The 244,914-nt window shown below is 37.9% G+C and overlaps 2 protein-coding genes across 5 annotated transcripts; one reads left to right on the forward strand and one right to left on the reverse strand.

Annotated features, from left to right (window-relative positions):
* Window positions 1-10,489: 10,489 nt before the first annotated feature.
* On the reverse strand, window positions 10,490-13,295 carry znf503 (zinc finger protein 503). Its single transcript, XM_044137357.1, has 2 exons — window positions 12,608-13,295; window positions 10,490-12,407 (listed from the first exon to the last, which is right to left on the reverse strand). Exons 1-2 carry the CDS (start codon window positions 12,881-12,883, stop codon window positions 10,971-10,973), a joined length of 1,713 nt encoding a protein of 570 aa, XP_043993292.1. The 5' UTR covers window positions 12,884-13,295; the 3' UTR covers window positions 10,490-10,970.
* Window positions 13,296-20,272: 6,977 nt separating this feature from the next.
* On the forward strand, window positions 20,273-239,586 carry lrmda (leucine rich melanocyte differentiation associated). Of its 4 annotated transcripts, none has more exons than XM_044137359.1 (8): window positions 20,273-20,568; window positions 20,648-20,698; window positions 21,427-21,527; window positions 160,825-160,951; window positions 162,227-162,366; window positions 167,565-167,691; window positions 215,877-215,961; window positions 238,594-239,586. In XM_044137359.1, the coding sequence occupies exons 2-8, from the start codon at window positions 20,657-20,659 to the stop codon at window positions 238,671-238,673; spliced, it is 702 nt and encodes a 233-aa protein (XP_043993294.1). In that variant the 5' UTR covers window positions 20,273-20,568; window positions 20,648-20,656; the 3' UTR covers window positions 238,674-239,586. The 4 variants fall into 4 exon arrangements, with proteins under 4 accessions (XP_043993294.1, XP_043993296.1, XP_043993293.1 ...); XM_044137361.1 differs by lacking the exon at window positions 238,594-239,586 and adding an exon at window positions 222,181-222,298; XM_044137358.1 differs by lacking the exon at window positions 238,594-239,586 and adding an exon at window positions 218,425-220,461.
* The last annotated feature ends 5,328 nt before the right edge of the window (window positions 239,587-244,914 follow it).

Consider the following 244,914-nt stretch of genomic DNA (forward strand, 5'->3'; position numbering starts at 1 on the left):
AAAAAAAACAAAAAACAAAAAAAAAACATTATAAGACAAATCGGAAGTAATGGTTAAAAGTATTCTAGTCAAACACTACATGTGACAAAAAAATAAAATAAGTAACATTGCAAGCCACCTTTAACACATCACTTTCTAACATTTTAACATAAATTAGTAAACAGTCAGATACCTGTTTTATGTTAAGTTTCTCTTTAGGAATCTGAAAAAGTAAAATCCAAAAGTTCCAGTCAAACCCTCACGAGGTCACTTGCCACTATCCAAACACTGCTTGGATAGTGAAGAAAATAACTATCACATTAGATTATACAAACCAGAGAGTTTAGTGATTTCAAACGAAATTCTCACTTTTTTCCACAATTAAGAATTTATCTTAAGTAAAAATCTGAGATGATTGTTTGCACATCAAGTCCCTTGTACTTATTTTCATTCACTTTGCAGATTTATTAAACTCTCGCTGAGAATAATAGTTTAAAAAGCCAACTCCTTTCAGTTGCCAGCATCCATGAAATGAAGTTTGAAAGCCACAGCGATGAATAATGCTCTTTGGCTTTGTTTGCACACTAACAGACTGGCCTTCCACAAAGAACCAACAATGCATGGCTTTGAACTTGTATTTACGGAGCCAAGCACAAACATTTACCAAAAATACGGGGCCTTTCATAAGCTATAATAGGGATGGCATTGTAAATGTGCATATATCACAAATCAAAATATACAGCAGATCTGTTCTTTATGAGATCATGCGCATTACCAGTGTTGCCTTGGACTGAGCTGCATTCAGAAATGCACACTAAGCACACAAGTCCGGCCAGCTGCTTGTACTTACACCATGTTTCCTGACACCCTGTTTGGACTGAAAGAGCGAGCTGCCTTATTAATCGGCTCTGAGAGGTATGCCATCCATCCAAGCACATGGCTGCCTTGATTGTGAGACATTTTAAAGGCTGTCAGGTCTATACAACAACTGTTAAAAGCAACGGGAACCGTATCTCTGTAAATTATTTAGCCAGGAGAGGGACGTAAATCATTATGACTGTCAGATACTGAACATGGCACATGCTGCAGTGTAAAATGCACACAGAGAGACTATTCACGCTTGGTGCTGAGTGTGGGATTTAAAGCCCCATGTCGTCCACCATTCTCTGCGCAGCCCTGTCAACTTTCAGTCACAACTAATTCACAGAAGTTGATTATGAGTGATCGATTTCAAGAGTTTGTGCAATTATTCTCCACATGGCAGGGAGCTCACTTGAACTGGAAATGGTGGCTTATCCTACTTTGAATAAATCTCAGTTTTCTTTTACAGGATTGTAATTTTAAAAGCACAAATCTCGCAGGAAATCCATCCACAATAAATTTACTGCTCAATTTGAAGGTTTCAAAGAACAAAAAAAAAAAAAAAAAAGGGCTATAAGGCATTTCTAGGACTGGGAGAAAATATTAGTAACATTTGTTCTTCTAGATTTAAAAAAAAAAAAAAGAAAGAAAAAATCCTAAACACCTTTGAGTTATCATCCAATCTCATTGCTGTTTCACACAGTTATTCAAATATTCCATTTGTAATTCTTGAGAAGTGTTAGTTATTCCTGAACGTCTGTGCTCGAAGATCTGGCTTGTCGACAGGCTTCAGTGTGACTGACACACTCATCAAAATGAGAATCCTTCTTGCCTGAGGGAACTGTGATACCTGTCAAATGGTGGATATCTTTTAATGTTCCTGTCTCAAATGCATGTCAGAGCAAATGCCAAGTCATAACATCAGTTATTACCTGGATGTTCAACGCCTGATTCCTCTTATTTACGCAAGGGTTCAAACGATCCCCTCAGTTGTCTTTCCCACTTTGTTTATGGAGAGAATCATCGCTGTGACAGTTTTTTTTTTTTTACATCCTTGCATTTTCAGTAAATTTCATCTGTTTATTTATTTGTTTGATTGACTGCTCAGGTGTGTGTCATGTGCAACTGCTGTGTGCTTCTTCTCCTGTAAGATGTAAATCCTTGAAGGTTACTAACTTGTAATTTCCTTCAGCTACCATTAGGCAGACAAGCTACTGTTCCAGATTTTAACGTCAGACAGTTTAGAGACTCCTGTGAACTCCTGATATAAAGCATGTTCATACAATGGACTTTGTGCATCGGTTTTAACTCTATAGTTATGCAGAATAACAGGCTGTGTTAATGCATTTAATTCTATAATCTTTTTTCTAGTTTTGATGATTACATACTCCCGCTAGGTTACTCTAATATGACAAATCTGAGCTAATGTCTTGCTCCCATTGTTATACATAAGGTATATCTCTGTCTACCAACTCAGGCAACACATGTAGGACTTGACAGGCCATCTGGAGTCGCTGTGTACCCTACAAATAAACAGCTTATTCAAGGGATTCAAAGAAGATGTGCACGTCATTTCAAACATTTCTAGAGGTTTCACACCCACCTGCATTCAAGGCCCGATTGATATCTCCCAGTCTGCTCTAATATTTGTTCAAAAACAAAGCCTGTGCCATCTGTACCTGCCCTCTAGGTCTGTTAGGACTATCCAAATTTTGGCCATGCTGATAGTAATAACAATATTCCCATTCAAAAGGGGGAGCCAAGTACAACAGCAGACAAAGACAACAATGGGTCAGAAAATGAGGAGAAGTAGAAATGGCCCAGTGGCACCAACACATGGCAGCCTGGCCTCTGTTAGACTACTCTAGGGCAGATGGGGCTACAATCTAGTATCTTCCAACCATATGAATGTGTGCATTAATGGGTGAATTACTACATGTTGTAATAAGTGCTTTGGGGTCTTATGGACTTGATAAAGCTCTATTTAAAAACAGGTCATTTACCATTTAAAAATATATTTTTCCACAAAGTCACCCATCTAAGCACTTATTGGAACTCAGAGAGGCCCATTTGTCTTTTTACCACTTCAAAATCTGAAAGATAAAAGAACATGCCACTCTGCAAGGAAGATGTGGCTGTGAGAAAATATCTAAAGGCCTGAACTCTTCCATGTCTACAGTCAGAATAATAATTAGATAAAAAAAGGATTCAGAACAGCTACAAACTATAACTAAGTGAATCCTAAAGTTCGTTTCAAATGTCTCATCTCTGTTCGTCATCACCTACAACATTTGGTTGAGCTGAATAAGAGTATCATAAGCAGTATGACTGAACACAAGGGAAAGCACACTACAGTTTGGTTTTGGGCTGGCTGTGTATTGGGCACTGGGGTTTGTTTGTATCACTGACATCGATAAATTGCTGGCGTAGCGTGGAAGCTGGTAATAGTTGAATAGTTTATATCAACATGATAAATATAGCTCTCATAAATCACACAGGGGTTATATATTGCTGTTTTCACACTTGGCTCCAACCAGGAAGCTCTGGAGGATATCAAGGTGAAGTATAACCTACACTTTCTTCTACTCTGTATACAATACGTCCTAAGGCTTCGGTGTTCTTTAAACTACATAATGGTCCTGTGGAGTATCAACGGTGCACAAAGAACTATTAATGTTCTCACGTGATTCTTTACAGGTTTGCAAACAGCTGATGAGGTGGGAAAATTCAGCTCAGAAGTGCAACATAGACTAAAGATGACAATGTGTTCCTTATTTAAATTACCACATTTTCTACAAAAAGACACATTGTTATAGTTCTCATTTTTGAAGCAAGCAATGAATTGACTTAATCTTTAAACCTATCCAGTGGTTATGGAAGAAGATTAAAGAACAAGTGTCACCTTTTTTAAATGAGTGACTGAGCACAAGACACCGGATCATTACTGTTTTTATCTATTTTTTAATTAAAATTCCTTTTAAAAGTTCAAAATTTGTTTCCTTCTTGTTGTAAGGGGAGCTGGTTATTTTCAGTGTTTTTACATTGGCCAGAATGGAATTATTCATGGTTAATTTCAAGTCAATGGGCAAGACAAGTGTTTTATTTATCTCAACCAAGTCGATTCGAAAGCTCCAGATTTCAGCCTCCTGGCATTTTCTTTTTTGCCCAGAAGCAAAAGCATTGGTTTGATGTTTGATTCCAAACAACCTGCCCTTCGACTGTTCTTTTTTATTATTATTAGAAAGGCAAACTATGAAAACGGTTTGTGTACTATTTTTTTTTCCAATTGTTTTTGAATTTTCTGAATTTATGTACCAGTTGTGTATAATTCTGACAGAACTTCAAAATGTGCAGCCATGCTTTTTGCCACAAAAAAATCTCAGGGGTTAAACTCCACCCAAAGTATAGCCATAGTTACTGATTTAAAATCTGTACTTTAATATGGATCAAGCAAACTAAGTCAGATTTATGGTCATAGAATCAACTGTTCACTACTTACTTCCTTTAAAGACATCACCTTTGCATTAGCAGCATCATTGTTCAGCCGTGTATAATCTGATAGAACACAATGTCCCTAGAATGACTATCTTTGCATTTAGTTGTAAGGGATTTTGTCCATTGTTTTGTGTTTTGTTTGCATGAACAGATGCATGCTGCTTACTAATGATGTGATCTATTACAGCACAGAAGAGAAATCACTCAGTGATGGATAAAGTTCATTTTACGGCTACAAAAGTCACATATTTGTGTAGCATGGGAGCATGTCAGTCATAGCAACTGGTGGCCCACACTCATTGAAATTACATACACTTACTGACATATAACACAATTAGGTTTTTCTCAAAAAAAAATTAGAAAATAGCAGGAGACAGAAATGATTTAGTGGACTGAAACACTGACTAGTAAAAAAATAAATAAAATAAAAATAACAATGAAACACATGCAGGCTAAATATTTATTCTAATTAGAGGGCTCTAACTTTCACTGTCCACTCAGTAACTACATACACAAGAAGTCATTTTCTCTATAATGCCTTGTTCTATGTCTACACAGCTTCAACTTTGGAATAATCTTGTAGTTTTGAGTTGTAACACACTAAAGACAAACTACCTAAACACTCCTGGTTTTGAATACAGCCGAAGAGCCCTTTGGAGTAAAGCCCGTTCCTGACATTTCCTCTGCTTTCAGCCTTCATCAGTGACAGGCAACAACCTCATCAGCTTGCACACTACTCCAACTTGCTCCATTAAGGTGCCTAGAATAAGGGTGCATTTCCATAAAATATTCTTTGTCAGAATCAGAAAATGGGCAAATTATCTGAACACTAAAACACCCCCAGTGCACCGGAGATCCCGGAGAGGACAGAAATGACCTCAATTAGGCTGTCTAAGCACAAGAAAGTGTCTCGCTGGATAGAGATCTGAGTGGCACGGAGAGATCAGCACCACCACTTCTTGCACATCACCTGGATGAGCACTTTTACATTTGTAAATCAATGAGGAGGGTAACCACGTGCAGGAGAGCTGGGAGGGATTCCTGTCTTCCTTGACACAGATTTTGAAGAACCAAAATGCCTCCATTACAGTGCTCAGTTTGTGGACTGCATTCTAATATCACTTAACCAGAACACTGGTATTTAGTGATGATGGATATGACCAAAGACACTGTTGGTTTTCTTTTCAATCCAATGGATAAAAGGCAAGTTTTGTGGAAATGTACCAAAAGCAGTTGATCTGTTTATAGCAAAGATGCTGTGCTTTGTTTCTTGCTCTCTTTCTGACCATTTTACAATCACCAACCTGTGAACATTTGTAAACAGTTGGAGGTTTACTCTAAGATGAAACCCTTTCTTGCTTGTGTTTAAACCTGACACAAAATGCCACCCTCAGAATAAAGGAAATTGTTTGGGTTGTTCAAGAGCATCCCAGAACAACCCAAGTCTATAATAACCTTGAAGATCCTGAAATACTAGTTTTGGAGTCCAATTCAGGGTTACATCAACAAGGGGTGGGAATTACCAACCGTTTTTGTTTGTAAATAGAAACATTATTCAAAATTGTAGCTACCTGAATGGACCAACCAAAAGCCTTCTGGGAAAATCTTTTTATGTTCAGACTTATATAAGTCTTGAGTTATTTTTGAGATTTTATTATTCTGTATTCCTTAGTCTCTTTCTTTGATTAGATTAGTCTTATTTTTGTTTAACTTTAGATTAGTTCTTCATATTCCTTCTAGTTATGTGTATTTCAGGCTCTCCTCAGCTTGCCTTCTGCTCTCTCCCCTTACACCTGCAACCCGTTAGCTCATCAGCCCAGGTCTTTTGTTCCAGCACTCACTCTCAGTATTTAAACCCCTCTCCTGTTCTCACTCTTTGCTAGTTCCTCCTGTTATACTTTGTCACTTTCTTGCTCTACCCTGTGTTCTCCTTGTGTCTCCTTGTTATTTTTTTTTCTTTTTGGTCCATTGGGTTTATGTTTTGTCTTCTGCCTTTGCTCACTGGGATTTTTGAACGTTTTTGTTCATCATTTCATATTAAATATTGCTCAACTACATGTTGCCTCTCCATTTGGGTCTACCATCAACCACTACCCATCATGGCACAAACCGACAAGGATTGAGCATTATTGCTACAATGATAAGGAGTATTTTGGAGAAGACATGGAGAGGCTTTCACCTCAGCTCCACCACTGAGTTGAAAAGTGGTGGTACAATGCTTGTTTATGTCAAGCATTGTACCAACTGTCACCCACTGAAGTAGTATTATCATGCCTGTTTTGATAAAAGCAGGTGTAATGAGAAAGAAGGACTACCTCTTAGTCAACTCAAAACCTTTGTGACTGAAATCTGGACAAAATTAGATGTTTATACAGGATAAAACCAACCACAATGGTTTTGGAATGGAAAATCAATGTGTTTTCCACACAGGTTATGGCTATGTTATAATGGTCTTTAAAAGCCAATTATGTAAAATTCACTCAACCAACTCTATAAAGAAGACTGGACAATATTCAGTCAATACTATGCCTGAAGCTTGTTAATAACTCTAGTTTGTTAAGACACAACTCTTTTTGTAGATCTTTAAAAACCAAATATTTTTGAGTTGTATGTGTATAACCCTAACCCTAATTTCCACACTATGTTATATTTTGAAAAGTCATTGGAGGTTTTTTGCTGTGTGATCTGTCATCTTTCGACAAAGAAGGACGACAGCTTATCCTTCATCCTATCCCAATCCTAAAAGGCCCAAAATTATTGTGCAGTTATATGCATTTTTTGTTGGCACTGTACATTAGACATAATAATCCCTTTTTGACTTGTGCTTGGCATGGGGTTCACCATTAAAGCTGTTTCTTCTTATTGACACAGCTGTTAGCAAAGCTATAGATTTACTACTGTTGATGACATGTTGTCTTTATATTGTTACAAAGACCCACTAATAACAGTTATACATATATATATATATATATATATATATATATATATATATATATATATATGCTTAGGTGGTTGTGAATCACGTCCCAAACTCCCCCTCCTCCCTTCCAGATGTCCTGCCAGGTTTTCGTCCAGTGCCGTTATTTGTGGACATCCTGCAAATCTGAAGAGGACTGCTACCGTTCCCAAACAGTCACAGTATGCACAAAGAAATGTGCATTCCCATATGGCTACGTTTTCCAAATGTTTTAGTGCCTGTGTTTTATTTCATCTACAGTTTAGACAGCTAAGCACGCAAGAACTTAACTGTGAGACAGAAGAATGAACGATTGAGTTGAGTTAAAGGAATGGAAAAACTGTCTTTGCTATCTCTACTAAACACCTGATCTAAAATATTTTCCCAAGGTTTCAGAAATAGATATGAAGTAATTTGTTTCTCTAAGTAACGATGTGGAAAAAGCCAAATATTTTGTTACGGTGGTATAATCTCGCACTTAAACATATAGAAACATCTTATAACCACATGATGGATAGTCAAGTGGTTTTGATTAAATGTTTCTTATTTACGGAAGTTCATCATAAAATGCACTCTGCAAAGATTTCCAGCATCTCTCCAGCATCTAAGAGGTCTACAGCAAACCAGATCCCCTGCCACGCTCAACAGTGGAAATGACTTTTTCTTCAGCATTTGCCTCAGATCAAACCTACCAGAAGCATTTTTTACCCAAAAGCTCTTTGGTTTCATTTGACCAGAGCACACAGTTCCACTTAAATTACTGATCTGACAGACTCCACACTTCACATCTGTAATGGTGGGACAGAAAAGTATTTTTCAAATGCCTAAATGTACGGTAATCTAAATGGGTACTTTGGTGACCGAGAGATGTGACTGCTGCCGTTACTCTCCATTTATTACCTCATTTTGGATCCTCCTCAATTTGCATGGCGCAAAGACAAACATGGGTCAAACATGGATGGATGGATGGATGGATGGATGGATGGATGGATGGATGGATGATGGATGGATGGATGGATGGATGGATGGATGGATGGATGGATGGATGGATGGATGGATGGATGGATGGATGGATGGATGGATGGATGGATGGATACCAATAATTGTGGCACCAGAAATTTTGTTTAAAATAATGTTTTCGTAATATTAGATTTCTTTTTTTCTTCTCTTTCTTTTTGCAATAAATTAATGCAGGGACATGAATGCTTGGATGTTAAAAGACAAGGCTCAGAGTAAGATACTGCTGCTGGAATAAAAAAAAATATATATATTTATAATGAATATTTTTTCTGCATTTGGACTTGTTTTACCTTTAATAAAACCTTTATTTGTAAGTGGGAAAAGAAATAATAATAATTAAACGAAACTTTCCAAAAATGTGGTTAAATGAAAAGTTTAAAATGCCATAAAATCATGTGATTAAATTAATTTGTGAAATTTCCGCTTCAGCCTATGTAAAATCAAATTTAACACTAACATAAATATATTTAATCTACCTGCAGCGAGCGTTTCGGGTTGTTGTAGGGCTTTTTTCCCCCTGTTGAGCTGCGCTCAGGGCACACCTTAGCACTTTCAGACCTTGATGGACAAAGTGAATATGTACTTTAGCCCTCCTGCATACTCTAATCCCCCCATGTTGTCTCTCCTCTCTGTGTCAAAATCTCCACCGTTGAAGCTGAGAGGGAGAGGAAAGGGAGGGCTATTGGGGTGGTGGGAGGCTCGGTAATTCATGCACACATGTGCCTGCCTGTTCCTCCAGTGACAGGGGCCAGGGGGAGGGGCACATGATAAATTGCCTTCCACCGGGGACCTCCGAGCACAGCCACCATGATGTGGGTAAAAATGGAAATTGCTCCCTTTTCACCGTCATTACATCAGTTTAGGACGCGTGTGGGCCTTATATGCGCACCGGTGAGGGGATTTTTTTTTTTTTTTTTTTTTTTTTTTTTCTTGACTAACCGCTGCGCGATAAAACGAGAGGCTGAGGAGGTATTCTTGATGATCATAATGATAACTGGAACTGCAAGGCCCAAAAAAGTAAAGCATTACAAGAATCCGCACACGAAACTCTCCGGTTTGCCTGAAACAACGTCGGATAAACGCACAAAAAATAAATAAAAAAAATAATCTATTTTGTCCGCAAAGTTTTCCGTAGCACTTCAACCATCTCAGCGAAAGCTATAAGCAAAATGCCATTTAGAAATAGATTTAGCTGCTCATCTTTGCGAAAACACGTTCCTCTACATTGGAGATTGTCAATGCAAACATGCAATTGACCCGTTGTGACCATAGAGCTGATTGCACATTCGCGAAAATCAAACTAATTTTGCACAACTTAGATCGCCTTAATCGCACATTTCTTTGCGTCTACATTAGATTTACAGGCGGATGAAGTGATTATATGCAAACTAATTCACTGCATCCAAGATTAGGGAGGGGAAAAACAGTTGATTCATTTGCATAAAACTTTCACCAGTCAGATTTGCAAAGAAAAAATATTAACATTTTTAAAAAAAGATAAAGTCAATTTAAAAAAATGCATGTCAAATTTGTATTAAATTGTTAATACATTTTTAAAAATCGCCGTAAAAACATTCTCTCTTTTATGAGTGCATATAAATATAATTATTCAATTTTTATCTAGAAATGCATGGACTTTTGTTGTCATAAAGTGTCAGACGGGGGGACGTCAATATTCTTGATGAAGATTTTAAGGCGCATCACTCGTTTTATGAAGCACACACCTATCGAGCTACTTCTAAGCAATGTGTTGAGAAAATTCATGAAAATCCGCTTAGTAAAAGTCTGCTTTCTTTTAAGTGTGTGTTGACACACACACATACACACCAACAGTCTGACCTATTTTTAAAGTTTGAATTTTTGAAAGAAAGAAAGAAAGAAAGAAAGAAAGAAAGAAAGAAAGAAAGAAAGAAAGAAAGAAAGAAAGAAAGAAAGAAAGAAAGAAAGAAAGAAAGAAAGAAAGAAAAAAGTGGTTTTTTTATGTTTTATGAAAGCCTTGGAAACTACAGGCCTGTGTGAGTATAAATGCTGAATTATATATTCCCAAGGCCAATAATTTAACAGACCAGTAAAACAAATTCTATTGAATTTACAGTGAATTTTAACGTTTATCCTTGATATTATTCAACTTAGGAGCTGAAGAAATGAGTTCAAGAAAAAAAAAGAGGCACAGTAACATACGGAACAGAACTGCTTCTTATTTTTCCCCAGAATACATACAAAAAAATACCAATATCTCTTTCCATCACCTGAAAAATAACGGGAAATTTAAATGTGGACATGTTTTGAAATTTTAAGAAACAGACATGCATGTATTTTTTTTTTCTTCTCGATGAGACATTAAATAAGAACAAATACAATCATAGCAATTTCAAATGAACATCGAAATGAAGATCCCTACATTTGTTAGGTTTTCTAACATATGCGTGTTTTCATTTTACCTATAGAATTCAGCTTCAACATAATGCACTTTTAGAGTTGCTCAAATTTTTTTTTTCTCCCCATAACGCAGCTGTTACCGCCTGCTTTAAGCCCGACATATAAATAAATACAGTTAAAGTCCACGGATCCCGTCCATAAGTTTAGCGCAATTAATATAAAAGTCTTTATATTTGCATTCTTAGTATTATAAACTTTTCGAAGTCTTTTTTTCCCCTCCTCACTGATATCCCAGCGCAGACGCTGTGGTGAGTCTCTGTCCATACAGTGCATAAGGGGAGTAGTAGGGGCCAGTGGCGGCGGGGACGGGAACAGGAGCGCCGGGGGTCGGCAGGGGACTTTTAGAGTACGGATGGTAGCGGCTGCTAAGTCCTAATGCGTGATGCGGGCTCCTTAGAGCCAAAGTCCCGGGACTCCCTGGAGCTCCTGACGGTGGCATATGCATATGGCAGGCCATGGCCGCTGCTGCAGCGCTGGCCAGTGATGAGGAGCCCGGGTAGCCAGATATTAACTTCTCCGCCCCGGTAAAAGCAGTGTGTGTCCTTAGGTGGTTCAGCAGCTCCTCTGAGGAGGAGAAGCGCTTGTCGCACGGTCCATTTGCCGACACCCAATTACAAACATGTGGGAGAGGGTCATTGGGGAGCATGAATCCGTAGGGGTACAGGGGGTGTCCGCTGAATGATGGCGCGGTGGAGTGGACGCCGTGGATGGGGTGTGTCGGGTACATTAGCGGGTAGCTGGACTTTAGGGCGCTGGCGGCGGCGGCGGCCGCAGAGTCGTGTGTGCAGGTAGCACCGGCCGCGCCCGCTAAGTGACTGGCACAATGGTAACTGAGGCAGTAAGGATCTCTGCACAGGCTGGCTGACATGATGGACGGGGGGGAAGCACCGGCCAGGGGGCTGGATCCAGCCTTACTGCAGCCCAGCGAGCTGGCCAGCTGTGCGTTTACCAAGCTTCCTCCGTGGGGCAGGAAGTGCTGAGGGTAACCGGCATAGGCCCCGGCCAAACTGCCAGGATAGGTCATGCCAGCAGGGGGCAAAGGGAACACTGTTTGTCCCGGTTTGTAGGGGGAAACTGGCGCAACGAGTCCTGACCCGAGAACGGACGCGGAGGATACGGAGGTGACAGAGGAAGACTCCGAGGAAGATGAGGAGGACGTTTTGGTGCCAGGGGTCGCCTCCTGATGTTGGTTAACCTCCACGTTAATTCCACCGCAGCTCACGCTTATCCTGCTGTGGCTGGTGGTACCAGAGCCGTCCGCCGAGCCGTTTTTGTTACAGTCAGACTCCTTCTTATCATCTCTCTCCCCGCATTTCCCCTCCGACGGCATGGGAGAGGCGGAGGTGCTGGAGTTGGGGCTGCCAGTCCGCGGCGTGAACGGCTGGCAGGTGGCGCTCGGCACTCGGAAACCGGACTTCTCCCCAGCCGAGACGCCCGAGGACGAGTCCTTCTTGTCCGCCGGCTTGGAGTAAGGTTTGAAGCTGGATTTGTCGTCCACGCCGATGTCGCTCAGCTTCAGGGGGCCAGATTTAGATTCCTTCTCGCTAGATCCGTTCGGCGTTACGGAGGAGAGTTTAGAGGAGGGCGGCGGGTCCGGCTTGCCGATCTGAGAGCAGGTCTGCGCCAGCAAAGCCAACGGACTTTTCTTGGCATCAAGCTGCAAAATTAAAATGAACATATAAAATATAGTCTTTTACATTTCTATGTAGAACTTTGCTGAATTTTACATGGAGTATAAGTCTATTTTACTAGAAAAAAAATAATTCTGATCCAAATACTTAGGGTGATGTGAGAAGACACAAACCAATCTCAAGTCTAAATGCATTTTAAAACATTTTTTTTAAATGCTCATCTTACCTCTATCGGACTAACTGGTGTGGAAGGCAGAGGTTGCAGATACTCCGGATGCAAAATGTGTCCAGACCGTGCCGTAAGCATTTTCAAAACCTTGATGGGAAGTCGGTTCGCTTGCCGTAGTGGATCGGACGGAGGTGCGGAGTGAAGAAAGGGCTTGTTGATGCTGCTATTCCGAGAACTGCTGCTGCCGCCGCCGCTGCTGCTGCTGCTGCTGCTTTCCCACACGACACAAATTTCACTATTTTTCAGGGCAGACGCCGAAGGCGACGTGATCATGTCCCAACAGTCAGGAAATGAAACGGCGACGCATTCATCAGACTCATTAAGAAAAACCAACACCAAAACGTAAAACAAACATAAAAAAGGCTAGAAAGTCTTTTTCTGTCGAGAGAAACGAGTAAAAGGATTGCAAAACGCCTCTGTAATATGTAATCCCTGGTTGGAGAGGAGGCTGCAAGGCGCGGCAGCTTGGAAGGGAAGGAGACCAGTGAGAGGTTATCGCAGATCCGCAGCTGCGTCCTGCATCGAAAGCGCTGCACCCCGTGTGTGCGCGTCTGTCTGCAGGTCCTCGCTCTGTACTCCCGAAGCACGAACTGGTAGGAATTTTCACTTCAAAAGCAGCTGAATTAGTCCGAGATTAAAGCCTTTGCCGCCTTCCAATCAAATGGGACCCTGAGGTGATTGGAGGGTCAAGGGGATGTGACGTTCTCCTCTTTGTAAGCGGCTCTGTTTTGACAGCTCGGGGGAGGAGATAGGGGAAAAAAAATATTATGGTTGCTGTGAACGCTTGTCCCTGAAGTTGAGGAGACATGGAGCTGGGCTAGTACCAAACCCAGTGCCGCTGCTAGAGGGGGTCGCGTGGGGTCGAGTGGGAATAGCGCCTATAATGACACATAATGACAATAAAGGATTCCTAATTCTTGATTTCAATCAAAACATATTTTTAGGACACTTTAATTTAGAACATGACAAGTCAAAGAGTTTCAAAATGTATTTCCTCCTAATGTTTTTTTATTATTTCAATAAACTTTTTTGCTTAGCTCTGCTTCACTGCTTTATCTTATTATTTCTCATTGTATCGTCCTTGGGTACATTTTTTGTTGTCTTCCAATCTATTTATGTCAATGAAAGCACTTTATCTTGCTCTTTGTTGCGAATGAATATCTATATCTATAAATAAAGACTGGCAGATTTTCATTTATGCTCATGCTAATTCCTGACCTTGGTAGCAGGCCACTCCCTCTGACCCCATATACATGTTGTAGTAAAACTCCAGAAATTATGTTACTCTCTAGAAACATCCAAGGTCTAACAGCAACAATAAATGTCACTGTATTTAGTTTTACAAACAATGTTGTAGACTGGGTTACAGTGCTGGTCCAAGCCTAGGATTTAACTTAAGGACATTCCAATGCACCGCCACTAAAATGTTAATTTCACACCAACACTTATGCAAAATTAGATCTAAGATGCTAGAATATAAAAATGGAAAATAACATCATCCAAACAATTTTTGGCATTACCCATTCCCTGATTCCCTGACATGGAAGTTTGGTCAGTGTGCCAGAAACACAGAAACGTTGTTTTTTTGTTTTTTTAAATGAACCTGTTCAGCAACAACACCTTCAACTAACGCAAACTACATATTTATTAATCATAGTTCTCAGAGGGGAAAAAGATATATGTAGTTTTGACATCATTTCAGAAACGTTTTATGGCTTTTATCACAAATCAATTTTATTTATTTATTTATTTATTTTATTTTTATGTAGAATGATAAACCAGATCTTACATAATTTATTGTCAGAAATAACACAGTTAATGCACTTTACATCTAACATTTTAAGTAACAAGTCTTGTCACTAATTTATGAATTAAGTAATGTAATTTATATTTATAAATTGCTATTTGTGTAACAGTTATGGTGCTCTTTGGAGCCCCTTGTTGGAGTGGGAGCTCCAAAGGGTCTGAAGGTACAAAACTTTTTTTTCTCACTGTAATACAAATTGTTATATTAGTCACGTTCAAAAATGTCAGCACTTTAAATCCTTTAGAGATTGGAATTGATCAATTTTCAAGTTTAACACAAAATAATAATTATTATTATTATAAACTAAATACCCAAAACATTTTCAGTCAATAAGTAAAACATCCAACTTCTACTTTGATGATTTATATTGATTTATTTATTTTTTTATTGAAAAGAAGCGGTCAAAATCTGAATCACCAGGTAAGACCTCAGAAATTGGTTTTGGCCAGAGAAAGCATGATCAGTGCACATCTCAAATGATTTTTGTTGTCTTTTGTTTTGTTTTCTGCAATTTATAGATTTCTGTGATTTCATGAGGAGTTTACCAACCAAGCAGTTTGTGCTCCTATAACAGCCACGAAACTACTTCTTATCCCCACCGTGTTGGATCCTGTGAGTTTTGTCAGGAGGTCTTTATGGACTTTCCGCCTCATCCACCGACAACCATCAAACCAACCGCTTCGGTTTAAATTCCCTAAACAGACAAGCGTTGACAGGAATAGACCAATGCAGTGATGGAGGGATGCGAATGTCACATGTTTTCAGTATAATATACACCGCCCTTCTATTTCTATCTCCACCCCTCCGTCAAGTGTCAATTCTGCTCCGCCACAATCAATCAGTTATTTGTCAGGCGCTGTCAATCCATCGCTTGATTTATGTCAGCTATTGTGGCTGATTACATGCAAGTGTTGCTGCTGGCGAAGTGAAAAGAGAACAAACGGAGAGACGCCGTTCAAGAGACACTAAGTTTTTGTTATTATTATTAACATTATTATCATCCGCAGAGTCGCATCGACTCGATTCATTTTAAAATGCATCTGTTAAAACACACTTCCTCATTTGAGATTTATTTGAGGGAGACAAAAGCATACGGACTTGACCTCGAAAGCTTTATTAAATAGCGCCTGTAACTTTCGGAGTTCTCAGTAAAACACCTCGAAGGTGGTATGTACACGATGAAACTTTAATAACTTGCAGACAGTTTCGCTCACATGTTGTGCAGAAGCTGTTCGTGCTTCCAGGTGCGAAAATACTTTTGCTGTAATCGGCCGATTATGGTGTTAACAAGAAGCTTTGAGGGGGAAGGAGGGTAATAACACTACAGCCATTAAATGCTGTAAAGTTAAGGAAACAAAGGGCAATAAAAATGGATTGGAAAAAAAAAAAAGGTGTGTGTGGTTAAGCTTATTATTTCCTACAAATAAGTTTTAGCTAAAGCGAGGGAATAAACCTTAAGTTATATTTAAAAACAAACAAACAAACAAAAAACGCCCTTGTCATTTTTGACCAAACGCATCTTTTGTATTGTTGAAACCTGTCATCTGCTGAAACGACACAGACGCGCAACACTATAAATTAATCATAATAATAACAACAATAAGACACCCAGACATTTTTATTGTGATGCCAGCTCTATTTTATTTGCATACAATGGAAATGATTTATTTTCTTTAGAGGGTTAAAAAAAAGCGTAGAGGAGAGAAAGAAAAGAAGAGAGATGGTCTGTCAGGCCGTTCAGAGAAAGGAGAGGAAGAAGGGGGAGGGGGGGGGGGGGGTAGAAGTTTAAAATGCCTTGAACTATTCACCGCTGAGATGGCTAATCAGTATTGAGGCTCCGGGGCAATCGGGCAGCTTTTCAATGTGGTTTTCCCTTTCATCTCAATCGGGGGATGGAGGCGCTCAATTAAAAGCCTATCAGTTTGTAAGTAAATCAACCCCTATCAAAGTTGTCACATCAAACAAAACGATTATTATTGCAACCCGCCTCTGCCATTAATCTCGTTCTGTGGTAATCTGCTTGACAGGTCGACTTGGAGAGCAAGAAAACCTGGAGTGGACAGTGAATGAGGATAAATTCTGGTTAGATAGCTAAAAATAAATAAATAAATACAAAAGCAAACATGTTAGTAAAAAATATTAACTAATAGGTCAAACTTAAAGGAGATGGGAAAAACGTCAAATTACTGCATAAGAGTCGTAATATTTAAATTAAGGCCCGTAATAATAACACAAGTAAGAATATAATTGAATCGTAATTATGAAGTTTCAAATTAGCACATCTTTGTGTGTATTCGCTATATATATATATATCAAATGCAAACAGAGATGTGTTTCTTCAGAGAATGTTTTTACTTCTGTTTCTTTCTGCGAAGAAAAAAAAAACAGTGGAGCGTTTCATAATATGCAAAGATGTGTGATTGATAACAGCCTTGCTGTTTTCTGCGAGGGATGTCAGTCCCTGACACAATATGTGAATTATTAGGGCAAAGAAGGGCAACCATAAATTTTCACTGTCAGGCGAAAACCCTCTTTATTGTCCGCATGACAAATGGGGCTCCTGCACCAGACACCAAAATGCTCGGCATTCCTCTTAAATGGGAACACATTTCTCGCGACCATAATTCACCATATTTAAATAGAAAGTTTTAATATCCCTCCACCGCCATATATTTCGCCACACACTGACATGTTTATGAATCACCTCGCATGCAAATACAACTATTTACATCTCCAGAGGAAATATATTGGGAGTTGCAGGATTACTGGGAGCTGCGTGTTGGGCCGACGATCAAGATTCACTATTAAAAATAACTTTATTAAAGCTTTCATAAATTGTTTTGAGTCAAATTTGTGTCCTACTGAGTACTGAAAACGTGAAAAGCTATTTTCTTAGCACTTTCTAAATTAATAATTTACTTTAAAATGTCAAATCAATGTAACCAAAATACAACTATACACGTAACTTTATAGTTGTGAGATAAAAATGAAACAGCGCGCTACAAAAAAAACTTACGTTATGTATTTTATATATCCTTTTTAATAAATAAAACTCCAACGATAAATGACGTTAACTTAAAGTCCGTGATATGACATTACCTTACTATACGCTCCGACGCAGAGGTAAATGGTAACAAAAAACAACAACGTTATAGCATTACAAGATACTCCGTTTGATTCAAATGAGGTGTTTTCGTTTTTCTTTCTTTCTTTTTATGCATGAGTCAAACCGGCTTTCTGTCGCCCATGACGCGCCGACAGAAGCGACAGAGAGGACTGAAGCCATGCAGACTCCCTCCGCTCCAGCAGAAGGAATAGAAGAGGGAGAAAATGAGCTTTTCCGCGAGTGGGAGGGAGGTTTCTGGTGACGTCACGAGGCACTCAGAAAAGCAGAAGAAGAAACATCCGCTCAGAAACTTTCTGGTGTTTCTCAAGAAGAGCTGCAACAAAACAAGAGAATAAATATGCCAACGTGTCATTCATATATAATATTTCACTCATTCACGTCTTTATGTTTGCCTTGGGTTTATGGTGCAAGTGCAAATATTGTACAACATGTCAAAAAGATTGCACATTAGATTAGTGGTGATGATAATTTTGTTTGTAGTTTTGGTAGATTTATACGCTGTGCAGACCTATATTCCCCAACTGGATGATTGTGATGTTCTAATATAGGAAGAATACACAGCTTGTTTCAGAGGTTTTTGTTCCTACTACAAATACTGAATACCTGACAGACACTTAAAGGGGCAGTATTCGGTATTTTCCTGGAACATAGTATTATTTTATTGCACTATCAAGTAACTATGTTACCTTCAGTTGTTGTAAAAAATGCTAAATCAAATATGATTTATAATAAATATGATGTAATAGATTAATATTGGGTCTCTGTAGAAACTAATCCTGTTTCTGAAACTTTGCCTTCAGAAAGTCACCAGAACATCACTCCTCCATTGACCCTTTAACAACATTTTCACTAGCATGTATGAGCTCAGCAGATGCCAGCTCCACCAGGTGTTTGCCAATTGGTGCTGTCTAGTCTGAAGGAGTTGAGTGAGGTAGTTGTGGAGGAGAGGTGCTTTGTGGTGCAGAAGCTCAGAAACTTGGGAGTTTAGAAGCTTGGAAATTGCAGCTCAAAGTAGGAAGGCTTCACTAGGTCCATCCAGGTGCTTTGCACAGCTGAATGCTTGCCACAGGAGACCAAAGGATTTCTCAAACATGCATGAAAGAATCAAAGCAAAACTCAAGGTAAATGTTTTGAAGAGGGAATAAGAAAATAACATTACACAACATAAAGTGATGTAGAGCTCAAAATAGTTGATTTTACATAACATTGCCCCTAGTTGAAGTTGTCTTAATGACTGTCATTGATCATTGAGAGATGGTGCTAAACAAGGCAACACTAAGAACAAGAATACTTAATCCATGGATTATAGTTTCAGTGGATGCACGGTAATTGTGAGGGCTGAGGACCACAACAGTCCACAAATAGCTAAAAAACATGATTGCTTGCGACCACTCTAGGGGTCCCAACTGTCTATTTTAAGAATTCAAATACAGAGTGTGCCTTTATGTGCATATTAATTCACAGTGGAAACCATCCAGCACTACAACAGAAGCTAACACCAACAGTTTTCCTTATATCAACTCCTGGGGGTGTAGAGCCGATCTATTTTGGTGCTAAACCATCTGGTGATTTATAAACTAACAAAGTATTATGCTCTGAGTTGCAAGGAGCCAGCGTATGCTCTTTAAAACTTGGGTGATGTACTCTACTTTCCTGGTTTTAGTTACAATGCAAGCAGCAGCGTTTTGGGTCAACTCCAACTGTCTGATGTTTTTGGCAGACCTGTGAACACATTATTGCAGTGATCAATATGACTAAAGATAAATGTGCAGATGTACACATAAACATAATAACTTGTTGTACTACCCTTTGGCAACATCAGCTGCTCTGTTGTTCAGAAATTTCAGTACCCTCGTCTTTGAGGAATTGTTTTAATTTAGCTATTGCTTTTTTTTCTTTTTTAAGCATTAACAGCCTTTTTTTAGGTCACGTTCAATGGGATTTAAATCTCAACTTTGACTTGGCCTTTCAAAGACCCTTCTACTCAATACGTTTTAAATCTCTCACGGGTGGCCTTGCAGGTGTTACCTGCTTACTTAAACATACTTAAAATTAAAATCACAATCACAAACTGAAAGGTAACTGTTCTACAAGATTTTATAGTTCATCATTCCATTAATTATTTGGGGAAGGGCGCGCACACACACCCACTCCAAACAACAATTCAGAGAAAAAAATTAGCCTGGCGTGCATTATTTTACATAACAAGATGAAGCTAGCAGTACCCAGAGAAAACCTATGCATGCAAGAGAACATAATCCTTGCCACAAAGCAACAGCGTTAACAACCTTGCATTTCTGGATGGAGACATTTTCAAAATGATGTATTATAAATATAAATATCATTAGGAAATAGCCTGTGTAGACAAAATGTCTACCTACTGTACTTTGCATGTGTAGAAGAAACTCTTGTGGGTAGGGGACTGAAACTGGTTCTACACCTGAGGCCCAGAACCACCTATATCTGGCCCTGGCTATAATGCATGTAGTCAGTGTATACAAAAATAATAAATAAATACTAGAACCCTCCCTACCTGCTTAATACATAAAGTTTTTGATTTTTAATTTTAAAATGTAATTAAATAAAATATTTTTTTTCTGATACTGTAATCTGCATTCTCTGAAAAGTTGGTAAAATGACCAGGTGTGGCTCACTAGGAATGCGTTTTGACCCCCATTTAGGTGTTTCTTTTGTTTTTACCTTTCTTCATGATATTGCCTTTGCCTTTTTTTTCTTCTTTTTTTTTTTAGAACAGGTGGGAGTGCGCAGGTAGAACAAAAGGCAAGTCATGGATTTTGACAGTAAACGCCATGTTCTTGGGAGAATAGATGAAGTCGTCAGGAGACAGTCAGCAGCACTGAGGTTTTATGAGTTAACAAGCAGTGACCGCGTGCTTCCGCAACCCAGCGGGTCAGCTGATTCAAGCGGCACGCGGAAACAGTAAAAGCCAATTGTAAAGCACCAGAAGAACCTGCAAAGCAACAGCCGCCACATTCACAGGAATCAATACTGGATGTCAACAACGTGAGGGAGAATACACACTGACTTCCACTGTTTAAAAAAAAAACATACAAACAAACAAACTCCGAACTGTCATTCTCAGGAGGACGTCATGGCTCAGAGGGAGTCACCGGTCGTTTTAAATGGGACTCAAGTAAGTCTGTACTGAAAACTTTCACCTTCCGAGCTCCTCCTTCTCTAAGTGCTGCTTTATTCGGCGACTTATAAACTAGCGTTTAATTTACGAATAGAATTTGATTGTGAGTTTGTTTTTCGCCCCCTCTGCTGTCATGTGACGCACTTGTTGGCATTACACACATGGCTTTCAGTTTTCAGTTCGTTTTACAGCTTAACTGGGTAGAGTGCATGAGTGTGGCGGCATAATTATGTCAGACAAATCGTGAAATATGCTGTTAAGTACACTAACGTTACGGATAGGCAAGTGTCACAGAATAGAAATGTAAGAATGCCATGACTGGTGTGACCAACTTATGAGCTGGTTCTATTTACACCAGTCAGTTCTATTGGCATCCCTACTGCTATTTTGTGACCGTCTCAGAATATTGACAGAACTTTGTTTTTCATGTTACAGTTACTGTAGTTAACTATTCCGCCTCTTGGATCTTTCAGTACCAAACTATGCACCAAAAATATGGTGCACAGTTTGCACCGTATTTAACTTTTCATGCCTTTAAGTGAACAATACAAAAACTATAAACCTACACCGTCCTGAAAAAAAAGAGCAGCTGTTGGAAAAATTCACACATTGTTTAAAGTAGCTTAAAAATGGGTCTTATGAAATATAGCCTATATTTTTTGAAATGTTACTAATATAAAGAAAGTTCTCACTCACTACTGTTTTATTCTTCATTACTCTCAAAGATATCATACATTGGACAAGACTCTAAAGACATCCCCCACTTTCTTGGAGAGACGTACGGCAAGTTTGCAAGACGACTGGATCTGAGCTTTAATCAGCTCAGGTAAGAAAGTTTGAGGGAATAAATTATGCACATCCACCGTATTTACCTACTTTGTAACTTGTGTTTAGTGGCAGAAATGTACCATCAGTTGCAGTTGAAAGTTTTGGACCTAGTCCATAGGTGGCCAGAGTGTAATCTGGACAAACGACATGGATGAGGGGTAGAAATAAGTAATGTGTACAATAAATAATCACCAGCAATACATTTGACATGTTAGGTAAAGGGGCAAACAGTATGATTCCTCAATTGAGATGTGAGGCAGCATTTTATCAGAGCTGCTCCAGAGGAGGCTGCCATTTCAACAGCAGGACTTGCACAGCTTAACTCTCAATTGGAAGAAAGTAGGTGATGAAAGCAAAACTTTTATTATGCCTGGCAAGACTATAAGGTACACCACAGGACAACAGCTTTTTCATTTATTTTAAAAAAAATTTTCTATAACCTTTAAGTGTTAGATGGGAAAACTCATAAAACGTCTTGAGATCAAACATGAGTTCAGGGTAAATAAACATGGCCGATGAAGAAGAAGCTATGGCGATAGTTTGTGGACTGTTTTTAACAGAGAAAAAAACAATATGACAATTCAACAATATGATGTCCTCCAGACTTTTTGGTGCACCTTGGCAGCAGTTTTGTATTTCTGTCCATGTTCCTGTCACTTCGCTTTCCGATTGTCTAAATATCAAATTTAATTATGTTAAATTTGATGCATGCTCGTGTGTCTTCTGGAAAACACCAGATACATTAGAATGTTGGGCCAAGACAATTCACCATGTTGAATATTCCAGCCCAGATTCGATGCTGGAGTGCTACCGACATCCTACCGACTAGATCACTCCTCCTTTAAGTCCATTTACCCTTTTATTTATTTATTTATTTATTTATTTATTTATTTATTTATTTATTTATTTATTTATTTATTTATTTATTTATAGTGTTGTTTTTTTGAGGAATTGAACAGAAAGCTCCTAAATAGGTTTGATTTTAGGATTAAGAATATTTCATATCTGTTTTAAGCCCATTTGTAAGATGGATATACATATTGTGGAGTTTTAATTGTTTAGCTTGGAAATTAATATAATGTATACTGGTTATTAAAAAAATACTAATATTTATATACTTACACAAATGCATGTTATTTACTGAACAATTGCTTGTATCATATTAATCATTTTTAATTTCATCAAGCATATAAAGTTCTACTGTTCACATTTGATCTAGGTAAGTGAGTGAACATTGACACATCAAATAAGTGTATCAAATTCTTTATTTTAGCATCATTTCAAATTGAACTGACAACTCTTGTCAGACAGTGGAGATGTTCTCATATTGACACCACGACTTCATTTCACTGTCAGCTCTAGTACACCAGGTGTAAATAGATGCACATCTTAGGCAAACTCGGTGGACTGCCTTCAGCATTATGCACTTCTTCTTGCTGGTGAAGTCAAATCGAGAGGGAGACATTGCCAGAGCTTGTTCTAGCTAATACGCTTATTTCTGTCAGTTCAATTGACAACAATCATCCGGCAAGCTGACAATGAGTCGCAATGAGAAGCAAGGAGCTGTCTCCATCTTTAACGGAGTCCTGTGTGTTTTGGTGTGCTGTACATATGCTTGCTTCCTGTGTTGGCTTGTGCACCTGTGCTCGTGTGGATCTGTCTCTGGGAGTACAATTGTGAGTGGCTGGGCAGGTAATGGCAGGATGAAATTATGGCAGCGGGCTGTCACACCCACACCTCTGCCTCGGTGTGCTGTGGTGTCAGCCTGTCTCATCAATGTGTTGAGAAGTGTGGCTCACGGTGAGATTTCTGTTTCGGGACGGGCTTGGTTAGGGTTGTGTTGTCCACTTTGTTCCAGGTCAGGTGTGTACACATTGCAGCGAGGTGGCATGTGCTGCATTGACATGAGTTCTTCCTGTGACTGGAGTGCACTTTCAGTGCCTGCATCTGTTACATTCAGTGTTATCACCCTGGACACATTCGGATTGAGGAAGACGCATGTCTGTGTCTATCACACATGATACTAACCGTGATGCTTTTATTTACAATGTCTCTTTACAAACAAATCGCCTTGGTAAATTCTTAAAAACATTCACGATTTATTCCTTTTATATATATATATATATATATATATATGATCTCACAATGCACAGACTAACATTTATGCACCTAGATGGATATTCATGCTGAGCTATTCCAGGCCTAAATAGCAGAATAACAAAGCATTCTATTAAATTCAAGGTTGGCTTGGAAATTCATACTTCTTTTTTTTTTTTGTTTTGTTTTATTTACATTGGTCTCTCTCTTGAAGGCATTCACTTGAAAGCTTTATTTATCCAAGTAAACAGAACAATTAAATGAGTATTGTTCTGTAAGGTGAATGCAAATGTTAAGATGCTGTTTTGCTAACTTATCAATTTGCTAATTGTTCACTTACTCCATTGTTGGCATAAAAACCTTCAGACTTCAAGAAAAGTAATGTCTCTAAAAATCTTTTTTAGGAATCTTTCCGAGTATAGAATATAGTTTGCTTAAGCTCGTTCCACATGGAAGTACAAGAGGAGGATCAGTTTTATTATGAATACACCAGTAGTTTTTATCCTGCTTTTAGTAGATCAAAAACTGAAAATTTTTGTTTTATCTTTCTCAGATTCATTAGTTTTTCAGTCTGAAAATACATCAAAAAACACAGTTCTCAAGGTGATTTGTTTTACATCTAGGCAACAGCAGATAAAGATCACTGACTTTTGCTTAGATGTGCAAATACTAAATAGAGATAAGAAGTTTTAACCTCCTAAATTTCTTTCACTTTGAAAGCTACCACCTTGACACAGTTCTTAGAAAAACATTAACTTAAGGTATTTTTGATTTGTGCAATCATATCAGTGTGTGATAAACCCACATGCTCTTCGCTCATTGTGTTTTCAATGATCATGTTGTCTTTGTCATTTTGTGTGAGCTTTACTGTTTTGGCCACCTGTATAAATTGTGGACATTAAGTCCCAAAGGAATCCATCCAAAACCTTTTAATTGCTAAGCCCACTGATCTTAAATATAGCCATTAACCTAGCTGGTTTGTATGCATCACAACTCACTATATGATTTCCCTTTTTAACATTTTAAAGACATACAATAGATATAAACACGCAAAACGTTTGACTATGTATATGTCTATGTCTGTCTTAGTGTGTGTCTAACAGGGTTTGTGTTCACCCAGGCCATGTGGTGATGGCAGGCGTTTTGCATTTTAATGACAAATCAAGTATGCTAACTCACATTTTGAAACGAAAGTGCTCTAAATGTCGCCCGGCTGTCAAAATGAGATGTAAGTAGTCTGATGAAAAGAGAACAAAGAAGACAAAGTAGGGAGGCCTGGAACACTGAGAAATGAAATAAAACCTTGTATGGCCTGTCAACTGTGTCGTTTTATATTCATATCTGAGGAACATTATAGTATTACTCCACCGCTCAAGTCTCACTCATCTGTCTCCTTTAATTCGTCACAGACGGCACTCTGTCTTTCAAGTTGCTGTATGTCAACACTGGAAGGGGCCTGCTAATTGACAAATGAGTGTCACAGACATCAAGTGCTCCTTTTCTAACCAGGCTAGGTAGACTTTGGTTGTTTGATGGTGATGGGAGGAGGAGAACGAAGGGGTGGGGGGTCTTCTATTGGCAGAAGCCCAGTAAGCAGCATTAGACTTGGTCCTATATGAGAAGTGACAACAGGAAGAGAGCCTGTCATTGTCTTGCCTAAGTGTTCAATCTGCAGAGATGCCGGTATGCAGATAAAGTGTCAGTTAGCAAGAGCGGATATGAAACGTTGGCAGTATGAAGTCCTCAAATCACTTAACTGGGAGCGTAGTGTGGGTATTTCTGGTAATAGTAGTGGCATACTCTGTTCTGCTGAGGAAATGTATTCCATATCCCATCTATCAGGCCTGTTTAGGCACATATTCCAGGATAACCTGATCTGTGTCTCATCAATTAAGGAGTATGCAGAGCTCTCCCAACCCTAAGAGATTTAAACCAGATAGATGAAAGGGACATGGTCTGGCAGGAAATAACTTATTCATATGAAGAACATTGATATTTTTTATCATTCAGTGGAACTGGGGAAAAAATCTACCTTTTTAATTTTCACTGGGATGTTCTTTAAATGATGTACTACCCCTGGGAACATATTGGGATAATGTAGAACAGAGGATGTGGATACTTAATGGATAACTTGTCTTGTTCATATATTTGTACAATTTGAGATTATATTGTGTGTGTGTGTGTGTGTTCGTGTGCATGCAGGGGTGGGTGTATTTGCAGGTTCACTGCAACCTTTTTTCCATCTATTAAAGGTAGTTGAAAACAGTGCAGATGCGGAGTCCACAGAGATGCGGGGAAGTAAAAAGAAAAGACTTAAACCAGATCAAATATTTTTAAAACATTAAAAATATTTTAGTCTGAATGGCATTATTTAGATAATCTAAATTTCATTGTAAATGGGACAGATTACGACATCTTGGAAAAGTATTTATACGGCTGGAATTCCTGTACAAATTCAAATAAATTTATGTTCACAGTTTTTAATACCTAGACATTTTTGGAAAAAAAAAATCTAACCAAAGAACATTAAATAGTTTACATTCATTTAGCATTTGTAATAAAACTGTCTCAAATAATTTATTTATTGTGACATAATTTTCAAATTAGGATGCCAATTATGGAATAATGTGGTGTTCAGCCTTGGCTAGAGTATTTACTTCAGTTTGTTTTCCTTTAATTTGACCATATTTCCAGTGAAGTTGCTGACATTCACATATTTCTTGGATTTATGAGTCTTGAACTCTATACTTTTGATAGAAGATTTGCACATTAAGACTATGGTTTTAATTGAATCTGAGACAGCATAGTTGACCATCTTATATTAGCCCAGAATATCCTTCACTGTGTTTTTGTGAATGAGATTTCAGAAACCCTTGATGTCATAATCAAATGTAAAAAGTAGTGTGTAGTGTACTACACCTAAAAACTAGAAATGTTCAAATCGAGAAGTTGACAATTTACAAAAAAGATCTGTACTCTATGAACTTTTAAATTTCTAGTCCTACAATGAGGGGGTAGTTGGTGGGTACATAAGTCAGGAATGTAAAAAGATGGACTGAACTTAGTTTTTTTTTTTCTAAAGGTTTGAGTTGCCCTCTTAATTCTTGTATGAAAATGATTTTGGCATCTGTACCATTGTTATTCAAGTATAGCTTTATACATTTCTCCACATATTTTTGGTTTTCTCACTAAAAACTTTTGAATACAGTTGTTTGATAAACGGCTAAGCCTGACATTGAGATCTATAAATGCATGAATTCATTTTGCCCCATTGCTCAGCTCACTGAATATATTCACTCTTGACTCTTCTCTAGTATTCTTAACTATTGCTTCAGCACATTGGCAAACACCTCCTGTTATGTATATTTAGTTCCTGATTTCCAGTTCTACTTGCTCTCCTAGGGAGCAAGTTACAAAGACTGGTTATTTCTGAAAATGGTGTTGGTGAGACACTATCTCAAGGCATAAGCAGACTTATTACATAAACAATAGATTTAGTATCACTTTATATTGTTCTTTTTTGTTTGTTTTGCCTTGCATCTTCAGTTCTCATCTTTCTACAAAGGCTTGTGTAATAGACTTAATGTTGCTAAGTGTCTTGACTTTGTGTAATCACAAGGTCAAAGTCCGTTAAACATGCAGAGTTTGGTCATTGTAACAATCTATTCAGTTAAGCTGCAAATATTCCCAGTATTACCCAAATCACAGAAGAATATTATGCAAGGCATGAAACCAAATTACACTTGACCATCTGTACCATTCTTTTTCGGTTAGATGAATAATTATTGGATTACTCTTTTATTCCTTAGAAATATATGATAAGTTTATTTAGTAGATGGGTTAGTTTCGATTTTTTTTTTTTTAAATGGGGTTCTGTTAAGTAGTTATTAGTTGCTGTCTTACCTGAAGTTGTATTTAAGTGTTAATAATTAGAGAAATTATAATCCACATAAAAAGTGTTGTTATTGGAGGATGGTCCCTTGCACCTAAACCTCTGATGTGTACTGCACAGATTGTCATAGATGAACAGCTGCAGCTGCTTTGCTAACACCAGGCTTTCTGTGGTTTAACACAGTCAAGTAGCTGTTCATGTCGGGCTTCATCTACACAAGGCATTTTACAGTGAATACAATGCGTATGGTATAAATCTTTAACTGATTGTTAAACCACAACAAATGCTCTAGACCCATCACTGTCAAAAGCTACCATCAGCTTCCCATAGCCTTCCCAAACCTGCTTTCCTGTTCAATCAAAGACCATCTTGTGGCTTAGCATCCTGAATGGAAAAGAACATCTTTATGTTCTTTTTGTTCGCATTATATACACCAGTGAGTGATGCTGTTCCTTTTATGACCACGTCACATTTTTTATTGTATATCCCAAGATGGATTGCGTGCCACAGACTCCCAAGATTTACAGGCCTTCAGCTCACAGTGGTTGAACATTAGAAGGGCCTGCTGACATCTCGCCAACACTTTGGAGGAGGAGAATAAAAGCTGACATTTTATTGGCTCAAAAAGAAAGAAAGAAAGGGAGAGAAGAGAGTTAGGTTTGGGGGAAGGGGGAAAAAGGAGGATCCTCGGAAAGGAAAAGCAATTCTGTTTCTGTACTTTATTTTTCAGCGTAGCCAGCTGTCACGGGAACCCTGCTAAAAAGACAGAATTTATTGGGTATTATTTAGAAACTTGTCAGTGGTAATGACTACAGCCATGATTTCAATTATCACCCACTAAATATAGCTCAATTCAATGCCTTGCTGGCCATAATGAGCCACCCTGACATCATTCCTCAAAAATTCGATACCATGCTATTTTAATATTTTATGTTGACCACTGATTCAATTTTGCTCTCTGGTGCTTGGCATGTGGTAAGGTCCCACTCCCTCACGCACAGTTGGACAGTCAGAGCCATTGAGCTCAAAGCTGTCCCAGGGTTATATTTTTCCTTCATTGACAGAAATCCAATTAGTTTTAGTACACAGTCTGGCTGAGTAAAATGGGTCTTAAAATCTACAATATGTTTCCTTGGTGTTTTAGCAGAGTGCAAAGCCAGTGGTAGATCTTTATGATTTGAACTGACAGGGTCCAAGTGGACTCTTTTTTTTTTTTTTTTTCTCCCTGTTTTGGCATGTGAAAAACAAACTATTCATGTGATTTAGTCATTTTGATAGGCGTACCAGATTCTTTTGATTTTGTGTAAACATCCACTGCGCATTGCATGCTCTGGCTAAGATCTCTGGTCTCGTACATTTTTAAACATTTATTAAATACTTCACAAGTGCTACACAAATTCTGCCGAAACACCATGTAAATATGAGAGAGGGGGGAATAAAGTCAGATGTATAATTCATTAGTGACATCGATACTAAGTAGACCATTTGGGGAAAGTTAATATGAACTCAGGTTTTGACATGAGGGTGTGCATTTTTAAGCAAACATTAAAGGATGGATGATTAGTACTGGCACTCAGCTGTCAATTACAGGCTTGCTACATGAAACTGATATTATAGGGGAGTTTTGATATCATTAAGCAGATTCTGTCTCTTTAGCTCTTTTCCGCTGTGACAAAGATTTTAATGTGTACACCACATGCTCAAGTCATTTAGAATAGTCAGGACCTCTCCATATGTACATTTTTTTTCTACATCTAAAAAAAGGGTACCGGGCTTTCACTTAAGACTTAATATGTGTGTCTTTCAGCCCATAACTCATGCACTGTTTATGTTCATCCCATCACATTTAGCCATCTCCTAGATTGATGATATAAGCAACTGGAAAGCATGGAACATATTAGAACAAAGCATGGAGAGGGGCAGCCGTACTTCTACTTCCCTGGCTGAATCCCAGGTGGCATAAAGACGGGGAGGAAAAAAGGTTTGGAGCCTGTTTTGGAAGATGAACAAAGGAACTTCCTTTTGGTATGGTCTCAGCAGTTTTGGTCGCTTCATGGTTTCCAATCTCCCATAGTCTCTCCTTGTGCACCCGGGGGTGAAAAGTGAAGACAGATACATGAATGCATTCATGCCAAAGTTTTAGAGGATGATTGCAATTTTTTTCTCTGTTTTAAGAGGGGCCGCATGATAAATTCTGTCAGAGGACAAATAAATCCTACGCAGTAAAGTGGAGTTGGAAGCTTGTGCTGGAGAAAAGGGCCTCACTATTTCCTAATGTCTTTCCTTTTATAGAGTTGTGAAGGTGAGAGCATAATAATATATTTTATAAATATTCTAACAAGGTTTAATCATTATTTGACAGTAAATTGAGTGGCATTGTTTTGCACATGACCGCTCGATTGTGCGATTCCTCTTTTTGTTTCCCTATACTCTTGTAAAATCCTCCAACTGTCAAGCCCTGGACAGCTGCGCCACATTCTCAGCGCAGCTGTAACTCATTTCCTGTTTCCATTTTAGATAAGCTTACTCACATCCTTCACAGCTTTCACTTATAAAAACCTCAGACTGTCCATCCAAGCCACTATCCATAGAGGTTGATGTTGGTCAGACAGGAAGATTTGCCCAAGATAACGGTCCCTCTGCTCTCACTCGCTCTCATCTTCTTGTTTACTGTCTGCACTCGCCAACTCCATTTGCGAACCATGAAGAGCAAGTTTATAAAACGAGAGTAAGGGAATGAGTTCAGAAATCAAGGGCAAGTTACAGTTCTTTTGCAGCTACATCTGACATCCATCAGCATGGAAATATGTTTTAATGGTCAGGCAGGCTGCAAGACATCAGTAAACTGTTGCCTCACTTTTCCACCCAGGGACATATTTCGAGATAAGAACCAGTGATGGCATGTTTCATGTCTATTCTGCTGACATGTCTATGCTGGAATAAACTACAAGGAGCAACCCTTCCCATTTTTAGGCCCAACAGGTTCTTTTTTTTGAGCCTTTTTAAAACAGTGTTTGTTCATCAGGATAAATACATCATCTCGCATCATACTTGCTCTCCTAGTAACTGCCTTATTAGCTAACAGTATGATTATGAGAGCAACACACCAAATGCCCCTCTGATCTTCCATGTCTGCCCAGGCATTTGGTGATGTTTAAGAGTTTATCCCCAGTGGTAATGGAAAGATAGCTTTTTGTATCGGGGGCACTGTAGAGTTTCTTTATTTTCTTTCCTCTGTCTGGTTCACGGGCCCCTGGGTCTTCCAAAGCTCAGAACATGTCTGTACTCAGATGCTTCAAAAGCACCAAACAGCAGAGCAAGAGCAGAAGGAGGAGGCAGATGCAGAGGAGGAAGAAGAAGGGATAAAGGAGAGACGAAAGGAAATGGGAGGAGGGTAAGGAATCCTCACAGGGATGAAGAGTACATGTACAAGCAGACCAGCCAGAGAGGCCCAACAGGGTCTGCAGACTTGTGATCTGAAGGCCGTTTCTGTGTCAGTCAGATCAAAGTCTGCAGATGAGCAGGAGAAATCCCTTTACCGTCTCTGAGTATGGAAACCCTTATTGGTCGCTAGGTAAAAGGAGGGGGTAATAACTGAGAGCTGCCATACAATGCTTTGGCTTGTGTTGGTTTTCATTGTTTTTATTTCACTTCAAGCTGAACAGAAATCCTCCCAAAGAGAGTGTTATTTACACAGCTTTTGGCTCTTTGTTTTGGACAATACCCAACAAAATGCTTGGAGCAGTCTACTGTGTTTAACAGCCATATTTATCAAATCTGATACATAAGTTAATATAATGACTACCAGTTTACTATTTTTGTATGGTTGGAATTAAATTAGCATGGGATGCTGCATTTATCCTCAGAATAATTGGGGAAAAATCAAGATGATCAAAGTTCTTATAAAATAAATACATCAATCACTGCACTGTTGCTACTGCTAAAACAAAATTGAGTATTTTACAGGGCAAATACAGTTCCTATGACTTTTTAAAATTATTTTAATTTTTAAAAATATTGGTAAAAGGCTTAAGATTATTAGCACGTCTTGCTGTTCTGCTACTCATAGAATACATAGAAAGCTAATGTTAGCTGGGTAATTAGCCAGCTTTTCCTCTGCTGGTAAACTGTTAATCAGTGCTGAACTATTTTGGTTGAATGGTGATTTCTGTAACTCATTTTTCTACTTGTTCCATCCATCCAGCTTGGTACTGCTGTGACTGCTTGCAACAGTATTCTGCAGGATGAACTTGTAAGACTGACTGCAGTGCTTAGGAAATGAAATGTGCCCATGTCAATCTGTGATGAATACATAACACAAAATCTGGGTTTTAATAAAGACTGGGTATAATTACAATTTTCTTTACAAAAGCAAATTTTTGCACAGGAATGTTTCATTATAAGGCTCTGAAGCTGATGGTAAAAGCTTGCTTGGAGAAGATGTGATTGACTGACTGATGATTTTTTATTTTATTTTTTTATCCATTTGCATGACATCTGCTGCCATAAAAGTGACATTTGAGATTTTGTGCACAAAGTACACTAGGTTACCTGTCACTACATTTATGAGAGGCAAAACCTGATCAAATTTGAGTCTGTGCACTCACTTTGTTCACAGTTGTTGCAAAAGATGACCCAAAATTTACTGTGTGAATTCAGACAACCTTTTAGATGATGAATTGCTGAGTTTTGACTGTTGGACATTTATACAATGTCATTCAGATTGAGCAGCTGAGATTTAAATATATCCCAAGTCTATTTGAAAGCATTTACTTTGTATTGAACATTGATCATTTTGAACAAAAGACAAATCAGTCAATCAATGAATCATACAAACATAGATTTGTATGGCAACTAAGGAAACTATCTGAGCTGTAACTGTTTAAAGTGGAAATATTCTGCTATCAGTGTGTTAAATAAAATGCATATAAAAAGAGTTTGCAGTCCTTAATTATTAAGACAATATCAGCCTTTGTATCATATCTTCATAAAAGTGGAAAATTAAATCATTATTTCAGATGAATGTGACCTAAAATTGAGCCTTGGGGTGCTGTGATTACACCCATAAATCAGTGATTTGAATAATATGTTGTTTCATCAGTTGGATCGACCCAGAGCCATTTTCAAACTGTACTTAAGAATATTAAGTTTGCATGCTGTAGGACTACCTTAAAGTATCGCCAAATATGATTTTATAGCAAGGACATAAAAAAATGTCCATAAAATATTTATTTACATGGAGGGTATTTGCCAGAATCAAGTTAGACATATAGGAGACGTATAGCGTCTTTACACTCTGAATCCAAGACAGTTTGTCATTCAAACTCACCTTTTCACGCTGGGAGCATGTAGTGAGTGTATCCTTCTACAGGCCCGGCTGTTTAAATTAATTATTAGTTTTATAGCGAACCCTGAGGCCTTGCACAGGCAGCTAATCCCTGTAGAGGGCTTATCCGACCCCACGTTACAGAAAATCAATGCTGTTCTTTGGTGTAGGCATGCCATCAGGGCACGGGGACACATGTCAGACAGGCCTCCTGATTTTTTTATGAGATGTGTTTTTTGAAGTGGTTGAGCCAGTGTTGGATGCTCGAGGTGGCCAGAATTGAAAAGAGTATCCGGAAGCGATAAAGGGCTTGCAAAGGGGTGCAAGTGTGTGTTTGCATTTTTTTTTTTTGGAATTATTTTAGCTGAAGATGGGCAAATTGATGGACATGAAAAATGCTGCCGTCACAAATTTGAGTTGCGTGCATTTATCATACAATTTTTTTAAGAACATATTTAATCTTTACAAGTTAAGAACAAATTCTTATTTACAACAACAATCTGGCAGGGAGAGGAGAAATTTATACCAACAATGAAAGTTGTATTAATAATTGTACTTAAAAGTAGTCCTTGTGATAACATACTTTGTTTATGTTAAGATGACCTTCCATCACTCTAAGTAAACATTGAATATCAATTTGTTTTATGGATGATTGTCTTGCATTGGTTGATTTTTTTATGGGATTTTGTTTGTCGTGAAATAGTCCGAACTATGTCATCCTCGCTATTTTTCTGCTGTGACGGCTGAGAACTGCCAGTTGAGTCTCTGTAAACATCAAGCTCCACAGCTTGCTTCATAATTTGATGAAAGGGAGGGATTGGAGTAGTCATTTTGAGAATGTCAATTTATGTCTTTTTAGTAATAAATCTTATCTTATGGCCCAAAATGAGAACATCCTATTTTGTCTTGGCAATGATACGGACAGTCTGTGATTTGAGATCAGTTTAATATCTTGTCAGATTTGATACATGGCAGAAATTGAAACCACCATTCATTTTCTTTCTCCCTGTCAGGGTTTAATACCATTCAGAAAAGATATGAATATTTCTCAATCCTTGGTCTCATTTCATATTCTCAACTGTCTGTCAGTAATTGGAGGATAGGGAGTGAGAGATGATCTGACCCAGTCTCCTACTTTTTTGCACCTCTCATTCTGCCTATTAGTTTAGGCTTACCAGCTTTCTCTCTCTGTCAACGAGACTGGCAGCTGAAGATAATGGCTTTCATAATGTGTGGAGCTTCATTCCAAGCTCCTCCATGTTTCTCTTTATAGGAAGACAAAAATGTCTAGCTCAGTCAATGTATTCATTTCTTCTGCTGGGATATTAATGGGATGGACCTTGCTGTTTTCAGCTTTTTATTACAGGCTTTGGATACCTGCACAAGAACACTTTTCTGTTTGCCTGCAGAGTTCACAAAGATCTTAATTTTCATTTATGCTAAGACAGCCAACTAGGAAGGTTAACATGACTGAATACCTCTAAGGTTTTCACTGAATTATACTCAGTGATTGCTAGAGAAATGAAATGTGGCGATATTGAAATGGCTGAGTAATTCTTGTTTGTTTTGCAATGTGCTATCAAGTTGCCATCAACATGTGACATCTGGTAAAATATGTCTTTTATGGGGCCGTGGTTTGAAGTTGAGCAAAATATTTGTAGTCAGAAAAAAAATATTTTGAAAAGTTGTTTGCAGTTCCAATTAATAACTACTCATTTAATTGGTTGAAGAAACCTCCATTCGTTTTTGTGGCTGCATTTTGTTGTTCCTCGCTGAAAACAGTGACAGAGTGACAAGCAACAAACATCTTGTAAGCACTGAGAAGACAATTGGCTAAGCGTTACATGGTAATGATGGTGAAGTTAGCATCCATATTTTAGGTCCTAATATTACAAAGATAAATAGATGCTTTGTTGTTTTTTTTTCTTGCTCGCAATTTGAATTACTTAAATTCAGGGCTTCTTATTGTTAAAAAAAACAAAAAAACCCACTCACTATTCAATTCGGTTTTGATTATTTGGGTCACACTTATTAGATTTTGATTCAATATTGAATTAAATACTTTGATATTAATTTAGCCATATGTAGTATACAAATAATTGACACTATTACCTAGTAATTTTCTGTATCACTTTTTTTTTTTTTTTTACATTTTTCCTGCTCAGATGAACTGCCTATACAGATGAATAGGTGTGAAAAATGACATAGATGATGTAAGTTTTGTACCGTTAAAATTACAGTTTTGAGCAGTAAAATATCTGAAAGTTAAACAATACCACAGTAAAACGTGCTCAATATTGAGAACAAAAATTAAAGCACAATAGTACTGTATTAAAATGTAAGAAACATACATGTACTTACAAGCATCAATAAACTAAAGAAGACGTCAGCGACTTTACATTGAAATGACATAACATGCTGCTCCGAAGCAGGCCGTTGCAAGGATGTGCAGCATCATAGCCACTATCTGCGTCACAGTCGCAGATCTGCAATGGGTGCCTGTTGGCAAAGAAGTGGTGCTAGGTGCTCATCTACCACAACAAGCTTGCTACCACCCACTGCCCTTTTTCAACTAACAGGTAGAAAGTGTAAGAAATACACATAATACGTTCAACTACAAAATGCCAAACGTTCCCATGGCTCTTGAAAGGGTTGCTCACCATGGCGCAAACCAGCTAGCCAGGTGATCGAATCTGAGTTTTCTTAATCAATATTGAATCGCAGGAAAAAAAAATAAATGTATTGCAATGCATTGATAAGTTGATATGGTTTCCCACACCTACTTAAATTGTCCAAACCTGAACTGGATAATTCTTTATTGATCAGATATTCTTTCAAAGTTGAAACATTTATGGACCTGTTATTCTTTATGTGAAATGCAAAGTTGTTTGGTATCTCTTTGCTTTTTGACATCAGAAACACAGTTCACAAAATTTAAGTCAAACCTGGGGTTCAATACTCAACAATAATTAGTTTCTTTAAACAACCTGATAGTACGAGATGAAGATTGTTTGAGACAAGTCTCAGATCTAGTATCCAAATCATACATTGAGCCTTCAGAGTGAGTTTTAGTCAAGACTGAATCTATAGTTTTGCAACATGAGAACAATTACAGTCTAAGTTGTAAAGTCCAGCCTTGCTCTTCATCTGTATGTGGGGTCCCCTATTTTAAATCATTTTTACAAGATGGATAAAATGGAGATTGGAACTATTTGTGTAAACCTGATGGGCATTATTTGCTGCTCATACCAAAACATATTAGCATTTTGTATACCAGTATATTGTTATTCAAGATGGAAGCATTTTTCTTAAATAATGTGACACAATACTGAAGAAATTTGTTTTAGTTAGTTTTTCAAATTGACTTGCATTAGTTATTCACAACATTCTAATTTAAAACATTTTTGTGATGACTATCGTAACTGTTGAATGTAGAAACAATATTGAGATTTTTTTTTGTCTGTATTAGCTACCCCAATTAAGCCTTACCCTTTGCTTAAAGTTAGTTATGTAAAGCCATCAGTCGTTATCTTGTCCTGTTTTCTGTGAACAATGCCCACAGCTTGAAATTATGGTACTTCAAAGATGACTTCTCTGATCACTGGCCAACACAAATCACAACGTAGATGAAAGTGAAAAAAGGTTTTTTGAAGAATTCATTTTTCCTTTTAACATGATGATCATTTGTTTAGCATGAATGTGATTAAAGGTTATTAGAAACAAAACATATTTTTTTCTGCCTTTAGGTTTCTTTGTCAGCTCGGGAGCTGCCCTAGCATTTAATGGTCCATTAGCAACCTTTTAACTTACAACATTTTTGAAATATATACATTTTCTTTCCTTGCAGATTCAGAGCCACAAAAATTACTTTAAATAGGAGTTCTGCTGGAGTTAATGTGTTGTGCTATCAGCTGTAGGTTGGGTGCATGCTATCTTATTGTAAAGGAGCTTGCCAAGAATGTCTGATTAAGAGTCTGAGGAGAGATTAATAGATGTTCCTTCTCCTTATTTGTTATCACTCTTTTAATGCATTAACCAGCTACAGCATGTAATAAATGGAGGGAAGTCTCTGCATTTCCGCAGTCTGACACTATCTATCTATTTGTCACCCCAGCTCGGTGTTGATCCGATGTCTCTTCTGACAGCACATCCAAAGTCAGTTTCTGAGTCCTGTGCAATTTCAGCAGCAGATGGAAAGGTGTTTAGGATCTGCATTTTAATCCTGGCCCTGTTTAATGTTTGCCCCCCTGACAATCTGGGCCAGACATCATTTTAATGGTATGTACAGTGATAAAGCCAATAAAATGTCAGAATGATTGATAATCTGAGCATTATAGCAATATGACTTTCCAGTTCTCCTCTGCGCTCCAATGATGGTTTCCAAATTGAATCTTTTATATGTGCTTGTGCATATGTATCCATGCACATTCACAGGGTATACATGTGCACACCTTTGCTAAGTTTTAGGTAAAGCGAAAAAAAAAAAAAATCTTGTTAGTTTCCTGTGAATCAGTTATAAGTGTTCATGCACTACATTATTTCCAAAATAATAAGGCACATCTGCTAAACAGATTATGTGAGAATTTTTTGGCCTGTTTACCGTATTTATCTGGAAAATATGGTTCGAAGTGGGAGCAGTTACAAGGATGATTACCATATTTCCTCCGTTAAATAAATGATATGAAATCTTACTTTCCTCTGAGTGTCAGAAGTGTTGAATGGATGAACCAGTTGTAGGAGTGTGTTATATCAAAGCTGGCCCATTTCTTCTGGGAGTGGAGGTAAAAGACAGGATGCTGCTCTAATCTCTTGACTTATGAACTTACCCAGATCTTGGCCCTGGCTAAGATCCAGAGTCAGTCTGAATCTGGACACGGACTGTCCAAACCATTGTACAGATGCATTTTGTTTTTAAGCCCTTCCATTCTGTTAGACTCTTACAAGTTACATCTGTTTGTAGTTGTCCAGGTAAAGCTATCTTTTTAACTTGTTAAGATGTGAGTTTTCTTATTCTGGTATTTATGCTTTCTAATTGAAATCTTAAAAAAACCAAACAAACAGAAAAACAAAGCTTAAATGATTGATTGCTTCCTCAGTCTTTTATTTTCTTTCAGCTTGACAACATATGTGGGCCTGTATAGTGCAGTCAGCATCTCTTTGGACCTTACAAACAAACTCAGAGCCTTACTGCCTCTGACTGGTAGTCAAAGAAGAGTCTTTGTTTTATGTAAATGGTGATTGATGACAAGTCTGGCACAACTTGCAGTTTTTGACAAAACGTATTGATGGCTGCTCTCAGTAAAGTGTTAGTCCAGGTGACAGAGCAATCCATTTTAAGATGAATGTGAGACCGGTCGAGGCAGAGAGACTGGAACAGAAAAGTCATCAGCTCTTTCAGATACAGGTTCTGTTTGTTGCTCCTTTCACGTCACAGCATTGTAGTCATGTCTGCCAATGGAAAATGTTGAACATAAAACGTGATTGGCATTTGTTGACATATTGCTCCAATGTGTTTTATCACTGACTGGGTTTTGTTTCCATTCTTTCTCATATTTGGAGCAGAATGTTTCATTTTACATAGCTTGTCCTCATTTAGCACATACTTTCCGTGGAAGTGCAAAGACAAATCAGTAACTGGTGTCTGGCTGCAGTAAATTAAATGCACAACAACTGACAGAAATTACTAAAATGTTTTATTTGCAACAAATTAATCTAGAGGCATATTACATTAACTCAAAAAAAAAAACGGTCACGGAGCAGTTGCCATGTTTAAAATGTTAGTATGATCACATTTACTGTAGTTGGTTTTCAAGGCAAATGAACCATGAACTTTTGTTCAGTCACAACACAAATTTTATTGGTTTCAGTCAATAAAAAAAAACATAGCATTAGCAAAAAAATGTTCTGGTCAATTCACATTTTTACCCTTTCACATGTTTGGAGTTTTTGTCAATACAACCGTGAAACAAAATGGTTTTGCAAATGTTTCTAATTTAGTTATTCCATTTTTTTGTATTTATTTCAATTTTATTTCTTACTGAAAAGTCAGTAAGATAAATGGTGTCTTTGTAAAGAAAAAAATATAGCTAAGAATAGATTTAATGCAACGCTGAAGACATTTTCTGAGTGTGTTGGTAAAAGTCACAAAAAAAAAACCATCTAAGTGAAATGAAGAATACTATAACAGCTATGCTGATTTTCATAACAGCAACTTTTTTTATTTAGCAAAATAGGTGATTCTTGAAGAAACCTGGGTTTGTATTAATGCTTTTTGTCTATTTGATTTTGAACCATAAACATGATGGTGCCTGTGTCTCCCACGTTTGTTTGAGGAAAAGCGAGGAGTATCCTGAACAGATCCAGGATGCTCCCCGCACTTTTATACTTTTTCCTTTTTTCAAAACATCAACAAAGGTTTGCTCTTAATCTTTGTTTGTTTTATTAAACCTTTTGGGCTCACGTTGACCATCATGTCTAATTCCAGATGTGAAACTGTTTAAAATTAGCATCTGTTAATGCCATCTTACACCTAAGATGCCTGAATAACATGTCTTCATTAAAAATATTTTTCAGTTCAGTTAGAGCTAAAAACCTAACCTTTTTTTTTTTTTTAGCTAAAGTTAAATAAAACCCTAATAAGTAAACCATGTTTATTTTTGTTTTTCTTTAGATTTTTCTGCTTTTACTGTAGCACTGCAAATATTTATTTGGAAAAAAAAAAGTCTGTCTCGTGAGAGATTTTGCAGCCTCTCGGTTTGTTTGAATAAGATGGTTGTTCCATGATCTTGTGATGATAGATTTCAATTCGCTCTTGCTTTCCAGGGTTTTATGCTACAGTATTGTAGTTTTACTAATGAAAAACACCATCAAACAGGATTTTAGATTTGGATGTAAAAAAGTATTGGATGCTTTATGGCCGAGGCAGTAACAAAGCGGCAGATAATCTACCTTTAAAAAAAAAAAAGTCTGCATGAGGCAAAAAAAAAAAAAAAAAAAAGTACTCTTAAAAACTGACCTGGTGCTGACATGTGTCTGACAAAACCAGATTTAACAGATGCTTCAAGGGGACCTTAACCCATGAAATCACGCTGTCCTGCATCCAGAGCCCCACCCTCTAACTGCTGTATAAATAGATTCTCGTGACAGGGTAATTCATCTCTGGCCATGAAAACATCAGCTTTAAAAGACAGCTCACTGAGACCCCGTGCTTGTTAGGGGCCAGATCAGCAGCCCAGATGCCTGGGATGTAAACTCATGAAGAGAAGATTAATTTATCTGTCATCCCTGACTTTGACAGTTGTTGTAAATTTGACTCCAGCCTCTGCACATGGAAGGAGTAGGAGGAGGAGACAACGGGGTAGAAATGAGAGAGTAAAGATATGGAGAGGAGCATGAAGAGAGGGGGAAAGCGAGAGAGGCGATGTCATTAATGAGGGTGGGGTAAGGTAGGGGTGAGTGTGTGTCAGAAATTTTAAACACACAGCACTGACAAGAGAACTTACTCACTTCGTTCTAGTGCACACCTGGACTACATCTACAGCAGCACCTCTCCAGATGATGTGTTTGGAAACCGATTGTTGGAAGTTTGGCAGTAATTCTGCCCAATGTGCAACACTCTTTCCTCCTTCCAGTCTCCCCCTGCTCCTCTTTTTAAGATGGAGGCCACATAAGGCACACTGCAAAATGAGGACTGGTGGTGTCAGGGAAGCCATTTGGGGTCTGATTGATAGTAGCAGGCGAGTAACATGGCGGCCATGTTCTCTGATCTCCCAATGTGCAAGCCAAGCTTGGCACTCTCTGGGAAAGGGGAGAAGCTTTTTCCCCACCTCTTTTTTTTTTTAAATTAAATACCAACAATGACAGACATAATATAGTTCTGTGCATGTCTATACAGTGTTTCAGGAAGATTTAATTTGTGGCTCTAATAGTAATAGTTATAGGTGTTTTTATAATCATAATTATTATTACAACAAGACATCAAAGTAACATAAAAATACAAATGTCTTGACTAATTTAGAAATTCTTTCATACCAGATCCAATTTCCGACTATAATCAATTTTTCTGCATTTTTTTTTCATTAAAAAGAAATGAAAAATTACAAACTACTTTCAAAAACTTGCTTTTATTTCAGTTGTTCTTTCTTGGAGTTGACCTGAATTCAACATACACATAAATACAAGCTATGAACCATTCTTGCATAACAAGATGGTAGGCTCTCTCTGGGCTGGCATCTCTCTGAACTATGGAAAACCAGGGAGTGCATTGGTGAAAGAAAAATCTAGATTTTCCATAAATTAAGTCTACATAAACAGCAAATTTGATTAATTGATAAAATTGATTTATTGCCTAGATGAGACTCTTGGCATAGGTGCTGCTGCCACATGGATTGGCCAGAGTTTTTCAGAAACAATCTAATGGAAATATTATCTCCAACCATCTTTTGGGTTTACACAGAATAGTGTTTAATGGAAAAATATGTAGCCAAGACAACTGTATTGATAATTACCTTGTTGAAATCAGAGAAAAGAGGAGAAAGGATATAATAGTTTGAGTTGTGTGATAGAAAGGCATCACTAGCTCATGTTACCACTCCTTGCAGTCAAAATTTGCGTAACCACATCTCTGAATGCACATGGTAAACGCAAAAACCATTGGGCTGCAGCAGCAGCAGACCACTTTGCTGATAATAAAAAAACTTAAAACTAATTTTAGCTGAAACATTCAGATGGTAGGGTCAGAATTGGACATAAATGATTTGCATGGATGAATTCTATCTAACAGTTCTTGGTAGTGATTGTAGTGTAATGTGCGGCACATGGTTTCTTGGCTAAATCTGGGCAGACTCGCACTGTCAAAATAGAAATCTTTTCTGAGCTTTTTAATAGACTTCATAAGAATTCAATTTTTTCTTCTATTTTGCTCTCATGCTCTGACTGGAGGTCTGTCCTATCTACCACTGAATTAAATGTATCTTTAATTTAATTCAGCATTCATGGCCTTCTTAGGAGCATGACATTTTGGGGGGATTTCTTGCCATGTCAAGTTTATACACAGAGCACAAAGGCAAATCCATTAATTTGATAACATATTTTAAACACACCTTATACATCTCATGGCACCAAGGAGGAGTGACAAATATGCCTCACAATATCCTGAGCTTTGTTGTGGATTAGCATGCTAATAGGCTTTTGACTTGATTTGACAGACCTTGCTTCCCCCTGGAGAGGGCCAGCCTCAAGCCATGGAGAGAGTACTGTAAAGGGGGTAGGCAGGGAAAGGAGAGGGAGAGGTTTCCTTTTTCTTTCTTTTTTTTTTAAAGATTGGTTTAAGGAGGAGTGTGTTTCTGGGTAGAAGAGGATATGCGAGTTGATGCGAGTTTTAAAGAGTGTGAAAGATATTACCAATTAGCATGTGGAAGAAGAAAGGTTCTGACAGGAGAGGTAACCCAGTCATGATAAATATGGTGACTTAACAGGCTCCCCTCCTGCCCCTTTTGTCTGTGACTCCTCACAGCTGTGGACTTAAGAACTTTTTTCACCTAAAAGGAAATCAAAAGATAATCCAGAGTTTGATGTTTGGAGAAACTCTGGAGTTAGAGGAGAAAAGAGGTCACTGGTGTATAGGGCAATGGGTTTAAGCTGTAAACCCTTCACAAAAGGTTCTGACAGAGTGAGTTCCTCTCCAATCCCTCTAAGTGTATTTTGAGAGTTCTGAGCACCTTCTCAGTGCATGACTAAACCTACCAAAGAATAGGGAGATAAAAGAAATTGAAGGGGGTTAAGAAGAAGTTTATTTTCCCTATGGAAACAAATATCTGGTATCAATCAAGGAGGTGAAATTGAATCCTCTCACCTGTTCCATGTTTGTTTATCAAAATTCCTCTGAATAATTTCAATAGCTACTTACTTTTGATTGACAATCCTTTCATAGTTTTGTCGACACCAATTGTTGGTGTTGTCAGGGGGGTTTGGCAACTTATTCCAAACAGATTATAAAACTGACTAAAGATTTGTTTGGATTTGTTAGAAGAAAGACCTGAGTCAGCTTTTTAACTGCTGAGTGTTAATACCTAAAGTTGCTGGAGACTTTGTTCTGGTGAAGTGAGCCAATATAAGTCACCATATTTAAGTGAATGAAGAGAATTTCATCATTTGGGTTGAGAAAAATAACAGGACATCTGAGTTAATTTAAGGCCAGGTTGGACACATTTATATTTCCATTGTCCTATTATATCATTCATTAAAACATAATGATTACTTATCTTAACTTTTTTTTTTCAGTTGACTTTAGACATGCATTTATTTTATATGCTTGTCAATTTCATAAACTAATAGTAAACGTAAAAAAGACTGGTCAGATTTTTGGGATCTTGCCAACTTATGGCCTGTTCCTACCAATTTCTCTTTAGAAACTACTATATAAGCAGAAAAAAGAACAGCATTGGAAATGTTTATCTAGCTTTTGTATCTTAAGTGACACCATAATGCTCTGAAAGAATGCATTTGCTATAGAAAATGATTTTATTTTTATTTTTGAACAAGTATAACTGATTATGGAGTTCACATTTTGTCTTTAACTTCTTATTATTTTATATAATGGCTGGCATTACAAAATCGTCAATTTGTCTGTGCATTTACCATACCTAAGATAAAGTAGACCCTTACTTAAACATCCAAAAGATTTTCAAATTATTAGCAACTTTCTCAGCTGGTCATACAAACGTCTACTACTTTTCTTGTAAACGACATCATGGAGAAGCATTGTTGTGATGATGTGTCGAAAGGGTAGGAACTTCAAACACAGACAGAGGCCTGTCCTGAAAAAAATGTATTTTTACCGCAACCTGTAAGTGTTCAGTATGGTGCGTTCGCTGACCAGAAAAGAAGCAGGCGTTTAGTGTCTTTCAACCAGTCACTGGTCATGGCTGCCAAAGTTTAAAATTGTATGATTCTTGTCATGGACCTCTTCTGGGTGGAACTATTTTATTTTATTTTTGTAGCAAGAATTAATGCTCTTAATGAATATTTTTGTTTTTGGATAATTGATTGGTTTCTATGGTAATTTGGGTGTCTTCCTGGAAGCTGACCTTGAGGAGTTTTACATTTTACTTACCCTTTGAACTGAAGTTCTTCCATATTGCAGTAAATGTGTGCACTCACACACTGAAATGTGGTATATTTTACTCAGTGAATCCTACTGTTCAAATGACATCTTCCCCCTTCAACTGACAGTTTCACGCAACTTGCAACCAAGGTAATGCTTTAGTGCACATTTGCTTACCATAAGAATGTAATTTTCGGTGATAAGGTCCTGAAACTTGGCAGGGGCTGCTGGAAAAAAATCTGTCATTTGGTGCCAAATTCCCTATCCTCGATGAACCAGGGGCTGCCCTGGGGGACAGCTCAGGGCTGAGTGGGCCAAAGTAATGTCGTGCTGTGGAAAAATGATTAATCTATCCTCATCTGTCTTTTTGTCCACAAGGAAGGAAGGAAGGATGTGCGGCAAAATGCAGTTGTATAAATGACACAAAGGAGCATATGTAAATGTCTTTTAAGGCATCAGCATTTTGCTTAAAAATATAAAGCTTCTAAATTGGGGGGTCATTTAAATGGAGACGAGAGAGATAAATATTTAAGTTAGCAAAATTATCTAAAAAAAACCCCCACAATCTGTGCACTGTTGTGTTTGGTCAGAGTGCCTATTTACATTCAGCTAGACTCTTGGGATCTATTTACCCTTTTAAGGGTGGTATACAGTGAACATAAAGTATCCAGGGTGAATATCAGAGCTGAGAGCCTCACCATAAATACACAGGTCAGAGCTGTCAGCAAGAACATTTCTCTTTGCAGTCTGCCTTCTTGTTTTAGTTTTAATCCACTCATCATGTGGGAAGTGAGAATCGTATAGAGGCAGATATGCCATGGTGTAGTACTAACAGATTGGGAAGTGGAAAAAAAAAAGCAAGAGAAAAAACACACTCTGAAGAGTGTGTGAATCTATAATAGCACCACTTAATGACACAAACTATCTTCTCTTGCTGACGGAGAGAGGCTAAGCTTCCTCTGAGTCTCTGAGGGCCCACTGTTACAAAACAGAAGACAGTAGGACTCTGACAGCTCCAAGTGTCTAGGGCCAGGGAAATAATTGATAGCAGGCTGCCTGCATCCAAGGTCCTTTAGCAGTAATTGCAAGCAGAATCTGACTCTCTGATCTCACCAGTGGTATTGGCTATGCCAGAACAGCCTGGCTTTGACAGATTGCCTTCCTGCGGTAATAACTTAGGCATGTTCCCTGTTTTCTCACACAAGGCCATACAGCACTGTCTGTGCCGCAGAACGAGCCCAGAATAATCAGCGATTATTTAAGATGTGTACTCTTCGTTTAGCTCTCTGCAGATTTTTTCTTTTTGACAGAACACTTTTCGAGTAATGGTTTTGCTTGTAGCCAACTGCTTTTCATGTTGTTTTCATTGTAATAGTTTGAAATCGATAATGAAAAAACTGGTGCATGTGTTGCAAACATTAAGCAAACATTGGCTTAACGTTTGCGGGGCAAAATCCATGACGGGAAGCTCATGAACGCTATGCTTGTTATGAAATCAGAGTTTTTCAACCTCTAAAAGAACATAACAAACATCGCAAACTCCTTTCAAATTTTTTTGTCTGATAATTAATCTCCAGGCCCCGTCTTTAGCTATAGTCCGACCCTTGATTGACAGCCTGAAGGCTTTATGGCCTTTTGAGGGATGGTCCTCCTTCCCGCTTTCCTCCCCTCATCTGTGTCTCCTCTCCCTCTTCTTTTTTCACTCAGTGGCACTCTTCCATGCTCACTGTCTGCACTGTAAAGCACTCGGGGATTTATTGTCAGCTGGAGTTTCCTTGATGGGGTGTAATAATACTGTGCCTTTCTCACCCGCTAAGGTGGTAGAATCCCCTCCCACTGCTGATGAGAGGACCCCTGTGGGCTGCCCTGTGTGCGCCTGTGTTCTGTGGCAGACTTATAAGCCTGCCAGCTCCACCCCATGGCTGTCCAAACAAGGTTTCTCAACAGGCACCCACATCAAAAAGAGCAGGGCACGGGAGCTGCAGCAAAGTGAAACGGCAGGATGCTGCCTTTAGTTATTTGTTTGGCTTTTTGCAAACAGAGGGAAGACGTTAAAACCTTGTGAGCTATTTTGTGTGTGGGTTTTTTGGCATAAAAATTTTTAGCTGTTTCCACTGCTTTGACTTTTGAGCTGTTTTTTTTTTTTTCTTCATACCTGCCAACAATGATTCTAAAAAGGAGCGATGAGATTAAACACCAAGTTGGTTTTTGAATTAAAATCATTAGAAAGGTTAAATGAACACAATCTCCCTCTGTAGGAAGAACGATATTCTGTCATTCTTCAAGATGGTTTGTGTTTAAAAATAAAATCATAATTTTAAAATAAAGGCTTAAACCAACACAAAAAGACTTGTAAATGAGTCTGGAAATGACATGCGAGGCATATAATAGAAAAAGCTCATAAGCCTCTAAATGCCTGAAAGCAAACTCACTGCAGTGGGTGGGGTGCAAAGGTGGCTACTGGATAGTATAAATAGAAATCCCTTAAAAAAATACAACAATTATTAACTTATTCTTTGAATGTTCCTTAAAGAGTTGAGGTTGTAAGGGGATGGTTTGACAGGTCAGAGTGGGATAAACTGGTCTTTCTTTCATCTGCTCTCTGTGAGAGCCTGTTATCAAGATTGATGGCTGTGTCCTACTGCTTTGAAATGTCTAAACATAGACGTTTTAGAGGTGGACGCAATGTGAAAATGTAAATAAACTTTATTGGAACTCAGGGTCAGGCTGAGGTTGGATTTATGGTTTTGGCATTCACCCTCAGGCCCATCCGTCATTCCTTTGCCCTACCAGGCCCCCTCAGTCCCAGCTCCTCCCTTATGAGCCAAGTTTCTCCCCCATCCCACACCCACAGATCACAAGACCCTCAGCTGAACTACAGCCGACCTGCTGCATTCAAGGCCAGCTGGGCTTCAGAGGCCATAAGAGCCATTCTGTTCCTTTTATGAATCTTTAACTGTTGGAAAGGCTTATTCATCACCCTTTATTTACATTCCTGTCATATGTTTTTCATCAGTCTTTTAATATTTACTTTGCTTGTTTCTAAACCCACTTTAACTATTATAATTAGACATTTCAAAGTTGGCTGTCTTTCTGCAAGCTGACTCATACAAGCTTGTGTTCACTAAATTTAGTACACAACCTTAACACAGCATTGATCCCAAATGATCAAGACATAACAGGACTTTTGTCATCAAGTTACTAAAAACATCTGGGTTTTCTTTAGATTGTGTTTATGTTTTACATACCGTTGCTCTTGAGGTAAATTCTATTTATTTGATTTCTGTATAACACTAACTGGGAGCTAAAAGGAAATCCCAAAGTTAAACCATGACCAAGAGCTTTTGCCAGTTTCTTTGATAATGCATTTTTGTTTAATGAAATGATTCTAAATGTTTCTGCAGTGTCCATGTTCATAAAATGCTGCAATATCTTCTCACTTCATCTTTCTCTCAGTTTTTTTTTTCTTTTCCAGTGTTGATACTTTGTGATGATTTTCTTTTAGCCATCATTCATTACATTTCCCTATTTAATGTGTGAAAGCCAATTTAAAATTGGTGGAGAAACTTTTTTTAATTATATGGTTGTAGATTTAAAAATAAAAATGCATCTATGACATCATTACTAAATCAAGAATGAGATGGTAATTGTTTACTCAATATAAACCCTGGTGAAATAATTAAAAGTAGTAAAAGCTACATTTTCTGTTGGTTTATCCAGGGAACTCTGCTCTTATGTGCAAAGTTTCTTTGGTAATGCAATTTTTAATTGGACATATGTTAGATGTACATATAGGTGTAACATTGAAAACTAACCCAGGAATAACCTTAGTTATGGACGTGAGAGTGTGAACAAGTTTGCGCATTTAAGAGGACACCTGGCCTAAATGGCTGAGGGTATCTAGGAAGTGCTTTGATCTCTCCTGACAGTTTGACTGCCTTGAAGGGAGTGGCACTCATAATCCTTCTGTTTAACCTGTGCTTTTCGGCCCAGCTGGGGTCCTGTCCAGGGATAAAGCAGTGGGCTAGGTCTTAATCGAACAGCAGGGTTACTGGCTATATCTTGCAAAAGGGTCTTTGAGGACTAGAGCGCAGAAGGGCACTTTTAGGACAAGGATGAATACACCCAAATGGAGGATTAGGGTGTTTTGCCTCATTATAAATAGGAGAGGTTTAGGTGGGCAATTCCATAAAAGTGAAAGAGTTCTTACAGCTCCTCTGAGTGATTGTCATGATCCAGGTTGGCAACAAAAATGACACACTACCCATTGCTGTTCAATTGATTTATTCTCTGGAATCATGACTATCTTCTTAGCAGGGGATATCCCATCATTATGATATTCTTGAGTTAAAATCCCACAGGTTTACTGAATGATTGTATTAAAAATAAATATTTAAATTGCATAATTGCTTTTATTTGAAATGGGAAAGCAATAATGGTTCTACACTGAATATTAAGTAACAAATGATTTTAAAAGGTTGGTGTAGAGATTCTGGTAGAATGTGTTTATTGTATATTTAGTTGAATTATATATAATTTCAGCAGTAGTTTTTAAAAGCTTATTGCACGTAATTTGCTTTTCTACACTTTAGAGTTCCATAAGAATAAAAAAAATGGTTAATTTGTCTGCTCCAGTAGCCACCCTGCCATTAGACATTCTGCTTACAGTTTCTCAACTCTACTTTCAGGATAGTGTTGCCTAAAAAGAGCAATTGATGGCTCCTATGTACTGTCGTTTTTTTATATGTTTTTGTATCCAAAATTAAGTGGATGACTGGCAAAGTAACAAGATATATAGTGTATCGACACAGCCCAGAGGCGCACGATGGGGCTCTTTGTGTTTATTTCAAATAGAAGCTTTTTTTCCCCCCAGAAGAGCTGTATTATTTTTTTAATGTATGAAAAGTAAAAATGTAGTTGTCTCTATTCTTAGAGCCTGATGAATAAAGATGATATGTTTTGATTTTAAACATTTTAAAACCTTTGCTTACCTAGATACCAGTAACTGCCACATGTCTATGGTTAGTACTGGGGTAATGGTACATACCTGATATATGCAGAGTATGCAAACAGTGACAATTCTATGCGGATGGTAATCATCATTGTCCCCTTGCAACCAGCGGAAAACATGTACATTAGCTTTTATGGATCAGTTACTGCTTCCCGTTTTAGCCATGATGGCATGGAAACTTCAGAATAGAAGATTTGTGAGCGGCTGTGTTGCTCCTTAAAAGAGAAATAACCACAATTGCAGAGGAATGCCTGTGTGTAGTCTCTGATCCCTGTGTTTTGTCTGACTGTTCTGTTTACAGAAAGCAAGGAAGTGTGGAGCGATAGATCAACATGTCACATGTAAAATTAACTTAAGAATATATTTTATAGTGAAGCAGGTAAAAGATTTTAGCACAATTATTTTTGTCAGCTGCTGTTATATGTTGCGGTAAAACTGTTTTGATAACTTCAAAAATGAGACGGACAACTCATTTAGAATTATAAACCATTTTCTCTGTTTGTCACTGCTATTGATTTTTCTCCTGCCCCCGTCTCTCATAGTTTATATCTGGCTCTGAGATATACTCCTGAAGAGGATTTATTGCAGCTATAGGCTTTGCCCGGCAGGTCTGCCATTACCAAGTGAAGAAAAGCAGGGGTGGGAGGTGGATTGGGAGGATGCAGCAGCAGCGTAGTATTGGATAGTGTTTAACTACCATAAAAAGAGCCAGCTCATTTACCCAGTGAGAGCTTTTGAAAAACAGACTGGTGTGATAATTCTATGTGTAGCAGGTGGCCTTCTTTAATGTTGGTTTAAAACAAAATTGCCCTTTTTCACTTTCATTGAGCTTTTTATTGTCTTTAAATGAGAGAACTGACCACCTGATGACAAAAGAAATGGATTTTGTCCAATTTTTACACAAAGTGGACCTTGGAGAGGACAATGCTATACTGGCTTTTAAAAAATGGGGAGTATTTTCTTTACTTTCTGCTGTGTCTTCTTCCTTTCTCCTTCTCAGACTGTTCTGTCAATGGTGAGGAAGAAGAGGAGGAAGCAGGTCTTTCTTCTTCTTCCCCCACCACTTCCGAAATACCTGCTGGGTCCAAACTCTTTTATGCTCTTGTTGTGACAGGTAGATTTATAAGGCTTGAAATTTGTACAAATCAGTTGTCATTCAGAAGCAGCTGTCAATGTGTCAAGCTGTCAGGGCCTGCTGTGAGGGAGATGCCTTAGGGGGCTGAGCGAGGGGGCAACCGCCCAGAAAAGAAAATGAGTTCAAACAGACCTGAGAAGCTCCTCTATTCCACGGGCCTCTCTCCCCCTGTGGAGACACCATCGATTTCTCTTGATGTTGAGCAACAGCGTGCCCAAAAAAATGACATGGCACACTGCACTCAACCCAGTCAGACTGGAGCATGCCATCGTGCGCTGCGCCATTCCCGTCTGTCTGCAGACACCTTTGATTTTCAGCTAAATGGCTGGAAATCTGTAATCTGTCTGATAAGACAGAACACTAGGGTTGTATTAAAAAAATTCTTGGCAATGGTTGTCATATTTTTATGTCTTAACCTTAGTAGCTGAGATGGAACTTGTTCACATATGAGTGACGGGTGTGTTTAAGCATTATAGATGGATGTCACTGCCTTTGTTTGTTGTCTCTGACCACATGTTTTAGTGGATTAGCCTGGTGTAAATTGCCTACTTGTTGGGTTTGTGATGAGCCTAGAGGTCACATTGTTAAATGACAACATGTTACATAATTCTTCTGATTAATTTAGTTTTTCTATATTGCAAAATTAAAACATTTGTCATCTCATGGCACTTTACAAGATAACATGTCTATTTACATCCAGCTACATAGATTCCAAGACAATTAAATTTTTTATTTATTTCTTATGATTCAGTATTATAGTTCTGAATCAAGTTAGGCAAACTGTGTGTGATCCTGACAATTGTGCAGAACAGTTCAGGGTTTCCCTCAGTGTATTGTAAGCCGGGCGGGTCCCCAGGTTTTACTTGCGCTCTGCCAGCCTAAGCTTTGCTTGTTTTTATATATATAAAAAAATGCAAATAAAATATAGGGCTCTAAAATAGTTTCTTCAATACAACAGTAACCCCAGACTGTGTGCATCTTTGTTCCACTGAACATTTCACTGGCAGAGCAGAATCATTCCAGAAAGAAGGGTTGATGCATTGAACTGCTGGTGCTTCTCGGCATTGGCCACCTAGTGCACTGTTGCGGCTGCATCTCTGAAATTTACCCAGCCATGGTGCGCATCCCACCTCTCACTCAAACTGGAAGGTGTTCTTGGAGAAGGTCGTATCTGGATTTCTATTAACCCACTGTGAGCACTCATTGGTGAATACCTACATCACCAAGGTAGGCATCAAAAAAGCCATAGCTCTTGCTCTGCTTGTGCAAGCTCAACGTGAACCACCAGTGTAACCTAATGTCACACTTTTATAGGTGTGTGTGAGTGGAGCATGCAGTGATAGTTATATATTTGTGAATAAACAATTAAAGTGTGGTGTGTGTGTTTACAGCTCACAAATGTTGGCCCAGCGTGTGGCTCTGTCTGGGCTGATACTTTGCAAAAGAACATAGGGGATGCAATAATTTTTTTTTAAAGTTTGTAAAAACAAGACAACACCTACTAATGGAGTAGGAAGATGTTGGATAACACAAACATTCCCTTATTTCACTTTTTTAGGTGTTCACATTTATGTGTTATTTTGTCAATCTCAAGGTGTAGCTAAAGGCAAACAGTCACACTGATAACACATTATTAGCACACTGTCTCTCATCTATGGTGTCTAATCATAAAATATATTTTAATTATGATACTACTTGTACAAAACATAGATTATACATCTGTTGCTTTTTGAGATTTTTTTGTATACGTTTGAACAAGTTGTGTATTATTTATCTTAGTTTAAGGTGAAATCCACCCAGAAGTCTTTTTTTTTTTTTTTTGCCTTTTACAGTGAACATGCTTTTCTTTTTTCTTCTATATTAAGTAGACACTGTTGTGGTGTGCGTTCTTCGTTGTTTTGAGTTAATGATGCTGTCACAGTTGTTGTCAACATTTTACAGTTGTGAAACACAACGTGATGTTGTTATTCGGGGTTCTTTCCACCTCACCCCTCCTGTTTAATGACAACAGCGGTGTGGAAATAAAAACAAAAAACAAAAACACAGAACAAACTGTTTATACACAGGTGTGTCAGCCAAGTTTGTTTTCACACCCTTCATTTTGTGTGTTGTGTCCATTTCAGCCAAGATCGAGATCTTGAAACGTACTATATCGTTTTTGCATCCACACAAAGGTTGTGAAAGAACATAAAGCATGTGAGTGAGTTTGGTGTCAAAGCTTGTTAATTTTATCCCTCAAAATCTTCATTTCTCTTCATAGCTTACACTGCTCCAGCCCTGTGATCCTGGCTTTGCTCCAAACGTCCACCTGAACATGTGTGAACACAGACACAGACATATACATGCATCAGAGCTGCATGACTACACTGTAATTAGCTTGATGGCGTTTTGGGGGATCCTTCTAACAGATTTATCAGTGCCACCTGGCATTGTGAGGCCCCTGAAAGAAAGGGTTTTGTGGGACAGTGTTAGGAAGGTGACACTTGCTCAGCAGCCTTGGCAAGAGGGGGGAAATATTAATCAAAGTTTTCCATGTAGCTATTAACAGCTGCCGGTGATGGCCTCTGTGTGACTCTGTGTGTGTTGATTGTGTGGCAGTGAGCAGGAAGTTGGTCCACAGAGAGGGGAGTGTGATGTGTCTGAGTTTGTCTTGTAAAAATGCAGCTGTCCAGGACATGACAGCTACAGCGTTAGAGGAGCCATTACTGTGTGTAGAACATTTCCTGGGAAATGGCTTGAAAAATGACAATGCAGCATGTGCAATATTAATTGCCACACAGTCACCATAAATAAGTCAAATAGCTTTAAGAGAGGAACAAAGTAGAACATTGCTGGTTATCCATTCATCATAAAACAGGAGAACACGTTGCAGATCATGCATCAGTTCTTTTTATTATTATTCTTTTTCTCAGTAATTGTATTTGTAGATAACATTTTATGTTTGTACTGCCATTATGTTTAATTCTCCTTGCTGCAGGTTATTGTTTTTACTGTGAAAACGGCTTCCTCTTCAAGGATACAAGTCACATGGCGACATTCATTAATGAATTAGAACCTTTTGTCCTCTGTGAACTTTGTGACTCCTACTTTTTAGATGTTGGATTTTTGTACTTCAAAGGAGCAGCTTTGGTTTGCAAATGAAATCTTGAATGTGCACTGGACTCCCATTTAGTTGCAAATTAACAGTCCATTGTTGGGAAGCTGTTGGCACTTGTTTGGCAAACCGTTTTCATGTAATGAATAGCTTACACATGTCATTGGTTTACAAGGCTAGCAGAGTGAAAAGAAAACAGCATGCTTGCAGTCACACCCTTTCTATTGAATAACACTCATTTTTATTTGTCTGGTTTCATTGGAATGGTGATGTAACAATGTTTTATGTCTCTAAATAGCTTGTTAAACAAAATTTGGAACAAGTTAAATTTGGTTCAAGCTCTTTTTTATCACCATGTGTTACAGCTCTATGCTTACAACAAGATTTTTATGACCTTGAGAGATTATGCTGCGATTAAAAAATACTACAGTATATATGAAATTAGTGGGAAGACGTACATCTCACAGTTGGATCATCTCTGCCTACACAAAACCCAATGCTCCCTCTTGCACCAACCAAGAGACACTGACGCCTACAGACAGTAACAAAAGCAGCAAACAAATAATGTGTTTTGTCAGCATCAATTCTCGGTCCATTTGTACAACCCTATCAATAATCTGTCCCGTTTAAGGTGTTCCTAAAATTAGTCGGCTCATCTTTAGACTGAGATGCACCGATTCAATACTGCAAAAATATCTAGATTGTTATTGTGACATGTCCCTGATCCATATGGGTAGATCTATTCAGTCCAATTCTACACTTTGTGCAATGAGAAATGTAATTTATAATGGCGCAATGCCATGACAAAATAAAAGCTCCTCACCATCAAAATTATTATTTTTATTTTATTTTGTTAAAACGATGTAAAACATATAAGACATACATATATGTAATATGTATTTGCACGCCCGCACTAACCAGAGTTTGAAATGCATTTAAATATTATGACATGTGAAAATGTACTTTATTTTGAAAAACCAACCCTGCAAATGGGTTTCCCAAGCAGATTGCCCGCCTTCTGAACCAGGGAATGTCAGTTTGTCCGTTACGCAGACCAAGAAGATCTGATATTCCAAACAATATAGACTTGAGTTAATAAAAAAAACAAAAAACTGGTATAACTTTATATATTTATGAAGCCTATTTATCAAAACTATTAAAAATAGTTGCACAGAAAACATTGTTGCAAATGCTAAAATTTGTGTTTGTATTATTTTACCGACCGTAGAAACCATTGCATTTGTTTGAAGAAAACGTTATGAAGTAATGAAATAATGAAGTACATTTTTGTTTTATGTTCAAATACAATGAGACCAGAAATCTGTGGAGGGGTTTATTCAATGTTATTACGTCAGAATCCTACATAGGTTCAGGCCTAACTTACACATAAAAAACATAGTGAAATTGTAAAAATGACAGCTTTAGTGTAGCTTATTCTGCTGCTATTTCTTCCACAAATATATTGTCTGCAAGTTTTGATTTAACAACGGGCACATGTTGTTTCATAGGAAATTAATTCTCACCCCTGCCGCCTATCTCCCAGTAAATCAGGCATGTAAAACAAAAACCTGAACACAGTGACTAATTGGAATCAAAAGGGCTGGAATCCATAATGGGGTTCCTTCACTCAAAACACTACTCTGTAATTGGCCATAAATAAACGCTTGCTGTTTTTTGTGTGAGCTGTAAACAGCTGAATGTTTCAATTAGGCAGAAATACACCGGCACCATATTAAATGCGGGGTTCTCCAGAACTGCTGACATATGGATATGATCTGCATTCTCTCCTATGTTCCACTTCTGGCCTTTTTCTGCTGGGTGCGTAAGAAGCTCAGATATTTTATTTTATTTATTTATTTATTTTTTGCCAATGCTATATTACACGGACTCATAAATAGACGTTTACACCTTCTGGTACTAAAAGTTTTCATTAAACATCCCCGAGTTTTGTTACTGACACTGTGGGTTGCCTATGCAGGGGAACACAGTAAAAAAAAATTATCAGTGTGCTTTTCCTCACCCAATAAATCATCAGAACGGGGCAGACCATATGGCAGATAAGACCTTGGAAATGTGGCTTCAGCATGTGAAGAGTCAAGTTGCTTAAAATCGGGAAGGATCATGCATTGCTTTCCTCCTTTTTCCCCTTTTCTTTCTCACAGAATATCTCCTTGTTATTTTACACGCCATTTTCTTGTTCACCTTATCACCTCTTTGTCACTTGTTTTTTCCCCATTTACTTTCATGCCAGAAAAGCAATTCCTGTGTGTAAAGTACTGAGAGTAGATAAGTCTCTCTCTCTTCTTCTTTTCTGATTCTCTCTTTTTTTGTCTCTCATTCTCTCTCTTTTTGCAGCTCCCTCACCCCTAACTCCCTCCTCTCTACCGAGAGGGTCCTGGGAGGTGCATAGACTGATGGGAGAGGATGATATATGTAGCGTCTGTGTCCCGGCTCTCCTCTGGCCCTTTGTCATTAATCATAGCCATTAGCTTTTCTCACTGCAGCCTTGTCTGTGCGGCACTATAAAAGCAGCCTTTTCTCTCATATCACACAGCAAGAATGTGCTAATACTTTGCTTCGCTGTCAAAAAGCTGTATTTCCAGCTCACAACAGACAACTATTGTTATGTAGAAGACAGATAAGATTTTCCAAAACTGCTATTCTTCACCCACTGTGACACTGAAAGATGGAGAGAATTACTGAGAGGCTGTAAAGCAGAATTGATCATCTATATTGATTTTTGCTGATATTACTCTCTCTTTTCTTTGTGTATCTTTAGTGAGATGTTTTCTGATATACTGACTGTTAAAATTCGCATTGATGAAACGATATAAAAAAATACAACATAATTCATTTGCGATATCTTTGCTAGTCGGGGTTTGAGCTGGGCCACAACGGATTTGACATTCTGGAGAAGGCTGCAGAGACTTGATTTGGACAGCCAGCATGTGAGCTAATGAGAATAAACAGCTGGCCACAGTGGTGACCATCTAGTCTAATAGAGATGTATGGCCACCAGCTCCTGCTCGCCTACTCCTCCAATCCCCAAACTGGGCCTGACAGATATACTAAAGCCTCATCAGTCCACTCCCAGTCACAGCAAAGCACACATACCAAACACATACTTTGTGTAGCACAGTAATAAAGTAACAGACGCAAAAGCACACAGACTTACGCATCCTTTTCTAATTAGCTTTGGGGATTATTCCATTGTCCTTTATATGTCAAAGGGATAGGTTGGGTTTTTGAATTGAGGTTCTGAGAAAAAAAAAAAAAGAAGAAATTTAAGCATTAAAATAGCGATACATTCAAGTCACAAGTTCATCATAGTGGAATAGACATTTTTTGGGGGGAAAATTGTAGAATTATCAAGTTCAGTTTTAAGTCATTGCTAATATTTAAATATTAAGCTAAAGACAAACTGTTATGGTTATGCAAACTTCAGTATCATTAGCAGTACCCACAACTGGCTAACACTTAGCCAGTTGGAGAACTCACAATTGGGGGAAAAAAAAAATATATATATATATATCTCGTATCTCGTATCATATATCTCGTCAATCACTCTAACATCATTCATCTACACAGGTATTTTAATATTGATATAGGCTTCTTCAATGCTTATTTAGCTGATTATTGACACCAAGGACTAAAAAGTATAAATGTTTTGTTGGTGATTCCATATTTGGGCCTGTAACATACAAGTTTCACATGTACAGGTCACTGGTAACACAAAGATGGTAAAAGTCTGCTTAGGACTTAAAATTTCATAGCCTGGCCATTGGCTTAAGAGGTTGGCACTCTAAACTAGATTGGATTTGAACAAAAGAAAGGAGCTAAGCGCTTTATCTACTGCAGATAAGCTTTTATGGGTTTTATTTAAAACCTTAGTTTCGCCATTTTTTAAACTATTTTCTAATACATCTCATGTAAATACCTGAACGCAATGTATCTTTTTGTAACTCTAAAACAAAGTCTAAATATATCAAGGAGTTTGGTTTGGTCCCCATGTTCCTAGAAGTTACAATGACTTGCTGTCATATCAGGTTTTGGAATCTATTGTTCTAAAATAACAAACACGCATTTGCACGCAAATACACTCACATGTAGGCTCCCAGCCAGCACTTTGTACATAAGAGACTCAATTCTCTTTTTCTCATTTCCCTAACTGTATCATCCATACTGTACCTAATGAAATGATTGCAAGTAGTTATTGCTGACTTATTATCTAGACACACAGCTTTATCAAAGTGCTGCATTGATTTAGTGGACTGTGTCTTCAAGAAAACTCTAGGGATATTTCATTTGCCTGGCTATGCCATAATAATGGGATCCATCCCAGAATACATTATGCATAGATAGACCATAGATAATTCAAATGGGAGGAATACATGCATTACTGTGTCTTTGTAACCTCCTAGTCTCATACTGTCTATTATATTAGGTGACTGTGTTGTTTGTTTTGCATTGCTCCAGGATCCCATTACAGTGAAACAATAAGAACCTACACTGCAGCCGGCAACATGTAAAAATTTGTGTCATACTTTTCAGCTTTGATAAATCCCAAACACCTTATTCAGCAGGTATTTGTGCTTCCTCTCATTTGACGTGTTATGTCCACACAAAGAGAGAGCTAGCTCCAGGTGGCTCTGTTCCTTCCCCCAGGGTTTGCAGAGCGAGATAAGCATTTGTCTTTCCTATTCTAAAGTGGCTCACGTTAAGCCCCATACCTAGAAGATGACTGATTTTGACAATACAATTTACATCTCTGTATAAAACAATCTCACCCTGCTGCTGTCGATTTACACCGGATTAAACTGTTTGTCTCCGTCACAGGGTAACCACACAATTTATCAGGGCCTCGGTGCCTTTTTCAAATGCCACATTTCTTCTGTTGTCCCTTGAGAGCGGAAAATTGATCCAGGATGCAAAGTGGGGCTTCCCCTTTAAAATTGCTACAACAGCTTTAGAGGACCTACAGTTATTGAAACATGCAGATGTCAGTAATCTCAATAAAACTGATATGGTAGTAATGAAAACATCTGATTGAGGGGGTTGTGGCTGCTGGATTTATGGCTGCATTAGGTGGAAAACGGCTGAGATGACAGTTTTGCAGCATTGCATGGTGCTCCCTTGTTTCACACACATTAAAGGTGCAGATCAATTAGCGTCCAACGCCATTTGCTCTGCCACAGCCTGTCCCTCTTTAATGCTGACATGAAAAATGCATAGGTTCCAAGGAGAGATTTTGGGGCCATTAGCAGTACCCCACCCCACATATTTTATGTAATTGCACACTTACATTTGCGCACATATACAGCTGTCAAAGCTACATTTATTTTCTTTTACTGCACAACAGCCTTTCTTTTAGTATTATGACAGAAATCAACTAACTTGTACAGTTTACAAAGCATTTTGCTTTCACTTTACAATTTGCTTTTTGTAATTTCTTCAAATCCGTTATACAGAAATCCATACAAATGCATTCTCAAGACATGTTTTAAACAATCTCCTATTCCTATGATCTCATGATGCCTGAGTGCTGTCTCTCTGATCTCCCTAGGTGAGTCATTGAAGGTCCTGTTACTTTTTGTGCTCCATGTGCCATATGTCTAATTATAATTAAATGAACATCCTTTTCTCTTTTCTCACCCTCCCTGATGCTATCAGAGCTAGAAAGGCTCAAATGTTAAAGTAATGACTGTGTTAGCATTGTGACAGGAAAAAGAAGGGCAGAAGAAGACGAGGAGAAGTCTAAGGAGCAACCAGGTCGGTTTGCTTTATATCGGCCACGGTGGTGGTGACTGTGGACACACTTGATTTGCATAACCTGCTAAAAAGCTATCAGAGGGCCTGCAATTGATTGAATTTCACCTCAGAGAAGTGCTAATTAATAACACTGTGGATCTGACAGGCCTTTATTATGTGCGTAGGACAGGAGATGATGTCTGTATTAGCAGGGTCTCTGGTAGCTGGGAAAGAGAATGTAACATGATGAATTACTGGAACTCAGTCCTAGCTCCATCATCATATCATTAGAAGATCATTGATGGTTTCACATTACATGCAGAAATCTATAATGGTGTAATGGTGCAGTAATATTTAGACAGTCACTTATATTGTATGCACTATATCTTGGATGGGGTATGTCTTTCATATTCTCCATAAGAATAGAACTAACTTGCTCTTGGTTAAAAATATTAATAAAAAAAAAGACTTCTCAATATTTTTTGCTTAGGATAGTTTCTCTGTTGCGCAGGGTCTACAAATGTTTTATTTCTTTAAATTGCTTTTATTTCATTGTACTTCAGAAATTTATTGTGGAAATATGACTAGATATTTTGTTTTCATCTGCTCTTGTTCTGGCTTTGCCTGTTTCAATCAGCAAGGTCTTCAGAGGAAAGCTCTGTTTGGAATCCCCCAAAAGCTGTGCTCACTTCATCCAAAATTATCTTCTTAGCCAGGATAATAACCTTGTTAAACGACTCTTAGACGCCATCATAAACTGCCCGAGTGGTATGCTGTGTTGTTGCCAGCAGTAATTGCCATGGTTGAAACAACTTAACTGTGTGTAAATGACCACTGCTGCTTGGAGAATATCATGTGTCGTGACAAAGTTATTAGATGAAGAAGCTGCGCTGTGGAGCGATTGTAAATGACAGATAAAGAAATCAAACCCAGATTGTTTGGTACATCTGACCATAAAGAAGTATGCACATAGCATTGTAATAAGATTAATGTCTTCTGTTTATAACCATGAACTCTGCAGCAATAAAAACAAGTCTTTATTATCAAACCTAAGAGTGTTTTCCCCGTTACGAATTGCAATTCAGTGGTAAAACAGATACAGTAATGCAAACCTTTCCCCCCTTTTATGTCTTTTATTAAGACTCTATATAATGATGCATATATTAGATTTGGTAGTACAGAGTAAGAGGAATTACAGTGCTGTTATGATAAAGAATGTCATTATCTTGGTTTACTACTTATTCAAGGTCACACGCCATAGCAGCAACATCAAGATGCTTCAACTGTGTTCAATGCTTATTGTTCTAAATTAGCTCTCCTAAATCATGTTGGCTTTTCAGATGGGACACCTGAGAGTACAGCTTGTGTTCATGTTACACACACCCCTCGTATTCCACTTGATGTAGAAACACTGTTTGTCATTCCAGGAAACAGGAAAATGCCTGTGGGTAATGAGAGTGACTGCAATTGAGAATAACTTATGGAGCTAATATTCTATATCTGCACATAACCAGGTCTGCAGCATGTCATAAATGCACACTTGACTGTGTATTCCAAGCATCATTCTACCATGAGTAATATTTCCTGTCTGTCTTATGGTTGTGTTGCAATTGGTTGGTGACTTGATGAACCGTATTTGATTTAAAAGAACTGATTTATTTGGTTTTAAAGGATTTTTCTGTAATCATCAGGGTTATTTTGAAGTTCTCCAATGATGCCTAGAGTTAGGTGACTGGACCAGTCATTGCTGGCAATCATAAACCCAAAAATCCAATCATCTTTTTAATCATTTAACAGGCCAGATGAAAGCACTACTTGGCCAGGAAAATTACCAAACAGGTTGATGTACAAGTTTTTACTGAGTAAAGATGACTCCAAGGTAGCCATTTTCTTTATATGTGATTTATTTCGAATCAACTTAGAGGATGCAGGCAAAGTGTGAGAAAAAAAAAAAAAAGAAACTTTCTGCAGAGGCATGTCTTACATTAAGCCTGCTGCAACAGATTCACATTTACTGGGCCATTTGCTCCTTCACCATTTTGTACTTTCCATGTTTTGGTAGTTTCATACTGACTTTTTGAGGTATGAAAGGAGACTTCTGTCACAGGAGATCAACCCACATTGAGGACACTTCATCCAGGCAGCAAATAAGCAGTTTGTTTTATTTTTATTTACAGTTTCCTACGCAACCTACTGGATTTGGAAATGTTTGTGGCTTTTTGAAAATCTCTGAGTCAAGGACCCAGTTTCTTTAGGGAAGTCACAGGGAGAATGGGAAATAATGTTAATGCAAATTTCTAACAGAAATTGTTTTCGACCCCTTAAAAAATCAACTCCAACCATTTGCTTTAAATTTGTAATGTTGCACATACTGTGCACATAGCATGAGGTCTTCTGTGCTTCTATTTTAAATTATTGATGAGTGCTGATGGCAGGCAGGAAAGCAAGAAATTAATGCATTTAAAACTTAAAACTGCTTTTCAAGAATGCATGTTGTGGTGTTGTTTTTATCATATCGGGTTAACTCTTTACACAGGACCTCCAAGAGAGTCATTTGATCTAATGAGCATGAGTCATTATTCTTTAAGTCCCTACTGGAGCTCATAGATCTCACTTCAAATAGATGGCCTGTGACAGACTGAGGTGTGGTATTCAATAATGAAGCCCCCCCCCACACTGCCTCCTAATACACCTCCCTACACACGTCTTCACTGTTCACTACCTTTTATTCTCAGTGTAACATAAAGACATGCATAATGTGAAATGCAATCTGATAAGTGTTCTTTCACAGTAGCCCTCCATGCTCTATACATCACAACAGAGAGTGTGTATGTTCGTCTGTGTGATAGAGAGGGAGAGTGAACAGTTCAGTGCAGAGCGAGCTAGTTGGGATTGAACCGGGCTGTCTGAAGTTGATTAATCGGCCTGTGAGGGTGAGAGACTCCTGGGCCAGGCAGCAGGGTCCATCCCTGTGGCATGTGATGCTGATTGGCTTTGTCCTGTGCGTCTGCGCTGGAGAAGCGGACATTAAGATTAAGTGATGCTGTCGTGTCGGGGAGCACTGCACTGCATCATTCTGGGAAGAGACAGCTGTGCTGCTTAATCCTTCATCACCAGGGGAGAGCTGCCAGGGCTGAGATATACAGCCAAAGATAACCCTCCATAACTTCTGCTAAAGATCAGGAAACTTTGAATTCGCATCCATCTGCTTGGCTATGTTGAGAGCAACCCCCACACCCCTGACCTCGCTCCCTTCCTCTAAGTGCTAGAAATGACCAGTCACTAAGAATGCTAAATAAAAGGGAGGATGAGTGGAAAGTGAAGGATGGCTGAGGGGAGTAACTGAAGACCAGTAGTGTGAATGAGCTGTGTATGCATAACCTCTGCCACCAAAGATTGCCTTTTGTCTTGTTAATTACCAGATAAAGTAACCAGGCTTCATAGCTAATGATTTATGGCTAAATGAGTTGGGTTGAACCTATTTTAAAAATGTTGGTGTTTCTTACACCAACAGGACTTGCATTGTAGTAAAAAATTAAGATCAACCACACAAAGATTTTGTGGCCAATTTCAAAACAGTGACTTCATTTTTTAACATCTGACCTGTAGATGTTGATTTTATTATTTATTATTTTATTTTTTTTGTAGATTCTGTTTTCTTTTTAGGGATTTGGGGATGTACAAAATACCTTTCCCTTACCAACTGTACTTTTAAAAAAATCTAATAGTCTTAACAATAAAATGTTAATAGTAACATAAAAAATGTATTCTTAAAAGCAGACACAAGTTTCACATTGGTCACTCAGAACCACTGAAAATCTATAAATACAATAAAATCCTCCAGGTTATGGCACAGAAGAATCTACTGTAATAATAAAAAAAAAACTAAAAGGCTTTGCAACATATGCAGCTTTATTAATACTTTGTTCACTTGTCATTATCTATTTAATCTTAATGTGAGTGGAGAAGACCAGTGCAAATTTTCTACACTGTGAACCCTAACCTAAAGTTTATTTCTCCAAACCATGCAAGGTAGTTCTGTTAAAAGGGATTGTATTTTTCTCTAGATTTGTTGCAGAGAAAAGCAAGCTGGTGTGTTTGGGAGAGGAGATAAATCCTGGGCGGAGGCCGAGTGGCTGACTGATTCCTCCTGTATGCAGCGATGGGTGGCGTCAGCAGGTTTCACACTGCTGGCCTTTGCATGTTTGCAACTGGCTTGATGCAGCTGTCAGTCTGTGATTGATGAGTATCATCATTTAAAGTGTAAAAGAAAACGTCTCTGTGAAGGGAGACATGATGAACTGCCGCCTGCTGGTGCTTTCAGAGACACACTTGGAGATCCCTCCCTCTTGCTTTCTCTCTTTCTGTTTTTGCTCAACCTCTCCTGGTTTCTACTTTATTGCTTCCCCTGTCCATCCCTCTGTCCTTTTCCCTTTTTATGCTTCTGTTTTGCCCTTTTTTCTTCTTTACCTTTTTAAAATCTTGAGGCATACCCTCTCCCACTTCTGTCTTCTTGGCATCTGTTCTTTTTTTTCCTGTCTTCATGATCTTGTCTAAATTATTTGTTATGCATTTGTTTTTCTTTTGCCATAATGTTTCATTCTTTCTTCACTTCTCTCTGTACTAGATCCATATTGAAACAAGCACACAATCAGATGCACCATATGCTTAGCTCTTTACAGTACATTCAGCTCCTTAGATCACATAAAATGTCTAAATTCATATGGACCCTAGAAAGCAATATATTTACTCCCTGCATGCTGCATACCTCCACAGCAGCTATGACAGTGACATATTAGTTATGCTGTCTTTTGCAATGTGATATCTTTAAATTTGCCACCTTGTTAAGTTTTGATTAATGTGATTCCATTTCAGCAAAGTAATTGGCTTGGCCCTGTTGTGAGCGATACACAGGCGTTGCGCCGGAACAAACGCTCCAACATGGTAATGAGGCAATGAGTTTGTTCTATGGATGTTGGCAAGTGACAGTTATTAATGATTGTTATGATAAACAGACGAGTGCAGATCGGGGGATGAGCCAAGCCAGACTGACAGTTTAAAAATAACACACTCTGGAAAGTACTAACGAAGTAATACAGTGTTAGGAAAACAATCATGCAGGTTGTCAGAGGAAGAGGTGTAATTACAGAGCTACACTGGCCTGCCTGGGAGGAGCTTGCATCTAATAGAGCTGGAGGAATATACACTGACAGAGGAGAGTCAAATGATATACAACTTTAATTGGATCATCGTTTTGCCCCCTTTTTTCTTTCTTGCATACAAAGGTCTGTTCTTGCAGCTGTGTTATGATAGGTTTGTTCTCCTGTGAAGACTAGTGACCCTGGGTAAATGACTGTACAGTTCTTGGTACTCCTGTGTTTGTGTGATCTCAACATGGTCTGTCTTCTTGTCACTGCTCACTATCAAAGCTGTGAAAATGTGTCTACAATATGTTTATATTGCATAAAGTCATGCAAGTCCAACTTTAGTCTGACTTTTTACTCATAGTACTGTGTAAAAGTCTTTAGGCCACCCCAAGTTATTTATGCTTTCCTTCCTGACAGTCAGTTTCTTCACCCTTTTCAAAGCGATCTAAGCAATAATTCTTTAGTCTTTTTGTATGTTTTTGAAAGTTATTTGGAAATTTGATGTTCACAACCCAGAAGAGTTCTTGCATCATTTAATTCTTATAGTTTGTAAGCCTCTGACCAATAAACGCTATTTAATTTTTTCAGAAATGTCACATTGATAGTGTAATTTCTGCCAAGGATTTTAACCAGTCTTAGCAAACTTTTTTTTTTTTTTTCGGATGATTGCACTATACTGTTAATATTTCTCCTGACGTAATTATTTGCTTAGTGAAGAACCTAGACAGAGTTTTTACCTATAACGTCTTGTGTTTGTTTTATCTGTGGGACAAATACGTTGATCCTTTGTTGTTTCTCCTGAACCTTTGCTGACATTTAACCTGTATCCGGGCATGGCTATCATGTAATGCTTGGTTTTGGAATGTGATGATCAGATGACTTTCCTGGCCTTTGCATGAACCTTGTCTGGTGTTGATTTAGGGAGGCACAGAGATCAAAGTGATCCCTTCCAGCTTTATTCAGTAGGCTGTTGGTGTTATGGTCTCTGACTGTGAACTAAACCAATCCTCCACAGCATTATTAGACTTAGTCACACTATCTATATGGAGGTTATGAAAAGAATCTGTATGATTATTTTTTTTTTCATTACCATTTTAACAAGATTGTCTTGCCGTTTTGCAAAACTTTATTAAGTCTTTCCCTTGACTTTCATTACAAAGTTAAACTTTAGAAATGTGTTTTTTCTTAATTACCTTGATGATGCTGATGAGCGAGCTGACCGAGACAGCATTAATCTCGAATCGTGGAAGTAACTCTTCACCTTTTAGGGTTGATTAGCTTTGGAAATGGGTTAGAATGGACTCATGAATCAAGTTATTAATTCAGTGTCAGTGTAACCCCGAAATATAAGTTTGCTCTATTAAAGGCATACTATACTATCTGCAAAAGGAATAGCTAAGTTTTCTCAATGGTGTTTTTATTGTGTTGTCAACAATTTACGGAGATAAAACCCCACGCTGAACAAGTCAATATTTCATTTTCCAGTTTCACTCATATCAGGGTCTGACTAAGGAAATTGATTGTGGTTTGATGGTCAGGGAGGCAGGAGGGATTCGGTGCAATTTTCAAATAAACTGAAAGAAAAGAATTGTGAATGTGTAATAGTTATAGTTGGCAGTGAGCAACCTGGTTTAAATTTCAGAGCCATACACTATCCATTCTCCAAGTTTTCCAACATCCTGTCATTGTTGACAGGTGGATTATAATTTTCCTGTGGCAGAACAATTGAAATGACAGCGGTTTAACAAACTTGGATGGGACAAAAGAGCTGTGGGGTTCCTATAGGACATATGCTGCCAAAAATGTGTGTACTTGGTGCACGGAAGCAAAAAGTCCTGCTTTCTGTCTTACCCAGGAATATGTTTTTTCCACATTGTCCAAATATGTACCAAATGGGGTTCCTTTTGATGGGTGTATGAGTAAAACAGTTTGTACATGCGTTCAAACCTCAGAATAAAAAATCCTGCAGAGCTTGACTCAAACACAGATCATATGAGGGGCAAACAAGATACAATTGAAACCAGACATTTTTTTTGTCACAGAAGATTAACAAAACTAGTTTTATTATTCTTTTTTTTATTTCATAAATGTGCATATACTAAGTTCACCATGCTTTTAAAAAGTTTAGGATCATCCAGATGACTATTACATACCTTGTAAACTTCTGATAGTTTACTCCCCAACATGCAAAACAGAGCGAGTGTGATGGGAAAATAAGAAGGAATCAACAAAGATATTTGAAAGAACATTGTTGACTTCCGCCGGTCTGTTTCCAATTTCCAGATACCTGAGGATGCCATGTTCATCAGTTCAAACTCTTTAAATGCATGTCATCTTACTGTTGCATAGGGAGGTGTTTTTCTTGCAAACTGTGCATATTAAGCAGATAGCAAATGCAAAAGTCCTTGAGATGCTAGTTAAAGCTTGTACCAGAGAGTCATTATCCACAGTGGAACGATTTGTATTGACATGACCTGAACGGGCACATGGCATGGAAGAAGCCCTTTCTCCAAAAAAACCCAAAAAAACAAACATACAAGCAAACAAAATAAAACAAAAATCAGAATGGTGACACAATCTGGGAGAAAGATCTTGACTTGCTAGAGACATGTCCTGTGGTCTGATGAAACTACAGATTGACAAAATGATCATTTGCAAGCCTGGAATCACACACACACACGCACATTTCAGGACATTATACATGTGTGTTTTGGTGCAAGAGTGGATGGTGGATGTTACAGAACAGATTGGATCATGAAGAAAGAACACTATCTAACATGGAATCAATGAAGTAACATCACGAGCAATAAGTTAAAACTAAAGCAACTGAGTCAATATCTTGGAGAGGCTAGCAAAGCCATAATTTAAAGAAAAATATTGTGAAAAGCTGAAATGTAGCTTGTAAGCAAGGCAGCCTACAAATCTCACTCAGTTTCACCAGTTCTGTCAGGAAGATTAGAGCATAATTCTAGCAATTTATCATAAGAAACTTGTAGAAAGATACCAAAACTCTTTAAACTAAAGTCATATAGCTTAAAGACAATGCTTGTAAATATTGTATGCAGCCTTCTGATTTATGAAAGGTAATTATCTCTCTGTAATTTGTCTGCCATTTGGCAGATATGAATCATTTTGATAACCAAAACTGACCCAAAACAGCACGTTTAGTCCAATATAATATCCGAAAAAAAGAGGTTATGAATTGTTTCATAATTATGTTTATATTTTGCTTTGAATCTGTTTTACGCAACAATAAAACAATCAAAATATTATTTTATTTGAAAAATGCTTTGAAAATATTTGCTCATTTTATATATAAAATTTGCTTTTGTAGCAATGTTTTTGGTTTATTGGCTGGGATCCCGGTAACATGCCACTTGCTTCTTGGCACTGTCATGAAGCTTTTCTTCACGGTTCCATTCTTTTGCTTTTTGAAGATTGTGATTCATGGCCATATGGAAGCCATCCCTTTGTCTTACGTGGTGCTATCTCTTCAGAGAGCTGCTGGTAGAGACTGGGCTAGCATAGGGAATTGCTTGGTGACTGTCAGCCCTAGTAGTCTTCTGTTGGTTGACACATGAAGCCATGCAGCATACTGTTTGCCTGATGTTTGGACTCACTCACAATTAAGGTGACACAAGGCCTTCTGTCTAAACAAGTATTGCAATAGGACAGCTGTGTGTTATTCTGAATGAGACCACTTCAGCTATGTTATGACTATGTTTAAAGCAGAAATTCAGTATATTTGGGTTCTGCTCTTGATGCGTGAATTTGAATGTCTGTGTGTCCGTACTAATATTTCAAACCTACAACATGAAATAGACTTTAGTTGTTCATTTAAAGACGTAGTGGGATCAGTGTTTACTGTTTTAGTGAAACAAAGCAAACAACATGCTTATTTTTTTAAGTGTTTGTAGCATGTCTTATTAGTAATTAGCACTGACTAATCACACAAATATAAAGACAACAACTTTTGATAAATTTGATATATTTTTTTTACAATTTGTGATTTTAAGGTATATTTTTATGTAAGTGCAACACTTATTTGGAACCTTAATCTTCTTAATCTTGCCATGAGATAATAGTTGCTTTGTATATCAGTTTAACTAAAATAACAAAATAGACTAAATTCATACAGATCTGTCATGCTAAACTGGCTTGTTTTTAGACTGGCATAATTAACATAACCAACTAGCATTACAAAAACAACTACCATATTTCTTTAGTCTGTTCTGTAGAATATAGATCCCTACATCAATTTACTGATTAATAAAGAAGTTGTCATTGTTTCAAAGTCCAATTAGGGTTAAAAGCTCAAACAAAGAAGTTGCTTTGCCAGCCTATAATAGAAATGCTTATCAGGGCACTTGCATACATTGGAAAAAAACAAACAAGTTTTTCAGTGTCTTGCTGACCAAACTCAATGTAGGGCCAATCGAGGTAAAGATCATCTGAATGAAGTCATTTAATAGTCATGTTATCAGATGTGACATGACTACCTGAACGTCCGCATATTCTTGTTCTATGCTCTACAGGTTGGGTACTTGCAGAACAAACATCAAACCATCAGATGAGCAAAAGGAATTGCTTACTTGGGTGAAATAACACCGGTTACCCAAACTGTCCAAAGTCATAAAGTTAATCCTTTTTTAGAGGCCTGTCATGAGGTAAAAGACCACAGTAAGAGAGAGGTCTGGGCAGTTTTTCTCATTAAAGCCTGAACTGTAAACACATTTTAAAAAAGCCTTTTACTACGGCTGGACCTGATGTGTTGCCTGTTGTACATGCTATAAAATATGTAAAGACTAGTGTAATATAAGTAAAACCTGGCACTAAGATGTGCTGATGTATTCCCTTTTGGTTGAGTGGTGTGAGAACTGATGCTGATGCATTTTCTGTGGTAATGAGTCAACATGGGTCAGCTTGTTTTCCCTTTCATATGTCAGCAGTCATTAAGATGCCGACATGACATGAAGATCTTCAAACTGCATAGAATGTTCCATGAAGTATTCTAATACTAAATACATGTTTTTTCTTTTTCATGTCTGCCCACATTGTTGGACATCAAACAATGGTGATTTCATCAAAAAAAGGTAAGCTGTGACACATTCATCTGAATTAAATAGAGCTGCTATGTAGTGTTGACCTCACTCAAATACAATTTAATGTGCATAGCTTAACCGTTCAATTACCTTGTTTATCGGTCACAGCGGTATTTCTGTGTGTGTGTATTAATCATGGTTACACAAGTGTCTTAATTACTCCCAATGCTGCTGTTCCCTCTAGAACCCAAGAGTTGACCTTTCTTTCTGTCTTCTTATACCCCATTAATCATCCATAATCAACACCAGCAGTGTCAAGGAGAGGGGCACTCAGAGCTGCCCGACACTGCCCACAGACCTGCATCACATGCTTGCTCAGATCTTTATTAGCGCCCAAAGATAGCTTGCACATTGCCATTTAAACTGATGTAATTTGCCAATATCGGACATTACATGACATAATCCCTAATAAAGTATTCTTCCTCATAAAAGTTTCTTTACCACTTATATTTAGGATTAAATCTCCTGTGATGTCTGAGCAAACCATGGTGATCTGTTTCCCTACATTAAACCAACTGCCACAGGCCCAACTAAAAGTATTTGTCATATAAATTTGATACCCTTGCATTCATAGCACATTCGGATTCACAGCGATAACACAGGAGAGATGTCTAAGTGACTAGGCTGCAAAGAAAGTGAAAAAGAACTGTGTGTTGGGCTTTTAACATTTCAGATCTGGTTTAGCCCTGCCAATGGCAGATTGACAAGTGGAGTTTCTGCTGTTGCAGGTAACTGACATGCCTGGCCTCCCTCACCCTGCTGACTGAAAGCTTAATATATCATTTGTCAGTCAAGGATGGGCTTTCATTCAATCATGGCTTGGCATCCAGTCAGAATGCCAGCTGGAGCTTCAATTTCAAGCAGAAGAGAAGTTGAAAACATGGTTAGCAGGCATGTCTGGGTGAAATGATCTTAAAAAGAAAGGAAAGTTTAACTAGGTTTATTAATGTTTTATCTTTTTACCTTCGCTATGTTTGTAGACGTTGCTAGCACACATGGTGATCATTTCCAGTAAGGAGTTACGATATTTCTGTAACACCGGGTCATCTTGCTTCACTTACATGCAAAAGGACAAAATGCCACTTCAAAGTTCTATAATAGTTTTATGACTGCCCACAAATTGCTGTCATAAATTTTTCATTCTTTTTAATTTACTGCCATAAATCAAGGCTGCTGTGGGCTCTCGGCTGTAAATGGGATTGCTCCATAGTTTTGGCATGCGGCAATCTGGCTTTGAATCTCTGCAAAACAGGCAGCACGCGGAAGGTAGTGCATTAATTTAAGTCCATAAATTATGCACTTACTTTTATAATGTCAAACCATAAATAATGTTGATGCATTGGGAACTGCAACACATCACCCATAGAAATTATGCATTTGAGATGAATGGGGATGCTGTGATGGATAATGGATCTCAACCAGTATGAGCTATTTAAGTTTGTTCCCCAGAGGAAATGGTACTGCAGAATTGGGGATGCAAGTTTTGAAAGTGCTGTTTGATATTCATGAGTTTCCTCATTGAACCTGGGTCAGTTGAAGTTTTTGCTGTTTATAATATTGTGTATTATGTCCCTTCACTAATTCTTCTTCTTGGGCTTTTGCCTCTATTTCTTTTTACCAAATATATATATTATTTAGGTTTATAAGGAAGCACAACCTTGAATTATGTCTCCTCTGAAGATGTGGAGTTCCCACTGAGATCTTTCATCTGTTTTTTCCCAACCAGTCCCTGAGTTCCAGGTGGATGATTAAGTAACGGACTTAAATAATGCTCATGCAAATGCCCAGAACACTGAACTCTCTGAATGATGTGTATTATCTGCCATTAGACATGAATAATACTAGCCACTATTTTTGAAATGCCTCAGGTGAAGAACAATTGGTCGTGCTAATGTGCTCTTGTTTAGTGGAGTAACGTGTGAACAGGAATGTATCAAACTTATCAGGTGATACTGTTAAATCTTTATGATTCTCCCTTAAAATTGAGGTTAGCAAACATTTTATCCATAAAACTATGAACACATCCAGACCTTGTCTGTGTTTTTTTGATTTGCTGGATGTATTAATTATCCCTCTAGAAAAAGCTAGGTTTAAAGGGATATATTTTTTGTGTGTAATCGTATTGACAAAGCTTCCTTAAGAAGCAAAGGATCAATGCTGTGGTATTGGCTTGCATTATCATGCTTATCTTTGTATGTGAAAATGGTAAGAGAAATAAAGTGGGAGATGGAAGCATCTGTTGCAAACTGATACCAAAACAGAAGTATAAATTTTTCTTTGTTGGTTAGAAAATACATAATTGGGTTTCATATTAACCCAACTATGGTGAAATTAACTGTTCCATGTTTTTATAGTTAACTCTGTTTGACAGCATTGTTTGTGATCAATATTAACCTATGCTCTTCAAGTTTGCCATTGTCATTTCTCTTAACTGATTCAGATTCAACAGCATAAATTTATTAAAGCCTGGTAATAAAATCCAACATGGATTGTTAGGTCTCTTTACATACAAATACATTTGCAGATAAACATTAACATAATCTGAATTGCAATCTCTTTTGTGACGTTATGTAAGCTACAAAACTAACCTGAAACAGAAACTATGTTGCAACTTTTAGATGCATCCCTTTTTCAGCACACCTGAACGGTCATTCGGCTATGCAAAGGGCTGGACTAGACTCAGTAATTTGATTCAGGTGTGTTGGAGAAGGCACCTTCACACTCCTGATGTAGCAGCACTATATTTTCCACATTTGCCACAATCAAGCCATGTTAAACCCAGGTGTGGAGGTCAGTGGAAGCATTAGGTAATTAGAAAAGTTATTAGGGTGTTGAAACAACTAGGTTTGTTATTTTTATTGAGCTGAATTTTGTAAAATAAATTAAGTAAATAAAGTCCAATTCTCAAACTGTATAAGACTGACTGACATGAAATGGGATTTTAACCCCCCCATTAGTGGAATTAAGGTGTAATGTAATCTTTAACAAAGAAAAAAAAAAAAACAATTAAATATGTCTGATATTTCAGCCTTTTTATAATTATTTCTCCCCCAAATCTATCAACCATAATTACAAAAAGATATGATCTGATACATAATAGTTAAGTTCCTAAATACAAAATGGAAATATGATGAGATGGTGAAGTGACGCAGCACTGCTATACATTTGAATTGTGCATAACTGGACACTTATGGCATTCAGTTCTGCCAATACAAAGTGTTACAAAAAGTGGCATGTTCACAAGTCTCTTTCTTCATAAATGTGTAAACAACTCTGTGTTCACATGGCTGTCTTGTGCAAACTTCAAATGCCCTAAATGCAGTTGCTCCAACAGCTACACTTTGAAAGTTATGGGCCTTCACTAAGTGATTAAGCATAGCACCATGTGCAAAACGCTGTAGGACAATAATCAAAACATCAGACATTTGAAGTTAATTGCCCATTCATTTCCTGCCTTATTGATGTGGCATCCATCTACACTGATCTCTCTGTTTAAGATCTTGGAGGTCTGGTGACACAGAAGAGAGGCTGTTTTCCTTTTTTTTTTCTTTTTTTCAGGCAATAGACACCAAGTTTTCAGCAAGAATTTTCAGTTGACCCCATTTTCCTCCCTGGAATAATAAGCTCTGACACTGACAGTAAATGTCTCCCTGGGTTTCATTACCTTCTGTTTGCCATCATAAATCCTTCCAAAGGCAAAATGTTGCCCAAACTACCAATGCAGGTATATTGGTGTCTGTGTTTGTCTGTGGTAGGATGTGGACATGTAGGAACAATTTTGTGTTAGATAAGGCTGTCTTTGCTGCCCTCTTTGTATGGCTTGAGTTGGAGTAAACAGGGTTTGTAGTCACACACACACACACACGCACACGCACACGTGCGCACCCCCCCCCCCCCACACACACCTACACACAAATTAAGTCTATCTTTGAATAAGGAGTGCCTTATGTGGGGTTTAACTGGAGGCTACAGTGGATAGACTCTGCAGCCTTTAAGATGCTAAGATACTTGAGAAGTACCTCAAAATTGCATAGAGACTTTATAGCCGTTATGGAATGCAGTTCGGTTTGGAATGGGCTTTTAAAAGTACAGTATATCCATGCTGTTGCTTCTTTGCTGCCCTTGCTACAAAGTCAACAGACTGCAAGGCCGAAGTCACTGTCCCTGCCCCTTTGATTTAAGAATACACTTACCAGAGCATAGAGAGGCTGTTGGTCCTCTCTTTCTCTGAGAGCTGTCACTCTTGTGTGTAATTTGCCCTTCTGAAGGGGGAAAAAAAAGCCCAACTCAAACCGTGAATAATGAGTGGTTGTTAGCTTTTGAGACAGAACAAGCAAAGTGAAACACAAAACACTCAAGTGAAAGAACTGTAATTACCCAAAAGCCTATGAGTGCACTCTTAGAGAGACTGTTTTTGTGTGTGAGTGACCTTTCATGTCTTTGGCAAGCTGTTTCTTGGCTTTAAGTTAGATATATGCAGCTAAATGCAATCTGGAAGTGTAGAAAAATTAAATAAGACATTTTTTTTTTTTAAGAAATGGTTTTAAACAAATGTTTTATGCACCAATATGTGTGAATACTTGGCACCATGGAAAATAGGTAATTAACTTATTTTCTCAGTAAGTTGATCTCAGTGGTCCTATGGATGTGAAGCTTGGTACGAACTGAGGTATTCCAGAAATAAAAAAAAAAAATGCAATTCATGTCAATTTCATGCAATTCAATTTAGTTTACTTACATGCCACGGGTTGCGAATAAACAACCCATGCCATGTTAAAAGTCACAAATAAATATCCTTATTTGTGCCTTTTCAGGCACTTTACAAAACATATACTACTGATACTACGCAAAGTACCAAATTCTGTCCAATCATATATACAGATTCAAAGTCAATGACATACATTTGATCCTATTTATTAAACTCAATTTGAGCAGCAATCTGATGTGACTGATTGATTGTGAAGAGAGAGCTGACACACAAAGCACAGATACTGGCCAAGGAGAACTTTTTTTGTGGAAGAGTTAATGGCAACAATAAGTCTTTTAGTAACTCTATCTAAGAGAGAAAAATGGCTAAATACATAACATTCAATTACTTTATCTTGTATAAACCAATGCTTTATCTTGGATTAATAATCTTGGATAAAGCAATCGAATCTAAACGGTTGTTTCCTGGAGGCGTGGACTGTTGAGGTTTTAAATTTTAACCATGGATGTACTCGCCGTGTTAGCAGAGTTATATTTCTAGCAGCAAACTAGACTCTTATTATATCATCATTTTACTGGTATATCCTTTTATGTGCCGTCCACTTGAGTTGTCATTAACCTGGAGTCCATTTGGAAACATATTTTGATACTTACACTCTACTGCATCAAAATGCAAATAAAATCTAGTCTTTGTTTGTGATCTTGTCTTGTATGGATCTGTGATTTAAAGACAATTTGCATTTCAATTTATAAACCTGCTGATCATGAGTTTCACATTAGCTTTGTTTTGGAAAATGCACCCTGGGAGACCACCCATAGGAAGATGGATCACTGGGAGATGTGTGTGTCACAAACACCCAGCCCTCCCTCAGCCAATCCTCATCTTCAAGAATCCTTGCTTGAGCAACAACGAATGGACAGATTACACAGTGACTTCAAGATGACAGATAACGCATAGCAAGCACAAATGCAGTGCAGGAACCTCTTGTTCCAAGTCTGAAATACTGACTTTTTAAAAAAGATTTATTCCATCAGTCAAGTAATTAACATGATTTATGGTACCAGGGTGACTGTTAGTGAGACAACAAAGGGGTCGGGTGGTTCCTCCCCCAAGGAGATGCTATCAGGTGTTTTCTGCTGTGCTTGCAAGGCAGTCAGCATGCAGCTGTAAATCCAGTCACTCTGCATTGAAGAAAGATGACCCCTTCCTTGTCTTTTCTTCACGTTAGTTCTTTCTCCCCCTTCCTACTTGCCCCAGAAGGTCACAAGTTCACTGCTCTGCCTTAACTGTTAAAACCTGGACTCTGAACTTCTGACCTCACATAGTGGAAAGGAGATCACAGTGGAAAGTGTTTATAAGAGCTGCTATTGGGACCAGGGGTTTAAGAAAAAGATAAGTCTTACTTTTCTGCCAAGCTAAAATGGAGAATGACCTTTAGTAACTGTGCAGTAAGAACAGACTGCCCCTTAAGGCCACTAACGGTATAGCATTAACAGCTTTTTGCTTTGTGACAATTTGCAAGATGGGGATTGTCTTTATTTTTTTAAATGGATGCGAATCTAACAATTCTGCAAACTTAATTTTATATCTGAAGTTTCCAGAGAAGCATCTTGATGGCAGATATTGCCTTGAAGCATTAGTTCAGTAACTGTCAGAAAACAAACAATGCTATTCAATCTCTCCTCATTTATCTGTCACATAAAATATGTACAACACTCATACCTGCTTTCACAAGAGAGGCAGCTCCCTACATTATTGTTGCTCGCAGGCAAAAATCAGATGCACGAAGGAGTGCTCGACTCTACCCCTGTTTACACGCGCTTGCTTTTTTTCTGTAACCTCTATAAAAACAAGACATGGTTTCTCTAGGCTGCCTGCTTTCCCGTTAAAGCAAGACGGGGGAAAATTAAATGCCTACAAGCAGATTTTATGATCTGATAAAAGAAGGCATTTACTCTTGACTGATTTACTGCCTGCCAAAGTTTGTGAGCGTCTTGTAATAGAAGTTCAGCTTCACAACAGCTCAGGCGACTTAAGCAGCAGGTATATAGTTGTGAATTTTTGTTTTATTTATTTATTTATTTATTTGCTTATTTACTGATGCACTTATTTATGTATTTATTTTTTTCATATTCTATTAAAGCAGTTTGAAAATCTAAAAGTCACAGTATGATGTAAAGTAACCCTTATGGCTAAACTCAGCAAAAAAATAAAAAAAGTAATTGTATTTTTCTGAACGATGCAAAAGTTTTTAGGATGTCTGATTAATTTACTCCAGTCTCTGTGCCCATTACAATAGGTTTGTGGCACCCTTTTCAGGACAGCCATAGCACTTGGCAGCCAAGGTTACATTACTTTTTCTATTATTTCTAAGGGACTCACATGTGGTTAAACAAAGTGTGAGTGATTTACAGCTGCCATGCAAATATTAGTTCTGCTAAGCCAGTATTACTTTCTTTCTAATCAGAAGGGACAATCTTCCCCATGAATGACACCTCTGATATATTGCAGAATGATGTTTACCCCCACTTTTAGTTACCTGACATATGCTGGTGTTAGCAAAATAGGCCCGGCTGACTTGCGAGGAATGTATGTTTTGTCTTGCAAACACCGCAGTGTGTGGCAGGATTTGTTTGGTAATGAAGGATTTATGGCATCTTGGAACTCTCTCAATTGCTCATTGTGGTGTTTCTGTTGATGCATTTCATTTAATAACATGTTGAAAATAGTATTTCCACTGCTGGGCACAGTTCCCAGGAATATATAGTTTTTCTGTGTGGATGTCTTAAAATAAAGTTAAATAGAGATCTGTAAGTTTTATTTGAAAACTGGGAAGTAAATCTCTGCAAATGACCTGAAGGGAATTGTTCTCAACTAAATCAATTTAATGTGATTTTTTTATTTCAAGATTTTAATGTAAATTTTTAGTGATATTTGCCTCGCTGAAGTACATTTGTATTATTGTTGTATGGAAATTACATTTATTCATATGTCCATCATATACACTTGCACTGTTTTGAGGGGGGCTGAGAAATCGTAGCACCACAATACATTCAAGATCTGTTGTTGTTGTATCAACCTTCCAGACCCCTCGGATCTTCTGGTTCTGGTCTGCTCTGCATCCCCAGAACCAGAACCAAACAAGGAGAAGGAGGCTTCTGTGCACCACAAATCTGGCACAAATTTCCAGAAAACTGTAAAACAGCCAGAACACTGATTTCCTTTAAATCTCGACTAAAAACCCACCTGTTTAGAGTTGTATTTGAAACGTAATCAATTACGAATTTAAGGATGGCACTTGACTTAATGTAATTTTTTGATTGTTGATTCTATGTTGCATGACTTTGTGTTTTTGTGTTTGTTGTGATGTAAAGGACTTTGAAATGCCTTGCTGCTGAAATGTACTATACAAATAAAATTTGATTTGATTTGATCTGTTGAAAGAAACAAGTGACTTTTGATTTACTGTTTTCTATATCAGGTGGAGCTAACAACTATAGCAAGATCTAACACTACTAGCAGCAAATTCAAAGAAATTGGAAGTTAATGATTTGATATTTAAAGTGACAATGAAGCATCTTTATGTCTTTGTGTCTCAGACATTCTAATATGTCTGAGAAAATGTTTTGATCCATATGCTTACTATGAACAGTATGAGTTAGAAACTGGAAGTCTCTGCATCATATTGTCAAATTGGAATCATTAAGCAGCAGTAAAAACAACACCAGCTTTTTCATTCAAGTCTCTCCTCTTCTTCTGTTTGTTCCTCCTCATTTTCCTTTCCCCATTTCTGCATTCTTGTCTGGTTCAAATTGAAAAGTTTTAACAATTCTTCCTGCGCAAAAAATTCTGTTCTGGCTAGATGGAGCTAATGCTATAGGATAAAGTGTACGTCATTTACCCAGAATGCATCGCAGCGTAGACAACATTGCAATGTCTTTGTGACAATATCTTATTGAAATATATAAAAACTAAGTAGCTTGGAGTATTTTTGCAGTGTTTTGGATCTGAAACGTGTTTCTTAAATAAAGTTTATCAATGCAACTAATTGTGAATCCCTTTAAAAGAAAAATTGAAAGTGTTTAAGTTTTGGCATTGTAGATTTGACATAAGGGATTGCTTGGAAAAATGCTCCTTTTTATCTGAAACGGAGCAGTTTTGACATTGTTTTGGTAACATGTAATCAGCAATTGACATTGTATTCCAAGGAGCAGGATATGTCCTTTACAGATCAAAGAGCATGTGTGGTGTTGAGGGGGGCAACAACTTCCACCTCATTTGTTTTAAGCTCATCCCATTCACTTCCCATCCCAGGATCCTTAATTGGAGGAAATCTAAGGTGAAGGAAACCCCTGCATGTCGGTTATTGCATTCCTTGTTGTTCTTCCTTTGTTGTTTCACTCCTCCCCTTTGGTATCCCGGGTTGGCTCCATGAACTCTCTCTGCACTTTGACCTCTCTGTGACTACTTTGCAGGCAGGCATTTTGCTATTACGTTTTTGGCCTCTTCACGGAATCCTACCACCATCTTTTGACTAACTGTGAAGTGGTTGTTTGACCTTTTTATCTATCCACGAATGGTCCTCCTGGCTATTAGGTCTTGCAGTTTTACAACTTGGGAGCAAACAGCTAAATTTGAGGAGTGGCCAAAGCTCTTGATGTCAGGAAGTCTTGAGCAAATGACCTAAGGCAAATGGGTGGGTGTGAAAAGTTTTCTGAACATTTCTTGTGGCAGCTATAGCCCATATAGCCATAAGTTGTACAAGTATAATTCTTTTTTTAGTAAGTTAACACTAATAGCGTCAACAGAATGAAATCTTTTCAGTTTTGAATAGTTGCATTTAATAGTTGCTTAACTGTAACCTTAGAAACAAAGAATATGCAGTCGAAACCAACAATACATGGAACTATTGGCTGGGAATTGGAATCTGACTGTTTTTAGTTTGACCTGTCCTAACTATTGGTCAGGTCCTCTCAAACACAAAAATGTTTTTTTCTGAACAGTGGAGATATACATTAGTGCTACCAGGTTTTACTACCACAACACTGTTGGGTGTAGTTACTGAGGGAAGAGGACTGAAAGTTAGCTATATCCAGTGCCAATTAAGTGTTTAAATTGAAATCAAAAAGATATTGACTGCCAAACACTTGTCTTTTGTACACTTTGTCAATCTGGCATTGGGGCAAACTAACCTTTAGCTTACTACAGCAGATAACTAGAAGTTTAAATGATTGCAACCAAATTGGTCTGTTTGTTTATTTATTTTTTAATTTCAGCCTCTGTCTTTTTTTAATATGCTAGATTTTGAAATGTTGGCAGTCTTTTTCAAAACTGGTGTTAAATAAAAAATCAACCCATCCTAATATAGGATGCTGAAGGCTATTTAAAATGTTGGCTTAATTATTTTGAAGCTGCGGAATGTGACTTTTATAAAAATACATATTTTTTTACATATTTGTTGTATGGTACAAGACAATAAGATGAGATAATCTGTAAAAAAAAAAAAATATATATATATTTTTATTTTAGTAAAATTATAATCTATTGCTACTCTTATTTAAGCAAATTGATGTTGCATTTAAAGAAATAAACTTCATGTACTGGAACGTGTTTTTCTTAGATTTCTGAGTATGAGCTTGTGTCCAAATCTAAGCATAATTACTCAAGATTTTCTATATGCCTGTTTACATCCTTTTTGTTTATTTTGTATTAATGAACATGGTTATTTCACTTGGAAGGTTACATAAATGTTTATGTATTTATATTAAATTAAAAGCCAGTTTACTTGCAGTAAAAAGAAGAACGCATCACTGAATGAACCAAATGTTTTTGCAGTAGTAATTATTAGCTAGTGTTTTGATTCTTTATTAAATCTGCAAAGTCTGAATGTCTTTTTAAGTCCTTAAATGTCAAACTGTTCAATTTGTATTTCTATGAATATCTAAATTGTCCTTATTTTAAACAGTGATTGAAATAATTTTTGATATTTCCTTTCTTCTGTGCTTGTTTTTCACTGTAATATGGTATGTAGGGGATTTATTTAATTATTTTTGTGCATTCATTCACGTGTGTGATTGTAAAGACAGAATATTACATGCAGTGTTTTGTGTGTGTCCTTCTCTCTGTGTTGCCTCCCTGACCAAATGACAGTGTTTGATCAATGGTGCCAGACTATGCCCTTGGTTCATTTGCTTTTTGCTCGTCATTGCTAACATCGCTGGGAATATCTGGGCAACAAAAATTGATATAATGACAGAGTGTGCCTTATTATCTTCTTGCTGCATCAGATTGGCAAACTTCTGAGGAAAAGCAAAATGTCTGGGAAATATTACAAGTCATTCATCAAGTCTTGCTCATTAGCATACTGCCTACAGAAGCACTTCCAGAATCTAAATAAAAGAGACCGATTCATTTTTCTTTTGGTTCTAAAAGTGTCCCTCTGAAGCATTTTTGACCTTGATTACAGCATTGCCAATTGACGGTACAAAGTATACTAGCTCAAAGTGAGGCATTTTATAGTTGCCACTGCTATTAGACCTGCAAAATCACAAGCGATAACCAAAGATCTTGAATGTATGGCCAATTTCCCATGCATCAGTCATGTTCAACCTGTAGCCAAGGCTGATCTGCATGTGTGATTGTCTAAGTGGGTTTATGATCACTTGTGAATGTGTTTAGTGGTACAACAGTGGTGGCAGAGCTATATTAATTAGGAGGTGACTGCATAGTCCATTTTTCCTTGTCACATTGAGCCTGGTCCCAGGTGTACCATGACAGAGAGGGAAAGAGGTGGTAGAGTCCAGATGAGGCGCACCCAGCTCTGCATCCAGCAAACCGAAATAATGAGTTTCCTTCCCCCTTTAGCCACTCTGTTCACCATGATATACAACTCGCAATTAAGCATGCCTTGGTGATCTAGTGATTAATGTCTCTTGTGGCGGTTGTGAAGGGGCTGGGATTTAGTCTGAGACTGGGGACTGGCTCAGCCACCCTGTTTGTATTCCTAACATGGCAGCACCTCTCTCTTTTCCCACTGTTGGGCTCTTTTATACACACACACACACACACTTGCTCTGTCTCTCCCTTTCCTAGAACCAGTCACCATTACAGGCAAGATTGAGAGGACTATTTGCAATTCAGTAACCTTTATGACAGTGCACTCTTTAATCAGAGGCCCGTATTTCCTTTGTACAGCAACACGCACACACCTGCTCACAAACAAACATTAAGGCCAATGCAGTATCCAAGCAGAGTGAGCCGGCAAAAGTGACATATTTGATTTACTACACCCTGTTGCTTTTTCATTCGCTGTAATTGAAGACTTTTAATTTTTATGGTGGAGCTGCACTAAGTATATTATGGCTTGTTTAAGAGACTACGCCTGTACTTTTTGAAAGAGTAGTAGACTGAACAAAGGGAATCTAAGGGTTTTTTCTTTTTTCTTTTTCAGCTGTTCCTGATTTCCAGTGTAAGTAAATGTCTGATCAACTGTTTTATTTCTTTCCAAAAATTATAAATGAACATCAGGTGGGACTGACCAACCAATCAGAAGTAGATGCAAGATAACATGAAAACTGCAAAGTAGATTCAACAACTCTTACATTCTTCAGACTGCTTTCACATTCATCGTTTTCTTAAATATGTAATCATTCTATTGAACAAAAAGCAGATTCATATTCATAGTTTGAAACATTAACAGTCAGTATTCAAATTTAGTTCTTCTTTTCTTTTCTGTCGACATGCTCTTTTTAATTGTGTTCTTATTGTATTTACACCACTTGCTGTAGTAGCCAGTAGTCAAAGCATTGGATTGCAAATTTGCTGCCACTTCCCTGATCCTGTTTAGCGATGAAGGCTTTTGATTTGTTCTATTCTCCAGAGTCCCATTCAACTGACTGAGCAACACTCATCCTTCAGAGCACAAGGGCAATTCTCATCTGCCCCGCTTTTTTCACTTCCACTCTTTCTTCCTTTCTGTGCTGGATCATTTCCTTTCACACTCAGAAGGGCTTCGTAGCAGTCACATCAGTCTCCATGCCGGGCTTTCTCTCTCCCTTCATTTTTGTCTTGCTTTCCCTTATTTCACCTCTCTCTTTTACTCCAACTTTCATAAGCTCAGTAAAGCATGGCCTTCAATTCCCTTGTTCTAGTGTTTTCACTTAAGATCAGGAGTGATGAGCAAAAGGTTTCTGGCTCAATTCTTGAGCAAAGGCTGGCATGACAGGGATTATTATTTATTTGTCATCTTGGATGTAATAAGCTGTAGGTACAGAGTGGAGAGCTGGTGATTTATTGCTCTGTCGAGCGCCAGTAGCAGTCCGGCCGCTGGGGCGTGCAGGATGAATACGGGGCTGTCAGTCCCGTCCATCTGTCTCCTCGCGCCTGTCGCCCTCACAACACTGCCCCATTTCATGCCAGAATACATAAACAATCTTTCATTACTTCTGAGCATTTTTTCCATATTTCCTCTACACAACAACAAAAAAACACAAAAAAATCAATTTATTTATGTTTTTTCTTCCTGTTTTTAATGGTGTGGCCTGCACATTAGACAGTACACAGAGGATCTCTAAAACGTTTTCCTCCTCCTTAAAGTTTTATTGCGATTTTGGATCCTTTTGGTCATGACTATTTTTCTTTTCAGAGCTGCTGATGATAAGTTCAGCAGAACACACCCACCTCTGCTTCAACTTTTGGGAATAGATTATTTTTAGTTTGGAAGGATTTCTGAGCCAGAGGTGATTGGACATGAATATGTTTGTATGCTGTCAGCACCATGTCCTTCCAGTGCATTAGTGTCAGTGTCCACGCTGCACTGAAGCATGAAATGAGTGATGGAATATCAAATCCTCTAATTTCACACCCTCACCCCACCAATCCTTTTCCCTGTTTTCCAGAGCATAAGACATATTATCGACCCTCAGTCCATTTAGATAGGAATTTAATATTTTTCAGCTAAGCCAATCACACATGGTTAGGTCTCTGTGTAATCCAATCACATTCCATCATAAATGCCTCCCTTGTGAGGTTATTCGTGGACCCGATAAACTGGTGAAAATCAAGATGTTGAAAAAACTCTGTCGTAACAGATTGTCTTCCCTGCCTTAAAGGAGCTCGTCCTGCTCCTCTTTGTCGATACACATTTTCATTTTCTTGCAGTAACAGGACTCTCCAGGCACAGATCGTGTGTAACAGACCTGGCATAGAAAATATGACTTATTTAGTGAAGCCTATTATCTACAAGTTGACCTGGGAGAGGTCTCAGCAAAGGTGACCATGAATAGAGGAATAGGTCATAGTGATAAATAACCACGCGTATTTATTGTAGTGAGCTGGTTAATGGCACAGTATGTACCCAAGCACAAAGTTTTGCCACAAAGTTTCTTTCAGACCCAGTATACACTCTTTAGAGATTCACCTAGAAAATGACTAATGAGTCTGATTTGGTCTGAATGATTACTGGTCAATTAATTAATTTTATTTTATTTTATATTATTTATTTGTTTATTTATTGGTCAGTTTCAGTCAGCATACGAGTTCTACCAGGTCTCACTAATGACACTCTTCAGTGTAGACTAGGAAATAACACTCAGTTGGCTATTTCCAGGGTTAGTGGACATTTAAGAAATGAGATTAGAGAAAGATTTGAGGATTCCTCGATGAATGAAACAAATTAACACTGCAGGGATGTTTTTCATGAGGAAATAACACAAACAGCTCATTGTTTTTGCATAATGCTTACCCCGTCTTCCCCTTTAAAGAGGTGCTAGACCACATTTTCAAAAGTTTTCCCCCCCATCAGTTCCTTCTTGAGGTGACATTTTGAAGTTAAATGGAAAACAAGTCATGACAACTGAAGAAAGATATGATGAAAGTACAACAACCACTTTACTGTTGTTGTGGTTTCTAGGACGGAAATGGAGTGGCTGTGTACCAAGTAGGCCTTTTGTTATTGCTTAAAAAATTTCCAGATTTACATTTCACATTAAATTTCTGCTTTGAAAACTGTTTTTAGGTTAACCAAAAACTTGCTTGTGGGCAGTGAAGGAGCAAATGGGGGGAAAAGACAAATGTTTTGCTAAATATTTGTTTGGACTTTAGAATGCTTCTTTTAATGATATGCTTTGGTTGTTTATTATTTCTGCCTTTTTGCCATGTTGCTCAAAGCTTTCTCACTCTTTAGCTCCTGAAGTTTGAAGGTGGAGTAAAGTTTGAAGAAAATGATTTGGTGTACTCTGTTTACATTGCCTGAAATGTGAGAGTAGAGTGAGTTTATTTTATCCATTTTAATGTTAAAATGATAAACGACCTATACTCTTATAGCACGTTATCAAGTCACAGGGACCTCAAAGTGCTTTACACTTCATTCAGTTATTCATCCATTTACACACACACGCATTCTCACGCAGATGGTGGCAAGCTACTCGATTGCAGCCACAGCCGCCCTGTGGCACTCTGACAGAACCAAGGTTGCCATGCATCAGTGCCATGTTAGACAACATTTTCTGTAAGAATACCTGCTTCCACATCCCTGGAATATACTTGATTCCAAAGAAATATAATAAGTAAGCTGCATTTTCTAGAGTTATCAGGCATATATATTCATTCTACTTTAGAATAAGCCCTTACTAAGAGTACAAAATTGCAACTATTGTAATCCATCTTATAATGAGAATCTAAAATGTCTTTTGATAACAAAAATGTAAACATGTTAATTTCTACTTATTTGTTGGTACTACTCTGTTCTCCTGAGCTGCTCTGTTTGTGCTGGCAGTAAATGTGTGCAAAAGAAAAGAAAATCCCTACTTATTTGTATCTCACTTAGAGTGAGAGCTTGGGTCAATGGGGCTCTTCAACTCTGCTCTGCCTCCAAACTACCACTGACATGCTGCTGATCAAGGCTTAATTGAGGAGACATTTTCTCCCCATGATTTCTATTGATTCACAGTGGTTAAAAAAAAAAAAACAGACCACAAGCCATTTTCCTTCTGAGCAAAGAGAACTCTGTCCAGTTATCTTTTTGTAAATCAAATTGCTGTAAGTCTTTCTCTAACTTGTTTCCCAAATTTTCTAATGCTTTTCTTTCACCATTTTTATTGCGTTGCCTATCTTTCTCAGATTTAGCTTTTTCGTTCCTGTCATCCATTTAGCCATACTGGCCTTCTCCGAGCAGTTTATTTGCTAGCTGCCTGTTTGAGGTGAGTGGTCTAGGTAGGGTGGAGCAGGACATTAGTGTTTCTGCTAGCCTGTGCAATAGAAGGCGACGCGCATCAGGGCTTCTGTCAGCAGATCAGCTCTGATGCAGATGGGAGGTGAAAAGCTCCCTGGCTATGAGGATCATAGGCTGGGCCACTTGTGTCCGTCTTCTTTTCTGTCCCAGCTCAAGCTCTCTTGTGCTTTAGTATTCTCTCTCTTTGCCTAGCTTTCTCTCCTGTGTTATTTCAGGATGGAGTGGGCTCTGACAAAGTGTGCAGATTGATAGATGGACAAAGCTGTAGACTGGATGAAAGGATGGATGAGGGCAGGGGAGGGAGTTTAACACGGGCAAACAGAGAGAGACAAAGAGGAACGACCTGCTCTGTTATGCAGCCACTCACAGTCCCACAGCAATTTAGCATTGGACTAACACTTTGCCAGTGGACTCTCGCCACAATACTTCGGTGCATATGAATGACTGTGACTCAAAGTAGAAATTTAGTGACCATAAGAAACTATGGCCCAAGCCTTGGTTGGGTGTTTTTTTTGTTTTTTGTTTTTTTTAAGACCAAGACCATTTCTGACTTGATTTAGCTTGATGGTAAAGTGTCTCTAACAAACATCTGTGGCCTTCACACAACAACTTGGTATATGCCTCAGTTGAATTACACAGGTGAGGACTCACTTAACATATGTGTTTAAATTAATAAAGGGATTGCACTGTATGGTAAATGGATTGGTTTTATATACATAGTGACCACACAAAACATTCAACACCATAGCCAAATTCACCTAAGCATTCACAAATGTGCACACATTCATGCACTTATATGCTGAACACTAGGCAGCTTAGGTTTAAGTGCCTTGCCCGGGGACACATTGACATTTGGCAAAGGAGTAAGCTGAAATCGAAGATACAACTGTCCAATTGTAAAACGACTGGTCTTTCAGTTAGATGCTTGCAAACCTTGGTTCTTGAAGATTTTCATTAGGAGACTCAGTAAAGTATGCTTATTACAGATGCAATCCTCAGTTTTCAGACTTTTTTAAAAGTAAAAGAAAAAAATCATTGTCTTTCCACAATTATGCAGTATTTTGTGTTGATCTATCTCCTTGAATCCTAATAAATATATAAAAGATTTGTGAAAACGTGAAAGAAAATCAAGAGATTTGAACACATTCGCAAGTCTTTCACTCTGAACTCCTTTCAGTTTTGCATTCTGTTTGTGCACAGGAAGCTTCAGCCATTCTTCAGCTCCTGCCTCACTAACCAGCACTAGAGGTGAAATATGGGGAGAGGGCCTTGTAACTGTGTTCTTATTACAAAAGCTTTCCTCTGCATCTTAGATGGGGAAACTTGTGTATGTGTGTAAGCACACACATGCTTGCATCCTCTCATTATGCACCTACCTGCTCTGCATTACTTGTCAGTGGTGTTGGAGCACCCTGCTCAGATTAAGACTAATGCCGATGGCCCCAGGAACTGCGATTAGAATCACACTCATTACTCAGGGCCTGGTGACGGAAGCAATTTAAAGTCCCGGTCTTTACAGTACAAGAGGCAGGGCAAGCCCCCACTGTCGAAGGAAGAAAGACTCCAACCCACACACCAACACACTGTATTACTGGACTACTCCATATGAGGTACTAAAAGGACACCAAAAAGCTAGGTTTTTCAGGGCTTGATTGGATGATTTTCCTCCTGATCATTTTATCCATAATATTTCGGAATCCAAAAACCGCTCACGCAGAAGTAACTATATTGGTCTGTGCATTTCTGAAACCTGTATGGTTGATAATAACAGTAAAGAGTATTGTGTGTGATAATAGGTTCTAGAGACAAAGACTAGATGACCAACCTCTGACAGTTACATCTTTGAATATTTGCCTGTGCTGTTTCTAAGAAACTGCAGGACATAACTGTTTAAGTTACTGTGACTGTTGACAATCTCTGCTGCTCTTGCTTCCTTATGTCAGTGTGTTTAAAGGTGTGTTTGTGACTCACTCCCATTCCCAGAGGCAAAGAGTTTTTGCATGACAGTTGTCCAGAATGCCAATCAGGGCCAAGCAGAGTGGTTGTCATTTAATAATGAATGATTGACTAATCAATTATCACTTGTCACCATGGCAACTCGATCACAGCAATGACAGTTCAGGCTGGACAAGACAGGAGTGAGATTAATTCTTGTTCTTGCATGATGGAGAAAATGTTCTATTTTCATAGTTGGGCTATGTTATAGGCCTATTATTGTTTCAATGTTATCTGTTTCTGAAACTGTTTTTGTTCTTTTTAATTGTTGGATGTAATATTCTACTTTTAAATCTTCTGTTTTCATTCACTGTAAGGGAAAAATCATTTTAATTAACCGAAGTAAAAGCTTGAAAACATCAGCCCATGTGTAATCAATCGACATACAGTATGTTTGACTTAGCAAATTAAATTATTGAAATAAATAAACTTTTAAATAATATTCTAATTTATTGAATTGGATATATTATATTATTTTTTTAATGAAATGAAAATGTAAAGTTTACAAAAATGTAAATGTAATGTGTCCAGACCAGAGTTGTAGAAACTCTGGACTAGACAGTTTTGGTGTGTATTATATTATAATTAGTTATTAGTCAGCATTTTTGCTTACCGTTTGTTTTTCTCCACACGCAGGACACAAATGACACCAACGTCATGCAGCCTTCCAGTCTGAATAGAGAATGGCATTGACTGATGCATTGACTGGAATTGTAAAGTAATGTTTTACAGCTTATGTAAAGACAGATCTGTGTGGCCCCCTGCACCGAGCACCTTTCTTCTTGTATGGATCTGCCAAGTGCTGAGGACTGGTTAAATGCTGTCAATCATTGATTTTTCCCTGTGACAGCAGAGTGATGGTTGTGGTGATTGAAGGAGTCAGGGTTTTGTCTTTTTCCCTTGTGCTGCAAGGATTCAAGTGAGAAATCCTTACACATTCTAAACCAGCCCATCACTTATCTCCTCCTTTTTTCCCCACTTTCCCACTTCCCCTTCCTCCCTCGTTCTCTCCCTTTCGCTCTCTTTTAACAAATGGGCATCAGCAGGCCATGAAATAATCAATGCTGATGATCCATCTTGGAGCTTGTCGATATGTTAATGAGCACGCCTCATCGTTATTGCTGCCGGGTCATAAATCACTGCCTCTTACCAGAATGCACAGCAGCTGGTGCAGCAAACCCCAGGCCAGGAATAAAACACTGTCTTTTAACGATTAATGTCCAAACATTCTGCTGCCCTGTGCCTTGATTGTTTTCAGATGCCAAAAAAGTAGGACAGATTGTAAATCAATAAAACAATAAGACAAAGTGTTTTAATAAAAGCAGAGGTTGCGAGTAAATCATTGCAGTGCTCCATTTAGCACTGCTTCCTGGGTAAGGAATAATTGGATACCTGGTACCCAGAAGTCATTTTTAAGGTTATAAATGCTTGTGTCGGCTGGTAGTGAGAAGCAAGCTGGCTTGCAGCCTTACATTTTTCAAATCAGCTTTTTTTAAGGGACCCCAGCAAAGCAAAACGGAGGCTATGGTAGCTATTTTCACCGCTCTGTATTTTCCTTTTTACCATGATTAATGAAACAATTATGCTTCTTCAAAGCAGACACTATAAATCAATACTAAAGCAGAGATTATTGGAAATTGATCAAAAATAATTTGATGTTCTCATCTTACAAATATTAGATGTCTCTTTTGATTCATATACTTCCTATTTTTAAATGAACCTTTCTGTTTCAACTTGATTCATAAAGCACCCCAAATAAAAGTGACAGCTGTATTACTGTAATTAAGTTTTTGTTTTTTTTTTGTATATAAATAAATGTATATAATTTATTTCAAAATTAGGCTTCTTCCTCTATGACCTCACCCTAAATTAAGCTTCTGCTTAATTTAGGGTGCTTAATGATGGCTGTATGAATGGCTGGATGGACACATTTGTGATAAATTTATCATTAAAAGTGTGTTTTACTGACTTTTGTTAATGTGTTTCAGTTTAGACTAAAATATCTAGTCTAAACTGTTTATAGTCCATTTTTTGTCAATGAATACACTAAAGCTACGACAATATGCAATGTGTAAATTAGACATAAGACATAAAAAAACCCTCATAAAATTCAGAAAACAGTATAAAATAATGAGATATGTGTTTGTTACCTCATAATAGAGACGTAAAAATCATCTTTAAAATGTAGTAATGTATTGACAAATTGCTAATTGAGAAAAAATGCTCTCTGTGGAATTTCACAGGGATCAGATTAGGGCTGTGTGTTTGTTTGCCAGGATATGTTCTTTCCTACCATGTTTTACAATGTTGTTGATATTTAATCCTTAAATCTTTTGTCTTCATTCCTGTAGAAAATAAAGAGGTCCAGAAATTATATATGAAGTGCAAAACCTTCCACAATTGGTGACACCATTGGTAAAGCTGTGCAAAATGCCCTGAATTAGGTAGGAATCTACTCGGCTTGGGTTTGCAGTATTGTTGGTCTCAGCTGTTTAAACATTTTTACCTATTCTTCTCACTCCAAATATGAAAAGTATTATTATAAAGCGTTCTCTCATTCTTTTGAAGATCAAGAAACACCTGCCTCATTTGAAGGAGAGTGATACCAATGTGTTGTCTTGTCTTACCCATTTAATAGTGTTGGAAAGAGAATTTTCCTATACTTTAGGAAAAACTTGAAGTCACTGATTACTTTTTAAAAATGCATTGAATCTCTGTTGAACAGGGACAGTTTTAGTTACATTTGTCTCGCCAGAATAATTAGGACTCCCAAGAATTGTGGTACCAGTTGTTCTGTTATTCACAAATTTCTGAGCCTATGGTTTGCTTACTGCTCAATTAAGATTGTTACTATAATACATGAAACATTTATCTCCTAAGCCTTTGTACAGAATTTTAACAAGGTGGCCATAAATCTGAAGGCCATGTAATGCTTGCATCAAACTTTCTTCTCTTGATTCTAAAATCATTATTAGCTGCTGTATTAATCTTGGGACCTTATAACCGTTGATTCAGCAGAGCTTGTAGAGCGCAGTGCATTCTCTTTAAATATCACTGCAGAGTCTCTTGGACTTGAGCGGTTTTATGTTCTGGTCCTTGAACTTTTGTAGATTATGAATCATAAAACGAAAGCTTTATGGCAATGCTACAAACTTGGTTACAATCTACATAGAGTGGCTTCCCCTACAAGTGGCCTCAGAATGTTAATATTGGCTGTTAACATGGGGCTGACTGTTAAAGAAACATTGTGTTTTATGAATCCTTTCATTGTTTTCATTAGTGTAGGTTTCCTAACTGGATTGCTCACTACAGATAATTCTATATGTATATGTGTGTATGTTTCATGTTATTTCTGTAAAAGTTTGTCTTGATGACTCCAAAATATGACGGGTATTACATTTTCCTGCATACTATTCTGATTAAGCTTCTGCTTGTTGTGGCAAGGGTAAATAGAGATTCCATTTTAGCTTTTTTTCAGTTTTCACTAATACACTACAATAAAACTGTCTTTGAAACATCCCTCTCTTTGGTTTTTAGATGTATGCATCACATGTTCATATTGGATACTCTAATTTATTTTCAGGAACTGAAATATTTTCAGCCTCTTGACAGCTGGAATTCTCAAAGAATTTCTAGCATCTAAATCATGCTTGTGATACAGCACAGGTCTGCGTGTTCTTTTCTCCCTCAGTGCTAAGTATTATAATGATGAATTTGCTTCTCTGACTTATGCCAGCTCTAGCCGAACATAGCGGTTGTTTAAATTTTCCAAAATAAACAGAGACAATTTCGATGGAGACGGAGAGCAGAGAGTAGCCTGGGAACTAAAATAGTTTGACCTGTGGAAGTTTCCTATCTAAATTGTTTTTGTTACTAAGATAAGGAACATTAGCTCCAGATGACAGAAAATAAATAATACATCAGTCGGCTCCAATAAATGCCTTGTACTAAAAGACCAAATAGAGATTTTTATTTTTATAACTATCATCAGTCAATATCTGTTTTATTGTTCCTTAGCTGCATGTTTCTAAGCATCCATCCATAACAAATATTACATTTAATCCTCTGTGGTTTCTGGATGAAATTTGTTTTTGTTTTTTTTTTGTACCTGACACTGTTGGGTAATATAAGGTCGCCGCACACCTTCAATGTTCCAGTTGTTAAAAGGTTCTGAAAAGTCTCCACTGCTGTGTTAATCTTAATTTTGTCAGTCTGCCCTTTTTCACGGCAGAACAAAATGGGGTAGTGGCTGATATTCAGAGGTTTGTGGAAACAGATTAGTGGATAGGATTGATTTCATATGCAAGTATCACTTAAAACTAAGGAAAATGGGGTCGATCTGCCGGTACACCCTTAAGTATTTGAATAAACCATGTGTTTTCTAATGGAATGAATAGTTATATCAAGTGACAGCATTTAAGAGGAAAAAAAGTAGGACTTGCTATATGTAATGTTTTGACACACTAAACAATGTCTAAATATAAGTAACCTAAAGTAAATAAATGAATCAATACAGAAGATTTGCAATGGCCAACTCAACAGTGAGTGTGGCTTTTTCATGAATGACTGAGCATGAATGTGACGGCAACCAATCATGCTTGTTCTCAATTGTGGCTCTTCAAAATATTGTAATAACCAGACCCTCAAGCAATTTTGATGTTTCCAATTGAAAATGTTGTGGAAAATACTCATTTGGCATTTTACTTTTGTTTTTTTGACTTGAGCTTCTCTGAAGTTATTTTCAGTAATACTGTCGCAGTTCAGTGGTAGAAAAGTGAAGAAAAAAAATTCTGAACAATGGAAACCTCACTGCTACTCAGATGGTTCTCTACACTTCCACCCCAATCCTCATTTCATCTTAACCCAAAAATGTTCATGTCTCTATAATATAATATTGGTATTTAACAGCTGCGTTTTTACAGGAGACTGTATTTGTTTTTCAAGCCTCATCCATTGTTCTTCACTAAAATTGTGTTGACTGACACTGTCAGGTGTAGCTATTTGTGTGGTCAGCTGTGACTGCTCATCCCATTCCCAGTTGACTGAGAGGATTTCACAGAAGGCTGTTACTTGTGCAATATCATTAAAGATTGTATAATCTTCTTCTTTTTCCAGGTCTTGTTGTTTGGAAGTTAACCCAGTGGACACAAAGTTTGATTTGATCCATCAATTGCCAAGTTTTTTTTTTTTTATAACTTGCATCATCCACTAATGTAATATTGCATAAAACAGGCCAGCTCCAGTCCTCCAGAGCCAGTGTCCATTATGTTTTAGATGTTCTTGTGGTTTAGCCTTCTTGAATCAGTTGGCTGGTTAATCATGACACCTTATTGAAAACATGACATATCAAGGAGGTAATTTAGCTATTATTTCACTTGTATAAGGATGAGAGACATATACTGTTGACGACTAGAGATCACCCCTATCATAAACTGTTGAATTTCTCTGTAGTATGCCACAGATCTTCATATTTTCAATTTGAGTTGCTATAATCCTTTGAGAGGGGTTATGTCTCACTGTCTTCTCTGAGGAGTTCATTGCTTCTTTACAAAGTTCGCTGCAGGAGGACAATTTGCTATTTTAGGTCAAGGAGCTATTAGTAGAAGAACGCACACACACACAAAAAAGTCATGACTCAAAAACATGGTTTTACGCTTTTAGACTTTCCTATTTTACAGCCAAAGATTTGTTCAAACATTTGTTTTCTGGAAATATATATATATAGCTACTATTCTTCTCTAACATATCACACAATGTTTGACTCCCTTATCTACCCACTGATGTACCTTCTTAAAAAATAAAAAAGCAACAATATGTATCTCTGTCCACCTGTATATCAGGCTCTTTTAGAGAACACTCCATCCCCATTATCCATGGGATCAACTTCCCATTAGTTTGCCAAAGCATGTTTTAAGACTGCATACTGCTTTATAATATTGATGAAGATATAGGCTTATTAAGGTCTATACTAGTAATTGTTGATGAAAACAATTCAGAAGGAGCAAAAAATGATTTTACATGCACAGCTGGAGTGGAGGCTCAGCCTATTGTTGTGTAATGAAATTACTCCATATCGAACAGCCAGGAAGCTTCATACTGTTGCACCGAAGCTGTGCGTTTTAGAATTAGTGGGATTCGCCAGCATTTATTGTTGTTATAGCTAATGCTAATTAGGCTCTACAGCCGTAATTAGAACCTTTCGCTAGACAGACTAATTTGACTAGTACCATGGTAAAAGCATAGAAAAAAATAGACCACGTACACACAGTCACACTCTCATACATGTGTGATATCTCACATGCATACACAAACATCTCACCTTATAATTACATTCTTACTAACTATTAGCCAAGACAAATGAAGGCTTTGTAGCAGCTCTCTTCTCTGAATACGTTAATCATTCCTTTGTTCCTGGAAGTGTGCTTGAGGTTTTAGTGGGTATTTTTTTTGAGCACTCTAGGTTCAAGAAAGAGGACTGAATCATCTTAACCAGAGATAAGAATTGGTAGGGTTTGCTAAGACTGTTGCTGTGGGCAGTGCCATTTATTCATAACATACATAAATTTGGACATGTTTATCGTCGAGTTTGTATGTTTTAAATTTGAAATTACATACATAGAAACTTTACATTTCTTTGTGTCATAAGAGACATTTTAATTGGGTTTGGTGTTCCCCATAAAAGATTAGTCAAAGTGGAATATTCACATCAGTCTGCCACTTCTCCTGCCATTCATGTCTGTGAGCTCCCTCCACACTCCAGACGTACTTCTCAATCATCCTGTGACATTCAGTCGAACAGTGTTCAAAAACAAAGCAGCAAAAGAAAAATGAAAAAAAAAAAAAAGACCTTTTGCTGGTTCTTATCATGTAAACTTTTGCCAACAATGTTCAATCAGATTTTTTATTTTTTTTTTATTTTACTGGCATTTTTTTTCCCTTTGTAATGCTGGTGCTGGAGTTTATTATAAAAAGGAATTTATACATATGTGTTAGTATTGCCTTAACACACCTATTATCTATCATTGTCCTATAAAGTGAATTGAAACACAGTTAAGAATGTTTATTAAATATTAAATAAATGCATATTAGATTATAACTAATACTCACTGAGCATATTAGAGATGTTCAGCACATTTCTAACATGCAGAAAATGTATTTCCATCTTTTGAACAAATTTGACCTGCTGGTGCTAGTTTTAGCAGATTCTAATTTATCTTTAAAAACTACGTAAGATGTTCAAACGCCACATTGATAACTCTAGTTCTAATTATTTCAACAGGAATCTGCTTCTACGACTACTACATACTCTCCTGAAATTAATAAACAATTGAAATTTTATGGGAAACTTCTGGATTATCACCAATATTTAGCTCCATATGTCTTAAAAATAATGAACACCAAATGACTTAAATAGATTGAAACAAAATTGTGTTTATGGCTTAGAAAGAGAACAAGGAAATGACATAATAATGATGCGTGGGTACCAACTCTGGTATGAATACGCGACCTGGAGCCTTTCCAGAGACGACCATCAAAATTCAGATGTTTTACAACGTTCGTGAAACCAGTGGATGATCTCACTGTGCTGTTGGTGAATAAAATTGAGCTTCTGATATTGCATTAAAATACGTGTAGATAAAGGTACATCATGCAAATATCCATGGAAGCAACATTAAAATCTTATTCTCTGGTGTTTAGAGTTGGATGTTGATGATTTACAGGCTCATGTACATCTGATGTGGTGACTCATGAAAATTAATCTTTAAGTTTCATTTGCTGTTTATACCCAGGAGATATGTTCTCCAACATACACTTTGCTGTCCTCTATGTAAATATATTTATTTATATTTACATTGTGGACTGCTATCATTTTTGGCTTTGGCCTTGGGGCCGTCTTTAAAGCACTTTATCATGTTTTTAGTCTTCATGAATAATTAAAAATTTAAATTACATGCTGTGTACAAAATTCATAGACTTGGAGGTGGGAGGGAAAAGATACATGAAAATTAATTTTCTTTTCTCTAAGAGTCTGACGGGAAATCAATTAATCTTGATGTATTATTTCATGCCGGGCAGGGTAGCAGCAGCAGAGAGAGTGGCTACAGCTGTTCTCATTGGAAAGGCCATATATTATACTTGGCGGCTCTGACAGCTTCTGAAGGAAAAGGGTTGAAGGATATCAGGCAGGTGAAGCAACTGAAGAAAAAATTAAATTTAGGAACACAAAATGTTTCATGGGGACTTGCAAGAGTGTACATCAGGAGTCATTTGAGAAATTAGATTTTTATTCACAAAAAACTGCAACGTCTTTTATCTGACATTACTGAACTGTTTTCAAAACATCATGTTCATTTGATTACCCATTTGTTTGTGCAAATATAATTTGCGAGTCTCCTCTTGCCTGTTTTTGGATGGTGCAGAAAGGAGTAAGGGGAAAGGGGAATTGAGATTTACCACCCGTCAGATAAATGTGTCCAGGTAATATAACACCAGGGATAGAGTGACAGAGCTATTTACTGCCTGCTTTAAAGTTTTATAACTTGTCACAGTTTGCAGCTTGTTGCGCGTGGCTTCCCAATTTCTTAGCAGTGTCTGTAAATAGAAATGTGTTTTCAGAAATTATTATTCTTTGAAGGAGGAAAACAGACAAACTAGAAAACATTCACAGGAAAGCTTGACTTATAGAGGACTAACACACTAGCTGATTGACTTTGAGATACCGTTCCTCATGTTTCTTTTTCTGAAGAATACGGTTAGAAATAAGTGACTTAAATGTAAAATTGAAATTAGTTTTCAAACTTTCTAAAAGTCTAGATTAATTGCAAAAGTATCTATGTCAGTTTGGTGACATTAAATCATAGTTTTGTGGCAGCTTTTCTTCAAAGTGATGCCCAAAGTGTTTGAAGTCACTCATGTCACCTACTTACGGAAAGATGGATCATCAGCCTGCCAGCTGCATGGTGAGTGACAAGTGAAATGTGTCACTGAGCTTTTCTCCGACATGTTTGTCAGGGAAGTGTTTGGGGCCACTGTAATGAGCAGCAAAAGAAACCAGGAGGTATGAATGTGGGAGTGAACCTTTAGTGTATCTCACCTTCTGTGAGGTTCCTTAGATATGCTGAGTTTTATTTCACAGAGTTAATGCGAAACATTCAGGCCATCTAAACTGCAACGGAACATATGAATGGTACTTTTGGTGACATAAAAAAGATGTTTGTTGTATAGGTATTTAAAAAATGTGTTCCATCTGTTTGGGAAAAAAAAATGGCTAAGTTATGTTTGGTAAGAAAAGGTAAACAATGTGCAAGAAATGTGCAGTATAAATATTTTGAAGACTCTTTAGCCTGTCACTGCTTTTGCCATGCTAAGAATTATTTTCTGCTGAACAGTGACACCCCTGAAAAATTTTTATATAAGTTGCCAGGCCAGTGAAAATGTTGGGGTGGCACAACGGAAAAAAAGTATTTAATTTTCATTATATAGATATAATTTCAAAAATACTTTATTAATCCCAAGAGGAAATTAAATTCAGTTGGAGCTCATATTATGAAATAATGCGTTGGGTTCAATCTTCATGTTTGAGTGTCATTTGTTTGCAAATACATCTCAGAGAATTACAATTGATCAATCGATCAATTAAACTTGACCCTTTCTCCCAGATTCCATTAAATCTATGTTGAAATGCTGTTTGTAGTGCTGATGTTCTTAGCAGGAAGAGGAACCCTTCATATTCTGCTCAATGGCCCCATACCACCTTGGGCCGGCCCTGCATGACAAGCTAAATCGCCCGCACTATGCATCTCTCTACTGTATCTGAGGGACAACGTGGAGATTTAATTTATGTGCTAAACATCAGAGATGCAGCTGCGATGGGCTCCATGCCCTGTTCAATACATCAGCTATAAACTTGTCTTTTAGGGATGATTCTGCTCTGCCGGTGAAGTGCTCAGTGCAGCAAAGGCACATGCAGTCTGTGATTACTGGTGTATAGAAAAATATTTAAAACTTTTTTTTCTCCAATAAAGTTAGAAGCAACACTTAGCCTGGTGGGGAGTAAAGCCCAGCAGCCCGCCAGGCTTGTAATACACTAAAGGAAGAAACTGGCATGTTATATGAGGTTATTATTTGTGAGACAAGGCATTGTTTAAATGTGATTACAACAGACCTAAAAAAAAAGAAGTGACAGACACAAAGGAGGCTCATTGTTTCTTTATTAAAAGTTTGGCCTTGTTTCTATTCTGCTCTGCCATAAATTTCATTATATTTATGAACAGACTTCACTGGTCAATCTGACTGGTAATCAACAACCAGTAAACATCTGTTGCTATCTATTAATAACCCAGCCTTACAGATTTACTGCTGGCTCGATGGCTGCTGAAAATGTATTTCTGCGACTGATGAGGAGCAGCTTGGAACAGGCGGCCGCTGCCATTTGTAAATGTGAGACAAATTAGAGAGCGGGAGACAACTAAATTAAAAAGCCAAATGACCGAGGCCAGATGGAGCGCAATATAACAAATGGAACAAGTTGTGAAGGTGCCAGTTGTACAGACGCTGAGGGACACTGAGGGGAGAACTGATTTGAGGGAGCCATTGGCTGTACAGATGAAAAGGTTATATTAACACTTACAGGAGGCAGAAAGAGGGCCTCAGTGCCCTCTGGCTTTATGTTACAGTTATTCACACATATGGATTCTGCTGACTACATCATCTTTTAAGTGGGTGAACATGAGAAATAAACACAGCGCCCCTGACACGACATATTTTCATTACATGCCTAGAATTCCTCTTTCTACTCACAAAGGCCATTGGCTATTTCTTATCAAACATTTATAGATTGTTGTCTGACAAAGTCTATAAATAGTCTATCTATATATCTATATCTATATGTATATATATATATGTATATATTGTAAGGCCCTGAAAGACTTTCAGTAGTTTGTTTTCCCCCTAGGAATGAGAAATGTGCTTTGTATTTAATGTCCAGAAAAAAAACAACAAATGTTTCTTCCTTAAGATTGTTCACTGATGATACATAACACCTACAGTTCTCTTGGTAAAGACGCATGAACACATTTGTTTTGTGTAAATGGGTATGGAACGCTGGGGTGAGGAACACATTTGTTTGGGTTAAAGACTTCATGTTAATGAAATAGATCATGAACGTTGCCATTATGATAATGGATTACAGCGCTTTCCTTGTGGCGTTATATTTTATTTATGACCTCTTTGGATTACATGGGTGAAAAGGAGGGGAGAAAAATGTAGATAGTGTTTTGCACTGTTGCCCTTATCCAAACACCCAACAACCAGTATTTATTTAGCACATTTTTCCCCGTGGCAAGTGAAGATCAGGGAGTTTGAGTGGGAGATTAGCTTTGGGTTAATGAAGTCTGGAGTCTGGAGAGAGATGGTTATTGCTCTGTAATGTAGAGTCTTTTAATTTCCACTGTGCCAGACAGGTCTAATGTGTTATTTTACATTCTGTTTTAGATTGCACTGAGTGGTCAATGCGATTTGTCTTGTGCATTTAAAATGCCATTATTCAAATGTACTAAATGATACATTAAGCTGTACTCAGTGCTGCTTGACTTCTTGGTTACTTAATGATAAAATGTTTCTAACAAGGGACAGTGACACAGCAGTAATAGTCCTGAAAGTCTGTTGTAGTGGCTCCTTTTTTGTTTCACATACAGACAGTAGCATAGAGTTCAAAAGGAAAACCGTGTCATTGTTGTTTGCAGAAGCAGTTTCAGCAAGTTATTTTTGCACACTCAAGTGTACTCTAGAACAGCTGGGTACATGAACATCTTCCTCTAGAAGTTCTTCATCTGACCCTTCAAAGGCTTTTAGAGTTTTCTTTCCCATCCAGCACGTTAGTAAAAAGTAAAAACGTTGCCCAAAGTGCATTGTGCCCCTGTTAATTGATGTGTCTCAAGGAAGTGACACCACTGTATAAGGTGGTTATATAACTTTTGAGACATCTGCAATAATGCTGTCTTGAACCATGAATGCTGCGACATACAGTTTGTTGGTAAAATAGTAAATGTCCAACAGTATGATGTGGCCACCACCACCGTGTTTCACTGTGGGGTTTGTGTGTGTGGCCATATCTCTTTCTGTTACTGGATAATTAACAAAAAAAATGCTGAGATGTTGTTTTATAAGCTAAACTTTTTTGTAGCTTACTCACTTTCTCCATGGTGTGCATTATGCTGTTTTGTTTTTTACTAATGTTTTCGAACAAACCTCTAAGGCTTTTTAAAAAAACAGCTGCATTTAAGCAGACATTAAATTACAGACATACAGTTTACTAATTAAATACTGTTGACTAGTTACACTAGGTCATAGATGGGTATTTCAGTATTAAAGCCCTACATAAATATATGTGCCACATTGTTCTGATTTTTATTTGCAAAGAAAAACTATTTAGAACCCTAACAATAATTTTTCTTATACAATCAAGCTCTACTTTATGTTGTGGTATCACATTAGTTCAACCTGTTACATTAACATTTTTGCATGCACTTGTAAGCTGCCTTAACACACTCCCATTTGTTTGTGCAATATCTGCCGTTTATCAGATGCCTTGAGGTAGCATTATGGGAATCTCTGTTTTCATCACTCACTTAAAATCCTCTTTTTTCTCTCTCTCTCTCTGCATGAGATATCCTCCTATGTAGTTACTTACAGTCATTCTCATCTTACCTCTTGCTTCTGATAAAGGAGGACCTGACAGGGGCCATTTGTTATGGGGATTAGACAGTGGTGACACACACTAGATTATAAAACGAAGGGACGTGCAGAGGTCAGACAAACAATTTACCACTAAACTTGGGCAGTGATGCTTTCTGCTACCCATATACTCGGTACCAGAAAGGAGGAAATCCACAGTTCTCGGGGGACAAGGGTAGGAACGATCACATGTAAAGGAGGTAGGGGGGGACAGAGGAGCACAAAGGAACAGTGAGAATGCCCCCCCCAAACCCTCCCTGCTGACGGCACTCAGGTTTGCATTTTTTCCCTCCAGTCTCTCTGGGTTAATTCGCTGGATGAAAAGCTGCTCTGTGTGATGTGTCATATATCAAAGACAGGGCATCAGTAATCTTTGCTCAAGGGCACAGATAACAGACAGATAGACATGTGAATGAGATGGGGAAAAAAAGCAACTCATCCTTTCTGCTACCACTATGGAGGAGATAAAACAAGATTTATGACTCATCTCAGACCACATACTGGCTGTGTGGACCATTTTTCTCATGCCCCAAAAATTGGTGCTGGAAAGCAATTCGCCTGTCAGAGTGTCCATCAGGTGCTTCAGGAGAAAATTGGGTCCTTCAGGCTTTTTGCTCTGAAGTCAGCTATTTTCTTTATAGCAGTTTTGTTTTTAATGGTATCCATAAATATATGTAGGGTTATAAGTACCTTTATCACCCAAGAAGCTTTCCCACATGATGTGACCTGCTATGCTCCAGTGGTTGGTTTTGAACTGAAAGCTTCCCTTTGTGTGTACACATTGATTCAAAGAGCCACAAGACACAGTTGTGACTCTGTAGATGGACAATGATGAGATGATGTGACTGTTCTCTTGCTGATTGTGATTGACAGAAATGTACTTTGATAGACAAGCAGCCTAGTCACAGACCAAGGGAAACTCATCTCAGATGGAGTGAAATAAATAATAATAATAATACTACTACTACTACTACTACTACTACTACTACTACTACTACTACTACTACTACTACTACTACTAATAATAATAATAATAATAATAATAATAATAATAAATATTTAAAAGTGTCGTCTGTCCCTTGGGACTTTTCAGATCACCACTTTGTCATTTAAAAATATGTTTAGATTGTGGTAACATTGAATGAGACACTTGTTCTGAAAATCCCTTTATGTTTTTATTATGGATACATCTTGATAAGAAATATGTAAGGAGGATAACACTAGAAATTAATAAGCAATGATCTGACAAAAAAAAAAAAAAAAAAAAAAAAAAGACAAAACTTCCATTAAGATGAAGTATGTCACAAACACCAGCGGTTTTAGAGACAATATCTATAGTGGCAGTTAGTATCAGGATAAAAAAAGGTTCTCCATAACCTGTCTAAACATGTAACCTCTTTAGGAATAAAAAAGAGATACTGGCTTATGCTCTTTTTTTGGAGAGGCATCAACAAATGTGAGTCAGTAGAGCAGTTCTTCAAATGTTGTTAAAAGCAGTTTATGGTCAAACAGTCTTCGTCAACTAGTCGACTTAACCATACTGTTTGATATGATTTTAAAACAATGGAATAATGCATACCACACCATTTCAAAATTAAAATTATTATTGTTGGGTACTGCTATTTAGGGTTCATTGAATGCATATTAGCTTTAGTTAGCATTAAATAATTATTTTTTCCCCTAAAGTAAGTACAACATAACTTCAGTTTTTTTTGTGTGTGTGTGTGTGTGTGTGTGTGTGTGTGTATGTGTGTCCTTGCTTCTGCTCTTTTATATTTATGAAGCGTCATCCCAGTCACACAGAACTAGTTCTAAATTAAGTTTCCCCTTGTTAAAGTGATTTGGTTTCAGTTTGTATTTCACTGACTAAAGATTCTGACCTTCATTTACTGCTGAAGTACATGAAGTACTTCACTTTTACTGTATTTTACTTAAAGATTTATTTAGGCTTGATTGACCTTTATTGAACAGTATTGTGACAAAAAAGAGGGTGGACAGAGGAAAAGACATGCAGCAAATGAGCCGGGACTGGGAATTGAATCCAGGACAACCACATTGACGACTTTAGCCTACATGGTGCACGCTCTCTGTCAACCAAGCTGCCAAGCTTCTCAATGAGGTTTTTAATTTTTATTTTTTATAAAGTTAAAAAATTTATATCTAGGTCATGGTGTCATTCACCAGTGAGTTCCTAGATTGTGCCATCATGGATTTGCCTGGGTATTTAAATTTTTAATTCTCTCCTCTTCTCTTTTCTCTCATGAGCTGTATTTCATTATGTTGGATTCCTAAAACAGCTGCTGTCATTTACATATTTTGATGATTTGATCATCATAAAATAAATAAGTTAAAATTCTAACTGAAAACATTCTGGTGTGTAACTACGGCAACTTTTAATGCTACGAGACAGCTATCTTAGGCAGGAAATCACATGCATTATTACGTCATTTCCATTAAATCAGTGTACAGAGGTATTCAAATAATATTGACGTTTATCGCAATAATTTTTGAGACAATCATTCAGGAAAATTTTTTCTCATGACAGGCCTAGATATATCCTTAGTTTTCTTTAAATTCTAAAGAAATAACATGTCTTCTAATTTCCTAAAAGTTAACTTTAAATGGATTTAAGACTGCAGGGAGGCCAAAAATGTTTTTTTCTCTTGGTTGTTAAACCTACATTATGGAAAATAACATAATTTTAGCACCAGAAACTATATAAAAAAGGATTTCTTCACTCCTCATTCTAAACTACTTTCAAAACAAATTTAAGTGCACCTGTTCTCAGTAAGTATATATAATAAATTGGCTACTTCAATTTTCAACCAACATCTAAATTGCAAAATGAATTTCTCAGAAGTGGTGGCATAATTTGATATAAAAATAACAAGCATATTTCTTTTTCATTTCAGAGCAACTAAACAAAGGATTATTAAGAGCTTTTCCAACAATTTCTGAGTTGGACAAAACCTCAACAAGTGTAATGAGGTAAAGATAGTTTTCTTGAATACACAGGTTTAGTTTAAAAGCATTGGTTCAGAGCCAATAAATGTGTTATTCCTTAACTGTGGAAAAATTATACAAAAGACTGGCAATATATTACGTTGCAGAAAAAAAAAATCATATATTTTTAAGCTAATTTTTGAATCACTGAATTTGCTCACAGTGTAGTTATAGCTGAATTAATTTCGATGTTTTCACCACAGCAGTTTTAAGTCCATTTAATTGGCGGTGAATGTAACTGCTACATTTGGAAAATCTGTTCAATAGGCTTTTTCAAGTGCTTCCTGAGTGCCAGGAATTGGGAATGAGAGCAGCCCTGCTGTGCATAAAGTGTTGATAGCACAGGGAGCTGCGTGAGTCTCTCTGTTATGGATCAGGTTGCACTATGGGAAACATTTTCAAGGCTCTGCTGGGCTTTCAGAGAGCTGGGTTTTCCAGGGGACTGAAGGATCAGCTTAGAGCAACAGACTTGTTGACTTTGATATCCTATCTAATGCCAGCACTTCCACAAGTTTACACCCCTGCAAACAGGCCTGACATTAAAATATCCTCATTTGTGTGAGTGAAGGGATTTGGACCACCACGGGGGGTGAAGGTTTGTGTTTCTGCCTGTCATGGATGAGCGAGGGTTTCCACAATGTGGACTATGTTTCTTTTGCACCACAGCAAACTGTGAGAATGAGAAACAGGCCACAGAGAGGGGATGGCATAAATATCTGCCCAGCACAGTAGGCAGATGTTGTATGTGGGTCATTTTGAGTTGCTGCAAGGGTAAGAGGACAAGCTGATGTAAAACATGCCCTTGTTTTGCAGGTTGTCATATTTACCTTGTCTCCTGTTGCTCCTTGAGCTCTATCTAACCTCCTGTTTCTGTCTAAACAATTTCACAACTGTGACATCTGTTCCTACATAAAGTATAACATCATATCTGAAACTGAAAACATGTCCCGTGCGCTGAAAAGATGAACAATTGGCCCGAGTGTCTGTCACTGCAAAAACATTACCTTACAAATCAAACGTTGGTGGAGCTCATTGTGTGCTGGAGGAGAAGATGACCCCTGTTAATCTTTCACCACAGTAAACTTAGCGACTGATACCTGTCAGATGCTATGTTTAGCATTTAGAAGTTAAAGTGAAAAGAAACTGATTTTTTTTTTTTTCATTTTAGCTTGCTAACGGAAAATTTCAAGTTTAAAAAGTGACAAAGGCATCAAATATGACCTATCCAAATTTTTCCTTTTATTCTAATAGCTTCTAATCATTCTAGATCTACATAAAGTACGGATGTCAAAGTTTGTCCACAACCCAAATGTATTAGTTTCACAATAAAGCTAAATTAGCTTTAATGTGGCTTCCTTAGGTCACATCTAAAAAAGGTGGGCTGCAGGAGAAACATTGGGAAGCAACTTTATGTTTCCTCACTAAAACTGTATAATTTCTATGGATTTTGCAACGTATTTACTTTTTATGATCAGATTATATTTTACCACTTTGCTAAATCTCACCATGCCTCACTAGTCCTGCAACTCATAATTGTGAAAGCTTAGGGCATGATTAAGTCCTATGCTATTAATCAAATTTCTATGTAAATATTTACTAAACATTAACTAAGACTATGTTGATTAATGTTAATTTATTATTTCTTCACACAACGGTAGAACTTTGGTTGTGAAATTTATTGAGATGTGGAAATAATCAAATAAAATGTGTTAGATTATGCTACTACTTCCTGACTAAACTGTCTGACATCAGTTATTGGAGTCGTACTCTAAGACTAGACAATGATTTCTCAGGGTGACAGATTCAAGGATAACCTACAATGTATCGCCTTTATAGTGGGCAGGTTTTTTTTTTTTTTGTTCATATTTTTTTCTAGTTATGTTTTTATTTATTTATTTTCTTTGCATTTGATTTTGTTATCATACCTTAACTGGGCATGTATTACACCAGTAAGAACAAAAAAAGTGTTGCTAACATTGTTATAAATCTGTACAAGGGAGATATAATACTAAAATTATTCCAGACATAGGTGAACTATTATCTGCCCTATACTTGAGTTTTTGTAAAAATCCAAGCTTCAGGACATAGGGTTTTGCCCTGTCTGGGGACTTTAACCTTAAGATTACATCTGCAGAAGGGTTGAAAATGTTCAGAGATGGAAAAGTAATTGCAAAGTTAAGGTTTGTAATTTTGTGGTATTAAATTGCCTGTCAGAGCTAAATGAAGTAGGGGTTCTGCAGTGCCTAAAAGCCATGTGTGGAGAGTGGTGTAGCTTTATGCGAGGACGGTAGTATTTTCCTCCACCACATCATTTTATCACTGAGCTAAGTTCATGGTGTTGTTTTAAGAGATTTAAGTCTCATTACCCCAACCTAGGCCCTTTGTGATTTATACCGTTATTACGCGACTCTCTCTCACAATAGAAATGATGCATGAACCACATTTGTACTGTAAGACAAATGTTTCTCCGAGGCAAAGAGAGACACTGTAGCTAGTTAAAGGGACCCTCATTAAGCTCTCGTTATTGGATAAGTGGCTCTCATTTTCACTGTGAGATTCCAGGCCTGACTAACTGGTCTTTATACCTCTTGGAAGATTACAGTGTTGCATTACTGCAGTGTTAATTTGTCATTTGTGATGTGACGAGCAGTTGCACATTTTTCTGTGTCGAGATCCGTGTCATTGACCTTCAGTTCCTGCTGAGTCGAACACCTGCTAACCTCAGCCCTAAATGTGTCAGGTGCAGACTTAAATATGGGCTTCAAGAGCTGCTCCTTCTTAGCCATGGTAGTAATGGACTTTGTCTTGTTCATTTTCTCCATGCATCGTGTTTTTCCTCTTTTGTATTTCAGACCAAAACACAGTCCTAAATACATGCTAATGTAGAGAACTGAAGTAGGAATTACCTGTTCCTTGAGTATTTTATTATTTTTTTTTCTTTTAAAATTGGATTTCAAACCCATTTTCCTTTGTTCCTGTTTATCTTTGTAAGACATACATCAATAGTATGATGATCTAAATACAGATCGTTCTTTTCCCCCCCCCATTGTTAAGTGTTTTAACAATTGCCGATGCTTTAGGAGGAACAGTTTGCATGGCTGCTTTTCTCTTCATTTCCCGTGTTAACCTAAACCTCTGCCTCATGAAAACACCCTTTGGCAAGATTTTGTATTTTTGGATCGGTAAATCTAGAGGTTTTTTTTGTCAACAACAGATGGCATTTTCAGCTACATTGTGCATGTCTTCTGAAAGGGTGTCTAAGTACGTTTTCAGACGTTCTATATGCCTTTCAAGCGATTCGGTATAATGAAGGGCAGACAATGTGGCTTTTCTTTTTTTGTTTTTGTTTTAGCCAAAAATTGTCTTGCACAACAGAAGGCCATACAAGGTTTTACTGCTTTTACTTTTAAAATAGTCCTCTTCATTTTCATCTGTACTCCTACTTTTGTCATCTTTAACCTGCTGAAGATATGAATATGTTAATAGCATGTTTGTACAACCAATGCTCTGTGCATAAAGAACAGTGGATTATAAAACAATCAAAAAATAAAATCAATACTACATGTTATTCTGATTTGGTTATAGAAATATTGATGTGTAAAATAACACAATTGCAATGGAAAGATGCAATAATTCAAGTTTCAACAACATAATACCCCTTAATACCCACACATGATGCAGATTTTTGTGCCTGAGATGCTAAAGACAAATGATAATTCATTTTGACTTGCAATTTTCACAATTGGATTGGAATTGTTGCTATGTAGCCATCTGATATACTTCACTCACATCACATTTAATTTACAATCACAATGTATTGACAATGGTACACTGCAAGAAAAGAAATAAAACCTTGAAAAATTGAAGAATTAACCATGGCAGCTCACAAAAAACAATGACTGACTCTTTGTGGAGTAACATGTGAACCTGCCAGTGGCATGAACCTGCCAGGGTCTACAACAGGTGCCAGGACCCAACACCTCCTTTAGGCATTGGTAGAAAAGTGGTGGGTGGAGATAGTGATAGTAGGGACTCTTGGGCTTTATGTTCAAGGAACAGAAACATGATGCTGGAAGCCCCTGCCTTTTCCCACAGTGGCCCTGAACCACCACTCTGTGGCTCCACTGGCTAAGTAACGGCTCACTTGACTGTGGTTACAGAAAGCTCTTTGTTGGGAAGGACAGAACTCAAGGGGAAGTGGTGTAATCCTTGCTCTGTCCTGGATCAGTCAGTTTGGATTTCACAGAGGACCCCCACATCCCCAAGTATGGCTGGCATAGCCGAGAGCTTCTGGTCACAGTTTTCTAGGAAACGTTTCAAAAAGTAAACATGCCAGTGTTCCTTTTATTTAATGACAAAGCAAATGTAAATTTTCTGATTATGTATATATTTATTTAGATATGTTATGAGCTCATTTGTTATGTTCTTGTACAAAAATAAACAAAAAACAAAGACATTAAAAAATTGTTTGCTGCAAGCGACTATCAATTCCTTTTTTTTTTCTTCTTCTTCCGAGGAATTTTTGCTAGTGGCTCGTATTTTTGTGACAGTAGGCAGACAGGAAAGAGGGCGAGGAGAGAGAGGAAGACATGAGCCAAAGGTCGTCGGGACCAGGAGTCGACCCCGCAACGTTCGCGTCAAGGACTGAGGCCTCCAAACGTGGGGCGTGTGAACCCCCATGTGCCACCACAACACATCCCAATGACTATCAATTCCTCAGCAATCGTTGTACCTACCCACCAGGTGAAAAATCTGTTAAAGTAAGAAAAAAATGGGTGAATAGGTTGACACCGGTTTGTGTGTGTTCACTCCTGTACCTTTACTGGTTTAGAACCTTTTTTTGTCTTTGAAATTGTGTTAGTTTACTAGCAGGACAACAAGATGTTAGATGCATGTTAAGTTTGATTTGAAATGACCAGTAAAAAAGATTTGGTGAGTAAAAAGAAGTGTTTGCCTTTCCAACTGAAGTGCAACTTAAGTCTACAACAGTCTCTAGTTACATTTGTCTCTCTTTGACACTTTTTGCGCAGTACTCATGATTAAAAGAAATACATTAATACAGAGTGTATCAAAAAAAAAGTTTTTTTTATTTTTTGCCTTCATCATTACCCTCAATAATGATGAACATGTAGGCTCATTTTCATTTTCCAGGTCAGTTTAGTAAAAAAAGCAAATATTAACCACATTCGGTTGAAGATGCAAGAATCTGCAACATTCTTTCATGCAATCTTTAACAAGTATAAGACAAAATATGTACTTCTTTTTTCCTTTGATCCTTTAAATTATTTCAGTCTCTCTATTAAGTTTAAGGAAAATCATCTGCTCAAAACTGTTATGTTTTATTGCAACAGCAAGTAGCTTAGGGAGGTTTTCAAACTCATGTACAATAAGAATAACATTGTCTTTCATTCAGTCAGACAGATGCTAGTCCACACAAATGTCACTGAAATAAATTGATGTAATGATAGGCATATGCAGTATGTCTCTCAGAAGTCAGAGGTGAAAATCTTCCCCGGCAAACTCTCGCTTGGCATGTAATGTGATCTCAGTTCAGGCTTTTTTTTTTTTTTTTTTTTTTTTTTTTTTTTCCAACATAAAGGCATAAGAATATAGAACATATTTGCAGCGATTTTAGGAAACGGGAAGAAAAAAGACTGAAAGCTGTTGAGGTGACGGTTCATTGTTCACCTATGTTATGGAGAGCGGATGACTGCAAAATGGCCAGAAGGCTTTGATTGGTTTGCTAGTTAGTGATCGGAGCGGTGAGATATTTAGTTTTCTGTGGACAGCAGGAACTTTGTAACGTGGTAGAAATAAGTGGGTGGGTGTTTTATTTATTTCTTTTTTAAAACTTTCTACCATCCTTTTGTCTTTCAAACTTCTTGCATAGGTTACAGTGTCATGCAGAGCCAATTCAAAGTTTTCCATTGGTATTTCTAGTTTTTATAAATCTTGAAAATACAAGTATGGATATGACCATAAGTCACTGTCAGACAAACAGATCTGTTCTCACATATTGGTTTCTAAAAAGCTTATAAAAATATTTTTTGACAGTATGTTTTGTTGTGGCATAACATTCTTTTCAGCATTTTTCTTAGAATAACTGTGTAGATTGAATTACATTTTCAATTTTTTCATTCAGCTTATACAAAAATAATATTTCAATATTAATAGGCTACATGTAATAACCTTGGGCTTTTTCTGAATAGTGTTAAGTCTGTTCATAAATAAAAGGATACATTGGATGATGTACTAAACTGTGCTTATATGAAGTTTTGTGTTGTGCACTGTACAGGAATGGAATTGCTCTGTCAGTGTTTTCTAATTATTGGATTTTACAGGGTGTTTATCTCCGTTTTCATCCCTCACTTTCAATGTACGTTTTCAGGGAAAGAAATGTATTCAGACACCACAGGGGTTCTCTGTGGTAAGCTTAAGGCAGCTGGACCTTGGTAATGTTAAACAGACACATTACACGCTGAGAGATCCAGAATCATGTTGTTGTGGACCTCATTTGTCCCTCTCTCTTTGCCCTGTCGTTAAAGAAATTTGGGCTCATGTCAGTGATGGCACAGATCCGTCCCGGGAAACAATGTGGAGATTGAAAGGAGGATTCTTTCTCTTTTTACTCCCAGGCCTTTTGGTTTGCTGAAAGTTTACTTGACCCTTCATCTCTCCTCTACACAAGCTCTTGAGTTTTGTTCAGCAGCTTCTGTTTCAGCGTATAAGCTGGCTTTGTTGCCTGGGTCAAAGCAGCAGGATGCTAAGTTCGGGAGTTTACGTAAGAAATTCTTCATGGGGAGATCATCTGCAGTCTGTTGACAGGATCATATGATAGAGGCCACTTTATGTGGCAACATGCAGGGATATATTTTTGCCTGTCATTTGGACAAAGACAATGACATGAAGAGTGATCTTGATGTGTGCGATTTAAACTGGCTTGTCAAAAACAGGGGGGGAAAATGACAAAAACTTCTTTTCAAACTTGTTTCAAAGTGTTTGTAGGTAATTTTGTGTCTCTAAATTGTCTGCGCAGCCTGTCCTGTCTGTCAGTTTTTTGCAAGAGTGATGTTGAGTTGTTTACTCAAGCACATCAACTCACTTTTCACTCTCACTTAAACTGATTGAGTTCCACGCAGCTACAATATTTCACTAAGACTATTTGTTGGATATGTCCATCAATACATCTCCTGCTGAAGGAAGACAAGACAATGGATTTATTAGGGAGGGAGATGAACTTCTTTTCAAATCCCATCATTCCGCCGAATGTCTAAAACCTCGACAGCTGATGTGCATATGACAGCTGTCACATTCATCACAGTTTCCAGTCACAAACAAGCAGCAGCACGTTGACTCCAAAATTCACAGTGCAGCTTTCAGTAAAGTGTAGCATGCATGAGGGCTCTGTGCAGGATCATAAAACATGTGGTATTCTGACTCACGACTTGTGATTTATCTTGCCTTGAGACATAATTTGGTCTGAGCCCACAGCGAAATATATACTAGGATAAATGCTATGGCTTTCAAGTTGAAATAAACAAATCCCTAATGCCCTATCAATGTCCTTCCTGTTGGAAATAGAGTAACTCCTTTCACTTACCAAAAGGAATATATATCATCAGATAAATGCTCCCTAGAAATAGGAAACCAGGGACGGGCTTAACCACTTCTAAGCCTGGCTTTCCCAATAGACGTGTGTTTATGATAAAGGGTAATGAATGGAAAGTGGATTTTATCAGTGAAAGATGGAGAAACAGTTAGTTTGAGTGATGCTGTTTTTGTCCCACATGGCACAATCAAGGCCTATTTTTGAAGTAGAGCCCCTTTTCTTTGTAGACCAATCTGTGTGGAGATTGGTTGTGGGACTGTTCAGGCCCTGCTGTACAGCACAATACGGTCACAGTAGTTATATAAGGATGCTGCCAGAATGGTTGCCATAAAAATTACTAAGGCAGCTTCCAGAGAGAAATGTACATAAATTCTTCATTTCATATTGATATTGGACATTTAATGGCTTATTTGAACTTTTCTTTTCTCAACAACATCAACAAAAAAAAAGACTTTACTGTGAATTTTATCTGATCTGAACCAAGGTCAGGATTCTGTGTTCTCTAATATTTGATCTTTAAGCAAAATGTTTCTTTACAACACTTGTTTGTTGTCATCGCCAAGCTTATGATATTTTCTGGCTGAGATTTCAGTTTAGATTTCTACTGGGCAAGGTTTTTTTTTTTTTTTTTTCTGTGCCAAGAAACTAACTCATTTAAATGGAATCCACCTTTTCTGCCGAGATTATTGCATATAATCTAGCTTGCATGTATAATTTGGTGTGTATATTAGAACAAAATCCATATTCAAATCAGTTAAGGTTTTTGTACTTTTAGTTTAATGTCAACCTTACGAACACTTTACATGTGACAATATGTTTTTTTTTTTTCCTCCACTTTTTGCAAATGTGTTTTCTGGGATTTTTCCAACAAAGGTTAAAGCTGGGCAACAAATAATGGACTAATGTAATTTATGCTCCTTTCTAACAGTAGGCACTTTTAATTCCTGCTTGTGTTTTCCTATGACACCTCCAGTCTCCTCATCATGCTGCTTAGTGTACTCTCCATCTTGTCTTCTTGCCTCGTCTTTTCCTCTTAACCTGTCCCATGCTTCCAAGCTACTGATGAGACCTGGCACGGAGTTGATTCAAATAGGGCTGCTCAGTGGCCATACACACTTCCGTCGTTTAGATCAGATCGCTGTCAAGTGTGGGTTTTTCTAATGGGCTGACAAATTCATGTGCAGCCTCAACCTTCTCTGCAATGATTCCTTCTCCAGAGCATCACTGAAAACATTTTGTCTTCCAGAGCCACATACGCATACCGTAATGCTGGTGGTTGGAGAGTTGAGCAACACTCATCGGTTTTAATCTGCTCCTTTTAATGGGAAAAAAAAGCAATAATAAAACGTTACTGCTGATCAATAGCTCCCTTGAAAACAACCCATCTGTCTTAAAGATTAATAAATTATGGTTTCATTCAAAGAGAAAGCAAAGACTTTTCAGTTTTGATGATTTATGCAATTGCTTATTTGCTCCTGCTTAAAATAACACCTTATTTCGTCCCTCCTCTGGACTGTTTTTCATCAGGCTCTAATTGGGTGTAGGAGTTTTCCTGAAGTGTATTATCAATCTTTATTTGCTTCATATAGAAAAGCATTGATTAATGGAAATGGTGTTTCTTTGTTGACTGAATTGGACAGTGTTGCCAGCCGCTGCTTGTGCCATGTAATGGAGCTTATGAGAACCAAGCCAGCAGATCGATAAAGCATTGAAATAAGAAGATGAAATCCCCCCCTTTCCCAGTGATTACCACCTCTGTGGTTGAAATTATGTAGCAAAAAAACTTTATTTTCCTTTGGTGCTGAAATGATTTGCTAAAAAAAAGGGGGGGCCAAACAACCAGCGCAAAGATTTCTTTCCCCTCAGCCTCAAGCCCATTAAAATTCCTCTGAAGTTTTTTACATATCACTACATCAAATGCACATAAATTATGAATGTCTCATATAGCAGGGTTGCACTAGTAGCCCCCGGGTTCCGTTGAAGCTGATTTGGTATCTGTGAACTTCGTTGTTACAAGGGCTGGAGAAAATTGGAGTAATATGCTCTCCCTTTGATTGATCATTTACAGCTCATAATGTCGAACATGTCAGAATAAACATTTCCACCTTCGTGTACTACTTGGAAATTGTGATCGTTTCACCATTAATAAAATTGCTATCATAAAGTTGATTTTAGTATTCATGCAGGAGAATGACTTTGTCTGAAAGCTGCTACACTGTAGATTAATCGAGAGGATGACGTTTCCTTTCAGGAGTCAGGCTGAGAAGGGGTTGAAAAAGGTCAGCAGAGGAAACTAGTTCTTTTTTATCATAGCAGGGTCATTTTAAGAATTTTCTATGTAAACATAAGGAGACCTCTAATTGACTTTGATGAATTTGGGGATTTTTATCAGTGGATGTCTTCTGTTTTATCACACGCCAGAAACGAAGCAGAAGGGAGGAAGAATGGAAAACAAAAACTCTAATCTTGTTTTAAAGCTGTGAAGTTAAGTAACAGAAGCCATTAAGTTAGAAAAAAACATTCAATGCTAAAATGCAGACCTAAATGGACATACCTAAACAATCCTCTCTAAATAGTAATTGTAACTGAGTATTTATATTAGAGGTAGTGCTAAATAGACTTTTTTATGAAAGTAAGTAGTTAAATTGAATTAACATTTTAAAACAGATCAAATGATTGAGTGTAAATGAGATGGGTCTTAATATCTCATATTAGCACAATTAGTAGCTCCCCAATTATTTCCAAATCTATCATCTTCCATGACGGGTAGATATCTAAGACTCAACAATACATTGCAGTTGATACCTTCTGTTCACCATATTTAAATTAGCCTTAATGTTATCTGTTGAAACTCTCACTCTCCCAGACTTTCTTTCCCAAAGGATGAACCACAAACCTATCACCATATTTCATAGAAAACGGTTTAATGTTTTAATGAACTCCTATTCTATTCGCATGCCCTGACTTAATAAAAAATAAATAAATAAATAAATCTCAATAAATAATAATAAACACTCAAAAATGGTGGTGTTACCATAACCTGATCTGTCCACTAATCTGTATCAACTATTTACTTTCCCAGTAAACGTTGATGCTAATCATAGTGAAATTTATTGAGGAGAAAGATTCTTGGTGCATCTCCATTTTGCAAGGTGTGGCATCTAGAGTCAATTTGTTGCCAAGCTGGGTTTTTTTTTTTTTTTGAGTTTTTGTGTTTTTATACAACTTTTCAAAGAATGATGTTCTAATGAGGAGCATAGTGCACACTCCTGTAAAACATAAGACTTATCTGATGCATGTTGACTAGTGGAAATTAGACACATTGCAGAATTTCAGAGACACTACCTTGTGTACGGTCATTTTATAAGTGTCAAACTTTTTTTCTGGGCTCGGCATCAAGCTGGGCCTGTTTTTGTCGTGGTGGATATGATTCATGCCTTTGTGTCCAGCTGAATATCTCCAACTGTTTGTGTAAGAAATACTTTTACACCGTCTCATGCTGAATATACGTTGTTTTGTAGGGTTGTTTATCTGTGCTCCAGCTGGAACCTCTGGCTTATCCTGATCTCTGGAGCATGCACACATAAACAGCTGTGCATTTAAGCTGAGGGCTCTCCACAAGACAGCTTCATTGCATAATTTTAGAAAGAGATGTAAAATAAAAAGAGTGATTTTTGTGCTTGAAAGAATTTTGAATCCAAAAATTTATTTTGATAGTGTTTTAAATAAGGATGCACCATGAAATCTGCCAATTTTACACTTGTCCTGATTGATGGGTCTTTGTTCTTTGGCCTACAGAGAAAAAATGGAAACCAGAATCTGCTGAAAAATTGAAGGTCAGGGGTTTGCTATTCAAGTAACTTCAAATATATTCCCTAAGCCCATAAACAAGTATTTTATTATTCACTTGACTGACCAGCACTGGGAAGACTCGTCTCATTCCTAACTTATTCACTACTCCCAGATTCTCCAACAATTCAAGTCCACTTGCATTCCTAGATTTTAAGAAAAAGCAGAGTGTGTCTTGCAGTTTGACTCATGTCTGCTCTAACCATCCCTTTTTCTAAACTTGTAACTGGCTGCACATCAAAAAGAATAAGATTTATTAGCAGTACAACTCCCCAATACTTTAAACAACCATCGACTTGTTTATCCAAGTTAACATTCTTGGCCATGTTAAGTTTTTTTTTTCTGTTGGAGCTTTCATGTGGTCCTATGAGGATACAGTCTATGGCTTCTCAAGCCGTGGTCTACCTCCAGTAGAAGTGTGATGGCTGTAAATGAAACTCCCAAAGGATCTGGCTTCTTGCCATTGCAACGACACAACATAAGCCCTCCAATTGTTCATTGACAGCATTACATAACTGATGTGTTTTCATGCTGCTGTGGTGATTCCTGTAAGAGCACTCATCATTGGCTGGTTTCCCCTTGAAGCTGCCCATCTTTTAGCCCTTAGCTCCTTTTCTTCCCACCTCCCCCTGTATCTCCCAAATGGAAAACATGTGGCATGAGTTGTCATTTGTTAATGTATGGTAGAAAGAGTGAAACAGGGCAGGGGATGGCTCATCAGGAACACTCATTCAGGATGATGAATGTAGCCAAATACACATTTGTCCGTAAAACTTACAGACTGGATCAGCATCATTAGGCATGAGGAATAGGTGGAGCCCGCTGAGAAGTGAATGCAGCAAACAGATGCTACAGATTTTCACCAGTATCTTTCATACAAAGTACTATCATTAATAAAGTAGAAGGTGATTCTTGTGTTTTCATCTAATAAGACCAAATAAAGTGTGCTGCGACTCTCAGAAAATTGCTGAATAAACTAAACAGTGTCATGCTTCTTAAACAAGGATTCAATGTGCTGTTTTTGTGGTTTGAATTATTTCTAAGCTGCATAATGCTGTGGTAGAATCCTGAGTCTGCATTGTGTTAATCAGTGTGCAGTCCACGCTGGAGCAAATTTTAGGGAAACTGAGTACACGGCAATTTACAGTTTGAAAAAAAAAATGCTGTTCTGCTTGTTTTAAAGTAGTGACTCAGTCTTTGCTTGAATATCTATGCTGGATAGGTGTAGCTGATGCCATGGTTAAGTCAGGTGACTGAGCCCCATGTTCAAACAGCTTGGCTGTGTTGTAGTGGGCCTCCATCTTTGTCAGGCTTGTCTCATCTTATAAACGGGCCCAGACATAGAGGCTTTACCATGAATAATGCCTCAGGTCCGTAGAATCCCAACACCTATAAATCTTAATAGAGGTCCCAAGATTCCAACAGGCGGCCACATCTCTTTTTCCACCCTTTTCCCAGCTCTATTTCACCTCCCATGCGGAGTCTCCAATTTTCTCTTTACATAGTAAACTCTGTGAATTCGCTCATGCTATGATTTACCTACAAACAGGATTACATGCATATAGCCCTTGCAAATCAATAAAAACACGTCAAGAACACTTAGCCTCCTGTGGTAGGCTAAATGCAATTTATCATTCAGAGAATCGGTAGAAGGGAAAGGGCTAACAAATGGAGGTTGATCATTTGAATTGGACCTGTTGTCAAATACTTGAAGTGTGCATTTTTCATTTTATTTGGAGTATGCTGCAGTTGGTTTTCAAGGGACAAATATAAACTCTGTAGATCATACTTATTAGATGAAAATGCTTTGAACTGTTTTTAGCACTTTGTGTTAAGTGCAGTATAAATGTTTGTATTTATAAATACAGTAGAACTCAGAATTAAAATAAAAAAATATTATTATTTTTGTACAACCAAATACTTAGTGTTCGATGAGTCATAAATCTCTGAAAATTAACTGAAACAATTCAAATGGAGTTAACATTTATTTAAAAAAATTTTGATTATTTAACATTTTGACAAAAAATATAATGTAGAAACTCATTTATATTCTTCTAAATAATCAGGGGCTATGTATGTGAGAATACAGTGTAGCATAAGATATTTGCTTTGGTAGAAGTACTGTACACCAAGCAAAGAAAAAATTAAACAAAATAAATTTCTCTTTGGGATGACTGTCAAAGAACTTTTTTTAGATGTAGTTTTGTTTTAACTCATTGGAATATTATAAACCACGTATTGTTCAGTGAAGAAAATGAAAGTCAGTGTTTTAAACACTTAATAGATTTCTTCTTACATTTTTGACCAAAAAGGAATGTAAAAATGCTTGCTTCTGATAGTACTTCCAGACACATGCATGCTCATTTATAAACCTATAAATCAACTAATTTCCTAAATATTAAGATTGCAAGTCAGAAACTCGGTAATCAAGAATGCTCTGCATCATCTTAACCAAATTTGGATGTTTGTTAGTACGATGAACACAGATATCGACACATTCAGAGATGTCTTGCTTTGATATGTCTGTGTATGCCTCCAGGCTAAGGCTGGCCAACATGCTGCTCTCTGATTCTCCAAATTGAGCCTGATTTGGATTCAACATCCATAAATTGGGAATACGTCACCTTTACACCGTGGCTGCTGTGCATGCAAAAGAGGCCTGGCCTTTGAAATCCGACTCAATATTTTGAATATCTAGAATCAAGTTCGGTCAATAAGAAGCTCTAACTTTATAAAAGGCAAAGGCTGGGCTTGTCTTTTTGCTGATTCTTGCTACCTTTTAAACCAGTTTAAATTCTTGGGGAACTATTTCCAGTCTTTTAGTGACCACTGTGCTTAACTTAAAGCCTTAAAAAGTCTTGGGACCACAAAAAAATCTGCAAAAGTGCATTAAATGTATGTAAGCCATTAATCATTTCCCATCTCAGTACCACTTTGCCCATTTACCATAAGCATATAAATTATATTGATCTGGTTTCGTTTGTGTCTCAGTAAACAGCCTGCCAACATCTGTGGGATGCAGTCTTACACATCTTCTCAGAGGCTAACAATCACAGAACAAGTGTTTAAAGTTATTGTGGTGAACTGAATCGCATTCTCCCGGAGCTTTATCTCTTGCCCAGCTTAAAGATAAATTAGCAGTTTCTGAATAATGCAGTGAACCCTAATTTGCTTTGATTAGTGGCAAGTTAGATGATGGCGACCCATTGAAATTGGTCATCAGCATAAATAATGAGTGAATGAACTGAAAAAATGCAAAGTTGCTGACCATCATAAATCAAAAGAGAACCACTCGGTGTGGAAGTCATCGAAATTAGAAGTCCATGCTCCTATTAATTATGTTGCCTTGCCATGGCGACAGTGTTATAAATCAGTTGTGAAAGGCACTCCAGTCGAATGGCCTGAACGGCAAGGCCCCGCTGCCTGCAAATGGTCCTGTATACCCCCTTAATTGTTTCTTAAACAAGCCACCTCTAGAGGCTAAGGTTGATGGACAGGGTTTAAGAAAAGAATTGAAAATGTAGGGGGAGGCTGCACTGTATAAAGTTTGAAGGTTTATTAGTCTACAAGCCTCAGTTCACAACCAAGAGCTTACCTGTTTCAGCATTTTTTTGAAACATAGTAAATGTCTTTTTTTTATATACAACACAAAGTATTATGTTAGAATGTTCTTGAGAAAATCTTTTTACTTGGGCTCTGTCGGAAATAAAATAATTTTACCAGAATTTTCCAGCATTATCCCAAAAAATTCTTCAAATCAGCAAACATATACAGACCCTTGTGAAGTATTAGTCCTTCTTATACGTTTTGCATGTTTTGTCTGATTACAATTCTGAATGTATATATTTTTTTCAATTCTTTTAGGATTGAAATGAAAGTAAAATTATGCATTACTTTTAAAATAATAAAAATAAACTCAAGATAAAATGGCATATGACCTATTTTACCACTAGAAATTTAATCTGTTGACATACATCTTTTGTAAAAGCTGCATGAACTTATGAATTCTTTGTTGTTCCATACTTATATGGAATGCTAGCATTTCTAAACAAGTAGCTGTTTAGCGATACTTTGTTCAAATTTGAAATCATACATTTTGTTTAAAGGCGGTCTACGTGACCTGCACTGAGTTACAAAAACCTTCAGGTTTATGATTAAGAGCCAACGCGCAAAATCCAAAGGATGCAGTTCAAATTGTCGACTGTAGACCTAACTTTAGCCTGGCAGTAGCCTGTCTAACTTGTAATGCACTAGGGCAGGGGTGTCAAACTCCAGTCCTTGAGGGCCGCAGTCCTGCAGTTTTTAGATGTGCCACAGGTTCAAAACACTGGAATGAAATGGCTTAATTACCTCCACCTTGAGTAGATCAGTTCTCCAGAGCCTTAATTATTCTATTCAGCTGTGCTGCAGCACAGGCACATCTAAAAGTTGCAGGACTGCGGCCCTCGAGGACTGGAGTTTGACACCCCTGCACTAGGGGAAACAATGTTGGTGCTTTGGTCCACAGACTAGTGCAATAACCACATCCAGTTCTACACAAACTATTATCAACGCACATGTTCCATAGTTTATTGGGAATTATTCAAGAAAATAAATTTGTCTTCAAACTTCTCATTTTGCAACAGCCTGAATTATAACACTGCAACTGTGTGGACACAAATCTGCCTATTGTTTGTATTTATTCTGAAATATTGTGTTTCAGTTCAGCTGTACATATGTGACTTTAATAATGAAAATTCCGTCCATGTCATATCATGGCCACTGGCCTTTGGTATAGTTGATTCTTTAAATGGGTTAATTTGAAGGCTGAAAATGTTGGGCTAACATCTACACATTTTTTCTGATTTTGTGGTACCTATTTCAGGTTGCTATCTATTAACCAATGCAGCCTTGACCATGAATAAGTAATAAAAACAATTAAATTAAATTACTCAAACTTTTGATGCATTTAATAGTGTCCCAAGATCACTTCTCATCATAAAAAATAGGTAATTAACAGCTTAGATGAAGCAGTTATGATCTTCTTCTTATTAAATTAAATTCTTAAAAAAAAAAAAAAAATGGTTCCTTCGGTGTAACACAAGATCGTGATATATGCTCATGAGACTCAGAGCATCACCTACCATGAAATTTAGTGTTTCCAGGATATTTAACATTAAGACGTACTTAAAATTAATTCTACGTGCAATTTCTCAAAAAGAAAGCTGACAAGTAATGTCAATAAATCCTGCTTGGCCTCAGATGGGGAGATCGTAAATCTGTTGCTCAGTGCCGCCCCTTGGTGTGCTAGATGGGGGGTCGAATGGGGGTGTGGTGCCTGGGTATAGGAATGAGGAAGATGGATTTGCTGGCGGGGGAAGGAGAAAGGGTGATTTGAAACCCCGGACACTGATTGGTGGAGATGAGGTCTTGGTGTCCTTGTGGTGACATTCAGTCCCTGATATTTGTTTGGCTTTAAATAATACCCCGGACAGGGCCCAAAGAGTGATGGCCACTGGGTCGGCTGACATTGCAGCCTGTGCCAAGGTGAGCGACTTCAGGACACTTACTAGCGCTCTGTCTTCGCCTTCATCTCTTCACATCTCTCTCTTCCTGTCTCCGGCCTGTCAATACGCATCCACTTGTCTGATGGGTCCTTCTGAGAAGCATACAGCTGACATGCTGGTGTCTTTATTTCCACCAGCAATCCTTTTAGTGTTGGCCTCGGTGATCAGTCATGCCACTGACAAGCAGCTCAAGCCCCAGCATCTCTGCACTCCTCTATCCATTCTGCCCTATGACTCTCATGTCATTACAGAAGAGGAGCACGGAAAGACTTTGGTCTAGGGTAAAAAATTCTGGTTGAGTCCATTTATCAAAGATTGTTGTTTATCACCATCTCCCCAGAGGTTTTGATGGCTTGATAAAATGAGTGCATGGTAAGTTAAACAGATTAGACCAACTAAGTCGCATTCAAAAATATCTCTTTCAAGACTGCAGTTAGGATGTAGTTTTATTATTTTTAAGGCAAGCAAATGCATTAAGGAAGGGATTCATTTGATGTTTAAAGCACTATAAATTTGAGTTGTAGTGGGAAAAAATTACTTGCACTTTCTCTGTAAAATTTTAGGCGTTTTTTTTTTTTTCTGAAAATCTGCAGGTCTTTACTGTTAAGGCATATTTTTTAAATACCACAGTGAATTAGTTTAAGAAAGAATATTTGCTGTTGCCAGTTTGGAATTGGGCTTGTATTTTACTCAGTGCATTCTTGATTTGATTTCGCAATTGCAGCTTATTTCCATCCAGTCAACCGCTGGATGGATTTTGAGGTGTTACATGTCAAGAAGATTCACAGCCGTCCTGTGGCACAGACTTAAAATTTATGAAGCCAAATGTTTTCAATTTATTTATTTATTTTTATGTTTTTTTGCTTCCACTGTACAAATGGTTTCACAGAAGTCAGGCATTCAGTTTTTTTAGTAGTAAAGCACTACATTATGTTACACGTGCTGATAATGAAATAATAATAAGTAATAATTTTATTTGAGTATAAGTTGCTGCACTACTGCTAGACAATGGAGGGAAGAGGGGAAGGAGCACTACAGCAAGACGTTTGGAGTAAATTTTTTAACTGAAATTCAATGCATGGGCAGGTTTGGTTTTTATTTCTCACATTTTTCATCTGTTTACCTTCAGGTATACATTACCAGCGCGTTGCTGAGAAAGTTTTAAAAATGGCTTCATTAAACAGTTAAGCAGTTTTGTAAAAGTCACAACTTCAGTGCAAATGTTAAAAACAAGTCACTGTTAACATGTCTCCTACATGCCATGCTGTTAAAATTTGAGGTGGATGCTTTAAAGAAAGCAAAGTCTAAGCTAAAAAAATAGGACTATGAATAAAAGGATTTCTCATAAGTGAATAATCATAGTTACTTCTTTTACACAAACCTTTTTTTGATTAAATTTGATTTTGCTTCCAAATATTTGGCCTGCTCTTTGTGAAGAAGGTTTTGAGTTTCATAGCTTGAAATGTACCTTCACACTGATTTATATTCATATAAATACATTGAAAATTCTTGCTTCATTATTTACTTGTTTTTTGTTTTTTTTCCAAGGTGCAAATTTAATGTTGTAGTAACTCTCTTTTAAAAAGTGTTTTTTCTTTCTCTACACGAAGTAGTATTACTCTTTAGAAATGCTGAAGAAAGATTAGAATGTATTGCTGACACAATTTTTAAAAAAATATTCCCCCCAAAAAGCAAGTCCTTGAGGAGCTCGTGGGCTTTTCAGAAATCAGTGCATAAATGTGTTTCTAATAAAAGAAGCTAAGCTTTTAAAACGATTCAACCTGTTAACATGCCTTGTAGTTAAGCTAAAGTGAGGCTAAAAGAACTGCCGCATAAACACTCATTTTACCATAACTTGCTAATTCATAGCGGAGTTATAAAGCAAAATTGTTTTTGCCGCTTAGTGCAATGTTAATTACTCAGTCTGCATTCAGCGCCAGTAAAAGGCAGTGACAACATGCTTGATGAAGATTAAGTAAAGGGTGTTTAAGTATAGCCCACTAAATTCTGAAATGCCCACATCAATATAAAAAGCATGTGAACACACAGGACGTGGCTGTGTCCTTCGTCATGGGATACAGATATGTGTTAGAGGGTGGGGTAACTGTGAGTAGTTTTCCAGCTCGTAGCAGATGATGTGCCGTTGATTATGCCTGGACCGCAGCAATTATGGGTGAGGCTGGTCCGAGGTTATGGCCTCTGTGATTACTGGTCGACGGTAAATGACTTATTTACAGTGTTGTTGATGCCTCTTCAGAGGAGTGACTGACTCTGCACATAAACGTGCTCTTTTACAGATATGGCAGCCTTTAATTAGAACAACTTTGGTGACATTCAGATTTACGGTAGGCTTGTGTGGAATTTGGTTGTCGACATCCAGGCATTACAGATGACAGATTGTTTGAAAAATATACAGTATGTTCATTTAGCTTACAGTCATGTGTAGTGCAGCTCTGAGTCACAAGGGTGATCTTGCCAAAAGTCACTTTTATGGAAAGTTTATGGAAAAGGGTATTCTGTTTTCCAGTATAACCTTTAATTAACATTTTTATCCACATGGCTTTATTCGTTTACTCGTAAAACATAACATTTTAACTTTGAAACATGTTATCAGAAGTTGGATTTCCATACTTGGGGAAATCGCTTCTTTTTCACACTTGTCCATGTTGTAGTAACAAATTGACATGAAACTGCAGACATGATCAACTTATGTACCGTTTTCATCTTTATTTAACTTTATATTTAGTCTTTTAGTTCTCAATTCCCTTTAGAAAATGCGCTGATTCTTGGTGTTCAACTTGAGGTGGTTTCCAAAAGCCGTGCAAAAAAGTCAAAGGTCACCGTGATTAACAGCCAACCTATCCTGGGGATGACAAACTTCCTCATTGAGGTATATGATGCTCCTTTTGTTCTCCCCACATGCAGCTGTGGCATGCTGGCCAATCAGGGGGGTTGCAGCTTTAAATCTGCCAAATTTTTAGACAAAACAAAAAGCTCTTCAGTCTAGTGTGCAGAAACATCCCCGCTGTTCGACTGGCTGCCTATTCGCCTCAGACGGAGATTACACTGAAGTGCTTAGTGCACATAATTACAAGTAATTGGCAAATAGCAGACTCTGACCAAACAGAAATTGTTTCATTATGTCTAATTAACACCTACTTGATTATGGTTAATTGCCAGTGTTTGATAATGGAGGAGCAAAGTTGTCAGTCTGGAGACAAGCGTGAGCCATCTGGATCATTGATAACCATATGCTGTTGCCTGGCTTCACTTTGTTGGGACCAGAGCTGTCAGGGGCACAGGCAGTGGCAGGTGTCTGCATGGCATTAGACACAGCACAAGGTGTAAACACAACTCAGTTCAAATAAACATGTCAACACACAGACGTACTGAATTATTGAAGAAGCTGTGCTTAAACAGTTAAATAGCTTCCCAACAATGACCAATCACTTTGATGTCTTTCAGTGTTTTCCATGCTCACCAAAGTACTAAGTACATCAAAGTGCTAAATGATATCCACATAAATAAGGACTGCGGAAGAACCATTGTGCCGGTACTGTTGCATCAATGTGCAGCATTCGACATATTATTTAAAACACTGGACTTTCACAATGTGATGCAGCTTCTTCCATGTTTCCTCATGCACACTGCATGTTTAAGGCTTATTATTAGGATTGTTTCTGGCTGCTTCCCATAATTCAGCCAGATTCATGGTGGCTGACTTTATCATCTCAACTGTACTGCTGTGTTATAACACATATAAAGGTAACACATAACACAGATTAGATTACTCACAAACTTTTAGTGAGTAGCCCAGCCTACAATCTGGACTTTGTATTGATTTCCTTCAGTAGTAAACATAGAGTAAATAGGACAGAATACACAATTATGCTGCATTTCCTGAGTTTTTCTTTTTTTTTTTGGTCTTGGTCCATCACATGCAATCTCAAGTTTTTTGTTGCAACTTTACAAAATGTGAGAAACAATAGTTATTGTGCAGCACATTCCATGTCTGCTATTTTGCAGCAGTGGTGTAAATAAATGGGATCTGTTTTGCAATTTCAGCCTCACAGATTGCTCAGTGAACTTGTATATTGTTGAAAGAGCATCTTATACCTGCCGTCATCTTATTCTTGAAGTCAAATTTATATTTTAAAATACTAACGCTTCAAATCATTAAAATTTTTTTTTATTTTTTATTTTTTATTTGTTTCCTTCCCACAGAGGAGAAATAATCAGTATAAAAGTTCCATTGCAATTCCAAAAGACACCATTAAAAGTCAGCAAAGTTCCTGAGAGTGGAACAAGTCTTTGGAAACAGAAGGCTCCCTGCTGTAAACAAAAGAAATTACCCCGGACTAAAATCGTCTGCCTGTCCCTGTTAATTAGCAGCACATGGAATGTGAAATTAGCAATGAATCACTAGGAAAAAGGAAAGATAAATACTCTTATTTGGAAAGAATAAAAACCAAGGCTTTCCATAGGAATCATTTGTCATGTTTAATTGTGGGATCAATTAAAATTTGGGGGCATAATGATGATTTATAAGTGTTTGTATGCAATTTGATATTCATTAAGCCTGCCAGACACACGCTGGTATCAGCTTGTTAATTGTGTTTCCTTTTTGTCGAAGGGTGTTTTTAGAATGCAATTTGCTTAAAGTTTACCAACTCAATTTTTTAGTGATTCACTAGCAATCACTAGTAACAACATCATGTTATGCTGCTGATTCAGCAGTTCAATCACTTTTCATTTGCTTGTCCTGAATTGTCTGTATAATTGCCACTGATTGTTGTTTTGTTCAGTGTTGGATGGCCTGTAATGTTTTTCTGAAACGTTGAGCTGACTCTATTTTTAATTCATTGATTTGTTAGGATTTTCTTTTAGATTTATCTTCCCCCTGTGACTATAATACACCACAGCATATATTATTTATTATTTTCAGCCTTTCCACTTGATAGTTCTCCAAGTTAAACGGCGTCATTTAATAACAGTGTAGAGGTAGAACAGTGTGAGATTTTTATTTTTTTTTAATCATTAACTGTACACAAAATCCTTTAACATTGTGCATGAATTCATAATGATTATCAATGTTATTACAGAACATGTTTTTATTATGGCAGCCATTAAAAAAAATGTCAATACTAAAATCTTCACGACATTTAAACATGGTGTGCTCTGCAAGCATATAGTTCTCATGTAAGATGTATTTTTGGTAAACAGATAACCTTGGAGCTTTAAAAGCCACATTCAGTATCTGTTTTCAACATCGTATTGCTCAGATAGCAGTTTTGGTCAGATGCACAGAGCCAGTCACTTGAGCTGTCTGTAATGCAGGCAATCCATCATGCACATGTAATGCGTGCTGTTTGAGCGCACCAGACTACACTGATGGAAGAGAACTTAGTTGTCAAGCCCCCTCCCTGTTTCTTTTTTTTTTTCTTCCACACCAAGGCTAAGATGTAGGCCAAGTGGAAGAGCACCAAATGATTCAACGCAGGACAAGATTCCCTTTCAAACAAGGCTGAGCTTTTCCTCCTTATTCATTTTCTTAGATTACCATCAAATTTGTGTCACCAGCAAGGCAGCATTATTGACTCGCAGCGATGCACTCCCTTGGCTTCGTTGTTATTAGTTGACATGCTGACATTTTCATATGTGTCTTTGCTAATGCCTGCAAATTGCTCTGACCCAAGAACGTGAGAATTGAACAGATAATTTTAATAAGATTCAACTGCAGATGGTGAGATGTGCCCGCCTTACATATATAGAATACCAATTGTAACCTGTTTTAAGAGGCGGCTATGGGAGCAAACTGTAATGGGTTTTGACAACATTGTATTAGGCACAACAACGACGCATAATGTACCGAAAAATTGGACGTGAAATTGGAAACACAGCTGAGAACAAAGTAAATTTACATGGTTTGGTAGGTTTGGTGATGTCTGATATCATACTCTCTCATGCAGGCTTTATCTGGAGGGAGAAGGCAAGAGCTGCAAAGGGAGGCTTAACAATGAATATCAGTGGAGAGTGCTTTTAAAGTTAAGGCTGATGGATGGCTTGTCAAAAAAATAATTGCACTGGTATGGAAGTGGGCTCGCGCAAGCTTGCAGAGGAGGGGCTGGGGTAGGTATGTGGGGTGTCAAACCAGCGGAGGAAGGAGGCGCCATCAGCAGAGAGCATGATGGGAAGTGACAGTGGTCTGTCAAGAGGCAGTGGCTGCCCAGAGAAGTGTGAAGCCAGAGCTATGAGGTGGCAGGAGAGAGCAGGCTGTCAGAGCAAGAAAGTGGCTTTAATATGCCGAAAACCAAAGGAATCCGCCTGTCAGGCCTGCTCAGCCAAGCCAAGGCACGGCAAGGACCGGGAAGAGGAGAAGAGATGGGAAATGGATAAGGGTGAAAACAAAGGTAGAGGGAGGAAAGCACGAGGGGACGGGGCTGAATGAGGAGGGAGGTGGAGAGCACGGGTACAATCAGTGAGCGCTCCGTGGCAGCCAGAGAGGCATGACGGGAAATTGTGTGGGACAGTGGAACAGGCTCAGCCGTCAATTAGAAGTTCCTGAGGAAGGCTTTGGCGAGGTGATAAAACTCATCAGTGCTCCTACTCACTCTCCAGGTGGCTCTGGACTAGCTCCTTCCTGAAGTTAACAGTCTGAAGAGCTACTTCTCAGTATGACTCTAGGCTACTGTTGGAGATATAGTTTAAACTTAATGTTACTTCTTATCTTATGACATTATTTGCTTCTTGAATCACTTGAATTTCTCAATTTATGCAAACAGGAATTGACATTAAAAGCTAACGTTGTTATGAGACCAAAGGTGAAACTGACTGGTAATAATTGGGGTGGATCAGCTATTTCCATTTACATAAAGTGGTGGATCATATTTAATAAGGCTTGTCTGTGCTGACTTGACCTTGTGTGAAAGGCACTTTAATTCTGTGACCCATAAAGAGATGCTGAGAGACCCCTGTGTTGATTACTGACATGAATTTATGCTCACTGGCTTTTCAGACGGGGACAATTGCTTTTGTTTTGCAGAGCCTCTGTGATAGGCCTCTTATGGATATTATGCTGATGCCTTCCATGATTGATGCACCATGTCAACATTCAATAATGGCCATGCCACTTTTCTAATATTACCTTTTTGTTGTGTTATCCTTTTATCACATTTAATGTTAATCATATTCTTGTGATTTACATTATTTTCATTCTTAGAAATATAGTTTTATATAAATCATAAAAAGCACCCTATAATCTAGAAACCAAGCAGCTCAATTAGCTACTTACATTACAATCTCTACAGACGTGTGTGTGGTAATGCAGGAGCCATGATCTGTGTCTTCATATTCATAAGCAATTAGTCTTGCCATAATTTATTCCTCATTAAGGGCACATAATTAAAGTTCTCTGTGGCTTCTTTGAACGTTAAATTACTCCCTCATTTTCTACAAATATAAACTGTGATATTAAAAGAGCCACTAACCACTAACTCATCATTACAAAGAAAAAAGTTATTCTGGGAACTTATCACCACAGATCATGATATAATGATGTTCTCAACTTGTGAACTTTATGCACTGCAGGCCAAGTCTGCATACAGAAGTAGCAATTGATTGAACATCTGTGTATGGATTTTAATGAGAATAGTAGGGCTAAAATCCGCCTGAATTTAAATGTATGAGCAAGGGCATGTGACATTTTTGCTGTCTTCAAAGAAGATGGTACACAAAAGCAGACTTGTCTTTGTGTTTCTGACTTATTTGGCTGAACAACCAGCAGGGTGGTGTCACATAGACCACGTGTTTGTTTATGTCTAGCTTTGAGTTCTTTATATCGGAATATGTAACAATGCTAAATTGTTGAAGTCCAAAAAGAAAGTCTGTGCAATAATTTAAGAAATTAATGGCCACTTTCTTTTGTCAAACAATCAGGACCTGAACTGCTTGTTGAAAAAGATAAAATCCTGGTATGGTAGGAAAATGCAGAGTGAGTGATTGATTTAGATTTTTTTTTTCTTTATATATATATACTTATTCATAATTAAAGATATGATACAACCTTGTATTTGTGGGAGTGTTTATTCTTGGCCAAAATTAATTTACATTTATATCTACCTATTTAAAATTTTTCTTTGACACACTAAATGTATTGTGTGATTTTGTGTATCTCAATATTTTTTATTTTTTTTATTATTATTCTGGTTCCCTTTTAAAAAGGAAAGTAAAATAACTTTTTTTTTCAGTTACATATTTGTTTGACCAAATTTTTAAAAAGTACAAAATCTTAAATAAACTGTGATATGGTTAGAGGTAATTAAATAATCTATAAATATTGATATCGCCCACCTCTAATACTGGAACATGACAAGGACCCAGAACTTTCACCAGTAAATCCACTAAGGACCCGGCGGGCGAGTCTTGAAATTGACTTTTAGTGAGAAGTTGGCAAACTGTGTCTATGTCTTACTGAGTATATCCGCCAAAGATAGGGGTGCACTAACTTCTTTTCACATCTTTTCTTATTTACCTCCCTTTGTTTAATGAGAAAAATAAGGTTAATTGTTTTTGCTTAAGTGCAATTAAGTGCTTGTCTTTTCCAGACATAATTAAAATATTGGATGTTTTTTTTTTCTTGAGAAATAACGTACATAATGGGGTGGCCTACTTTTTTCACAGGACTGTATAGTCATTATGTCAGCAATGATTGGAAAATAAGATAGGGTGCCGAAGTGATGAAGTGACTCCAACTACCCAGTCATGGTTAGAAGGGGGATAGAATGGGCAGAATGGATGGAAATGGCAAAAGCCTCATTTAGAGAGGAAAAGCCTGTTTGGTCTGCCCATACTACAGAGGTAGAGTCCAAAGCCATTGATCTCTCTGAGCCAATGACAGGCTGGTACCCAGCAATAATCATGACAAATGAGCAAAGCCTCCACTAGATGAGAAACTGCCAATAATGACCCACCACCCCCAAGAAAAAAATAAATAAAAAACAGGATAGAATGCAGCAAGGTCACTAAATAGACCTGTGGACATTGTTGTTTTGAGGGACATGTTCTGGGAAACTGCACAGATGCGACTCAGTGGACAATGAGTTCTGTGAACATGCAGTTTTACTTCCTTAATACTTTTTTTTTTTTTTGTTTAATTTAGGTATTAGGAGAGCTCACATGTTTCTTTATGCCTGTAAAGATCATATTTTGGTAATATGAGCAATGATTTTAATTCACTGAACAGACAATATCTGAAAGTTGTGATCAATCTTTCAGTAGTAGAATAGCAACACTGGAAAATAAATGAGGCTGCTGTCACGCTCCTATAAAGTCATTCATGCCTGGTGTGTTCCTCTTTGTAGATTGGAGCCAAACAATAATGATTAAATTGCCGCAGCCAATCAATCTGGGTTCCAGATACACTATGATTTGTAGCGCATTATCCTGGTTCTTTCCGGTTGGAGACTTCCCAACAGCAAAGTGACTTGACTCTTATGCATCCCGCCTCCCTTGATGAACCATTTTCTAATCAGCTTTATCTCTCACATCTGAATTTATCTTATTCACAGAGAATGCCAATATATTAGGCAGCTTGTATGATACACAAGGTGACCCTGGTGACTTAATGACATAATACATTATCCTTAATGAAGTCAATATCTCGTCTTTTAGCAGTCTGTCTATTGGGCCGATTAATTGCGGTGTCATTAAAGTTAGCTCTCTTTTCATTTGTGCTTGGCAAGTGGCATAAAACTAATGTTCTTAGTTATCAACCACTGAAATAGGATGGAGGGTTGAGGAAATTATAGGGAGCGGAAAGGGGGGTTTTCTACGCCCCACGTTAGTGGTTTTATCAATGACACCAAACATAGATGTAAGCTGCAGGGGATCAGATGGATGGTAATGTGTTGTTTTAATTATGCTTACACAGTGGATACATTTATTTGATATCAGCGCATTATGAAAATGTCTGGCTGCAGCAGAAACTCATTTTGTGGAGGTGAAATACAGGTTCTTATAATGTCTTGTATCTATTCTTGTTCAGTTACTGGCCTGAAGCTAAAGGCTATATTTGCTGTTAAAGAGTGGGAACCTACTGAGTAAGAGCTTTATAAAAATATAATGAGGAGGAATCCTGAAGTTGTTGTAAATGTAGCTTATTGTGGAAATGTATGACGCAGCAGTTTTCAATTTGGTCCACTGTGATTGACAGGCTCTAATATGCTTTTGGGTATAAACTGGGGCTCCGTGACTCTGACTGTGTGTTGGCTTAAGGGAGAAGCTGGAGCCAGTGGTTATGGACTTTTACTGGCTTACAAGTCCCCTGTAGTGGCCTTAGGGCTCAAGGTGGCACTTGTCATGTAAACAATAGTTTTAAAATGATTGCGGTTAGCATGTGGCTGTCACTCAAGTGTTCCAAATGTAATTTTTATGCACAATAAAATGTCAGGATTTCACCCTTGAGGGCATTCATACCTGTTTTTTGGAAGAAGGTAAGAGGTGGAGATTCATCTCTGCACCGACATCTGAACCCCCCTCCTGCTGCACGCGCACCCCCCTGTCTCCCCTCACTCCGCCCCTGCATCGCCTCCCCAGTGTGGAAACAAGCAGGGTTTTGTGCCGGTAATTTACAATGTGTTATCTTTGTCTATAGCTGTGAAATGATATGAAGTAAATCAAGGTGGGAATAATGAAAGACTAAGAATTCATTGTGAGCACATTTTAAGTGTGGTATCTGTTATAGTGGCAGTGCCTGAAGAGGCTGGAATGAGATGGGCTGAGGGGCCATAAAGCAGCAGCAGGGCCCATGTTAATGCTGTCTGTCTGTGGTAAGTAATTGGGTTGCACTGATGAGTTGCTTCGAAGACAAAGTGTAAATCCCCCACGCCTGCCGTAAATCTTGCATTGTTGGAACAAGGTGCAATACCAACAAATATTGATCCTGCCCAGGGGCCTGCTGTGTGTGAGAGCGCATGTCTGCATGTCTGCGTGTGTTTGGGTGTGTACGCACATACACTCACACACACACATGTGGGTAGACCTCCAATTACTATAGTCAAACCTGTGCACCCTGGAAGGGTTGTTCTACAGCACAATTGCATCCCTGTCTTTACCTTTAGATTTGGCCCCTGTTGTTAAACTGCTACACTTGTTTTGTGGTGATATTGTCATTTTCTCACTAGCTGCACTTTTATACAATGCATTGTTTGTTGGTTGTTCTTGACTTTGAGATGGTGACTTGAAAACAACTGTAGGTAACTCAATGAACTGTGATGGATTTATTTTAGCCTCTGCATTACTCATAGATGTTTAGGCATCGAAATGCTTTGGCTTTGCATTTTCTCTGCCGATTAATTTTAGTGACATGTTCATGCTACACAGTTTGTGTTCATATCACGGCTTCCGCCACTTCTCTAACTGCTATTGCCAGTTTAATAAATGTATTATGTTAATTTTGCATGTAATGCAACGACTGAAAATGTTTCTCATAGATTCTGATAGTCATTTTTATTTAACATGAACAATGTCAAAACATTTGTTTTTGCATCTCTCTTTGAAAATAAATACTGTATTTTGAAACACTCCTCAAAGGAACATAGTTTATCTCAAAGAGAGCCTGGTGTTTCAACAGTATTTTTTTTTTCTCTCTCTGTTGTTTTGGGACTAACAAGCACCTTTTGTCTTGTGAGACCATTGCAACATTGAAAATTACTTTTGTAAAATACAATAGCCTTAATTTTTAAAAGGTATTTAAGACTAGTTTTAAAAAGCTAAACATAGTTTTCAATTTCATCCCATATCTAGACTCATTAGGAATTTGAGAGTTTTTAGGACTAGGATAGTTTTTTTATTTTTTTAATATAAGCTCAAGATCTTCCTTTTATCTCTGTTTTCATAGTTTTAAAAGATTTTTCTGAGGGGACATATGATCTCTCTTTTGAATACCAAAAACAATCTACTTTTATCACAACAATATGAGCCATTATAGCATTAGAACCAAATTTTAAAGGAATTTGTCCTATAAATAAGCAAGACTGCTACTTTGAAAGTTAATGCAAGCATTTTGAAAGACTGGTATGATTCTTTTTCATTGATGACTTAGAACAGGGTGTTAGAACCTACTTTTGTAATGATCTAACATTTGAAATAGCAAGACTTTATTTTCTTTTAAAGCTCAGTTTTAAACATTGTCGTTTTTCTAAGCAGTCTTGTCCAGAAGTCTGGGCACTCAGAGTTGTTGTCAGGATGCCAAGACTATGCTCAACCAATTTACTTTCACAAATGAAGCATTATGGCTTCCACTATGATGCTCGACTTAGACATTTATTTGGGTCTATTTTATTTCAGATGCAATGGACACGTAGATGGAAAATAAAGGAGGAGAAAAGGAGACATGTTTGATGGGAAAGTAGGAGATGAGAGTAGAGGAAAGAAAGAAGGACAAAGAAAATACAAGACGACAACCTAGAACATGGATTCTCAAATCCAGGCCTCAAGGGCCGGCGTCCTGCAGGTTTCAGAAATGTATCTGCTTCATTTAACCTGAGTTAAATAATGAGGTCATTAACAGGAATTTGAGAACTTGACTCCATACATTATTCAGTCATTTGACTGAGGTGTGTTGGACCAGGGACACATTTAAAAGTTGCATGATGCCAGCCCTCAAAGCCTGGATATGCCTCAAGGACTGGTATTCTTGAGCCCTGCCGTAAAAGTCTGCTTCTACACCTGCAGAGAGGGAAAAAAGTAGAATTAAGAAACTATTGTGACAAACAACATATCCATATATAATAATAACTACAATATCACTAAAAGTACATAGCACAAATTAATGCAAAATGTATTTAAAGGCAACCACAGTCCAAAATAGTATATCTGAAAATATATGAATCTAAACACTTGTGTGAGCGTGCTAGTGTATATAAGGCTTCCCCAAAAGAATGTTCCATAGCAGGTGTGGGAAGGTACAGACCTGCCCCCAGGACCTGAGATAGACATGAGGAAGATCTGACCCATAGACATCCAAAGAGCCCCCGAGCACGGAGCCCCTTGAGCACCACTGCAGGAACATTCCCCTCAACCTCTTCCTCCTCCTAAAGAAAGGAGAGAAGGAGATCCATGGGGGAGGCAGCCACAATGCAGAAGCCCTAGGGGACTGCACCAACAAGGCTGCAGTCTCCGCCAGCTACTGGCCGCACTGGAGCAGATTCAGACGCAGAGACCCGAGCCCCGAGGGTACACCACCACCTAGCAGAGGCCTGGCAAAGCCAGGGCGCCCAGGCCCCGACAATCATTCACCAGGTTGAGACAGCACATAGGGTGAGCGCCTGGCCCTGAACCCCATCCAAAGATGGGGCCAGAAAAAACCCACATGACCCAAACAAGCCAGCCAACATATACCAAACCAGCTTGAAGCTTAACTTAAAGTCTAATGACAGTCAGTACATCTTTCTTTGTAAACAAAACGTAACAACTAAATGGAAAATATTGATGGATGCCTTTCTGATTCACGTATTTATAGTAAATTACATCATCTCAAATCCATGTGAGATAATCCAATCATATGTGTATTTGGATGCCAAAAAATTAGCTGTGATGGTTCAGCTGCACTGGTCTACATGATTACATGTTTATGACTGGCAGCATAAGTAACAATTATTGTTTGTTTTTCCTGATTATATTCTGTGTGTATATCTTTTTTTAACAGACAACAGAACACCACACTTTATGAATACAATTAGAACTTTTTTATTTTGTGCATTTTGAAATGCAACTTTTCCTCCCTATTATAGAGAAACACACATGAACTTTTAAATATTTAGTGGGTTTTTTTTTTTGGTTTTTTTAAAACTGTCAAGTATTTATTCAATTTAAAAAAAATTATCATCTCTGTCTCAGTTTGTGATCATGTGGTAATGGTTATAATGACTAGAATCAGTTCACATTTGCTAAGGTTTAGCATGTAGCATTTTTGTGGCGGCCCTTTTAAGGTGGGTGGGAGAAACTAGTCTATTTGTGCACGAGTGCGTACGCAATGCAGGCAGACAGCTTATCGTTAAACACATCCTATCTGGCTTGACAGGTCACTGTCAGGTACAGCTTTCCTCTTCCTTCACCCCTGCTGATAAAGGATGTCACACACTGAAATCTACCTGCATGAGTATGCTAATGCGATCTGAAGGGAAGAGCTGTTGAAGCTGTGAGCCACTTGACGTAACGCAAAGAAAACTTGATTTGCACTCGCCGATGTTATTTCACCTTGTTTGCACAGAGGCATAACTAGACGATCCATTTTAATTCAAAGTGCTAAATTCAAAAATAGAAGAAAAAAAAAAACCTGTAAAATAACAACAGTGGCGTTGGCAGAAACAGACATGTTGAGCATCAGTTTTGTGTCAGCAGCTTTTGTAGTGAATATGTTTGACTCACAAGAAAGGTCATGTCATTCTGAAGGAGAATCATTTTGTCGCTTGCCCTAACCTCACCTGTCAGTCTGTTACATTAATGTCACTCCGTTTGTATTTCATGCCTACACCAAAGATCATCCACATCTGCGCTCGAGTCATTTGTCAACCTGTTTACTGCTGATATCGTGTTTGTTTTCTGTTATGAACATTTACATTTCTTGAGTCATATATAGCTTAAAGGACTTGATAATGGGAAATACATGATAATATGTTGCTCATATATTGATAAATAAATAGATGGAACATGTTTCAAGCATTTAGATGAAAAACATCAGCAAAATCATATAATGAAATTGTACATATATATTTTACTGACACATTAGAACCATATTTATTTGTCCTCCTTTAAGAATAGGGGTATTATTAAGCTTCCCTTTTGCTGAATTATGAAGTTGTTGTTGGTGGAGGCTTTGTGGTCGCTGGGTGTAGTTTTGGATTACTCATCGCCCCGGCTCTCTGAGTCCATCTGTATAAAAGGGAAAAAGTGGGAACCAGTGAGATGGTACACACAAGATAAACCAGAACCAAGGAGCTTTCCATTAATAATTCTCTTATTCGGGAACAGGGCCCTGCGCTTACAGAATACAGGGCAGTCCATCTTTTACAGTGGTGCGGGGTGGGGTAGAGCGGGATGTATAAGGTCAGTGGGGAGAGGCTAGCTTTTCTTCCTACCCCTCCCCTCTTAGAGTGATGGGCCTAGGTTTTCCAAGGTAGTGCATTTGTCTGTCAGAGTCTTGGCTGGCTGGTGTGATTTAGCTGCTGTCAGTTGATGCTGGTGTCCAGAGGTTGATAGCGACTGGCTGGATGGGGGGAAATTTGTTACCTTTAGCTCTGACAGGGAGATAATTGCTGATGGTTAACAGAACGCTATGGAATCCGAAGTGTTGGAAGCAGAGAGCAAAGTAATGGGACACGCAGCCAAAATGGGTTCAGTTCATTTTCCCGACGAAATGCACTCAATTGTGAAGCGAGAATAAAGCTCGACATTTGCAAAGAGACACAATATATTGTTTTGTTTTGAATTTTTTCACATTTCATCCAGCCTAATAGTCAGGATGGGGAGGAGGATTGTTTTATCTAAGCAAAATTGAGAGGAGAAGAAAGCAGAAGATCGTGTTTACTTTATTATGCAGGTTTTGTTTCTGTTTAATGCATTTTTTTATAGTTTGCTGCTGAACACAAACTGTTAAGAGGAGAAAAAAAAGCTTTTTTATGAATAAAAGAGTTGGACATGTCAGTTTCCCATGTTGCTTCTCCTCACTCTTATCATTACACTGGGAAAGACTTTTTGCCCCTTTGCAAATCTAATTAGGACACCGAAGAAAATGTCTAGCTCCTCCTCTATCCTTTAGGCCCTTTCCACTTCACCCTCACATGTCCACCCCAATCTCCCTCTCTCATGTCTAAGATGTCCACATAGGTGCCTCCCAGCACCAGGATCAGGACTGCTGTCAGTCAAGCTATCCAAACTGCCAGCAGCGTATCACAGAGGGAGTTAAGCAGGAGGCGGACCTGAGAGTGCAAGTGTGATAGGTTGACAGGAGATGACTGGCAGGTTAAACCCCTGGTTAATTGTCTTCTCCTTCTCTTGTTGATGTACAAGCTGCTGGGCTGTAATGCTGTGGGTGGAGTCAGACAGTTTGGTTTGGATGCTGCTGTTTCTACTATTTCCTTTATTTTTTTATTTGCAAATCGTTTCAAAGTCTGCTTTGAAAGGAAAATAAAATGTATGATGCCATTCAAAATTAAACATAAAACACATTTTATTCTGCTTAAGATATCTCATTTATATATCTTACAAACTCGTAATAATATTATTGGCATGGATTGGTGTCAGTCTATCTGTTTTAAAGGGTCTATTTGCATTAAAAAGCAGCACTGATAGGCCCATAATATCCTGTCACTCTTGGATTGACCTCAGTATTATATTTTTTATTTTGTGTCTGACAATGAGAGGAAATATTGATTGGCAGTGCAGTTAAGTTGTCAGCATAGTCATTTATGTGTCAGGAGAACCAGTTATACTGTCAAAAAAATCACTTGAGGACTATTCTGCTCTTTAGCAGCTTTCTATAAAAGCATCTTCCTGAGACAGGAAATGCTCCCTTTCTCACCAAATTATCATGCTCTTATTGACTCAGCTTCTTGCTGTGTGTGCTCTAGAGAGGGCATAGAGGGCTTCGAATCTTATGCCAATGCAGTTTTTCCACATAGACTGACTTAGAGAACATAGATATCAATGCAAACTTGCTTTAGTATAAGCTCATTTTACGTTGCAGATCAACAGATATCCTGAAATTGACATTGTGCAGTTTTTGTAGCCACTATTAATAGTTACTTTCCTCCAGCATATTGTAACTTTGTTTAAAAAAAGAAACACATGCATGCATACACATCTGTATATCTTTCAGTTGGCTTGTTATTTATGAGCGCTTTAAAAATATCCCTTCCTTAGATGTTATCTGTGCTGATGCAAGACTTGTAAACATTTTCCATTAGTTTGATCTGTCTGGTTGGTTTTTCCTGGGCAGCGTAGCTGTCAATTAGCTGTCTCTTTTAATCTCTAGTGCCCCAACATGGCTAGGACGTGTGATGCAATAGCAATTTGATGGTAAGATGATTATCGAGTCATATGTGGGACGGCTTTGAGATAGCTGTTTTAGAAGTATGTTGAAGTCATGTCTTGTATAATACCAAGTTTTCTGAAATAAGGTTTTGACTGTTATCAAAGAATGTTTGCAGCACTCAGCTGATTAATTTTTAATGTAAATAGTACTTTTGAAATATAAGTTATTTTAAAGACGAGTGTGGTTAAGCCTACACTCTTAGGCTTAACTTTATTTGACAATAAATAAACAAATTTATTGTAAAAGCTAATAAATATATACAGCATCCAAATAAGAACAATATGAATGAATGAAGTACAGTTCATTCGGCTTTTGCTCTATCAGAAGCGCAGATGATTTGCACTCATATTTATTGCTGACATTATTGAAGGTAATGGTAAACACCTTCCACCTTTAAAGTCAACATTTTAAGTTCATTCAATGCTAATTGTTGTGAACAATGGAAAATTCAGAGGAAAAATTAAGGGAAACAATGTATAATATCAGGGAGGGGTTTTGAAATTAGTTATAAAAAGTGAACATTGACTTAGTCTTGAATTTTGTTGAAGTGGACATTGTCAGGCTGGTCATTTTGCTTCTTGAATATTTTGTACTTGTCTGTGGTTGATTTGTACAACAGTGAAGCATACATTGCATCAACCTCTGGATTCCTTTCCTTTTTTGTTGCATTAGTGAAGAAGCATTTCAAATTCATTCAATACCAGACAATTTGAACACACAATGGAAAAGTTGCTTTTTTATTTTATTTTATTTATATTTTTGGAGGTTTTAGCCACTGTCTTGCATTTTATATTTGTTTTACATTGGAAGAACCTCCCTGTTTTACTCTGACTGTTCTCCATTAAATCAGATGCAGTTGCCACATCTCTTAATATAAATAAGTAATGGCAGATCATAGCAGGAAGACTGGAGAGAAATGTATTGCATACTGTTAATTGTTCTTTGAACTGCTGTCACACTGTTTCCTATATTGAAATGCATGCTGGTGTTCTGAAGAAAATGTGCTAGGTGGATTTACATTTAAGAGAATGAAGATGATTTTGTGGAGCATCAGGTCATGTCATATCACTGATGTTTTTGTGTTGCTTAGAGGTTTTCATATTTTTAAAAGTTTATGTCCATCAGTGAATTCAGTGCAATTCTGCTGTTTCATTATTATTTTTTTTTATTTATTTATTTTTTTTATCCATGGCTCCACTGAATGCTCTTTGAGTGCATGTGGAAGTCAAATAATTATGAGCAAAACTTTTTCACACTAAATGATTCCTCATATTCCACTTTTAGTTTCAAACAACTGAGTTGAGAGAGACCAATTAACCTGACCATCATGTTTTTTGGACTGTGGAAGGAAGCCAGAATACCCGGAGAGAACCCACATATTGATGGGAAGAATAAGTGAAATCCGTGATGGGATTCGAACACATGACCTTCTTGCTCCAATGCAACAGTTCTACTAACCTTTCCACCTAGTTGTTATTTTTATTATTTTTTTGGTAATTACAGTGGTACATTGGTCACATGTACTCTGGTATACATAGTAGTGGGGTACGTGTGTGTTATACGTGAAGTATTTGAACTGCTGAATTCAATGTGTTGAAGTCCATTTTTTTGCAGTATTCAAATTTTGCATGCTACAGTGTTTAAATCATAGTAAGAAAAAGTGGGGTGACTGTTTTCCAGCAGTTTTTAGTATTCTTACAGAGAAAAATTGGGTAAAATTAGTGTCAGCAGTTGTTGATTAGGTTTTTATTTCACCTCTGGCTTTTCAAGGCAAACACATTCAGTAGTTCATTTTCAAATCTTACAGGCCCTCCTGATTTTGGCTTGTTGCAATAGAAAAACAAAACATGAATATTGTAATTCAATTTAATGTATGCAAAATATTTTACTATCGTTAATAATGCATCTTTTTAGTTGAGCAGGAAATGTCTGTCTTTGATATCTGGTTGTGTGAGAAGAGAAGAAAAGAAAGAAAGCAGCAGCATCAGTTCATCAGATGTCTGTTTTCCCCATGTCTGCTGTTGGCTAAGCAGCGATTGCTGAACAGTTTATTTGATTTCAGTGTTCACTTTCTCAGAGAGTTGAGCCAATGTTATTTGAAGATGTTTAGCGAAGGTCTGATTGAATTTGTCCCTCACTGCCGAGGCAAGCTCCATTAGGCAGCGGGTAGCAGAGTCTGGGGACCAGTTAGAGAGAGAAGACAAAGCTAATAAAGCTGTGTGGCCACAAACCCTGAGCAGGAGTTAAGGGGTTAAGGCTTCATGTTAGCTGGTGCTGGGTCAACAGGGCAAATTACCACAGTTGAATCCCCCTTTGTTGAAGCCACAATCAGCAACTCAGAACTGTAATCAAAGCACTCCGTCTAAGGATGATAAACAAAAAATACAGATATTATTTTATAAAATCACAGTGGGTAATAAAAATTATTATCCCAGTAAGCTCCTCCTTAAGATGGGCAAATGTGACTCAAACTTTGTCACTCATCGACTTGGAAATTGTTTGTGACAGTAACAAGCTGTCTAATCCGTTGATTGATTGATGGAAAGAAGGCTCTTAGATTGTGAGATGGACATTTCCATGACAGCGATATTGTTGTTCCACTGTAATCAGACTTAATGGATCAACGGTTCCGCATGGTTTATCCACTATATTTGTATTGTTTTCTCCAAAAGGCTCCATCTTCAGAGGGAATGTCTCCTGCAGTCGTTTGCTGTCAGAAATAGATGATTGTGACAGGTGGCTGTCTCTGTGTTAAATGTACCTTAAGTCTCTGTGTGTGTATCTGACTACCGCAGCTCTTTTCCCCAGGCCCTTGGCCCCTGGCCTCTATCTCCTGTTCTCTCTTACAGTAATGAAGCCTGCCTTAAAGGAAAGGGATGCGGGCAGCGAGGCATCACAGATTAGGTCAGTGGAACGGCTAGCGGGCTGAGCATGATGGATGAGGGCCAGAATGAGTTTCTGCTGTGGCTGTTTTGTGAACTCTTTTCATTGTCACCTACGGCCCTATGAGAGCCTGATGACGAAGAGAGCAAGTGTCAGAAACGCCCTTGTGTTCCCCCTCTCTCTTACTCCTCAAGTTTCTTCCCATACTACTGCTCTACATGCCTTATTATTCTGGTCTTCTTTCACTTTCTACATCATCAGCCACTGTTGTTCAAAAAAGAACCAACGGCAGATAGAGGTCTGGAGATGCTCTCAAACTTGGGACAAACTGTGCTAGTTTCAAAGGGACAGCACTCATGGCAAATTCATTTTGCATACATCCAGATTATTTGCTTCTTAAAAGATACATTGGACAATTACTTTAAATGATATTTTTATCTGTTGATGGTAACAGGAATTGCATTTGACCTACCAATTGAATTTCACAGCATCTTACTGTGACTATTCTTTTAGAAAAACCTTCATCAGACAAGTGAATGGGGAAAAAATAGCAAGTCCTAGTTCTTAACTGTAAACTTAGTCTGATAATGTTAGCTCAGCCTGTAATGACTGACAGCAGGAGTATTTTCTATACAAATAAATTAGATTGTTATATTGATTTTAACAGTCTTTGTGACACAGCATCATGGGAAGAACTGGAAATGGCAATCAAACAAATTACAATCATTCAGTTACAATAATTGAAAATACTCTCCATACAGTCCTTTGCAATAAAAAAAAAAAATTATGTGCATACTTCCAAAAAAAAATAAAAAATGAAACATTGCAGAATGCTCAATTATAATTCCACATTTTAAAAGTTTTACATTCTGCAGAAAAGGTTGATGTCCACTTTGGTCTTTGTTAATCTTAACATAGTTTTTAGCTTTTAACTCTGGGACAAGCTAATCTGGAAAGACAGCAAGAGACTTATTTACACTAGGTAAGATATTAACAGCTTAAAAGTTTTAGCAGAACATGTTTTAGAAATTCCTCAGCTGTCCCTTGAAAGTTGTACAGGTTGCACACCGAGTCTCCTCACAGTTTTCACTCTCTCCTCTTATTTCCCTCCAATGCAGATGGACCTCCTGCTTTCACTGAGCAAAAGCAGGAGGCAGTGAGGGGGCGGCGGCGTTGGCGGGGTGTCTTTATGGGAAACGTTTGTGACCAGCATGACAGCTCTCCTTGATGGATGGGCCTCCTCCATCTGGTTGCAGTGCATGTAATAAATATCCATGCTCGTGTTTGACCTCTCTCACTTACCAGACACATCTTTCACTTTTGGGACATCCTACGGGGACTCACAATTATGCTCTGCACTTTCCACTTGCTGGGATGTCGGGGATAGCAGTTCTGTTTATGGGCCACAGCCCAAGGGCAAAGAGTCAAAAAAATAGATAGCTGTAAACAATGCTTGTGCCGCCAGGAGAATTCTCCAGCATTCAATAACCTTTAACACCTCCTAAGCCCTCATCTCCCTGAGCTGGTTGCCAGTGCCCTAGAATGCACTGTGGCTCCAGACAAACCACCTCCATCCGTTGGTCAGTGATTTAACTTGGAGTCTAAGCATGGGTCAAAGGATCAAATGCCAGTGTCTGTGGAAAAAAAAAGGAGTTAAAGGGGGGGAAGAATCTGACCAAGTAGAATCCAATTTGCCCTTCTAAGTCCACTACTCTGCCAAAAAAATAATAATCATTTATCATTTGAAGAAGGGCTGCTATTGAGGGCAAATGGATATGTGGTTGAGCTTTGCCAAGGTCACACTATTCCAGTCACACTGGGACCAGTTTGCTAATATAGATAAGCAGAATGCACAATATAAATATCCATAACTATGCCTCTTTAAGTGCTCTTATGCACTAGTTGGTGTGTTTGCCCTCAACAGGAGCCCAGTGCATTACTGGGCATCTCCTCAATAACCAGAGCAGATAGGTAACCATTGGATTTTAATAAACCTGGATAATAATGAGACTAAAAAGCTGAGTGAATTGAAAAGCAGAAGGCTAATGAAGTGCTTATGTGGGCAGTATGTGAGGAATAACCTATAACCTATTAAGAAACAGCCTAACTCCCTCTGCCTGAGCCCTGCCCCTGATTGAATTAGTGAACTCTTTAATTACTGAGCATTTAAGATGGGAGCGCTGAATCTAATTGAACTTTTTCATGGCTACTGCTCCCCAGCCAAACAATTTATTCTGTGAAAAAATTGAATTACCATTCCCACTTTGTCTACTTTTTCCCCTTGTTTTTGCATTGATTTTTATAACGTTAAGGCTGTCTGTGGAAATTCCAGGCCGTAAAGAACTAAACAGCACAGCATTAGTCGCAATAACACATATGTTATAATCGCAGGGAGAACTTACTTAAAATTCAATCCACTTTGGCATCATTATCATGTATCAACATAATAAATGAGCCCTTCAGAGCATGGTAATTATAATTTGATAAATCATCAGCAGAAAATTAACTGGATGTCAAAACATTCATTGGAAAGGGTGATGAATGGAGGATGATTGTGGTGATGAATTGTGTTAATCTGCGCAGTATGAAGCCAGCGAAATGGCTAAGCAGCCCAAGATGGATGGGCCATGGAAGCTGCAAGGTCAGGACACACAACTGCAGAATGTAGGAAAGGGAAAATAGGAGGGAAAGAAACACGGAGTGAAGACAGAAGGACTTTCTGTCTTTTTCTTTGCCCTTAGAGCTCAGCCAGTCTTCGCTCCACAGTACGATAGTTTGTAGTGTTTCGTTCAGAAACTGGTTCCAACAGTAAATCCAACCAAACAGTTCGTTTTTAAGGATACATTTAAAAATCTTAAGAGGTGATCGTTAAGAATGAGTCAAGTGATCTTTATATATTTTTTCTTCGAATAATGCACCAGATCTCCATAATGTCTCAGACAAAGTGCTTATCATGCAATATACGTAAGCAATCTTACTTATATAGTAGAATAAGATTAACCACTTGAAGTCTGATTTAAGAAACAATGGAAAATAGTATGTTTTAAAAATACACATTGACTACACTTAATGAAACAAAAATGTTTCTGCTTTATTTAACTAGTTCACAGTGTTTTATGTAAGTTTACATTAGCTGTTGTAATAGTTTTTTATGTTCATGTCAACTCATGGATGGATGGAATGTTATGGATCTATGTTATGGTTATTGCCATGTTTTTGCCTCAGTTGTATTGTTTTTAATCCCAAGATCTTATGTTCTTTGAAAAACTTAAAATATTTAGTTAAAATAGTCATTTTTTTAATGCTTAGTTTTCTTGTTCTTCCTTGCCATACAGTTAGATAAAAAAAAAACCTTCATGTGTAAGAATGTATATTACGATGTAGCATACATTGTCATTTGAACTTTCTACTATTTCAATGCAGTGTTTTGTCCTTTTGTCGCAGAGTATTCACATCAGAAATATCTTTATTGTCCTTGCAGTGCTAAGATTGGAAAAGCCTTCACTGATGTAAATGAAGGCTATTTCTACAGATAACAGTAATTACACATCACCACTTTTGAAATGTGACAAAGCAGACAATGTTGCTTTTATTGAATTCATTATGTTGACAGGCACTACATCCTTTTTTATTTATCTCTGATTCTACGTGGCCATGAATGTGTAAAAAAAAAAAAAAAAAAAAAGAAAGAAAAAATGACAGCTTGGCTTGAGTGTTGTTATTCAGCATTTGTGGTTGGAAAAGGCCTATTAAAGCATTTTTTTTTAGAATTGTTGCATGCCCATGCACCCACCTGACCTGAGCAGGACGCATGTGTCTTCAGGGGTAGGTCTGTTGTTAAAGTGGCTTCACACAGCGAACAAAGGTCCACCTTACCAGCCTGTGTCATTTCTAGCTGGGAAGTATTAATCTCATACAAAGGTTCAGGCACCTCTTATCAATGTGGCAGGTTGACATATAAAGGGGATATTTCGTCTTGATTCTGACAATGAATGCAGCACATTGGCTGGCACTTGCCCTGTGCTGCATATGGAAGAGGAAAAATCACACCTCTCTTTCCGCGACTTCCATTTTCATTTGTGCTCTCCTTTCACTCACGTCTCCTTTTTTCTCTCTCCTGGAAATTATCACCAGTCAAGTCAGGAGCTCTGACGAATGGAGGGAGAGAAATGTGTCACACTGCCTCTTAAGTTTCTGATTGTCTAAATGACACAGAATCTTGTCATGCAGCCATCTTCTTTTCTGACACCACAATTACCCATAATGCCCTCTGTCATTCCGTGTCTCTAGGTTAGTATTTTATGTCTTGAACTGAGTACAGGAGCATTTACATTCAGAGGCAAGGAATAAAGAAAATAACTTTTGTTTTTTGTATTTAGAGTAGCTTCTTAAAATGAAAATCTTATCTCTGATGGAGTTGTAACTTATTTGGGTTTTCACTAGTCATAAATCTGCATTATAAAGATGTTCAATAAAATAAACACTTAAAACATATCAATTTGCGCAATTAATCTATTAAATATTTGAGATAAAGTAACTTCGGTACTCTTCAAATGTTTTGAGATGTACGTTTTTTAAAACAGACATTTTTCTTTTTCTTTTTTCAGCGCATGTGTGTAGTTTTTTTTCTTGCTGAACTAAATAGCTAAGAGAAAATGATTGAGTATAATGCCTAATTTTACTCCCTTCTCCAATGTTATCATATGCTGGTTAGGTTAAACAGTACATGTTCCTGATCTCTTTTACCCCTTGAATTAAAGTGTTCTTCAAATGTATAGAACTCATGACAAAATGACAGCATTGACACCAAAATTGACCTGAAAGCTTCCATCTTACTCTTTTTGAAATCCTCTGTTATAATGTGTGTCATACAGATAAAACGAGTCACATTTCCATTTGCAAAGACAGCTGACTTGACTGGTACAGCCTCCATTATAATTCTGTTTGAATCTGGGATTGGAGGTCAGATAGACGTGATGGGATGCTCCGCTGTTTGAAATGACTGCTCCAGCAACCCTTTCACATTCACAGATAGGACTGAGCTTTCAGATGGTGAAATTAGTTTTCTGCGAGTTTGTTGCAGATTTGCGGTGAGTAGATGCTGACTTCTACTTTTCCATGGTTGGTTCTAGTTCTGGGGAATTGGAAGATCTGAGTGGTCTGGAAGGTTGATACAACAACAGCAGATCTTTATTGTATTTTGATGCTAAGCAGTTCAGTAGTTTGTAAACTTACAACAGTATGTCAAAGTAGATTCTCTGAGCTAAAGCCAGTGTAAGGACTTTACAACTGGGTGATGTGCTCTATCTTCCTGGTTTTAGTGAGAACACAAGCAGCAGCATCATTTGTCATTTTGTCAGTAACATTAGACCTTTAATCCTGGAAGTGTATTTCATAAAATTAATATTAGAAATGTTGTGATTTTAACTTAAAGTTTCAAAATGTTATAAGAACCGTCAAAAATTGGATTAGAAAAATGTGGAATTTTAAAAAGGGTCATTTGTAGAAGTCCTGTTAAATACCTTTTTTGTGTTTGGATTGAATCTCCTTAGCTCTGAGTAGTTGTCATTTTGATTTATCAATGTGGCATGGTTAAAGGCAAAATTGTTTTTAGGCTCTCATTAAATTTGTTAATAACTTAACAGGATATAAACAGTAGACGGAAAGCAATGCACATTTTAACCTTTAACTTATGTGACATTCAGTGCTGTTCTGAAAGCAGAATAAAATTTATTTCTCCCTTTACTGTGCACTGAAAAGAAGTATGCATATTTTGGAAAATGTGGTTTATAAACTTACATGATTATAAATTTGCACTGCAAGGTATTTTATACTGTGTGTTCAGTTATGAAATAATGCAATTTACATTTTACAAGCCCTTAACTGGTTTCAGCTCATTTAGTTTATTGTTCCCACATTCACTTTGATTATAAATATTATATAGTGCACTTTTCAGGCTTTCTTATAATTGTTGCATCTGTTTCCCTTGTGTTTTTTATTGCTACAGTGCATGTATCGCATTATTCAAGTCACTACCATTTCCAGCTATTCCACTTTGAAACACAGACTTTGCAGAACCTTTTGTATTTTGTAGTACCTTTTTCCTTCTGTTTTTTGTTGTTGTTGTTTTTGCCTTAGTTTTCCATGCAGCTGTAAAAAGGAGCACTCTGTTTTTCTTCCATGTCGTATTATGAAGTTTTATACCACTTCCATGAGCCTAAGACATGTTACTCTTTTCTTTTTCTGGCTAATTGGGAAATTCTTAAGACTGTTTCTATGCACAGCATTATGTGCCTGGATGTGTCATTGTGCTCGTATGCTGCTGTTATACTGCATGCCATTTTGTCAGTTTGGATCGTGTTTTTAGAGTGGTTTGTAATTAGATTAATTAACACTGTATTGACAAATTGTTAGAATTGCCTGATCTTTTCTCATGTTTGAGGATAGAGACTGCTTTCTTGCTTTTTTCAAATCTAAATACTGCTGAAAATTGAACCTTTTTCCAAGGAGATAGAACACTTTTTTTGCCCCCCCCCCTTTTTTTTTTTTTGTAAATCACACTGTCTCTTAAAGCATCTTTTATCAAAGTGGTGTACTGTGCATTGAACAATTGTGACCCATGTGTTTATTTTCCTTTTGTCCAAGCCTACAAAGTAGACGAAGGCTTTGTGTCAGAATGAAAAGACTTTAGGGGAAGCGGCACATTTGGGGGGTAAAGTTGGGAGGCCAAACAAGCTTTAAAGAAGGTCCAGTTTTGCTTAGGGTTACTGATAAGCCTGTTGGACATCAGCTTTGTTCTCCTCATAGGCTCCTTATTTGTGTCCTGATGCGGTTGTCCCCTTGCATGTTCCTCTTGTACCTCAGCTGGGCCAATTCGATGGTCTAAGTCTCAAATTGAGCCATTTTGTCTCACTTTGAAACAAACTAGGACCTATTATGTGGGAGTTTTTGTTTTAAATTCATACCCCTCCTTCTTCTCTCCCTTCCATGTTGGCCTTGGTCTATGTAGGTTGTCAATGCCCCCTGCTTTTCTTTGCTCTTAAGTTTGATGCACTAGCTTTGTGAGGGGTCAGTGTTTCCACTCCAGCAGTGTCAGCTTCAATCTGGGGCGATTTGGTGTGAAATGTGTGCCATGGTGTGGGGGCTTGCAGGTCAAAGCCCCAGTAATTGATGTTGCTTATTCATCTGCTTTTCCTTGGCTACTCCCACTGCAGCGCGGCAGCCTGTTTTGTTTGTCTAAATTGTTTGAAGATTTACTGTAGGTCTTAGGGCTCTGAGAAGCATTCCCCTGCTGCACTTTGTCTGTGTTCCTACCTAGCAGGGGGTTCAGCACCGGGCCACACAATGGTGGGTGCACAAAAGAGGCTTTGCCCAACATAAGGCTTGGAGGCCATAGCAGAGCATGATACAGAGCACTGGGGTACACACAATGGCATTGGCACAAAGAAGGCTTCCCTTAAGACAGAACTTGGAGGACATCTAGCATGACAAGCAGTTGCTGCTCTCAGTGTAATTAGCCATGGAGCTAGCCTAACCATGGCCTCATGAGGTAAATGTAAACAGATTCAAAACAGAAGAAAATAATTTTTGAAAGGATTCAGATACATAAACACACATTCAGCGGCCACTTTATATACTTTGTGATGGATTGATAGCATAAGTAGCAACTCGGAAAATAGCTTGACAGTAATTCAGTGTATTCAGGTGTCTGCTGTAGAAGTGGTAAAAACTATATGCTAAAGTTCAAACTGAACATCAGGATAAGAAACTACGTGGTGGTAGTTACTAACTCCTCTGCGTGTCAATGTTCTTCAGAGGCCTGCTAATGCTAAGTTAGGTCACATATTCTGCATATATATATATATATATGGTGTTCATCTATAGATGTATATGTATTTATAAATATAAGTGTATGTATGTATGTAAATATCTCATCATCAAGGTTGTGCAGTCTATATGGACCTAATTTTCTACACTGTATATCTGAAACCTTGCTGAATCAATAGCAAGAAATTTATGGTAGATCTGGGTTAAAAAAAAAAAAAAAAAATCATACAAACTTCCTCTTGTGATTTCTATCAGACAAAATGGCTGATCAACTTTTAATGACAGAGTATTCACAAAAAAATACAACTCAATCATGACTGCACTAAATGTCCATCTTTTGGTGAATTCTCTCAGCCTACTAATCCGTCTTTTACTCTTTGTTCTGTGAAACTATATCTGCTATCTGAAGTGTTGGGGATGTAGTGCTGGATCTGTTTAACCACAAAGGGGAGCGTAATGATGGAGCCACATTTAATCTTGCCCTCTAGCATGTCAGGCGTCGGCATGGGTGGTATGTCCTCAAGAGCCTTTGAAGAAGACTGGTTCGCGGTGGAGATTTGGATCATTACACAAGAAAGAACACTTCATAAGTACTGAAGTGAGTTGGAGAAATGACGGTTAATGATGTTGACAGCAATTCACCTCCACTGAATTACAGAAAGATTTGACTCAACTTGCCTTCTTTAATGAGCCTCACTCTGTAAAGGTAATGGGCCACGAGTAAGACAAGGAGAAAGGAAGGGAGGGGAGACACTGTGAGGAAAGGGGGGATTTATTTCTTTTTCTCTCCTAAGATGTCCATTACAATCTGTTTTTATATGACCAGGTAAGATCCTGCTACAGTGCCATCACAAAGTAGTGTCTCTAAATCATCCTTTTGCATAATTCGATGGCTAGGCCACAATGTATTAAAGGTAAATCCATATAAATAAGTAACCATCTAAATAATAGAGGGATTTTTAAAATGTTAGACTGGCAGTCCAAGATCAATCAAGATCCTCTGTTTTTAATTTTGCCCTCACTAGATTTAATCTAGAGCCAATAAACTCAAACTGCAAAAAGATATTTGTCCATGGACTCTGATCTTGGGTTCATTAGAATTTGTCAAAAAGAAAAGAAGCTCTATGCTAATTAACCAGAAATTATATTTTCTGGTCATGGTTAGAGAGAACTGAACTGAAGAAAAGTCCCATTTAGCACAAATTGAATACATATGTAGTACTTTAAACTCAGTAAACACTTTTGCACAAACCCTGTCCATCACTTAAATACAATAAAATGTTGCCTAAGCTGAGAAAGTTTTTCTAAATGTAAAAGGCAGTAAGCCTCTATAATTTATTTATATTTCTCTGATGCATGTCTTTAATGTTATTCTACTTGGATTAAATTTGCCTATTTACATACTTCTAGAGCAAGGACAGTGAATCTGGCCTACAGCTTGTTTGCTATTTCTAATTCCTGCATGTTTATGCGCTAGTTTGTGACAAAAACCTTAACTGACAGCGTGACAGTTGATTTGCAGTTCTATTTTTTTCTTCATTTGACTGTCATCCCATCAAAGTAGCATATCTGTCGAAGTCTTTGAGTGTCTCACACAGAATGATAAATATGTACATCCAATCCAGGATTCAGTGCCAATTATGTATCGACAGCAATGTCACCAAGAATGTAACATTTAAATTAGAATGATGCCATTTGATTTCAAACTGACTTCTGCAGTGACATGGCCCATTATATCCTTTCGTTGTGTAAGATGGGACAAAAACAACAATGAAGAAAGGAGGAAGTATTCTAAAGGTCAGATCAATAGCTTTCTTGTTTTCCTTTTTCTGTGTGTCTCTTTGGCACACCTCCGTGTCAGTCAGCAAGCCTAATAATAGATTTGTTAGAAGCAGAACATATTTTAGATTTTTATAGCACCACGCAACATATTGGTTAAGACCACCCTCCGACTTTAAATGCACTAAATCCGGCTCTCTTGATTAGTTTTGGCAGTATCTTGCTACTGTTTTACTGAGTCCATATTAACATTACTCTAATTCTTCTTGACATACCTATGTTGTCAGGCTCTGATCAGCTACTGCTCATTTTGAACAATTACAATTTCTATAAATGACAGCAAAATATGTTTTTTTCTACCTTCTAGGTAAATTGAAAATGGAACTGTTCTAATTAACTCATTTAAAGTACACTCACCTTTTCTGTTTTTGAATCCTTGAACACATAAGACACTACATTTTTACAAGATGCATTTAAGTTAAATCACAAGTTATGTTCAACTTTAATTTAGCAGAAAAAAGCTCCAAGTTGCTGTTATGTGTTAACATCCCTTCATTTATTGTGTTATAAACTAGCCCTAAGGAGGTTTTGTCTGAATGATCACTATTAACTATTTATAACCTAATGTGAGAGACCAGACTGCATTACACAGCTATGCACGTTAAAAGGCTTTTCCCTAATATTTCAAGATGTATACAAAATAATAATTTGAGATATTATAAAGTTTCTTTAGCATTGTATTCTAGCATTTAGCTGGATTAGCATAGTTAGATTTAATTACAGCAGTCCATGTCTCTAATTCCTGTAGGGAATGTAGGAGCTAGACAGTATTGAGTCTGACTATATGTCCTAATCCATCATGTTCAGTGACAAACATAAGACGACTCTCCAGAAGTATAAAACAAGGTAACTTTGCTGTATGTTGTTGAGGTTACTGTTAGCTGCTGACATCAATTTTTTTATTGTAGCTGCCAGAATAAATAGCTAACATTCTACTGTAGAAAATAGTTTGTATCTAGACGTTTCTTAAGCCTTTTATTCACTCACTGATACTGGAAACAGGTAACTGATTACATTGTTCTTTCCTTAGCTATGTGACAGAGTGGTTCAGTTTCTGTTCACCACTTGTCCCTTACTCTTATTTCTGATTCACATACTTCCTATAGTTGGTTATAATGCTTAAATTTAAACATTAGTTTGCAACTTTGCTTCACTTACTATCCTAGGTTTGTTTGTGTTAGCATTATGTTGCAGTTTCCATCTATTTCTATGTTTAGGTTAAAGCTACTACTTCAACTATTAGTTGAACTTGTTTATTTTGTTTCAAAGTATATTCATGGTGTTTGTTTTCCTTTTTACTCACCGTTGTTTGTCTCTTGTAGATCTGCAGCGGGACAGGAGTATGGGAGGGGCAGGCCCAATATTTCCTGCTTAAATGGCTGGATGATGTCATTGATCACCTTGCTGGGTTCTACCAATTAGAGGGTTTTCTTTTGAGTATTATTTGTTTGTTTTTCTTTGAAGTAACTTTTTGAGTTATCTTGTATTTCATGGTTTATTTTGCCGACCATTTCATTATGTAGATGAGTTTGTAAATTAGATTAATAATTTTATTCTTTTTTTTCTCTGTTTAGATATATATATATTATTTTACCTGTTTAATTGTGGCTTGGTCCACTCAAGTGCAGTTGTGTTACCAATTGGCTATAAAAACAGTGAGTTCTTGGAAGCTCGGGATGGTTGTCAGAGTCAAATGTAGCAAATAAAAGTCATCAGAAGAATCTGGAAACGGTGGCTGATGCTGTTTTATTGTTCACCTTGCTGATCCTTGGCCACACTACTTTACTAAACTGTGAATTAGACACTAATTTAGTTGGTTTTTTGCCTTATTAAGCCATTCTGAAACGTAAGCTGTTGCTATGGAACAACAGTGTAAATTGTTCCATTGTAATCACCAGCAAAAATCTTGGTGCATCTCTATTAGTACAGTATCACCGTATTTAGTTGTAGATGGGAGTGCAGCAGGTTCAGTAGCATATGCAGAAAACACAAAGCATCGCATGATATGTAAATTGGCAGGAATGCTTGTCTAATTATCACTTTTCTGCTTGCTCTCCATGCTGAGATTATGTAATTATCTTTTTGAAACTCAGTGAAAAGACATGGCTTTGTGTGCGAGTGTGTGTGTGTGTGTGTGCATGTGCACGCATATGCCATGTCTGAGATGCTGGTGTACCTGACACTCAGCGAGCCACTTAATAATATGCTGGAAAGGCAGCTAATTATATTACAATAATGGCTTGATGAAAGCAGTAAGACAGGCCACTGAATGAGTGATGCACTGTCTGACTGCTTAAATTGTGTCTTTATCAAAAATTATTCTTATTATCTCCCTGCAAAGGAAGATCTTTAATTACAGATCTGTTTATATATTAAGACACGTGAATGTTGTGGCTCTTTATGCTTGTTATTATGCAAATAGCCACATTTGCTAAATGATATGTTTCACTGCAATGATATATTCAACAAACTGAATTCCTTATCAGGGTAATTACTCCATGTTTACAAGCTCCCCAAAGCTAGGTTATCCCAATTAAAGACTACACCTGTTCAATTTGTGGGAATCATATTTGTTACAAGTGTCATTACACGTTCCCCTGAAGTGCACAGGTTTGTCAGCGGGGAAGAATCACCACTTAGACCCCTTACTGGGCTCCCAGATTTCATCCTGCTTCTACAAATGTTCCAGGCAGACTGGTGTTGTCTAGTTATGAGATTCGATGCAGAAAGAAGGCAGGAACACAGCTGACACATTCTTCCGCAGGGCCCGGGGAGGGGGTAGATGGGTAATCTGACGGAGGGCGAGCCTGAGCAACAGCAGCGGCATTGACATCAGCCATAGACTGCTTTCGAAACTTTTTAATTAGCACTAATTACCTTTGCAGGAAAATGTTGAGGCTTGAAAGGATTTGTGTCAGCAAGTGGGAGATCAAAGATTGTGGTGTTGTGCATTTTAATCTGAACACTGAGGGGTAATAGGGAGCTGTTTGTATGTTCTAGAGAGGCTTAGAGGAAGAAAATCATCCCAGGTGGTCCCTGAGTAGTCTACCTCTGCTAATGCCGCCAAGCAATCACACCACAGGTCCTGTCACATTACCAAATTTTTCCCTAATATAAAGAAATTAACTTTAGTCTTTAGCTTGGAATTGAATAATGGCTCTCTTTCGCTTTGTTCGTGTTCTCCCCCGTCCGTGTGCATGCATTCCTCAGCGTCAGTGAGTGCGCACACGCGCCCGAGCGCAAGCGCGCCGCTTCATCAGACTGACAGGCCTTTCATAGAGGTGGTTTTTAATGCATGCCTGGACATCACTGTGGCAGGGTCATCCATCAGACATCAAGACAACATCGATCATTTGCCATGAAGAGAGCGCGGGGTAGTGATTATTTGCTATTACGTGGATGCTGAGGCATACAAATGGCTGCCAGTTGACAGTTGAACTCACTCTAACGTAATGCGGGTTGGCTCCCCCTCTCAGGGAAATGTTGACAGGCACTGAGCCTGAACACTGTAATGACAGAGTGTATGGGGAGACAGGGCACTGAGGGTTTCTTCCTCGCAGATCGCAGCATCTATTATTTAACACTTTTTTCCCTTACTTTATTTGCAAATATTTTATATTAGCTTATTTCCCAAGCAGTTTTTATGTACTGTACTCCATATTTGTGTATATTGTTTACCATAAATAAGTCATAGCTGTATGTGAAGTGTCCCCTATTGCAATATGCTTTGGCTGACTGACCCTGATAGATAACTTTAGGGCTTCATATGCACGCTTAAAGATGCGTGAACCCTTGCTTGTTTGTGCCGCATTGATGTGCTCACTGACTGAGATGCCATCAGCGAATTGATTTTCAGCTCCCGTTCACTGAAAGAGGAGGGTATTTGTCATGTGGATAGACAACTAATCTTTCAATACAAACATTTCACAAGACACATGGCTGTACTGTGAGAGGAGTCCTCTTTCGGTGAGGGGAAATCTTAGAGTAAGGTGATGTATTTTGCCACCATGATGTATATTACAATGTACAGTTGTTGATGTTCTAAACATGGGAGGCAGGTGTTAATGCTGTGACGCGCAGCAAGATCAGTTTGCAGAAACTTTAAAATAGACGTCTGCCTTCCTGATGCAATCTTTCAGTTTCTTGCATTGGGTCGCTGCTAGAGCTTATACTTCATCCCAGGACAAACTGGGGTCAAGCGAGGCTTATGAGGTTGGAGCTGACAGGAATGTCTGTCAAGTCCTTATCCCCTGGCTGGGGTTGGTCCAGGGTCATTAATCAGACAGGGATTTGAGGTGCAAAGGGAAGCAGGAGGGCAGCCTGATTTCAGGAACGTTGACCTCGGTACAGTGGCTTTGATTTTTGTGTGCTTGCAGGAAGAGGCGGTGTGTCTGAGTTGATAGGATCAGCCCCTGTCTCATTCACAGTGCTCTTAGCCCCTCTGCTAGCACTAATGACATTGAGAGAGAGAATATTAACCTCACACACTCAGCAGGAATATCCACAGGGGTAGTCTATTACTCAAACACGGCAGAATTTGCTGCCCTATTATCATTCACACAGCTAGTTTTACATTTATATCTGACACTCCACAGTGTTGATGCTTTAAATTTACCTTTTATCCATCACACTGGTGCATGTTATTTAATTTTTTTTCAATTCAAAAAGTGAAACTCAAATAATGTATGGATTAATTATATGAAAAGGAATATATTTCAGGTGTTGATTTTGATTATTATGGTTTACAGTTAATACAACTCAAAACAGTAACGTTTAAATTACAGAAAATGCTAATATTCTGTATTAACATTTTCTGTATTTGCCATCTTTTTATTAAAGATGGCAAATACAAAGAAAAATATTTCAAAAATGGGCAAAGAAAGCACTGCCTCCAAACCTATTGATGAAAAGTTGAGTGGAAGGAAAAAGTGCTGGAGCAAAGGTGTACGAGGCTTTATAACATCATCAATAATAAAGGCTGATCGCCTCCATGCAACACTACTTTCATGCATTAATTAAAACAAAAAGACCTTCCACACAGTATTGATTTAGAACTTTTTCACTCAGACATTTGAATGGTAAAAAAAAATTATATTCTAACTAAAAATTCAAAAAATTTTATTTTTTTTTTTCTTTTCTTTGAGCTTTAAGTAGTGACTAGTAGAAGTAAATGCTTGAATAGTTTGCACTATTATGAACCTTAGCTATGATTTGCTCTTCCTAAATTTGAGGTCTTAATCTACAGTAATTGGTTTTTGATTATGTTCCAATTTTTCGAGGTTCCTTTGTAGTAATAAGAAGTGATATTTACCTTCGTTATTATAAAGAAGTTTGCTAATTATATTTCACAGATTTCTTCGTCTTTTGCTTGTTTGTGCGCTCTAGAATAGATTTTTTATTTTTTTTTTTCATCAAGCAGCGAATCCCTCCGTGAAGTAAAATGTGACGTTCCATCGCCAATTGACAGCTTTGTAGTTAGTAATGCTTTAACACATATCAGGAGCGAGCATAGCGTAATTTTCAAAACAGATTAGAGTGAAGCCACATAAAGAAGAGATTTGCTACCGGCGCCAAATGTGCTCTAATGATTTGCATTGCCATTAATAGTAATTTGCAGCTGCCTGGGAGGAGACATGTAATCCCTTTTCCATGTGTGAATTGACATGTATTCATGGAAGACTATGTGTGTCCTGGATGTGTGATCTTTAAATGACTGCCACCTGAGGCCTGGCAGCATAGAGGGAGGGAGTGCCGCACTGAGCGGAGACTGTCTGCATGTGTGCGCCAAAAAAAAAAAAGGGTGAAGAACGAAGTAGAGCTGTGGGGGAGATGGAGACAGATAATGACAGTCTAATTCGCCGTCGCCATCAGAGATGCACGTATGGAAACAAACGAAGGCCTTGAACCGTAGCTGGAGGGGAGAGTGCTGGAACAGACCCGATCAGAGCTGTGTGGAGGTGGAGGGGTTGCAGGGCATCAATTTTCTTTGCAGATAATGTCACTTTTTAGGAGCATTTTCCACTGGTGTTTTGATGCGTTATTTTTGGATGTTTCTGCCTCTTTTTCCACGTTTCTTGATGGTTATAGTGATGAACTGCACACCCTGCTAAACCATATGAATTAATATCCATATATCCTACACAAATATAATGCCATTGAGTTTCTAATTTTATTTTGTTCCATTCGCATTCAGCACCACTGTAAGCAGAAAAAAAAAAAGTTGTTTGAACTAAATTTTTAAGTAAATGGAGTTCACAGATAGTCAACACGAAGTAATATTTCATATTTAATTGCTTTGGAGCATCACATAGAATGCCTTGCAAAAGTACTCATGTTATTCAAACTTTTGTCACAGCTCCCAATTTAAATAGGACTTTGGGACTCTGTGAACAAGCAACACAAAGTAGTGAGAGATTGTGTAGTGGCAGGAAGATGATCCATTGGATTTAACAAGGTTTACAAAACAATATAAAGAATATGGTGTACATTTTTTGGTGTTGTTTACTGTGATACGTTTTAATGAAATGCAGTGAAATCAATTCCTATCAGAAGACACCCAGTAGTTTCTAGAGTTCTCCATTGTACAATTTTCAGTCTCAATATGAATGTAGTTTTTCTGGGAAGACCTAACAGTTTCTTGAACCATAAATAGAATTTAAGAAAGTGGTTTGGTCAGATGAGTCTACAACTTAACTTTTTGATCTACACGCAAAGTGCTTTATGATGTTAAAAAAAAAATAATAAGAAAAAACTAAGTCTGCACCTCAGCCTGAACACACTGTTCCCATCTTAAAATGGTGCTGGCGGCATACTACCATGGTGATGCTTTTTTTCTGGCAACCTTTTAGAGTTGATTAGAGTTGAAATGTACAGCCAGAGCTGAAGTGGATGGTTTAAATCAAAGCTGTATGCATGTGCTACAATGGCCCAGTCAAAGCCCAGACCTAAATCCAACTGCGAATGCACAGCAAGAATTGAAAATCTATGTTCAGAGATGGTTTTACGTTCAGTCTAATTGAACTTGAGCTATTTTACAAAGAATGGGCAAAATATCCCACAGAGTCATACTCCAAACTGTCTGTTGCTCTCAGTCCAACAAAGTAGTTTTAGAGACACACACCACAATTTCCATGTTCTTTTGTGTTCACCTCTTACAAAAAAGTCCAATAAAATCTTTGATTTGTACTATTGCCATGACAAAATATGGAAATGTTTAAAGCACCGTCTAATGCCGTTCATGGTTCTGTATTGACGTTTTAGTTCAGTGTGTCTCTGGTTTCATTCCGTTCCCTAACTCATCCTTTCACCCTTGTTAAGTTTATCACTGCCAGTCCACACACAGTTGTCATTCGAGATCCACTTTCTGTACTCTATTTATTACAGTACCACATCATCGCAAATGATTTGAAGTGAACTCTTAAAAGTGTGTAACGCTCACATGAAGGTTATCATAGCCCTGGAATTGGTCAATTCATCAAGCAGTTATCTGTTTCCTTCTGCAAAGGATGTCAGCGTGCCTGCAACTCTGCAGATCCAGCTGGCCTAACTTAAAGTAAGATTTCCTTTTTTTTTTTTTTTTTCTGCACTTATGCAACCATTTGAGAGGACATCAACTGCCGGACTGTGGACTTCAACTCTGAAGCTTCTCCAGCTTTTCAAAGTCCTTGGATATGGATGTGAATTCAAGGACATTTTCGAAGTACTATGCAGGAGCCCAGATGTAATAGAGAATGCATTGTATTAAAGCATGATAGGTTGAGCAAGAGCAACTTCACTCAGGCCACAGTTTCAGCAGCAGATGGAAGACTGTGTAACACGTGTAAAGTAGCCAAGACTGCTGTTCTTAGTTTTTCATGATATGCCTGAGGATATTCAACATGACACTAGTGCACACCACTGGCAGAAGAGACTGACATTCCAGCCAATAATAAGCGAGAGTTTTCTTCCCTCTGTTGTCAGCTGTGGTTTATCAATCACTATGTCTGCATCAGTATTAGTGTATTGATCCAGGAAAGCTGCTCTCTGGGTCAGCGTCTCCTCTCAAATGTCCTTGTCTGGCTTCTCACATCCTCCACTTCCTCTGCTGAGTTTCTGCTCCTACTAAAAATGGATCTATCTCCTCTTGGGCCTCAGTCGGCAGGATATTTGTAGATAATGGTGGTTTCAGGACATGCACTTATGTAAGCTCCAATATGCAGGCAGCGTTGTGTGATGTATAATGGCGGGCTTACACAGGCTAAGTGGTAGTCAAAGCGTAAAGACAGCCCGTGTGAAGTATTAGCTCTGACAATGAGGCTGATCATAATTATCTTAACAAGTGCAGGATTCATTGCCTCACCTCGTTAAAGCGCCTTTCTGTCTCTGAAAGCTACTGCTGCTCGGTCTCTTCATGATCGAGGTTTAACATAAAGTCGTTTGATCAAATATGGTACATATTTATTTTTCTAAATATGTACCAAATTGCTCCACTCTGATTTGAATTAATTATTACTCATAATGTATTTTATTTTACTTTTTAACACTCAGCTTCTTAAAAATACAAAGGACAATTGGTGTTTTTGTGGAAATCATGCAGTTATTGCTGCTCTTTTTGAAGAATAGAAATAAACAGAGAAGTGTATATTTTATCATTACAAGATAATTTTTGGCTCTTCTTTTTTTTCTTTATTCCCAACTTTTACCAAACATTAGTTGCAGGCAGTTATTCTCATTAGTGTTTTTAAAGAAAAAGAAACAAAGACACTTTTTTCAGCTTTTTTTTTTTTTTATTAAGGAAAGTGCTTTTACTGCAGTGCTTAAACTTTGTTAGTTCTCCAAGCTGCACATTAAAACAACAAGGCTTATAAAAAGTAATGAAAGCAGCTATGGAAGTTGCAGAGGGGAGCATAGAGAGCTGGAGAGTATTAGAAGTTCAATCCCAGCTCTGTAGCTAATGCTGGATGGGACCTAGTGGCTCTCCCCTGGCTGTGAATTTAACTGATTAAATCAGCCAGTGCACACAGTGGTGGTGACATGAAAACAACAATTAATAAGGCTCCCCTCCGTGCCATGCGGCTCCCTTTAACCGAGCAGCTAATAACATAACCCACAGGACTGCAGCCCATCAGACACACACACACACACACACACACAGGCACACACAGATGGCTATAGTTTGTTTGCAGCCTTTTGTTCACAGAAAATTAAATGTTTATCCTAGGTGGTAGGAGATTTCTCTCAACTACTCATTAAAAAATATTGTACTTGTAACATAATAGTAAGTTCTTCCTAGTGTGCTCTAGTTGTTTTAGGACTTCATGTTTGTTTCATTGATTCCTATATTTACAATTAAGACAAAACATTTTTTCAACATTTTTCCATCATCCACAAATGGAAAAAAGAGCACAATTAAAAATACAAATATATGTAAGAAGTATATTTCTTATTAGTGTGATAGGTAAGAATTATATAGTTTGACATGCTTCCTGTCTCTTAATAAATGAGAAGTGCCACAGGGTGAAGACACACCCAAACCAAATTCGAAAAAAAAAAAAAAAAAAAAAACCTGCCACTTCTCTCCGTTCATCCATCTTGCTGCTGCATTTACCATTCCTGATAAGAGGTTGTCAGCGGGCAGGTTTGCCTGCACACTGGCAGGGTGCTGTCAACTTTTCTTGTCTGCGTGTATGCGTGTGTGTGTGTGTGTGGGTGTGTGTGTGTGTGTGTGTGTGTGTTGTCTTCTCAATCTGGCTCTCATGCCAGTCAAAAATATAAAGAATAAATGACCATTTTCTACACCAAATGCTGTTGCAGTAATTTTCTTTGTTGATTATTTAAAGTTTTCAACCAATGTCTAAGTAATTTGAATAATTTGACTACACAGTTGATTGAGGAAAAAAAAAACAAAAAAACTAAAAGAAACCTTAATGCTGTGTTTAAAATGTGTTTCAATCACTTTGGGGTGCTAACTACTTTCATCAATATGACATAGTAACAATGTATTTCACCCCACCCAATTACATATTTTTTGTCACCATCTGTGCCACTGATTAAAAGACATGCACACTGTCAGTCGTGCTAGAAAATATGCATGTGCAGTAGTCATATTGGATTCTACGAAATTCCAACATCCCATCCCCCGTATTCTCTCAGCCCTCCTAAAAGTAAAAAATAAATAAATAAATAAACCAATTCATGTTAGTTTCGTTTTTTAAAACAAAATGAAGCTGATGATATGTAGCCTCCGACACTGATGCAGATCCAGGAAAGAGCACTGCGTCATGCCGCAGCTTTTTTAGTCATCGTATCCTGAATTTTTCCTGCCAGAATGTGACATTGTTTACTGGAATGTTTTCTCATGACACTTGATGCCATCTTTCTTTTATTTTACTCTGCGCATATTTATGTTTTTATATATAAAATGAGCTTAAAATATTTAATTTACTAATATACCTATTGAGTAAGAGTACCTGATTGAATTTGAAACAGTTCTCATTTGAACTGCGAACTGTAAGAGGTTTCGAGAAGTTCAGTGTCTGCAGTGTGTCAGATTTAAATGTCAGTGAAGTCTCCCAGGACGCTTTAACATGGCACTCTGACAGTGAAGGATTAGACAGCACACACATCGCCTTTTGTGTGGCTTCTATGACTTGAACTTTGCAGGGCTCTAACATAACTTTTAACACCACCTTCTGTCAATTTTATGCTTGTGTTAATTTGTATATGTGTGAGAGAGGTGGAAAGGAAAGAAGCTGGGATGACCCCTCACCTCTGTGCAATGTGTCATAAAAGTGAACGGAAGGGCCAAATGTTTCCTCCTTTTAAAAGACAAAAAGCTTTGATGTTGTAATCTGAAGACTAAACCCCCTATCATGACGCAGTGGCAGAAAAAAAAAAGTTTCCCCTTCTGCTGCATCTGTGATTGTGAGTGTATCCCAGTTCCTCTGTGAAAATGATGGATGACAAGTTAAATTTGTGTCTGGGGAGTGAAGGTGAACTGTGACAGAGTGATTTGTCTTGGGAATGGAGGGTTAGGGTCAGGCGAAACTGGGCGCCTCAAGGCACAAGACATTGACAAATTCATCCTGCCCGCTGCATTTCTGAAGCCTTTTGTTTTGAATCCTGGCTACTCACAAGTGACCCCCATCCCTCATCCTGCCAGCCACTGAAGGATGCCTCGCCATGCCAGGGGAGCTCAGCACCACAAATTCCTGTCATTCACTTCACTGACAGGCTCAGGCCCACAGTCTCCTGAAAGGAGAAAGGCTGAAATATTTATTTCTGCACAATAACCACGGAGCAGATTTGGAGCCATAACCACTTTACTGTTTCCTTATCATTACAGGTCGCTGGCAGGCCTCAAAATGTTTACTGAGCTGGAAGAGTTGGTCGTCGACAACAATCTGCTTGGAAATGACCTCCAGTTGCCCAGGTTACCCAAGCTCCACACCCTGACACTCAATAAGAACCAAATATCCTTTGAGAAGAATCAACTGAGGCCATAATTTATATTGCATTTCCAGACATAAATTACAGCAAACTGTTTGTTTTTGCCTCTTTCATAAGCAAGTACAATTCCCTATTGTCTGAAAGTGTCTCTTTGTAATGATGTGGCTTTGCAGGAAGCACTCTGTGTAGAAGAACTTGGCTGTCACACAGCTACACACATGACTAGTTTTTGAACTACAGGGACCTCTAGTGGAATCAGATTCAACAGTTACAATAACACACACTTTTATTTTCAGAGTAGAAATAAAAGGACATCCTTTATTTATATCTTGCCTTTTTCTTTTTAAATACAAAGCTTGAAAAGAAGCATTTTTTTTTCATAATATGCCCTTGAATTAACAGTACCATGTTTTTAATTGATTTCCAGAAACTCACATTTTACTTCATCGAGTAGTGTATTTTCTAGTTGCCAGACATTGCAAGCATGTTAAAGCCACAGCTCTGTGGCGTCGCTGTAAATTTAGGCATAGATGTAAAACATATTGCAAAGCTGTTTATGATCAGTCGGAGAAGTGTGAACTTCCTCTCTGAGCCTCAGAGCAGGTTCGGCAATGTGTCCTGTTTTCCTTTGGTTATGCAGATCCTGCTGGGTAACGATGTTCCCTCTCTCACAAATTCACACACACACACACGCACACTTCCAGAGTCAACATTAAAACTGGGACTCCTTGAACTGTGCATCTGGGACTGTGTGCTCAGTTCGGTTGTGAAGTGGTCGGCACATGCTAATAGGCCAATTATGTACATCCTGTCGTGGCATGGTGCCATTTTAAAGCTGGAGCGCCGCATTAGTGCAGTTGTATTTTGACACTTTGGGGCTCAATTTTCCAAGTGAATGTATTAGTGATGAATGTGCCTGCTTAGGGGCTGTTTGTTTTTTTTTCCATGTTTCGCAAAACTTTTCCACAGCGTAGCTCCGAGAAGCATGGACTATTTGAACTGCAGGGCATCCATCATTTTGTCACCGTTGTGCACCCGGCCACCTAGGAAATGAAAGAGATTTGAGAGAAAGAGTCAGAGCAGGAGCCAAATTGTGTCAGTGCTGTATGCCAAAGCCTGCACCTTAAATTGCACCTCTGTCTGCCCACTCTCACAAAGCCACTGACTAGTTTCTTTGAGCACCTCAATAAATTTGACAGTGATGTGTTTTAGTGCAGACAGGCCTTGGATGGGTTGTGTGCGTAGTGAATGCTAATGTAATTAACAGCGCTAGGTCCTTGACATCTGCCCTTTGACACCTGACTGATATCGAGGCCCTGCTGGAACACTTAGCTGATGTGACCCCATCGCTCGAGTACCTAAGCCTACTGGGAAACGAGGCCTGCCCCAACCAGCTGGTGAGCCTGGATAAGGATGATGACGACTACCAGAGATACAGGTCTGTTGCTTCATGGAGTAACTTTTATGAATAGGATTAAATCAGTAATTATTCATACTGATGGTAGGTTTAGATTTAAGATAATATATATATATATATATATATATATATATATATATATATATATATATATATATAATTATATATATATATATATATATATTGGTTTTTTTTTTTTGTTTTTAATGTGTTATTTACTTTTTTCAAAAGAATATAATGTTTACATATACATATTACATACATATTTATACTCCTCTGGATTAAAATAGTAGATTCTTTTTGGCACTATTTCAAATAAATCCTTTTCATATTTATTGAAAAAATGTTGTTTCATGTTGCCAATGCTATTTTTTGTTTATCTGCTTTGCGTTGAGTTGTATGTTATTGAGACTGGAAGCTCCATGACCTCAATGTTAAACTTTTTCCATAACTCTCTTGGCATCTTCATTTACCATAAATCAACATTGACTGTTTCAGAACTCTAAAGTGTACAGCTAGTCGACAGAGTATCAAAGACAAAAGTGGACATCTGACATCACGTTTAGGTTTATTTCAGACTGGTGTACAATCTATTTTTTTTTAGTATTCAGTTCTTGTCGTCATTTCTATATTAATAAGAAACATTGATTTGTATGTTATTTTTAACTGTTTTAAAGTTGCACAATGCTTCAGTTCAGCCTTTAAAATAAGTAGGCACGAAACTGGAAAAGTCGAAGTGAAATTGTATTTTTATTGATACAATAAATCAATAAAGACAAAAATAGAGAAGTTGGTAGAACAAAGGAAGAAAACAAGGGGTTAACCGGTGTGATATTGAGTCGGTGCCAATGACAGAAAGAACCAGGAGGGAACCTATATATTATATAAGAGACTGATTACTAATACAAAAAAAAACAAGTGGGACCAAATGGCTAGATGTGCAGCAGGTGAAGGGGAGCAGGAGTTATTTTTTTGAGGCAGAATAAAAATTTTAAAATAACAAAAATACCTATTGTAGTAAGCCTCAGTGGAAACAAGGCCTTTACGATTTATCGTAATTGAAATTTATTTCAGGAATGATATCAGTTTAACTTTTTAACACAACCTTAATTAAAAATTCCAAAATTATTCTTATTATGTGTATTGCGTAGGCAAGTTTTCTACCACAACTAATAAGAGACTGTGTTTTTGTAAGTTGCAATAAATTTCAAGATGTTAGTTTTTGATCACCAGCATTTGCATTTCATAACCAGACTGTGGACTCAGCTTCATTACTCTAAAAGCTTTGTCAACTGGCTTCGGTACACTCCAGTTTGCAAAATGGATTTCATGTGTGACTAGTCATTGCCACAAATGAGTGTTTACTACCCTGCCTTACCAGAGCAGATGATGCATTAAACATCAAGCCAAGCCCCGAGTCAGGCAATATGACCACCATTTGTCAGGGTCTTTTACATGAAATGTGATAAAAGGCGAAAAGCATACTCTCTTTTGTCTGTTTTAGCCCTAAGTGCTTGTTTCTGACTCTGTGTTTCCTATTAATCATTTACCACCCATGCCTTTCTTGAATAATCTTTTTTTCTCTCTTTTTGTCTTTATACCCCTCTCGCTCTCCGCCTGCCTCCTTCTGCCCCCCACCGCACCCCCCTTCAAACTCCCTTCCCTACCCTTTTTCTCCTTCTACTTGCATGCTTAACTTACTGGCGAAGAAGGCTGTTCTGTTTTGACTGACAACGTCTACGGTCCTGTAATGTAATATTCATAGTGTGTCACATAGTAAAACATCAATTTGAGCGTGATGCAGATTTTATGTCTGACAAGGTTAGGCTGTATGCAGGTCGTGACAGCACTGGCCTTGGGCAATAAATACCCGGCCCAGTGCCTGAGGAGTTCTCGCTCTCTCAAGTGAAATATCCTGGTGTGCCGCATCGGTGACCCAATTAGTGCAGTGACACAGAAATATAGCATTCATTCCCTGAACACTGTATTGAGCATGGAGGTTAAATGTTGTCCTCTTCTTTGGTGACTTTTAATATCCACACTGTCCCTTGGATTTTAGTACCAGAACATGAAGGTGAAACAATCAGAAATTTGGTGGGCCGATTTATGATTTTGACAGTTTTAGTTGATTCAGGTTTCTTATTTACAACTATATTAAGCAGCATTTAAAATACATTATCTTCCTTTAGTTTATACACCTTATTTTAGCTATTAGCATGGCTAGCATTACAAAAGTCCCACTCATGTTTAAAATATTTATCTCAAAAATCATATGTTTTTGATTTGAGAGCTAGATTCCTCATGTTCCCTCAGCTTTCTTTCCCTTTCCCCTCTCAAAACTGTCGTGATTTCCATTGTAATGCCTCTTGCACAAATCGTTTCTCTTTTCTCTGAAGTAAACTCTATAAGCCAAACTGGCACATTCCCAAAAAACAAGTGACTGAACAGTCACATTATTGGTTCAATAAAGAGAAAATAAGATCTGTGATTGAAAAAAACAGACCTGAGAGTGCAAGTTGTGTGTCACCAGAGGAAGTTAAGGTACAAGGCACAGAAGTCAAATGGAAGCAAAATATGCAGGAGATATTGGTAAGGAAGGTAGATTGTGGTGGACAGGTTTTAAGAGAGAGGGTATTATATCTGAGGAATTAAATATCCTGTTCTTATACAATAAATGTATCTTGCTAAAATTTGAAAAAATAAATAAATAAATAAATCTTCAAGCAATCAAATGTGTGTATCCTTTAACTCTGATCCAGGCCTGTTTCACGAGTGATGGCATGTTCCATGACTAAAAACTCAAAAGAAGCAACCTAAACACAGGAGCTTTGCTTCCATCGACATTCACCCCTTTACCCTGTGGAGAGTTATCAGTTTGAACAATCTGCTGTTGTAGCAGATGAAAGGGGAGTTTGAAGAGTCTCAACCACCAACTGTGCTTTGTACTCATGTTTATAAAATTCTATAAGTGCTGCTGAGTAATGATTACCCAAAGTGTCTTTTAACTCAATTAAAGAAATATATATACACCATTATTTGCAGTTCTTCACACTAGACAGACTTTGCATCAAGTCCTAGAGTTGTGAGATAATAGAGCAAACACATTTTAAGTAACTTCAGCATCAGTTGTTTGTATATATTAAGCACTGAGTAAAAGTCGACAATCTAACATGTACTCTGTTTGAATGAATAAAGTCACAGTTTTTCATATATATATATATATATATATATATATATATTACTTTAAGATAGACATTTGATATTTTGGACTACTAAATAAACTACATCTAGTCCTTTACTAGTCAAGCAGCACCACCACAGTCCTACCCCCTCCTTGTTACCCCCTGCGTCTCTTTTGCTTCCTTATCCTCCCTCAGTGGTTGGAGTTGAATCATTAATATCACCACTGGCTGACAGAGCCTTGTCATCTGTTCTGACCCTATGATGGCAGGTTACCTATGGAGAATAACCTCCCTGTTTGTATCCCAAGGGCATCTTCACCTTTGATCATGGAAATGCCCAGAACAAAGTCCTTTTGCATGCAGAGGGACACAGGCTGGGAAGGAGGCCTCCTGGATTTGTGTGTTAGTGTTATTATCAGAAGAAATAAAGCTTCTTGTTTCTTGTTAAGGGGTTAGAAGAATGTTATCTTAACCGGTCATAAGGATTAGACTGTAAAGGATTCCCGAGTATATTTTCTAGACACAAAGTATTGTAATTTTCTTTATTACGTCTATGTAATATTTCTTTTCTTCCCTAATTTGCATGTCGATGTTTAATGTTCCTCGTCTGATTCCTGCATCCCTCCTCATTATCCTCAGGTGTTGAAAAGTTGACGCAGGCTTTGCCATCTCCCTTCATCGCCATTGCCATCATCAATTTGTCACAACCCCTCACACACACGGGTCTTGTCTCGACCCATATTCCCCGTCCTTTCTCACCCTCCACTTTAGGTGGTGGATGTGTGTCCTTTCTGGCTACCAGCTCAGCCCTGACATACTGGTTCCTCTAACCCTGCCTGCCAGTGAAAAGATCTGTTGTCATCTGTGTATTCCAGCCATTATCTTTTGACGTTTCTCTCCCTCCCAATGAAAGACAGAGTGTGTCTGAAAGCTTAGAGAGGTATCCATGATGCGGCAAGAATGACAGCTCTTGCACAGGTTGTATCTCCTTGTGTGTCATTTGTCTGGTATACTCTTATCAGCTTTGAAGGTTACTGCATTCATTCACCACTTAATCTCCATTAAGCCTGCTTTTTTTTAATATCCTTAATATTTTCCTTAATATTAGAATATAATATTAGATTGTATGTTGCGATTGTATGTTGTAACTCCTACAGCATTGAAAATAATTTAGGCCCCTTGAACTTTTATATATTTTTAACACAGTTTTGAAGGGCTTAACAAAAGTTTGTATTAATAGTTGCAAGTCTTTTGCTGTATGTCTTTTCTGGATTCATACATTCAGAGGCATTTTATTTTTCCAATTCCTTACAGAATAGTTTCATTTCAGTCAGATTGGATGTATAGCATATGTGAAGGCCATTTTTAAAATCTCTCTTAAGATTTTTAATTGGAAATAGATCTTGACTTGGTCATTCCTATACATTTGCATGCTTTGATCTAAACTATTTCATTGTAGATTTTTTTTTGTGCCTTTAATCTGCTGAAAGGTGAACCTCCCACTCAATTTAAAGTCTCTACGCATTTAACATGTTTTCCTATTTTAAATTATGCCAATTTTCTAATGATTTCTGACTAACTTCTCTTGTTTTGCTGAAGACATACAACTACACTAGGGTTGCATGATATATTATCACCATTATATTGGTGTGTTCAATAGTCAGTTGTCAAAAGATTGTTTAGAATGCAATAATTATTGACTGATATAGTCCAAATGTTATCGTCTTGATTTAACCAGTTGGTCAAAGTCCCATGGCAGCAGAAGTTCATACCCAAAACCAATAACATTGCTTACAATACTAAGGGTCACAGTGATGGAAGCACAGATTAGAAGGATAAGAAAGAATAAAATAGAAATACATCGCTACTGACATCATCATCAGAATATTTATGTACTCTCACCACTACAAGATTTTCTAATATTGTTGAGCCCTGACCAAAATCCCCTCTTCCATATATTTCTGCTGTATGCTCTACATGACCACTTTCTTATGAGAAAATAGTCTAATAAAGCAGATTTTTTTTTTTGTCTTACAGGTACTTTGTACTTTACAAATTGCCCAGGCTGAAGTTTCTGGACTCCAGGAAAGTAACAAAAAAAGAACTGATGGAGGCACAGGCGAGAGGGGCGTTCATGAAAGTGGTGAAGCCAAAGTCGGAAGAAGTAAGTTATTCTGGTCTTCATTTCTTTTCATCTTTTTTTAGTAGTAGCATTGAATTAATTGTGCTCACCTTCTTGTTGTTTTGCGGGATCCTTTCTTCCTTCCTGTTTTGGCTTGATTATCAGTTTCCATTTGCCGAGATTTTGCCATTTTGACACTTTGAATATGATATTTCTTATCTAAAGTTAAAGTTGTAATTTGTCACCTTCCTAAAATAATGGCCTAAGTCAAAAAAAATAAAATAAAATTGCCTCTAATTTGACAAAAAATAATTTAGGCCAAAAAAAAAAAAAAAGAAATCCCTCTTGGTTTAAAAAAAAAAAACAAAAAAAACCTGACATACATAGACCTTTGTTTTCGGAAGGTTACAATATGTGAGTTTTGCTTGTGCTCTTCTATAAATTTGCGTGAGAGTGCATGTGGCTACAGCCTGACCTGATTCCGTATGCATGAACCCAGATCAAAGACGACGGGCGGCTGTCCGGTCACACTTGTGTTGCCTAGTGTGACGTGTCTGCCGATTGAAGTGACAGCTCATGTACACTCTCTGCACAATCGCTTAATTATCTCAAACCCCATACATTTGTTGGTCGCTCTCTTGTTTTGAGAACCAAAGACTAATTAGACTTCGAGATGTTCATTTGTATTTCTACTCTACCCTTTGTAACAACCTATTTAAAGGCACATCTCCTGCCCAGATTGGATTGAATGTAATTGTAAAGTCATTAAATATTTACAATTTAGTCTGAGGGTCTCTGAGGCTCTCTCTCTCACACACACAGAGAGAGAGAGAGAGAGATTTAGAGTACAGCCAAAAGCTTCTTGTGACAAATAAGAAGCATGTGAGTCGATGTTGGTTTTTAAAAAAACATGAGAAAAACAATATATTCATTGTTTTAGATAATAAGCTACGATAGTGTACTCTTTGAGTGTCACTCCATGCTATGCTTTGTTTTTGATCCTCCATGCGAGTGGCAAGCGGGAAAGCAAAACATTGAAATAATTTAACCTCAGACTGCCGTGTTTGGTAGACGGAGAAAAGCAGAGTGAAAACACTGATCACTCACTTTATATGAAAAGAATAGAAAGGACCTCTACAATGCTGTTTGGCAGGGTAAAGTCACTTTTAAGATTGTATTTACATAGCTTGTCAGTAAAAAAAGAAATGCTTGGCTTTGTCGCTGCAGCTGTAGATGAAAGGAGAGATAATCACAGATTCTAGCTGACATGATGTGTTTTTGTGTCTTGGTGCCTTTGTAACAGCTGTGTGTGATTATTTATTCCTTATACAAAGTAAAAGTTTATAGCTTTCATTTAAAAAGGGTCTACTTAACATTGTGCTGTAATTTGTGCACTGGAGCATATTCCTGATCTTCCTTTCCTAATTCCTCATTAGTATTGTAAAAGTCGGGCTACACAAAGTGGAAACTGTTTTGGATTTATTCCAGTTTGGGATTCTGGGATTTCCCTGTATCGTTTCCTCAGCTTTCTGTTTCAACTATACCAGGGTCGACGAGTCTTGCAAACTTCCCGGCTTCAACTGTCTATATCATCGGAGTTCTTCATAAGATGACTGATGTTGCTGGCCACCAATTAGAGAAGCGTTTACAGCACGAACAGGGAAGATGATGGCATAATTAGATACTCATGTTTCCTTTTATGTCGGCTACAGCAGGATGCTGCTAACAGTGCTGTCTCTGTCATTAGCTTTATTACAAAGAATGGTAATTAGCTGTCTCTTTGCTGCATGCATTCAAATTTAAGTCTCAATTAGGCCAAGCATCAAAGAATAAAATATTAAGAATAATGAAGATTATTTATTAAAATAGTTCACAGTAGACAAAGCCTGAAAGTTTTTTCTTTTTTTTTTTTTTTTTTTGATTTTCTGTTAGATTTTTTTTCTGGCTCCTTTTCATAATTCGTCCTGCTGCAAGCAGCACAAATACAGTAAATCTAAAACAGAGATACAGCAGCAACTCTAGTAGTGTTAGTGATAAATGCCAACTCCTGACAGCAGAAATTAACAAAAAAGGCCCCTACTATCACATCATTCTCATTGGCTGATGTATGTTTTGGAAAAGAGATTGTGGCTAACTTCCAGGACCTCTCTTGACTCACATCTAAGTTAAATGTGACCGCAGTTTAAACTCTCTCTCTTATTTTTTTCTTAATCATACCATTGTGGCATGGCAGTGAGCGATGCCACATGGCTCTGATAAAACAGTTATGGTCTTTAGCACAATCGGAACAGCGTAGCTTTTTATGCATTCACAATGTTTTCCATGTCGGCTAAATCAAAACCAGACAGTCAAAAACCAGTTTCCAGGAAAAATGAAACCAGGTCGAAAGATTGTTTGTGAGAAATGCAGAATTAGCACCAAAAAATTAAGTGGCCTCTAAGATATATGTCTTAGAGTCACATAGGACTGTAATGAAACCTCTCAAGACAAAACAATGCTTTTGAGAAAATTAAGAAGCTCAGTTTTTGTTTTTCTTCACTAATGAAGAAAAGGTTTCATAAACTACAAGCTGTGTTTTAAATATTCTTTAACAAAATTTGTTTAATTTAGTTTACTTTTAAATCACTTCATATGTTATCTCAAAGCATTTAAGATGATCAGCTCCAATTGATTTAAATACTTATATAATCAAATCAGACCAAATAATTTCACAAAGACATTTCATTTCATTTCGGCCGTCAATGAAATAGCATGCAGGCAAATTTGATTTATTGTGAAAATTACGGTACTAATATCTTAACACAAGCTAAATGTCTCTCATCTTCTCTGTGAGAATGGAAATCTTAAATTCAATCTAGAGTTTACCAGGGAACTAACTTACTATTTTTTTGTAATCCATGTGTAATGCTTACATTTTAGTAATAAGAGTCTTTAAAAAGGTCATGAAAATCATTCTTATATCTAACTTCCTTAGACCTTCTGAGAAATTGTCGAACTATTAATTTCACGAGGCAGGGTTACTAAATCTTGCCTTAAATGTTTTGTTTAAATCCTGTAATTTAGGATTTTATGGTATTTATCAGAGATCATCCAGTTGAGATTGTAAAATGTTCACAAATTACATTTGTTGTTTAAAACTACTTAATTGTCATGAGAACATTAGTTTGACTAACATGTAAGCACTTTGAGGGTGGCAGTTAAGGGGTTAAAACTAAGCTAATATAAACAGACTGTGATACTATGGAATACATTTGGAGAGATACTGGGATAAATAGTGTGATTTTTCTAGCTAATCTGTCTCTGTGTGCTACAATTGACTGAAAATCTGAGAGGAACATTTAGTTTATTACGGTACATTTAAAGTGGTGTAATGCAGTGGCTCAAAACTGGCTCTCAGGTTTTGGAAAACCAACCCAACTGTTTCAAAGAACCAGTTGAGAACCGGTTATTGCACCAGCTCTGGTTAAGAACTAGGAGTACTTGGTTAGAAAATCACTATTTATTAGAGTTTCTTTTTCTACAGAGTACCCAGAATGCTGTCAAAAATAATTTTAAAGTGCTTATGGCTTCTCCAACTGTTTTTCAAAGCGATGTTGATGGCAACTGCAGTCCAATGCCAATCGTAGTTTTGTAATATTGTAAGATCTCACATTAGATTCCCTATTTTCAGATTTTCTGAACTTCTTTGCAAACATCAATGTCAGAGCACAGAAAAAAGACATCACATTATTAACAAAATCTAAATGGTTTTACTTTCTTTAAGGTGTTCTGTTCCTTTAGGCTTTAAATAGTATTAAAATAATTTATTTTTGCAATATTATGTCTTTGGTGCTCCAGCTTTAAAAAAGGGATGATTTTTTTTTTCTATTTTCCATTTGTTATGCTGCATTTCGCAGCATAAATTGTTAAGCAGTATGACCAAAACAAAGATAAAATGACAAGACAAAGGCAGGAAAATATATAAATACCTGAAGTAAACAGAATAACAGCAGTGATGATTGAAGTCTTTTCCAAAAACCGCAACACTAAACAGAGCCAGACGGGAAAAGCCTAGAGCTGCATTTTGGGAATTTGGGCGTGTTGGAATGTTATAATGTGATAATTCTCTTTGAGGACTTCGAGGTCATGGAATGAGATGGCGTTAAACCACATAGAGCTATTTAGGCCATGCTGGTCTGCTTTTGGAAAATACATGTGGTACTTTTCGGCTCACTCACTCCTTCCTTTTTGCCATGGAGCCCGCATTATGCTGTCAAATCTTTGGGTTAAACTGGCCATGTCTATCAAAACACTGTGACAGCACGTTCTGTTTTCACATCCTTTCACATCCTAAGCACAGCAAAAAGAGAAGTACATAGAAAACATAACTAGCAGAAAAAAGCATTTACTCTATTAAACAGAATGTTTCACAGTGAATTAAGTAACTCCTGGGTCCTTCTCCCTAACATTATGGACTTCTTGGTGGCTACGTCAGCAGGTACAAATGTTCCCAGAAGTCACTTAGATTTTGCTTGGATGAGGTATATGGTTTGATTTTCAAGCATGAAGATCTCTCTTTTTCTGCCTGTAATGTAAAACAGACGGCATTGCAGGAAGCCTTAGCCAGCTCCTGGGTCCCATGAGTATCTGCACACAGGGTAAACGGTTCTTCAAGGGAATTGACAGTGACAGGTCCAGGAAAGTCTTCAAGTGGATCTTTTCAGTTCAGTTTTTTCCTCTCCAGACACTAACCTGTTTTACTCCACAGCACACAGTGGTTCATTTAAAGTTTTCACTGTAGGAAAGCCATTCAAATCAACGATTGACTGTGACTACGGTACTTTCAGAGCCGTGACTGTGCATTATGTTATTTGTAATTGTGTTTTTTTTTACTTTTCTTTTGTTTTTTTTGTTTGTTTTTTTCAAAACAAACCTGACAGAAGAGGAGGCCTTTTGCTCGGTTATTTTTCCTCCCTGAAATGCACCCAGTGAAGTATGTTGCCACGTTCATCTCTGGTCTTGAGAGTTATGGGTTCCCCGAAGCTCTCAAACATAACAAACAGCATGCAATATAGCTCTTTGTGAATGTGCCTTCAGTGGGTTCACTGAATCATTTTACTGAACAAATGTTTCCTCAGAGGAAACTCAAAGAATATGGTTGTCACCAGGGGAAGGGAAAATAACCAAACAAATTGCTGGGGAAGAAAGTTTATTACCCCTCCCACTCTCTGCTAGGTTTTAGATTTGTAAGAGCTATTACAGTTCCTTACAAAGGTATACATACTCCTCGAACTCCTTTAGATTTCATCACATTATAACCTGAACTTTGTCTGGGTCATTCTACAAAAACAATGATTTGATCCAAGCCATTTCATTGTTGCGAGCTGTATGTTTAGAATTGCTGTTCTGCTAGTAGGTCAACCACCACCAGAGTCTCAAGTTTTTTGAAACTTGTAACAGTTTTTGTCCAGAATTGTGCTTTGTTTAGCTTCTATCTATTAAATGACGAACTCTGGTGAGGTTCTGTAGTCCTGCTGAAAAGTATCCCTATAGAATTACACTGACGCCACTATGTTTCTCCATGGGGACGACATCACCATGCAGTGTTATTTTCCTGCCACATATTAATTTCATACCGGCCAAAAACAGATTTTTTTGGCCGGTATGAAAGACCAAAAAATCTGGTACTAGAGAGAACTATGATCAGAATACGATCATCTCTGATCAGATGACTCTCTGATCATCTGATCAGAGTCTTTTTTGTGTACCTTTCATAACTTTTCTAATTTCCAATTTACTCCTCCTTAATGTTTAGATTTCTAGCATGTCCAAGCTAAAGCAAATTTTTGCTTTTTTTTTGTCCATTATATAAAGTTTCAAAAAAATACATGTTTGTGGTGGAGGGTGGGAAAGGGTTGATAATTTGAAATTCTCAGGTGTATAAACAATTTTAGATTTGTTTTCATTCAAGCAGGGTGTTTGTTTCAGATATGAAATGAGACACACATCTCTCAAATCAGAATGAGACATAAAATCATCAGTTCTAAAAATATATATAATTGTCATATTTTTTTTCTAGGAATAGCATGCAAGCATGTTAAATGGTGTTAAATAGAAAAGCCTACATTGCCTCTATGTAGACATTATGTTGGCCGACTTATGTGATGATTTGTTTTTGTTGATGAGCTTCAAATCATTGAGGTTGGACAGCGTCTTTGTCATTGCCCTAATTTTTACTCTTTCCACAGATTATCCATAACATTCAAGTTGGGAATTTAGCTGGAACATCTTAAAACATTACTATTACTTCTAGTCAGAAATTACTTGTCAGTAAAATTAAAAATATTATTTTAACCTTAAATCTGCCAGAGGTAAAAATAATTTGGGTTTAATAGTAATCAGGTAAAATGTGGATAGGGTCAAGGATTTAAAGTTTTTCTGAATGACACTGTATCCATAGAGACCCAGATTAACAGGTTATCCACTCTTCAGTTTCTCATTCTTGTGTGTGGACAAATACATGGACTTGGGAGTATTTGATCTGGTTCCATATCACACAAAATCTCCTATTTGTTAGTTGCAACACTTGAAATGCTTTTGCTGTCTGCGTTTTAGTGACAACATATCTCAAAATGTCAAAACAGATGTTCATAATTGTTTGGACATGTTTTATTTTATGCAGGATTGTTTGTGTGAGATATTTCCAAGGAGACACAAGTACATTCACGTAGCTCTGTGTATTTGTCTCTCAGTATCTGAGTCAGCTCGATATGCCTCCGTGTGAATATTTCCATGTAACTTATTTCATGCTCTTAAACTTCTTTGTCTGGAGTTTGGATAAGCACTTTGAGCTCTGTTCAGAGTAGTTCATTCTCAGAGTTCATGCAAAGGTTATAAGCTGGGAAAACAACAGCAATTAAAGGGAGTGACTCACACTGTCCACATAAATCATCCTCGCTGTACACACCATAGACACTCTCTAAAACTTTAAAGCACAATTAATTGTAAGTAACAGTGCCAATATTGATTTATCGCCTCCTTCAGAGCTTTGACGCTTGGAGTGCATGACCTGAGTGTTGTGTTACTCTTTTGAGCAAAAATACTATGTGCTATTCATTTTTTGGCTATACAATACATCAAAACAAACGTGAATGCTTTTATGAGACAAAGTTGGCCCGCTTACATATATAGATTTTACCTCCCTCCTTCCAGCATCTGACACAAAGAAGGACAGTCTCTGCAGTGGTGTAGTTGTTGTTTGCTTGTCTATTGTGTTTAGCTGTGCAGTTTAAGGCCTATTAAAATGCAGGCCAGTGCTGCAATGAAAGCGCCTCCCTTGTCTATTTTGCCAGGATACTTCTATAAACCATGACAAATCATGTCATCAGTCACTCAACTGTATTCTAAGTCTATATGATGCAAGTCACCGTTAAGTGTTATGACTCTGATAAAACCTGCAATTGGCAAAGTCTTTAAAGCAATCTCTCCTGGAAAACCCTTGTTATGCAGTAATTTTTGAATTTTATATGTTCTCTTTGAACAGACAAAATACAAGCTTCACAAATTATGTATTTATTTACATGTTAGCCAGTATGTTTTATTATCTGCTGGACTTGATTGTTCCCCTGTTTTTGAGTATTTGCGTTTTTTTTATAACCTGAACCATCTAAACGTGTTTAAGATGGACGTGCCCATCTAGGGACAAGTGCTGCGAATTAGCTGTTGCTATTACATTATGACACAAACATGGGACTTCTGTTTTGTTCAGTTTGTCAATGTCGATGAGTGTCTGTCCCTACCAAATAAACTCAAATAAATAAAATAAAAAATGCAACAATTAGTGCCACTTGTATAAGACCAATCTAATATTGTTATTTACTGTTAGAGGGCTTTTCAGAGGACTTATAGGGTTTTAGATTGTTAAATGTAAAACCCTATAAGTAGCTTACTGCCCCCCTTATTGAGGAACACTTCACTAGTGCTTGGCCACAAATCCCCTTTTGCCTCCAGAACTTTTACATTTTCTTTTGTATCATAGATTAAACAAATCTTCTGATAATTCAAACATACATTTTTACCATTTAAAACCTCAGAAGCTGCATGATGAGGTTTCTTAAAGACTTCAACTAGTATATTTGGCGAAAAAAGAAAAAAAGAAAATCCCTATTTTCTCAGAATTTGCAAAAATAGTTATTGTTTTTATTTCTTCATTTTTGCTCAAGTGATTTGTACCTGCTTCTGCTGTGGCACATCACAAATATTTCCTACACCATAGTAACACCATCACAAGCATTTGCGATTGCATTTATGAGTGAGCGGGTGAATGTGGCTCTAAAGTACTTGGCATGGTCAGTATAAGCGCTGTTAATTCATTCCATTTATCATTTATTATAACATCCTATTTGTTTCAAGGTCAAACATATTGCTATCCTGAGATGGTACTCTTCATACTTTGCCCATTAACAAGTGGTTATTTAACCTAGTGGTGCTTTCTTACTATCTTCATCCAGTCTGCCTATTTTTCTCTGGCTTCTGATATTATCAATGCATTTCCAGCCGTTCAACTTTTGCTAACTGAATATTTTTATTTTTCCTTCTTACCATTCTCTATAAGCTAGAGAGATGACTGTACAACACAAATTGTAAAACAAATCTAGGAACCAACAACTTAAAACGCAACCCAATACACAGTAAAAGTGATTTAATTTTCTTAAGTTCAAGGTTTCAGAAAAGACTTACCAAACAGAAAGGAAGCAATAAACATCAATTTCTCCGAGGCCAAACCCAAAATATTCCCATTTGACTACAAATAAAAACTGTTCTTAAAAAAAGAAGAAAAGAATGGTGTAAGGGCTTTAGCTCCCTGGCTGGTCACAAAACAGGAAAGAACTAGCTGAAAGAAAAATGTTCGTGAACCCTTTGCTAACTTCCTATTTACAAATGCATTAAACTACCGCCATTTGATAGGCCATTTGTGTTAAAAAGCAATTGAAGAAGTGCTCCTAATAAAATTGTAAGATATTGATGTTATTTCACTGAATTTAAGCTTAAAGTTACAATAATTGGTATTAAAACTATCAGTTGCAGATTTTGTGTAGAATATCAAACTTTTCCCCCACAGTAACAAAAACACGGTTTTAAAACTTTTATAGAATTTTTCTTTCAAATTTTGCAAGAGAAATAAAAGTTAGTAAATGAAAATGGCTGCTTATAATCAGACCTTTTTAAAACCTTGGTATAATATGTTTCTTCTTACCAGCCCATGCGTACAGCTTTATGTATCCAATGTTACATCACTTGACAAAGATCTCAAACATGTAATAAAACAAAGTAATATGCAACCTGCCTTCTCAGATTATAATTTCAGCAACCACATAGTAGTATGGTGTCCCAGGACATCAATCTATTAGTCTAATCAGAGCTAATCCTCCCCATTTGCTCTCTTGGTGACAGAAAGATGCTGTGTCCTAATGAGAGACAGCTGGCTTAGTGTTTTCCATGCCTTAAAAGAAAATGAGTCCACTGGGTTATACCACAAAGCTGTAATAACTTTAAATCTTTCAAAAAGATAAGTTATTTCTGCGCCTGCTTCTTTTAGTTGATGTTGACTGTAAACATTAATCGCTGTTTCAGTACTTTGGATCTGACTTTGAAGGCGGCGTCGCTCTAAATTGCATTCAGATTTTTATCAGATAATTTAAGTAAACTCATTGCTGTTTATGGCATGCAGATGTTGTTGTGCTACTTAAAGAGTTAATGAAGTCAAGCGCTTGATTTTGATTTTATGAAAGATGAAGCGGGATATAATCCACACAGGGACTGAACCGAAGTTTCCATCCATTTATTGAAGCTGCACAATTTTTTTTTTTTTTTGTTTTTTTTTTGTTTGAGTTGCTGAAACATGATGCAATGGACTTTTAGGTCCCTCGGTGTGTTTGCTTCTCTGAAGTTTTAATCCATTATGCTAGCGTTGAGGGCTGACGGTGTCTTCTTTCTGCAGCAGCGACTTTCATGCAGTAAAGGACAGAACGAGAGCAAAAAGTCCCTACCGCTGAAGTTTGTGCTTACATAGGCTGCCTTTGTGGGTTTTTTAGAACTGTCAGACATGTCAAACACAAGCTAGAAAAAAGTATATTGTTTCCAGTCACTTGGATTCCTTTCCTCCTGACATCTGCCACTCTGGCAAGATGATAAATCCTTGCCTCATTAAGCGTGGGTGTGCGATTACAGACTGACAACACATTAATCACTGGGCTGGGTGGCAGCAGCCCTGCACTAGCTACAAGCATTGTTAACCAAACTTTTTCTAATGTGTCACTCTCCTCGCTGACAGCCCATAATCAATCATTCTGATTGGCAGGGCTGATAGATTACACTATTTATACTTTGTGTAATGAAAGCTAGCGTTTCCACCTACTGTCATTGCCGAGAAGATGATAGGCTGCATCGTCCAGATGAATAGCTACATGTTACAAAAAAAAATAAAAAATGAAGAGAGAAGAAAGGGTGGGCAGGCAGCGGCTGAGCATTATGAACTTTAAAACAGACGTTGGGTTCCACGGCGGGTGGTAGCTGTTAGGGGGTAGTCTGTGTGAGTGCGAATTGTTTGCCCCACGCAGCGTAGCTTAAAGGCAGTCTTCATGCCGTCACGGCGCTATTGTCATGTTTGTCTCTATCAGTGGCAGGCGGCGCTCTCGCAGGTAAAACTCTTCTTTGTCTGTGTGGGATTTGGTTTTCCACTGACCCCGTTGGCGAGAGGAGCTTTTTGTTGTCAGAGCCGGTCTTCTGACAGAATGAGAATGATTTACACATGTGTAGCAACAAAATGACAGGCCACTACGCTCTGTATATGTGTACTTGTTGAGGTGCACAGGTCAGCAGGATAATAGATTTCCCTGCTTACTAACAAGGAGGTACAGAACTATCTTACATTGCTGCACAAGCCCTCCAGCAAATTTATTTTTCTTGTTCCGTGGAAGCTGGATGAAATGACATACTGCTGGTAGCCTTCAAACATAATAAGGTTATGTTTCTTTTTGTTCGTTTTCAGATGTATGTCTTTGTCTGGCGTGAGGAAATTGAATATGAGCTCTTCGTTGAGAAGGTGCCAAACATTTGGAGAGAAGCCGGTGAAAAAAAAGAAACAGTCCTTCATATTTTTGACAAGCAGTAAATCTAAGACCTTTTCATGAGACTGCTGCTGTCAGGAAATTAGTTAACTAGACCATATTATGGAGAGCCAGGTAATTTACCCTCAGAGATGCAATCGCAAATAACTAGCAGGAGGCCGCATCCCTGACCTGACATTGCTTTGTGTATAATGCAAAATCTGGTGACATGCTCAATGGGTTCTGTCAGCTGCAGGATTGAATTCTCTGCCTACTGTGTCTCAGTTTGGAGCATGCTGGTCAATTATTTCTGAGGCTGTCAGTGCATAGGAAGACGCTGTTATTTAGTATGTGTTAACTCGGCATCATTAAGACACTCAGCTGACAGAGAGTAGCACACCTGAGTGTTATTTATTTTGATTCCCTCCGACAGGGGTAACCTTCAAACACGTTGACCTCCTTCTATTTTGCGTTTTGTGAAATCGCGCTCGGTCCATTAGAAACAGGAGCTGTCGAAGCAATAGAGACTCAAATGGCCGCGAGTTGTCTTATCTAACGCAGGGACAGCAAGAGGAGTTTCGATTTGTGGGGACAGATCGCTCTGATCATATGGTGGTTGTTGAGTGCCTGTCCAGATGCTGCTGTCCACACAAAGTCTTTAAAGTACATGCTGAAATGTCATATTATCATGGATTTCAGAAATGGATGCACTGGTTTTGTTACAGGTAAAAGATTCCTGAGCAGAAATTTTTTTATGTTTTTGGAATCAACTAGAACTAAAGATTGTGGTTGCTGATTTAGGGGTTAAAGTAGTTATATTTGAGCACCAATTATAATACATTGCCACATTTGCTTAAAATGTGACAATGACAATGTGACAAATGTGAAGGTTTATATTTATTAAATAGAAGATCAAATAGATTTATGTGTGAGGGCATTTTGACCAAGCCCAAGGACGAGGCACAACATTCAAAGATACAAGTCCGGTCTCTAGCTCTCCATCCCTGCTCTCCACTCTTCCTCCAGTCACTGGTACCTGAATTTCCAAATGAAATGCAGAATTTACTTTCATCTGAAAACAGGACTCTGGGCCATTGAGCAGCAGACCTAAAATGTTCTCTCTGGTTCCAGAGGGGCTTGACCTGTTGAATGTGACAGTTGTAGCCAATATCTAGTATGTACCTATGTGTAAGTCTCTAGCCTCAGTTCATTCCTTGTGAAGTTCTACCAATATCTGGAATGGATTTAACTTGGCAAAATGTTCTTTCTGTTGCTCTGATATGTTGTTCACCTTTTCCTACCACAGGTCTTCCTTCCACACAATTTTCTGGAATGGAATGAACTTGTATGGCACTTTTCCAGTCATTTTGACCACTCAATGTGCTTTCACTAGTGTCATCCCTATGACACTAGTTACACTATGATTGTGTAACAAACAGGTGTAAGAGACCATTTAAAAGCTCAGGAAACGTATCCAGGTCTTTTGAGTTAATTAGCTGTTTAGGCTGTGACAACATGAGTTTCCAATAATTACCTTTTCTAGAGTATTCTAATTTTTAAAACACTGAATTTTGGTTTTTCATAATCTGCAACAAACAATCATGAAAATGATTAGAAACAAAAGACTTGGAATACACACTTTGTGTGATGATTCTGTATAGTACATGAATTTCACTTTATGAAATCCACAAAGGCTGTACCGGTCTGTCGTGGTGAAGAGAGAGCTGAGCCAAAAGGCGAAGCTCTCAATTTACCGGTCGATCTACGTTCCCACCCTCATCTATGGTCATGAGCTTTGGGTCATGACTGAAAGAACGAGATCGCGGATATAAGCAGCCGAAATGGGTTTTCTCCTCAGGGTGCCTGGGCTCTCCCTTAGAGGTAGGGTGAGAAGCTCAGTCATCCGGGAGGGACTCAGAGTAGAGCCACTGCTCCTTCACATCGAGAGGAGCCAGGTGAGGTGGCTCGGACATCTGGTCAGGATGCCTCCTGGACGCCTCCCTGGTGAGATGTTCCGGGCACGTCCCACCGGGGAAGACCCAGGACACGCTGGAGGGACTATGTCTCTCGGCTGGCCTGGGAACGCTTTGGGACAAGTGGCTGGGGAGAGGGAAGTCTGGGCCTCCCTTGTGAAGCTTGAAGCACAATCTTGAGGAGCTCCAGCTTAGCATAATCGGTTCTTACGTGTTTTTCCCGACACAAGCAAACCGAATCTGAACTCCACAGTAAAATGACTTTTTTCAGTTAAAAATAACTTTTTGGTAAAACTAGACCTCAGTGGACAGTGCCCTTCTACATTTCACAGCGCATCCACCACCTGCTTACTCTGATTCTGAATGGAAAACTTGATAGAGAAAACCCTCAGGTTGGCTTCTGTGCTGCAGGATGACATGATTAGGAGGTGACAGCCTCTGTAACAACAGCTCTACATTTATCTTTTTCTACTCCCTCTCTGTCTCTCGCTCTGTGTGTCTCTCTCCTTGTCTGCCTCTCTCCTCTCAACAAGTCAGACTACTCTATAATTAATGTCCCTGAGGGCTATCTGCAGGTCATGCAAGGGGTGCGCTGTTAAGACAGGTAGTCTTGACACCTCCAACTTTGTAGCGTATGCTTGTGTGTGGGTAGACAGCTGAGATGGAAGAGAAGAGACCAATGATGGGAGCTTGAGCATGTTTAGGTTGGAGGCTAAGATGGGACAAATACTGTAGGTTGAAGGAAAGCAGTCCTTTTTGTGACCTTTTCACCTGCAAAAAAATGTCATGCATTCACAGGATTACAGTAAATTCTTCAGAATTTAGGGATAACTAAATGTACTTAAAAAGCAAGTGCATTGGTTTTTAAGTGTTTTACCATCATTACAGATTTCTTCATGTTTTTTTTTTTGTTTGTTTTTTTTTTGTTTTTTGGTCACATCTGCGTGCTAAGAAGTGGTAATAAATGGTAATATTCAGCCATAAGCTGAGTAAATACAAAACTTTGTTTTCAAAGTATTTCAATAATGGGGAGTTTAACTGGCCCCAGAACATAACATTTATTTAGTTGTCAATCAAGTGTTTGTGATAGCTACTAGTCTTCTGCATAGATATTGAGAAAGTTTTTTTTCACTCATTTTTGTGGTGTTTTATTTTAGCTATTAAAGGTGATTGCAAAACATTTCTGTCAGGTTAAGTCTGGACTTTAAGTAATCCAGTAGCTTGCCATCACCAGTGTGCCAATTTGTCATTTGAGATCTCAAGATATAAAGGGCATTATAAGTTAAATAAATTATTATTATTATTATTATTATTATTATTATTATTATTATTATTATTATTATTATTATTAGAAGTAGTAGTAATTGCACCCTGTTATTTACCTGCAATCACTGTTCAAATAACAACTCATCACTGTGTTCTGCAGGGAGGATTTCCTTGTTTGTTTGTTGTTGTTTTTTTACCTTCTGGTTTTGAAGAGGAACTAAAGAAAATGATATAAGATGTTAAAGGATTTTTTTTTTTTTTTTTTATATATTAATCAACAAGTCTAGTGGAAGAAATGGTAATTCGTTTAAAACAGAAGAAGACAGAGAGAGACTTGCTTAGTCAGCAGTGGAAATATGTGGAAGAGCATGGGCTGCCCAGAGGTCAGCATGAGGCCAGATGGGTCAAGTGACACTTAAACAGCATTTTTCTTTTATTTGTTGGTGTGGTGGGGTAAGCTGCGAAGGTCTGGAATTAGGTTACAGAATACCAGTTGTTAGTAGGATGAAGGATATTCCTTTATTTTATTCTGTTGTATTCTCCATCAACAGAATTTGTTAGTGTTCTATGATAAAGCCCTTGAATAGGTCTAAGTTTATTATTTCTGTTTGATAATCCAAGTTATTAAACAGTCTATTAAGTTCAGTTAATTATACAATTAGTACAAAAACCTTCCTAGCTACGGAAACCTAGCAGATTGTATTGAGTTGCTGACTTGCATTACTTAAATTATCAACGCCGTTGATAACTTTCACTGGAGCAGCATGCTATGCTTCTTTTGTTCAGATGAAGGATAGATGCACTGAATCTGGCATAATGTTCCTAAATTTCTGCTCACTTACAGGGAACGTCTGTTGTCAAACCTCTTCGAGGATAATGCGACAAGGTAGCTTACCTGCAGCAGCTCTGGCTTTCATCACACCTGTGCTAAAAAGGGGTCGACGAACTGCATGTCTGTCCTGCATTCCCCCCTCCCAGTATAGAAATATTGAAACAGTTGTGGATCAGATGGACTCACATCCTGTCAGACTCCTCAGATTTCAGGACAACTGAGTGCTTTTGTCAGCCGAATTCCAGACATCGTCTTCCTTTTTCTATAGAAGGGCTTTCAAAGATAATATGTCTCAGGACTTTTTCTTCTCTCAAAACAATAGCGTCATTGAAACAGAGATAGCTAACTTATTCTAATAGCGTATGGTGCATAATTCATGAGATGTCAGTCAGATCGGAATACTGAAGCCCCCGTTAGAAAAAAAAAAAATAAAGAGGTGTGCGATGTTGGCGCTCCGTTCATGATGTCTCGGCTCATCTTTACAGCTTGTCTCATAGTGCCCTCTGTCATAGATGTCAGTCTTCCCTGACACCTGTCTGCCCTCTCCTCTTGTCTGACTGTCCCAGCTTCCTCTCACTGGGGTGGAACCGTTTGCTTTTGGAAGTTTGTTTATAGGGGGATGGAATATGCCGCTGCTCCAGGCCACATCTAGTCTTTCAGCCCATCACACGAAACATGACAACCCTCCCCGCTCTTTGGTGGTGAGATGTGCTGTTTCTCCTGTCCCCGTGGGGAGTCAGAATTTTTTGCTTTGCTCTCTCCTTCTTGAACTTCTCTTCAAGACAGCAGATCAATATTGTGAGAGCGTGCAAACGCTACCTCCTCTGGGCCGTCTTTTCACAAATGTGTAATTTTATACTGATTTATATACTGAAACAGTTGAAAAATTGGACAAACTACTGTGTATCGTAGTTTAGTGGAATCCCTTACTATTCATTAAAAAAAATAAATAAATTAACTTGCAGTGAGTAATCCCAGAGTAATGTGCTTTGTTTGGACAGTGCAATTTATAATTATAGGAATTAAGTTAGGATCTAACTGAAAACCTCAAAAGTAAGACTCTGATTTGCCTGAAAATGAGAACGATATGAAATCAGGCACTGACAGCTTGTAATGTGTAATTATGTTGATTTGCTGACACGAGATATAATTATGTTGCTTACTTTAGCTATGTTAGGTTAAACACACATCTGTTGTCATTTGCTGTGTAATATCCATGAATTAAACTGGATTTCAGTGCCCTGGAAAAGAATAATTTCTATTTAATTGTGTCATGGCAACTCTCAAAACAAAACCGTAGGTCCACAACATGTCAAGTATGCAAGTGTAGCTATGCTTCATGGAAAACGGTTGATACCTGCACACTTTCTGGGTGGTCTGCCACTAGACATTCAAGGCCTTTGGTACTCCACCCAGCAGGCTGTCTCCTCATTTTACCATTTTCATTTTTCATGGTTATTGTAATTCTAGATCATTCAGCTTTTGTCTTGCATTAAGGTTTTCCATTGTTGTACAGTCACATTCATTAAATTAGAATATGGATTTCAATATTGAAATGATTTCATTAGGACCTTATTTCTGTAATGAAGTGTTGTTTTATTGGTTTCCACTGTGAATTGAGTTACTTAATGAATGAACTTTTCCATACTATCCTGATTTATTAAATGGATCAGTATAGCACCATCTCTTGGAATGACATCAAATAGCAAATTTATTTATTTATTTTTTTAATTAAAAACAAAACCAAACAAAAATCATAATGCAGATTTGGTTCACACATTATATTTCAAAAACTCCTACTGAAAATGTTTCCATGTCCTACGAGATCAAGTCACGTTGTTCTTGTCCGCATTGTTAACTCTGCGGACAGAGATACTATTGTTAACTCCTATTGATTTTATCCTGTCGATTCTGTATTGTGTTTATATGAGAGGAGTAAGTTGGCAAATCAAGCACAGTGATACCAGTTTAGCAAACGTAAGAAATGTAATGGTTGGAGCTCATGTCCTGGGTACATGCGTGTGTATGTGTAAATGGTGCCTCTCATAGAAACTGACTAATGACCTGTTTTAGACAGCCTATATACAAGCCTTTAAAATCTGTCTTTTAAAATCTTGCTCTTTTACATAATGTGTTTGTCTTGATGCTCTGTTTTCTTTCTGTCTTTCGTTCAATGAAGTCTAAAGCATTTTGGATTGTCCTGTGTATCAATGGTACTGAATTACTGGACTGGCCTTGATTTAATTCTAGCCTCCATTCTGGTCTTGTGACTTTTTACTTAACTTTTTAATTGACTGCACTTTTCCCTGTTCCTTTTGTACCTTATTCTATCAGACTTTTTTCCTTCCACTGAACTTTACAACATTGTGCTCGGATAAAGCAATTTCTTAACATCTAGCCTTGTAACAAGGTTCTTTTGTTATTACCCTACTTGAGAAGGGGATTATTCCTTATGTCTGGACAGACTCTAACATGGTTGAAATACAACATTTGTGTTTAAAAAATCCCTTTTCTTTTATTGGTCCTATATCATATTCAAGTAACAAATATGCCACTGTGTGTAATGACTGTCTAATGTATGTTTTTCTTTTTGAACAAAATTAATGGGCTAAATTTAAACTTTCTGGTAATATTCAATAATTAATTGAGTTTTACTTGTGTAGTGATACCTCAGATTTCCCCGTGGTACAACAGTAGAACCTTAAGCTCACATTTACACAGGAGCTGTTTTTGTCAGGCCAATGTGTGCGGGTTGCATGTGTTTCGTTTCATTTCTTTGTTTCTTACAGCACTGAATTAATACTGCATCAGCTGTTTACACAACCGCTCGGATAGCGCATACACAGGTACGTTAGTCAGGCAAGTGCAAAAGCTCAATTGCACAGAAGCAAACACTCATTTTTGCACACAAAAACACTCACACACCTAAAGAGGGGGCTGTGCCTCCGGGGGCCACGTCAGTTACCTGCTGACACACAGGCTAGTGATTGATGAGACGCCGGGGGCGCTGGAGTAGACTTTGTCAGCTGCTCATAATTTATACATCTTATCTCCATCAGAAGAAAAGACAGAGTGCCACGTTGTGTATATGAAGATGAAAACACTGGGCTTGTTTAGGCAGCGGTGACAGGGTAGCTGCTAGCTGTTAGCTGTGGCTCAGAGTGAAAACTCAGATTACTATCTGTTGGTTTTCTCCCCGGATTTCTTTGTGGCTACAGACTTTACTCCATAGTCAGTCATTTTCACTCACTTTCATTGTCTTTCCTTTCCCTTGCACTTTGTGTTTCTTTTCTCTGTCTCTCTCTTTTGTGTCTCCATTTCTCCTCTTTGACCCCTTCGTTTTGTTGTCTCTCGTCTCTGTCCATCATCTGCCACATTCTCAAACTAGACAGGCCAATCTTCTGCTGAAAGCCTTTATTCCACATATAGGCCAGAGGTCACAGCAGTGGGACAGCTTGAGTTATTCAATAATTATTTATTTATTTTTTTTATTTTCATGTTACAATCAATTATTATTTCAAAGCAGTTGGAGCTTGCTATTTTTTAATGAATAATTGAGCTGTGTGTTCTAGGTACTTAGGTATGCTTAGCCCCTTCTCAAACGATGAACATTTGGACTGCTTACATTAATATTGCTTTGATGTACAAACTGGCCTGTTTTTTGATATCCTGACAAACTATTTGCAACTCTGCTCGGTAAAAGTACCAGATGATTTCAGTACCGTCTGATGAAGATGACATTTTTCTACCTTACTGTGAAAGCAGCAGGACATCAACATTCAATGCACAAGAAAACCAAATGTCTTCTATGTTGAGCCAAATAAGAGAGACACTTTTTATGCAGTATTGACCCATTCATAGTTCCTATGTTGTAGCAATAGTTAGTGTTAGCATCAACATTAATGACAGCAAATGTCTGATGAAAATCTTAATCATGGGTACAGCAGCGATAGGTCTAAGTTTCTCCCTTAACAATTTTATCTCTTTATATTTTCAACAGTGATTACCGATTCCTCTTTTTCTTTAACTTTTTTGTTTGACGTCTAATGAAAACAGTCAGAACAAAGCAAGAGAGATGTAGAAAAATCCTATATTACTGGCTCTATTATTTTTGTCTTTCTTTATTCAGAAATAATGGTGGGCATGCACAGAGAAGGCCTCTGTCATTGTTTTTTTTAATAATTTCCAAAAATCGAGCCCACAAAATTGCACCGCAAATGTTTTTCTTTTCTGCTATAAGTTGAAAAATGTATATCTGTCGTTACTTGTAGAAGTGTATTCTTGTAATCTGACTGTTTTAATCTATTTTTACTCACAATACATAAAGTAACTACCGTACAACATCATTTATTGCTGGGCCAGTCTTCTGAATTGTCTGTTTTTTTTGTCTAAAAAGCCTTGGCTGGATGAAGATCCCCTCAGCTGACATTAGGTAAAAACACACACGTTATCTTAAACATCTTTATTAATCATACAGCAGCACTTACAAAAAAAACCCCATACAAACATTCAAATACCTGAATAAGACAAACATTCAAATACACAAACATGGAGGCAAAGTGTGAGCTCTATGTATAATGTATTTTTGAAACACTGATTAAATTTAATTCACTGTGGCAACATTACAAGGTTTTCCTAACAACTTTAGCTATGTCATTTAAGTAAGTAACACTCTGAACAGTGCTCAAATTGGAATAAAATGTGTTGTCTAATAATGCATCTTTAAATTGAACTTAAAACCCTTTGTCAGCTCAACTGTTCATAGACAAGTTTACAATTTTCCATGTACAGAGAGATGTTTGTATTATTTTAATACTATTTTTAAGCATTTTAGTTCTTACATTCACTGTGTGTGATCATTTCTTTGTCTCATCCAAAGCTGTGTTTAATAGATGATTAAAGGATCTTAACGTAAGTAGAGCATGCTGTCTTTCTCTGAAAAAACAAATAGTGTCTTTGTTTTTTAGCTATTGAAAATTGTATTTTTACTTCTCTTCGGTTCAAGTCAAGGCACGAAGTGTTTTACTGATCCTGCATAGCTTGTCAGTGGTAAACAAATCTGACTTTTGTTGGCCTGTACACTTGCTGTTTCATATTGCCTTAATAAAAGTAGAAAGAAGCTTTATCAATGAGGCGAACTTCACCTGGATCTCCTCCAAATGTCTCTCTGACTGCTTTGTTCCCTCAAATTGTGTTCAGATGTTTTTAAGAGTGTCAGTTAACTACTGCACCAGCAAAACAACTTTGATTCCATAACCCCTTCCCACTATTGATCTCGCCTTGTAGATAAAAGACTGCTCCCTGTGATATCATGCATTTTTCATTGTGGTATCAATGGCAGGCTTTGCATTTAGCATTCCACTTAGCTTAAAGCTATACTCACTAATGCTGTCTGTTTTGCTCTATTGATTTACAGGGTTTGCAACATGTTTATTTGAGAGAGCACTCTCTTAGTATCATTTCATATTATATTTGAAAAGCCTCACAGAGTAAAACACATTCTAATAATTATTATTTTTTTTTTTGTTTAGACTGTTTGTGTGTTTTGAATTAAACAAATCAAACAAAGGCAAACTGAGAAAGTGTGTGTGATAGCTGAAGCTCTCATCACTGCTTAGGATGCTTTTGATTTTTTTATTTCAATCCCACAGATCTATCCTAAATGTGCAGAATCTACCTGTAATGTCATATTTTACCATGTAAAATCTTGACAGTGCATATTTGCCCAACCTACAATTAATTATGGCGCAACAAAAGCCAGTGAGGGCAGTGGGATGGGGGAAGCATAGCAGACATTTTACTCTGTCAAGTAAATATTGTTAAGGGACTACTGATATAAGTTAAGATGCATTCTGTGTGAACCCTTGGTAATGATAAATCTTTTCAAGAAACCCTCAACAAGTACTAACCCGCTGATTTATTGGCACTGAGAGGAAGCAGGCTTTATTTTTAAATACTGACAAATTTCAGCTATTTTCTTTGCTTTTGTTGCTTTTTACACCTCACTTTTCTCATGTGTTTGTTAATTATGTTGTTGCTCTTTTTTATTTGCACACACAAGTACACCAAAGAACCTACTTTCGTAACTTTTTATGTTTGGATGCCTCGGTTTGATAAAGGCATATGACGTGAGTTTGCACAGCAATATTAGAAATACATGTTTTCTGTGAAAGTCTTTGAGACGTTGAGTACCTCTTTTCTAAACCTTATTGTGGGGTTTCTTTTTCTTAGGTGCTTTATAGTTAAGTTGTGTATCTATCTTAAATGAAATATCAAATAAAACAAATGTACTCAAGTGATTTATTTTACCCACTGTGCTGCAGGTAAGCCCCCATTGTTGTGCTGATTATTTAAACGACGCTTAGTGAATGAAAGAGTCATCTTCTCTAATAGAATTTTTTTTTAAAAAGAGGGAAAAATATATTTAAGAGGCAGAGAGAACTAGTCAAAGAGGTGACAATCAGAATCTCACTGGCTTGACTTGGCAGCCCAAACCCCTGCCACAGTGTAATTGGAGAGAAAACATATATGGGAGCAAATAACCCCCTGTCAGGGGCATTAAAAGGAGATGTCCTGATGACTGAGAGCCCTGCTGGAAGAGAAGAGGAGAAATGGGGGGTACAAATAAGGCTGATCAAATGGAAAAAAAGTGCTTGAAGCAGAAGCACCTACCAATATTCTCAATAATTGTTGACTTGTAGTGGAACAAGGACCCTATGTGTATTTGTGAACCTTTCCCTCCAGAGAAAAACAGATATTTGTCCTGTCAGCTGTCATCCTTTGACTGATTTGTCATGCCTACCTTAATAGATATAATTTAAAAATACTAAAGGGTAGCATGAGCAATCTTGATGTTTCCAGATCCATATTACCATGGAAAGGAATGTAGGCAGGTGAGGGAAATGGAGAAAAACATGCCTCACTGTCAAAATTCAAAGGTGAAATGCAAAAGGGGAACAAGTACAGAAAACATAATTTGAAAACAAGTGACTTTACAAAACATAAAGTGTCTGTTTGTGTTCTTACAAATGAGTTCTCACAAATGACTCATTTGTAAGGAAATTAGTAATTTGATGTCAGATTTAGCATTTGGTAAAAAAAATAAAAAATACACCCTAAATAGCATGGACTATGTTTGACAATTATATACTTATTTCATTCATGTTATTCTGTAGTGATGTGTTCGTTTATCAAAATTTTATTGGACAACTAGATGTATGTCTAATATATCCGTTTTCAACATAAAGGCAAAAGCTCCATACCTTATTTTGTAAATTGCATGATTTTAGCCTCTTTGTTGGCCTCTTTTTTCACTTATCTCTTAAGACTCCAGTGCTCAGTCATTACAAAAGAGTTTGGTTCTTCCTCTGAACTTCTGCTGCCTGACCCCTGCCATACAACTATGTGTCAAAATGTTAATGAGAATACCATTGAATGAGCCAGAAGGGTGTTTAAACAAAGTCTTCATAAGCCATCACTTGAAATTCAGTAATGTATTGCTGTGTTGCCACGTATGCTGCCACTCTGCCTCAGCTCTTGTTTCCATCCGAGGACAGGGCTTGTCTTGTTGTGTTTTAATTTTTTATTGTGCCTCGGCAGCTTTTGCAGGGAGGCTTTTGTCTGTGTGTGAGATTGCTGCTCCAGCTCCTTGGCCCCTCTCATTAATCATTCGGTCAGTCTATTTATAATGTGGCAGCCAAGCTGCCACCTTGGTTGCCATTGGCTTTTGTCGCCACGGCACTCTGTTATGTGGCAGGGGAAAACCTAATTATTAACTGTTAAGATGGCAGCAGGCAATAAGGGCTGCAAAGGAGCATGGCGACATGTCTGGCTATCATTCAGGCTAAAGTGATTGCCTACTGAGCATTCTAACACCAAAAGGACATTTTATGATTTAATTGGATTTTTAAGGAGTGTTTTAACATTAGGCATCTGTACACCTTTAAATAAGTGAATTGTCTAGTTTCCCTTGGAAAATTATTTAAGTCGAAACTTTCATTTTTCATCCTTATATCAACCAATACAGATTTTGCATACATGGTAATTGATGTTCTGATAAGATTTTGATTCTTTAAATGTGTGCTATAATGAAGATCTTTTTTTTTTAGTATTATATGCTGTCATAAGAATAACAAGTAATGATGTGTGGTAGACAATAGATAACTTGTTATGGAGGACTAGCTGCATGAGGAGGCATTGACTGAACAAGTGAACTGAGTGAGGATGCACAAAATACAATGTGCATAGAAATGGATCCTGGGCAATGCTTAGATGTGGCCCGCAGGAAAATCCTGAGTATGTCAGTTCTTTTCATATCAAGATGGATTATTTATAGCTGCAAGTACAAACCAAGCAATGGACACCTACAAGTAAGAGTCTGTTGTGTTTTTGTTTTGACTGTTTTCGTAAAAACATCTTTGAATCCAACTGGACGTATGAGTAGTCTGGCAGTTACCATCCTTTCTTCAGACAACAATGGGGAGGTTTCAGTATGACACCTAAATACATGAGTTAATATCTTATGCTGTAACTGGTAAATGGCTTGTACTTGCATAGTGCTTTATCAAGTCCAGTGGACCCCAAAGCGCTTCATCCTAGATTCAGCCATTCACCCTAGATTCAGCCATTCACCCATTCATGCACACATTCTTTTGCTGATGATAGCAAGCTACTGGATAGTAGCCACAGCTACCTTGGAGCACACTGACTGAGGCCAGACAGGTGAAGTGTTTGGCCCAAGGACACAACACAACATGTACATTGTGAATCGAACCAGCAACCCACTTATTGAGGGACTAACTCCTACTATCGTCATGACGGTGGTAGGAAGTGTAGTGGAAGTTGTGGCAAAATCTACCACAACTTCCAATGCAGCCAATGAAGCATTTGGGTTACATGGAAACTGAATACTCACTGGTGGACAGAAACTGCTGACCAGAGGTTAATGGTGATTCCATCGGCAACTCCCCCAGGAGAAATAACAGATGCTACTTGGCTCCTTAGTTTTGTTTGTTTTCTTACCATATACTATCCATTAGCGTGACACAGTCAGCGTGTGACAGTGTACACACTGACTATGTACTGATTTTACTAGTATTGTATGTTTGTTAGGTATACATAGTCCAAACAAGCTTTAATTTGTTACACCTTTCTAAATCTTTAAAGTTGAAAAGAACACTAAGATGGGTTTGAATTATCAGAAGAATATAATATGTATAATTTTATCTTGGGGCAAGGAGAATATTATTAAAAACCTCCTGGAGAATGACAGTCTTTATGTGTCTTTTGACTCTTTAGCAGACAGCTATCATGAAGAAAGAGAACTCGGTGTGCATCACCCAGAGAGGGAAGAAAATGTGAGTCAGACTTTATCCTCCTACTGCCTTCTTTCCCTAAAGCTTGAGATCCCCTTCCAAAAATGAAAAGGATCAAGTTGCTGTCACTGTCACAGCACAAACATAAACTTTTCTGGCACCTAATAAATAGGCAGTGTGGCATTGTTCTCAAAGCCAGACAGGTGTGTCTGCCTCAGTGATGATGGATTCCATTATTCTGTATGGAAAGCCTGTTGGCTTTCTTGTCATATGTTGTCACACATTTCTCTCCTGAGAGAGAAAGGTTTGAAAGATGGCCAGAAGTAATTACACAGACGCTTCCCTGATGCCGTTGCCATGTGTTTTTTCCTGCTCATCACGACTAAAGGTAGAAAACAATTCTGTTACCCACAGCTATATTTCACAAGAAGCTGGTGAGTGCAGACATGTTGGTGCTCTGTTGCTCCTCTTGTAGTGGTGATTGCTAGCTCATTAACCCGTCAGCTTTATTTTTCCAAGCTTTGGGAAAGGGCTTAGGGGCAATTTTAACTCATCACAAAGGTGGAGCAGCAAAGCCCGATCCAGGCGTGTGGTGATGACATTATTTGCACCTGAATGGCAGGTACATCAACATCTCCTTGTAAACGTATCAAAGGAGAGACAGTGGAGCCTTTGTTCTCCTCACGGCCCACTTGGGTTGCTGACAGCTTGCTGATTGATATTATCATTCTTAATGTCAGTAAATAGTGGCATACCACATGAAGAATCTGTTTCTTCCTGGTGCTGGAGAGCTCATTTATCTTTCTGCAGCTTACTCTTGGCATATGACAAAATTGGAGCCGGAAGTAGTTTTCCATTTCAGTCAGAAAAGGATGTGCGGTTCCTTTCCTCTCCATCTCGTAATCTTTGTTTGCTGTCTCCATTTCTCTCAATGTTTCTTTGCTTATTTTGATTTGGAGTGACTAAAATTTTACTTAAAGGGGAAATGGACTTTATGTCAGTTGTAATATGTTAGGACAATTCTTGATAAGATGCTGTCTGAGCCAGGTCTGAGCCAGGTCCGGTGCCTTTTGAAAGTTTTTGAAATTTTTCCCATTTTATCACATAATTTCCATAGACTTAAGTATATTTAATAGGAATTTTGTATAATAGAAAATCTTAAAGTTGAAATAATTGCTAGTTGTACACTTTTCCAAACAAATATCTAAAAAGTGTGGTTGAATATTTATTTAACTTTTTGTCTATGTCAAATATGTCTGGTGGAAAATTAACACCACAAAAGACTTTAACAAACAAACTCTATCTTGAAAGATGACGGTGGCAGCATCATGCAGTTGGGATGCAGGGACTGGGAAGATGGTCAAAGGTGATAGATGGATTTAGTTAAATACATGGCAATCATGGAGAAAAACGTACTAGAGTCTGCAAAACACCTGAGTTCCTTTCAGCAGACAATGAGTATCAGCATATTTATATGGTAGACTAGGTAAAATACAATCTATCCATCCAATTTTCCAATTTTTAATGATAAACACCTTTGTGTTGATGTAACAAATAAAATCCTTGAGTTTGTAATATAGCTAAATGTATATGCAATTATCTTTGCACGGCACTAACAATGAACAGATTGAAGATTACTTCAGCTCTTCCATATATATTTGTTATAAAAATAATAAGGAAATATACTTGCTTAAATAACGAGAAAATATTTTATAGCTGGGCGTCTTGCTGTGTTTTTTTTTTTTTTCTTCCAGAGATCCTAAACACGAACCAGAAAGATTTTTTTTTTTTTTTTTAAGCAGCATACAATAAGCCTTCTTAGAACCACACAGTGACCAATAAAGGTCTTGGAGACATCATATTGAAAAGGTTACACACTGACAACGAACAACCCTAACATGGTGGGTACACAACCTCTTCACAACAGCAACAAATGATGGCATTTGGGGGGGAAAAAAGGAGAGACAAAAAAGGGTAGAGGAGAGAAGTCAGTGTGTATTTATTATTTGAATTTTCTGACAAGAACCGTAGGAGAATGGGTTAAAACAAGCCACACTTGACAATGTGGGTGCATTGAGGTCAGGTTGTTCAGAAAATGAAACGCATACACAGATGCACACACATAAAAACACATCTGAGGGCTTCCCTATAAGAGCACAATCAAAGCATGTTTTTTTTTTTTTTCCACCCCTCCTCTCTCCGATCCTGTTACCCCCCTCCTCTACCCTTTGCTATTATGTTGACAGATAGCGCTGATATCCTCTGAGCTGGCGATAGATGCGTCATATCTTTGGGGGGAGAAACGGGTTTGTCCTCAGCAGGTGAATATGCGGCTCCCTCATCCTCCAAGCAGACAGACATGCATGACACTTTTCGACACTCTCCCTGATAGCACTTTGGCATGCAGGCAGAATCAAAGGGGGCATCTTTCACATGCAATTAGAGTGGAAAATAAAGACGATGAAGTGCAGTGTACAAAGGGAAGCTGGGGATCAGAGAGCTGTAATGAAAGGTGATTAGAAGTAGAGGTCCCAGCCAATGAGCTCCAGGGAACCGGGAAAACAAACTCATCATGGAAGGGCTCTTTGTTGAGGACACTATTAGACATTATCAAAGCTGATAATGATAGACAGCCTCTGGTAGGCACAGACATGTCTAGGTCACCTTAGATGTGTATTTGTGCTTAAGTTTTCATGGTCTTGACAGGGAAAAGAAACTTTGGCCCAAACTGAATAATAGTAATAAATAAGACAAATGAAATTAAGTGAAATTTTCTTCAAATTATACGTAGTGCTTTTCTTTTTAAGTCTTCACAAACAAACTGTGACAGGAGGTTTGTCTAATTAACTGGGAAGTTGTTGACTGGTTCACATCTTGTGTTACTGTGGAAAAACCTGAGAAAAAAATATAACAGGAATGTCCATTATAAGAATAATGGACACTAATGAATGGGTGCCTGGGTTTGAATTGTTTAAAAACATTCAGCAACCTCTGTGCACTTGTCTGTTCCTGTAAAGAACTAAGGAATAAACTGATTTCCAAAGGACATAAAATGAAGAAACACACATTTGTTTTAAAATTGGTAAGAGACTGTTTCATGAATCTCTCTCGATTTCAAAATTTTGAAAAAAATATAAGCCATGTTTGAAAAGTCGTGGGCTTCTATGTGCTCAGAGCATTATAACGCCCCTTTAGACCAATATATCTGATACATTTATTTGAACCCTTGCAATTCTTGTTGGGGGAATTCAAGCAATTTGTTCAACACAAGTCTTTCCACACTCTGTGACATTTTAAGGTTTTATTGCAGCTCGTAAAAATTGTCTACAGGAGATTAAAAATCTTGTTTGTTTGAAGGGTTAGCTGCAAAGGGTATGGTCAAACCCTCAGCTGCCAGTCCTTGGGATAGTTCTTGGTTTATCTAGAGATGTACCGTACTTAGGTTGGCTAGGGAAAGTGTTGTTTGATTGTTTCATATCTTTACCTTTTTTAGTTTTAACAATTGTGGTATTTGCTTAATTATCTAGTACAGCTGCTTTGGATTCTGCTATATGTTGCCAGTAACATTTTTATGCAGATTCTTATTATGTTTCCAATCTTTCATTGGGTACTGTAGTTTCATTTAATATGAAATTCCTCATATCATGTTGGATTGGTCCTGTTCTGGACCTTTCCTTAAATTCACAAAAACCACATGGATAGTGAAGCAGCCCCTGCTTTACTTATCTTGACTTATGGATATATGAATGTTTATAATTATTAATGTTGAGAATACAAATATTTGTGCTTCTCTTTTAACTTTATATGCCACATTTTAAGAAACATAGTGTACATAGCAAAGATGGACTTCTTGTCTGGAAAATGTGTATCATTTCACCCAACTGACTGGCACTTTTTCCTTGGTTTTCTACTCTTACCAGGTTGTTTGCTATTGGATATTGTGTAAGTGAGTGATGGACATTTGTTTCTCTTCTTTTTGGCTGAAGTGAAGGAAAGCAGACCCATTCCTCTGCCTGCCATTGCGAGCATTGAGTGGTTGTCAAGGTTAGAACTGCTACAGGATAATAGTACTGTCTGTCTCCGTCAAGTATCCCAACCCTAAAAACAAAAAAAATCCACAAATCTCAGAGGTTTACCTGAGGGGCTTTTGAATCAGTGAAGGGAATATACATTATTTTCTTTGTGTCCAATTGTAATTTGGAGGAATCCAGTTGTGACCCGTACACAACATCGACACTGGAAAAAAATCCCAAATGGGCAACATAAGTTAGATGCTTCACACAAATGTCTCATTCAGTCAAACCGCTGCATGAACATCCTTGTGCAGTGTCTAGTAAATGGGCTATTTGGCACCTGAACAACAAGTGACAGTTAATACCAATTCAGTTTGTCAGCAGACTCTACAGGCATACAAGGAATGAGAGGCTTAGTGGGGGAAAAAAGCAGGCAGCAGGGGAGCAACAGTGTGACTGAGGAGTCTAGGAGCAGGACTGTAGCTGTTACAGGATGCAAGAATAAGTGTTTAATTGAAAATGATTAGGGGTCTTGCAAAAGCCGATCAAGTCAGGGTTAGGAGAGAAAGCACAATTGTCCCGCATAATCCTGCTTTCCTCTGCTCTTTCATCTGGATGAAGAGATCTGAAAAGAGGGGATTTGTAAAGGCCAGACCTCCCTGCGTCACAGCCACTCTTTTCCTGTGTTATCCTTTTCAAATTCACTTCCACACACTGTTTCTCTCCCTCCCTTTATGCACTGATATTCTTCAGTCATCACAAAGTATATGGAGGTCAGCAAAACGTCCGTGTTTAGTGTTTTGCTGTGCTGTCAGTATGCTTTGCATTAAGCTGTGAATCATGATGAGAGCTTGTGTGACAGCATGTTTAGAGATTGCACTGCATTGGGCTTCATTATCAGACATCAAAGACTGACGGACAAACCCACAGAAAGCAGGAGGGTGCGCTTCTATGTCCTCCCTGTTTCTTTTCCTCCAGAAAAGAAATAAATAAACAAAGGAGCAGGATAGAAGGCGGTCTGAAATGAAAGCTAGAGGGGCCCGGAGAGAGTCAAACTGAGACGCACATAAATACTTACACAGGAGGAATCAGCTGTGAGCTGAATGGATCTGAGCTTAAAGAGGGGGGAGTACCCTGCCCTTATGCCCTCTCTTTGAAGTGAGGCGCAGGCTGTATGTACAGGCCCCAGAGAGGGGCATGTCTACATCCCCCCTATAGGCTGGCTAAAGGCAGTGGTCCTAGCAGAGTACTGAACATCAGAATATGATTCTTTACGGAGCAGCTCTATCACTTTCATTACCTGCACCAGACTTCTGCCGTAAAGAAGCTCGGGTCAGTGTATGGAAATGTTTAATGCGACAAAGTATTCATCTTTATGAGCCAAATTGGATGCCATATATTTTTTTCAAAAGGTTTCCTTTGACTTTCTTCAGATTCACAAGTTTTTATGCATAACACTACCCAACGTGTCTTGAACACTGGAGGAATTTGCTCTTTTCTACACTTGCAAACTGCAATCTGGGATTTTAGATTCCTTTTGGAATAATATCTTCTTTCTCTCTTAGTGACCATTCACTAAGACCAGGACTTGTTTCATTGTGGTTAATGAGGCTCTCTTCCCTGCTTCAGCCAGCATCTTCACAAGGTCCTTTGCTGATGTTATGGAGTTGAAATTCACCTTTCTGAAGGATGAATGAAACACATTCGTCTCTGGTCACAGAACTTGTCTCCTTCATTCCCACATGGAGTTTATACTTGCATATGATTGTGTGAAGAGATAAATTTGACAGCATCTTGAACTTAAATCCTGTCATGAAGTATCCTTGTGTAGATCCAAATGTTTTTTTTTTATGTCATCTAGATGTGTATTTTTGCTTAAGTTTGAATCTACAAAAATGGAACTAGGAAATATTACACAACAACCTTTATTCCTCTTCTTTTTTTTTATTCCAGCTTTCAGTCGAACCTCTACACAAAACCAAAATTCTTGGTTTTAATTGCTAGCAGGAGTTTTTGTTTAATCATGCCTGATTATGATAGATTTTTCCATGATGTGACATAAAATACATCCACAGATGTAAATAAAAATTGTAAAAGGCCTGAGTTAGTATAGTGCCCCTAAAGGGCTTCACACAACAATCAGTCATTCACACATATTTGAGTTAATCCTTAAATATTGTGATTTAACCTTCTAGAAACTATATATGAATAAAATAAAAATGAAAGATATGGACTGATAAACCCAAAACTGGAATATTCTACCCTTGTAAAATATGAAAAACATAGTTTTGGATATTAAAACCCATTGTTCAATTTGTAAAAACAAGCAGGAAAAGGCATCCTAGAATTATCCAAAATATTGATAAAATAAAACATATTAAATTCTTTATAAAATAAATTTTGTTTTGCCAAATCCGGTATTGTTTGTCCTTCTACAGCTCGATGAATTTCTCCACTCTATATTTTTCAGCAATCCTTGAAATCTTGTTATAGTCAGAGGTGGGTAGTAACAAGTTACAATTACTCAGTAATATTTACTTGTGTAACGTTTTGAAAAAAAAAAGAAAGATACATTTTAATTTCACTTGAGTAATATTATCATGAAGTATTGTTACTTTTATTTGAGTATAGTCTACCTGCTGATTAGCTTGGCAGGCTTGCAGTTCCAACAGATGTTTGCTAATTGCTCCTACCGCTAGTCTTAAGGAGCTGTGTGAGGAAGGAGCTGAGGAGTGGTGCCCTATGAGGTCAAGGCTAGGCGTGGACACTGCACCTCCAAAGAGGATTTTTGTGGAAATTGTTGATACTTTGTAAGAGCAAGCGTTTAGTCAACGCTGCATGGCTGCTACGGGAGATTAAAGAATTTCTTAAACATTCATGAAAGAATCAAAATACAACACCATGTATGATTTTGATGAGAGAATAACATTATAACATGATGCAAAGCTAAAAAAGATATATTTCACATGTGTGATATAATGTGACTGAAGAGATGGATGGAGAACACAGAGCAAATGATTTCCATCTATTTAATGTCACACTTTATTTATGCTGTCCAAGATGCTCATACTCTATAAACACTTACAGATGCACTTTGACGGGTCGTTTCCAGCCAGCGTGCGCAAAGTTTGGCTCATGGGGTTGTGCTGGTTGTGGAAAGACAGTGTGAGGTCCTGTCTGGTCTAGGCCACTCTTTGCTTTTGCTCTGGCCTCGGGGAATGTTTGGCGTGAGATAAGGTTGTGTTTGAAGAGGAGCACCAGATGCTCGTATATTACAGGTTGTCTTGTCATGCCGGAGATAAAGCCTCAGAGAAGCTCCTGTCGCTGAGCCATACCACACACAGACACACACTCACAGGGAAGATAAATGTTTACAGGAGGCATTCACCCTTCCACAGTGTCGTGCTGTGGACGGCGGGCCTGTCACAAGGAAACCATTTTTAGTTTGCAGCTCATGTCTGCAGCATTTAGACTTTGACAGTGTGTCACATACTGCTTATCTATTCTTATAAACATATGATTACATTTCCTTAGCTTCAAGATATTTCCATGAAGATGTTACCCTTAAACTCTAGCTGAGAGGCAAACTGTTTAAAGCCAAGTAAAAAAATTGGCTTTGAAATCTATTTGAACAGCCTTTCAGAGTCTGTCCCTGTCTTTACAAACTCAGTGAAACAAAAGTACAGTCTATAAGTATCCTTTCATGAAAGTTAGTGGATTTGGCTTTTAATTTACACAAGATAACCAAGAAGTTCAGCCTGGTCTGTATTTATTTTCATCCATCTATCCATTAACTCTGACCACCTTCTTAGTCCCTGCAAGACAAATGCATCCTTGCAGCATGATGCTTCTATTTACCATGTTATATGGTGGGAGATTATGACAATAGGGTAAGTCATGTCAGCAGATTCTCACACCTAAGCTGTATATTTCTGCAGCTCTATCAGAGTTACCAATTGCTTCTTGGGTGCTGATTTAATTAGAGGTCTCTTTGTCTGTTTGCTAAGGTAGACAGCCATGTCTTAGTAGGGTTAGGGTTGTGCCATAATCCTTTTCATATCTGTCACCTGTGAGTTGTTTTAAAGATGCTGTTTGTTCACTAACATTCTCTAATTATAAACTTCCTAGTTCTTCACTTTAGAGCAATATTTATTCCAAAATTATATTACACGAATTAAGTCTATTTAATGGCTAAATGCCATTAAATAAAGCACTGACATGGACCAAATTTGACTTGGAGGTAGTAGAGTATAAGAGACTAAAAACTAATGTATATCCTTTTTCAAAAGAAGAGTTTCATTTGGAAAGAAAGCTAAACTTGAAAGTATAATTTCCCTTGTTACAAAGTGTTACTTTGTGATTGCATAACGTCCCAATAAAAATAAAAAAACAACAACAACATAAATATCTGTTATATTGTGGCAAAGCACTGTGCATTGAATTCACATACAAATACCAAACAAGCACAACATTTGATTTCCTCTGAAGGTGAGTCTTACTAAAGTTGGAAATTGAATTGATCAAGTATAGTTTTGGTCAAAGCATAAATTGAACTTGGTTACCAAGAAAACAGTTGCTATAGCTCCAACATTAATCAGTTCCTTGCTGGCCTCATTTATTTTGGCTATGTTTATTTTATATTGTTTGATTGAAAAATATTGTCATTACATGCTACATGGTTCAAATTTACCCCCTGCCTCCCACTATCCTGACAAATAAGACGAGATGTATTGCATCTCTGTAATGCAGAGGCGGATATCCCTCTGTCATTAAGTCATGTGTTTTCTAAGTGGAGTGGTATATCGCTTGACATAAAACGTGGCATGTCTTCATTTGTCAGGCTCGTAGAGCTGTGAGACAAACGATGTTCAGAGTGGATGTCTGAGGGTCCTCTGAGACCACAGTTGAGCGGTTGCTCACTGGTGCGTTTCTCATGCTAATGTCATGGTCTCCCGGTCTATCTGTCACCCCATTACGCTAACATCATTATGCACAGGGGCCTGTCTCCAGCGTTGAAAAGAACAGAATCATTCCTGTCTCATTTTGAGGCAAATTGTTTGGGGAACATTTCTTTCTTTCTATTCTTTTTTTTTTATTTTTTTTTGATCCAGTGGTAATGGTGGGCCAATCATTTTGCAAGGCGGCAGGTATGCAGATGAATGAATAGCTATTTGAGCTGTTTGGTGAAAGGAGTTTTTGTATTATTCATGAGAGGGGTGGTTTGTCTGAGAGAAAGTGTGTGTGTGCTTGTTAGAGGCCAGCGTGTCTCCCAAACGTGCATACTGTATAAAGTCACAGGTATGTTGAAAATGACTTGAACAAATGTTCCCAACATTAAATGTGACATTCCTTGCATATTTGTGTTTATTTCCAAATTTCCTTGGCTATGAGACATTTGGTCTTTTTATACGTTACATGGAAGTCTTAACCTATGGCATTTTTTATGGTAGTCTCACCCAGGTGCTTCTCTTATCATTTCACAGAGATCTTTCCTCATTTGATTTAAGGGTGCATTTATATCAACTCTGTTTATTCCACTTTTAATCAAACTACTTGCCTAGAAATTGTGAATGTGTAATCGAACTCTGATGTGGACAAAAAAAAGTGAACTCTGGCCCACTGAAATCCAGGGTCTCACATTGGTTGAAGGTGAAATCTGGTGCGGTTCAAATGCATATGTGAATACCAAGTGGAGTGGAGACCACTCCAAAAATCAGGAGGCAGATTATAGACCAGGACAATATAAACAAAACAAAGGTGCAAAAGGGAGAAATCCTACAACCACTACAATCTAACATCGCTACATTTTCATGTGAATATTGTGAAAAAAGAAGTTGCACTCCATGTCTTCTTCTTTCATGTTATTTCCTTCAGTGGTTCTTGGTGCAGTGCCACCACAGGCATTTGGGTAAACAGGTTTTTTAAAAAGGTTGGTATGTTTTACACAGTAGAGTGAGAAAACAAACTGCACCAGCTGAAAATGTAGCAAATGTTGTAATTTTGGTCAAAGCCCATGAGGTGGGAAAACACCCTAAATATGGTTTAAACTTTTGTTTTCATCCAAATATTTCATTTCTAGACAGCAGTACAAACTTGCATTTGTTATCTCAGCGGTTTGCTTGTGCTTTTGGGCCCCTCCTCTGCATGTGTATCGTCTTTTTGTGTGTGCTACTCAAGCCATGCTAATTGAAAAGCTTCAATCAGCTCGACTAACAGGGGAGACGACCCGGGCTGCTGTAATTGCTCTGGTGAAAGTGCTTAAGCAAGAAAGAAAAGCCTCTCTGTGTCATCATTTGCACAACGTTATGAATAGGTTAATAAAATAAAATACTTTAATTATAGCTCAGTTGCCATATTGTTAATAGTGCCAGGGTGGCTCAATTGAATAATGCAGTTTCTGCTATTAATTATCTGAGAGTGAACTTGTTTAAATGATATTTTACAACCCCTTGATAAAATTACAGCTAGAGGCAATGTAATGATAGACAGACAAAGGCCATGCACAAATTATCATAAACTATTAGCTTGTTTCCAAAGGGTTTTATGTTAATCTTTTAGCGCTTAAGTACCCTGCAATTAACATATCAGGAGGAGCTGCCTTCAAGCTAGGCTTGCAAATTGAAGTGCTCAGATAAAAAAGCTATTGAGATGAAACCCTGAAAGAGTAGAGGAGCTATCATACTGAAGTGTGCTGGAATTTTTACTTGTGCAATGCGTCTCTTTGCGATAGGGAGACTTTTAAGAGCACTGAGACAAAGAAAGAGTGAAAAACAGAGCAAGATGCCGTGAGAGTGTCTGTGATCAAGGGTGTATAACAATCCCATTATCTCTCTTGGGTGATGACATGAGATGTCTCTGTCTGTCCTCGTTCTCTTTGTCTAATGCTGCATACTGTGGGAGATATAAGCGGAATGAAATGGCTTTCAATAGCTACGATGGTGGTATCTGATAGAATGTGTTTACATATGAGCCTGGTGGCTTGATATGTAAATGCAAAACACTAAAAAGGCTACAGAGAAATGTGGTTCATTCTTAGGTCTTCAGAGTCTGTATTCCCTTTTATGCTATGCACAATTGTATCCACAGAGTGAGCATCTTGTAAAGCAGGCATTGCCTTTAGTAGGTTAAACTCACAAAAGGGACCTAAGCCCTGGAATAGATGCATGTTTTATAGTGTGATTGGCAGCTTTGTTTTGGTCTGCATTCATTGTTGTTGACATGGAGCAGCTGACACTATTAACCTTTTATTGCACCCAAATAAATTCCCTGAATGTGTTCTGTGTTCTGTAGAAATTAAAGGAAGATGTATTTTTCATTGATGTTTTATCTAAATAAACTCTGCTGAGTATCTGCTTGCATACATTTCTTTTGATATATTGCTTCATTTCCCACAATCAAATTGATACTGGCAAGTTAGATGATCTAGGTGAGCACCGTGCCTAGTTTCTTCTTCATCAGGGCAGCCATCATCAATTGTGCAGCACAAAGTGGCAGTCTGGCTAATGGGCATCCTTGCGACTTGTCACAGCGACTTTCAACTCTATAAGCTCAGTTTTTGCCCACAAAACAGTTTGACGTGAATAGTGTTTCCCACCAAAATGAAGAAAAGTTTTAGGTGTGTTTTCAATCATAATCTGTTTTAAGCCCTGATATAACTTTATACATGAAACCACTGCACACTTGCTTTCTCATGTAGTTATGGCTAGAGCTTAGAACTTGTGCTTTATTTGAATGACTGATTAGAGCGTTACTCAATGTGTTTTGCACATTTTTCTGCACTTCAGTTCTGACTCAGTAAAAACATATTTTCCATGCAGTGCTCTGGTATTTTCCTCCTTCATCTAAAGATTCATGACTGCTCAGAGGCCTTAATCTTATGTTAAAGATTTGTTGGATCTAAGAAGTCAGGCCTAACAGTGAGATGCCTTGCCTGATTTATTTTCACTGGCATAAAATGGAAGCCAAATGGACTATCTGCAAGGCAGATGCGGCGGCATTGCCTCTGTGCTAGGTCTCATGTTGGTATTGAGCCTTATATTTTACGTAGAATAAAAGTCTCTAAGCAAAGTTTTGTTATATAAATTATTGTTCCCCCACTTTTATGAATTTTCTCTTTTTTGTTCATAGCCCTTGATATAATTTATAACCAGCCAAAGATTTTCTGTTATTGGGACTAGCAGAATAAGCTCAAGACTCGAAGGTTGCAGTGAAAAAAATCAAGGAGAAAGAAAGTCCATTCCTGTCCAAAGTCCTGATGAACGTTTCCTTTAAGACCACATTCCTGTGTGTCAGAGCCCACAATTTATGGGGCGGAGATTACAAAGCTACCAATACAATAAATTAAACTGACGGACAGAATTATGCCCAGTGCTTCCTGCTCTCCCCAATGACGTACACTAACTTAGCACAGCCTGACAATGAGTATGATTTACCACCTAGGCGAGAGTGGAGAAGGGAAAACATTCACAGGCACACAGGCCTCTATTTGGCCCACAGCCTGGTGAATAAAATCCTGCCTTAATTCACCAACATTAAACGCCGCCATTAAACGCTAAGAATCAGGATAACAGATCATAAATACATGGTGATTTATTAGTTTTCAACAAAGAGCTTAAAAGTGGCCAAGGAGAACGGTACTGTTTGACAGAATGTTCTCAAGGAGAGAAAAGACAGGAAAAACACACTTGTTCCTCTTGTCCTCACTCACGGATGCTCTTGTCTAAATCTGACCGGGGACGTCGCCCAGCCCTATCTTCCGACGCCGCAGCATAGGAGCACATGTGTCTGTTCTCTTCTCAACATGTGACAGACAGAAAAGATAAACAGAGAGAAAAGCAGAAGGGGGAGAAAGAGAGGGAGGAGGGAGGAGGGTTTGGGGGGGACCTGGCACGGCACCGGCTAATTTATCTCACTGAGAGACAGATTAAAGAGAGAGGAGAGTGAAACAAAGTTCCACTGGCTTAATCAGCGGACAGGCTGCTAGCAGAAGACGTGATAAATCAGAGCGCGCTCAGTCCAGGAGAAAGCTTTTGGTCTAGGAGGGAACAAGAGACTTCCTCAGCCAAGCAGTTGTGTCTTGTGAATAGTGGCTTGTATGTACATACCTGCAATCGATAGCGGCTGCTATTGTTTGAGCAAACATTGTTGTACAGCAGATTCTGCCCTCACGCCTTTACATGACTGTTATTTTTAGCGGAAGGTGAACAATCGTCCTCGCCTACATTTCATAAACAGGACAAAGAGACACGAAGGACCTCAAGTTTCCCCCCCTTGTCTTTCTTTAGCTTTGTGTTTGACAGGAGGGGGGCTAACCTGAGGGCCTAACCCAGAAACAGGAAAAGGGGCTTAGATATCCCTGTGTCATTAGTTCACCATGAGGTCACAGCTGGGCCACTCAGAGCATGATTACACCCCTTGATTTATCTGCTCTGGAGCCCGAGCACAGATAAATCTCCGAGCTCATCCCCGCCGTGGGATCCTCACTGTCTGATAAACGGCCCAAGCTGAATAAACAACCGCCAACCTCCCACCCCCGCAAACTCCCCCCACCGCCCAGTACATAATGAATAATTCATTCAGATCGCGAGCTCTCTTAAACATGTAGTTTGTATCTTAAATGGCAAAGGTGCTTCCATGATCTCTATCCTATCCTCTGTGGTCGTCTTTGATAAAACACTGCAGAGGCAGAGGTTGGCGGACATTTTGTTTCTGTAGTTGTAAACTTCATTCCCTTGCCCCCGGCTGTCGTCCTCCAGCATTTCCACATAGAAATAGTTTATGCAAATATGTCACAGGCTTCAGTCCAGACCGCAGCTCCCGTGTAGATACTAGCTCGTCTGCGACTTTATGACGAAGTTTAAAGCCGTATGTTGCAGTGACCCCTGTGGTAAATTTGCTGCGGTGAAAAATCACCTCGCCTCTCCTGTGCAGTGCGTAGACGTGATCATGAGTGCATTTTAACTTAATTAATTGGCCGTTTCTGTTGACAAGAAATTTATGCAGTAATAATTTGCTGGGAATAGATGCAGAGCGCAGGAAATGAGATATCCATCAGGGCGCTTGTGTTCCACCAGCTGCACCGCGGCTAATATGAAAGTATTTCAGGCTGCACAGGCCCCGCTGTTTGCGCAGTCAAGATTATATATACCCACGATCCATTGCCTGCCTCACAGGCGCTCATGGAGGTCTATGATAACAAAGACTACGTGATTTATGGCCTGCTGCGAAAGCAGAACTTGATGAGATTAAACAATTTCATAGCATGAGTGTTTCTCAGAGGGCCGTCTGATTTGTGGCAGCAACAGCGACAGTAAATCAGGTTTATATATCTGAAAGCATGCTCAGCAAAGGAGTGCAATTACTGTTTAAGACAGCTACTTTTTATTTAATTTTTATCCCTGGTTTGTCTCTTTTATTCCCGGCCTGTCACACAGCCACTCACCTTCATAAGTCCTTTTGACGGAAGGGTTGAGGAGTAGAGGAGGAGGAGGATGTGGGAAAGTCAAAAAGGGGAGGAGAGGAAGGCACACGGTGGCTTGTGCCCTCTGCTATCGCTCCTCCACAGCTTCTGCAGAAACAACAACAACATCCAGAGGATGACAACGGCCACCAGCAGAACAACACAGGCGTCCGTAGAGCAAAAAAAAAAAAAAGAGCACTTCATTTTTAATGCTTTGTTTGCCTGCTGTTCCATCCTTGTCTGGGTAAATGGAGTAAGCCGAGTGTAATTAGAGAGCCGGGCTGTGCTCCTTGCCATAAAGATGACACGGTGTAATGATACAGCTTAAAGGCCCGCGGAGGCTTCTGTCTGACGAAAGACGATCTGGGTCGTTTGCCTGTGACTTATGATAGGTGTGGAAGATGACAGCGTTATCACTGCTGCGAAGAACTCAGAGAAGCGGATGTGAGAAAGTTCTTTGAAAGGTTGTCAGGGATCGGAGGCAAGCAGAGATGGATGGGGAGCATACTAATGTTCTTTATTTACAGGTGTAATATTTTCCAACGCAGATGAATATCTGTTTATTAGTCTGAAATGTGTCCTGCATCACAAAAAAAGAACAACACTCATACTATACTGTCCTCAAAATGTGGAATGGATGAAGACTGACATCAAAAAATATAAGAGATCAATCACTGTGAAACATCACTTTACCATCCTAATTCAATAACAAAATTGCTACATAGTTTACGTCTAATGTTAGCTTGATTTTCATTTTTAACCTTAAACCCCTTAAGTCTCCAAATAATCCAGACCTGTACCTAAATGAAGTCTTAATTGGACTTCTTCAGATCGACTGTGGCTATAAAAGACTTCACTGTTCATCTTTTACTTTGTTTAGGGCAATACATTATCATTTGTGCCACTTTTTTAGACTTTATGGTAATAGTGCAGGAGCTCAAGAATTTGCAGTAAGTCAGTGGAGGAGCAGAAATGGACAGGCCAAATTCGTTTAAACCCGTTTGTGTTATATGTTAAAACACAGAAAAGAGAGTTTAATTTTAGAATGTGGGAGTTACTGTAAAATAATTTATATAATAATATTTGAAGAATCTTACAACCATATCTCAAAAAATAGATGCCAGAGTAGATTTTAAAGAGCCTGATTTGATCGTTCTACCAGCTTACTGTCACTTTTAGTACCTGGACATCAGCATTCTGAAATTTGAAATAAAAATTATTAAACTCAGCAGGTATTAATTAAAAAAAGTAGAGCAGGAACATTAAACTCAGTTTTAAGTTCAAGTATCATTTAATAAGCATATATGCTGGAACTGACCTGTTTAAAGTTGCCTTTGATTAAAAGTAACTGGGGAATTGATATTTGAAGTAAATTTTTTGTATATTTGATGTACATTTATTCTTGATGATTTTGTTGATGATATTTGACAAAATGCAATTTGAAATGCCTGAACATTGTCTGACTCCGATAAACTTTTTCAACTGCAGCTGTTGGGAAAACTGTTTATATCATCAGGAGCAGAATCACTCAACTGCTGCACAGCTCTCTGCCTCAAACAGTTAAAATGATAAAATGATTTTAGGATTATGTACTTTATATTGAACTTCTTCTATTCCTCTGTTTTATTTTTCACACTGCTTTAAATCTCTTTGATTAATTGTGCTTTGTTCTTTTTAGCATGAGCTCATATGAGAACTAATTGATATGAAAATAGAAAAAAGGACACAAGAAAAAAGAAGTGCTTAAAAATTACAACAAACTGTTGACTTAGGACATACGGTCAGAGTTTTTCAATGTAATTAACAAAGTCTAACCCATATTTGCATAATACAACTCCCCATCTGTACCAATCAACTAACCGCTTTTATTTATTTTTCATTTATTTATTTTTTATAAAGTCAGGTGAACATTTAAGTACACATGCTTCACTGTTTCTTGCATCTGAGGAGATGTGTGCGGGCTTCCTAATGTGCATGCATGCAAATTTTGTGTGTTTTGAAGTTGCAGTTAAACGTTGAACGGGTGCTTGTGTGTCTGTGTCCTTGGGTGAAGATGTGAGTTGCGCATCTGTCTGCATAATCCCATATCTTCCCAGAAAAACATCAAGAGATCTCATTATTTCGACACGTCTCCTCGTTTTTTGTTTTTTTTTCTCTTCCTCTTCTTCTCTCCGTGTGCCTTGAGTCAAAATTAGTTTTCATTCCCTCTGTGATCTTACTGACTGAAGCTGGCTCAAAGTAAAGAAAATCGCAGTCTTGGTAGCTGGGCTGAGTCAAACACACACTTCACACAGCCGCAGTCTGAGTTAAGCATTGCTAAGTAACCTTCACATTTCACTTGTGTGAAGAGCTAATTTCCTTTAAGTTCACATGTCACTTTTTTGTGCCTCTTTTTGTGGGGCCTCTTCAAATGTCTCTTGGCGTCTAATTGCATAGGAAACATTCTAGACAAGCCGGCGTGACAGGCCCGCTTCCATAGTCTTCAATTATTTAACATCCTACACTCCAGAAAACAGCCCTGACGTTAGCTACAGCCCCTAATCGTAACAGAAAGCCTTATATGTCACACTCCTGAGTTGCTGTACTTTTTTTTTTCCATGTGTGTTGTTTGCATCACACAGGGGAAGGTGAAAATACTTTTCTCTGCAGTGAAATAAGGTAAAACTGTAACAAAAATATTATTTTTCTCATGGGTAGCATGGAACATTCACCTTTTACTGTCTTATGCTTTATTGTTTTTTGTTTTTACATATTTTTTGGGATTTGGTGAGGAATGAAGAAATCAGCTGAGTCTCATGCAAAAGTGAAAAAAGGAAGACAAAAGTCTTTTTTTTATTTTTTATTTTGTTTCAAGAACCCTTACAAAAACAAAAAGGTCAAACTTTGCCAAAATAAGCAATATGCCTTCCAGCTAATTGTATAGTATACTTGTAATACAGGCCTAAATCACTTACACTTCCTGGACACTGTCAGGAAAGGTCAAATGACTTTTTAAATTTCAACCTAAAAACATATAGTCCTATTCCAGGTATGAGTCACCACTGTGGGCAATTAACGTCCAGCAGTGCTCAACCTTTGCCTTACACAGAACTCCAGGTTCCGCTGTTGCTGGTTCACTTCATGCTCCCCTGTGCCTGGAGCGAAACATCAGAACAGTTGCTCTTGTGATCACTGATCACATGATACATTTACTCAGAGCATGCTCATTGGAGTAGAACTGGTTAATCATTAAACACAAGCTTGGCAGCCTTCCTGGCAAGTGAAAAGTTAAAAAAAAAAGAGAGAGAGAAAGTAAAGCCGACTGTTGTTGCTCTCATAAGTGCAGGCACCGTTACATCAAATGTTTTTTTCCTTCTGCTGTTCCCAAAGAAAACAGAATTATTACTTTCCATGTGCACTACAGCAGTTTAAAGCTCATTAGCCTCTTCTTACACCCTGAAGGCACAATCATTAACTATATATGTAAAGTTAAATAAAAGCAGTAAAAATATTATTTTAGGAGCATGGTTCTTTAAACAGTTTTAGTTGTAATTCCAGCAAATAAATTATACATTTGGATAATTGTTCCTAACAAATATGTTTTTGTGCTTGTAAAATACCAGAAATATTGAAAAAGTGCTAATGCTAATTTCACTCTTCAGATTTTGTTGCATTGAAAACATTATTACAGCACTCTTTTTTCAAATTATTGTTAAAGTCTTTGCAATAGGCCAACATAAAGCAGAACTTAATTATGAAGTGAAAAGGATATATCTATCTATAATTACATTTGCAATTAAATCTGAAAGGTGTGGCATGTATTTGCGTAGGCCATCTTTCCTGTGGTTATCTTTCCAGTATCCCCATGGCATGATGGTGCCACCACCATGCTTTATTTAACCCTAAATAAAATCACAGGAAACTAATTGCCTTCTTGAATACTTAACTACTATCAACATTATTAAGTCATGTTTTATATATATATATTTTTTTTTATTATTGAAGTGTTTGCATGTCATTATTCTCATTGCATGTTTCATAGCACCCCCAGGCTTGTGCTTCTTATTATTATTCTTTGTTTTTACATAGTTATCTAGAAGTACAAACAGGCATCATAAAAACAAAACAATCAGCTTTGGCAGAGGAGTGAATGTCTCTTGCTTGCATAAAATATTTTGAAGTGGATGTAAAAACCTAGTTGAATTGTTTTTACTACTAACATTATTAGGGGGGGCAATACCCAGTGCAAACAACTGCCTCCAGGAGTATTTTACTTTGCTGGATCTTATTTGTATGTTTTTCTCAATGAATATGAGCACTTTCTGGCCTTTCATTGCCACTGCATGTTTTTGTGATTCCCCCAAACTTATTTAGTTTCATTCTTTATTTTTGCATTGTTTTGTTGTCTGTAACTCTTGCTTTTGAACTACAAGACATGCATCATATAAAAATCCCTTTTAGCTGAGGAGTGAACATGTCATGCTCGCATTAAATGTTGACTCATATAAGTTCACAAGTGGTGTCTCCTCTGATCTCTAACATGATCAGAAAGGAGCACCAGTTTATAGAGACAAGATGTGAAAAAAGTTCCATGCACAGACACAAAAGAAATATTTTGATATAGACCCAAAGAGAAAACATATCAAAAGACATTTTTCTACATGTCTTTTGCAAGCACAAAAAGCAGAAATGGTGTCAAGAGAAAACAAAACAGAAGGCTTGTTTCTTCCAACAATTGCTTTAAGCTACAAAAATCTCCTTGAGTCCCTAGCCTCCCCTCAATGTCAGCCCCTTACTCCTCCCCCTCGTCTTTTTTGCTCCCCCTCCCTCTTTCTTTTCGTCATTTCTCCCCTCTTCTGCTCTTTTCCCTCTCTTCGGCAGGACAGGGCCCTCTTTGCACCCTGATAGGTTGCGGGTTGATGCTTAGCAACAACATTCCTGTGCCCTAAGTAGCAGTAAGCCTCTGGCTGAACTCTTTGATGTGGCTGTCAGGCCACATTTATTTCCTTTTAGCACTTTGTCTACTTGTCCAGATGTATAAGAAGATAAAAAGGCCTGGTGTTTACACTGGTCTCCCTCTGTAGCTCGGCTGTAATTAGATTGTATTGCTGGTCAGTCTTAAAGGAGAGAGAAGAGGTGAGGCAAGGCAGGAACCAGCTGTGTCAGGATGAGCCGGTCAGGGTGAGGGGGGGTGGGGGGGGACTTCAGAGCCGGGTATTCCTAAAAAGGGAAAAGAGAGTTAAATGTGATGTAAATTTTATACTTTATGTGCTTTTCCAGTGACAGTCAACTTCATAAAGGCTCTAGACAAATATTACTAATTTATTTGAAGCTAACATGCCGTATGGTTGTACAACTCCAATCATGATTTTTAATTTACTGCTAACTTTTTCTTTTTTTTTTTTGCGGGGTGGGGGGAGAATAACTTCACATCTATCAGTTTTTCTTAACTTACAGTTTCGAGCCACCAGCTTGGAGGTGGTAGGCTTTCTCTTTGTGATCTGCTTGTCTCTACTCCTCCCCTGTCATTCTCTTCCTGCTTTCCGCTCTCATGGTGATATGTTGGAACTAATAATCACTATTGCCTCCGGGTTTATCAGCATTTATTCACATAACAACAGTGAAAAAAACAGAAGACAGACAGGACTGGTGTGATGTATTATCCAGTATGGGAATCATCTTTCATAATGACATCCAACAGAGCTTCTCCCTCTCTCTCTGTGTTTCCCTCTCTCTTTTCCTGCCACCTTTTTCTGTGTCTCTTCCTCACACACTTTCCTCATTTCTCTCGCTCCCTCCTTCCGTTCCCCTGTCCAGTCTTTATTATCTCAGAATCCATGGTGCTCCCCAGCCTGTAAATTTGTGCCACATTATCATAAGCTGTGGTGATAACTCACATTGCACGGAGACAATAATGATGTGAACACTCAGCATATGCCCCAGGCCCAGCAAATTAAAACAATGCTCAGCTTGATGAGCAGACTAATCTGGACAGCAGAGACTGAACGAGGAGAAGAGGACTCGGGGAGAGTCTTAAATAGACGACACAGCAGCACCTCCCTCTGTTCAGAGTTGGCACAACTAAAGGACTGATAACAGATAAGACGAGGGAAACATGGTGCATATAGTGCCTTTTGCAAGGGTTAATACACCCAGAAGATTTCCACATTTTGTCATGTTACATCTACATACTTGAATCAATTTTATTTGGATTTAATTTTGCGCACCAAAACAAAGAAATATATTACATTGTAAAAAAAAAAAAAAAAAAATCCACAGTTTTCCATTTTTCCATTTTCATAAGGTGGGCAATCAGGGGAAAGCCTGTTAAGCTCTGTAAAAGACATTGAGGCTCGAGCCAAAGTTTACCTTCTAGCAGTACCCCGACCCTAATCATGCAGCGCACAGCTCAGTGTGATGGTTTAGATCAAATTAATATTCACCCAAAGTCCAACTTAAATCCAATAATTATTTGTGTCAAGAGTTTAAAATTGCTGAATACAGATTCTCTAAAGATGCCAAAAAGTTATCAAACATTAAAGACAGTAATTAAACTCAGGTATTTTATCGCTCCAGAACAGAAAGGCATTTTTGCTGTACAAAGTACTTTATGGAACAGAAACAATTTCTTTACTTGGGTTTCACAGAGCAGCACATCATCATGTTCACATGGAGGTGGCAGCATTATGCTATGGGAATGGTTTTCATCAGCAAGGCTAGGACAGCTTAAGCTGATGGGAAGACGGAGTAAATCCAGAAGAATGGAGGCAGAGGTGGAGGTTCAACTTCCAGCTGAACAAGATACAACTGGAGCTACAACTCATTTTACTTATATAGCACCTATCCACAGCAAATAGCATCTTGATACAAACAGTTCAGTTAATTTAGTTCAACATTAATAAACTCAATGTTATAGGAGCTGAAAAATATCACAGGGGCAAAAATTATTCTGGACCCGAATGGCCTAAAATCAGTTGTAATAAGTTTTATATAATATTCATCTTATTCCAGTTGTCCAGTTTCGTTAACCCGAACAAAACTGGATTTCATTCGAGCTGTCGTTCGACAGTTTTGAGCTGGTGGCTCATCCTAAGTGCCTCATGCTAATAATGTGGTACTTAGGATGATTATTTGTGGCCAAGCAGCAGGATTAGGAGGTCCCTTTGAGGACCAAGCAGGCCTGGAGAAGCCATGTCTTGTGATCTTTCAAGCAGATCAGGAAATCAGACAAGCAGAGGCTCAACTCTGTGGTTCAGAGATGCGTGGAGGTAGATGGGAAAGACAAGGCTCACGATTTCCATCTTAGTGCCTGAATTACTCATTTCAACTCATCATAATTGACATAAACACTTAGCGTTTGTTGTGACTGCCAAAAGGAATTATATGCTCGCAGCCAAATGTCAGAAAGCACAAGTTGGAAAGTTTGTTATTTTACAAAGCTCATGAATCATGCTGATTGTCTGCAGAAGGATGAAGCTTACCCCAGTCTCTATTGTGCAGGTGCTGCTGTAATGCTGAATTAAACCGACACTGCCCGTTTTTCTCAAATCAGAGGTGGCAGTTCTTATTTAGCACTGTATGTTGTCGTTTTGGGTTGTTTTACTGTTTGTGTTACTCATTCCACACAAGTACATCTCGCAAGCAGTGAGCGAGCTTTTGCTGTAACTTATCAAGTTTTAGCCACTCCAGAGGCTGAGAGTCGTGGGTCTGCTGTCAAAACAATATTCCTATTCCAGACTGTTTCTTTCAAACACTCCTGCAGATATGCAGGAAGGCCTCAAATAAGGCATGTTGCCATTTTTCTTCGCGGTGTAATACAAGGCACATGCTGGCCAAACCTTAATGCTTATCAGAGATGCTATCTGAAAGCACATTATGTGATTGTTTTCAATTTACAGCACTCTTTTTGACCATGAAGAATATGGTTCCATTTAGCAGCACCGACCGTTCCATTTTTCAAGGTTATGCATGGGCATGTATGGGAACAATAATAAAGGAGGTGGGGGAAAAATGCAGCTCCAAACAGTTTCTAATAGGTATTTGTCATTTAAGTCTCCTGCTATGATTAAAGGCCTTGTGAATTCCTTCCTGCAGGAAAGGAAAGTATTTTTGCAAAGGCATCAGATATCACTGTGTCACGATAAACTGCCTGCTCCACGGGCTAAAAGGCTAAGGGGAAGAAGGAAGATGTTTTGGTCCTTGAAAGTGTACCAAAGAAAAACAAAGCAAACACTATCAACACGAGCATCGTGGAAGACCATAAATTTTTTCATTTACATAAAAAAAATAAAAAATCTGAATTGTTTAGGTGCTTAAATGTTCATTCAGGAGTTCATATACATGATTGTCTGACATTTAATTGTGGACCAATGTAAATCCTCCTCAATAAGCAAAGTGTTGAAGTTCTCGGACTTTGTGTTCAAATTTGTTTTCTGAAATCCCAAAGCTCTTTCGACTTACATAAACAAGAAACAGCGCTTTAAGGTTTTTATTTTGTGCCTTTAAGCCAGTCAGATTTTCCCACTAAAATATATGTGTTCTAATTTCTTGAGGATTTTGAACTTCAATTTAGATGCAACTTTACTGCTTTTCATACATGTAACAAACAGTAAGCACCTTACATTCATAAGAGCACTAAATTAAGTGCAAAAAAAGACAACTGCAGTAAAACCAACACTAAGATTACAAAGTATTATAAATCAAAAGCCTTGGTTCATATAGTGTCTACTAATAGGCGTGATATATAACAATTTAAAGAGGCAGTGTTATGTAAAACCAGCTTTTTTGAGTTTTACATCATGTTTCTCATCACAAACATACCTGGAGTGCTGCTTTGACTTTTTCATGCATGTTTGAGAAATTCTTTAATCTCCTATAGCAGCCATTCAACTGTGCAAAAAACTGGGTGGACCAAGCTCCTCCTCGGAGCTGCAGTTTCTAACCTTCTGTCTTCCCTTCAAACTCACCCACTCACTTCTTTCAGACTAGCCAGCAGCAATTAGCAAATCCCTGGTGGAACTGCGCTCATTATACCAACTACTTCTCCGTGAATTGCTGGTAAAAATAATGTTAAAGGGTTAATAGAGGAGCACTGTTGTGATGACTTACTGAAGGCAGAGTTTCAAAAAGAGCAGGAGTTTTTAGAAGACTATGTCTAAGCTTTCGATGAAGGCTCGATTCATATGTTTCTTAAATCATCTACAGTCGTTCAAACATGCCCAAACTCGTGATATCCAGACTCTGGCTACATTAATACTTATTTGCTCTAAGTATTTGCTACTCTTCTCTTTCTTGTCTCTCCAAGATGCCTAACGAGGCAGGATTAGAGAATCGCCCATTGTCCTACACACCTCTGCCTCAAGGATCCAGAGATGCCAGAAACCACAAAGGTAAGACAAATCGATCAGCCTATTTTCTTTTCTTTTTTTTTTTTTTACTTTTTAGTCAGGATGTCTGTTCTCATATCAAATTAAACAAGGCAAACCACAAAACACCATAAATTAATTTCGTCATTGAGAGCCAAAGCTCTTGGATTATGTAAATGTGGGGCATACCCCTACCAGCTGAAGAGGGTGGGAATCTGCTGAACTTGACCATGTGCTGAAGTTATGTTATCTATTCTTATTGATCTCATCGTCTGTGTGATGTGTTGATAGTGGGAATAAATCTGAGTGTTGGTGCACAGACCTCTACCACAAGATGAAGCATCCTTGATCTGTAGACGTACACATTGATTAGGCCTCACCTTGACTGAGTGTAGTCAGTTATTGTAATTATATAGCAACCTCTCAACATCAGACAGTGCACTCATATTCATTAAAAAGACAAAATGTTGTAAATCAGTCATGAAGGTCATCTTTTGAGCTTAAAGCATATTTAAGGTAAGAAAGAATACAAATAAAAACATTGGTTATTCATTCCAATTGATAATGCATTTCTCTTATGTAAGATTAATCAAAAGCAGACAGGATTTTCTACATGCCATTCTGAAAACCATGTCAGTTTTCCACTTTGTATTCATCTAAACATTTGTTTTGCATTCCAGTTAATATTATGTAGAAAGACTTTTGTATGATTATATTGCAGTTTCTATGCACTTAATTTGTTTTCATAGCAAATTAAAATCATTTCCTGCCTGTAAGTCAAATTTTGGGGGGTTATGGGAATATGGAGTTACAATACCTAACATAAATAAGGTTCTTTGAAGTTTTCTTTTCTCTTGGTTCTAAAATAATTGATAAATATTCTGTACTTGCATAGTGTTTTATCAAGTGCAGAGGACCCCAAAGCGCTTCACACTAAATTAACTTATTCACAGATTCACATTCTGATGGTAGCGACCTAGTGGACTGTAGCCTGCAGCAGTCTGACAGATGTAAGTCTCCCATACACCTGCACCACAGGGCCTCCTGACCACCACCACCACCAGACAATTCATCAATGACAACATGAATTGTCTTGTCCATAAACACAACAGAGGTGGACAGAGTGGGATCTCGAACCAGCAATCCACAGATTACTGTGGATTACCACCCTAATATCTGCTTGAGTGAGAAGTAAAATAAAAAATTGTGAAACGATCTAATCATTGTGAGAATCCTGTGACTAGGTTACAGTTAGATGCTAACGTTAACAAGCTAACTCATTTTTTAATGAGTCTGGACTGCATTTAATCATGTTTGGTTAAAACACATGAAACACCAAGCCTATGAGGATCACAAAACCAATTTGTTGTGTGAAAACACAAAACACCATTACTCTTTCAGTATTAAGACAGAGAAAAAGGCACTCTTATGAACTTAAGGTGTATCATCTCATCTCAGTTAGATGCTTTATTATACCCCATTCATGCACTCATGAAAAATCTTAACATGTTAAATATTTTTAAACAGTTTCTGCCAAAAGTGAAAGTTTACTCTGGCTTTTTCTGTCTTTTATGGTGGCTATTGTAATGAGCTGACCACCACTGACTGAATGACTTATTAGCAGTGAGTGTCTCTGCCCTACACAGAGTAAACTAACAGCCCCATTTGTTGTACCAAGGACAGATCTGTGTCGTTAAACCCAGGACAGTGGCAGCTCTTGCGAGATGCGAGTACAGAGATGCCTTGTACTTTATCAAAATCAGACCTGTTAAGAACAGCCCATTTAAAGGTGAAAGGATCTGACACGTGGAATATTTCCCCCCTCTGTCTTAGATCTGAGCAACACTGACAGTCTTCATTTGTTATTTTTATGTTGTTGTGCTGCAGTCTTAGATAACACAACCCTCATATTCGTCCTTCACCTATGTTTTATGTCCCTGCCGGAAGCACCCACCCCAAGAGTTTTTTTGTTTCCCACTACATTTATTTATCCTTTCCTAAACTTTGCAGTTTTTTGTACTGTGTGAGGTAGACGGTCACAGCATGTTCTCATTTAGAGGGAACAAAGTAATGCCAAAAACGTTGCATTAACAGAGAAAATTTTTCAGACAGTAATTCCTCTGTGTTTACTCAGCTAAAACCTGGATGTAAACAATAGAGGGCAGACAAAATGCAGCAAGATTTTAAGTAGGTTACTGCAATGTTTTTGTCTTTGGACACATTTTCAGTTTAGCTTCTTAGCTTTGCTTTAGTTTTTTTAGTCACACTTACTATGTTTATTCTCTTGTCATTGCTGCTTTTTCAGCTTTGTGAGGTACTTTGTAATCAGTGCCTACTATAGCATATGTTTAGTAACAGCATTCAAGTCTGTTTTTTTTTGTTGTTGTTGTTTTGTTTTTTTACATGTGAAAGTGACAGAAGTTGCTTAAAAAGTTCATTTTAAAAGAGTAATAGGGAGGCCGTCTAGTTCTACCCTCATTCTTGCAGCATTTCTGACATCCCTCCTCTGGACAGCACAGAAAGAACCTCTCTTTCCTCCTTTCAGTCGCCTGCACCCACCATGTCACCTGTGTGGAAGCCCCAGAGCCTGGGTGCCAGAGGTAATTACAGCAGCAACAAGCTCTCAGAGCAGGGCAGCACTGGCAGGTCACTGCCCGAGAGAGAGGGGTAGAAACCATGGCCACAAGTCTTGTCATGATTGGTGAAGGAATCAACCTGGAGGAGTTAAAATAAGGCAACAGAGACAAGAGCTGACGGGTAACAGAGGAAAGGTGATTTTGGTTTGGTTATAGACTCAAAAGTATACTTTTTCATCGCAGAAAATAATTGGAAAAAGGCAAACAAGAAAAGTCACAAAGAAAAGGAGCATTAAATGTTGAAGATTAGACATTAAGATAGAGAAAACTAGACAAAAAGACAAAGTGAAGGAGAATGGGGGGGCTTTAGTGTACTTTGGTGAAAGCGTGACATAGAATCCAGTACACAGTCTGGCAGAGGGGCCTGAGGATCTTCCACTACTGTCACCTTGACTCTAACTCTTGGTGCTGGTCCAACTGCCAGCTTAACTCTAAATCTAGCTGTAGAAAATGGAGTCTCTGCCTCTGAGTACACTACGCTTACACAAAGAATGGTATGTACCGTACAATTAACCCACGGTCAATGACACAGCATTCTTTTCTATTTCCATGGTATCCTTTTTTTTTTGTTTTTAATCTGGCTATTTTTATTGGATACCACATAAGGAACATGTGCCTTTCTTCTCCATTTGTATTTGGGCTTGTTGTTTGCAATGGATGTTTTCATATTCAGAATACAAATAACAAAACATATTCAAATAAAATAAAATAAAAAAAAAACATGAGAGTAATGATGTTCCAACGTTTACATGGATAAAAGAAAAAAGAAATGCCATCAGAAGGTAGTCTTCATGAGTAAACATTCAAGAGGAAACTTTGAGTATGTGGTTATTAATGTATTTTTGTAATAAATGTATCTATGGACGTCACAGAAGTTTTGTTTAAAAGCAGTGGACAGTTTCTTAATTTCAAGATGTTTTTATCATCTGACTTTACAATATATTTTACTCTTAAAATAAGATCAATTATATAGATCTAACTAAAGGTGTAAATGCAATTAAATCTTTCACTTGTTCTATGATACCAGGCCCTAGTCACAACCTTTTTATTGATTTTAAATCACTTTTACTCAGGGCATATTTCTGTAGTAAGAGTATTAAATGGAATAAACAGACAAAGATTCTCTGAAATTTGTCTTGCAATACAAGCGTAGGGCCCTTTTATTCCTGTTGTTCTTGGTCTCCTTTGAGCTACTTTATATGTATGTATCTTAAATGTGCACAAATGGTTTTTTTTTGTTTTGTTTTTTTTTCTAATCTCAAGAAGAAAACTGTGTTTAAAGAGGGCAGAAAACAGAGGAAAAATAAACTTCCTCCTGACGACACCCATGGGGCACCTCACATTTCTTTGAAAGTTGGATTTTATTGCACATCGACAGTTATCCACGCCAAAAACTCCAGCAGAACCTCACTTTTGCATTGTCAGAACCCTTCCCCGCCGAAAAAGAAAAAAAAAACATAAAATAAAACAAAAAAATGGAGCGACGGGAACATATCCAAGCAAAGAGCAAACTGCTTTACAGTTGCTGCACAACAAATAAACAAACATCTGGAAGCATTCAGAGCACCCCATTAGAAGGGCTCTGGGCTTTGCCAAAAAGGGGTAAATGATGAGGAATGGGCTGTCAAGAGGCTCGTGGAGACAGGGGAGAGGCCAGATGATGGAGCTGTGGGTGTTAAGCACTGCCTTTTAGAGCTCAGCTGGGCTCATAGAGATCTACACCTGCTGCTATCTCCTCCTCCCCTTCTCTTCTGCACCAGACATCTGGATGGGATACATGACTAATGGATGACTAAACTGCTCATGTTGAAACTTAGTTGTCATTATGAAGAGAAAGGTTGTTGGTGTGACAGATGACTCAATGTTATTTCTTAATGCGATAAGTGAAACTAAAAAGTGAGCTTGACGATTCTGAAAAGTGGTGTTGCATCAAAGCATTCACTTAATGTGTTTCTCATTGTTTTTATATTAAGCTGAGCTAAATGCCTTGCTTACAACTAAAGGATAATTTGCATGTTGTGAGGTTCTGTTGGGTTATTATATATAACACAGCAGCATATATATATATTTTATTTTTTGTTTTGTAAATTAATTGAATCATTACCTAACAGACATCTGTTTCTTGACTGTAGTTAGTCACTGTACGTCATTATTTCCCACATTGTTCATGAGTGATGCTTTAGCTCTGTTTGATATCATTCCATAAAAACTCCCATCGTTTCCCTGAAATTCTTCCCGTTCTCGTTTGGACTGCCTCGACGTGTTCTGTGAGTATGAAAATGTCCTCACTGGAACCTTTGAGAAAACACAGAAATCCTTTGACGTGTCCCTTTAGACTCCATATCCAAGCTCTCAGAGATGTTTTGCTCAGGCCCATAATGATTATTCCAGCAGGATCTGTCCCCTGATAAACATCATGGTTAAACACTGCTCATTAGTTTTACAAGGACACAGGCCCCTGTGTTGCTAAAATGAGTCATATGGAAAAAGCAAAGAGTAAACGTATCTTCCAGATTCTTTTAAATGCCATTTGCAAAGCCACTGTCCACAAACCTTGGTCATAAAGTAAGCAAAAGGTGATGTGAGCACTCAATATTGATGGCAGATGACAGAAGATAAAATATTATTTTAACAGAGAAGAGACACAACCTCTATCTAAAATGTGCTGAAATTACTTTATTAATTTAGTTCATACTTTTTTTCTTGGTGTTTAAGTTGACCTTATTTGCAGGTTGCGCATCTTAATTGATTTAATGTTTATTCTAAAACAAGGTGAAAGTTCAATCCTGTCTGCCCCCGGATATAAAAATCCTGCTTCTCTCTGTAGCCTTTTAGCTATAAAATTTCAATCAGGCTATTTTTTTTTTACCTCAGTTAAAACAAAACTTTACATTTCTTATGTTACATGAAGATTTTTTATTTTTTTAATTCATGTCATTAACCATCTTTTTATCCATACAGTTGTAATTTTTGCCAGTCTCTGGGTGGTGTTTATCTGTTGTTTGTACCATTTCAATACTCATGAACTAATAGGATTAATCAATATCCTTTATGGATGTATGTGCCCTGAATTGATGTGCCAGTCATTTGAAAACAGTATTTATGTATTGTAGAAGAATGTGGTCCTTAAAAACGTTTTATTCTTACAGTGCTAGAGCGCCTCTTCTTCCATCTAACATGAAATAATGATGAAAAAAACAAAAGCTTTAAAACTCTTTCAGAGCCACATTTAGCTTTCTCTGATTTCATCTGTTTCATATCACAACTGTAACATCAGTATTGTAAATACTCCCCTTGTATTATGCAGCCTCCATTTCCCTTATCTGACTGAAGTGATGCAGCATTATTTGTCTCTGGAGTGGATTGGAACAGCAACAAGAATATCCATTTAAGTCAGTCTATGGAGATAGATGAGGGTAGAGGGGACAAGGTAGACTGGGCCTGCAATCCCTCATCGTCACTTTAAATGAGAACACTTCTCCACTCGCATCTAGAGCGCTGTTATTTTATTTTATTTTTTTGTTCTTTTTTTTTTTTTTTTTAAGGCGTGTCTGTCCTTGTTATTGCTAGCCCTGGAAATCACCTTTCTGCATTTTCTCCTTCACAGTCGAGCTAGATTAAAATGCCAAGATAACCTCCTCAGCGTCCATGACAGGCTTCACTGCCAGCGTCTGACGAGCAAGTTCTAAACTGCTTTGAGAAAGCAGCCTTCCACCAAGTGTCATTATCTCGCTGTTATCGGATGGCACTTCTCTAGCAGTGTGTGAATAATTCTGTTTGTGCTGGCTTTGGGGAAATGTCAGTGACACTATTGTTTTTTACCTCGCCTTTTGATGTCGCTGAAAGAGTCTCCTGAGTGTCTTGGGTTCTTAAACTGATGTTAGGTGTATACAGCAAAAACTTAAAGTGAAAAGATAGCGCTGTCAACTTCTTAGCCACCCCTAAATATTTGTGAGTTCCTTTGCCACTGTGTAAAGGCAAACACTTCTCTCTGTGATATTCTGTTTCGTAAATATTGTTTTGTTCAAGTTCACATCATTTAAATGTACTTCTAATAAAGCTATTCAAAAGTTTTATTATGATGAGCAGAAGATTTCAGCCATCAGCTTTGGTTTTCAGAAATAATTGTTGGGAGCACATAAATCTGATCCAGAAAGTTTTTTAAACCACTCTTGTGTTGTTGATAAACGAACATCGTTTCCACTTAACTTGGATCTACTTTAGAACTGTTCCACCATCTTCAGTGTAAAATTATTATGACGTTTGAGTCATTTTCTCAGCAGCAGGAAAATATTTAGCCTCTCAAATCTTTACGGTCCGTGACCATTACAGTCAAACTTTTATTAAAAGTTGACTGTAATGATACAATGATACAAAGCCAGTTGGACTCAACTATTAGAATTTCTTTAGGCACACAGATGTAAGTTTGTTGGCTGCTTTCCATGATGTCTAAGGCAGCTAGACAAGGACATGAGCTCCTGCCAAGCACACCCAGCCCTCTTGGAAAATCATACAGCTGTTGCTCTTGACACTGGTCCACATCCTAGTTGCTCTGGTCATTCTCAAGGAAGCAGCAGAACATGAATCATCCAGTGTGGATAGGTCTGCTAAACTCAGCTCTGACTCTTATGTAGCAATGTTCTTTTTTTTTCTGTTTTGCTGTGAGCTTCAGCATAACAGGATTGCAGAATATCTATTTGTTGTGTACTTTTTATGTCATACTTTTATGTTGTCCAGGGCTCGATTTGGTAGAAATCACAAAGTCAAAACCTATGTTTTGTTTTTGTAGCCTTTGTGATTACTAAACTGAGACGCCATTATAATGCTTAAGGTCTCGTCTAAGCTGCCAGATAGTTTTGGGATGAATCTGCTGCTGGAAAGCCACTAATTAAGCTGGCAGATGCTAAATCCCTTGGGATTCTGAATAGGAAATGATCAGATCAGTTAGCTTCTAAGTACTGAGCTTTCCAGGTGTTATTGCACAGAGTTAAACCATTTCTAATTTATATTAAGAAGAATATGATACCAATTTGTTAAATCATGTGGGTTTGTACTTCATTTTTCTTAATCTGTCTGTTCCTCATGAATTATATTCTCAGTAGACTGTAGACGCTAATTTAGGATAACCGATCTCACACCGTAATCATTCAAGATGAGCACATGTCTTAATGCTGCTCTGTTTAATGGTTCAAACTAATTCAATTTCAGTTCAGTTATTAGCTTGTTTATCATGCTACTTTTCTGAGCAGCTGTGCCATATTACCAACCCTTTCGGTCCAGTATAGTAACGCATAGCGATAAATCAGAAGTAGTCAGTGTAAATTCATACAGCAATATGAGAACAAATGTTGGACAGATCCTTACTAACATATCAGTAAAGTTTTAAATGTCTCAGAATTGCACTAAATAGAACATTTTTCACATCCACCGATATGTTTTTCACAACTTTTGTAAAATATCTACACTTGCATTTTTGATACACATTAAACGTGCCAACTTTGCATTATTTTGTGAAACATAACACTTTAATGTAAAGTTGGTACTTTTAATGCACTTTCAATGCAACTTTTAGAGCAACCTTGTATTAAAGGTGTCCTTATTTACCCAATGACACTTCATGACAACAGTCATATACATTCATAAAGACTCCTTCATGTTCATTACAGGTCTTATGTCATGTTTATGACAGTGTCATGTCAGTCTTATGCACACCTCTTCAAATAAAGTGTTTCCCAACGCACAAATAGCAATAATCTTTTGTGGAGCATCGACTGCATCTTCTCTAGAGGAGTGTGTCTGGATACATTATTTGACCAGGGGTTTTGTGCCTGTAATGTGATGTATACACTACAGTGCCCTAGAATTCTTTAAGAGTGTTTTAATGATAATTTCCATCCATGGTTTACATCCAGTGGATGTCATGTCTGCCTTCTTCTGGTGCAGAATTGATGCATGTCTGATGTAAAACTCAGATGATATGTGACATGACTGGTTAGACTCCAGACTCTTCGAAAGCAATTAGTTATGTGTACATTTTAGTTGTACATATCAAAACTGCACAAATCTGGCTGGGGTTTTGGTGCGGATAGGGGAGAGTGTGTGACGTATTGAAAAGATCGGAATTAGGCCGTTAAAGATTTCATGGAAAACAATGCACATTTCAACACACTCATTCGCAGGTACCCTCAATGCTCAAAGCTTTAGCAGTGAAAAGTGAACTCATCTGTCAATTACGGCAGGCTCCATTGGACCGTTGTCTGAACTGTTTTTTTTTGTTTGTTTGTTTTTTTTTTACTCTCTGGATACACTCCGGTGGATCCAATGATTTATTGTCAGCGACCTCTGCGTCAATATACAATTGGGAGACACTGAGCAATAACGTCTACACAAAGTATTGTCAGAGTATCAACATTTCTCACATTAAGCACCATTCAGTTTATTCACTGCATTAAACTGTCGGAAATCCTATTTGGATTTTCTGCTTCGAAACAGAAGCCCATTACCCCCATATGTATGAGTACCAACGCAAACAGTGGGAGCTTTTTCCTGGAGATTTTCAGGCTTTTCTTATTCATTTATTTATTTGGTTATTTAAATTAAGTGCATTAGTTAATCTTTAGAAAGAAGAGCCTTGGTTTCAGGAGGTAATGGACCTTTTTTTATTTCTTGTGTAGAGGCATCAAACTAAAGATGAAAAGAGCGAGGTCACTGAAATGCTACCAAGTCCAAAACAACCTTTTAATCTGTCACTTTGATTTCCTTATTAAGCCTCTTTAAACAGACAGAGCAGGTTTCTCTGTCATGGTAATACAAGTGGACAAGTTATTTCACCATCATGGGTTGATATGAAAATAGTTCCTGGCATGTAGCTGCAGTGCAAGATGACTGAGCAGACAGAATATTTTCTTCCCTTTACATAGGAATTTAACCAAGATTATTATTATGTTTTTCAAAGGGAGTGGAATTCAGTTTTTGTTGTTTTTGTGATGCCTATCAACAATACCTTATCTTTGCTTAAATTAAGGTATTGCAATGTGAAAAAGGAAAAAAAAAAAAAAATTCTTCAGGAAGACTTTATTCAAACTCCCTGCCCTACCTCCCACTAATGAATATTTGTTTTAGTAAAGTAAAATAGAAGATCTTTTTTGTATCGAGTGTGAAATGCCAACAGAGCCTCCTAAGAAAGCTAAAATATGTCTCGTAGCTTGACATCATTAGCAAGTGTTAACACATGACCTTTGGCAGCATCTGCAAATGACTCCACACCATTTTTGGCAACTTCCACAGCAATAACTCTGACTTACGGATCTGGACAGATGTATAACAGAAATAGGGCAGATGGCATGATATTTACAAGATGTGGTTAGCTTTGGGAAATTTAAATTTTGCAAAGACCTTAAATTGCAGGGTTTCCTGGCCAGCAGAATGCATTTTTTGCTGTTGGATCGAATATGTCAAATCACTTTTTTTGTATTTTCTTAATATTTATACTGTTTCTATGAGGAGAAATATATTTTCAACCATATTTGAGATTAAGAAATTAAATAATATTTAAATAACCTTGAATTGAGGTGATGACAGAGCCACAGGCTTCTGCTGTTAGAAGTCTTCAGTATTTTTTATTGTTTATACTTCATAGTTTGCAAAAGTATTGATAGGTCCTAAAGCTTTGCACATCTTTTTTATTAACTGCCTTAATCTCATGTTATGCCCCAAGCTCTAGGGGTTCAGGGGTGGTAACATAAAAATGTGTCCAGATAAAATAAGTGGAATGTACAGGTATTTATTACTAAAGATGTTTTCACAAAACCAAAACAACTTAATCCAATTAAAACAAATAAAGGACTAACAAATGCAAGAATGTTAAGTGCAAATCAAATTACAAAATGTTCAAACAAGTCAGTCTAAAATAAACTCAAAACAACCCAAAAGAAAGGACACAAAGGGAGCACCAAACCTCCCAAACACAAGCTTCTAGCTTGTATAAAGTCAATCTAAAGCAGAGTCAAACTACTTAGCAGAACAAGCAAGAACAAAATAGTTCAAAACTGCCCAAAGCAGGGTGGGGGACAGCTTAACAAAACCTCTTTGTACCAGCTGCCCCACTGGAGGAATGGTTTCCTTTTATAGGGAGCAGGTGCGGCTCATCAACATCTGATTGGCTTCCAATCCTCTGCTGGTCCAATGAGGTTGCTGCTCCTCTGCAGCCTTCGGACAGCCAATCAGGACGGTGTGCCCTCACAGTTGAACCTGCATAACAAAAAGAAACCTGCACAGCCTCAAGAGGCCAGGGACCAAAACATCTTTACACAAGATAGTGGAGAAATATCTAATGGAAGGAATGGGATTAACCTTTTGCAAGTAAATAAAATTCTTAAAGCATAGCGAGCTTTTGTATTTTGCCCTCTTTACACTGATGCAGCTAATTCCAGTTTTATTGACTGAGTTGGTGAAGTTTACTTATTAGTAAATGTAATCCAGCTTGGCATAATTTAATCTCAGTATAAATGCAGTTGCACTTTTGAAGACAGCAGTTATGGAGACCTTTGTAGCAGGATTATTGATATAAAAGCAATACACAAAGGTTTGAACATGTCACAGACCATTGTTCAATCCATCATCCAAGAATGTACATACATATGGCACAACTTCTAACCGAATAAGACAAGCTGTCTCCTAAACTGACGCAACAGGCAAAGAGAGACTTAATCAAATAATCTGATAATAGGAAGAATTTGTCAATATAGCCCATAGTTAAACATGGTGGTATGTGGTTTCATCACAAGCACTGTGTCAATGCTTCTCTTCAGATGACGATTAACGACTGCAAAAGACGTTATAGATTTGTATAGATCAGCAGTTCTCACAATTTTTTATCACTGACTCAATAAATGCAATGCCTTTCAACCAGCACTATCCTGACAGTTTAGAAACCATGGACTTTTTTAGAGTGTTTTATGTGTCTTGTTATAATAATAATAATAATAATAATAATAATAATAATAATAATAATAATAATAATAATAATAATAATAATAATAATAGTAATAATAATTCTGTTTGAAGGATAAGGTTTCATCTTGTGTTTTATCTCAGATTATAAGATTTCAGAGCAAAAGTTTGGAAATCATGGATTCAGAAAAATAATATTTGTGTTAGAATGGCCCTGTCAAAGCCCAGTTTTAAAATTATTTGAGCAGTTGTTCCAACCCTTGAATATTGCTCTTTAGACACTACTCATCTAAAGATCTAACTGAAGTTGAGATATTCTGCCAGAAAAATAAAAAAATGGACAGAAATGTAAATGTAAAAAATCTTGTATTATTTCCTTCTCAAATATGTTCTACATTGAAGCTTGTTGTTGACAAAACCTGGATACGTTTAAAGGGTGTGAATTCTTTTGCAAGGCTCTGGATGTAAAAGTGCTACGTTTATTTTGTTAATTTGTTGTTGTTGAAACCGATTCCTTGCTCTACTGATAAGGTGATTTGTCGTTACCTGTCAGGGCGTGGCAAGGTAATCTTGATAAATACAATGAACAAATCAAGGGCATTAGCGCTTTGATGTGAGGTCGATAATATTTGGCTTCATTAATTCCCATGCCCTGAGATGACATCCCACCTCTATTAGGTTTGAAATCTCATCCCCTTCTCCTCTATACCTCAGCTGTGACTCAACCAAGCAGCCAAGCAGATAATACGCTCTGAGCTCTGAAACATGTACCATTATAATTAGCTTTGTCAGGTCCTAGCCCTTATAACCCTCATGCAGATAATATGATAATATGTCTTCATAACCGGCTGACCTTACATGCTCAATATTTCTCCCCTTATGAAGATTACATGTCAATAAAGTAATTGAGTCCCGGGGTGTGTGGCAAGTGAAGATTTAGGTTATTGGACTTTTCGGGGCAGTGATGTACGAGCGTTATTATTCTACCTGTCAGGAGATGTGCAAGGGCTGAGGACAGTCCGAGAGTGTCAGGGGAGGAAAAGGAAAGGTGAGGAGAAGAAAAGAGAGGAAGACGGAGATCAGTGAGAAGAGAAGAAGACAGGAGGATGCTGAAAGAAATGAAGTGAGCCAAAGAAGGACACAGACAAGGGAGAGTGAAAGAAAAACGGAAATGAAGAGGAGGAGGGAGCAAGACTGGGGGAGACCAAAGAAGCCGGACTCATTTCTCACAAGGAGGGACGGATCCGCACTTAATCATTCCTTTATACCTTCAGCTCTCTATCCCAGCCTTTACTCTCTGCATATGAACAGGGGATGTGTCATATTAATTAAAAGAAATAGAGTTACAGTGGAGCCATTCATCTGAATGGGACACGGAGAGGCCAGAGGGGCTCCAAATATTCCACACAACACAAAGCCATCATCACCTCAGCCTCACATCTGGCTGGCAACTGTGAGCTCATCATTTTAAATTCTAGCAGGAAGTGACAGCTTGTAATTTAACAAAGGCATATTTTTCAGCTGCATGTGGTGTCACCAAGAATCCATTTTTCATCACTTCAACATTAGCTGATGCTTCATTTAGATATTCAGTCTTGCAGCTTTTAAAGCCATTTACCTGATTAAAGATGATTTTAAGCTCAAAATAATATCTTCATATGCATTATTTATCCTCATATTTTACATACGAATCAACATTAAGTCAGGCAATTTTCAGATTTAACCCATTGGCTGTATTCTTGAAAGCCCAAAACAATGCATATGAATGGATGAATGATAAATATATATATATTGGGTTAAATATAATGCTTGATTAAAGCAAGAAATTGTATAACATTGCAAATGTTCTGAAATGTTTTAACTTGCAACAAGAAATTAACTACCGTATGTTGAGCCAAGTTAAATCAAGACTATAACAATACTGACTTCTATTTGATAGCATACAGTCTCAAAAATGGTTTGATGTTTTCCCCCTTTTTTAACATTCAGCAGGAGAAAATCAGGAACTAGTCTGATTTGTGCATTTCATTCTGGATTAAAGTTGTAAAAATAGTTTACGTCATAAAATGCAAAGTACATAAACATTTCTTTGGTGTTGATGCTTTAGATAGTAGTTTACTTTACTTATTTTGATGGTTTTTTGCCATGGTTCTCAAGTAAAAGACATACAAACTGGTGTCCTCTTCTGAATCACATAGGAGATCATTTGTGAGTTACATATTCTTTGTCTAAATTCAAGTACTTAAAAACCATGCATGTAGAGTTTGACATTTCAGGCAATTGTGCTCTTACTCTTAATTTAAAATGTATATTACAGCGAGATTGATGTCCTGTTTCACTGGTTTACTCCTCCACCAGATATTTATGAGCAAAGCTTGCCAGCAATATAAAATCATTTCCAAGTATATATTTTTGAATAATTTATTTTAAAAGAGTCTGATGATAAAGTAAAATGACATTAGCTTAATTTATGTTGATTTTTAACAGTGTATTTTTCTCTACAGTATGTTCCGATCTCTGCTTCTTTAACTCTTTTTTTTTTTTCTTGCAGCATTTAGTGACAAACTGTGCTAAATGCTATGTGTCGACCTACCATTTTGCCCATCATAATTTGACTGTCAGCGCTGGAGACAGAGGAAATGGGATGTGAAAATGAGCGTATTCGATTGAGGTCCAACAATGAAAGTTACAAACAGCTGTGAAAAGAGACAGAAGCAAGCGAACACACAGAGGTGGGGTGGACGAGCAATGTTAAAGGATATTTTACCATGTCCCTTTGGATTAGGCCTGGAGATTGATATCTTCCAGTCAGATGAAGCCCTGACGTGAGTGATCCAGGCCTTCCATCATTGTGACATGCGGCTCTTGGCTAACGCTCATTCGTGTTGATGGGCACACCCTTCGCCACAAGGGCCTTGGCTAACATGCCCACCTTACTCGGTCCCTATGTATGTCTGCCTCGCTCCACCATCTCTGTTCTTTTATTTCTATTGCCCTTCTCCCCTGTTTTCTGTCACCATGTCATGTCCAATCACTGTACGGCTGGGCAGGCACTCAGTTGGATAGGCAGGAAGCAGGAGCCCAAGGTAGAGAGCTGCCTAACAGGCGTCAGGATGGGCACTGAAATGACTCTAATAATGGCGTCTCCATGTGGGCCAGACTGGACAGTCCGTTAGCAGAGCCAAGATGGAGAGTAATAAGTGTTTGATGTCTGCAGGCAAAGGAAGTGTGAAGGAGCATAGCCAACCCTGGGCACTCTGGTGAGACAGGTGCAGCTAGCCGGGCTCTGAAGCTGTAGATTGTGGAACAAGATGTCAGATTGGTGTTGATATGTCACACTGCAGGTCACAAGGCTGTTTGTTTAAATGAGTGTCTCAGGGCGGTAGCAGCCATGCATTAATTGATGTCTACATCAGATGAGAGGGTAGAGGACAGCCTGCTGTGTCTGTCGCTCAGGGAAAGGTGAAAGCTTCAATAAGCAATTGTCAATTTACCAGCATTACCAGTGAATAAAGAGTACAACATGTAACTATATCCTTAGCCCATGTTCATATGCATGTGTAAAACTCCAGCGGTGCCAACTCTTGTGGGTAAAGTTCTCGGCCATCTTTGATTTGATGGAAATTGCTACTGACAAGCAGCGAGGTGCCATTCTGTCTGCTGATGCGTGAAGTCCATCATTGTCTGTGTAGTTGAGTTTAGTTAACATGACACTTAGCGACTGACATTGCTTCAGAGCCGGCATAACACTGTCATTGTCATGTCATTTATCTTTTGCTAGCCAATTTACAATGTGTTCCTTTCTGAATGCCTCACTGAGCACCTCTTGGTTTTTACAGCAGGCATGAGTAGCTCGACAGAGCTTTGATGCCCTGCGAGTGTATGTCAACCCCTCAAAACATTTTAAACGCTGCACCTTCCGCTAATAAAGCCACAGCTGTCCTTTCTGCTGTGGCTATCTGGTAACAAGCTACTTCCCTTTGAACAGTTTTATGTGGTTGTAATTGACCTGACAATGGGGTTCATTATGCAGTCCCTTTCATGCTGTTTTGCCTGATAATTATTATTTAATGTGTTCAGATGGAGAGCATCATTAATTCATCCCTTCCTCCAATGTCAAAGAGATGAACAGTGAAGTTATCACTCTCTGGTGATTAATATTGCGCTCTTTTGTTATTGAATCCTGTCCCAGTGATTAAACCTTCATTGAGTGACTCACCAGCCGCTCTTATTAACAGCGCCATTAAGGAACACAGTCAAACCTCTAATTGGAATTTTTACTTTTTTCGTCTATTTTGGTCAGAGGTTTGAACCACTTATCTGTGCTTTTCTTTTAATTAGAAATCCTGGGTGTAATGAAGAATTCAATCGATCAGTGTCAGGTCATGCAGTGTGCATGGGTGGTGATTTGTGAGCCACATATTAACTGAGAAAATGAGCGCCTATGATTACTTGCATCGTTAGTGGCGCCTTTTGCCCTTAAGGGTAGATGAACTCTAGCAGTAAATAACCTGATTCTCATTGTTGTGCTTGAAGTTCTTTGTTTTTTTTTCTTTAATCATGCAAGATGTTTGTGTTGTGGCTTAAAAGTAGTGCATGCATAGATATGTTTTACTTTGTAAACTGGCATACATTCACCATCACTGTCTTATCTCCAGACTTCAAGCTAGAAATGGTCTTCAATGTTGTGTGTCAAAAATGTCACTAAAATGAATTTTACATATTTTTTTTCTTAGTTGGAATGCCCACAATGGCAACATAGTACTGGAGTGAAATTGCTTTTGGTCCAAATTCAATTCCTAATAGACTGAAAACATTGTGAGTGATAATAGGATAAGCATATCTTAGGTTTAAGCTGAATGAATTTATTACTTAGTAAAGCAAGACTTGATTTGAAAGGTTTCTGAAATTATACCAGTAATCTTCTTAAACACACTGTCCCCACAGTAAAACATGTTGGTGGCATCATGTTTTGGAAACTTCTTCCTTAAAAAACCTGGCCAAACTGAAGAGATGAAGCTAAATGCAGAAGAATTGGTCAAAGTTTTAATCTATAGGTTGAGCTCCGACTCCTCAACCTTTCTCAGACAGGCTATCTTTCAACTTCTCATCTCATCTATTCAAACTCCCACACCATTTATCCTCCTTCTGTTGGCACTTTTGTGTTATTTTGTGACCATTTTGCCCACTTCCTAAATATTTGTGTAAAACACTTCAGTCCATTTTTAATAATGTACCTTCTAATATAAAAAAAAATATATATATAGCTTTTACCTATGATGTATAAAAATATTGTTAAACAACAAGTTAGTTTCAAATTCTCATCATTTCAAAGGTGAATGCTAATATAAGAAAAACTACCATGTCTAAGTATTGGTTTAAGCTGCAGGGTGTTTTACGATTTATTCCTGACATGTTTGAGAAGTACTAATGTTATAACCTGTATAATGTTTCCTTTCATTGCCCCTTCTCTCTACATTTTCCCTTGCCTCTCACTCAGTGAAAAATGAGACACATTTCTCTGATAGCCTTTGTGAATGTTGAGTATTAATGGCTAATGAAATACCGATGAACATTGATGTAAATTAATCTCCTTGATGTCCCAGGGTTATATGGTGGCCATTTAAAAGTTTAATCAATACACTAAAGTCGAAAACATGCAGCCGATGTCATTGAATGGATGCAATAAATGATCAGGAGATGAACAGTGGAGGTAAATAAATAGATGCTATGGATGATAATGGCAGTTATTTATGTACAATGGCTTAAATAGTATTTTTAATTGTTTATGCCAAATAAACATTATTAAGCTTAATTAATAGGGGTATTGACTGTAATTGCATTAAAGGCATGTGATGCATCATAGAGATAATGTGCTAAAATCCTATTTTCACTCAATTGTCATCAAACATATGCCACTATATTGGTGCTTCTGTCAGTGCTTATGCCACTTAGCTGCTTTTAAAATGGCATGGGTTTAGTTGAGTTTACATCTGTTGCTTCTGTATTTCCAGTTAGTTTGGTAAGAACAGAATTTTGTCTATTGATTAAAAAAATATTTTTTTTTTTTCAGCTTTTTTTAATCCATTTTACCAATCCTAATTATTAACATAATGTGTAGTATTTCTAATAACTAAATTTTTTGCATCTATCTGATATTGTTGAATAATTGTTCTGACGCACAGGAATAATGATTATGTGGTCCAATTAATGAGTGTGGGTCGAAAGAAGGGAGGAAGAAAAGCAAACACTCGGAAACAATCAGAAAATAAAAAAAATGAGCTGAAGACTCCAAAGAAGAGAAAGGGTACTGCAAGGGAGAAAAAGAGAAGTGTGTGCAGTCAAAAAAAAAATGGGAGGACAGATTTGGAGAAGGGACAAGACAAGAAAATAGGAGTGTGCAGAGCAAATTCATTCTGAGAATAGATAACCTTGATGTTAAAAGCTACATCCGTTGGACATGTCTTTCTGTGACATATTGATGGCCCTTGAAAAAGAGTCGAGCTGATTTTATGCAGGGAGCAGTCATTAAACCCACTCCATCTCCCATCTCTCTCTAACTCCCCTCTTGTGAGTGTGTGCTGATTAAATGCAAAACTCTGGAGCAGGCTTTTAGAAAATATGGGAAGGAATTCAGACAGATTCATGCATGCAGATTCATGGAGGTTGTACTTTTTCATCTTATGTGTTTCCAGCGAACAATCAAATCCAAAAAAATAAAATAAAACTTACATTTTCAGCGGTTATGCACATCTAATAGAGGGTCTATTTGATGATTTGTTTTGGCACAAATCTTACCTTAAACCTCAACTCGGCTCCTATTCTACATTTAAAGGTCAACGGACAGAATCAGAGTAGTCCTGCATGGTTTGGATTTGTACCCAAGACCCCAGTGATATTTTTGCAGTATTGTGTGATGTAGTGACTGCTAAATTACTGGCCTGATGTGGTTCGGAAATGCCTCCTGGGCAGTATAATTTTATCATTGCTATGGAAAACTCAGATGGAAGGAGCAGCTTGGACTTTGTTGATACTTGTCACTTTCAGGTCAGGTAGCAGAACTCTAAAGGCCAATTCATGATGTCCATGCCCACAAGGGTCAGAGTGACCTAAATACTGTAATCTGACTCTTTTGCAAGAGTCTTTACACAGACCAAGACTGGTAAACTTCAGAAAAGTGTGCAGTACAAAATTAACTTTAGTGTGTTAGAGAAATCTACGTAGTGTTTATTTGACTTGATATACAGTCATATTTCATGAATTAGAATATTCATTTCAATAAGGTTTGTTTGTCAGTACCTATACAGGCAGTAAATATACCTTACATGACACTATGTTGTCTTAAAATTGCTTTTAATGGTCTGATGAAATGGTCTAGCATTAGTGGAAAACAATAACTAACAAAAATAAACTTTAAAACATTATTCTATGTGCAATGTGCTTTAACAAGTGAATTGGTTTACCTAAAAAAATGAATTTTTAACAATATTCTAATTTATTGATTTTATTCAGAATAGATCCTTGTTTTTAGAAAATTTGCCTTTAAAATGTGTTTCATTTTCTTCCAATGGCCACAACCAGAGCAGAACAGAATGCTTACACTAATGTTAGGAGAAAATTCTTTTGTCATAAAAGCAGTCTCCACCCTATGCTTGCTTTATTCTAGTAAGGTACAAAATACCTAATCCAACTAAAATAAAACCACAATAAATTATATTTAATACACCAGTTTGACAAGGATAGCCACTTTATTTATTTGTACATTGTCACACCCTTTGAGCTATTGGCATTATACAATACAACAATATGCAATTGTGCAATTAAATATTACTGAATTTTTACATCATTATTTTGCAAAAAAATCAGAAAAGAAGATAATTTAATAATTTGTTTGTTAATGCCATAAAATCCATCCTTAATGCTGCATCTGCAGGGGATAAAATATTTTGAGGATTTTTACATTTTAAGTGGTGCTAGTTTGACTCAGGAAAAAAATCTCTTTTTTTAAATACAACAATATGTGTAGCGCTAAGTTGTGACTGTTACTCTACCAAGCCATTATGGAAGCAATAACCTACTCATAACTTTGTTAATCTATCACGTCAATGGGGGTTCCCACTGTTCTCATGGAGGGCAGTGTTTGTGTGCTGAAGATGTAAATATGTAAGGGAACATCACAGTCTTAGTGATACAAGCAAACTCAGCCATGGCTTAAGATACACAGAGGATACTGTGGAGTACTGAGTTTGACATGGTAATATTTGTCATTAAGTATGAGTTCATCAGGCAGAACCCCAGAGGCATGAGCGTAGCCTCTGAAGACATTATGTAAGCATGAGTTTGGCTTAGTTACTCCCTTCCTCGTTTCCAGCAGGCCAATCTTTCTCCTGGTTTCTCCTGTAATAAGTGCAAGCTCTCGCTGTGAGGGGGAAGAAAGCAAGCTGGAGTGTGCTGTTTATGCACACAATGCAGCACTTAATGTAGTGCAGAAATGGAGAACTGTCACATTTTTCACCCACTGGGAAGCAGACAGCAGCCCTGATCTTTGTTCTTCCATTTCTTCTAATTTACTCCTCTTCCTCTTTATTACACACAGGTGTACATTAGCGCTGCTGGAGAGCTACAGGTCACTCATCGTCCAGACCTTTCCAATTGGTGCCGGAGAGCAACAAAGTGTGGCCTCTCCAATCATTCTCAGTACCCATGGGCTGAAGTTGAGTTCACCAGAGTGTGAAGGCTTGTGGGGCCTTTACTTTAGTTCCTTCATCTGTGAAGGTTATCTCTGAAAGGCTTTGGTTGCAAACCTACAAATATATCCCCTCTAGGTAATGTCTTATAGGAGACTTGGTTCTGGTGCCTCAGTGGGTAATCTCTTTAAGGGCCCTACTCCTGGAGAGAGTGAGTTTTTCGCTGGGTACACTGTGAATATGTGAAAGATCCTGGCAACCATTTGATCTGAGTGCTGTGAGATACCCTGAGTCCTGTGGTGTCAAGCCCAGTATACAACCGTGGCACCTTTGTCCCAAGGCAAATCACGGCAGCTGGAATTCATCCCCCCACTCCCCTAGACTTCCAACCTCCACACTGTCAAAAAAAAAAAAAAAAAAAAAAAGCATATATACACTCATGCACAGCCAAACACACACATGTATACATCTCTCATACACCGGGGGAGCAGGCAGGCATGGAGCTGGTCTTGGATTTTATCGGAGGTGACAGCTTCTCACACTTCAGTGTTTGGATCACCTCAAGTAGCTGGGCTATGAGGGGAAATGAGCACTGCTCCACTACAAAGTCCAGATTTAGATTGACTGAGCTTGTCCCCGGGCCTGTGGGCTTCTGCTGCTGCCGTACTGCTCCTCCGCCTGACAGAACACCCACCACTGCTGCAAGGGACTGGTGCGCTGTGTGGGTTCCTGTGCATCTCTGTGCACCACATACGTGCACTTGGGTGTGCGTGTGTGTGTGACTTGGTGGAGCCTACTTTGAAGAGTCAGAGAGCGCGGGGAAAGAGAGCGATGTGTCAAGTTTGGTTAGAATTGAGGGTGGCATCAGAATATGCTTGGCACTAATATGGCACCAGTATCTCTGTCCCCGTTCCTGCTTTCTGTCACTTAGTTGCCATTCTCTTCCCTCTCTTGACAATGTCTTTTTGGATTATCTGATTGGACTTACCACTTGGAGCGTCCCTCATCCCTCTGTGACACTGCCTCCCCCATATGTCTCTCCACTCCTGCCTTGTCTCTGGCCTGCCTCCTTTCCCCTCCTCCCATAATGCACTTCATGTCTATTTAGAAAAGCTGGTGAAAGCCGTATCTGTTCTGCTGTCAGAGGATCATTGACAGCACTAATGCCACTTGTCCTTGCCTCATTTGGAAAGAGATGACACTGAGGTACAGGCCTCTGCACTAATCAAGATGGGACGTTAGTGTTTGTGACGTTGGCATCACAGCAAACTGACCACAGAGCTTTGGGCCAGCCATCTGCCTGAACAGCACCACCTCTCTGTACAACAGAAAACCATCACAGGCAACCTTCAGTTCTATAACATTGTAGTTATGTAGATAGGGGCCAAAGAAGTAGATGCATATATGAGAGGTTAAGTTTGTATTTCTATTTAACATTTTTAGATGTAAATGATTGCAGGTTTAGTTATTTAAACTCGTCTTTTAGAGCTAATGCATAAACTTGTTATTCTTGTTTCAATATTTAACATAATCACACAATGAAAACACTTTGAAATTACTAATATTTGATCGTTTTAGTTAGTGAAATATATATAAAAAAGTTAAATTTTTATGAAAGAATAGTTTACCTTTGTAAAACACTTTATGTATGTATTGGAAAAGAAAACTAATCATTTCAACTTTTACTTGAATACTGTATTATTTATTTTTTTTGTAAAATAAATGTACCTTAGACAGCTATGATGGCAGCTATGAAAACTAGATGGATTTCATGTGGATCAAAGTTGATTTCACTTATACCAAAGCAGGATAGTGTCTAAGCTCTTCTATGTTTGGTTTAGGCAAAGTCATTTTCTCTTTACAAGAAGGAGAAATGTCAGTTCAAACAATTTGTGTAATTTAGGAAGTAGATCTACAGTGTTTTGGTGCTATTGTCTCCAAGTGTCAAACGACCAATTTTTATTTGTTTTGAGAGAAAATCTTTCTTTAACTTTGCTTTTTGTTGCTGTTGTTTTGTTTTTTTACTTGGTTTTCTGTCATGACATCTGTACAAATTTGCTAAAAATCTTGCCTTCTCACTTTTTGCTACTTAAATGATGTGTCCTTTTAAATGACTTGCCAGACTACATCCACACTGAAGAGTGATATTGTCATCATGAACAGCACTGCTACATTTGTTTCGCTCGCTGATTGGAGAACAGTTTTGAGTGTCTGACCAACCGGTCACCAGACAGTCTGATCAAGCTCAAAACTTTGCAGCTCTGGTCACAAGTCGATTTCTCTGCATCTCCAGTCATGAATGGCGCTTCTAGAGAATTGCTGGCATAAAAAGATAATCCAAACGTGATTTACACCTAAACTTTGTTTTATTCTCTTTTTAGGGGTATTCGCCAAGTGTCGCTACATCTACTATGGCAAGCACTCAGAAGGCAACAGATTCATCCGAAACGATCAGCTCTGATGTCCACAGGATGCTCTCGTTTGTTTTTTATTTATTAAAACCACTGGGGATATTTTTTCAATCACCTAATCTACTGCTGGAAAACAAAAGATAAATTTTATCCACATATGCTGTTGTACTTCTACACGATGAATACTTTCTTGTTCATATTAAATTTTAGAGCCATTGTTTTAGTCTCCTCTCCTGAGCTGAGCCTACTTCTGTTTTCCTGCTTGCAGCTCAGAGTCAGAGATGACACTCCCACTGACATGATTGCCTCTAAGCATCAGTTGCAACACAACTCTCTCACACACACACACACACATGCACAAGGACCTTCTCCCTGCCTTATTGTCTTACACACAGCAAGCAACAAACATATCCAGGCAATTGCTTCCTTTTCTTTGACACCCATGATGGATCACTTGTCCACAACAGCTACTAATCAAGGGTGAAGGGGGTGGCGGTCACACACCTGGGCCCTGACATGGACTCATCTTCTTCATTCTCAGATTTTTCCTTTCTTTTTTCTCTTGCGTTTGCGCTCACAACTGCTGTTTAAGTCATTAAGATAAGAAGTGAAAGAAGCTGGTGAAGGCAGCAATAGCTGAGAATCTGTGTCTTCAGTAACATGCACAGCAGCATTCCAGATTTTGACATTGTTCTAGACAGTGAAATTGTATTTGTGGGAGCTGTAAATAGGTTTCTATTCTTATTGCTGTTTACATGTTACAGAGCATTGTGGGATTACATCCTCCTACACCATTTGATATGTTTGGCCCATCTGGAGCCCTAATTACCTACATGCCCTTCAAAACATGAAGCTTTACTCTTTTTCTTGCCATTAACAGTTCTCTTTTTGGCACCTGCTCTGTTCTCCACTAAATCTGTTGAAATTTTTGCTGGATTTACTATTAAATTGGAAGATTTTTTTTTTTTTTTTTTTTACATTTTACACTAAAACAACTACCTTGGTGAGGATCCCCAATAAAATCATTCGTACTTCCCATAAATTGACATTCTTAAAGATTTAGGCACCCTACCTAAGTTATTTAACAACTGATCTCCAAATTCAACTCAAGCAAACAGTTGTAACAAGTTACAGATTAAATATCCGTAAAGACATGCCTATGAAAAATGTTCGTAAAATGTCACCAGCATTTTATGTTTAAGGTAGATGCTAGCAGTTTATCACCGTAAACACGAGTGCATATCTAGCTACTGACTTGTGCAATGTGCACAGTTCAGCACACATGGTTTATAAACCCTAAAGCAGTTTGAAAGAAATGTGAAAAACATTGATGTTACCAAAAAGAGAGATACAAAGTGAACTTCTGTTTAAACATAGCTAACAATAGCTAACTAGTTAATGTTATCTATCTTAAGTGAAAAATTCTGTGAAGTGAAATTATTCTCTAGAGTGAACTGAAACCACTGACTATATTCTTATCACACAACATAATTTTTACATTTCTGGTAGAGGTTTAGTGAAGTCTGATCAGATTGTTGTACAGTTCCAAATGGCGGCCTGTGAAAACTGATGAGGCTCGTTCCAATCTTTTTTTTCTAACCTAACAATTTAAAACAGCCCAGCTTCTCTCCCAGCAGTAGCTTCGCATGTGTATAACAGTCAGTGACAAAGTAACTGAGCTGAGCCACAACGGGTGAAACTCATCAAATGGAGTGTAAAATTAATCTTTGGGATATTTTTCCTAAAAAAAAGACAAAAAAAATGTCTGACTGAAATAATACTTTAGTACTGGATTCTCATAATTCATCTAACATTATTGTTCTTAATCCTGTTGAGTTTTTTTCCCACTCTGTCTTAGCCTTTGTTTGTACTTGCTGTGGTGTTTTCATAATTTGTACTGAGATACACTTTCAAATTTAAACGAGCTGTTAAGACACACTGGAGTTTCTAATTGACTGTTCTGCTTATGTGAATGTTCCTATGTTTTTATTATTATTGTCAATCTCGTACACTGTGCTTCTCGTACTATGGCTTCAAGGGAACCTTCCAGATGAAGATTTTGAACAAACATTTAATTTCTAACAGCTGATCTAAGAAAAAAAATATATATATATCATATATTATATCATTGTGATTAAAAGGGCTGAACTCAAATGTGCTGAAGTTGTGTTATTTATGTACACTCCTGGACTGGTTCAATACTTTGATACCTTACGATGAAATATGATTAGTTTTACATAAATCCTATAAAATGGATCAAAGGTTATTGCAGTGTTACTTGTTAATCCAGTTGAAATTGTATTTCTTATCATGACTACATTTTAGTGCTGAGAAGAATTAATTTGTGAGAAGATTGAGAGGTTTAATATCTATGGGGCTCGAAAGCAGCCATGTTTATGTTCACTACAGCATGTCACTCATCTACAAGAAGATAAAGAAAAGGTCAGAGATAGCCTAATGCAATGTTTGTTCACAATGTCTCTCTTTGTTTAGTTCCCTGTTTTTATTAGCTTAAACATTCGTTCCAGTTTCAGAGATGTGTGTATGCGTGTGAGGAAGAGAGAGAGAGTGCTTTCCTGCGTGTGTTTATACACTTTACAACTTCCTACAGGATTGTGTGACCATATTCCAGATGACATGCTGCTCAGGAGCCTGGTCACTAGTGCTGGCGCTTCAGAATGACAAGGTTTATTTGTCTGTGTTTTGATATGCTCAGAGGAAACTGGGGCTGACAGCTGGAGGAGGCAGGAAGAGGGGAGCCACAACAAGTCCCCCCCTCTCCACAAAACACAAAATGTCATCCTTCCCCTGGCTGCGGCATGCACCCAGCCATCCTGCTGAAAAGAGCAGACATTTAAAACTTTGTGACATGTGTCACAGGCACTGCCATTGAGCCTGTGCCACTGACGGAGCTGGAATTGACAGGCTCCAAGCCACCGGAGCTGGCTGGGGGACACACCGAGTTTGGTGTGTGTCACTTCCCATCCTTGTCAGGGACGCATCCTGAGCTGCCACACCAACACAAACTGCATTACAGGGTGGGTGGGGACTGCCAGAAAGGGTTGACATATGCTTGACATGCGCCTCTGTGCATGTGAAGGGATGAATGGGACGCTCAACATCACAGACAGTAGATTAATTAAGGTATGAGCCACAGATCTACCTGTAGGCAATGACCCTCGTGATCCTCGGCTCCATTTCTGGTGCTGTATCTTAGGAACTTTGCGGATGAACAAATGGCACACCACTTCATCACTGCAGATCACTGACATTCTGATACAGTAACCCTGGAGGCTCAACTAGTAGCCTCAGTGTGTGCATATATCCTGACTGAATGCGTGCACTTACATAGATGGTCTAACTTTTAAGCTCATTATTTTCACTTTGTTTGCACAAGCCTTAACTAACTGTGTGTGCAGTTTTATTTATGTATTACAGATTAGTTCCCTGACTGTGCCAAGCTGAATGTTAACGTTGCACAAACCTCATATTCCTGTTGTAAAATTTAAAGTGGCGCTTAAATAAATGTTACTCATTAAGACCTGCAGATAACAGCTGGTAGGCACAAAGAAAATCTTATAACCCACCTCTGGTGATCATTTTTATAAAAGTCTGAATAACTTTGATCCACATTATAATATGTGTAGAATTTTTCAGAAAATGACTAATACAATTTATTTGTCATAAGGCTGTAATATAAAATATGGGAAAAGTGAAACACTGAATACTGCCTAGGTGCACTGTAATTTTAAAATATTTAAATTTTTTATTAGTAACAAGTGTCTCTCTGCTTCGTTGGAAATGTACAAATACAATCAAATCTTCCAGGTTGTTGGGCAGCAGTATCCATACAAACAAAACCTAATTAAAAAGAGGAGTCTGTTTGTGATTGGGCAATATTTATTTAAATTTCAACCCATGGCATCATCCCACTGTGTGTGAGTGAACAGTCAACATTACACAGCTATGCAGATGTACAAGATTATGCTTTTATTTGAAGAAACAAAAACCATACAAAATTATTCGAGTTTACTTTTAAAGCTGTTTTTAGCATTGTGCACTAGTAATCTTATTACAAAAGTACATGGATGACAGAATTGTAATCACACATTGAGGATCTGCTGGGAGACTATTGACAGATGTGGTGTTTCTACAGACTGGAAGTAAAGTTGACAACCAGAATCGTGCCTCAAAGACTTGGAGCTCATCACCAAAGATAAATCCTCACAATACTCTTGATTTCAATGCTCTAATAACAAAGTGTAAACAAAAATAGCTAACTGATCTCTCGGTAACACGTTGCACACCAAATTGTTGTCCTCAGCACAACCTGCTTGGTATGGGTCTTTCACTGATCATAAGAAAGGTTGGATTTTTGATTTGTTATAAGCTGATAACCAATGAGCGCTGGAACAAAATCATGCATTTCTGTTCACTGGCAGATTTTCTGGTGAAGTTCAACATTACGGTGAACTAGATTTTAAAATGTTCACTGCTGTAGAAAAACATATCTTAAGTTCTAGGAATAGTCCATGCTATGTTGACTTTATTGAAACTTGTGGAAAACAGTTTCAGATTTCCAGTGTATTAATTATGTGTTCAACTTGGTTACTTTTTTTATTTCACGTAAGGCACGTTTTCTTGTACAGAACATTTCAACAATAGACAATTCAAGGTTTTTTACGTAACATAAAACAACACACAAGCAACAAAACATTACATTTCTCAAATGTCTTAAAAAATATAAAATCACTAGATTATTAGAGATAATCTACATTCTTGTTATAATAAATCAAAGGTAATTCTAAGCAAATGAAATGTTAACCTTGATTTAAAGGAACTCGGCGTTTCAGTGCTTGCAGTTTCCTGGAAGTTTAATTCCACATCCTGAAAAGCAGTGGGACCTGCAGTGAGAGACAAATCACCCCATCGGCAGCGATCAGCCCACAGCCTGATGATTGATTGACATTACTCAAGTTAAAGAAGATGGAAGTAAAAAAAAGAAAAAAAAAAGACATCTTTATGAATGACAACTGTCCACCATACAGAGCAGCCTTCCTTGCTTAAGCAACATCTTCACTTTCTCGTTCCTATCCTCCATCTCTCTCTCTCTCTCTTTCTTACTGACATCCAAACCCTGTCTCTCCTGCACCTGACTACATTTGGCAGCACGCTGCTGTCTTATTTGATCCAGAGAGGCTTGAGGGGGAGAAGTGGCCCTTATTTCCGGGCCTGGCTGGTCCTCGATGAGTAACATTTGTCATTCAAGGTTGTGCTGTTGTAATTAGCTTGTCAGTGGACACCGAGCTGAGCTGGCTCTTTCTGCTAAGAAATATGGACAGACTGACACGGGACCTGACAGCCAGTCGATAATGTGGCAATTAATGTCATAAATAATTCCACTGCCAATTATATCAAAATGGACCCTGTTCTTTCACAGGGCCTGCTAATCCCTTATCATTTCCTCTGATAAGGGGGAACACCCATCTTCCTCCTCCCTATAATTATTAGGCTTTTTATATGTAAATATAATCTCACTTCTCTAAGTGTTTATGGGGTGCGCAAGTAGCTGGGGAGAGACAAGAACAGTAAAATGCTAATACAGTGGCTTGCAAAGTACTTTTAGACCTTGAAATTTGAACGTATTTTATCGAACTTTCAGGTGTACATAGAGTAATGCATCAATGTGAAATGGAAGAAAAAGTACTGTTGTACATAAAAAAAAACCTGAAAAGTATAGTGTTCATGTGTTTAAAATCAAGCGCAACCAACTTCCATCCAAATTGTAATTAGCGGCTGCAGCTGTTCTTTATGTGATTATAGAACAGGGGTGCGCATGTAAATACAGCTGCTCTGGGAAGGCCTCAGAGGTTTGTTAGAGAGCATTTGTAAACAAATGACATCAAAAGATCAAGGAACACGGCAGACATGTCAGGGAGAAAATGATGGAGAAAGTTACAGCGGGGTTTAGGTTGTAAAACAATATCCCAATGTTTGAACATCTCATTCAGCTCTGCTCAAGCCATCATCTGAAAATAGAAAGAGCATGGAAAAACTGTCTGCCTATGCAGACATGACAGTCCACCCAAGCTGGCACTCAAGGCAGAAAAGCAACCAATAGGCAGAAGAATCTGCTGGCGTGACAATTAATAGTCGTGTTCCCCAAATCTGGAGAGCACGACTTGGGAAGCACATAGAGAACACAGTAAAAATGAAGATGGAGGTGTTCTGGTCAAATAAGACCAAAATCGAACACTTTGGCCTACATCCTCCTATTCGACATCAGGAATG

The sequence above is a fragment of the Gambusia affinis genome, linkage group LG13 (genome assembly GCF_019740435.1).
Source record: "Gambusia affinis linkage group LG13, SWU_Gaff_1.0, whole genome shotgun sequence".
Classification (NCBI taxonomy): Eukaryota; Metazoa; Chordata; class Actinopteri; order Cyprinodontiformes; family Poeciliidae; genus Gambusia; species Gambusia affinis.

What these genes read in the sequence shown, in the direction of transcription:
- znf503 (XM_044137357.1), bottom strand. Translation starts at nt 12,883, where the DNA reads ATGATCACGTCGCCTTCGGCGTCTGCCCTGAAAAATAGTGAAATTTGT. An exon ending in CACCAGTTAGTCCGATAGAG is followed by an intron (nt 12,408 to 12,607) that starts GTAAGATGAGCA and finishes TTAATTTTGCAG; the next exon opens with CTTGATGCCAAGAAAAGTCC.
- lrmda (XM_044137358.1), top strand. Translation starts at nt 20,657, where the DNA reads ATGGCTCAGAGGGAGTCACCGGTCGTTTTAAATGGGACTCAA. An exon ending in CTGAGCTTTAATCAGCTCAG is followed by an intron (nt 21,528 to 160,824) that starts GTAAGAAAGTTT and finishes TTATCATTACAG; the next exon opens with GTCGCTGGCAGGCCTCAAAA. An exon ending in GACGACTACCAGAGATACAG is followed by an intron (nt 162,367 to 167,564) that starts GTCTGTTGCTTC and finishes TTTGTCTTACAG; the next exon opens with GTACTTTGTACTTTACAAAT.